At 44.4% G+C, this 288,358-nt stretch overlaps 1 protein-coding gene across 1 annotated transcript; it reads left to right on the forward strand.

Moving 5' to 3' along the window:
- The first annotated feature begins 3,022 nt into the window (after positions 1-3,022).
- LOC140387675 (galactose-specific lectin nattectin-like) lies at positions 3,023-225,797 on the forward strand. Its single transcript, XM_072470869.1, has 5 exons — positions 3,023-3,101; positions 194,703-194,860; positions 224,268-224,408; positions 224,494-224,599; positions 225,590-225,797. The coding sequence occupies exons 1-5, from the start codon at positions 3,047-3,049 to the stop codon at positions 225,667-225,669; spliced, it is 540 nt and encodes a 179-aa protein (XP_072326970.1). The 5' UTR covers positions 3,023-3,046; the 3' UTR covers positions 225,670-225,797.
- The last annotated feature ends 62,561 nt before the right edge of the window (positions 225,798-288,358 follow it).

Genomic DNA, 288,358 nt, shown 5'->3' on the forward strand with positions numbered 1-288,358 from the left:
ACCAAAGCCTTATACAGCCTCGGAAGTGCATCCCTGGGACATCGCAGTTTATTGGGGGCTCGCTTAGTTTTCCCATGCCGATCTCCGCCTCGGCAACTGTCTGCTCTCCCACCCCAGTGATCAGTCCATCGCCCTCTGTTTCGTAACAATGTGGACACACAGGGTGGCAGGCCCCCTCTGGTCTGTTCCCACTCCTGGCACTTTTGGGCTGCCTACTCCTGGGGAGGCAGGAGGTATAGTCTGAGACACTCCTACGTGAGCAGCAGAGGGTGTCCACTGTTTGTGGCCTATGTGCGCAAGGCACCCAGCCATGGCGGGCAGGTATTGGCATGTGGTGCATGGTGCAGTGTGGTAGGCTGCCTGCAGGTGGGGTTTGATCACCCTGGGGGTGGGGGGGGCATGTGCGGGGGTGGTGCCAAGGACACGGAGGTGGGAACTCACCCTGGCTGCCCTGAGGAAGTCATGCAGCTTCTTCCGGCAGTGCCTACCCATCCGTCTGGTGGGGTGTGTGGGATGAGGTTGGTGCCAGGGGCAAGGAGGTGGTGATTCACCTGGGCCGCCCTGAGGAAGACATCCAGCTTCTTCTGACATTGCTGGCTGATCGTCACAGTGGACTCCACGGCGCTCACCGCCTCTGCCACTCCACCCCGCTCAGGTTGACCTCGGCTGGTGTCAGCCTCCTTCCCACCCCGGGAAAGAGGGTATCCCGCCTCTCCTCCACATCATGCAGCAGTATGCCCAGCTCTGTATCTGCAAACCTTTGGGCTGCTCTCCGTGGTGCCATCTTCTTGGCTGGAATGAGAGTGTGTGGGAAGAGGGGTGCTTATATGCAGTTCAAGCTTGTCAAGCTCGCCAGTGCCAATCCCAACCCCAGCCAATCCGGTGCCAGTGTGTGTTGGAATTGCACTAGTTTCACGTGGCGTGAGTGCTTCCCCATTTCACGTCCTGAATAGCTCCGGGTCTGGCGCCCCCATCTGGACCGGGGAACACTCACGATTCAGTCCTGCCACCAGCACTTAGTCTCCCAAATGGAGAATCCCACTGGAAGTGTTGGCATTGAGACTGAATTGCGTGAATTTCGAGTTCCCGTTGGCGGCACTATTTCCGCAATAATCTGAAAGCGATTGTGACACATCTTCTTTGCACTCAGTATCTCTGAAAGGGCTAAGTTCTGATTGACTGCAGTGTCAAGCTGCCTGGGCCACGTCTCTCCCAGATTCCAGAGCAATGAACTTGGCAGGTTTCTGGTGAATTCCGGCTAATGGATGTTTGTCAATCTTCACAGAATAGTCCTGCTGAACCACACTGTGTGGGCACAATGGTAATGTCACTCACAGGCTTGTATCCATGTTGCCCTCAAATAGATCCAATCCGAGGAGTGTAGCTGACATCCCTTCCTGATGTTCCCGACTTTGCCTTTGGAACTCCAGCAACGGAGGCATGACTGAGTCCAGAGACACGTCACCTGTCTGGGATTCACTGCCTTACCATGTGTGCCATTACTTAGTTCTGGCTAAGTCACTCGGAGTTCTGGACATTCATTGCTCGACTAGACAAGATGACGAAACACAACAGTTCAGACTTAAAACGGAGGTGAAATAACATTGCAAGGAGGGTTGAAAAGTAATGGTGCTCGACGATGAATAATACTTTTACCAAAACCTCACAGTCACAAAACAAAGACTCCAACATGGGTCACATAATGTGTGCTTCAGGTACAAGGACCCATCAAGGTTTGTGAATCAGCCAATCTCACTCTCCATTCAGCTCTGACCTGCTCCATCTGGGACGTGAGCGCCCTCAGCTCCGGGTTATTCCTCTGGTCTCGGCCCTTTCACACCGATTATGGGTGAGTTTGTCCTGGGTAAAGACAGATGGATTAACTCTGAGCAACAACTGGACGAGAAGACAGAATAATGTTGCCGTGTCTCAGAAAGATGAAGTGACTCATCACGAATCATCAGAAGAACCTCAAGCGCCTCAAACCATCAAACCCAGAACCAGGCCTGCCGATTATCTCCAAATCACCAGATGAACAGTTACCGGTGAGGGGATAGAGAAGCAGAAGCAAATGTACTTTGTACCTGGGCCCTGTGCCCCAGTGACTGAACACAAAGACAATAACTAATAGGACAGAGCCAGACAGGATGCATCATTAAACCAGATCTAGTTTCAGTTACATTTAAACAGGATCATGGTGTTGTTTTTGATGCAAATCCGGTCCTTTCCATTTAGTCTTTGTCTTTGTGTAAAGTTTCAGACAAGCGACCATTCGGAACCGATGTCTGTAGCAAGGTGTGGGGCAAATCGAGTACAATAGACCATAAGACCATCAGACATAGGAGCAGAATTAGGCCACTCGGCCCATCGAGTCTGCTCCGCCACAGCATAACCTCCAGTGAGGGAGGGGGGGGGAAATAGACAAAGCCAACGCCACACCCCATACACCCGTAACGCCTGCCACAGCGCCAGCTTACAAAATGAGGGATTTACGCATCCACCAAACCTCAGGGAGCTGTAGCCCCAAATCCTTGCACCATTTAATGACGACGGCTTCTCATGGTAACTTCACGGCAGTGTTAATGTAAGCCTACTTGTGACAATAATAAAGATTATATTTAAAAAAAATATTTTAAAATAAAAATCCTAATTACTTCAATCCATTCATTTCCAGTCTGATTAATTGACTGCAGTTTCCATTCCTCACTGAGGAGTTACAGAGCCACGTTGCACAATCTCAGATGTGGTACAGGAAATATTTGAATATCTTCCAGTCCCTCCTGTTGGCTCTCAGACACCAATTGGTCAACAATTAATGTGACATCATTACTGATCCAGCCAATTGGATTTGATTTCAGTGGCTCCATTGCTCTTCAGGCTGCTCTATATATTCACAGTCACACTTGGAACCTCATCACATCAGACAACTGGGAAAGAGAGAGGTAGGAATGGGAGCAGGAGATTCCCACCTTTCATTGGAAATCTTCATGTTAATGTTGAATTGTTTTTGTATTTCAGGTTTGAGGAGAGGAACTTCAAGCCAGATATGAGGCTGATTGGAGTTTTGCTGTTTGCTGCATTATTCAGCAGTGAGGTGGCAGGTAAACTGATTCTATTATCTGGAGAAATCAATGACTGTGAACAAAAAATAAAGATTAAAACTGGCAGCACAGGAGGTGTATCCGGGTAGTAGAAGATGGGAATTTGGGAACAATCAGACTGTCCGGGATGGCTACATCTGTCGGATGTGTCTCTTGCCTGAGACACAGCAGCTCAGAGTTGTTGAGCTGAAGTGTGAGTTTGAGACTCTCCAACACAGGGGAGGAGGGGAAATACCCACACGGCTTTCTCCAGATCACAGTCACCTCATAGTGAAGCACAGTGCAGGAAAAGGACTGTGTGTCTGTCCGTACACAAGAGGAGGTAGAGAAGAAGGCACGAAGGATACTTAGAACCATAGACCGTAGAATCGCTACAGTGCAGGTGGCCATTTGGCCCATCAAGTCTGCACCAACCCTCCGAAAGAGCACTCTCCCTAGGCAGCAATCCCCTGCCCTAACCCCACAATCCACCTAACCTGCACATCCCTGGACATGAAGGAGCAATTTAGCTTGGCCAATCCACCTAAGCTGCACGTCTTGGACTGTGGGAGGAAATTGGACCATCCGGAGGAAACCCACGCAGACACGGGCAGAAAGTGCAAATCTAATCAGTCACCCAAGGCCAGAATTTAACCCAGGTTTCTAGCGCTGCAGGGCAGCAGTGCTAACCACAATGCCACCATGCCACCCCTAGAACTATTCTTGAACTTTCTGCGTGAGAGGATAAGGATGGAGGCATAAGGGAGGATACAAATTATACAGGATACACAGCAGAGAAACAGGCCACTTGGCCCAATCAGTCCATGCTGCAATTTATGCTCCACTTAATCCTTGCTCAATCTTTCCATATCAAATCTATTATTGTAATGGTGGTAACTCAAGACATTAGACTGGAGACTTCCAGTAACAGCAGAGAGGGTTTATTAACAATAGGCAAAGACAACTATATACAGGCACAGAGCAACAATGACTATGTCTTAACTCTCTGGCTCCGAGGTCCCCACTGCCGAGGGCTCTGTTCCTAGGGCCCAGCACTTTCTCTTCATTGGTCGGGGTTCACGCACTGCTGCACGATTGACCCCAAGCCGGTCACATGGACTGTGAAGGCTCTCCGCTTAAAGGGGCCGTTTATTGCATTTATCCGTTTATTGCATTTTGCAAAACCTGCTATATACAAGTGTTATGTACATGTGAAAAGGTCAAGAGACATAATGGAAAAGAGTTGAACACAAAGTCAGTCTGTCCGGACACCTTTGAGTCCTTGTGGACCGCCTCAGTTTCCCAACCAGTTCCTCTGATGTCATCTTGTTGTCTGCCAAAGGCACCGGTCCAGGAGACCTCACCACTCATGTAGGTCCGGTCCCTTCCCTAGTTCCCGCGAAGCCATCTCTGAACATCTCAGTTCCCTCTGGCTGGGAACGTCTGGCAACTGTTTGACATGTCTGCTCTAGATTGGGGGCTGTAGCCCCCGGCTTCTATTGTGGCCAACATGCTTCCTCACTGTCCTGCCATCCACATTTACCATTAACTAGAAGTCGAATGTGCTGTACATTGTACCACAAAGCCACCTGCCATCCACATTTACCATTAACCAGAAGTCGAATGTGCTGTACATTTTACCACAAGGCTACCTGCCATCCACATTTACCATTAACTAGAAGTCGAATGTGCTGTACATTGTACCACAAAGCCACCTGCCATCCACATTTACCATTAACTAGAAGTCGAATGCGCTGTACATTGTACCACAAAGCCACCTGCTATCCACATTTACCATTAACTAGAAGTCGAATGCGCTGTACATTGTACCACAAAGCCACCTGCTATCCACATTTACCATTAACTCGAGGTCGAATGTGCTGTACATTGTACCACAAGGCCACCTGCCATCCACATTTACCATTAACTAGAAGTCGAATGTGCTGTACATTGTACCACAAGGCTACCTGCCATCCACATTTACCATTAACTAGAAGTCGAATGCGCTGTACATTGTACCACAAAGCCACCTGCCATCCACATTTACCATTAACTAGAAGTCCAATGTGCTGTACATTGTGCCACAAAGCCACCCGCTATCCTCATTTACCATTAACTAGAAGTCGAATGCGCTGTACATTGTACCACAAAGCCACCTGCCATCCACATTTACCATTAACTCGAAGTCGAATGCGCTATACATTGTACCACAAAGCCACCTGCCATCCACATTTACCATTAACTAGAAGTCGAATGCGCTGTATATTGTACCACAAAGCCACCTGCCATCCACATTTACCATTAACTCGAAGTCGAATGCGTTATACATTGTACCACAAAGCCACCTGCTATCCACATTTACCATTAACTAGAAGTCGAATGCGCTGTATATTGTACCACAAAGCCACCTGCCATCCACATTTACCATTAACTCGAAGTCGAATGCACTGTATATTGTACCACAAGGCCACCTGCCATCCACATTTACCATTAACTCGAAGTCGAATGCGCTATACATTGTACCACAAAGCCACCTGCCATCCACATTTACCATTAACTAGAAGTCGAATGCGCTGTACATTGTACCACAAAGCCACCTGCCATCCACATTTACCATTAACTAGAAGTCGAATGCACTGTGTTTTGTACCACAAAGCCACCTGCCATCCACATTTACCATTAACTCGAAGTCGAATGCGCTATACATTGTACCACAAAGCCACCTGCTATCCACATTTACCATTAACTAGAAGTCGAATGCACTGTATATTGTACCACAAAGCCACCTGCCATCCACATTTACCATTAACTAGAAGTCGAATGCGCTGTACATTGTACCACAAAGCCACCTGCCATCCACATTTACCATTAACTAGAAGTCGAATGCGCTGTACATTGTACCACAAAGCCACCTGCCATCCACATTTACCATTAACTAGAAGTCGAATGCGCTGTATATTGTACCACAAAGCCACCTGCCATCCACATTTACCATTAACTCGAAGTCGAATGCGCTATACATTGTACCACAAAGCCACCTGCTATCCACATTTACCATTAACTAGAAGTCGAATGTGCTGTACATTGTACCACAAAGCCACCGGCTATCCTCATTTACCATTAACTAGAAGTCGAATGTGCTGTACATTGTACCACAAAGCCACCTGCTATCCACATTTACCATTAACTAGAAGTCGAATGTGCTGTACATTGTACCACAAAGCCACCTGCTATCCACATTTACCATTAACTAGAAGTCGAATGTGCTGTACATTGTACCACAAAGCCACCTGCCATCCACATTTACCATTAACTAGAAGTCGAATGTGCTGTACATTGTACCACAAAGCCACCTGCTATCCACATTTACCATTAACCAGAAGTCGAATGCGCTGTACATTGTACCACAAAGCCACCTGCTATCCACATTTACCATTAACTAGAAGTCGAATGCGCTATACATTGTACCACAAAGCCACCTGCTATCCACATTTACCATTAACTAGAAGTCGAATGCGCTATACATTGTACCACAAAGCCACCTGCTATCCACATTTACCATTAACTAGAAGTCCAATGTGCTGTACATTGTACCACAAAGCCACCTGCCATCCACATTTACCATTAACTAGAAGTCGAATGCGCTGTATATTGTACCACAAAGCCCCCTGCCATCCACATTTACCATTAACTAGAAGTCGAATGCGCTGTATATTGTACCACAAAGCCACCTGCCATCCACATTTACCATTAACTCGAAGTCGAATGCGCTATACATTGTACCACAAAGCCACCTGCTATCCACATTTACCATTAACTAGAAGTCGAATGCGCTGTATATTGTACCACAAAGCCACCTGCCATCCACATTTACCATTAACTCGAAGTCGAATGCACTGTATATTGTACCACAAGGCCACCTGCCATCCACATTTACCATTAACTCGAAGTCGAATGCGCTATACATTGTACCACAAAGCCACCTGCCATCCACATTTACCATTAACTAGAAGTCGAATGCGCTGTACATTGTACCACAAAGCCACCTGCCATCCACATTTACCATTAACTCGAAGTCGAATGCGCTATACATTGTACCACAAAGCCACCTGCTATCCACATTTACCATTAACTAGAAGTCGAATGCACTGTATATTGTACCACAAAGCCACCTGCCATCCACATTTACCATTAACTCGAAGTCGAATGCGCTATACATTGTGCCACAAAGCCACCCGCTATCCACATTTACCATTAACTAGAAGTCGAATGCACTGTATATTGTACCACAAAGCCACCTGCCATCCACATTTACCATTAACTAGAAGTCGAATGCGCTATACATTGTACCACAAAGCCACCTGCCATCCACATTTACCATTAACTAGAAGTGGAATGCGCTGTACATTGTACCACAAAGCCACCTGCCATCCACATTTACCATTAACTAGAAGTCGAATGCGCTGTACATTGTACCACAAAGCCACCTGCCATCCACATTTACCATTAACTAGAAGTCGAATGCGCTGTACATTGTACCACAAAGCCACCTGCCATCCACATTTACCATTAACTAGAAGTCGAATGCGCTGTATATTGTACCACAAAGCCACCTGCCATCCACATTTACCATTAACTCGAAGTCGAATGCGCTATACATTGTACCACAAAGCCACCTGCTATCCACATTTACCATTAACTAGAAGTCGAATGTGCTGTACATTGTACCACAAAGCCACCGGCTATCCTCATTTACCATTAACTAGAAGTCGAATGTGCTGTACATTGTACCACAAAGCCACCTGCTATCCACATTTACCATTAACTAGAAGTCGAATGTGCTGTACATTGTACCACAAAGCCACCTGCTATCCACATTTACCATTAACCAGAAGTCGAATGCGCTGTACATTGTACCACAAAGCCACCTGCTATCCACATTTACCATTAACTAGAAGTCGAATGCGCTATACATTGTACCACAAAGCCACCTGCTATCCACATTTACCATTAACTAGAAGTCGAATGCGCTATACATTGTACCACAAAGCCACCTGCTATCCACATTTACCATTAACTAGAAGTCCAATCTGCTGTACATTGTACCACAAAGCCACCTGCCATCCACATTTACCATTAACTAGAAGTCGAATGCGCTGTATATTGTACCACAAAGCCCCCTGCCATCCACATTTACCATTAACTAGAAGTCCAATTTGCTGTACATTGTACCACAAAGCCACCTGCTATCCACATTTACCATTAACTAGAAGTCGAATGCGCTGTATATTGTACCACAAAGCCCCCTGCCATCCACATTTACCATTAACTAGAAGTCCAATGTGCTGTACATTGTACCACAAAGCCACCTGCCATCCACATTTACCATTAACTCGAGGTCGAATGCGCTGTACATTGTACCACAAAGCCACCTTGCATCCACATTTACCATTAACTAGAAGTCGAATGCGCTGTATATTGTACCACAAGGCTACCTGCTCTCCACATTTACCATTAACTAGAAGTCGAATGCGCTGTATATTGTACCGCAAAGCCACCTGCTCTCCACATTTACCATTAACTAGAAGTCGAATGCGCTGTATATTGTACCACAAAGCCACCTGCTCTCCACATTTACCATTAACTAGAAGTCGAATGCGCTATACATTGTACCACAAAGCCACCTGCTCTCCACATTTACCATTAACTAGAAGTCGAATGCGCTGTATATTGAACCACAAAGCCACCTGCCATCCACATTTACCATTAACTAGAAGTTGAATGTGCTGTACTTTGTACCACAAGGCCACCTGCCATCCACATTTACCATTAACTTGAAGCTGAATGTGCTGTACTTTGTACCACAAGGCCACCTGTCATCCACATTTACCATTAACTAGAAGTCGAATGCGCTGTACATTGTACCACAAGGCCACCTGCTAGCCACATTTACCATTAACTAGAAGTCGTATGTGCTGTACATTGTACCACAAAGCCACCTGCTATCCACATTTACCATTAACCAGAAGTCGAATGCGCTGTACATTGTACCACAAAGCCACCTGCCATCTACATTTACCATTAACTAGAAGTTGAATGCGCTGTACATTATACCACAAAGCCACCTGCTATCCACATTTACCATTAACTAGAAGTCGAATGCGCTGTACATTGTACCACAAGGCTACCTGCCATCCACATTTACATTAACTAGAAGTCGAATGCGCTGTATATTGTACCACAAAGCCACCTGCCATCCACATTTACCATTAACTAGAAGTCGAATGCGCTGTATATTGTACCACAAAGCCACCTGCTATCCACATTTACCATTAACTAGAAGTCGAATGCGCTATACATTGTACCACAAAGCCACCTGCTCTCCACATTTACCATTAACTAGAAGTCGAATGCGCTGTATATTGTACCACAAAGCCACCTGCCATCCACATTTACCATTAACTAGAAGTTGAATGTGCTGTACTTTGTACCACAAAGTCACCTGTCATCCACATTTACCATTAACTAGAAGTTGAATGTGCTGTACATTGTACCACAAGGCCACCTGCTAGCCACATTTACCATTAACTAGAAGTCGTATGTGCTGTACATTGTACCACAAAGCCACCTGCCATCCACATTTACCATTAACTAGAAGTTGAATGTGCTGTACATTGTACCACAAGGCCACCTGCCATCCACATTTACCATTAACTAGAAGTCGAATGCGCTGTACATTGTACCACAAGGCCACCTGCTAGCCACATTTACCATTAACTAGAAGTCGTATGTGCTGTACATTGTACCACAAAGCCACCTGCTATCCACATTTACCATTAACCAGAAGTCCAATGTGCTGTACATTGTACCACAAGGCCACCTGCCATCTACATTTACCATTAACTAGAAGTTGAATGCGCTGTACATTATACCACAAAGCCACCTGCTATCCACATTTACCATTAAGCAGAAGTCGAATGTGCTGTACATTGTACCACAAGGCCACCTGCCATCTACATTTACCATTAACTAGAAGTTGAATGCGCTGTACATTGTACCACAAGGCTACCTGCCATCCACATTTACATTAACTAGAGGTCCAATGTGCTGTACATTATACCACAAAGCCACCTGCTATCCACATTTACCATTAACCAGGAGTCGAATGTGCTGTACATTGTACCACAAAGCCACCTGCTATCCACATTTACCATTAACCAGAAGTCGAATGTGCTGTACATTGTACCACAAGGCCACCTGCTCTCCACATTTACCATTAACTAGAAGTCGAATGCGCTGTACATTGTACCACAAAGACACCTGCTATCTACATTTACCATTAACTAGAAGTTGAATGCGCTGTACATTGTACCACAAAGCCACCTGCTATCCACATTTACCATTAACCAGAAGTTGAATGTGCTGTCCATTGTACCACAAGGCTACCTGCCATCCACATTTACATTAACTAGAGGTCCAATGTGCTGTACATTATACCACAAAGCCACCTGCTATCCACATTTACCATTAACCAGAAGTCGAATGTGCTGTACATTGTACCACAAGGCTACCTGCCATCCACATTTACCATTAACTAGACGTCCAATGTGCTGTATATTTACCACAAAGCCACCTGCCATCCACATTTACCATTAACTCGAAGTCGAATGTGCTGTACATTGTACCACAAAGCCACCTGCTATCCACATTTACCATTAACTAGAAGTCGAATGTGCTGTACATTGTACCACAAAGCCACCAGCCATCCACATTTACCATTAACTAGACGTCGAATGTGCTGTACATTGTACCACAAAGCCACCTGCTATCCTCATTTACTATTAACTAGAAGTTGAATGCGCTGTACATTGTACCACAAAGCCACCTGCCATCCACATTTACCATTAACTAGAGGTCGAATGCGCTGTACATTGTACCACAAGGCCACCTGCCATCCACATTTACCATTAACTAGAGGTCGAATGCGCTGTACATTGTACCACAAAGCCACCTGCCATCCACATTTACCATTAACGAGAAGTCGAGTGTGCTGTACATTGTACCACAAAGCCACCTGCTATCCACATTTACCATTAACTAGAAGACGAATGTGCTGTACATTGTACCACAAAGCCACCTGCTATCCACATTTACCATTAACTCGAAGTCGAATGCGCTGTACATTGTGCCACAAAGCCACCTGCCATCCACATTTACCATTAACCAGAAGTTGAATGTGCTGTACATTGTACCACAAAGCCACCTGCCATCCACATTTACCATTAACCAGAAGTCGAATGCGCTGTACATTGTACCACAAAGCCGCCTGCTAGCCACATTTACCATTAACTAGAGGTCGAATGCGCTGTACATTGTACCACAAAGCCACCTGCTATCCACATTTACCATTAACCAGAAGTCGAATGTGTTGTACATTGTACCACAAGGCTACCTGCCATCCACATTTACATTAACTACAAGTCGAATGCGCTGTACATTGTACCACAAGGCCACCTGCTATCCACATTTACCATTAACTCGAAGTCGAATGCGCTATACATTGTACCACAAAGCCCACTGCTATCCACATTTACCATTAACTAGAAGTCGAATGCGCTGTATATTGTACCACAAAGCCACCTGCCATCCACATTTACCATTAACTCGAAGTCGAATGCGCTATACATTGTACCACAAAGCCACCCGCTATCCACATTTACCATGAACTAGAAGTCGAATGCGCTATACATTGTACCACAAAGCCACCTGCTATCCACATTTACCATTAACTAGAGGTCGAATGCGCTGTACATTGTACCACAAAGCCACCTGCTATCCACATTTACCATTAACTAGAGGTCGAATGCGCTGTACATTGTACCACAAAGCCACCTGCTATCCACATTTACCATTAACTAGAAGTCGAATGTGCTGAACATTGTACCACAAAGCCACCTGCTATCCACATTTACCATTAACCAGAAGTCGAATGTGCTGTACATTGTACCACAAGGCCACCTGCCATCTACATTTACCATTAACTAGAAGTTGAATGCGCTGTACATTGTACCACAAAGCCACCTGCTATCCTCATTTACTATTAACTAGAAGTTGAATGCGCTGTACATTGTACCACAAAGCCACCTGCCATCCACATTTACCATTAACTAGAGGTCGAATGCGCTGTACATTGTACCACAAGGCCACCTGCCATCCACATTTACCATTAACTCGAAGTCGAATGCGCTGTACATTGTGCCACAAAGCCACCTGCCATCCACATTTACCATTAACCAGAAGTTGAATGTGCTGTACATTGTACCACAAAGCCACCTGCCATCCACATTTACCATTAACCAGAAGTCGAATGCGCTGTACATTGTACCACAAAGCCGCCTGATAGCCACATTTACCATTAACTAGAGGTCGAATGCGCTGTACATTGTACCACAAAGCCACCTGCTATCCACATTTACCATTAACCAGAAGTCGAATGTGCTGTACATTGTACCACAAGGCTACCTGCCATCCACATTTACATTAACTAGAAGTCGAATGCGCTGTACATTGTACCACAAGGCCACCTGCTATCCACATTTACCATTAACTCGAAGTCGAATGCGCTATACATTGTACCACAAAGCCCACTGCTATCCACATTTACCATTAACTAGAAGTCGAATGCGCTGTATATTGTACCACAAAGCCACCTGCCATCCACATTTACCATTAACTCGAAGTCGAATGCGCTATACATTGTACCACAAAGCCACCCGCTATCCACATTTACCATGAACTAGAAGTCGAATGCGCGATACATTGTACCACAAAGCCACCTGCTATCCACATTTACCATTAACTAGAGGTCGAATGCGCTGTACATTGTACCACAAAGCCACCTGCTATCCACATTTACCATTAACTAGAGGTCGAATGCGCTGTACATTGTACCACAAAGCCACCTGCTATCCACATTTACCATTAACTAGAAGTCGAATGTGCTGTACATTGTACCACAAAGCCACCTGCTATCCACATTTACCATTAACCAGAAGTCGAATGTGCTGTACATTGTACCACAAGGCCACCTGCCATCTACATTTACCATTAACTAGAAGTTGAATGCGCTGTACATTGTACCACAAAGCCACCTGCTATCCACATTTACCATTAACCAGAAGTTGAATGTGCTGTCCATTGTACCACAAGGCTACCTGCCATCCACATTTACATTAACTAGAGGTCCAATGTGCTGTACATTATACCACAAAGCCACCTGCTATCCACATTTACCATTAACCAGAAGTCGAATGTGCTGTACATTGTACCACAAGGCTACCTGCCATCCACATTTACCATTAACTAGAAGTCCAATGTGCTGTATATTTACCACAAAGCTACCTGCCATCCACATTTACCATTAACTCGAAGTCGAATGTGCTGTACTTTGTACCACAAAGCCACCTGCTATCCACATTTACCATTAACTAGAAGTTGAATGTGCTGTACATTGTACCACAAAGCCACCAGCCATCCACATTTACCATTAACTAGACGTCGAATGTGCTGTACATTGTACCACAAGGCCACCTGCCATCCACATTTACTATTAACTAGACGTCGAATGTGCTGTACATTGTACCACAAAGCCACCTGCCATCCACATTTACCATTAACTCGAAGTCGAATGTGCTGTACACTGTACCACAAAGCCACCAGCCATCCACATTTACCATTAACTAGACGTCGAATGTGCTGTACATTGTACCACAAGGCCACCTGCCATCCACATTTACTATTAACTAGAAGTCGAATGCGCTGTACATTGTACCACAAAGCCACCTGCTATCCACATTTACCATTAACTAGAGGTCGAATGCGCTGTACATTGTATCACAAAGCCACCTGCCATCCTCATTTACTATTAACTAGAAGTTGAATGCGCTGTACATTGTACCACAAAGCCACCTGCCATCCACATTTACCATTAACTAGAGGTCGAATGCGCTGTACATTGTACCACAAGGCCACCTGCCATCCACATTTACCATTAACTAGAGGTCGAATGCGCTGTACATTGTACCACAAAGCCACCTGCCTTCCACATTTACCATTAACGAGAAGTCGAGTGTGCTGTACATTGTACCACAAAGCCACCTGCTATCCACATTTACCATTAACTAGAAGTCGAATGTGCTGTACATTGTACCACAAAGCCACCTGCTATCCACATTTACCATTAACTCGAAGTCGAATGCGCTGTACATTGTGCCACAAAGCCACCTGCCATCCACATTTACCATTAACCAGAAGTTGAATGTGCTGTACATTGTACCACAAAGCCACCTGCCATCCACATTTACCATTAACCAGAACTTGAATGTGCTGTACATTGTACCACAAAGCCACCTGCCATCCACATTTACCATTAACCAGAAGTCGAATGCGCTGTACATTGTACCACAAAGCCGCCTGCTAGCCACATTTACCATTAACTAGAGGTCGAATGCGCTGTTCATTGTACCACAAAGCCACCTGCTATCCACATTTACCATTAACCAGAAGTCGAATGTGCTGTACATTGTACCACAAGGCTACCTGCCATCCACATTTACATTAACTAGAAGTCGAATGCGCTATACATTGTACCACAAAGCCACCTGCTATCCACATTTACCATTAACTCGAAGTCGAATGCGCTATACATTGTACCACAAAGCCCACTGCTATCCACATTTACCATTAACTAGAAGTCGAATGCGCTGTATATTGTACCACAAAGCCACCTGCCATCCACATTTACCATTAACTCGAAGTCGAATGCGCTATACATTGTACCACAAAGCCACCCGCTATCCACATTTACCATGAACTAGAAGTCGAATGCGCTATACATTGTACCACAAAGCCACCTGCTATCCACATTTACCATTAACTAGAGGTCGAATGCGCTGTACATTGTACCACAAAGCCACCTGCTATCCACATTTACAATTAACTAGAGGTCGAATGCGCTGTACATTGTACCACAAAGCCACCTGCTATCCACATTTACCATTAACTAGAAGTCGAATGTGCTGTACATTGTACCACAAAGCCACCTGCTATCCACATTTACCATTAACCAGAAGTCGAATGTGCTGTACATTGTACCACAAGGCCACCTGCCATCTACATTTACCATTAACTAGAAGTTGAATGCGCTGTACATTGTACCACAAAGCCACCTGCTATCCACATTTACCATTAACCAGAAGTTGAATGTGCTGTCCATTGTACCACAAGGCTACCTGCCATCCACATTTACATTAACTAGAGGTCCAATGTGCTGTACATTATACCACAAAGCCACCTGCTATCCACATTTACCATTAACCAGAAGTCGAATGTGCTGTACATTGTACCACAAGGCTACCAGCCATCCACATTTACCATTAACTAGAAGTCCAATGTGCTGTATATTTACCACAAAGCCACCTGCCATCCACATTTACCATTAACTCGAAGTCGAATGTGCTGTACTTTGTACCACAAAGGCACCTGCTATCCACATTTACCATTAACTAGAAGTTGAATGTGCTGTACATTGTACCACAAAGCCACCAGCCATCCACATTTACCATTAACTAGACGTCGAATGTGCTGTACATTGTACCACAAAGCCACCAGCCATCCACATTTACCATTAACTAGACGTCGAATGTGCTGTACATTGTACCACAAAGCCACCTGCCATCCACATTTACCATTAACTCGAAGTCGAATGTGCTGTACATTGTACCACAAAGCCACCAGCCATCCACATTTACCATTAACTAGACGTCGAATGTGCTGTACATTGTACCACAAGGCCACCTGCCATCCACATTTACTATTAACTAGAAGTCGAATGCGCTGTACATTGTACCACAAAGCCACCTGCTATCCACATTTACCATTAACTAGAAGTCGAATGTGCTGTACATTGTATCACAAAGCCACCTGCCATCCTCATTTACTATTAACTAGAAGTTGAATGCGCTGTACATTGTACCACAAAGCCACCTGCCATCCACATTTACCATTAACTAGAGGTCGAATGCGCTGTACATTGTACCACAAGGCCACCTGCCATCCACATTTACAATTAACTAGAGGTCGAATGCGCTGTACATTGTACCACAAAGCCACCTGCCATCCACATTTACCATTAACGAGAAGTCGAGTGTGCTGTACATTGTACCACAAAGCCACCTGCTATCCACATTTACCATTAACTAGAAGTCGAATGTGCTGTACATTGTACCACAAAGCCACCTGCTATCCACATTTACCATTAACTCGAAGTCGAATGCGCTGTACATTGTGCCACAAAGCCACCTGCCATCCACATTTACCATTAACCAGAAGTTGAATGTGCTGTACATTGTACCACAAAGCCACCTGCCATCCACATTTACCATTAACCAGAAGTTGAATGTGCTGTACATTGTACCACAAAGCCACCTGCCATCCACATTTACCATTAACCAGAAGTCGAATGCGCTGTACATTGTACCACAAAGCCGCCTGCTAGCCACATTTACCATTAACTAGAGGTCGAATGCGCTGTACATTGTACCACAAAGCCACCTGCTATCCACATTTACCATTAACTAGAGGTCGAATGTGCTGTACATTGTATCACAAAGCCACCTGCCATCCTCATTTACTATTAACTAGAAGTTGAATGCGCTGTACATTGTACCACAAAGCCACCTGCCATCCACATTTACCATTAACTAGAGGTCGAATGCGCTGTACATTGTACCACAAGGCCACCTGCCATCCACATTTACCATTAACTAGAGGTCGAATGCGCTGTACATTGTACCACAAAGCCACCTGCCATCCACATTTACCATTAACGAGAAGTCGAGTGTGCTGTAAATTGTACCACAAAGCCACCTGCTATCCACATTTACCGTTAACTAGAAGTCGAATGTGCTGTACATTGTACCACAAAGCCACCTGCTATCCACATTTACCATTAACTCGAAGTCGAATGCGCTGTACATTGTGCCACAAAGTCACCTGCCATCCACATTTACCATTAACCAGAAGTTGAATGTGCTGTACATTGTACCACAAAGCCACCTGCCATCCACATTTACCATTAACCAGAAGTTGAATGTGCTGTACATTGTACCTCAAAGCCACCTGCCATCCACATTTACCATTAACCAGAAGTCGAATGCGCTGTACATTGTACCACAAAGCCGCCTGCTAGCCACATTTACCATTAACTAGAGGTCGAATGCGCTGTTCATTGTACCACAAAGCCACCTGCTATCCACATTTACCATTAACCAGAAGTCGAATGTGCTGTACATTGTACCACAAGGCTACCTGCCATCCACATTTACATTAACTAGAAGTCGAATGCGCTATACATTGTACCACAAAGCCACCTGCTATCCACATTTACCATTAACTCGAAGTCGAATGCGCTATACATTGTACCACAAAGCCCACTGCTATCCACATTTACCATTAACTAGAAGTCGAATGCGCTGTATATTGTACCACAAAGCCACCTGCCATCCACATTTACCATTAACTCGAAGTCGAATGCGCTATACATTGTACCACAAAGCCACCCGCTATCCACATTTACCATGAACTAGAAGTCGAATGCGCTATACATTGTACCACAAAGCCACCTGCTATCCACATTTACCATTAACTAGAGGTCGAATGCGCTGTACATTGTACCACAAAGCCACCTGCTATCCACATTTACCATTAACTAGAGGTCGAATGCGCTGTACATTGTACCACAAAGCCACCTGCTATCCACATTTACCATTAACTAGAAGTCGAATGTGCTGTACATTGTACCACAAAGCCACCTGCTATCCACATTTACCATTAACCAGAAGTCGAATGTGCTGTACATTGTACCACAAGGCCACCAGCCATCTACATTTACCATTAACTAGAAGTTGAATGCGCTGTACATTGTACCACAAAGCCACCTGCTATCCACATTTACCATTAACCAGAAGTTGAATGTGCTGTCCATTGTACCACAAGGCTACCTGCCATCCACATTTACATTAACTAGAGGTCCAATGTGCTGTACATTATACCACAAAGCCACCTGCTATCCACATTTACCATTAACCAGAAGTCGAATGTGCTGTACATTGTACCACAAGGCTACCAGCCATCCACATTTACCATTAACTAGAAGTCCAATGTGCTGTATATTTACCACAAAGCCACCTGCCATCCACATTTACCATTAACTCGAAGTCGAATGTGCTGTACTTTGTACCACAAAGGCACCTGCTATCCACATTTACCATTAACTAGAAGTTGAATGTGCTGTACATTGTACCACAAAGCCACCAGCCATCCACATTTACCATTAACTAGACGTCGAATGTGCTGTACATTGTACCACAAAGCCACCAGCCATCCACATTTACCATTAACTAGACGTCGAATGTGCTGTACATTGTACCACAAAGCCACCTGCCATCCACATTTACCATTAACTCGAAGTCGAATGTGCTGTACATTGTACCACAAAGCCACCAGCCATCCACATTTACCATTAACTAGACGTCGAATGTGCTGTACATTGTACCACAAAGCCACCTGCTATCCACATTTACCATTAACTAGAAGTCGAATGCGCTGTACATTGTACCACAAAGCCACCTGCCATCCACATTTACCATTAACCAGAAGTTGAATGTGCTGTACATTGTACCACAAAGCCATCTGCCATCCACATTTACCATTAACCAGAAGTTGAATGTGCTGTACATTGTACCACAAAGCCACCTGCCATCCACATTTACCATTAACTAGAGGTCGAATGCGCTGTACATTGTACCACAAAGCCACCTGCTATCCACATTTACCATTAACCAGAAATCGAATGTGCTGTACATTGTACCACAAGGCTACCTGCCATCCACATTTACATTAACTAGAAGTCGAATGTGCTGTACATTGTACCACAAGGCCACCTGCTATCCACATTTACCATTAACTCGAAGTCGAATGCGCTATACATTGTACCACAAAGCCCACTGCTATCCACATTTACCATTAACTAGAAGTCGAATGCGCTATACATTGTACCACAAAGCCACCTGCCATCCACATTTACCATTAACTAGAAGTCGAATGCGCTGTTTATTGTACCACAAAGCCACCTGCCATCCACATTTACCATTAACTCGAAGTCGAATGCGCTATACATTGTACCACAAAGCCACCTGCTATCCACATTTACCATTAACTAGAGGTCGAATGCGCTGTACATTGTACCACAAAGCCACCTGCTATCCACATTTACCATTAACTAGAAGTCGAATGTGCTGTACATTGTACCACAAAGCCACCTGCTATCCACATTTACCATTAACTAGAAGTCGAATGCGCTATACATTGTACCACAAAGCCACCTGCTATCCACATTTACCATTAACTAGAAGTCGAATGCGCTGTATATTGTACCACAAAGCCACCTGCCATCCACATTTACCATTAACTAGAGGTCGAATGCGCTGTACATTGTACCACAAGGCCACCTGCTATCCACATTTACCATTAACTAGAAGTCGAATGCGCTATACATTGTACCACAAAGCCACCTGCCATCCACATATACCATTAACTAGAAGTCGAATGCGCTGTATATTGTACCACAAAGCCACCTGCCATCCACATTTACCACTAACTCGAAGTCGAATGCGCTATACATTGTACCACAAAGCCACCCGCTATCCACATTTACCATGAACTAGAAGTCGAATGCGCTATACATTGTACCACAAAGCCACCTGCCGTCCACAATTACCATTAACTAGAAGACGGATGCGCTGTATATTGTACCACAAAGCCACCTGCCATCCACATTTACCATTAACTCGAAGTCGAATGCGCTATACATTGTACCACAAAGCCACCTGCTATCCACATTTACCATTAACTAGAGGTCGAATGCGCTGTACATTGTACCACAAAGCCACCTGCTATCCACATTTACCATTAACTAGAAGTCGAATGTGCTGTACATTGTACCACAAAGCCACCTGCTATCCACATTTACCATTAACTAGAAGTCGAATGCGCTATACATTGTACCACAAAGCCACCTGCTATCCACATTTACCATTAACTAGAAGTCGAATGCGCTGTATATTGTACCACAAAGCCACCTGCCATCCACATTTACCATTAACTCGAGGTCGAATGCGCTGTACATTGTACCACAAAGCCACCTGCCATCCACATTTACCATTAACTAGAAGCCGAATGCGCTGTAAATTGTACCACAAAGCCACATGCTATCCACATTTACCATTAACTAGAAGTCGAATGCGCTGTATATTGTACCACAAAGCCACCTGCCATCCACATTTACCCTTAACTCGAGGTCGAATGCGCTATACATTGTACCACAAAGCCACCTGCTATCCACATTTACCATTAACTGGAAGTCGAATGCGCTGTACATTGTACCACAAAGCCACCTGCCATCCACATTTACCATTAACTAGAAGTCGAATGCGCTATACATTGTACCACAAAGCCACCTGCCGTCCACATTTACCATTAACTAGAAGACGAATGCGCTGTATATTGTACCACAAAGCCACCTGCCATCCACATTTACCATTAACTCGAAGTCGAATGCGCTATACATTGTACCACAAAGCCACCTGCTATCCACATTTACCATTAACTAGAGGTCGAATGCGCTGTATATTGTACCACAAAGCCACCTGCTATCCACATTTACCATTAACTAGAAGTCGAATGTGCTGTACATAGTACCACAAAGCCACCTGCTATCCACATTTACCATTAACTAGAAGTCGAATGCGCTATACATTGTACCACAAAGCCACCTGCTATCCACATTTACCATTAACTAGAAGTCGAATGCGCTGTATATTGTACCACAAAGCCACCTGCCATCCACATTTACCATTAACTATAAGCCGAATGCGCTGTAAATTGTACCACAAAGCCAGCTGCTATCCACATTTACCATTAACTAGAAGTCGAATGCGCTGTATATTGTACCACAAAGCCACCTGCCATCCACATTTACCCTTAACTCGAGGTCGAATGCGCTATACATTGTACCACAAAGCCACCTGCTATCCACATTTACCATTAACTGGAAGTCGAATGCGCTGTACATTGTACCACAAAGCCACCTGCCATCCACATTTACCATTAACTAGAAGTCGAATGCGCTATACATTGTACCACAAAGCCACCTGCTCTCCACATTTACCATTAACTAGAAGTCGAATGCGCTGTATATTGTACCACAAAGCCACCTGCCATCCACATTTACCATTAACTTGAAGCTGAATGTGCTGTACTTTGTACCACAAGGCCACCTGTCATCCACATTTACCATTAACTAGAAGTCGAATGCGCTGTACATTGTACCACAAGACCACCTGCTAGCCACATTTACCATTAACCAGAAGTCCAATGTGCTGTACATTGTACCACAAGGCCACCTGCCATCTACATTCACCATTAACTAGAAGTTGAATGCGCTGTACATTATACCACAAAGCCACCTGCTATCCACATTTACCATTAACTAGAAGTCGAATGTGCTGTACATTGTACCACAAAGCCACCTGCTATCCACATTTACCATTAACCAGAAGTCGAATGCGCTGTACATTGTATCACAAAGCCACCCGCTATCCACATTTACCATTAACTAGAAGTCGAATGCACTGTATATTGTACCACAAAGCCACATGCCATCCACATTTACCATTAACTCGAGGTCGAATGCGCTGTACATTGTACCACAAAGCCACCTGCCATCCACATTTACCATTAACTAGAAGCCGAATGCGCTGTACATTGTACCACAAAGCCACCTGCCATCCACATTTACCATTAACTAGAAGTCGAATGCGCTATACATTGTACCACAAAGCCACCTGCTCTCCACATTTACCATGAACTAGAAGTCGAATGCGCTGTACATTGTACCACAAAGCCACCTGCCATCCACATTTACCATTAACTAGAAGTTGAATGTGCTGTACTTTGTACCACAAAGCCACCTGCCATCCACATTTACCATTAACTAGAAGTTGAATGTGCTGTACTTTGTACCACAAAGCCACCTGCCATCCACATTTACCATTAACTAGAAGTTGAATGTGCTGTACATTGTACCACAAGGCCACCTGCCATCCACATTTACCATTAACTCGAAGTCGAATGCGCTATACATTGTACCACAAAGCCACCTGCCATCCACATTTACCATTAACTAGAAGTCGAATGCGCTGTACATTGTACCACAAAGCCACCTGCCATCCACATTTACCATTAACTCGAAGTCGAATGCGCTATACATTGTACCACAAAGCCACCTGCTATCCACATTTACCATTAACTAGAAGTCGAATGCACTGTATATTGTACCACAAAGCCACCTGCCATCCACATTTACCATTAACTCGAAGTCGAATGCGCTATACATTGTGCCACAAAGCCACCCGCTATCCACATTTACCATTAACTAGAAGTCGAATGCACTGTATATTGTACCACTAAGCCACCTGCCATCCACATTTACCATTAACTAGAAGTCGAATGCGCTATACATTGTACCACAAAGCCACCTGCCATCCACATTTACCATTAACTAGAAGTCGAATGCGCTGTACATTGTACCACAAAGCCACCTGCCATCCACATTTACCATTAACTAGAAGTCGAATGCGCTATACATTGTACCACAAAGCCACCTGCCATCCACATTTACCATTAACTCGAAGTCGAATGCGCTGTACATTGTACCACAAAGCCACCTGCCATCCACATTTACCATTAACTAGAAGTCGAATGCGCTGTATATTGTACCACAAAGCCACCTGCCATCCACATTTACCATTAACTAGAAGTCGAATGCGCTATACATTGTACCACAAAGCCACCTGCCATCCACATTTACCATTAACTCGAAGTCGAATGCGCTGTACATTGTACCACAAAGCCACCTGCCATCCACATTTACCATTAACTAGAAGTCGAATGCGCTGTATATTGTACCACAAAGCCACCTGCCATCGACATTTACCATTAACTCGAAGTCGAATGCGCTATACATTGTACCACAAAGCCACCTGCTATCCACATTTACCATTAACTAGAAGTCGAATGTGCTGTACATTGTACCACAAAGCCACCGGCTATCCTCATTTACCATTAACTAGAAGTCGAATGTGCTGTACATTGTACCACAAAGCCACCTGCTATCCACATTTACCATTAACTAGAAGTCGAATGTGCTGTACATTGTACCACAAAGCCACCTGCTATCCACATTTACCATTAACCAGAAGTCGAATGCGCTGTATATTGTACCACAAAGCCCCCTGCCATCCACATTTACCATTAACTAGAAGTCCAATGTGCTGTACATTGTACCACAAAGCCACCTGCCATCCACATTTACCATTAACTCGAGGTCGAATGCGCTGTACATTGTACCACAAAGCCACCTGCCATCCACATTTACCATTAACTAGAAGTCGAATGCGCTGTATATTGTACCACAAGGCTACCTGCTCTCCACATTTACCATTAACTAGAAGTCGAATGCGCTGTATATTGTACCGCAAAGCCACCTGCTCTCCACATTTACCATTAACTAGAAGTCGAATGCGCTATACATTGTACCACAAAGCCACCTGCTATCCACATTTACCATTCACTAGAAGTCGAATGCGCTGTATATTGTACCACAAAGCCACCTGCCATCCACATTTACCATTAACTCGAGGTCGAATGCGCTGTACATTGTACCACAAAGCCACCTGCCATCCACATTTACCATTAACTAGAAGCCGAATGCGCTGTAAATTGTACCACAAAGCCACCTGCTATCCACATTTACCATTAACTAGAAGTCGAATGCGCTGTATATTGTACCACAAAGCCACCTGCCATCCACATTTACCCTTAACTCGAGGTCGAATGCGCTATACATTGTACCACAAAGCCACCTGCTATCCACTTTTACCATTAACTGGAAGTCGAATGCGCTGTACATTGTACCACAAAGCCACCTGCCATCCACATTTACCATTAACTAGAAGTCGAATGCGCTATACATTGTACCACAAAGCCACCTGCCATCTACATTTACCATTAACTAGAAGTCGAATGCGCTATACATTGTACCACAAAGCCACCTGCCATCCACATTTACCATTAACTAGAAGCCGAATGCGCTGTAAATTGTACCACAAAGCCACCTGCCATCCACATTTACCATTAACTAGAAGTCGAATGCGCTATACATTGTACCACAAAGCCACCTGCTCTCCACATTTACCATTAACTAGAAGTCGAATGCGCTGTTTATTGTACCACAAAGCCACCTGCCATCCACATTTACCATTAACTAGAAGTTGAATGTGCTGTACATTGTGCCACAAAGCCACCTGCCATCCACATTTACCATTAACTAGAAGTCGAATGCGCTATACATTGTACCACAAAGCCACCTGCCGTCCACATTTACCATTAACTAGAAGACGAATGCGCTGTATATTGTACCACAAAGCCACCTGCCATCCACATTTACCATTAACTCGAAGTCGAATGCGCTATACATTGTACCACAAAGCCACCTGCTATCCACATTTACCATTAACTAGAGGTCGAATGCGCTGTATATTGTACCACAAAGCCACCTGCTATCCACATTTACCATTAACTAGAAGTCGAATGTGCTGTACATAGTACCACAAAGCCACCTGCTATCCACATTTACCATTAACTAGAAGACGAATGCGCTGTATATTGTACCACAAAGCCACCTGCCATCCACATTTACCATTAACTCGAAGTCGAATGCGCTATACATTGTACCACAAAGCCACCTGCTATCCACATTTACCATTAACTAGAGGTCGAATGCGCTGTATATTGTACCACAAAGCCACCTGCTATCCACATTTACCATTAACTAGAAGTCGAATGTGCTGTACATAGTACCACAAAGCCACCTGCTATCCACATTTACCATTAACTAGAAGTCGAATGCGCTATACATTGTACCACAAAGCCACCTGCTATCCACATTTACCATTAACTAGAAGTCGAATGCGCTGTATATTGTACCACAAAGCCACCTGCCATCCACATTTACCATTAACTATAAGCCGAATGCGCTGTAAATTGTACCACAAAGCCAGCTGCTATCCACATTTACCATTAACTAGAAGTCGAATGCGCTGTATATTGTACCACAAAGCCACCTGCCATCCACATTTACCCTTAACTCGAGGTCGAATGCGCTATACATTGTACCACAAAGCCACCTGCTATCCACATTTACCATTAACTGGAAGTCGAATGCGCTGTACATTGTACCACAAAGCCACCTGCCATCCACATTTACCATTAACTAGAAGTCGAATGCGCTATACATTGTACCACAAAGCCACCTGCTCTCCACATTTACCATTAACTAGAAGTCGAATGCGCTGTATATTGTACCACAAAGCCACCTGCCATCCACATTTACCATTAACTTGAAGCTGAATGTGCTGTACTTTGTACCACAAGGCCACCTGTCATCCACATTTACCATTAACTAGAAGTCGAATGCGCTGTACATTGTACCACAAGACCACCTGCTAGCCACATTTACCATTAACCAGAAGTCCAATGTGCTGTACATTGTACCACAAGGCCACCTGCCATCTACATTCACCATTAACTAGAAGTTGAATGCGCTGTACATTATACCACAAAGCCACCTGCTATCCACATTTACCATTAACTAGAAGTCGAATGTGCTGTACATTGTACCACAAAGCCACCTGCTATCCACATTTACCATTAACCAGAAGTCGAATGCGCTGTACATTGTATCACAAAGCCACCCGCTATCCACATTTACCATTAACTAGAAGTCGAATGCACTGTATATTGTACCACAAAGCCACATGCCATCCACATTTACCATTAACTCGAGGTCGAATGCGCTGTACATTGTACCACAAAGCCACCTGCCATCCACATTTACCATTAACTAGAAGCCGAATGCGCTGTACATTGTACCACAAAGCCACCTGCCATCCACATTTACCATTAACTAGAAGTCGAATGCGCTATACATTGTACCACAAAGCCACCTGCTCTCCACATTTACCATGAACTAGAAGTCGAATGCGCTGTACATTGTACCACAAAGCCACCTGCCATCCACATTTACCATTAACTAGAAGTTGAATGTGCTGTACTTTGTACCACAAAGCCACCTGCCATCCACATTTACCATTAACTAGAAGTTGAATGTGCTGTACTTTGTACCACAAAGCCACCTGCCATCCACATTTACCATTAACTAGAAGTTGAATGTGCTGTACATTGTACCACAAGGCCACCTGCCATCCACATTTACCATTAACTCGAAGTCGAATGCGCTATACATTGTACCACAAAGCCACCTGCCATCCACATTTACCATTAACTAGAAGTCGAATGCGCTGTACATTGTACCACAAAGCCACCTGCCATCCACATTTACCATTAACTCGAAGTCGAATGCGCTATACATTGTACCACAAAGCCACCTGCTATCCACATTTACCATTAACTAGAAGTCGAATGCACTGTATATTGTACCACAAAGCCACCTGCCATCCACATTTACCATTAACTCGAAGTCGAATGCGCTATACATTGTGCCACAAAGCCACCCGCTATCCACATTTACCATTAACTAGAAGTCGAATGCACTGTATATTGTACCACTAAGCCACCTGCCATCCACATTTACCATTAACTAGAAGTCGAATGCGCTATACATTGTACCACAAAGCCACCTGCCATCCACATTTACCATTAACTAGAAGTCGAATGCGCTGTACATTGTACCACAAAGCCACCTGCCATCCACATTTACCATTAACTAGAAGTCGAATGCGCTATACATTGTACCACAAAGCCACCTGCCATCCACATTTACCATTAACTCGAAGTCGAATGCGCTGTACATTGTACCACAAAGCCACCTGCCATCCACATTTACCATTAACTAGAAGTCGAATGCGCTGTATATTGTACCACAAAGCCACCTGCCATCCACATTTACCATTAACTAGAAGTCGAATGCGCTATACATTGTACCACAAAGCCACCTGCCATCCACATTTACCATTAACTCGAAGTCGAATGCGCTGTACATTGTACCACAAAGCCACCTGCCATCCACATTTACCATTAACTAGAAGTCGAATGCGCTGTATATTGTACCACAAAGCCACCTGCCATCGACATTTACCATTAACTCGAAGTCGAATGCGCTATACATTGTACCACAAAGCCACCTGCTATCCACATTTACCATTAACTAGAAGTCGAATGTGCTGTACATTGTACCACAAAGCCACCGGCTATCCTCATTTACCATTAACTAGAAGTCGAATGTGCTGTACATTGTACCACAAAGCCACCTGCTATCCACATTTACCATTAACTAGAAGTCGAATGTGCTGTACATTGTACCACAAAGCCACCTGCTATCCACATTTACCATTAACCAGAAGTCGAATGCGCTGTATATTGTACCACAAAGCCCCCTGCCATCCACATTTACCATTAACTAGAAGTCCAATGTGCTGTACATTGTACCACAAAGCCACCTGCCATCCACATTTACCATTAACTCGAGGTCGAATGCGCTGTACATTGTACCACAAAGCCACCTGCCATCCACATTTACCATTAACTAGAAGTCGAATGCGCTGTATATTGTACCACAAGGCTACCTGCTCTCCACATTTACCATTAACTAGAAGTCGAATGCGCTGTATATTGTACCGCAAAGCCACCTGCTCTCCACATTTACCATTAACTAGAAGTCGAATGCGCTATACATTGTACCACAAAGCCACCTGCTATCCACATTTACCATTAACTAGAAGTCGAATGCGCTGTATATTGTACCACAAAGCCACCTGCCATCCACATTTACCATTAACTCGAGGTCGAATGCGCTGTACATTGTACCACAAAGCCACCTGCCATCCACATTTACCATTAACTAGAAGCCGAATGCGCTGTAAATTGTACCACAAAGCCACCTGCTATCCACATTTACCATTAACTAGAAGTCGAATGCGCTGTATATTGTACCACAAAGCCACCTGCCATCCACATTTACCCTTAACTCGAGGTCGAATGCGCTATACATTGTACCACAAAGCCACCTGCTATCCACATTTACCATTAACTGGAAGTCGAATGCGCTGTACATTGTACCACAAAGCCACCTGCCATCCACATTTACCATTAACTAGAAGTCGAATGCGCTATACATTGTACCACAAAGCCACCTGCCATCTACATTTACCATTAACTAGAAGTCGAATGCGCTATACATTGTACCACAAAGGCACCTGCCATCCACATTTACCATTAACTAGAAGCCGAATGCGCTGTAAATTGTACCACAAAGCCACCTGCCATCCACATTTACCATTAACTAGAAGTCGAATGCGCTATACATTGTACCACAAAGCCACCTGCTCTCCACATTTACCATTAACTAGAAGTCGAATGCGCTGTTTATTGTACCACAAAGCCACCTGCCATCCACATTTACCATTAACTAGAAGTTGAATGTGCTGTACATTGTGCCACAAAGCCACCTGCCATCCACATTTACCATTAACTAGAAGTCGAATGCGCTATACATTGTACCACAAAGCCACCTGCCGTCCACATTTACCATTAACTAGAAGACGAATGCGCTGTATATTGTACCACAAAGCCACCTGCCATCCACATTTACCATTAACTCGAAGTCGAATGCGCTATACATTGTACCACAAAGCCACCTGCTATCCACATTTACCATTAACTAGAGGTCGAATGCGCTGTATATTGTACCACAAAGCCACCTGCTATCCACATTTACCATTAACTAGAAGTCGAATGTGCTGTACATAGTACCACAAAGCCACCTGCTATCCACATTTACCATTAACTAGAAGTCGAATGCGCTATACATTGTACCACAAAGCCACCTGCTATCCACATTTACCATTAACTAGAAGTCGAATGCGCTGTATATTGTACCACAAAGCCACCTGCCATCCACATTTACCATTAACTAGAAGCCGAATGCGCTGTAAATTGTACCACAAAGCCACCTGCTATCCACATTTACCATTAACTAGAAGTCGAATGCGCTGTATATTGTACCACAAAGCCACCTGCCATCCACATTTACCATTAACTAGAAGTCGAATGCGCTATACATTGTACCACAAAGCCACCTGCCATCCACATTTACCATTAACTCGAAGTCGAATGCGCTGTACATTGTACCACAAAGCCACCTGCCATCCACATTTACCATTAACTAGAAGTCGAATGCGCTGTATATTGTACCACAAAGCCACCTGCCATCCACATTTACCATTAACTAGAAGTCGAATGCGCTATACATTGTACCACAAAGCCACCTGCCATCCACATTTACCATTAACTCGAAGTCGAATGCGCTGTACATTGTACCACAAAGCCACCTGCCATCCACATTTACCATTAACTAGAAGTCGAATGCGCTGTATATTGTACCACAAAGCCACCTGCCATCGACATTTACCATTAACTCGAAGTCGAATGCGCTATACATTGTACCACAAAGCCACCTGCTATCCACATTTACCATTAACTAGAAGTCGAATGTGCTGTACATTGTACCACAAAGCCACCGGCTATCCTCATTTACCATTAACTAGAAGTCGAATGTGCTGTACATTGTACCACAAAGCCACCTGCTATCCACATTTACCATTAACTAGAAGTCGAATGTGCTGTACATTGTACCACAAAGCCACCTGCTATCCACATTTACCATTAACCAGAAGTCGAATGCGCTGTATATTGTACCACAAAGCCCCCTGCCATCCACATTTACCATTAACTAGAAGTCCAATGTGCTGTACATTGTACCACAAAGCCACCTGCCATCCACATTTACCATTAACTCGAGGTCGAATGCGCTGTACATTGTACCACAAAGCCACCTGCCATCCACATTTACCATTAACTAGAAGTCGAATGCGCTGTATATTGTACCACAAGGCTACCTGCTCTCCACATTTACCATTAACTAGAAGTCGAATGCGCTGTATATTGTACCGCAAAGCCACCTGCTCTCCACATTTACCATTAACTAGAAGTCGAATGCGCTATACATTGTACCACAAAGCCACCTGCTATCCACATTTACCATTAACTAGAAGTCGAATGCGCTGTATATTGTACCACAAAGCCACCTGCCATCCACATTTACCATTAACTCGAGGTCGAATGCGCTGTACATTGTACCACAAAGCCACCTGCCATCCACATTTACCATTAACTAGAAGCCGAATGCGCTGTAAATTGTACCACAAAGCCACCTGCTATCCACATTTACCATTAACTAGAAGTCGAATGCGCTGTATATTGTACCACAAAGCCACCTGCCATCCACATTTACCCTTAACTCGAGGTCGAATGCGCTATACATTGTACCACAAAGCCACCTGCTATCCACATTTACCATTAACTGGAAGTCGAATGCGCTGTACATTGTACCACAAAGCCACCTGCCATCCACATTTACCATTAACTAGAAGTCGAATGCGCTATACATTGTACCACAAAGCCACCTGCCATCTACATTTACCATTAACTAGAAGTCGAATGCGCTATACATTGTACCACAAAGCCACCTGCCATCCACATTTACCATTAACTAGAAGCCGAATGCGCTGTAAATTGTACCACAAAGCCACCTGCCATCCACATTTACCATTAACTAGAAGTCGAATGCGCTATACATTGTACCACAAAGCCACCTGCTCTCCACATTTACCATTAACTAGAAGTCGAATGCGCTGTTTATTGTACCACAAAGCCACCTGCCATCCACATTTACCATTAACTAGAAGTTGAATGTGCTGTACATTGTGCCACAAAGCCACCTGCCATCCACATTTACCATTAACTAGAAGTCGAATGCGCTATACATTGTACCACAAAGCCACCTGCCGTCCACATTTACCATTAACTAGAAGACGAATGCGCTGTATATTGTACCACAAAGCCACCTGCCATCCACATTTACCATTAACTCGAAGTCGAATGCGCTATACATTGTACCACAAAGCCACCTGCTATCCACATTTACCATTAACTAGAGGTCGAATGCGCTGTATATTGTACCACAAAGCCACCTGCTATCCACATTTACCATTAACTAGAAGTCGAATGTGCTGTACATAGTACCACAAAGCCACCTGCTATCCACATTTACCATTAACTAGAAGTCGAATGCGCTATACATTGTACCACAAAGCCACCTGCTATCCACATTTACCATTAACTAGAAGTCGAATGCGCTGTATATTGTACCACAAAGCCACCTGCCATCCACATTTACCATTAACTAGAAGCCGAATGCGCTGTAAATTGTACCACAAAGCCACCTGCTATCCACATTTACCATTAACTAGAAGTCGAATGCGCTGTATATTGTACCACAAAGCCACCTGCCATCCACATTTACCCTTAACTCGAGGTCGAATGCGCTATACATTGTACCACAAAGCCACCTGCTATCCACATTTACCATTAACTGGAAGTCGAATGCGCTGTACATTGTACCACAAAGCCACCTGCCATCCACATTTACCATTAACTAGAAGTCGAATGCGCTATACATTGTACCACAAAGCCACCTGCTCTCCACATTTACCATTAACTAGAAGTCGAATGCGCTGTATATTGTACCACAAAGCCACCTGCCATCCACATTTACCATTAACTTGAAGCTGAATGTGCTGTACTTTGTACCACAAGGCCACCTGTCATCCACATTTACCATTAACTAGAAGTTGAATGCGCTGTACATTGTACCACAAGGCCACCTGCTAGCCACATTTACCATTAACCAGAAGTCCAATGTGCTGTACATTGTACCACAAGGCCACCTGCCATCTACATTCACCATTAACTAGAAGTTGAATGCGCTGTACATTATACCACAAAGCCACCTGCTATCCACATTTACCATTAACTAGAAGTCGAATGTGCTGTACATTGTACCACAAAGCCACCTGCGATCCACATTTACCATTAACCAGAAGTCGAATGCGCTGTACATTGTACCACAAAGCCACCTGCTATCCACATTTACCATTAACTAGAAGTCGAATGCGCTATAAATTGTACCACAAAGCCACCTGCTATCCACAGTTACCATTAACTAGAAGTCGAATGCACTGTATATTGTACCACAAAGCCACATGCCATCCACATTTACCATTAACTCGAGGTCGAATGCGCTGTACATTGTACCACAAAGCCACCTGCCATCCACATTTACCATTAACTAGAAGCCGAATGCGCTGTACATTGTACCACAAAGCCACCTGCCATCCACATTTACCATTAACTAGAAGTCGAATGCGCTATACATTGTACCACAAAGCCACCTGCTCTCCACATTTACCATGAACTAGAAGTCGAATGCGCTGTACATTGTACCACAAAGCCACCTGCCATCCACATTTACCATTAACTAGAAGTTGAATGTGCTGTACTTTGTACCACAAAGCCACCTGCCATCCACATTTACCATTAACTAGAAGTTGAATGTGCTGTACTTTGTACCACAAAGCCACCTGCCATCCACATTTACCATTAACTAGAAGTTGAATGTGCTGTACATTGTACCACAAGGCCACCTGCCATCCACATTTACCATTAACTCGAAGTCGAATGCGCTATACATTGTACCACAAAGCCACCTGCCATCCACATTTACCATTAACTAGAAGTCGAATGCGCTGTACATTGTACCACAAAGCCACCTGCCATCCACATTTACCATTAACTCGAAGTCGAATGCGCTATACATTGTACCACAAAGCCACCTGCTATCCATATTTACCATTAACTAGAAGTCGAATGCACTGTATATTGTACCACAAAGCCACCTGCCATCCACATTTACCATTAACTCGAAGTCGAATGCGCTATACATTGTGCCACAAAGCCACCCGCTATCCACATTTACCATTAACTAGAAGTCGAATGCACTGTATATTGTACCACTAAGCCACCTGCCATCCACATTTACCATTAACTAGAAGTCGAATGCGCTATACATTGTACCACAAAGCCACCTGCCATCCACATTTACCATTAACTAGAAGTCGAATGCGCTATACATTGTACCACAAAGCCACCTGCCATCCACATTTACCATTAACTAGAAGTCGAATGCGCTATACATTGTACCACAAAGCCACCTGCCATCCACATTTACCATTAACTCGAAGTCGAATGCGCTGTACATTGTACCACAAAGCCACCTGCCATCCACATTTACCATTAACTAGAAGTCGAATGCGCTGTATATTGTACCACAAAGCCACCTGCCATCCACATTTACCATTAACTCGAAGTCGAATGCGCTATACATTGTACCACAAAGCCACCTGCTATCCGCATTTACCATTAACTAGAAGTGGAATGTGCTGTACATTGTACCACAAAGCCACCGGCTATCCTTATTTACCATTAACTAGAAGTCGAATGTGCTGTACATTGTACCACAAAGCCACCTGCTATCCACATTTACCATTAACTAGAAGTCGAATGTGCTGTACATTGTACCACAAAGCCACCTGCTATCCACATTTACCATTAACCAGAAGTCGAATGCGCTGTATATTGTACCACAAAGCCCCCTGCCATCCACATTTACCATTAACTAGAAGTCCAATGTGCTGTACATTGTACCACAAAGCCACCTGCCATCCACATTTACCATTAACTCGAGGTCGAATGCGCTGTACATTGTACCACAAAGCCACCTGCCATCCACATTTACCATTAACTAGAAGTCGAATGCGCTGTATATTGTACCACAAGGCTACCTGCTCTCCACATTTACCATTAACTAGAAGTCGAATGCGCTGTATATTGTACCGCAAAGCCACCTGCTCTCCACATTTACCATTAACTAGAAGTCGAATGCGCTGTATATTGTACCACAAAGCCACCTGCTCTCCACATTTACCATTAACTAGAAGTCGAATGCGCTATACATTGTACCACAAAGCCACCTGTTCTCCACATTTACCATTAACTAGAAGTCGAATGCGCTGTATATTGAACCACAAAGCCACCTGCCATCCACATTTACCATTAACTAGAAGTTGAATGTGCTGTACTTTGTACCACAAGGCCACCTGCCATCCACATTTACCATTAACTTGAAGCTGAATGTGCTGTACTTTGTACCACAAGGCCACCTGTCATCCACATTTACCATTAACTAGAAGTCGAATGCGCTGTACATTGTACCACAAGGCCACCTGCTAGCCACATTTACCATTAACTAGAAGTTGTATGTGCTGTACATTGTACCACAAAGCCACCTGCTATCCACATTTACCATTAACCAGAAGTCGAATGCGCTGTACATTGTACCACAAAGCCACCTGCCATCTACATTTACCATTAACTAGAAGTTGAATGCGCTGTACATTATACCACAAAGCCACCTGCTATCCACATTTACCATTAACTAGAAGTCGAATGCGCTGTACATTGTACCACAAGGCTACCTGCCATCCACATTTACATTAACTAGAAGTCGAATGCGCTGTATATTGTACCACAAAGCCACCTGCCATCCACATTTACCATTAACTAGAAGTCGAATGCGCTGTATATTGTACCACAAAGCCACCTGCTATCCACATTTACCATTAACTAGAAGTCGAATGCGCTATACATTGTACCACAAAGCCACCTGCTCTCCACATTTACCATTAACTAGAAGTCGAATGCGCTGTATATTGTACCACAAAGCCACCTGTCATCCACATTTACCATTAACTAGAAGTTGAATGTGCTGTACTTTGTACCACAAAGCCACCTGTCATCCACATTTACCATTAACTAGAAGTTGAATGTGCTGTACATTGTACCACAAGGCCACCTGCTAGCCACATTTACCATTAACTAGATGTCGTATGTGCTGTACATTGTACCACAAAGCCACCTGCCATCCACATTTACCATTAACTAGAAGTTGAATGTGCTGTACATTGTACCACAAGGCCACCTGCCATCCACATTTACCATTAACTAGAAGTCGAATGCGCTGTACATTGTACCACAAGGCCACCTGCTAGCCACATTTACCATTAACTAGAAGTCGTATGTGCTGTACATTGTACCACAAAGCCACCTGCTATCCACATTTACCATTAACCAGAAGTCCAATGTGCTGTACATTGTACCACAAGGCCACCTCCCATCTACATTTACCATTAACTAGAAGTTGAATGCGCTGTACATTATACCACAAAGCCACCTGCTATCCACATTTACCATTAAGCAGAAGTCGAATGTGCTGTACATTGTACCACAAGGCTACCTGCCATCCACATTTACATTAACTAGAGGTCCAATGTGCTGTACATTATACCACAAAGCCACCTGCTATCCACATTTACCATTAACCAGAAGTCGAATGTGCTGTACATTGTACCACAAAGCCACCTGCTATCTACATTTACCATTAACCAGAAGTCGAATGTGCTGTACATTGTACCACAAGGCCACCTGCCATCTACATTTACCATTAACTAGAAGTTGAATGCGCTGTACATTGTACCACAAAGCCACCTGCTATCCACATTTACCATTAACCAGAAGTTGAATGTGCTGTCCATTGTACCACAAGGCTACCTGCCATCCACATTTACATTAACTAGAGGTCCAATGTGCTGTACATTATACCACAAAGCCACCTGCTATCCACATTTACCATTAACCAGAAGTCGAATGTGCTGTACATTGTGCCACAAGGCTACCTGCCATCCACATTTACCATTAACTAGAAGTCCAATGTGCTGTATATTTACCACAAAGCCACCTGCCATCCACATTTACCATTAACTCGAAGTCGAATGTGCTGTACGTTGTACCACAAAGCCACCTGCTATCCACATTTACCATTAACTAGAAGTCGAATGTGCTGTACATTGTACCACAAAGCCAGCAGCCATCCACATTTACCATTAACTAGACGTCGAATGTGCTGTACATTGTACCACAAAGCCACCTGCTATCCTCATTTACTATTAACTAGAAGTTGAATGCGCTGTACATTGTACCACAAAGCCACCTGCCATCCACATTTACCATTAACTAGAGGTCGAATGCGCTGTACATTGTACCACAAGGCCACCTGCCATCCACATTTACCATTAACTAGAGGTCGAATGCGCTGTACATTGTACCACAAAGCCACCTGCCATCCACATTTACCATTAACGAGAAGTCGAGTGTGCTGTACATTGTACCACAAAGCCACCTGCTATCCACATTTACCATTAACTAGAAGTCGAATGTGCTGTACATTGTACCACAAAGCCACCTGCTATCCACATTTACCATTAACTCGAAGTCGAATGCGCTGTACATTGTGCCACAAAGCCACCTGCCATCCACATTTACCATTAACCAGAAGTTGAATGTGCTGTACATTGTAACACAAAGCCACCTGCCATCCACATTTACCATTAACCAGAAGTCGAATGCGCTGTACATTGTACCACAAAGCCGTCTGCTAGCCACATTTACCATTAACTAGAGGTCGAATGCGCTGTACATTGTACCACAAAGCCACCTGCTATCCACATTTACCATTAACCAGAAGTCGAATGTGCTGTACATTGTACCACAAGGCTACCTGCCATCCACATTTACATTAACTAGAAGTCGAATGCGCTGTACATTGTACCACAAGGCCACCTGCTATCCACATTTACCATTAACTCGAAGTCGAATGCGCTATACATTGTACCACAATGCCACCCGCTATCCACATTTACCATGAACTAGAAGTCGAATGCGCTATACATTGTACCACAAAGCCACCTGCTATCCACATTTACCATTAACTAGAGGTCGAATGCGCTGTACATTGTACCACAAAGCCACCTGCTATCCAAATTTACCATTAACTAGAGGTCGAATGCGCTGTACATTGTACCACAAAGCCACCTGCTATCCACATTTACCATTAACTAGAAGTCGAATGTGCTGTACATTGTACCACAAAGCCACCTGCTATCCACATTTACCATTAACCAGAAGTCGAATGTGCTGTACATTGTACCACAAGGCCACCTGCCATCTACATTTACCATTAACTAGAAGTTGAATGCGCTGTACATTGTACCACAAAGCCACCTGCTATCCACATTTACCATTAACCAGAAGTTGAATGTGCTGTCCATTGTACCACAAGGCTACCTGCCATCCACATTTACATTAACTAGAGGTCCAATGTGCTGTACATTATACCACAAAGCCACCTGCTATCCACATTTACCATTAACCAGAAGTCGAATGTGCTGTACATTGTACCACAAGGCTACCTGCCATCCACATTTACCATTAACTAGAAGTCCAATGTGCTGTATATTTACCACAAAGCCACCTGCCATCCACATTTACCATTAACACGAAGTCGAATGTGCTGTACTTTGTACCACAAAGCCACCTGCTATCCACATTTACCATTAACTAGAAGTTGAATGTGCTGTACATTGTACCACAAAGCCACCAGCCATCCACATTTACCATTAACTCGAAGTCGAATGTGCTGTACATTGTACCACAAAGCCACCAGCCATCCACATTTACCATTAACTAGACGTCGAATGTGCTGTACATTGTACCACAAGGCCACCTGCCATCCACATTTACTATTAACTAGAAGTCGAATGCGCTGTACATTGTACCACAAAGCCACCTGCTATCCACATTTACCATTAACTAGAAGTCGAATGTGCTGTACATTGTATCACAAAGCCACCTGCCATCCTCATTTACTATTAACTAGAAGTTGAATGCGCTGTACATTGTACCACAAAGCCACCTGCCATCCACATTTACCATTAACTAGAGGTCGAATGCGCTGTACATTGTACCACAAGGCCACCTGCCATCCACATTTACCATTAACTAGAGGTCGAATGCGCTGTACATTGTACCACAAAGCCACCTCCCATCCACATTTACCATTAACGAGAAGTCGAGTGTGCTGTACATTGTACCACAAAGCCACCTGCTATCCACATTTACCATTAACTAGAAGTCGAATGTGCTGTACATTGTACCACAAAGCCACCTGCTATCCACATTTACCATTAACTCGAAGTCGAATGCGCTGTACATTGTGCCACAAAGCCACCTGCCATCCACATTTACCATTAACCAGAAGTTGAATGTGCTGTACATTGTACCACAAAGCCACCTGCCATCCACATTTACCATTAACGAGAAGTCGAGTGTGCTGTACATTGTACCACAAAGCCACCTGCTATCCACATTTACCATTAACTAGAAGTCGAATGTGCTGTACATTGTACCACAAAGCCACCTGCTATCCACATTTACCATTAACTCGAAGTCGAATGCGCTGTACATTGTGCCACAAAGCCACCTGCCATCCACATTTACCATTAACCAGAAGTTGAATGTGCTGTACATTGTAACACAAAGCCACCTGCCATCCACATTTACCATTAACCAGAAGTCGAATGCGCTGTACATTGTACCACAAAGCCGTCTGCTAGCCACATTTACCATTAACTAGAGGTCGAATGCGCTGTACATTGTACCACAAAGCCACCTGCTATCCACATTTACCATTAACCAGAAGTCGAATGTGCTGTACATTGTACCACAAGGCTACCTGCCATCCACATTTACATTAACTAGAAGTCGAATGCGCTGTACATTGTACCACAAGGCCACCTGCTATCCACATTTACCATTAACTCGAAGTCGAATGCGCTATACATTGTACCACAAAGCCACCCGCTATCCACATTTACCATGAACTAGAAGTCGAATGCGCTATACATTGTACCACAAAGCCACCTGCTATCCACATTTACCATTAACTAGAGGTCGAATGCGCTGTACATTGTACCACAAAGCCACCTGCTATCCAAATTTACCATTAACTAGAGGTCGAATGCGCTGTACATTGTACCACAAAGCCACCTGCTATCCACATTTACCATTAACTAGAAGTCGAATGTGCTGTACATTGTACCACAAAGCCACCTGCTATCCACATTTACCATTAACCAGAAGTCGAATGTGCTGTACATTGTACCACAAGGCCACCTGCCATCTACATTTACCATTAACTAGAAGTTGAATGCGCTGTACATTGTACCACAAAGCCACCTGCTATCCACATTTACCATTAACCAGAAGTTGAATGTGCTGTCCATTGTACCACAAGGCTACCTGCCATCCACATTTACATTAACTAGAGGTCCAATGTGCTGTACATTATACCACAAAGCCACCTGCTATCCACATTTACCATTAACCAGAAGTCGAATGTGCTGTACATTGTACCACAAGGCTACCTGCCATCCACATTTACCATTAACTAGAAGTCCAATGTGCTGTATATTTACCACAAAGCCACCTGCCATCCACATTTACCATTAACTCGAAGTCGAATGTGCTGTACTTTGTACCACAAAGCCACCTGCTATCCACATTTACCATTAACTAGAAGTTGAATGTGCTGTACATTGTACCACAAAGCCACCAGCCATCCACATTTACCATTAACTCGAAGTCGAATGTGCTGTACATTGTACCACAAAGCCACCAGCCATCCACATTTACCATTAACTAGACGTCGAATGTGCTGTACATTGTACCACAAGGCCACCTGCCATCCACATTTACTATTAACTAGAAGTCGAATGCGCTGTACATTGTACCACAAAGCCACCTGCTATCCACATTTACCATTAACTAGAAGTCGAATGTGCTGTACATTGTATCACAAAGCCACCTGCCATCCTCATTTACTATTAACTAGAAGTTGAATGCGCTGTACATTGTACCACAAAGCCACCTGCCATCCACATTTACCATTAACTAGAGGTCGAATGCGCTGTACATTGTACCACAAGGCCACCTGCCATCCACATTTACCATTAACTAGAGGTCGAATGCGCTGTACATTGTACCACAAAGCCACCTGCCATCCACATTTACCATTAACGAGAAGTCGAGTGTGCTGTACATTGTACCACAAAGCCACCTGCTATCCACATTTACCATTAACTAGAAGTCGAATGTGCTGTACATTGTACCACAAAGCCACCTGCTATCCACATTTACCATTAACCCGAAGTCGAATGCGCTGTACATTGTGCCACAAAGCCACCTGCCATCCACATTTACCATTAACCAGAAGTTGAATGTGCTGTACATTGTACCACAAAGCCACCTGCCATCCACATTTACCATTAACCAGAAGTTGAATGTGCTGTACATTGTACCACAAAGCCACCTGCCATCCACATTTACCATTAACCAGAAGTCGAATGCGCTGTACATTGTACCACAAAGCCGCCTGCTAGCCACATTTACCATTAACTAGAGGTCGAATGCGCTGTACATTGTACCACAAAGCCACCTGCTATCCACATTTACCATTAACCAGAAGTCGAATGTGCTGTACATTGTACCACAAGGCTACCTGCCATCCACATTTACATTAACTAGAAGTCGAATGCGCTGTACATTGTACCACAAGGCCACCTGCTATCCACATTTACCATTAACTCGAAGTCGAATGCGCTATACATTGTACCACAAAGCCCACTGCTATCCACATTTACCATTAACTAGAAGTCGAATGCGCTGTATATTGTACCACAAAGCCACCTGCCATCCACATTTACCATTAACTCGAAGTCGAATGCGCTATACATTGTACCACAAAGCCACCCGCTATCCACATTTACCATGAACTAGAAGTCGAATGCGCTATACATTGTACCACAAAGCCACCTGCTATCCACATTTACCATTAACTAGAGGTCGAATGCGCTGTACATTGTACCACAAAGCCACCTGCTATCCACATTTACCATTAACTAGAGGTCGAATGCGCTGTACATTGTACCACAAAGCCACCTGCTATCCACATTTACCATTAACTAGAAGTCGAATGTGCTGTACATTGTACCACAAAGCCACCTGCTATCCACATTTACCATTAACCAGAAGTCGAATGTGCTGTACATTGTACCACAAGGCCACCTGCCATCTACATTTACCATTAACTAGAAGTTGAATGCGCTGTACATTGTACCACAAAGCCACCTGCTATCCACATTTACCATTAACCAGAAGTTGAATGTGCTGTCCATTGTACCACAAGGCTACCTGCCATCCACATTTACATTAACTAGAGGTCCAATGTGCTGTACATTATACCACAAAGCCACCTGCTATCCACATTTACCATTAACCAGAAGTCGAATGTGCTGTACATTGTACCACAAGGCTACCTGCCATCCACATTTACCATTAACTAGAAGTCGAATGCGCTGTACATTGTACCACAAAGCCACCTGCTATCCACATTTACCATTAACTAGAAGTCGAATGTGCTGTACATTGTATCACAAAGCCACCTGCCATCCTCATTTACTATTAACTAGAAGTTGAATGCGCTGTACATTGTACCACAAAGCCACCTGCCATCCACATTTACCATTAACTAGAGGTCGAATGCGCTGTACATTGTACCACAAGGCCACCTGCCATCCACATTTACCATTAACTAGATGTCGAATACGCTGTACATTGTACCACAAAGCCACCTGCCATCCACATTTACCATTAACGAGAAGTCGAGTGTGCTGTACATTGTACCACAAAGCCACCTGCTATCCACATTTACCATTAACTAGAAGTCGAATGTGCTGTACATTGTACCACAAAGCCACCTGCTATCCACATTTACCATTAACTCGAAGTCGAATGCGCTGTACATTGTGCCACAAAGCCACCTGCCATCCACATTTACCATTAACCAGAAGTTGAATGTGCTGTACATTGTACCACAAAGCCACCTGCCATCCACATTTACCATTAACCAGAAGTTGAATGTGCTGTACATTGTACCACAAAGCCACCTGCCATCCACATTTACCATTAACCAGAAGTCGAATGCGCTGTACATTGTACCACAAAGCCGCCTGCTAGCCACATTTACCATTAACTAGAGGTCGAATGCGCTGTACATTGTACCACAAAGCCACCTGCTATCCACATTTACCATTAACCAGAAGTCGAATGTGCTGTACATTGTACCACAAGGCTACCTGCCATCCACATTTACATTAACTAGAAGTCGAATGCGCTGTACATTGTACCACAAGGCCACCTGCTATCCACATTTACCATAAACTCGAAGTCGAATGCGCTATACATTGTACCACAAAGCCCACTGCTATCCACATTTACCATTAACTAGAAGTCGAATGCGCTGTATATTGTACCACAAAGCCACCTGCCATCCACATTTACCATTAACTCGAAGTCCAATGCGCTATACATTATACCACAAAGCCACCCGCTATCCACATTTACCATGAACTAGAAGTCGAATGCGCTATACATTGTACCACAAAGCCACCTGCCATCCACATTTACCATTAACTAGAAGTCGAATGCGCTGTTTATTGTACCACAAAGCCACCTGCCATCCACATTTACCATTAACTCGAAGTCGAATGCGCTATACATTGTACCACAAAGCCACCAGCTATCCACATTTACCATTAACTAGAGGTCGAATGCGCTGTACATTGTACCACAAAGCCACCTGCTATCCACATTTACCATTAACTAGAAGTCGAATGTGCTGTACATTGTACCACAAAGCCACCTGCTATCCACATTTACCATTAACTAGAAGTCGAATGCGCTATACATTGTACCACAAAGCCACCTGCTATCCACATTTACCATTAACTAGAAGTCGAATGCGCTGTATATTGTACCACAAAGCCACCTGCCATCCACATTTACCATTAACTAGAGGTCGAATGCGCTGTACATTGTACCACAAGGCCACCTGCTATCCACATTTACCATTAACTAGAAGTCGAATGCGCTATACATTGTACCACAAAGCCACCTGCCATCCACATATACCATTAACTAGAAGTCGAATGCGCTGTATATTGTACCACAAAGCCACCTGCCATCCACATTTACCACTAACTCGAAGTCGAATGCGCTATACATTGTACCACAAAGCCACCCGCTATCCACATTTACCATGAACTAGAAGTCGAATGCGCTATACATTGTACCACAAAGCCACCTGCCGTCCACATTTACCATTAACTAGAAGACGGATGCGCTGTATATTGTACCACAAAGCCACCTGCCATCCACATTTACCATTAACTCGAAGTCGAATGCGCTATACATTGTACCACAAAGCCACCTGCTATCCACATTTACCATTAACTAGAGGTCGAATGCGCTGTACATTGTACCACAAAGCCACCTGCTATCCACATTTACCATTAACTAGAAGTCGAATGTGCTGTACATTGTACCACAAAGCCACCTGCTATCCACATTTACCATTAACTAGAAGTCGAATGCGCTATACATTGTACCACAAAGCCACCTGCTATCCACATTTACCATTAACTAGAAGTCGAATGCGCTGCATATTGTACCACAAAGCCACCTGCCATCCACATTACCATTAACTCGAGGTCGAATGCGCTGTACATTGTACCACAAAGCCACCTGCCATCCACATTTACCATTAACTAGAAGCCGAATGCGCTGTAAATTGTACCACAAAGCCACCTGCTATCCACATTTACCATTAACTAGAAGTCGAATGCGCTGTATATTGTACCACAAAGCCACCTGCCATCCACATTTACCCTTAACTCGAGGTCGAATGCGCTATACATTGTACCACAAAGCCACCTGCTATCCACATTTACCATTAACTGGAAGTCGAATGCGCTGTACATTGTACCACAAAGCCACCTGCCATCCACATTTACCATTAACTAGAAGTCGAATGCGCTATACATTGTACCACAAAGCCACCTGCTCTCCACATTTACCATTAACTAGAAGTCGAATGCGCTGTATATTGTACCACAAAGCCACCTGCCATCCACATTTACCATTAACTAGAAGTTGAATGTGCTGTACATTGTGCCACAAAGCCACCTGCCATCCACATTTACCATTAACTAGAAGTCGAATGCGCTATACATTGTACCACAAAGCCACCTGCCGTCCACATTTACCATTAACTAGAAGACGAATGCGCTGTATATTGTACCACAAAGCCACCTGCCATCCACATTTACCATTAACTCGAAGTCGAATGCGCTATACATTGTACCACAAAGCCACCTGCTATCCACATTTACCATTAACTAGAGGTCGAATGCGCTGTACATTGTACCACAAAGCCACCTGCTATCCACATTTACCATTAACTAGAAGTCGAATGTGCTGTACATTGTACCACAAAGCCACCTGCTATCCACATTTACCATTAACTAGAAGTCGAATGCGCTATACATTGTACCACAAAGCCACCTGCTATCCACATTTACCATTAACTAGAAGTCGAATGCGCTGTATATTGTACCACAAAGCCACCTGCCATCCACATTTACCATTAACTAGAAGCCGAATGCGCTGTAAATTGTACCACAAAGCCACCTGCTATCCACATTTACCATTAACTAGAAGTCGAATGCGCTGTATATTGTACCACAAAGCCACCTGCCATCCACATTTACCCTTAACTCGAGGTCGAATGCGCTATACATTGTACCACAAAGCCACCTGCTATCCACATTTACCATTAACTGGAAGTCGAATGAGCTGTACATTGTACCACAAAGCCACCTGCCATCCACATTTACCATTAACTAGAAGTCGAATGCGCTATACATTGTACCACAAAGCCACCTGCTCTCCACATTTACCATTAACTAGAAGTCGAATGCGCTGTATATTGTACCACAAAGCCACCTGCCATCCACATTTACCATTCACTTGAAGCTGAATGTGCTGTACTTTGTACCACAAGGCCACCTGTCATCCACATTTACCATTAACTAGAAGTCGAATGCGCTGTACATTGTACCACAAGGCCACCTGCTAGCCACATTTACCATTAACCAGAAGTCCAATGTGCTGTACATTGTACCACAAGGCCACCTGCCATCTACATTCACCATTAACTAGAAGTTGAATGCGCTGTACATTATACCACAAAGCCACCTGCTATCCACATTTACCATTAACTAGAAGTCGAATGTGCTGTACATTGCACCACAAAGCCACCTGCTATCCACATTTACCATTAACCAGAAGTCGAATGCGCTGTACATTGTACCACAAAGCCACCTGCTATCCACATTTACCATTAACTAGAAGTCGAATGCGCTATAAATTGTACCACAAAGCCACCTGCTATCCACAGTTACCATTAACTAGAAGTCGAATGCACTGTATATTGTACCACAAAGCCACCTGCCATCCACATTTACCATTAACTCGAGGTCGAATGCGCTGTACATTGTACCACAAAGCCACCTGCCATCCACATTTACCATTAACTAGAAGCCGAATGCGCTGTACATTGTACCACAAAGCCACCTGCCATCCACATTTACCATTAACTAGAAGTCGAATGCGCTATACATTGTACCACAAAGCCACCTGCTCTCCACATTTACCATGAACTAGAAGTCGAATGCGCTGTACATTGTACCACAAAGCCACCTGCCATCCACATTTACCATTAACTAGAAGTTGAATGTGCTGTACTTTGTACCACAAAGCCACCTGCCATCCACATTTACCATTAACTAGAAGTTGAATGTGCTGTACTTTGTACCACAAAGCCACCTGCCATCCACATTTACCATTAACTAGAAGTTGAATGTGCTGTACTTTGTACCACAAAGCCACCTGCCATCCACATTTACCATTAACTAGAAGTCGAATGCGCTGTACATTGTACCACAAAGCCACCTGCCATCCACATTTACCGTTAATTAGAAGTTGAATGTGCTGTACTTTGTACCACAAAGCCACCTGCCATCCACATTTACCATTAACTAGAAGTTGAATGTGCTGTACATTGTACCACAAAGCCACCTGCCATCCACATTTACCATTAACTTGAAGCTGAATGTCTGTACTTTGTACCACAAGGCTACCTGCCATCCACATTTACATTAACTAGAGGTCCAATGTGCTGTACATTACACCACAAAGCCACCTGCTATCCACATTTACCATTAACCAGAAGTCGAATGTGCTGTACATTGTACCACAAGGCTACCTGCCATCCACATTTACCATTAACTAGAAGTCCAATGTGCTGTATATTTACCACAAAGCCACCTGCTATCCACATTTACCATCAACTAGAAGTCGAAGTTGCTGTACATTGTACCACAAAGCCACCTGCCCTCCTCATTTACATTAACTAGAAGTCCAATGTGCTGTACATTGTACCACAAGGCCACCTGCCATAAACATTTACCATTAACTCGAAGTCGAATGTGCTGTACATTGTGCCACAAAGCCACCTGCCATCCACATTTACCATTAACGAGACGTCGAATGTGCTGTACATTGTACCACAAAGCCACCTGCTATCCACATTTACCATTAACTAGAAGTCGAATGTGTTGTACATTGTATCACAAAGCCACCTGCCATCCTCATTTACTATTAACTAGAAGTCGAATGCGCTATACATTGTACCACAAGGCCACCTGCCATCCACATTTACTATTAACTAGAAGTCGAATGCGCTGTACATTGTACCACAAAGCCACCTGCTATCCACATTTACCATTAACTAGAAGTCGAATGTGCTGTACATTGCACCACAAAGCCACCTGCTATCCACATTTACCATTAACCAGAAGTCGAATGCGCTGTACATTGTACCACAAAGCCACCTGCTATCCACATTTACCATTAACTAGAAGTCGAATGCGCTATAAATTGTACCACAAAGCCACCTGCTATCCACAGTTACCATTAACTAGAAGTCGAATGCACTGTATATTGTATCACAAAGCCACCTGCCATCCACATTTACCATTAACTCGAGGTCGAATGCGCTGTACATTGTACCACAAAGCCGCCTGCTAGCCACATTTACCATTAACTAGAGGTCGAATGCGCTGTACATTGTACCACAAGGCTACCTGCCATCCACATTTACATTAACTAGAAGTCGAATGCGCTGTACATTGTACCACAAGGCCACCTGCTATCCACATTTACCATTAACGAGAAGTCGAGTGTGCTGTACATTGTACCACAAAGCCACCTGCTATCCACATTTACCATTAACTAGAAGTCGAATGTGCTGTACATTGTACCACAAAGCCACCTGCTATCCACATTTACCATTAACTCGAAGTCGAATGCGCTGTACATTGTGCCACAAAGCCACCTGCCATCCACATTTACCATTAACCAGAAGTTGAATGTGCTGTACATTGTACCACAAAGCCACCTGCCATCCACATTTACCATTAACCAGAAGTTAAATGTGCTGTACATTGTACCACAAAGCCACCTGCCATCCACATTTACCATTAACCAGAAGTCGAATGCGCTGTACATTGTACCACAAAGCCGCCTGCTAGCCACATTTACCATTAACTAGAGGTCGAATGCGCTGTACATTGTACCACAAAGCCACCTGCTATCCACATTTACCATTAACCAGAAGTCGAATGTGCTGTACATTGTACCACAAGGCTACCTGCCATCCACATTTACATTAACTAGAAGTCGAATGCGCTGTACATTGTACCACAAGGCCACCTGCTATCCACATTTACCATTAACTCGAAGTCGAATGCGCTATACATTGTACCACAAAGCCCACTGCTATCCACATTTACCATTAACTAGAAGTCGAATGCGCTGTATATTGTACCACAAAGCCACCTGCCATCCACATTTACCATTAACTCGAAGTCGAATGCGCTATACATTGTACCACAAAGCCACCCGCTATCCACATTTACCATGAACTAGAAGTCGAATGCGCTATACATTGTACCACAAAGCCACCTGCCATCCACATTTACCATTAACTAGAAGTCGAATGCGCTGTTTATTGTACCACAAAGCCACCTGCCATCCACATTTACCATTAACTCGAAGTCGAATGCGCTATACATTGTACCACAAAGCCACCTGCTATCCACATTTACCATTAACTAGAGGTCGAATGCGCTGTACATTGTACCACAAAGCCACCTGCTATCCACATTTACCATTAATTGGAAGTCGAATGTGCTGTACATTGTACCACAAAGCCAACTGCTATCCACATTTACCATTAACCAGAAGTCGAATGTGCTGTACATTGTACCACAAGGCTACCTGCCATCCACATTTACCATTAACTAGAAGTCCAATGTGCTGTATATTTACCACAAAGCCACCTGCTATCCACATTTACCATTAATTGGAAGTCGAATGTGCTGTACATTGTACCACAAAGCCAACTGCTATCCACATTTACCATTAACCAGAAGTCGAATGTGCTGTACATTGTACCACAAGGCCACCTGCCATCTACATTTACCATTAACTAGAAGTTGAATGCGCTGTACATTGTACCACAAAGCCACCTGCTATCCACATTTACCATTAACCAGAAGTTGAATGTGCTGTCCATTGTACCACAAGGCTACCTGCCATCCACATTTACATTAACTAGAGGTCCAATGTGCTGTACATTATACCACAAAGCCACCTGCTATCCACATTTACCATTAACCAGAAGTCGAATGTGCTGTACATTGTACCACAAGGCTACCTGCCATCCACATTTACCATTAACTAGAAGTCCAATGTGCTGTATATTTACCACAAAGCCACCTGCCATCCACATTTACCATTAACTTGAAGTCGAATGTGCTGTACTTTGTACCACAAAGCCACCTGCTATCCACATTTACCATTAACTAGAAGTTGAATGTGCTGTACATTGTACCACAAAGCCACCAGCCATCCACATTTACCATTAACTAGACGTCGAAAGTGCTGTACATTGTACCACAAGGCCACCTGCCATCGACATTTACTATTAACTAGACGTCGAATGTGCTGTACATTGTACCACAAAGCCACCTGCCATCCACATTTACCATTAACTCGAAGTCGAATGTGCTGTACATTGTATCACAAAGCCACCAGCCATCCACATTTACCATTAACTAGACGTCGAATGTGCTGTACATTGTACCACAAGGCCACCTGCCATCCACATTTACTATTAACTAGAAGTCGAATGCGCTGTACATTGTACCACAAAGCCACCTGCTATCCACATTTACCATTAACTAGAAGTCGAATGTGCTGTACGTTGTATCACAAAGCCACCTGCCATCCTCATTTACTATTAACTAGAAGTTGAATGCGCTGTACATTGTACCACAAAGCCACCTGCCATCCACATTTACCATTAACTAGAGGTCGAATGCGCTGTACATTGTACCACAAGGCCACCTGCCATCCACATTTACCATTAACTAGAGGTCGAATGCGCTGTACATTGTATCACAAAGCCACCTGCCATCCACATTTACCATTAACGAGAAGTCGAGTGTGCTGTACATTGTACCACAAAGCCACCTGCTATCCACATTTACCATTAACTAGAAGTCGAATGTGCTGTACATTGTACCACAAAGCCACCTGCTATCCACATTTACCATTAACTCGAAGTCGAATGCGCTGTACATTGTGCCACAAAGCCACCTGCCATCCACATTTACCATTAACCAGAAGTTGAATGTGCTGTACATTGTACCACAAAGCCACCTGCCATCCACATTTACCATTAACCAGAAGTTGAATGTGCTGTACATTGTACCACAAAGCCACCTGCCATCCACATTTACCATTAACCAGAAGTCGAATGCGCTGTACATTGTACCACAAAGCCGCCTGCTAGCCACATTTACCATTAACTAGAGGTCGAATGCGCTGTACATTGTACCACAAAGCCACCTGCTATCCACATTTACCATTAACCAGAAGTCGAATGTGCTGTACATTGTACCACAAGGCTACCTGCCATCCACATTTACATTAACTAGAAGTCGAATGCGCTGTACATTGTACCACAAGGCCACCTGCTATCCACATTTACCATTAACTCGAAGTCGAATGCGCTATACATTGTACCACAAAGCCCACTGCTATCCACATTTACCATTAACTAGAAGTCGAATGCGCTGTATATGGTACCACAAACCCACCTGCCATCCACATTTACCATTAACTCGAAGTCGAATGCGCTATACATTGTACCACAAAGCCACCCGCTATCCACATTTACCATGAACTAGAAGTCGAATGCGCTATACATTGTACCACAAAGCCACCTGCTATCCACATTTACCATTAACTAGAGGTCGAATGTGCTGTACATTGTACCACAAGGCTACCTGCCATCCACATTTACATTAACTAGAAGTCGAATGCGCTATACATTGTACCACAAAGCCACCTGCTATCCACATTTACCATTAACTAGAGGTCGAATGCGCTGTACATTGTACCACAAAGCCACCTGCCATCCACATTTACCATTAACTTGAAGCTGAATGTCTGTACTTTGTACCACAAGGCTACCTGCCATCCACATTTACATTAACTAGAGGTCCAATGTGCTGTACATTACACCACAAAGCCACCTGCTATCCACATTTACCATTAACCAGAAGTCGAATGTGCTGTACATTGTACCACAAGGCTACCTGCCATCCACATTTACCATTAACTAGAAGTCCAATGTGCTGTATATTTACCACAAAGCCACCTGCTATCCACATTTACCATTAACTAGAAGTCGAAGTTGCTGTACATTGTACCACAAAGCCACCTGCCCTCCTCATTTACATTAACTAGAAGTCCAATGTGCTGTACATTGTACCACAAGGCCACCTGCCATAAACATTTACCATTAACTCGAAGTCGAATGTGCTGTACATTGTGCCACAAAGCCACCTGCCATCCACATTTACCATTAACGAGACGTCGAATGTGCTGTACATTGTACCACAAAGCCACCTGCTATCCACATTTACCATTAACTAGAAGTCGAATGTGTTGTACATTGTATCACAAAGCCACCTGCCATCCTCATTTACTATTAACTAGAAGTCGAATGCGCTATACATTGTACCACAAGGCCACCTGCCATCCACATTTACTATTAACTAGAAGTCGAATGCGCTGTACATTGTACCACAAAGCCACCTGCTATCCACATTTACCATTAACTAGAAGTCGAATGTGCTGTACATTGTACCACAAAGCCACCTGCCATCCACATTTACCATTAACGAGAAGTCGAGTGTGCTGTACATTGTACCACAAAGCCGCCTGCTAGCCACATTTACCATTAACTAGAGGTCGAATGCGCTGTACATTGTACCACAAGGCTACCTGCCATCCACATTTACATTAACTAGAAGTCGAATGCGCTGTACATTGTACCACAAGGCCACCTGCTATCCACATTTACCATTAACGAGAAGTCGAGTGTGCTGTACATTGTACCACAAAGCCACCTGCTATCCACATTTACCATTAACTAGAAGTCGAATGTGCTGTACATTGTACCACAAAGCCACCTGCTATCCACATTTACTATTAACTCGAAGTCGAATGCGCTGTACATTGTGCCACAAAGCCACCTGCCATCCACATTTACCATTAGCCAGAAGTTGAATGTGCTGTACATTGTACCACAAAGCCACCTGCCATCCACATTTACCATTAACCAGAAGTTGAATGTGCTGTACATTGTACCACAAAGCCACCTGCCATCCACATTTACCATTAACCAGAAGTCGAATGCGCTGTACATTGTACCACAAAGCCGCCTGCTAGCCACATTTACCATTAACTAGAGGTCGAATGCGCTGTACATTGTACCACAAAGCCACCTGCTATCCACATTTACCATTAACCAGAAGTCGAATGTGCTGTACATTGTACCACAAGGCTACCTGCCATCCACATTTACATTAACTAGAAGTCGAATGCGCTGTACATTGTACCACAAGGCCACCTGCTATCCACATTTACCATTAACTCGAAGTCGAATGCGCTATACATTGTACCACAAAGCCCACTGCTATCCACATTTACCATTAACTAGAAGTCGAATGCGCTGTATATTGTACCACAAAGCCACCTGCCATCCACATTTACCATTAACTCGAAGTCGAATGCGCTATACATTGTCCCACAAAGCCACCCGCTATCCACATTTACCATGAACTAGAAGTCGAATGCGCTATACATTGTACCACAAAGCCACCTGCCATCCACATTTACCATTAACTAGAAGTCGAATGCGCTGTTTATTGTACCACAAAGCCACCTGCCATCCACATTTACCATTAACTCGAAGTCGAATGCGCTATACATTGTACCACAAAGCCACCTGCTATCCACATTTACCATTAACTAGAGGTCGAATGCGCTGTACATTGTACCACAAAGCCACCTGCTATCCACATTTACCATTAATTGGAAGTCGAATGTGCTGTACATTGTACCACAAAGCCAACTGCTATCCACATTTACCATTAACCAGAAGTCGAATGTGCTGTACATTGTACCACAAGGCCACCTGCCATCTACATTTACCATTAACTAGCAGTTGAATGCGCTGTACATTATACCACAAAGCCACCTGCTATCCACATTTACCATTAACCAGAAGTCGAATGTGCTGTACATTGTACCACAAGGCTACCTGCCATCCACATTTACCATTAACTAGAAGTCCAATGTGCTGTATATTTACCACAAAGCCACCTGCTATCCACATTTACCATAAATTGGAAGTCGAATGTGCTGTACATTGTACCACAAAGCCAACTGCTATCCACATTTACCATTAACCAGAAGTCGAATGTGCTGTACATTGTACCACAAGGCCACCTGCCATCTACATTTACCATTAACTAGAAGTTGAATGCGCTGTACATTGTACCACAAAGCCACCTGCTATCCACATTTACCATTAACCAGAAGTTGAATGTGCTGTCCATTGTACCACAAGGCTACCTGCCATCCACATTTACATTAACTAGAGGTCCAATGTGCTGTACATTATACCACAAAGCCACCTGCTATCCACATTTACCATTAACCAGAAGTCGAATGTGCTGTACATTGTACCACAAGGCTACCTGCCATCCACATTTACCAATAACTAGAAGTCCAATGTGCTGTATATTTACCACAAAGCCACCTGCCATCCACATTTACCATTAACTTGAAGTCGAATGTGCTGTACTTTGTACCACAAAGCCACCTGCTATCCACATTTACCATTAACTAGAAGTTGAATGTGCTGTACATTGTACCACAAAGCCACCAGCCATCCACATTTACCATTAACTAGACGTCGAAAGTGCTGTACATTGTACCACAAGGCCACCTGCCATCGACATTTACTATTAACTAGACGTCGAATGTGCTGTACATTGTACCACAAAGCCACCTGCCATCCACATTTACCATTAACTCGAAGTCGAATGTGCTGTACATTGTATCACAAAGCCACCAGCCATCCACATTTACCATTAACTAGACGTCGAATGTGCTGTACATTGTACCACAAGGCCACCTGCCATCCACATTTACTATTAACTAGAAGTCGAATGCGCTGTACATTGTACCACAAAGCCACCTGCTATCCACATTTACCATTAACTAGAAGTCGAATGTGCTGTACGTTGTATCACAAAGCCCACTGCTATCCACATTTACCATTAACTAGAAGTCGAATGCGCTGTATATTGTACCACAAAGCCACCTGCCATCCACATTTACCATTAACTCGAAGTCGAATGCGCTATACATTGTACCACAAAGCCACCCGCTATCCACATTTACCATGAACTAGAAGTCGAATGCGCTATACATTGTACCACAAAGCCACCTGCCATCCACATTTACCATTAACTAGAAGTCGAATGCGCTGTTTATTGTACCACAAAGCCACCTGCCATCCACATTTACCATTAACTCGAAGTCGAACGCGCTATACATTGTACCACAAAGCCACCTGCTATCCACATTTACCATTAACTAGAGGTCGAATGCGCTGTACATTGTACCACAAAGCCACCTGCTATCCACATTTACCATTAATTGGAAGTCGAATGTGCTGTACATTGTACCACAAAGCCAACTGCTATCCACATTTACCATTAACCAGAAGTCGAATGTGCTGTACATTGTACCACAAGGCCACCTGCCATCTACATTTACCATTAACTAGCAGTTGAATGCGCTGTACATTATACCACAAAGCCACCTGCTATCCACATTTACCATTAACCAGAAGTCGAATGTGCTGTACATTGTACCACAAGGCTACCTGCCATCCACATTTACCATTAACTAGAAGTCCAATGTGCTGTATATTTACCACAAAGCCACCTGCTATCCACATTTACCATAAATTGGAAGTCGAATGTGCTGTACATTGTACCACAAAGCCAACTGCTATCCACATTTACCATTAACCAGAAGTCGAATGTGCTGTACATTGTACCACAAGGCCACCTGCCATCTACATTTACCATTAACTAGAAGTTGAATGCGCTGTACATTGTACCACACAGCCACCTGCTATCCACATTTACCATTAACCAGAAGTTGAATGTGCTGTCCATTGTACCACAAGGCTACCTGCCATCCACATTTACATTAACTAGAGGTCCAATGTGCTGTACATTATACCACAAAGCCACCTGCTATCCACATTTACCATTAACCAGAAGTCGAATGTGCTGTACATTGTACCACAAGGCTACCTGCCATCCACATTTACCATTAACTAGAAGTCCAATGTGCTGTATATTTACCACAAAGCCACCTGCCATCCACATTTACCATTAACTTGAAGTCGAATGTGCTGTACTTTGTACCACAAAGCCACCTGCTATCCACATTTACCATTAACTAGAAGTTGAATGTGCTGTACATTGTACCACAAAGCCACCAGCCATCCACATTTACCATTAACTAGACGTCGAAAGTGCTGTACATTGTACCACAAGGCCACCTGCCATCGACATTTACTATTAACTAGACGTCGAATGTGCTGTACATTGTACCACAAAGCCACCTGCCATCCACATTTACCATTAACTCGAAGTCGAATGTGCTGTACATTGTATCACAAAGCCACCAGCCATCCACATTTACCATTAACTAGACGTCGAATGTGCTGTACATTGTACCACAAAGCCACCTGCCATCCACATTTACTATTAACTAGAAGTCGAATGCGCTGTACATTGTACCACAAAGCCACCTGCTATCCACATTTACCATTAACTAGAAGTCGAATGTGCTGTACGTTGTATCACAAAGCCACCTGCCATCCTCATTTACTATTAACTAGAAGTTGAATGCGCTGTACATTGTACCACAAAGCCACCTGCCATCCACATTTACCATTAACTAGAGGTCGAATGCGCTGTACATTGTACCACAAGGCCACCTGCCATCCACATTTACCATTAACTAGAGGTCGAATGCGCTGTACATTGTATCACAAAGCCACCTGCCATCCACATTTACCATTAACGAGAAGTCGAGTGTGCTGTACATTGTACCACAAAGCCACCTGCTATCCACATTTACCATTAACTAGAAGTCGAATGTGCTGTACATTGTACCACAAAGCCACCTGCTATCCACATTTACCATTAACTCGAAGTCGAATGCGCTGTACATTGTGCCACAAAGCCACCTGCCATCCACATTTACCATTAACCAGAAGTTGAATGTGCTGTACATTGTACCACAAAGCCACCTGCCATCCACATTTACCATTAACCAGAAGTTGAATGTGCTGTACATTGTACCACAAAGCCACCTGCCATCCACATTTACCATTAACCAGAAGTCGAATGCGCTGTACATTGTACCACAAAGCCGCCTGCTAGCCACATTTACCATTAACTAGAGGTCGAATGCGCTGTACATTGTACCACAAAGCCACCTGCTATCCACATTTACCATTAACCAGAAGTCGAATGTGCTGTACATTGTACCACAAGGCTACCTGCCATCCACATTTACATTAACTAGAAGTCGAATGCGCTGTACATTGTACCACAAGGCCACCTGCTATCCACATTTACCATTAACTCGAAGTCGAATGCGCTATACATTGTACCACAAAGCCCACTGCTATCCACATTTACCATTAACTAGAAGTCGAATGCGCTGTATATTGTACCACAAAGCCACCTGCCATCCACATTTACCATTAACTCGAAGTCGAATGCGCTATACATTGTACCACAAAGCCACCCGCTATCCACATTTACCATGAACTAGAAGTCGAATGCGCTATACATTGTACCACAAAGCCACCTGCTATCCACATTTACCATTAACTAGAGGTCGAATGCGCTGTACATTGTACCACAAAGCCACCTGCTATCCACATTTACCATTAACTAGAAGTCGAATGTGCTGTACATTGTACCACAAAGCCACCTGCTATCCACATTTACCATTAACTAGAAGTCGAATGCGCTATACATTGTACCACAAAGCCACCTGCTATCCACATTTACCATTAACTAGAAGTCGAATGCGCTGTATATTGTACCACAAAGCCACCTGCCATCCACATTTACCATTAACTAGAGGTCGAATGCGCTGTACATTGTACCACAAGGCCACCTGCTATCCACATTTACCATTAACTAGAAGTCGAATGCGCTATACATTGTACCACAAAGCCACCTGCCATCCACATATACCATTAACTAGAAGTCGAATGCGCTGTATATTGTACCACAAAGCCACCTGCCATCCACATTTACCACTAACTCGAAGTCGAATGCGCTATACATTGTACCACAAAGCCACCCGCTATCCACATTTACCATGAACTAGAAGTCGAATGCGCTATACATTGTACCACAAAGCCACCTGCCGTCCACATTTACCATTAACTAGAAGACGGATGCGCTGTATATTGTACCACAAAGCCACCTGCCATCCACATTTACCATTAACTCGAAGTCGAATGCGCTATACATTGTACCACAAAGCCACCTGCTATCCACATTTACCATTAACTCGAAGTCGAATGCGCTATACATTGTACCACAAAGCCCACTGCTATCCACATTTACCATTAACTAGAAGTCGAATGCGCTGTATATTGTACCACAAAGCCACCTGCCATCCACATTTACCATTAACTCGAAGTCGAATGCGCTATACATTGTACCACAAAGCCACCCGCTATCCACATTTACCATGAACTAGAAGTCGAATGCGCTATACATTGTACCACAAAGCCACCTGCTATCCACATTTACCATTAACTAGAGGTCGAATGCGCTGTACATTGTACCACAAAGCCACCTGCTATCCACATTTACCATTAACTAGAAGTCGAATGTGCTGTACATTGTACCACAAAGCCACCTGCTATCCACATTTACCATTAACTAGAAGTCGAATGCGGTATACATTGTACCACAAAGCCACCTGCTATCCACATTTACCATTAACTAGAAGTCGAATGCGCTGTATATTGTACCACAAAGCCACCTGCCATCCACATTTACCATTAACTAGAGGTCGAATGCGCTGTACATTGTACCACAAGGCCACCTGCTATCCACATTTACCATTAACTAGAAGTCGAATGCGCTATACATTGTACCACAAAGCCACCTGCCATCCACATATACCATTAACTAGAAGTCGAATGCGCTGTATATTGTACCACAAAGCCACCTGCCATCCACATTTACCACTAACTCGAAGTCGAATGCGCTATACATTGTACCACAAAGCCACCCGCTATCCACATTTACCATGAACTAGAAGTCGAATGCGCTATACATTGTACCACAAAGCCACCTGCCGTCCACATTTACCATTAACTAGAAGACGGATGCGCTGTATATTGTACCACAAAGCCACCTGCCATCCACATTTACCATTAACTCGAAGTCGAATGCGCTATACATTGTACCACAAAGCCACCTGCTATCCACATTTACCATTAACTAGAGGTCGAATGCGCTGTACATTGTACCACAAAGCCACCTGCTATCCACATTTACCATTAACTAGAAGTCGAATGTGCTGTACATTGTACCACAAAGCCACCTGCTATCCACATTTACCATTAACTAGAAGTCGAATGCGCTATACATTGTACCACAAAGCCACCTGCTATCCACATTTACCATTAACTAGAAGTCGAATGCGCTGTATATTGTACCACAAAGCCACCTGCCATCCACATTTACCATTAACTCGAGGTCGAATGCGCTGTACATTGTACCACAAAGCCACCTGCCATCCACATTTACCATTAACTAGAAGCCGAATGCGCTGTAAATTGTACCACAAAGCCACCTGCTATCCACATTTACCATTAACTAGAAGTCGAATGCGCTGTATATTGTACCACAAAGCCACCTGCCATCCACATTTACCCTTAACTCGAGGTCGAATGCGCTATACATTGTACCACAAAGCCACCTGCTATCCACATTTACCATTAACTGGAAGTCGAATGCGCTGTACATTGTACCACAAAGCCACCTGCCATCCACATTTACCATTAACTAGAAGTCGAATGCGCTATACATTGTACCACAAAGCCACCTGCTCTCCACATTTACCATTAACTAGAAGTCGAATGCGCTGTATATTGTACCACAAAGCCACCTGCCATCCACATTTACCATTAACTAGAAGTTGAATGTGCTGTACATTGTGCCACAAAGCCACCTGCCATCCACATTTACCATTAACTAGAAGTCGAATGCGCTATACATTGTACCACAAAGCCACCTGCCGTCCACATTTACCATTAACTAGAAGACGAATGCGCTGTATATTGTACCACAAAGCCACCTGCCGTCCACATTTACCATTAACTAGAGGTCGAATGCGCTGTATATTGTACCACAAAGCCACCTGCCATCCACATTTACCATTAACTAGAAGTCGAATGCGCTATACATTGTACCACAAAGCCACCTGCCGTCCACATTTACCATTAACTAGAGGTCGAATGCGCTGTACATTGTACCACAAAGCCACCTGCTATCCACATTTACCATTAATTGGAAGTCGAATGTGCTGTACATTGTACCACAAAGCCAACTGCTATCCACATTTACCATTAACCAGAAGTCGAATGTGCTGTACATTGTACCACAAGGCCACCTGCCATCTACATTTACCATTAACTAGCAGTTGAATGCGCTGTACATTATACCACAAAGCCACCTGCTATCCACATTTACCATTAACCAGAAGTCGAATGTGCTGTACATTGTACCACAAGGCTACCTGCCATCCACATTTACCATTAACTAGAAGTCCAATGTGCTGTATATTTACCACAAAGCCACCTGCTATCCACATTTACCATTAATTGGAAGTCGAATCTGCTGTACATTGTACCACAAAGCCAACTGCTATCCACATTTACCATTAACCAGAAGTCGAATGTGCTGTACATTGTACCACAAGGCCACCTGCCATCTACATTTACCATTAACTAGAAGTTGAATGCGCTGTACATTGTACCACAAAGCCACCTGCTATCCACATTTACCATTAACCAGAAGTTGAATGTGCTGTCCATTGTACCACAAGGCTACCTGCCATCCACATTTACATTAACTAGAGGTCCAATGTGCTGTACATTATACCACAAAGCCACCTGCTATCCACATTTACCATTAACCAGAAGTCGAATGTGCTGTACATTGTACCACAAGGCTACCTGCCATCCACATTTACCATTAACTAGAAGTCCAATGTGCTGTATATTTACCACAAAGCCACCTGCCATCCACATTTACCATTAACTTGAAGTCGAATGTGCTGTACTTTGTACCACAAAGCCACCTGCTATCCACATTTACCATTAACTAGAAGTTGAATGTGCTGTACATTGTACCACAAAGCCACCAGCCATCCACATTTACCATTAACTAGACGTCGAAAGTGCTGTACATTGTACCACAAGGCCACCTGCCATCGACATTTACTATTAACTAGACGTCGAATGTGCTGTACATTGTATCACAAAGCCACCTGCCATCCACATTTACCATTAACTCGAAGTCGAATGTGCTGTACATTGTATCACAAAGCCACCAGCCATCCACATTTACCATTAACTAGACGTCGAATGTGCTGTACATTGTACCACAAGGCCACCTGCCATCCACATTTACTATTAACTAGAAGTCGAATGCGCTGTACATTGTACCACAAAGCCACCTGCTATCCACATTTACCATTAACTAGAAGTCGAATGTGCTGTACGTTGTATCACAAAGCCACCTGCCATCCTCATTTACTATTAACTAGAAGTTGAATGCGCTGTACATTGTACCACAAAGCCACCTGCCATCCACATTTACCATTAACTAGAGGTCGAATGCGCTGTACATTGTACCACAAGGCCACCTGCCATCCACATTTACCATTAACTAGAGGTCGAATGCGCTGTACATTGTATCACAAAGCCACCTGCCATCCACATTTACCATTAACGAGAAGTCGAGTGTGCTGTACATTGTACCACAAAGCCACCTGCTATCCACATTTACCATTAACTAGAAGTCGAATGTGCTGTACATTGTACCACAAAGCCACCTGCTATCCACATTTACCATTAACTCGAAGTCGAATGCGCTGTACATTGTGCCACAAAGCCACCTGCCATCCACATTTACCATTAACCAGAAGTTGAATGTGCTGTACATTGTACCACAAAGCCACCTGCCATCCACATTTACCATTAACCAGAAGTTGAATGTGCTGTACATTGTACCACAAAGCCACCTGCCATCCACATTTACCATTAACCAGAAGTCGAATGCGCTGTACATTGTACCACAAAGCCGCCTGCTAGCCACATTTACCATTAACTAGAGGTCGAATGCGCTGTACATTGTACCACAAAGCCACCTGCTATCCACATTTACCATTAACCAGAAGTCGAATGTGCTGTACATTGTACCACAAGGCTACCTGCCATCCACATTTACATTAACTAGAAGTCGAATGCGCTGTACATTGTACCACAAGGCCACCTGCTATCCACATTTACCATTAACTCGAAGTCGAATGCGCTATACATTGTACCACAAAGCCCACTGCTATCCACATTTACCATTAACTAGAAGTCGAATGCGCTGTATATTGTACCACAAAGCCACCTGCCATCCACATTTACCATTAACTCGAAGTCGAATGCGCTATACATTGTACCACAAAGCCACCCGCTATCCACATTTACCATGAACTAGAAGTCGAATGCGCTATACATTGTACCACAAAGCCACCTGCTATCCACATTTACCATTAACTAGAGGTCGAATGTGCTGTACATTGTACCACAAAGCCAACTGCTATCCACATTTACCATTAACCAGAAGTCGAATGTGCTGTACATTGTACCACAAGGCCACCTGCCATCTACATTTACCATTAACTAGCAGTTGAATGCGCTGTACATTATACCACAAAGCCACCTGCTATCCACATTTACCATTAACCAGAAGTCGAATGTGCTGTACATTGTACCACAAGGCTACCTGCCATCCACATTTACCATTAACAAGAAGTCCAATGTGCTGTATATTTACCACAAAGCCACCTGCTATCCACATTTACCATTAATTGGAAGTCGAATCTGCTGTACATTGTACCACAAAGCCAACTGCTATCCACATTTACCATTAACCAGAAGTCGAATGTGCTGTACATTGTACCACAAGGCCACCTGCCATCTACATTTACCATTAACTAGAAGTTGAATGCGCTGTACATTGTACCACAAAGCCACCTGCTATCCACATTTACCATTAACCAGAAGTTGAATGTGCTGTCCATTGTACCACAAGGCTACCTGCCATCCACATTTACATTAACTAGAGGTCCAATGTGCTGTACATTATACCACAAAGCCACCTGCTATCCACATTTACCATTAACCAGAAGTCGAATGTGCTGTACATTGTACCACAAGGCTACCTGCCATCCACATTTACCATTAACTAGAAGTCCAATGTGCTGTATATTTACCACAAAGCCACCTGCCATCCACATTTACCATTAACTTGAAGTCGAATGTGCTGTACTTTGTACCACAAAGCCACCTGCTATCCACATTTACCATTAACTAGAAGTTGAATGTGCTGTACATTGTACCACAAAGCCACCAGCCATCCACATTTACCATTAACTAGACGTCGAAAGTGCTGTACATTGTACCACAAGGCCACCTGCCATCGACATTTACTATTAACTAGACGTCGAATGTGCTGTACATTGTATCACAAAGCCACCTGCCATCCACATTTACCATTAACTCGAAGTCGAATGTGCTGTACATTGTATCACAAAGCCACCAGCCATCCACATTTACCATTAACTAGACGTCGAATGTGCTGTACATTGTACCACAAGGCCACCTGCCATCCACATTTACTATTAACTAGAAGTCGAATGCGCTGTACATTGTACCACAAAGCCACCTGCTATCCACATTTACCATTAACTAGAAGTCGAATGTGCTGTACGTTGTATCACAAAGCCACCTGCCATCCTCATTTACTATTAACTAGAAGTTGAATGCGCTGTACATTGTACCACAAAGCCACCTGCCATCCACATTTACCATTAACTAGAGGTCGAATGCGCTGTACATTGTACCACAAGGCCACCTGCCATCCACATTTACCATTAACTAGAGGTCGAATGCGCTGTACATTGTATCACAAAGCCACCTGCCATCCACATTTACCATTAACGAGAAGTCGAGTGTGCTGTACATTGTACCACAAAGCCACCTGCTATCCACATTTACCATTAACTAGAAGTCGAATGTGCTGTACATTGTACCACAAAGCCACCTGCTATCCACATTTACCATTAACTCGAAGTCGAATGCGCTGTACATTGTGCCACAAAGCCACCTGCCATCCACATTTACCATTAACCAGAAGTTGAATGTGCTGTACATTGTACCACAAAGCCACCTGCCATCCACATTTACCATTAACCAGAAGTTGAATGTGCTGTACATTGTACCACAAAGCCACCTGCCATCCACATTTACCATTAACCAGAAGTCGAATGCGCTGTACATTGTACCACAAAGCCGCCTGCTAGCCACATTTACCATTAACTAGAGGTCGAATGCGCTGTACATTGTACCACAAAGCCACCTGCTATCCACATTTACCATTAACCAGAAGTCGAATGTGCTGTACATTGTACCACAAGGCTACCTGCCATCCACATTTACATTAACTAGAAGTCGAATGCGCTGTACATTGTACCACAAGGCCACCTGCTATCCACATTTACCATTAACTCGAAGTCGAATGCGCTATACATTGTACCACAAAGCCCACTGCTATCCACATTTACCATTAACTAGAAGTCGAATGCGCTGTATATTGTACCACAAAGCCACCTGCCATCCACATTTACCATTAACTCGAAGTCGAATGCGCTATACATTGTACCACAAAGCCACCCGCTATCCACATTTACCATGAACTAGAAGTCGAATGCGCTATACATTGTACCACAAAGCCACCTGCTATCCACATTTACCATTAACTAGAGGTTGAATGTGCTGTACATTGTACCACAAGGCTACCTGCCATCCACATTTACATTAACTAGAAGTCGAATGCGCTATACATTGTACCACAAAGCCACCTGCTATCCACATTTACCATTAACTAGAGGTCGAATGCGCTGTACATTGTACCACAAAGCCACCTGCCATCCACATTTACCATTAACTTGAAGCTGAATGTCTGTACTTTGTACCACAAGGCTACCTGCCATCCACATTTACATTAACTAGAGGTCCAATGTGCTGTACATTACACCACAAAGCCACCTGCTATCCACATTTACCATTAACCAGAAGTCGAATGTGCTGTACATTGTACCACAAGGCTACCTGCCATCCACATTTACCATTAACTAGAAGTCCAATGTGCTGTATATTTACCACAAAGCCACCTGCTATCCACATTTACCATTAACTAGAAGTCGAAGTTGCTGTACATTGTACCACAAAGCCACCTGCCCTCCTCATTTACATTAACTAGAAGTCCAATGTGCTGTACATTGTACCACAAGGCCACCTGCCATAAACATTTACCATTAACTCGAAGTCGAATGTGCTGTACATTGTGCCACAAAGCCACCTGCCATCCACATTTACCATTAACGAGACGTCGAATGTGCTGTACATTGTACCACAAAGCCACCTGCTATCCACATTTACCATTAACTAGAAGTCGAATGTGATGTACATTGTATCACAAAGCCACCTGCCATCCTCATTTACTATTAACTAGAAGTCGAATGCGCTATACATTGTACCACAAGGCCACCTGCCATCCACATTTACTATTAACTAGAAGTCGAATGCGCTGTACATTGTACCACAAAGCCACCTGCTATCCACATTTACCATTAACTAGAAGTCGAATGTGCTGTACATTGTACCACAAAGCCACCTGCCATCCACATTTACCATTAACGAGAAGTCGAGTGTGCTGTACATTGTACCACAAAGCCGCCTGCTAGCCACATTTACCATTAACTAGAGGTCGAATGCGCTGTACATTGTACCAGAAGGCTACCTGCCATCCACATTTACATTAACTAGAAGTCGAATGCGCTGCACATTGTACCACAAGGCCACCTGCTATCCACATTTACCATTAACGAGAAGTCGAGTGTGCTGTACATTGTACCACAAAGCCACCTGCTATCCACATTTACCATTAACTAGAAGTCGAATGTGCTGTACATTGTACCACAAAGCCACCTGCTATCCACATTTACTATTAACTCGAAGTCGAATGCGCTGTACATTGTGCCACAAAGCCACCTGCCATCCACATTTACCATTAACCAGAAGTTGAATGTGCTGTACATTGTACCACAAAGCCACCTGCCATCCACATTTACCATTAACCAGAAGTTGAATGTGCTGTACATTGTACCACAAAGCCACCTGCCATCCACATTTACCATTAACCAGAAGTCGAATGCGCTGTACATTGTACCACAAAGCCGCCTGCTAGCCACATTTACCATTAACTAGAGGTCGAATGCGCTGTACATTGTACCACAAAGCCACCTGCTATCCACATTTACCATTAACCAGAAGTCGAATGTGCTGTACATTGTACCACAAGGCTACCTGCCATCCACATTTACATTAACTAGAAGTCGAATGCGCTGTACATTGTACCACAAGGCCACCTGCTATCCACATTTACCATTAACTCGAAGTCGAATGCGCTATACATTGTACCACAAAGCCCACTGCTATCCACATTTACCATTAACTAGAAGTCGAATGCGCTGTATATTGTACCACAAAGCCACCTGCCATCCACATTTACCATTAACTCGAAGTCGAATGCGCTATACATTGTACCACAAAGCCACCCGCTATCCACATTTACCATGAACTAGAAGTCGAATGCGCTATACATTGTACCACAAAGCCACCTGCCATCCACATTTACCATTAACTAGAAGTCGAATGCGCTGTTTATTGTACCACAAAGCCACCTGCCATCCACATTTACCATTAACTCGAAGTCGAATGCGCTATACATTGTACCACAAAGCCACCTGCTATCCACATTTACCATTAACTAGAGGTCGAATGCGCTGTACATTGTACCACAAAGCCACCTGCTATCCACATTTACCATTAATTGGAAGTCGAATGTGCTGTACATTGTACCACAAAGCCAACTGCTATCCACATTTACCATTAACCAGAAGTCGAATGTGCTGTACATTGTACCACAAGGCCACCTGCCATCTACATTTACCATTAACTAGCAGTTGAATGCGCTGTACATTATACCACAAAGCCACCTGCTATCCACATTTACCATTAACCAGAAGTCGAATGTGCTGTACATTGTACCACAAGGCTACCTGCCATCCACATTTACCATTAACTAGAAGTCCAATGTGCTGTATATTTACCACAAAGCCACCTGCTATCCACATTTACCATAAATTGGAAGTCGAATGTGCTGTACATTGTACCACAAAGCCAACTGCTATCCACATTTACCATTAACCAGAAGTCGAATGTGCTGTACATTGTACCACAAGGCCACCTGCCATCTACATTTACCATTAACTAGAAGTTGAATGCGCTGTACATTGTACCACAAAGCCACCTGCTATCCACATTTACCATTAACCAGAAGTTGAATGTGCTGTCCATTGTACCACAAGGCTACCTGCCATCCACATTTACATTAACTAGAGGTCCAATGTGCTGTACATTATACCACAAAGCCACCTGCTATCCACATTTACCATTAACCAGAAGTCGAATGTGCTGTACATTGTACCACAAGGCTACCTGCCATCCACATTTACCATTAACTAGAAGTCCAATGTGCTGTATATTTACCACAAAGCCACCTGCCATCCACATTTACCATTAACTTGAAGTCGAATGTGCTGTACTTTGTACCACAAAGCCACCTGCTATCCACATTTACCATTAACTAGAAGTTGAATGTGCTGTACATTGTACCACAAAGCCACCAGCCATCCACATTTACCATTAACTAGACGTCGAAAGTGCTGTACATTGTACCACAAGGCCACCTGCCATCGACATTTACTATTAACTAGACGTCGAATGTGCTGTACATTGTACCACAAAGCCACCTGCCATCCACATTTACCATTAACTCGAAGTCGAATGTGCTGTACATTGTATCACAAAGCCACCAGCCATCCACATTTACCATTAACTAGACGTCGAATGTGCTGTACATTGTACCACAAGGCCACCTGCCATCCACATTTACTATTAACTAGAAGTCGAATGCGCTGTACATTGTACCACAAAGCCACCTGCTATCCACATTTACCATTAACTAGAAGTCGAATGTGCTGTACGTTGTATCACAAAGCCCACTGCTATCCACATTTACCATTAACTAGAAGTCGAATGCGCTGTATATTGTACCACAAAGCCACCTGCCATCCACATTTACCATTAACTCGAAGTCGAATGCGCTATACATTGTACCACAAAGCCACCCGCTATCCACATTTACCATGAACTAGAAGTCGAATGCGCTATACATTGTACCACAAAGCCACCTGCCATCCACATTTACCATTAACTAGAAGTCGAATGCGCTGTTTATTGTACCACAAAGCCACCTGCCATCCACATTTACCATTAACTCGAAGTCGAATGCGCTATACATTGTACCACAAAGCCACCTGCTATCCACATTTACCATTAACTAGAGGTCGAATGCGCTGTACATTGTACCACAAAGCCACCTGCTATCCACATTTACCATTAATTGGAAGTCGAATGTGCTGTACATTGTACCACAAAGCCAACTGCTATCCACATTTACCATTAACCAGAAGTCGAATGTGCTGTACATTGTACCACAAGGCCACCTGCCATCTACATTTACCATTAACTAGCAGTTGAATGCGCTGTACATTATACCACAAAGCCACCTGCTATCCACATTTACCATTAACCAGAAGTCGAATGTGCTGTACATTGTACCACAAGGCTACCTGCCATCCACATTTACCATTAACTAGAAGTCCAATGTGCTGTATATTTACCACAAAGCCACCTGCTATCCACATTTACCATAAATTGGAAGTCGAATGTGCTGTACATTGTACCACAAAGCCAACTGCTATCCACATTTACCATTAACCAGAAGTCGAATGTGCTGTACATTGTACCACAAGGCCACCTGCCATCTACATTTACCATTAACTAGAAGTTGAATGCGCTGTACATTGTACCACAAAGCCACCTGCTATCCACATTTACCATTAACCAGAAGTTGAATGTGCTGTCCATTGTACCACAAGGCTACCTGCCATCCACATTTACATTAACTAGAGGTCCAATGTGCTGTACATTATACCACAAAGCCACCTGCTATCCACATTTACCATTAACCAGAAGTCGAATGTGCTGTACATTGTACCACAAGGCTACCTGCCATCCACATTTACCATTAACTAGAAGTCCAATGTGCTGTATATTTACCACAAAGCCACCTGCCATCCACATTTACCATTAACTTGAAGTCGAATGTGCTGTACTTTGTACCACAAAGCCACCTGCTATCCACATTTACCATTAACTAGAAGTTGAATGTGCTGTACATTGTACCACAAAGCCACCAGCCATCCACATTTACCATTAACTAGACGTCGAAAGTGCTGTACATTGTACCACAAGGCCACCTGCCATCGACATTTACTATTAACTAGACGTCGAATGTGCTGTACATTGTACCACAAAGCCACCTGCCATCCACATTTACCATTAACTCGAAGTCGAATGTGCTGTACATTGTATCACAAAGCCACCAGCCATCCACATTTACCATTAACTAGACGTCGAATGTGCTGTACATTGTACCACAAGGCCACCTGCCATCCACATTTACTATTAACTAGAAGTCGAATGCGCTGTACATTGTACCACAAAGCCACCTGCTATCCACATTTACCATTAACTAGAAGTCGAATGTGCTGTACGTTGTATCACAAAGCCACCTGCCATCCTCATTTACTATTAACTAGAAGTTGAATGCGCTGTACATTGTACCACAAAGCCACCTGCCATCCACATTTACCATTAACTAGAGGTCGAATGCGCTGTACATTGTACCACAAGGCCACCTGCCATCCACATTTACCATTAACTAGAGGTCGAATGCGCTGTACATTGTATCACAAAGCCACCAGCCATCCACATTTACCATTAACGAGAAGTCGAGTGTGCTGTACATTGTACCACAAAGCCACCTGCTATCCACATTTACCATTAACTAGAAGTCGAATGTGCTGTACATTGTACCACAAAGCCACCTGCTATCCACATTTACCATTAACTCGAAGTCGAATGCGCTGTACATTGTGCCACAAAGCCAGCTGCCATCCACATTTACCATTAACCAGAAGTTGAATGTGCTGTACATTGTACCACAAAGCCACCTGCCATCCACATTTACCATTAACCAGAAGTTGAATGTGCTGTACATTGTACCACAAAGCCACCTGCCATCCACATTTACCATTAACCAGAAGTCGAATGCGCTGTACATTGTACCACAAAGCCGCCTGCTAGCCACATTTACCATTAACTAGAGGTCGAATGCGCTGTACATTGTACCACAAAGCCACCTGCTATCCACATTTACCATTAACCAGAAGTCGAATGTGCTGTACATTGTACCACAAGGCTACCTGCCATCCACATTTACATTAACTAGAAGTCGAATGCGCTGTACATTGTACCACAAGGCCACCTGCTATCCACATTTACCATTAACTCGAAGTCGAATGCGCTATACATTGTACCACAAAGCCCACTGCTATCCACATTTACCATTAACTAGAAGTCGAATGCGCTGTATATTGTACCACAAAGCCACCTGCCATCCACATTTACCATTAACTCGAAGTCGAATGCGCTATACATTGTACCACAAAGCCACCCGCTATCCACATTTACCATGAACTAGAAGTCGAATGCGCTATACATTGTACCACAAAGCCACCTGCTATCCACATTTACCATTAACTAGAGGTCGAATGCGCTGTACATTGTACCACAAAGCCACCTGCTATCCACATTTACCATTAACTAGAAGTCGAATGTGCTGTACATTGTACCACAAAGCCACCTGCTATCCACATTTACCATTAACTAGAAGTCGAATGCGCTATACATTGTACCACAAAGCCACCTGCTATCCACATTTACCATTAACTAGAAGTCGAATGCGCTGTATATTGTACCACAAAGCCACCTGCCATCCACATTTACCATTAACTAGAGGTCGAATGCGCTGTACATTGTACCACAAGGCCACCTGCTATCCACATTTACCATTAACTAGAAGTCGAATGCGCTATACATTGTACCACAAAGCCACCTGCCATCCACATATACCATTAACTAGAAGTCGAATGCGCTGTATATTGTACCACAAAGCCACCTGCCATCCACATTTACCACTAACTCGAAGTCGAATGCGCTATACATTGTACCACAAAGCCACCCGCTATCCACATTTACCATGAACTAGAAGTCGAATGCGCTATACATTGAACCACAAAGCCACCTGCCGTCCACATTTACCATTAACTAGAAGACGGATGCGCTGTATATTGTACCACAAAGCCACCTGCCATCCACATTTACCATTAACTCGAAGTCGAATGCGCTATACATTGTACCACAAAGCCACCTGCTATCCACATTTACCATTAACTCGAAGTCGAATGCGCTATACATTGTACCACAAAGCCCACTGCTATCCACATTTACCATTAACTAGAAGTCGAATGCGCTGTATATTGTACCACAAAGCCACCTGCCATCCACATTTACCATTAACTCGAAGTCGAATGCGCTATACATTGTACCACAAAGCCACCTGCCATCTACATTTACCATTAACTAGAAGTTGAATGCGCTGTACATTGTACCACAAAGCCACCTGCTATCCACATTTACCATTAACCAGAAGTTGAATGTGCTGTCCATTGTACCACAAGGCTACCTGCCATCCACATTTACATTAACTAGAGGTCCAATGTGCTGTACATTATACCACAAAGCCACCTGCTATCCACATTTACCATTAACCAGAAGTCGAATGTGCTGTACATTGTACCACAAGGCTACCTGCCATCCACATTTACCATTAACTAGAAGTCCAATGTGCTGTATATTTACCACAAAGCCACCTGCCATCCACATTTACCATTAACTTGAAGTCGAATGTGCTGTACTTTGTACCACAAAGCCACCTGCTATCCACATTTACCATTAACTAGAAGTTGAATGTGCTGTACATTGTACCACAAAGCCACCAGCCATCCACATTTACCATTAACTAGACGTCGAAAGTGCTGTACATTGTACCACAAGGCCACCTGCCATCGACATTTACTATTAACTAGACGTCGAATGTGCTGTACATTGTACCACAAAGCCACCTGCCATCCACATTTACCATTAACTCGAAGTCGAATGCGCTGTACATTGTACCACAAAGCCACCTGCTATCCACATTTACCATTAACTAGAAGTCGAATGTGCTGTACGTTGTATCACAAAGCCCACTGCTATCCACATTTACCATTAACTAGAAGTCGAATGCGCTGTATATTGTACCACAAAGCCACCTGCCATCCACATTTACCATTAACTCGAAGTCGAATGCGCTATACATTGTACCACAAAGCCACCCGCTATCCACATTTACCATGAACTAGAAGTCGAATGCGCTATACATTGTACCACAAAGCCACCTGCCATCCACATTTACCATTAACTAGAAGTCGAATGCGCTGTTTATTGTACCACAAAGCCACCTGCCATCCACATTTACCATTAACTCGAAGTCGAATGCGCTATACATTGTACCACAAAGCCACCTGCTATCCACATTTACCATTAACTAGAGGTCGAATGCGCTGTACATTGTACCACAAAGCCACCTGCTATCCACATTTACCATTAATTGGAAGTCGAATGTGCTGTACATTGTACCACAAAGCCAACTGCTATCCACATTTACCATTAACCAGAAGTCGAATGTGCTGTACATTGTACCACAAGGCCACCTGCCATCTACATTTACCATTAACTAGCAGTTGAATGCGCTGTACATTATACCACAAAGCCACCTGCTATCCACATTTACCATTAACCAGAAGTCGAATGTGCTGTACATTGTACCACAAGGCTACCTGCCATCCACATTTACCATTAACTAGAAGTCCAATGTGCTGTATATTTACCACAAAGCCACCTGCTATCCACATTTACCATAAATTGGAAGTCGAATGTGCTGTACATTGTACCACAAAGCCAACTGCTATCCACATTTACCATTAACCAGAAGTCGAATGTGCTGTACATTGTACCACAAGGCCACCTGCCATCTACATTTACCATTAACTAGAAGTTGAATGCGCTGTACATTGTACCACAAAGCCACCTGCTATCCACATTTACCATTAACCAGAAGTTGAATGTGCTGTCCATTGTACCACAAGGCTACCTGCCATCCACATTTACATTAACTAGAGGTCCAATGTGCTGTACATTATACCACAAAGCCACCTGCTATCCACATTTACCATTAACCAGAAGTCGAATGTGCTGTACATTGTACCACAAGGCTACCTGCCATCCACATTTACCATTAACTAGAAGTCCAATGTGCTGTATATTTACCACAAAGCCACCTGCCATCCACATTTACCATTAACTTGAAGTCGAATGTGCTGTACTTTGTACCACAAAGCCACCTGCTATCCACATTTACCATTAACTAGAAGTTGAATGTGCTGTACATTGTACCACAAAGCCACCAGCCATCCACATTTACCATTAACTAGACGTCGAAAGTGCTGTACATTGTACCACAAGGCCACCTGCCATCGACATTTACTATTAACTAGACGTCGAATGTGCTGTACATTGTACCACAAAGCCACCTGCCATCCACATTTACCATTAACTCGAAGTCGAATGTGCTGTACATTGTATCACAAAGCCACCAGCCATCCACATTTACCATTAACTAGACGTCGAATGTGCTGTACATTGTACCACAAGGCCACCTGCCATCCACATTTACTATTAACTAGAAGTCGAATGCGCTGTACATTGTACCACAAAGCCACCTGCTATCCACATTTACCATTAACTAGAAGTCGAATGTGCTGTACGTTGTATCACAAAGCCACCTGCCATCCTCATTTACTATTAACTAGAAGTTGAATGCGCTGTACATTGTACCACAAAGCCACCTGCCATCCACATTTACCATTAACTAGAGGTCGAATGCGCTGTACATTGTACCACAAGGCCACCTGCCATCCACATTTACCATTAACTAGAGGTCGAATGCGCTGTACATTGTATCACAAAGCCACCAGCCATCCACATTTACCATTAACGAGAAGTCGAGTGTGCTGTACATTGTACCACAAAGCCACCTGCTATCCACATTTACCATTAACTAGAAGTCGAATGTGCTGTACATTGTACCACAAAGCCACCTGCTATCCACATTTACCATTAACTCGAAGTCGAATGCGCTGTACATTGTGCCACAAAGCCAGCTGCCATCCACATTTACCATTAACCAGAAGTTGAATGTGCTGTACATTGTACCACAAAGCCACCTGCCATCCACATTTACCATTAACCAGAAGTTGAATGTGCTGTACATTGTACCACAAAGCCACCTGCCATCCACATTTACCATTAACCAGAAGTCGAATGCGCTGTACATTGTACCACAAAGCCGCCTGCTAGCCACATTTACCATTAACTAGAGGTCGAATGCGCTGTACATTGTACCACAAAGCCACCTGCTATCCACATTTACCATTAACCAGAAGTCGAATGTGCTGTACATTGTACCACAAGGCTACCTGCCATCCACATTTACATTAACTAGAAGTCGAATGCGCTGTACATTGTACCACAAGGCCACCTGCTATCCACATTTACCATTAACTCGAAGTCGAATGCGCTATACATTGTACCACAAAGCCCACTGCTATCCACATTTACCATTAACTAGAAGTCGAATGCGCTGTATATTGTACCACAAAGCCACCTGCCATCCACATTTACCATTAACTCGAAGTCGAATGCGCTATACATTGTACCACAAAGCCACCCGCTATCCACATTTACCATGAACTAGAAGTCGAATGCGCTATACATTGTACCACAAAGCCACCTGCTATCCACATTTACCATTAACTAGAGGTCGAATGCGCTGTACATTGTACCACAAAGCCACCTGCTATCCACATTTACCATTAACTAGAAGTCGAATGTGCTGTACATTGTACCACAAAGCCACCTGCTATCCACATTTACCATTAACTAGAAGTCGAATGCGCTATACATTGTACCACAAAGCCACCTGCTATCCACATTTACCATTAACTAGAAGTCGAATGCGCTGTATATTGTACCACAAAGCCACCTGCCATCCACATTTACCATTAACTAGAGGTCGAATGCGCTGTACATTGTACCACAAGGCCACCTGCTATCCACATTTACCATTAACTAGAAGTCGAATGCGCTATACATTGTACCACAAAGCCACCTGCCATCCACATATACCATTAACTAGAAGTCGAATGCGCTGTATATTGTACCACAAAGCCACCTGCCATCCACATTTACCACTAACTCGAAGTCGAATGCGCTATACATTGTACCACAAAGCCACCCGCTATCCACATTTACCATGAACTAGAAGTCGAATGCGCTATACATTGAACCACAAAGCCACCTGCCGTCCACATTTACCATTAACTAGAAGACGGATGCGCTGTATATTGTACCACAAAGCCACCTGCCATCCACATTTACCATTAACTCGAAGTCGAATGCGCTATACATTGTACCACAAAGCCACCTGCTATCCACATTTACCATTAACTCGAAGTCGAATGCGCTATACATTGTACCACAAAGCCCACTGCTATCCACATTTACCATTAACTAGAAGTCGAATGCGCTGTATATTGTACCACAAAGCCACCTGCCATCCACATTTACCATTAACTCGAAGTCGAATGCGCTATACATTGTACCACAAAGCCACCCGCTATCCACATTTACCATGAACTAGAAGTCGAATGCGCTATACATTGTACCACAAAGCCACCTGCTATCCACATTTACCATTAACTAGAGGTCGAATGCGCTGTACATTGTACCACAAAGCCACCTGCTATCCACATTTACCATTAACTAGAAGTCGAATGTGCTGTACATTGTACCACAAAGCCACCTGCTATCCACATTTACCATTAACTAGAAGTCGAATGCGGTATACATTGTACCACAAAGCCACCTGCTATCCACATTTACCATTAACTAGAAGTCGAATGCGCTGTATATTGTACCACAAAGCCACCTGCCATCCACATTTACCATTAACTAGAGGTCGAATGCGCTGTACATTGTACCACAAGGCCACCTGCTATCCACATTTACCATTAACTAGAAGTCGAATGCGCTATACATTGTACCACAAAGCCACCTGCCATCCACATATACCATTAACTAGAAGTCGAATGCGCTGTATATTGTACCACAAAGCCACCTGCCATCCACATTTACCACTAACTCGAAGTCGAATGCGCTATACATTGTACCACAAAGCCACCCGCTATCCACATTTACCATGAACTAGAAGTCGAATGCGCTATACATTGTACCACAAAGCCACCTGCCGTCCACATTTACCATTAACTAGAAGACGGATGCGCTGTATATTGTACCACAAAGCCACCTGCCATCCACATTTACCATTAACTCGAAGTCGAATGCGCTATACATTGTACCACAAAAACACCTGCTATCCACATTTACCATTAACTAGAGGTCGAATGCGCTGTACATTGTACCACAAAGCCACCTGCTATCCACATTTACCATTAACTAGAAGTCGAATGTGCTGTACATTGTACCACAAAGCCACCTGCTATCCACATTTACCATTAACTAGAAGTCGAATGCGCTATACATTGTACCACAAAGCCACCTGCTATCCACATTTACCATTAACTAGAAGTCGAATGCGCTGTATATTGTACCACAAAGCCACCTGCCATCCACATTTACCATTAACTCGAGGTCGAATGCGCTGTACATTGTACCACAAAGCCACCTGCCATCCACATTTACCATTAACTAGAAGCCGAATGCGCTGTAAATTGTACCACAAAGCCACCTGCTATCCACATTTACCATTAACTAGAAGTCGAATGCGCTGTATATTGTACCACAAAGCCACCTGCCATCCACATTTACCCTTAACTCGAGGTCGAATGCGCTATACATTGTACCACAGAGCCACCTGCTATCCACATTTACCATTAACTGGAAGTCGAATGCGCTGTACATTGTACCACAAAGCCACCTGCCATCCACATTTACCATTAACTAGAAGTCGAATGCGCTATACATTGTACCACAAAGCCACCTGCTCTCCACATTTACCATTAACTAGAAGTCGAATGCGCTGTATATTGTACCACAAAGCCACCTGCCATCCACATTTACCATTAACTAGAAGTCGAATGCGCTATACATTGTACCACAAAGCCACCTGCCGTCCACATTTACCATTAACTAGAAGACGAATGCGCTGTATATTGTACCACAAAGCCACCTGCCGTCCACATTTACCATTAACTAGAGGTCGAATGCGCTGTATATTGTACCACAAAGCCACCTGCCATCCACATTTACCATTAACTAGAAGTCGAATGCGCTATACATTGTACCACAAAGCCACCTGCCGTCCACATTTACCATTAACTAGAGGTCGAATGCGCTGTATATTGAACCACAAAGCCACCTGCCATCCACATTTACCATTAACTCGAAGTCGAATGCGCTATACATTGTACCACAAAGCCACCTGCTATCCACATTTACCATTAACTAGAGGTCGAATGCGCTGTATATTGTACCACAAAGCCACCTGCTATCCACATTTACCATTAACTAGAAGTCGAATGTGCTGTACATTGTACCACAAAGCCACCTGCTATCCACATTTACCATTAACTAGAAGTCGAATGCGCTGTATATTGTACCACAAAGCCACCTGCCATCCACATTTACCATTAACTCGAGGTCGAATGCGCTGTACATTGTACCACAAAGCCACCTGCCATCCACATTTACCATTAACTAGAAGCCGAATGCGCTGTAAATTGTACCACAAAGCCACCTGCTATCCACATTTACCATTAACTAGAAGTCGAATGCGCTGTATATTGTACCACAAAGCCACCTGCCATCCACATTTACCCTTAACTCGAGGTCGAATGCGCTATACATTGTACCACAGAGCCACCTGCTATCCACATTTACCATTAACTGGAAGTCGAATGCGCTGTACATTGTACCACAAAGCCACCTGCCATCCACATTTACCATTAACTAGAAGTCGAATGCGCTATACATTGTACCACAAAGCCACCTGCTCTCCACATTTACCATTAACTAGAAGTCGAATGCGCTGTATATTGTACCACAAAGCCACCTGCCATCCACATTTACCATTAACTAGAAGTTGAATGTGCTGTACATTGTGCCACAAAGCCACCTGCCATCCACATTTACCATTAACTAGAAGTCGAATGCGCTATACATTGTACCACAAAGCCACCTGCCGTCCACATTTACCATTAACTAGAAGACGAATGCGCTGTATATTGTACCACAAAGCCACCTGCCGTCCACATTTACCATTAACTAGAGGTCGAATGCGCTGTATATTGTACCACAAAGCCACCTGCCATCCACATTTACCATTAACTAGAAGTCGAATGCGCTATACATTGTACCACAAAGCCACCTGCCGTCCACATTTACCATTAACTAGAGGTCGAATGCGCTGTATATTGTACCACAAAGCCACCTGCCATCCACATTTACCATTAACTCGAAGTCGAATGCGCTATACATTGTACCACAAAGCCACCTGCTATCCACATTTACCATTAACTAGAGGTCGAATGCGCTGTATATTGTACCACAAAGCCACCTGCTATCCACATTTACCATTAACTAGAAGTCGAATGTGCTGTACATTGTACCACAAAGCCACCTGCTATCCACATTTACCATTAACTAGAAGTCGAATGCGCTATACATTGTACCACAAAGCCACCTGCTATCCACATTTACCATTAACTAGAAGTCGAATGCGCTGTATATTGTACCACAAAGCCACCTGCCATCCACATTTACCATTAACTAGAAGCCGAATGCGCTGTAAATTGTACCACAAAGCCACTTGCTATCCACATTTACCATTAACTAGAAGTCGAATGCGCTGTATATTGTACCACAAAGCCACCTGCCATCCACATTTACCCTTAACTCGAGGTCGAATGCGCTATACATTGTACCACAAAGCCACCTGCTATCCACATTTACCATTAACTGGAAGTCGAATGCGCTGTACATTGTACCACAAAGCCACCTGCCATCCACATTTACCATTAACCAGAAGTCGAATGTGCTGTACATTGTACCACAAGGCTACCTGCCATCCACATTTACCATTAACTAGAAGTCCAATGTGCTGTATATTTACCACAAAGCCACCTGCTATCCACATTTACCATTAACTAGAAGTCGAAGTTGCTGTACATTGTACCACAAAGCCACCTGCCCTCCTCATTTTCATTAACTAGAAGTCCAATGTGCTGTACATTGTACCACAAGGCCACCTGCCATAAACATTTACCATTAACTCGAAGTCGAATGTGCTGTACATTGTGCCACAAAGCCACCTGCCATCCACATTTACCATTAACGAGACGTCGAATGTGCTGTACATTGTACCACAAAGCCACCTGCTATCCACATTTACCAATAACTAGAAGTCGAATGTGCTGTACATTGTATCACAAAGCCACCTGCCATCCTCATTTACTATTAACTAGAAGTCGAATGCGCTGTACATTGTACCACAAGGCCATCTGCCATCCACATTTACCATTAACTAGAGGTCGAATGCGCTGTACATTGTACCACAAAGCCACCTGCTATCCACATTTACCATTAACCAGAAGTCGAATGTGCTGTTCATTGTACCACAAAGCCACCTGCCATCCACATTTACCATTAACTAGAAGTCCAATGTGCTGTATATTTACCACAAAGCGACCTGCTATCCACATTTACCATTAACTAGAAGTCAAAGTTGCTGTACATTGTACCACAAAGCCACCTGCCCTCCTCATTTACATTAACTAGAAGTCCAATGTGCTGTACATTGTACCACAAGGCCACCTGCCATAAACATTTACCATTAACTCGAAGTCGAATGTGCTGTACATTGTGCCACAAAGCCACCTGCCATCCACATTTACCATTAACGAGACGTCGAATGTGCTGTACATTGTACCACAAAGCCACCTGCTATCCACATTTACCATTAACTAGAAGTCGAATGTGCTGTACATTGTACCACAAAGCCACCTGCCATCCACATTTACCATTAACGAGAAGTCGAGTGTGCTGTACATTGTACCACAAAGCCGCCTGCTAGCCACATTTACCATTAACTAGAGGTCGAATGCGCTGTACATTGTACCACAAAGCCACCTGCTATCCACATTTACCATTAACCAGAAGTCGAATGTGCTGTTCATTGTACCACAAGGCTACCTGCCATCCACATTTACATTAACTAGAAGTCGAATGCGCTATACATTGTACCACAAAGCCACCTGCTATCCACATTTACCATTAACTAGAAGTCGAATGTGCTGTACATTGTATCACAAAGCCACCTGCCATCCTCATTTACTATTAACTAGAAGTCGAATGCGCTATACATTGTACCACAAGGCCACCTGCCATCCACATTTACTATTAACTAGAAGTCGAATGCGCTGTACATTGTACCACAAAGCCACCTGCTATCCACATTTACCATTAACTAGAAGTCGAATGTGCTGTACATTGTATCACAAAGCCACCTGCCATCCTCATGAACTATTAACTAGAAGTTGAATGCGCTGTACATTGTACCACAAAGCCACCTGCCATCCACATTTACCATTAACTAGAGGTCGAATGCGCTGTACATTGTACCACAAGGCCATCTGCCATTCACATTTACCATTAACTAGAGGTCGAATGCGCTGTACATTGTACCACAAAGCCACCTGCTATCCACATTTACCATTAACTAGAAGTCGAATGTGCTGTACATTGTACCACAAAGCCACCTGCCATCCACATTTACCATTAACGAGAAGTCGAGTGTGCTGTACATTGTACTACAAAGCCGCCTGCTAGCCACATTTACCATTAACTAGAGGTCGAATGCGCTGTACATTGTACCACAAAGCCACCTGCTATCCACATTTACCATTAACCAGAAGTCGAATGTGCTGTTCATTGTACCACAAGGCTACCTGCCATCCACATTTACATTAACTAGAAGTCGAATGCGCTGTACATTGTACCACAAGGCCACCTGCTATCCACATTTACCATTAACTAGAAGTCAAATGCGCTGTACATTGTACCACAAAGCCACCTGCTATCCACATTTACCATTAACTTGAAGTTGAATGTGCTGTACATTGTGCCACAAAGCCACCTGCCATCCACATTTACCATTAACTAGAAGTCGAATTCGCTGTACATTGTACCACAAAGCCACCTGCTATTCACTTTTACCATTAACTAGAAGTTGAATGTGCTGTACATTGTGCCACAAAGCCACCTGCCATCCACATTTACCATTAACCAGAAGTCGAATGCGCTGTACATTGTACCACAAAGCCACCAGCTATTCACATTAACCATTAACTAGAAGTCGAATGCGCTGTACATTGTGCCACAAGGCTACCTGCCATCAACATTTACCATTAACCAGAAGTCGAATGTGCTGTACATTGTGCCACAAAGCCACCTGCTATCCACATTTACCATTAACTAGAAGTTGAATGCGCTGTACATTGTACCACAAGGCCACCTGCTATCCACATTTACCATTAACTAGAAGTCGAATGTGCTGTACATTGTATCACAAAGTCACCTGCTATCCACATTTACCATTAACTAGAAGTCCAATGTGCTGTACATTGTACCACAAGGCCACCTGCCATCTACATTTACCATTAACTAGAAGTTGAATGCGCTGTACATTATACCACAAAGCCACCTGCTATCCACATTTACCATTAAGCAGAAGTCGAATGTGCTGTACATTGTACCACAAGGCTACCTGCCATCCACATTTACATTAACTAGAGGTCCAATGTGCTGTACATTATACCACAAAGCCACCTGCTATCCACATTTACCATTAACCAGAAGTCGAATGTGCTGTACATTGTACCACAAAGCCACCTGCTATCCACATTTACCATTAACCAGAAGTCGAATGTGCTGTACATTGTACCACAAGGCCACCTGCCATCTACATTTACCATTAACTAGAAGTTGAATGCGCTGTACATTGTACCACAAAGCCACCTGCTATCCACATTTACCATTAACCAGAAGTTGAATGTGCTGTCGATTGTACCACAAGGCTACCTGCCATCCACATTTACATTAACTAGAGGTCCAATGTGCTGTACATTATACCACAAAGCCACCTGCTATCCACATTTACCATTAACCAGAAGTCGAATGTGCTGTACATTGTACCACAAGGCTACCTGCCATCCACATTTACCATTAACTAGAAGTCCAATGTGCTGTATATTTACCACAAAGCCACCTGCCATCCACATTTACCATTAACTCGAAGTCGAATGTGCTGTACATTGTACCACAAAGCCACCTGCTATCCACATTTACCATTAACTAGAAGTCGAATGTGCTGTACATTGTACCACAAAGCCACCAGCCATCCACATTTACCATTAACTAGACGTCGAATGTGCTGTACATTGTACCACAAGGCCACCTGCCATCCACATTTACTATTAACTAGACGTCGAATGTGCTGTACATTGTACCACAAAGCCACCTGCCATCCACATTTACCATTAACTCGAAGTCGAATGTGCTGTACATTGTACCACAAAGCCACCAGCCATCCACATTTACCATTAACTGGACGTCGAATGTGCTGTACATTGTACCACAAGGCCACCTGCCATCCACATTTACTATTAACTAGAAGTCGAATGCGCTGTACATTGTACCACAAAGCCACCTGCTATCCTCATTTACTATTAACTAGAAGTTGAATGCGCTGTACATTGTACCACAAAGCCACCTGCCATCCACATTTACCATTAACTAGAGGTCGAATGTGCTGTACATTGTACCACAAAGCCACCTGCCATCCACATTTACCATTAACTAGAGGTCGAATGCGCTGTACATTGTACCACAAAGCCACCTGCCATCCACATTTACCATTAACTAGAGGTCGAATGCGCTGTACATTGTACCACAAGGCCACCTGCCATCCACATTTACCATTAACTAGAGGTCGAATGCGCTGTACATTGTACCACAAAGCCACCTGCCATCCACATTTACCATTAACGAGAAGTCGAGTGTGCTGTACATTGTACCACAAAGCCACCTGCTATCCACATTTACCATTAACTAGAAGTCGAATGTGCTGTACATTGTGCCACAAAGCCACCTGCCATCCACATTTACCATTAACCAGAAGTTGAATGTGCTGTACATTGTACCACAAAGCCACCTGCCATCCACATTTACCATTAACCAGAAGTCGAATGTGCTGTACATTGTACCACAAGGCTACCTGCCATCCACATTTACATTAACTAGAAGTCGAATGCGCTGTACATTGTACCACAAGGCCACCTGCTATCCACATTTACCATTAACTCGAAGTCGAATGCGCTATACATTGTACCACAAAGCCACCTGCTATCCACATTTACCATTAGCTAGAGGTCGAATGCGCTGTACATTGTACCACAAAGCCACCTGCTATCCACATTTACCATTAACTAGAGGTCGAATGCGCTGTACATTGTACCACAAAGCCACCTGCTATCCACATTTACCATTAACTAGAAGTCGAATGTGCTGTACATTGTACCACAAAGCCACCTGCTATCCACATTTACCATTAACCAGAAGTCGAATGTGCTGTACATTGTACCACAAGGCCACCTGCCATCTACATTTACCATTAACTAGAAGTTGAATGCGCTGTACATTGTACCACAAAGCCACCTGCTATCCACATTTACCATTAACCAGAAGTTGAATGTGCTGTCCATTGTACCACAAGGCTACCTGCCATCCACATTTACATTAACTAGAGGTCCAATGTGCTGTACATTATACCACAAAGCCACCTGCTATCCACATTTACCATTAACCAGAAGTCGAATGTGCTGTACATTGTACCACAAGGCTACCTGCCATCCACATTTACCATTAACTAGAAGTCCAATGTGCTGTATATTTACCACAAAGCCACCTGCTATCCACATTTACCATTAACTCGAAGTCGAATGTGCTGTACTTTGTACCACAAAGCCACCTGCTATCCACATTTACCATTAACTAGAAGTTGAATGTGCTGTACATTGTACCACAAAGCCACCAGCCATCCACATTTACCATTAACTAGACGTCGAATGTGCTGTACATTGTACCACAAGGCCACCTGCCATCCACATTTACTATTAACTAGACGTCGAATGTGCTGTACATTGTACCACAAAGCCACCTGCCATCCACATTTACCATTAACTCGAAGTCGAATGTGCTGTACATTGTACCACAAAACCACCAGCCATCCACATTTACCATTAACTAGACGTCGAATGTGCTGTACATTGTACCACAAGGCCACCTGCCATCCACATTTACTATTAACTAGAAGTCGAATGCGCTGTACATTGTACCACAAAGCCACCTGCTATCCACATTTACCATTAACTAGAAGTCGAATGTGCTGTACATTGTATCACAAAGCCACCTGCCATCCTCATTTACTATTAACTAGAAGTTGAATGCGCTGTACATTGTACCACAAAGCCACCTGCCATCCACATTTACCATTAACTAGAGGTCGAATGCGCTGTACATTGTACCACAAGGCCACCTGCCATCCACATTTACCATTAACTAGAGGTCGAATGCGCTGTACATTGTACCACAAAGCCACCTGCCATCCACATTTACCATTAACGAGAAGTCGAGTGTGCTGTACATTGTACCACAAAGCCACCTGCTATCCACATTTACCATTAACTAGAAGTCGAATGTGCTGTACATTGTACCACAAAGCCACCTGCTATCCACATTTACCATTAACTCGAAGTCGAATGCGCTGTACATTGTGCCACAAATCCACCTGCCATCCACATTTACCATTAACCAGAAGTTGAATGTGCTGTACATTGTACCACAAAGCCACCTGCCATCCACATTTACCATTAACCAGAAGTTGAATGTGCTGTACATTGTACCACAAAGCCACCTGCCATCCACATTTACCATTAACCAGAAGTCGAATGCGCTGTACATTGTACCACAAAGCCGCCTGCTAGCCACATTTACCATTAACTAGAGGTCGAATGCGCTGTACATTGTACCACAAAGCCACCTGCTATCCACATTTACCATTAACCAGAAGTCGAATGTGCTGTACATTGTACCACAAGGCTACCTGCCATCCACATTTACATTAACTAGAAGTCGAATGCGCTGTACATTGTACCACAGGGCCACCTGCTATCCACATTTACCATTAACTCGAAGTCGAATGCGCTATACATTGTACCACAAAGCCCACTGCTATCCACATTTACCATTAACTAGAAGTCGAATGCGCTGTATATTGTACCACAAAGCCACCTGCCATCCACATTTACCATTAACTCGAAGTCGAATGCGCTATACATTGTACCACAACGCCACCCGCTATCCACATTTACCATGAACTAGAAGTCGAATGCGCTATACATTGTACCACAAAGCCACCTGCTATCCACATTTACCATTAACTAGAGGTCGAATGCGCTGTACCTTGTACCACAAAGCCACCTGCTATCCACATTTACCATTAACTAGAGGTCGAATGCGCTGTACATTGTACCACAAAGCCACCTGCTATCCACATTTACCATTAACTAGAAGTCGAATGTGCTGTACATTGTACCACAAAGCCACCTGCTATCCACATTTACCATTAACCAGAAGTCGAATGTGCTGTACATTGTACCACAAGGCCACCTGCCATCTACATTTACCATTAACTAGAAGTTGAATGCGCTGTACATTGTACCACAAAGCCACCTGCTATCCACATTTACCATTAACCAGAAGTTGAATGTGCTGTCCATTGTACCACAAGGCTACCTGCCATCCACATTTACATTAACTAGAGGTCCAATGTGCTGTACATTATACCACAAAGCCACCTGCTATCCACATTTACCATTAACCAGAAGTCGAATGTGCTGTACATTGTACCACAAGGCTACCTGCCATCCACATTTACCATTAACTAGAAGTCCAATGTGCTGTATATTTACCACAAAGCCACCTGCCATCCACATTTACCATTAACTCGAAGTCGAATGTGCTGTACTTTGTACCACAAAGCCACCTGCTATCCACATTTACCATTAACTAGAAGTTGAATGTGCTGTACATTGTACCACAAAGCCACCAGCCGTCCACATTTACCATTAACTAGACGTCGAATGTGCTGTACATTGTACCACAAGGCCACCTGCCATCCACATTTACTATTAACTAGACGTCGAATGTGCTGTACATTGTACCACAAGGCCACCTGCCATCCACATTTACTATTAACTAGACGTCCAATGTGCTGTACATTTACCACAAAGCCACCTGCCATCCACATTTACCATTAACTCGAAGTCGAATGTGCTGTACATTGTACCACAAAGCCACCAGCCATCCACATTTACCATTAACTAGACGTCGAATGTGCTGTACATTGTACCACAAGGCCACCTGCCATCCACATTTACTATTAACTAGAAGTCGAATGCGCTGTACATTGTACCACAAAGCCACCTGCTATCCACATTTACCATTAACTAGAAGTCGAATGTGCTGTACATTGTATCACAAAGCCACCTGCCATCCTCATTTACTATTAACTAGAAGTTGAATGCGCTGTACATTGTACCACAAAGCCACCTGCCATCCACATTTACCATTAACTAGAGGTCGAATGCGCTGTACATTGTACCACAAGGCCACCTGCCATCCACATTTACCATTAACTAGAGGTCGAATGCGCTGTACATTGTACCACAAAGCCACCTGCCATCCACATTTACCATTAACGAGAAGTCGAGTGTGCTGTACATTGTACCACAAAGCCACCTGCTATCCACATTTACCATTAACTAGAAGTCGAATGTGCTGTACATTGTACCACAAAGCCACCTGCTATCCACATTTACCATTAACTCTAAGTCGATTGCGCTGTACATTGTGCCACAAAGCCACCTGCTATCCACATTTACCATGAACTAGAAGTCGAATGTGCTGTACATTGTACCACAAAGCCACCTGCTATCCACATTTACCATTAACTCTAAGTCGATTGCGCTGTACATTGTGCCACAAAGCCACCTGCCATCCACATTTACCATTAACCAGAAGTTGAATGTACTGTACATTGTACCACTAAGCCACCTGCCATCCACATTTACCATTAACCAGAAGTTGAATGTGCTGTACATTGTACCACAAAGCCACCTGCCATCCACATTTACCATTAACCAGAAGTCGAATGCGCTGTACATTGTACCACAAAGCCGCTTGCTAGCCACATTTACCATTAACTAGAGGTCGAATGCGCTGTACATTGTACCACAAAGCCACCTGCTATCCACATTTGCCATTAACCAGAAGTCGAATGTGCTGTACATTGTACCACAAGGCTACCTGCCATCCACATTTACATTAACTAGAAGTCGAATGCGCTGTACATTGTACCACAAGGCCACCTGCTATCCACATTTACCATTAACTCGAAGTCGAATGCGCTATACATTGTACCACAAAGCCCACTGCTATCCACATTTACCATTAACTAGAAGTCGAATGCGCTGTATATTGTACCACAAAGCCACCTGCCATCCACATTTACCATTAACTCGAAGTCGAATGCGCTATACATTGTACCATAAAGCCACCCGCTATCCACATTTACCATGAACTAGAAGTCGAATGCGCTATACATTGTACCACAAAGCCACCTGCCATCCACATTTACCATTAACTAGAAGTCGAATGCGCTGTTTATTATACCACAAAGCCACCTGCCATCCACATTTACCATTAACTCGAAGTTGAATGCGCTATACATTGTACCACAAAGCCACCTGCTATCCACATTTACCATTAACTAGAGGTCGAATGCGCTGTACATTGTACCACAAAGCCACCTGCTATCCACATTTACCATTAACTAGAAGTCGAATGTGCTGTACATTGTACCACAAAGCCACCTGCTATCCACATTTACCATTAACTAGAAGTCGAATGCGCTATACATTGTACCACAAAGCCACCTGCTATCCACATTTACCATTAACTAGAAGTCGAATGCGCTGTATATTGTACCACAAAGCCACCTGCCATCCACATTTACCATTAACTAGAGGTCGAATGCGCTGTACATTGTACCACAAGGCCACCTGCTATCCACATTTACCATTAACTAGAAGTCGAATGCGCTATACATTGTACCACAAAGCCACCTGCCATCCACATATACCATTAACTAGAAGTCGAATGCGCTGTATATTGTACCACAAAGCCACCTGCCATCCACATTTACCACTAACTCGAAGTCGAATGCGCTATACATTGTACCACAAAGCCACCCGCTATCCACATTTACCATGAACTAGAAGTCGAATGCGCTATACATTGTACAACAAAGCCACCTGCCGTCCACATTTACCATTAACTAGAAGACGGATGCGCTGTATATTGTACCACAAAGCCACCTGCCATCCACATTTACCATTAACTCGAAGTCGAATGCGCTATACATTGTACCACAAAGCCACCTGCTATCCACATTTACCATTAACTAGAGGTCGAATGCGCTGTACATTGTACCACAAATCCACCTGCTATCCACATTTACCATTAACTAGAAGTCGAATGTGCTGTACATTGTACCACAAAGCCACCTGCTATCCACATTTACCATTAACTAGAAGTCGAATGCGCTATACATTGTACCACAAAGCCACCTGCTATCCACATTTACCATTAACTAGAAGTCGAATGCGCTGTATATTGTACCACAAAGCCACCTGCCATCCACATTTACCATTAACTCGAGGTCGAATGCGCTGTACATTGTACCACAAAGCCACCTGCCTTCCACATTTACCATTAACTAGAAGCCGAATGCGCTGTAAATTGTACCACAAAGCCACCTGCTATCCACATTTACCATTAACTAGAAGTCGAATGCGCTGTATATTGTACCACAAAGCCACCTGCCATCCACATTTACCCTTAACTCGAGGTCGAATGCGCTATACATTGTACCACAAAGCCACCTGCTATCCACATTTACCATTAACTAGAAGTTGAATGCGCTATACATTGTACCACAAAGCCACCTGCTCTCCACATTTACCATTAACTAGAAGTCGAATGCGCTGTATATTGTACCACAAAGCCACCTGCCATCCACATTTACCATTAACTAGAAGTTGAATGTGCTGTACATTGTGCCACAAAGCCACCTGCCATCCACATTTACCATTAACTAGAAGTCGAATGCGCTATACATTGTACCACAAAGCCACCTGCCGTCCACATTTACCATTAACTAGAAGACGAATGCGCTGTATATTGTACCACAAAGCCACCTGCCATCCACATTTACCATTAACTCGAAGTCGAATGCGCTGTATATTGTACCACAAAGCCACCTGCCATCCACATTTACCACTAACTCGAAGTCGAATGCGCTATACATTGTACCACAAAGCCACCCGCTATCCACATTTACCATGAACTAGAAGTCGAATGCGCTATACATTGTACCACAAAGCCACCTGCCGTCCACATTTACCATTAACTAGAAGACGGATGCGCTGTATATTGTACCACAAAGCCACCTGCCATCCACATTTACCATTAACTCGAAGTCGAATGCGCTATACATTGTACCACAAAGCCACCTGCTATCCACATTTACCATTAACTAGAGGTCGAATGCGCTGTACATTGTACCACAAAGCCACCTGCTATCCACATTTACCATTAACTAGAAGTCGAATGTGCTGTACATTGTACCACAAAGCCACCTGCTATCCACATTTACCATTAACTAGAAGTCGAATGCGCTATACATTGTACCACAAAGCCACCTGCTATCCACATTTACCATTAACTAGAAGTCGAATGCGCTGTATATTGTACCACAAAGCCACCTGCCATCCACATTTACCATTAACTCGAGGTCGAATGCGCTGTACATTGTACCACAAAGCCACCTGCCATCCACATTTACCATTAACTAGAAGCCGAATGCGCTGTAAATTGTACCACAAAGCCACCTGCTATCCACATTTATCATTAACTAGAAGTCGAATGCGCTGTATATTGTACCACAAAGCCACCTGCCATCCACATTTACCCTTAACTCGAGGTCGAATGCGCTATACATTGTACCACAAAGCCACCTGCTATCCACATTTACCATTAACTGGAAGTCGAATGCGCTGTACATTGTACCACAAAGCCACCTGCTATCCACATTTACCATTAACTAGAAGTTGAATGCGCTATACATTGTACCACAAAGCCACCTGCTCTCCACATTTACCATTAACTAGAAGTCGAATGCGCTGTATATTGTACCACAAAGCCACCTGCCATCCACATTTACCATTAACTAGAAGTTGAATGTGCTGTACATTGTGCCACAAAGCCACCTGCCATCCACATTTACCATTAACTAGAAGTCGAATGCGCTATACATTGTACCACAAAGCCACCTGCCGTCCACATTTACCATTAACTAGAAGACGAATGCGCTGTATATTGTACCACAAAGCCACCTGCCATCCACATTTACCATTAACTCGAAGTCGAATGCGCTATACATTGTACCACAAAGCCACCTGCTATCCACATTTACCATTAACTAGAGGTCGAATGCGCTGTATATTGTACCACAAAGCCACCTGCTATCCACATTTACCATTAACTAGAAGTCGAATGTGCTGTACATTGTACCACAAAGCCACCTGCTATCCACATTTACCATTAACTAGAAGTCGAATGCGCTATACATTGTACCACAAAGCCACCTGCTATCCACATTTACCATTAACTAGAAGTCGAATGCGCTGTAGATTGTACCACAAAGCCACCTGCCATCCACATTTACCATTAACTAGAAGCCGAATGCGCTGTAAATTGTACCACAAAGCCACCTGCTATCCACATTTACCATTAACTAGAAGTCGAATGCGCTGTATATTGTACCACAAAGCCACCTGCCATCCACATTTACCCTTAACTCGAGGTCGAATGCGCTATACATTGTACCACAAAGCCACCTGCTATCCACATTTACCATTAACTGGAAGTCGAATGCGCTGTACATTGTACCACAAAGCCACCTGCCATCCACATTTACCATTAACTAGAAGTCGAATGCGCTATACATTGTACCACAAAGCCACCTGCTCTCCACATTTACCATTAACTAGAAGGCGAATGCGCTGTATATTGTACCACAAAGCCACCTGCCATCCACATTTACCATTAACTTGAAGCTGAATGTGCTGGACTTTGTACCACAAGGCCACCTGTCATCCACATTTACAATTAACTAGAAGTCGAATGCGCTGTACATTGTACCACAAGGCCACCTGCTAGCCACATTTACCATTAACCAGAAGTCCAATGTGCTGTACATTGTACCACAAGGCCACCTGCTATCCACATTTACCATTAACTAGAAGTCCAATGTGCTGTACATTGTACCACAAAGCCACCTGCTATCCACATTTACCATTAACCAGAAGTCGAATGCGCTGTACATTGTACCACAAAGCCACCTGCTATCCACATTTACCATTAACTAGAAGTCGAATGCGCTATAAATTGTACCACAAAGCCACCTGCTATCCACAGTTACCATTAACTAGAAGTCGAATGCACTGTACAGTGTACCACAAAGCCACCTGCCATCCACATTTACCATTAACTCGAGGTCGAATGCGCTGTACATTGTACCACAAAGCCACCTGCCATCCACATTTACATTAACTAGAAGCCGAATGCGCTGTACATTGTACCACAAAGCCACCTGCCATCCACATTTACTATTAACTAGAAGTCGAATGTGCTGTACATTGTACCACAAAGCCACCTGCTCTCCACATTTACCATGAACTAGAAGTCGAATGCGCTGTACATTGTACCACAAAGCCACCTGCTCTCCACATTTACCATGAACTAGAAGTCGAATGCGCTGTACATTGTACCACAAAGCCACCTGCCATCCACATTTACCATTAACTAGAAGTTGAATGTGCTGTACTTTGTACCACAAAGCCACCTGCCATCCACATTTACCATTAACTAGAAGTTGAATGTGCTGTACATTGTAACACAAAGCCACCTGCTCTCCACATTTACCATGAACTAGAAGTCGAATGCGCTGTACATTGTATCACAAAGCCACCTGCCATCCACATTTACCATTAACTAGAAGTTGAATGTGCTGTACTTTGTACCACAAAGCCACCTGCCATCCACATTTACCATTAACTAGAAGTTGAATGTGCTGTACATTGTACCACAAAGCCACCTGCCATCCACATTTACCATTAACCAGAAGTCCAATCTGCTGTACATTGTACCACAAGGCCACCTGCCATCTACATTTACCATTAACTAGAAGTTGAATGCGCTGTACATTATACCACAAAGCCACCTGCTATCCACATTTACCATTAACCAGAAGTTGAATGTGCTGTCCATTGTACCACAAGGCTACCTGCCATCCACATTTACATTAACTAGAGGTCCAATGTGCTGTACATTATACCACAAAGCCACCTGCTATCCACATTTACCATTAACCAGAAGTCGAATGTGCTGTACATTGTACCACAAGGCCACCTGCCCTCCTCATTTACATTAACTAGAAGTCCAATGTGCTGTACATTGTACCACAAGGCCACCTGCCATAAACATTTACCATTAACTCGAAGTCGAATGTGCTGTACATTGTGCCACAAAGCCACCTGCCATCCTCATTTACTATTAACTAGAAGTCGAATGCGCTATACATTGTACCACAAGGCCACCTGCCATCCACATTTACTATTAACTAGAAGTCGAATGCGCTGTACATTGTACCACAAAGCCACCTGCTATCCACATTTACCATTAACTAGAAGTCGAATGTGCTGTACATTGTATCACAAAGCCACCTGCTATCCACATTTACATTAACTAGAAGTTGAATGCGCTGTACATTGTACCACAAAGCCACCTGCCATCCACATTTACCATTAACTAGCGGTCGAATGCGCTGTACATTGTACCACAAGGCCACCTGCCATCCACATTTACCATTAACGAGAAGTCGAGTGTGCTGTACATTGTACCACAAAGCCACCTGCTATCCACATTTACCATTAACTAGAAGTCGAATGTGCTGTACATTGTACCACAAAGCCACCTGCCATCCACATTTACCATTAACGAGAAGTCGAGTGTGCTGTACATTGTACCACAAAGCCGCCTGCTAGCCACATTTACCATTAACTAGAGGTCGAATGCGCTGTACATTGTACCACAAAGCCACCTGCTATCCACATTTACCATTAACCAGAAGTCGAATGTGCTGTTCATTGTACCACAAGGCTACCTGCCATCCACATTTACATTAACTAGAAGTCGAATGCGCTGTACATTGTACCACAAGGCCACCTGCTATCCACATTTACCATTAACGAGAAGTCGAGTGTGCTGTACATTGTACCACAAAGCCACCTGCTATCCACATTTACCATTAACTAGAAGTTGAATGTGCTGTACATTGTACCACAAAGCCACCTGCCATCCACATTTACCATTAACCAGAAGTTGAATGTGCTGTACATTGTACCACAAAGCCACCTGCCATCCACATTTACCATTAACCAGAAGTCGAATGCGCTGTACATTGTACCACAAAGCCGCCTGCTAGCCACATTTACCATGACCTAGAGGTCGAATGCGCTGTACATTGTACCACAAAGCCACCTGCTATCCACATTTACCATTAACCAGAAGTCGAATGTGCTGTACATTGTACCACAAGGCTACCTGCCATCCACATTTACATTAACTAGAAGTCGAATGCGCTGTACATTGTACCACAAGGCCACCTGCTATCCACATTTACCATTAACTCGAAGTCGAATGCGCTATACATTGTACCACAAAGCCCACTGCTATCCACATTTACCATTAACTAGAAGTCGAATGCGCTGTATTTTGTACCACAAAGCCACCTGCCATCCACATTTACCATTAACTCGAAGTCGAATGCGCTATACATTGTACCACAAAGCCACCCGCTATCCACATTTACCATGAACTAGAAGTCGAATGCGCTATACATTGTACCACAAAGCCACCTGCCATCCACATTTACCATTAACTAGAAGTCGAATGCGCTGTTTATTGTACCACAAAGCCACCTGCCATCCACATTTACCATTAACTCGAAGTCGAATGCGCTATACATTGTACCACAAAGCCACCTGCTATCCACATTTACCATTAACTAGAGGTCGAATGCGCTGTACATTGTACCACAAAGCCATCTGCTATCCACATTTACCATTAACTAGAAGTCGAATGTGCTGTACATTGTACCACAAAGCCACCTGCTATCCACATTTACCATTAACCAGAAGTCGAATGTGCTGTACATTGTACCACAAGGCCACCTGCCATCTACATTTACCTTTAACTAGAAGTTGAATGCGCTGTACATTGTACCACAAAGCCCACTGCTATCCACATTTACCATTAACTAGAAGTTGAATGTGCTGTCCATTGTACCACAAGGCTACCTGCCATCCACATTTACATTAACTAGAGGTCCAATGTGCTGTACATTATACCACAAAGCCACCTGCTATCCACATTTACCATTAACCAGAAGTCGAATGTTCTGTACATTGTACCACAAGGCTACCTGCCATCCACATTTACCATTAACTAGAAGTCCAATGTGCTGTATATTTACCACAAAGCCACCTGCCATCCACATTTACCATTAACTCGAAGTCGAATGTGCTGTACATTGTACCACAAAGCCACCAGCCATCCACATTTACCATTAACTAGACGTCGAATGTGCTGTACATTGTACCACAAGGCCACCTGCCATCCACATTTACTATTAACTAGACGTCGAATGTGCTGTACATTGTACCACAAAGCCACCTGCCATCCACATTTACCATTAACTCGAAGTCGAATGTGCTGTACATTGTACCACAAAGCCACCAGCCATCCACATTTACCATTAACTAGACGTCGAATGTGCTGTACATTGTACCACAAGGCCACCTGCCATCCACATTTACTATTAACTAGAAGTCGAATGCGCTGTACATTGTACCAAAAAGCCACCTGCTATCCACATTTACCAATAACTAGAAGTCGAATGTGCTGTACATTGTATCACAAAGCCACCTGCCATCCTCATTTACTATTAACTAGAAGTTGAATGCGCTGTACATTGTACCACAAAGCCACCTGCCATCCACATTTACCATTAACTAGAGGTCGAATGCGCTGTACATTGTACCACAAGGCCACCTGCCATCCACATTTACCATTAACTAGAGGTCGAATGCGCTGTACATTGTACCACAAAGCCACCTGCCATCCACATTTACCATTAACGAGAAGTCGAGTGTGCTGTACATTGTACCACAAAGCCACCTGCTATCCACATTTACCATTAACTAGAAGTCGAATGTGCTGTACATTGTACCACAAAGCCACCTGCTATCCACATTTACCATTAACGCGAAGTCGAATGCGCTGTACATTGTGCCACAAAGCCACCTGCCATCCACATTTACCATTAACCAGAAGTTGAATGTGCTGTACATTGTACCACAAAGCCACCTGCCATCCACATTTACCATTAACCAGAAGTGGAATGTGCTGTACATTGTACCACAAAGCCACCTTCCATCCACATTTACCATTAACCAGAAGTCGAATGCGCTGTACATTGTACCACAAAGCCGCCTGCTAGCCACATTTACCATTAACTAGAGGTCGAATGCGCTGTACATTGTACCACAAAGCCACCTGCTATCCACATTTACCATTAACCAGAAGTCGAATGTGCTGTACATTGTACCACAAGGCTACCTGCCATCCACATTTACATTAACTAGAAGTCGAATGCGCTGTACATTGTACCACAAGGCCACCTGCTATCCACATTTACCATTAACTCGAAGTCGAATGCGCTATACATTGTACCACAAAGCCCACTGCTATCCACATTTACCATTAACTAGAAGTCGAATGCGCTGTATATTGTACCACAAAGCCACCTGCCATCCACATTTACCATTAACTCGAAGTCGAATGCGCTATACATTGTACCACAAAGCCACCCGCTATCCACATTTACCATGAACTAGAAGTCGAATGCGCTATACATTGTACCACAAAGCCACCTGCCATCCACATTTACCATTAACTAGAAGTCGAATGCGCTGTTTATTGTACCACAAAGCCACCTGCCATCCACATTTACCATTAACTAGAAGTCGAATGCGCTATACATTTTACCACAAAGCCACCTGCTATCCACATTTACCATTAACTAGAAGTCGAATGCGCTATACATTGTACCACAAAGCCACCTGCTATCCACATTTACCATTAACTAGAAGTCGAATGCGCTGTATATTGTACCACAAAGCCACCTGCCATCCACATTTACCATTAACTAGAGGTCGAATGCGCTGTACATTGTACCACAAGGCCACCTGCTATCCACATTTACCATTAACTAGAAGTCGAATGCGCTATACATTGTACCACAAAGCCACCTGCCATCCACATATACCATTAACTAGAAGTCGAATGCGCTGTAAATTGCACAACAAAGCCTCCTGCCATCCACATTTACCACTAACTCGAAGTCGAATGCGCTATACATTGTACCACAAAGCCACCCGCTATCCACATTTACCATGAACTAGAAGTCGAATGCGCTATACATTGTACCACAAAGCCACCTGCCGTCCACATTTACCATTAACTAGAATTCGAATGTGCTGTACATTGTACCACAAAGCCACCTGCTATCCACATTTACCATTAACGCGAAGTCGAATGCGCTGTACATTGTGCCACAAAGCCACCTGCCATCCACATTTACCATTAACCAGAAGTTGAATGTGCTGTACATTGTACCACAAAGCCACCTGCCATCCACATTTACCATTAACCAGAAGTTGAATGTGCTGTACATTGTACCACAAAGCCACCTTCCATCCACATTTACCATTAACCAGAAGTCGAATGCGCTGTACATTGTACCACAAAGCCGCCTGCTAGCCACATTTACCATTAACTAGAGGTCGAATGCGCTGTACATTGTACCACAAAGCCACCTGCTATCCACATTTACCATTAACCAGAAGTCGAATGTGCTGTACATTGTACCACAAGGCTACCTGCCATCCACATTTACATTAACTAGAAGTCGAATGCGCTGTACATTGTACCACAAGGCCACCTGCTATCCACATTTACCATTAACTCGAAGTCGAATGCGCTATACATTGTACCACAAAGCCCACTGCTATCCACATTTACCATTAACTAGAAGTCGAATGCGCTGTATATTGTACCACAAAGCCACCTGCCATCCACATTTACCATTAACTCGAAGTCGAATGCGCTATACATTGTACCACAAAGCCACCCGCTATCCACATTTACCATGAACTAGAAGTCGAATGCGCTATACATTGTACCACAAAGCCACCTGCCATCCACATTTACCATTAACTAGAAGTCGAATGCGCTGTTTATTGTACCACAAAGCCACCTGCCATCCACATTTACCATTAACTAGAAGTCGAATGCGCTATACATTTTACCACAAAGCCACCTGCTATCCACATTTACCATTAACTAGAAGTCGAATGCGCTATACATTGTACCACAAAGCCACCTGCTATCCACATTTACCATTAACTAGAAGTCGAATGCGCTGTATATTGTACCACAAAGCCACCTGCCATCCACATTTACCATTAACTAGAGGTCGAATGCGCTGTACATTGTACCACAAGGCCACCTGCTATCCACATTTACCATTAACTAGAAGTCGAATGCGCTATACATTGTACCACAAAGCCACCTGCCATCCACATATACCATTAACTAGAAGTCGAATGCGCTGTAAATTGCACAACAAAGCCTCCTGCCATCCACATTTACCACTAACTCGAAGTCGAATGCGCTATACATTGTACCACAAAGCCACCCGCTATCCACATTTACCATGAACTAGAAGTCGAATGCGCTATACATTGTACCACAAAGCCACCTGCCGTCCACATTTACCATTAACTAGAAGACGGATGCGCTGTATATTGTACCACAAAGCCACCTGCCATCCACATTTACCATTAACTCGAAGTCGAATGCGCTATACATTGTACCACAAAGCCACCTGCTATCCACATTTACCATTAACTAGAGGTCGAATGCGCTGTACATTGTACCACAAAGCCACCTGCTATCCACATTTACCATTAACTAGAAGTCGAATGTGCTGTACATTGTACCACAAAGCCACCTGCTATCCACATTTACCATTAACTAGAAGTCGAATGCGCTATACATTGTATCACAAAGCCACCTGCTATCCACATTTACCATTAACTAGAAGTCGAATGCGCTGTATATTGTACCACAAAGCCACCTGCCATCCACATTTACCATTAACTCGAGGTCGAATGCGCTGTACATTGTACAACAAAGCCACCTGCCATCCACATTTACCATTAACTAGAAGCCGAATGCGCTGTAAATTGTACCACAAAGCCACCTGCTATCCACATTTACCATTAACTAGAAGTCGAATGCGCTGTATATTGTACCACAAAGCCACCTGCCATCCACATTTACCCTTAACTCGAGGTCGAATGCGCTATATATTGTACCACAAAGCCACCTGCTATCCACATTTACCATTAACTGGAAGTCGAATGCGCTGTACATTGTACCACAAAGCCACCTGCCATCCACATTTACCATTAACTAGAAGTCGAATGCGCTATACATTGTACCACAAAGCCACCTGCTCTCCACATTTACCATTAACTAGAAGTCGAATGCGCTGTATATTGTACCACAAAGCCACCTGCCATCCACATTTACCATTAACTAGAAGTTGAATGTGCTGTACATTGTGCCACAAAGCCACCTGCCATCCACATTTACCATTAACTAGAAGTCGAATGCGCTATACATTGTACCACAAAGCCACCTGCCGTCCACATTTACCATTAACTAGAAGACGAATGCGCTGTATATTGTACCACAAAGCCACCTGCCGTCCACATTTACCATTAACTAGAGGTCGAATGCGCTGTATATTGTACCACAAAGCCACCTGCCATCCACATTTACCATTAACTAGAAGTCGAATGCGCTATACATTGTACCACAAAGCCACCTGCCGTCCACATTTACCATTAACTAGAGGTCGAATGCGCTGTATATTGTACCACAAAGCCACCTGCCATCCACATTTACCATTAACTCGAAGTCGAATGCGCTATACATTGTACCACAAAGCCACCTGCTATCCACATTTACCATTAACTAGAGGTCGAATGCGCTGTATATTGTACCACAAAGCCACCTGCTATCCACATTTACCATTAACTAGAAGTCGAATGTGCTGTACATTGTACCACAAAGCCACCTGCTATCCACATTTACCATTAACTAGAAGTCGAATGCGCTATACATTGTACCACAAAGCCACCTGCTATCCACATTTACCATCAACTAGAAGTCGAATGCGCTGTATATTGTACCACAAAGCCACCTGCCATCCACATTTACCATTAACTAGAAGCCGAATGCGCTGTAAATTGTACCACAAAGCCACCTGCTATCCACATTTACCATTAACTAGAAGTCGAATGCGCTGTATATTGTACCACAAAGCCACCTGCCATCCACATTTACCCTTAACTCGAGGTCGAATGCGCTATACATTGTACCGCAAAGCCACCTGCTATCCACATTTACCATTAACTGGAAGTCGAATGCGCTGTACATTGTACCACAAAGCCACCTGCCATCCACATTTACCATTAACTAGAAGTCGAATGCGCTATACATTGTACCACAAAGCCACCTGCTCTCCACATTTACCATTAACTAGAAGTCGAATGCGCTGTATATTGTACCACAAAGCCACCTGCCATCCACATTTACCATTAACTTGAAGCTGAATGTGCTGTACTTTGTACCACAAGGCCACCTGTCATCCACATTTACCATTAACTAGAAGTCGAATGCGCTGTACATTGTACCACAAGGCCACCTGCTAGCCACATTTACCATTAACCAGAAGTCCAATGTGCTGTACATTGTACCACAAGGCCACCTGCCATCTACATTCACCATTAACTAGAAGTTGAATGCGCTGTACATTATACCACAAAGCCACCTGCTATCCACATTTACCATTAACTAGAAGTCGAATGTGCTGTACATTGTACCACAAAGCCACCTGCTATCCACATTTACCATTAACCAGAAGTCGAATGCGCTGGACATTGTACCACAAAGCCACCTGCTATCCACATTTACCATTAACTAGAAGTCGAATGCGCTATAAATTGTACCACAAAGCCACCTGCTATCCACAGTTACCATTAACTAGAAGTCGAATGCACTGTATATTGTACCACAAAGCCACCTGCCATCCACATTTACCATTAACTCGAGGTCGAATGCGCTGTACATTGTACCACAAAGCCACCTGCCATCCACATTTACCATTAACTAGAAGTCGAATGCGCTATACATTGTACCACAAAGCCACCTGCTCTCCACATTTACCATGAACTAGAAGTCGAATGCGCTGTACATTGTACCACAAAGCCACCTGCCATCCACATTTACCATTAACTAGAAGTTGAATGTGCTGTACTTTGTACCACAAAGCCACCTGCCATCCACATTTACCATTAACTAGAAGTCGAATGCGCTGTACATTGTGCCACAAAGCCACCTGCCATCCACATTTACCATTAACTAGAAGTTGAATGTGCTGTACATTGTACCACAAAGCCACCTGCCATCCACATTTACCATTAACCAGAAGTCGAATGCGCTGTACATTGTGCCACAAAGCCACCTGCCATCCACATTTACCATTAACTAGAAGTTGAATGTGCTGTACATTGTACCACAAAGCCACCTGCCATCCACATTTACCATTAACTAGAAGTCCAATGTGCTGTACATTGTACCACAAGGCCACCTGCCATAAACATTTACCATTAACTCGAAGTCGAATGTGCTGTACATTGTGCCATAAAGCCACCTGCCATCCACATTTACCATTAACTAGAGGTCGAATGCGCTGTACATTGTACCACAAGGCCATCTGCCATCCACAGTTACCATTAACTAGAGGTCGAATGCGCTGTACATTGTACCACAAAGCCACCTGCCATCCACATTTACCATTAACGAGAAGTCGAGTGTGCTGTACATTGTACCACAAAGCCACCTGCTATCCACATTTACCATTAACTAGAAGTCGAATGTGCTGTACATTGTACCACAAAGCCACCTGCTATCCACATTTACCATTAACTAGAAGTCGAATGTGCTGTACATTGTACCACAAAGCCACCTGCCATCCACATTTACCATTAACGAGAAGTCAAGTGTGCTGTACATTGTACCACAAAGCCGCCTGCTAGCCACATTTACCATTAACTAGAGGTCGAATGCGCTGTACATTGTACCACAAAGCCACCTGCTATCCACATTTACCATTAACCAGAAGTCGAATGTGCTGTTCATTGTACCACAAGGCTACCTGCCATCCACATTTACATTAACTAGAAGTCGAATGCGCTATACATTGTACCACAAAGCCACCTGCTATCCACATTTACCATTAACTAGAAGTCGAATGTGCTGTACATTTTACCACAAAGCCACCTGCTATCCACATTTACCATTAACTAGAAGTCGAATGCGCTATACATTGTACCACAAAGCCACCTGCTATCCACATTTACCATTAACTAGAAGTCGAATGCGCTGTATATTGTACCACAAAGCCACCTGCCATCCACATTTACCATTAACTAGAGGTCGAATGCGCTGTACATTGTACCACAAGGCCACCTGCTATCCACATTTACCATTAACTAGAAGTCGAATGCGCTATACATTGTACCACAAAGCCACCTGCCATCCACATATACCATTAACTAGAAGTCGAATGCGCTGTAAATTGCACAACAAAGCCTCCTGCCATCCACATTTACCACTAACTCGAAGTCGAATGCGCTATACATTGTACCACAAAGCCACCCGCTATCCACATTTACCATGAACTAGAAGTCGAATGCGCTATACATTGTACCACAAAGCCACCTGCCGTCCACATTTACCATTAACTAGAATTCGAATGTGCTGTACATTGTACCACAAAGCCACCTGCTATCCACATTTACCATTAACGCGAAGTCGAATGCGCTGTACATTGTGCCACAAAGCCACCTGCCATCCACATTTACCATTAACCAGAAGTTGAATGTGCTGTACATTGTACCACAAAGCCACCTGCCATCCACATTTACCATTAACCAGAAGTTGAATGTGCTGTACATTGTACCACAAAGCCACCTTCCATCCACATTTACCATTAACCAGAAGTCGAATGCGCTGTACATTGTACCACAAAGCCGCCTGCTAGCCACATTTACCATTAACTAGAGGTCGAATGCGCTGTACATTGTACCACAAAGCCACCTGCTATCCACATTTACCATTAACCAGAAGTCGAATGTGCTGTACATTGTACCACAAGGCTACCTGCCATCCACATTTACATTAACTAGAAGTCGAATGCGCTGTACATTGTACCACAAGGCCACCTGCTATCCACATTTACCATTAACTCGAAGTCGAATGCGCTATACATTGTACCACAAAGCCCACTGCTATCCACATTTACCATTAACTAGAAGTCGAATGCGCTGTATATTGTACCACAAAGCCACCTGCCATCCACATTTACCATTAACTCGAAGTCGAATGCGCTATACATTGTACCACAAAGCCACCCGCTATCCACATTTACCATGAACTAGAAGTCGAATGCGCTATACATTGTACCACAAAGCCACCTGCCATCCACATTTACCATTAACTAGAAGTCGAATGCGCTGTTTATTGTACCACAAAGCCACCTGCCATCCACATTTACCATTAACTAGAAGTCGAATGCGCTATACATTTTACCACAAAGCCACCTGCTATCCACATTTACCATTAACTAGAAGTCGAATGCGCTATACATTGTACCACAAAGCCACCTGCTATCCACATTTACCATTAACTAGAAGTCGAATGCGCTGTATATTGTACCACAAAGCCACCTGCCATCCACATTTACCATTAACTAGAGGTCGAATGCGCTGTACATTGTACCACAAGGCCACCTGCTATCCACATTTACCATTAACTAGAAGTCGAATGCGCTATACATTGTACCACAAAGCCACCTGCCATCCACATATACCATTAACTAGAAGTCGAATGCGCTGTAAATTGCACAACAAAGCCTCCTGCCATCCACATTTACCACTAACTCGAAGTCGAATGCGCTATACATTGTACCACAAAGCCACCCGCTATCCACATTTACCATGAACTAGAAGTCGAATGCGCTATACATTGTACCACAAAGCCACCTGCCGTCCACATTTACCATTAACTAGAAGACGGATGCGCTGTATATTGTACCACAAAGCCACCTGCCATCCACATTTACCATTAACTCGAAGTCGAATGCGCTATACATTGTACCACAAAGCCACCTGCTATCCACATTTACCATTAACTAGAGGTCGAATGCGCTGTACATTGTACCACAAAGCCACCTGCTATCCACATTTACCATTAACTAGAAGTCGAATGTGCTGTACATTGTACCACAAAGCCACCTGCTATCCACATTTACCATTAACTAGAAGTCGAATGCGCTATACATTGTATCACAAAGCCACCTGCTATCCACATTTACCATTAACTAGAAGTCGAATGCGCTGTATATTGTACCACAAAGCCACCTGCCATCCACATTTACCATTAACTCGAGGTCGAATGCGCTGTACATTGTACAACAAAGCCACCTGCCATCCACATTTACCATTAACTAGAAGCCGAATGCGCTGTAAATTGTACCACAAAGCCACCTGCTATCCACATTTACCATTAACTAGAAGTCGAATGCGCTGTATATTGTACCACAAAGCCACCTGCCATCCACATTTACCCTTAACTCGAGGTCGAATGCGCTATATATTGTACCACAAAGCCACCTGCTATCCACATTTACCATTAACTGGAAGTCGAATGCGCTGTACATTGTACCACAAAGCCACCTGCCATCCACATTTACCATTAACTAGAAGTCGAATGCGCTATACATTGTACCACAAAGCCACCTGCTCTCCACATTTACCATTAACTAGAAGTCGAATGCGCTGTATATTGTACCACAAAGCCACCTGCCATCCACATTTACCATTAACTAGAAGTTGAATGTGCTGTACATTGTGCCACAAAGCCACCTGCCATCCACATTTACCATTAACTAGAAGTCGAATGCGCTATACATTGTACCACAAAGCCACCTGCCGTCCACATTTACCATTAACTAGAAGACGAATGCGCTGTATATTGTACCACAAAGCCACCTGCCGTCCACATTTACCATTAACTAGAGGTCGAATGCGCTGTATATTGTACCACAAAGCCACCTGCCATCCACATTTACCATTAACTAGAAGTCGAATGCGCTATACATTGTACCACAAAGCCACCTGCCGTCCACATTTACCATTAACTAGAGGTCGAATGCGCTGTATATTGTACCACAAAGCCACCTGCCATCCACATTTACCATTAACTCGAAGTCGAATGCGCTATACATTGTACCACAAAGCCACCTGCTATCCACATTTACCATTAACTAGAGGTCGAATGCGCTGTATATTGTACCACAAAGCCACCTGCTATCCACATTTACCATTAACTAGAAGTCGAATGTGCTGTACATTGTACCACAAAGCCACCTGCTATCCACATTTACCATTAACTAGAAGTCGAATGCGCTATACATTGTACCACAAAGCCACCTGCTATCCACATTTACCATCAACTAGAAGTCGAATGCGCTGTATATTGTACCACAAAGCCACCTGCCATCCACATTTACCATTAACTAGAAGCCGAATGCGCTGTAAATTGTACCACAAAGCCACCTGCTATCCACATTTACCATTAACTAGAAGTCGAATGCGCTGTATATTGTACCACAAAGCCACCTGCCATCCACATTTACCCTTAACTCGAGGTCGAATGCGCTATACATTGTACCGCAAAGCCACCTGCTATCCACATTTACCATTAACTGGAAGTCGAATGCGCTGTACATTGTACCACAAAGCCACCTGCCATCCACATTTACCATTAACTAGAAGTCGAATGCGCTATACATTGTACCACAAAGCCACCTGCTCTCCACATTTACCATTAACTAGAAGTCGAATGCGCTGTATATTGTACCACAAAGCCACCTGCCATCCACATTTACCATTAACTTGAAGCTGAATGTGCTGTACTTTGTACCACAAGGCCACCTGTCATCCACATTTACCATTAACTAGAAGTCGAATGCGCTGTACATTGTACCACAAGGCCACCTGCTAGCCACATTTACCATTAACCAGAAGTCCAATGTGCTGTACATTGTACCACAAGGCCACCTGCCATCTACATTCACCATTAACTAGAAGTTGAATGCGCTGTACATTATACCACAAAGCCACCTGCTATCCACATTTACCATTAACTAGAAGTCGAATGTGCTGTACATTGTACCACAAAGCCACCTGCTATCCACATTTACCATTAACCAGAAGTCGAATGCGCTGGACATTGTACCACAAAGCCACCTGCTATCCACATTTACCATTAACTAGAAGTCGAATGCGCTATAAATTGTACCACAAAGCCACCTGCTATCCACAGTTACCATTAACTAGAAGTCGAATGCACTGTATATTGTACCACAAAGCCACCTGCCATCCACATTTACCATTAACTCGAGGTCGAATGCGCTGTACATTGTACCACAAAGCCACCTGCCATCCACATTTACCATTAACTAGAAGTCGAATGCGCTATACATTGTACCACAAAGCCACCTGCTCTCCACATTTACCATGAACTAGAAGTCGAATGCGCTGTACATTGTACCACAAAGCCACCTGCCATCCACATTTACCATTAACTAGAAGTTGAATGTGCTGTACTTTGTACCACAAAGCCACCTGCCATCCACATTTACCATTAACTAGAAGTCGAATGCGCTGTACATTGTGCCACAAAGCCACCTGCCATCCACATTTACCATTAACTAGAAGTTGAATGTGCTGTACATTGTACCACAAAGCCACCTGCCATCCACATTTACCATTAACCAGAAGTCGAATGCGCTGTACATTGTGCCACAAAGCCACCTGCCATCCACATTTACCATTAACTAGAAGTTGAATGTGCTGTACATTGTACCACAAAGCCACCTGCCATCCACATTTACCATTAACTAGAAGTCCAATGTGCTGTACATTGTACCACAAGGCCACCTGCCATAAACATTTACCATTAACTCGAAGTCGAATGTGCTGTACATTGTGCCATAAAGCCACCTGCCATCCACATTTACCATTAACTAGAGGTCGAATGCGCTGTACATTGTACCACAAGGCCATCTGCCATCCACAGTTACCATTAACTAGAGGTCGAATGCGCTGTACATTGTACCACAAAGCCACCTGCCATCCACATTTACCATTAACGAGAAGTCGAGTGTGCTGTACATTGTACCACAAAGCCACCTGCTATCCACATTTACCATTAACTAGAAGTCGAATGTGCTGTACATTGTACCACAAAGCCACCTGCTATCCACATTTACCATTAACTAGAAGTCGAATGTGCTGTACATTGTACCACAAAGCCACCTGCCATCCACATTTACCATTAACGAGAAGTCAAGTGTGCTGTACATTGTACCACAAAGCCGCCTGCTAGCCACATTTACCATTAACTAGAGGTCGAATGCGCTGTACATTGTACCACAAAGCCACCTGCTATCCACATTTACCATTAACCAGAAGTCGAATGTGCTGTTCATTGTACCACAAGGCTACCTGCCATCCACATTTACATTAACTAGAAGTCGAATGCGCTATACATTGTACCACAAAGCCACCTGCTATCCACATTTACCATTAACTAGAAGTCGAATGTGCTGTACATTGTATCACAAAGCCACCTGCCATCCTCATTTACTATTAACTAGAAGTCGAATGCGCTATACATTGTACCACAAGGCCACCTGCCATCCACATTTACTATTAACTAGAAGTCGAATGCGCTGTACATTGTACCACAAAGCCACCTGCTATCCACATTTACCATTAACTAGAAGTCGAATGTGCTGTACATTGTATCACAAAGCCACCTGCCATCCTCATTTACTATTAACTAGAAGTTGAATGCGCTGTACATTGTACCACAAAGCCACCTGCCATCCACATTTACCATTAACTACAAAGAACAAAGAACAAAGAACAAAGAAATGTACAGCACAGGAACAGGCCCTTCGGCCCTCCAAGCCCGTGCCGACCATACTGCCCGACTAAACTACAATCTTCTACACTTCCTGGGTCCGTATCCTTCTATTCCCATCCTATTCATATATTTGTCAAGATGCCCCTTAAATGTCCCTATCGTCCCTGCCTCCACTACCTCCTCCGGTAGTGAGTTCCAGGCACCCACTACCCTCTGCGTAAAAAACTTGCCTCGTACATCTACTCTAAACTTTGCCCCTCTCACCTTAAACCTATGCCCCCTAGTAATTGACCCCTCTACCCTGGGGAAAAGCCTCTGACTATCCACTCTGTCTATGCCCCTCATAATTTTGTATACCTCTATCAGGTCGCCCCTCAACCTCCTTCGTTCCAGTGAGAACAAACCGAGTTTATTCAATCGCTCCTCATAGCTTATGCCCTCCATACCAGGCAACATTCTGGTAAATCTCTTCTGCACCCTCTCTAAAGCCTCCACATCCTTCTGGTAGTGTGGCGACCAGAATTGAACACTATACTCCAAGTGTGGCCTAACTAAGGTTCTATACAGCTGCAACATGACTTGCCAATTCTTATACTCAATGCCCCGGCCAATGAAGGCAAGCATGCCGTATGCCTTCTTGACTACCTTCTCAACCTGTGTAGCCCCATTCAGTGATCTGTGGACCTGTACTCCTAGATCTCTTTGACTTTCAATACTCTTGAGGGTTCTACCATTCACTGTATATTCCCTACCTGCATTAGCCCTTCCAAAATGCATTACCTCACATTTGTCCAGGTTAAACTCCATCTGCCATCTCTCCGCCCAAGTCTCCAGACAATCTAAATCCTGCTGTATCCTCAGACAGTCCTCATCGCTATCCGCAATTCCACCAACCTTTGTGTCGTCTGCAAACTTACTAATCAGACCAGTTACATTTTCCTCCAAATCATTTATATATACTACAAAGAGCAAAGGTCCCAGCACTGATCCCTGTGGAACACCACTGGTCACAGCCCTCCAATTAGAAAAGCATCCCTCCATTGCTACCTTCTGCCTTCTATGGCCTAGCCAGTTCTGTATCCACCTTGCCAGTTCACCCCTGATCCCGTGTGACTTCACCTTTTGTACCAGTCTACCATGAGGGACCTTGTCAAAGGCCTTACTGAAGTCCATATAGACAACATCTACTGCCCTACCTGCATCAATCATCTTAGTGACCTCCTCGAAAAACTCTATCAAGTTAGTGAGACACGACCTCCCCTTCACAAAACCGTGCTGCCTCTCACTAATACGTCCATTTGCTTCCAAATGGGAGTAGATCCTGTCTCGAAGAATTCTCTCCAGTAATTTCCCTACCACTGAAGTAAGGCTCACCGGCCTGTAGTTCCCGGGATTATCCCTGCCACCCTTCTTAAACAGAGGAACAACATTGGCTATTCTCCAGTCCTCCGGGACATCCCCTGAAGACAGCGAGGATCCAAAGATTTCTGTCAAGGCCTCAGCAATTTCCTCTCCAGCCTCCTTCAGTATTCTGGGGTAGATCCCATCCGGCCCTGGGGACTTATCTACCTTAATATTTGTTAAGACACCCAACACCTCGTCTTTTTGGATCACAATGTGACCCAGGCTATCTACACCCCCTTCTCCAGACTCAACATCTACCAATTCCTTCTCTTTGGTGAATACTGATGCAAAGTATTTATTTAGTACCTCGCCCATTTCCTCTGGCTCCACACATAGATTCCCTTGCCTATCCTTCAGTGGGCCAACCCTTTCCCTGGCTACCCTCTTACTTTTTATGTAAGTGTAAAAAGCCTTGGGATTTTCCTTAACCCTATTTGCCAATGCCTTTTCATGACCCCTTCTAGCCCTCCTGACTCCTTGCTTAAGTTCCTTCCTACTTTCCTTATATGCCACACAGGCTTCGTCTGTTCCCAGCCTTTTAGCCCTGACAAATGCCTCCTTTTTCTTTTTGACGAGGCCTACAATATCACTCGTCATCCAAGGTTCCCGAAAATTGCCGTATTTATCTTTCTTCCTCACAGGAACATGCCTGTCCTGTATTCCTTTCAACTGACACTTGAAAGCCTCCCACATGTCAGATGTTGATTTGCCCTCAAACATCCGCCCCCAATCTATGTTCTTCAGTTCCCGCCTAATATTGTTATAATTAGCCTTCCCCCAATTTAGCACATTCATCCTCGGACCACTCTTATCCTTGTCCACCAGTACTTTAAAACTTACTGAATTGTGGTCACTGTTACCGAAATGCTCCCCTACTGAAACATCTACCACCTGGCCGGGCTCATTCCCCAATACCAGGTCCAGTACCGCCCCTTCCCTAGTTGGACTGTTTACATATTGTTTTAAGAAGCCCTCCTGGATGCTCCTTACAAACTCTGCCCCGTCTAAGCCCCTGGCACTAAGTGAGTCCCAGTCAATATTGGGGAAGTTGAAGTCTCCCATCACCACAACCCTGTTGTTTTTACTCTTAACTAGAGGTCGAATGCGCTGTACATTGTACCACAAGGCCATCTGCCATCCACATTTACCATTAACTAGAAGTCGAGTGTGCTGTACATTGTACCACAAAGCCACCTGCCATCCACATTTACCATTAACGAGAAGTCGAGTGTGCTGTACATTGTACCACAAAGCCACCTGCTATCCACATTTACCATTAACGAGAAGTCGAGTGTGCTGTACATTGTACCACAAAGCCACCTGCTATCCACATTTACCATTAACTAGAAGTCGAATGTGCTGTACATTGTACCACAAAGCCACCTGCCATCCACATTTACCATTAACGAGAAGTCGAGTGTGCTGTACATTGTACCACAAGGCCACCTGCTAGCCACATTTACCATTAACTAGAGGTCGAATGCGCTGTACATTGTACCACAAAGCCACCTGCTATCCACATTTACCATTAACCAGAAGTCGAATGTGCTGTTCATTGTACCACAAGGCTACCTGCCATCCACATTTACATTAACTAGAAGTCGAATGCGCTGTACATTGTACCACAAGGCCACCTGCTATCCACATTTACCATTAACTAGAAGTCAAATACGCTGTACATTGTACCACAAAGCCACCTGCTATCCACATTTACCATTAACTAGAAGTTGAATGTGCTGTACATTGTGCCACAAAGCCACCTGCCATCCACATTTACCATTAACTAGAAGTCGAATTCGCTGTACATTGTACCACAAAGCCACCTGCTATTCACTTTTACCATTAACTAGAAGTTGAATGTGCTGTACATTGTGCCACAAAGCCACCTGCCATCCACATTTACCATTAACCAGAAGTCGAATGCGCTGTACATTGTACCACAAAGCTACCTGCTATTCACATTAACCATTAACTAGAAGTCGAATGCGCTGTACATTGTGCCACAAGGCTACCTGCCATCAACATTTACCATTAACCAGAAGTCGAATGTGCTGTACATTGTGCCACAAAGCCACCTGCTATCCACATTTACCATTAACTAGAAGTTGAATGCGCTGTACATTGTACCACAAGGCCACCTGCTATCCACATTTACCATTAACTAGAAGTCGAATGTGCTGTACATTGTATCACAAAGTCACCTGCTATCCACATTTACCATTAACTAGAAGTTGAATGTGCTGTACTTTGTACCACAAAGCCACCTGCCATCTTCATTTACCATTAACTAGAAGTTGAATGTGCTGTACTTTGTACCACAAAGCCACCTGCCATCCACATTTACCATTAACTTGAAGCTGAATGTGCTGTACTTTGTACCACAAGGCCACCTGTCATCCACATTTACCATTAACTAGAAGTCGAATGCGCTGTACATTGTACCACAAGGCCACCTGCTGGCCACATTTACCATTAACTAGAAGTCCAATGTGCTGTACATTGTACCACAAAGCCACCTGTCATCCACATTTACCATTAACTAGAAGTCGAATGCGCTGTACATTGTACCACAAGGCCACCTGCTAGCCACATTTACCATTAACTAGAAGTCGTATGGGCTGTACATTGTACCACAAAGCCACCTGCTATCCACATTTACCATTAACCAGAATTCGAATGTGCTGTACATTGTACCACAAGGCTACCTGTCATCCACATTTACATTAACTCGAGGTCCAATGTGCTGTACATTTACCACAAAGCCACCTGCTATCCACATTTACCATTAACTAGACCCCGAATGCGCTGTACATTGTACCACAAATCCACCTGCCATCCACATTTACATTAACTAGAATCCGAATGCACTGTACATTGTACCACAAAGCCACCTGCCATCCATATTTACCATTAACTAGAAGTCGAATGCGCTATACATTGTACCACAAAGCCATCTGCTCTCCACATTTACCATTAACTATAGTCGAATGCGCTGTATATTGTACCACAAAGCCACCTGCCATCCACATTTACCATTAACTAGAAGTCGAATGCGCTGTACATTGTACCACAAGGCCACCTGCTATCCACATTAACCATTAACTAGAAGTCGAATGTGCTGTACATTGTACCACAAAGCCATCTGCCATCCACATTTACCATTAACTAGAAGTCGAATGCGCTGTATATTGTACCACAAAGCCACCTGCCATCCACATTTACCATTAACTCGAAGTCGAATGCGCTATACATTGTACCACAAAGCCACCTGCTATCCACATTTACCATTAACTAGAGGTCGAATGCGCTGTACATTGTACCACAAGGCAACCTGCTATCCACATTTACCATTAACTAGAAGTCGAATGCGCTATACATTGTACCACAAAGCCACCTGCCATCCACATTTACCATTAACTAGAAGTCGAATGCGCTGTATATTGTACCACATAGCCACCTGCCATCCACATTTACCATTAACTCGAAGTCGAATGCGCTATACATTGTACCACAAAGCCACCCGCTATCCACATTTACCATGAACTAGAAGTCGAGTGCACTATACATTGTACCACAAAGCCACCTGCCATCCACATTTACCATTAACTTGAAGTCGAATGCGCTGTATATTGTACCACAAAGCCACCTGCCATCCACATTTACCATTAACTCGAAGTCGAATGCGCTATACATTGTACCACAAAGCCACCTGCTATCCACATTTACCATTAACTAGAGGTCGAATGCGCTGTACATTGTACCACAAAGCCACCTGCTATCCACATTTACCATTAACTAGAAGTCGAATGTGCTGTACATTGTACCACAAAGCCACCTGCTATCCACATTTACCATTAACTAGAAGTCGAATGCGCTATACATTTTACCACAAAGCCACCTGCCATCCACATTTACCATTAACTCGAAGTCGAATGCGCTATACATTGTACCACAAAGCCACCTGCTATCCACATTTACCATTAACTATTGGTCGAATGCGCTGTACATTGTACCACAAAGCCACCTGCTATCCACATTTACCATTAACTAGAAGTCGAATGTGCTGTACATTGTACCACAAAGCCACCTGCTATCCACATTTACCATTAACTAGAAGTCGAATGCGCTATACATTTTACCACAAAGCCACCTGCTATCCACATTTACCATTAACTAGAAGTCGAATGCGCTGTACATTGTACCACAAAGCCACCTGCCATCCACATTTACCATTAACTAGAGGTCGAATGCGCTGTACATTGTACCACAAGGCCACCTGCTATCCACATTTACCATTAACTCGAAGTCGAATGCGCTATACATTGTACCACAAAGCCACTCGCTATCCACATTTACCATGAACTAGAAGTCGAATGCGCTATACATTGTACCACTAAGCCACCTGCCATCCACATTTACCATTAACTAGAAGTCGAATGCGCTGTATATTGTACCACAAAGCCACCTGCCATCCACATTTACCATTAACTCGAAGTCGAATGCGCTATACATTGTACCACAAAGCCACCTGCTATCCACATTTACCATTAACTAGAAGTCGAATGCGCTGTACATTGTACCACAAGGCCACCTGCTGGCCACATTTACCATTAACTAGAAGTCCAATGTGCTGTACATTGTACCACAAAGCCACCTGTCATCCACATTTACCATGAACTAGAAGTCGAATGCGCTGTACATTGTACCACAAGGCCACCTGCTAGCCACATTTACCATTAACTAGAAGTCGTATGGGCTGTACATTGTACCACAAAGCCACCTGCTATCCACATTTACCATTAACCAGAATTCGAATGTGCTGTACATTGTACCACAAGGCTACCTGTCATCCACATTTACATTAACTCGAGGTCCAATGTGCTGTACATTTACCACAAAGCCACCTGCTATCCACATTTACCATTAACTAGACCCCGAATGCGCTGTACATTGTACCACAAATCCACCTGACATCCACATTTACATTAACTAGAATCCGAATGCGCTGTACATTGTACCACAAAGCCACCTGCCATCCATATTTACCATTAACTAGAAGTCGAATGCGCTATACATTGTACCACAAAGCCACCTGCTCTCCACATTTACCATTAACTAGAAGTCGAATGCGCTGTATATTGTACCACAAAGCCACCTGCCATCCACATTTACCATTAACTAGAAGTCGAATGCGCTGTACATTGTACCACAAGGCCACCTGCTATCCACATTAACCATTAACTAGAAGTCGAATGTGCTGTACATTGTACCACAAAGCCACCTGCCATCCACATTTACCATTAACTAGAAGTCGAATGCGCTGTATATTGTACCACAAAGCCACCTGCCATCCACATTTACCATTAACTCGAAGTCGAATGCGCTATACATTGTACCACAAAGCCACCTGCTATCCACATTTACCATTAACTAGAGGTCGAATGCGCTGTACATTGTACCACAAGGCAACCTGCTATCCACATTTACCATTAACTAGAAGTCGAATGCGCTATACATTGTACCACAAAGCCACCTGCCATCCACATTTACCATTAACTAGAAGTCGAATGCGCTGTATATTGTACCACAAAGCCACCTGCCATCCACATTTACCATTAACTCGAAGTCGAATGCGCTATACATTGTACCACAAAGCCACCCGCTATCCACATTTACCATGAACTAGAAGTCGAGTGCACTATACATTGTACCACAAAGCCACCTGCCATCCACATTTACCATTAACTAGAAGTCGAATGCGCTGTATATTGTACCACAAAGCCACCTGCCATCCACATTTACCATTAACTCGAAGTCGAATGCGCTATACATTGTACCACAAAGCCACCTGCTATCCACATTTACCATTAACTAGAGGTCGAATGCGCTGTACATTGTACCACAAAGCCACCTGCTATCCACATTTACCATTAACTAGAAGTCGAATGTGCTGTACATTGTACCACAAAGCCACCTGCTATCCACATTTACCATTAACTAGAAGTCGAATGCGCTCTACATTTTACCACAAAGCCACCTGCCATCCACATTTACCATTAACTCGAAGTCGAATGCGCTATACATTGTACCACAAAGCCACCTGCTATCCACATTTACCATTAACTATTGGTCGAATGCGCTGTACATTGTACCACAAAGCCACCTGCTATCCACATTTACCATTAACTAGAAGTCGAATGTGCTGTACATTGTACCACAAAGCCACCTGCTATCCACATTTACCATTAACTAGAAGTCGAATGCGCTATACATTTTACCACAAAGCCACCTGCTATCCACATTTACCATTAACTAGAAGTCGAATGCGCTGTATATTGTACCACAAAGCCACCTGCCATCCACATTTACCATTAACTAGAGGTCGAATGCGCTGTACATTGTACCACAAGGCCACGTGCTATCCACATTTACCATTAACTCGAAGTCGAATGCGCTATACATTGTACCACAAAGCCACCCGCTATCCACATTTACCATGAACTAGAAGTCGAATGCGCTATACATTGTACCACTAAGCCACCTGCCATCCACATTTACCATTAACTAGAAGTCGAATGCGCTGTATATTGTACCACAAAGCCACCTGCCATCCACATTTACCATTAACTCGAAGTCGAATGCGCTATACATTGTACCACAAAGCCACCTGCTATCCACATTTACCATTAACTAGAGGTCGAATGCGCTGTACATTGTACCACAAAGCCACCTGCTATCCACATTTACCATTAACTAGAAGTCGAATGTGCTGTACATTGTACCACAAAGCCACCTGCCGTCCACATTTACCATTAACTAGAGGTCGAATGCGCTGTATATTGTACCACAAAGCCACCTGCCATCCACATTTACCATTAACTAGAAGTCGAATGCGCTGTATATTGTACCACAAAGCCACCTGCCATCCACATTTACCATTAACTCGAGGTCGAATGCGCTGTACATTGTACCACAAAGCCACCTGCCATCCACATTTACCATTAACTAGAAGCCGAATGCGCTGTACATTGTACCACAAAGCCACCTGCTATCCACATTTACCATTAACTAGAAGTCGAATGCGCTGTATATTGTACCACAAAGCCACCTGCTAGCCACATTTACGATTAACTAGAAGTCGTATGGGCTGTACATTGTACCACAAAGCCACCTGCTATCCACATTTACCATTAACCAGAATTCGAATGTGCTGTACATTGTACCACAAGGCTACCTGTCATCCACATTTACATTAACTCGAGGTCCAATGTGCTGTACATTTACCACAAAGCCACCTGCTATCCACATTTACCATTAACTAGACCCCGAATGCGCTGTACATTGTACCACAAATCCACCTGCCATCCACATTTACATTAACTAGAAGCCGAATGCGCTGTACATTGTACCACAAAGCCACCTGCCATCCATATTTACCATTAACTAGAAGTCGAATGCGCTATACATTGTACCACAAAGCCACCTGCTCTCCACATTTACCATTAACTAGAAGTCGAATGCGCTGTATATTGTACCACAAAGCCACCTGCCATCCACATTTACCATTAACTAGAAGTCGAATGCGCTGTACATTGTACCACAAGGCCACCTGCTATCCACATTAACCATTAACTAGAAGTCGAATGTGCTGTACATTGTACCACAAAGCCACCTGCCATCCACATTTACCATTAACTAGAAGTCGAATGCGCTGTATATTGTACCACAAAGCCACCTGCCATCCACATTTACCATTAACTCGAAGTCGAATGCGCTATACATTGTACCACAAAGCCACCTGCTATCCACATTTACCATTAACTAGAGGTCGAATGCGCTGTACATTGTACCACAAGGCAACCTGCTATCCACATTTACCATTAACTAGAAGTCGAATGCGCTATACATTGTACCACAAAGCCACCTGCCATCCACATTTACCATTAACTAGAAGTCGAATGCGCTGTATATTGTACCACAAAGCCACCTGCCATCCACATTTACCATTAACTCGAAGTCGAATGCGCTATACATTGTACCACAAAGCCACCCGCTATCCACATTTACCATGAACTAGAAGTCGAGTGCACTATACATTGTACCACAAAGCCACCTGCCATCCACATTTACCATTAACTAGAAGTCGAATGCGCTGTATATTGTACCACAAAGCCACCTGCCATCCACATTTACCATTAACTCGAAGTCGAATGCGCTATACATTGTACCACAAAGCCACCTGCTATCCACATTTACCATTAACTAGAGGTCGAATGCGCTGTACATTGTACCACAAAGCAACCTGCTATCCACATTTACCATTAACTAGAAGTCGAATGTGCTGTACATTGTACCACAAAGCCACCTGCTATCCACATTTACCATTAACTAGAAGTCGAATGCGCTATACATTTTACCACAAAGCCACCTGCCATCCACATTTACCATTAACTCGAAGTCGAATGCGCTATACATTGTACCACAAAGCCACCTGCTATCCACATTTACCATTAACTATTGGTCGAATGCGCTGTACATTGTACCACAAAGCCACCTGCTATCCACATTTACCATTAACTAGAAGTCGAATGTGCTGTACATTGTACCACAAAGCCACCTGCTATCCACATTTACCATTAACTAGAAGTCGAATGCGCTATACATTTTACCACAAAGCCACCTGCTATCCACATTTACCATTAACTAGAAGTCGAATGCGCTGTATATTGGACCACAAAGCCACCTGCCATCCACATTTACCATTAACTAGAGGTCGAATGCGCTGTACATTGTACCACAAGGCCACCTGCTATCCACATTTACCATTAACTCGAAGTCGAATGCGCTATACATTGTACCACAAAGCCACCCGCTATCCACATTTACCATGAACTAGAAGTCGAATGCGCTATACATTGTACCACTAAGCCACCTGCCATCCACATTTACCATTAACTAGAAGTCGAATGCGCTGTATATTGTACCACAAAGCCACCTGCCATCCACATTTACCATTAACTCGAAGTCGAATGCGCTATACATTGTACCACAAAGCCACCTGCTATCCACATTTACCATTAACTAGAGGTCGAATGCGCTGTACATTGTACCACAAAGCCACCTGCTATCCACATTTACCATTAACTAGAAGTCGAATGTGCTGTACATTGTACCACAAAGCCACCTGCTATCCACATTTACCATTAACTAGAAGTCGAATGCGCTATACATTGTACCACAAAGCCACCTGCTATCCACATTTACCATTAACTAGAAGTCGAATGCACTGTATATTGTACCACAAAGCCACCTGCCATCCACATTTACCATTAACTCGAGGTCGAATGCGCTGTACATTGTACCACAAAGCCACCTGCCATCCACATTTACCATTAACTAGAAGCCGAATGCGCTGTACATTGTACCACAAAGCCACCTGCTATCCACATTTACCATTAACTAGAAGTCGAATGCGCTGTATATTGTACCACAAAGCCACCTGCCATCCACATTTGCCCTTAACTCGAGGTCGAATGCGCTATACATTGTACCACAAAGCCACCTGCTATCCACATTTACCATTAACTAGAAGTCGAATGCGCTGTACATTGTACCACAAAGCCACCTGCCATCCACATTTACCATTAACTATAAGTCGAATGCGCTATACATTGTACCACAAAGCCACCTGCTCTCCACATTTACCATTAACTAGAAGTCGAATGCGCTGTATATTGTACCACAAAGCCACCTGCCATCCACATTTACCATTAACTAGAAGTTGAATGTGCTGTACTTTGTACCACAAAGCCACCTGCCATCCACATTTACCACTAACTTGTAGCTGAATGTGATGTACTTTGTACCACAAGGCCACCTGTCATCCACATTTACCATTATCTAGAAGTCGAATGCGCTGTACATTGTACCACAAGGCCACCTGCTAGCCACAGTTACCATTAACCAGAAGTCCAATGTGCTGTACATTGTACCACAAGGCCACCTGCCATCTACATTTACCATTAACTAGAAGTTGAATGCGCTGTACATTATACCACAAAGCCACCTGCTATCCACATTTACCATTAACCAGAAGTCGAATGTGCTGTACATTGTACCACAAGGCCACCTGCCATCTACATTTACCATTAACTAGAAGTTGAATGCGCTGTACATTGTACCACAAAGCCACCTGCCATCCACATTTACCATTAACCAGAAGTTGAATGTGCTGTACATTGTGCCACAAAGCCACCTGCCATCCACATTTACCATTAACTCGAAGTCGAATGCGCTGTACATTGTGCCACAAAGCCACCTGCCATCCACATTTACCATTAACCAGAAGTTGAATGTGCTGTACATTGTACCACAAAGGCACCTGCCATCAACATTTACCATTAACCAGAAGTCGAATGCGCTGTACATTGTACCACAAAGCCGCCTGCTAGCCACATTTACCATTAACTAGAGGTCGAATGCGCTGTACATTGTACCACAAAGCCACCTGCTATCCACATTTACCATTAACCAGAAGTCGAATGTGCTGTACATTGTACCACAAGGCTACCTGCCATCCACATTTACATTAACTAGAAGTCGAATGCGCTGTACATTGTACCACAAGGCCACCTGCTATCCACATTTACCATTAACTCGAAGTCGAATGCGCTATACATTGTACCACAAAGCCCACTGCTATCCACATTTACCATTAACTAGAAGTCGAATGCGCTGTATATTGTACCACAAAGCCACCTGCCATCCACATTGACCATTAACTCGAAGTCGAATGCGCTATACATTGTACCACAAAGCCACCCGCTATCCACATTTACCATGAACTAGAAGTCGAATGCGCTATACATTGTACCACAAAGCCACCTGCCATCCACATTTACCATTAACTAGAAGTCGAATGCGCTGTTTATTGTACCACAAAGCCACCTGCCATCCACATTTACCATTAACTCGAAGTCGAATGCGCTATACATTGTACCACAAAGCCACCTGCTATCCACATTTACCATTAACTAGAGGTCGAATGCGCTGTACATTGTACCACAAAGCCACCTGCTATCCACATTTACCATTAACTAGAAGTCGAATGTGCTGTACATTGTACCACAAAGCCACCTGCTATCCACATTTACCATTAACTAGAAGTCGAATGCGCTATACATTGTACCACAAAGCCACCTGCTATCCACATTTACCATTAACTAGAAGTCGAATGCGCTGTATATTGTACCACAAAGCCACCTGCCATCCACATTTACCATTAACTATTGGTCGAATGCGCTGTACATTGTACCACAAAGCCACCTGCTATCCACATTTACCATTAACTAGAAGTCGAATGTGCTGTACATTGTACCACAAAGCCACCTGCTATCCACATTTACCATTAACTAGAAGTCGAATGCGCTATACATTTTACCACAAAGCCACCTGCTATCCACATTTACCATTAACTAGAAGTCGAATGCGCTGTATATTGTACCACAAAGCCACCTGCCATCCACATTTACCATTAACTAGAGGTCGAATGCGCTGTACATTGTACCACAAGGCCACCTGCTATCCACATTTACCATTAACTCGAAGTCGAATGCGCTATACATTGTACCACAAAGCCACCCGCTATCCACATTTACCATGAACTAGAAGTCGAATGCGCTATACATTGTACCACTAAGCCACCTGCCATCCACATTTACCATTAACTAGAAGTCGAATGCGCTGTATATTGTACCACAAAGCCACCTGCCATCCACCTTTACCATTAACTCGAAGTCGAATGCGCTATACATTGTACCACAAAGCCACCTGCTATCCACATTTACCATTAACTAGAGGTCGAATGCGCTGTACATTGTACCACAAAGCCACCTGCTATCCACATTTACCATTAACTAGAAGTCGAATGTGCTGTACATTGTACCACAAAGCCACCTGCTATCCACATTTACCATTAACTAGAAGTCGAATGCGCTATACATTGTACCACAAAGCCACCTGCTATCCACATTTACCATTAACTAGAAGTCGAATGCACTGTATATTGTACCACAAAGCCACCTGCCATCCACATTTACCATTAACTCGAGGTCGAATGCGCTGTACATTGTACCACAAAGCCACCTGCCATCCACATTTACCATTAACTAGAAGCCGAATGCGCTGTACATTGTACCACAAAGCCACCTGCTATCCACATTTACCATTAACTAGAAGTCGAATGCGCTGTATATTGTACCACAAAGCCACCTGCCATCCACATTTGCCCTTAACTCGAGGTCGAATGCGCTATACATTGTACCACAAAGCCACCTGCTATCCACATTTACCATTAACTAGAAGTCGAATGCGCTGTACATTGTACCACAAAGCCACCTGCCATCCACATTTACCATTAACTATAAGTCGAATGCGCTATACATTGTACCACAAAGCCATCTGCTCTCCACATTTACCATTAACTAGAAGTCGAATGCGCTGTATATTGTACCACAAAGCCACCTGCCATCCACATTTACCATTAACTAGAAGTTGAATGTGCTGTACTTTGTACCACAAAGCCACCTGCCATCCACATTTACCACTAACTTGTAGCTGAATGTGATGTACTTTGTACCACAAGGCCACCTGTCATCCACATTTACCATTATCTAGAAGTCGAATGCGCTGTACATTGTACCACAAGGCCACCTGCTAGCCACATTTACCATTAACCAGAAGTCCAATGTGCTGTACATTGTACCACAAGGCCACCTGCCATCTACATTTACCATTAACTAGAAGTTGAATGCGCTGTACATTGTACCACAAAGCCACCTGCTATCCACATTTACCATTAACCAGAAGTTGAATGTGCTGTACATTGTGCCACAAAGCCACCTGCCATCCACATTTACCATTAACTCGAAGTCGAATGCGCTGTACATTGTGCCACAAAGCCACCTGCCATCCACATTTACCATTAACCAGAAGTTGAATGTGCTGTACATTGTACCACAAAGCCACCTGCCATCCACATTTACCATTAACCAGAAGTTGAATGTGCTGTACATTGTACCACAAAGCCACCTGCCATCCACATTTACCATTAACCAGAAGTCGAATGCGCTGTACATTGTACCACAAAGCCGCCTGCTAGCCACATTTACCATTAACTAGAGGTCGAATGCGCTGTACATTGTACCACAAAGCCACCTGCTATCCACATTTACCATTAACCAGAAGTCGAATGTGCTGTACATTGTACCACAAGGCTACCTGCCATCCACATTTACATTAACTAGAAGTCGAATGCGCTGTACATTGTACCACAAGGCCACCTGCTATCCACATTTACCATTAACTCGAAGTCGAATGCGCTATACATTGTACCACAAAGCCCACTGCTATCCACATTTACCATTAACTAGAAGTCGAATGCGCTGTATATTGTACCACAAAGCCACCTGCCATCCACATTGACCATTAACTCGAAGTCGAATGCGCTATACATTGTACCACAAAGCCACCCGCTATCCACATTTACCATGAACTAGAAGTCGAATGCGCTATACATTGTACCACAAAGCCACCTGCCATCCACATTTACCATTAACTAGAAGTCGAATGCGCTGTTTATTGTACCACAAAGCCACCTGCCATCCACATTTACCATTAACTCGAAGTCGAATGCGCTATACATTGTACCACAAAGCCACCTGCTATCCACATTTACCATTAACTAGAGGTCGAATGCGCTGTACATTGTACCACAAAGCCACCTGCTATCCACATTTACCATTAACTAGAAGTCGAATGTGCTGTACATTGTACCACAAAGCCACCTGCTATCCACATTTACCATTAACTAGAAGTCGAATGCGCTATACATTGTACCACAAAGCCACCTGCTATCCACATTTATCATTAACTAGAAGTCGAATGCGCTGTATATTGTACCACAAAGCCACCTGCCATCCACATTTACCATTAACTAGAGGTCGAATGCGCTGTACATTGTACCACAAGGCCACCTGCTATCCACATTTACCATTAACTAGAAGTCGAATGCGCTATACATTGTACCACAAAGCCACCTGCCATCCACATATACCATTAACTAGAAGTCGAATGCGCTGTATATTGTACCACAAAGCCACCTGCCATCCACATTTACCATTAACTCGAAGTCGAATGCGCTATACATTGTACCACAAAGCCACCCGCTATCCACATTTACGATGAACTAGAAGTCGAATGCGCTACACATTGTACCACAAAGCCACCTGCCATCCACATTTACCATTAACTAGAAGACGAATGCGCTGTATATTGTACCACAAAGCCACCTGCCATCCACATTTACCATTAACTCGAAGTCGAATGCGCTATAAATTGTACCACAAAGCCACCTGCTATCCACATTTACCATTAACTAGAGGTCGAATGCGCTGTACATTGTACCACAAAGCCACCTGCTATCCACATTTACCATTAACTAGAAGTCGAATGTGCTGTACATTGTACCACAAAGCCACCTGCTATCCACATTTACCATTAACTAGAAGTCGAATGCGCTATACATTGTACCACAAAGCCACCTGCTATCCACATTTACCATTAACTAGAAGTCGAATGCGCTGTATATTGTACCACAAAGCCACCTGCCATCCACATTTACCATTAACTCGAGGTCGAATGCGCTGTACATTGTACCACAAAGCCACCTGCCATCCACATTTACCATTAACTAGAAGCCGAATGCGCTGTAAATTGTACCACAAAGCCACCTGCTATCCACATTTACCATTAACTAGAAGTCGAATGCGCTGTATATTGTACCACAAAGCCACCTGCCATCCACATTTACCCTTAACTCGAGGTCGAATGCGCTATACATTGTACCACAAAGCCACCTGCTATCCACATTTACCATTAACTAGAAGTCGAATGCGCTGTACATTGTACCACAAAGCCACCTGCCATCCAAATTTACCATTAACTAGAAGTCAAATGCGCTATACATTGTACCACAAAGCCACCTGCTATCCACATTTACCATTAACTAGAAGTCGAATGCGCTATAAATTGTACCACAAAGCCACCTGCTATCCACATTTACCATTAACTAGAAGTCGAATGCGCTGTATATTGTACCACAAAGCCACCTGCCATCCACATTTACCATTAACTCGAGGTCGAATGCGCTGTACATTGTACCACAAAGCCACCTGCCATCCACATTTACCATTAACTAGAAGCCGAATGCGCTGTACATTGTACCACAAAGCCACCTGCCATCCACATTTACCATTAACTAGAAGTCGAATGCGCGATACATTGTACCACAAAGCCACCTGCTCTCCACATTTACCATGAACTAGAAGTCGAATGCGCTGTATATTGTACCACAAAGCCACCTGCCATCCACATTTACCATTAACTAGAAGTTGAATGTGCTGTACTTTGTACCACAAAGCCACCTGCTATCCACATTTACCATTAACTAGAAGTTGAATGCGCTGTACATTGTACCACAAAGCCACCTGCCATCCACATTTACCATTAACTCGAAGTCGAATGCGCTATACATTGTACCACAAAGCCACCCGCTATCCACATTTACCATGAACTAGAAGTCGAATGCGCTATACATTGTACCACAAAGCCACCTGCTATCCACATTTACCATTAACTATTGGTCGAATGCGCTGTACATTGTACCACAAAGCCACCTGCTATTCACATTTACCATTAACTAGAAGTCGAATGTGCTGTACATTGTACCACAAAGCCACCTGCTATCCACATTTACCATTAACTAGAAGTCGAATGCGCTATACATTTTACCACAAAGCCACCTGCTATCCACATTTACCATTAACTAGAAGTCGAATGCACTGTATATTGTACCACAAAGCCACCTGCCATCCACATTTACCATTAACTCAAAGTCGAATGCGCTATACATTGTACCACAAAGCCACCCGCTATCCACATTTACCATGAACTAGAAGTCGAGTGCACTATACATTGCACCACAAAGCCACCTGCCATCCACATTTACCATTAACTAGAAGTCGAATGCGCTGTATATTGTACCACAAAGCCACCTGCCATCCACATTTACCATTAACTCGAAGTCGAATGCGCTATACATTGTACCACAAAGCCACCTGCTATCCACATTTACCATTAACTAGAGGTCGAATGCGCTGTACATTGTACCACAAAGCCACCTGCTATCCACATTTACCATTAACTAGAAGTCGAATGTGCTGTACATTGTACCACAAAGCCACCTGCTATCCACATTTACCATTAACTAGAAGTCGAATGCGCTATACATTGTACCACAAAGCCACCTGCTATCCACATTTACCATTAACTAGAAGTCGAATGCGCTGTATATTGTACCACAAAGCCACCTGCCATCCACATTTACCATTAACTCGAGGTCGAATGCGCTGTACATTGTACCACAAAGCCACCTGCCATCCACATTTACCATTAACTAGAAGCCGAATGCGCTGTACATTGTACCACAAAGCCACCTGCTATCCACATTTACCATTAACTAGAAGTCGAATGCGCTGTATATTGTACCACAAAGCCACCTGCCATCCACATTTGCCCTTAACTCGAGGTCGAATGCGCTATACATTGTACCACAAAGCTACCTGCTATCCACATTTACCATTAACTAGAAGTCGAATGCGCTGTACATTGTACCACAAAGCCACCTGCCATCCACATTTTCCATTAACTAGAAGTCGAATGCGCTATACATTGTACCACAAAGCCACCTGCTCTCCACATTTACCATTAACTAGAAGTCGAATGCGCTGTATATTGTACCACAAAGCCACCTGCCATCCACATTTACCATTAACTAGAAGTTGAATGTGCTGTACTTTGTACCACAAAGCCACCTGCCATCCACATTTACCATTAACTTGTAGCTGAATGTGCTGTACTTTGTACCACAAGGCCACCTGTCATCCACATTTACCATTAACTAGAAGTCGAATGCGCTGTACATTGTACCACAAGGCCACCTGCTAGCCACATTTACCATTAACCAGAAGTCCAATGTGCTGTACATTGTACCACAAGGCCACCTGCCATCTACATTTACCATTAACTAGAAGTTGAATGCGCTGTACATTATACCACAAAGCCACCTGCTATCCACATTTACCATTAACCAGAAGTCGAATGTGCTGTACATTGTACCACAAGGCCACCTGCCATCTACATTTACCATTAACTAGAAGTTGAATGCGCTGTACATTGTACCACAAAGCCACCTGCTATCCACATTTACCATTAACCAGAAGTTGAATGTGCTGTACATTGTGCCACAAAGCCACCTGCCATCCACATTTACCATTAACTCGAAGTCGAATGCGCTGTACATTGTGCCACAAAGCAACCTGCCATCCACATTTACCATTAACCAGAAGTTGAATGTGCTGTACATTGTACCACAAAGCCACCTGCCATCCACATTTACCATTAACCAGAAGTTGAATGTGCTGTACATTGTACCACAAAGCCACCTGCCATCCACATTTACCATTAACCAGAAGTCGAATGCGCTGTACATTGTACCACAAAGCCGCCTGCTAGCCACATTTACCATTAACTAGAGGTCGAATGCGCTGTACATTGTACCACAAAGCCACCTGCTATCCACATTTACCATTAACCAGAAGTCGAATGTGCTGTACATTGTACCACAAGGCTACCTGCCATCCACATTTACATTAACTAGAAGTCGAATGCGCTGTACATTGTACCACAAGGCCACCTGCTATCCACATTTACCATTAACTCGAAATCGAATGCGCTATACATTGTACCACAAAGCCCACTGCTATCCACATTTACCATTAACTAGAAGTCGAATGCACTGTATATTGTACCACAAAGCCACCTGCCATCCACATTTACCATTAACTCGAAGTCGAATGCGCTATACATTGTACCACAAAGCCACCCGCTATCCACATTTACCATGAACTAGAAGTCGAATGCGCTATACATTGTACCACAAAGCCACCTGCCATCCACATTTACCATTAACTAGAAGTCGAATGCGCTGTTTATTGTACCACAAAGCCACCTGCCATCCACATTTACCATTAACTCGAAGTCGAATGCGCTATACATTGTACCACAAAGCCACCTGCTATCCACATTTACCATTAACTAGAGGTCGAATGCGCTGTACATTGTACCACAAAGCCACCTGCTATCCACATTTACCATTAACTAGAAGTCGAATGTGCTGTACATTGTACCACAAAGCCACCTGCTATCCACATTTACCATTAACTAGAAGTCGAATGCGCTATACATTGTACCACAAAGACACCTGCTATCCACATTTACCATTAACTAGAAGTCGAATGCGCTGTATATTGTACCACAAAGCCACCTGCCATCCACATTTACCATTAACTAGAGGTCGAATGCGCTGTACATTGTACCACAAGGCCACCTGCTATCCACATTTACCATTAACTAGAAGTCGAATGCGCTATACATTGTACCACAAAGCCACCTGCCATCCACATATACCATTAACTAGAAGTCGAATGCGCTGTATATTGTACCACAAAGCCACCTGCCATCCACATTTACCATTAACTCGAAGTCGAATGCGCTATACATTGTACCACAAAGCCACCCGCTATCCACATTTACGATGAACTAGAAGTCGAATGCGCTACACATTGTACCACAAAGCCACCTGCCATCCACATTTACCATTAACTAGAAGACGAATGCGCTGTATATTGTACCACAAAGCCACCTGCCATCCACATTTACCATTAACTCGAAGTCGAATGCGCTATAAATTGTACCACAAAGCCACCTGCTATCCACATTTACCATTAACTAGAGGTCGAATGCGCTGTACATTGTACCACAAAGCCACCTGCTATCCACATTTACCATTAACTAGAAGTCGAATGTGCTGTACATTGTACCACAAAGCCACCTGCTATCCACATTTACCATTAACTAGAAGTCGAATGCGCTATACATTGTACCACAAAGCCACCTGCTATCCACATTTACCATTAACTAGAAGTCGAATGCGCTGTATATTGTACCACAAAGCCACCTGCTATCCACATTTACCATTAACTAGAAGTCGAATGCGCTGTATATTGTACCACAAGGCCACCTGCCATCTACATTCACCATTAACTAGAAGTTGAATGCGCTGTATATTGTACCACAAAGCCACCTGCTATCCACATTTACCATTAACTAGAAGTCGAATGTGCTGTACATTGTACCACAAAGCCACCTGCTATCCACATTTACCATTAACCAGAAGTCGAATGCGCTGTACATTGTACCACAAAGCCACCTGCTATCCACATTTACCATTAACTAGAAGTCGAATGCGCTATAAATTGTACCACAAAGCCACCTGCTATCCACATTTACCATTAACTAGAAGTCGAATGCGCTGTATATTGTACCACAAAGCCACCTGCCATCCACATTTACCATTAACTCGAGGTCGAATGCGCTGTACATTGTACCACAAAGCCACCTGCCATCCACATTTACCATTAACTAGAAGCCGAATGCGCTGTACATTGTACCACAAAGCCACCTGCCATCCACATTTACCATTAACTAGAAGTCGAATGCGCGATACATTGTACCACAAAGCCACCTGCTCTCCACATTTACCATGAACTAGAAGTCGAATGCGCTGTATATTGTACCACAAAGCCACCTGCCATCCACATTTACCATTAACTAGAAGTTGAATGTGCTGTACTTTGTACCACAAAGCCACCTGCTATCCACATTTACCATTAACTAGAAGTCGAATGCGCTGTACATTGTACCACAAAGCCACCTGCCATCCACATTTACCATTAACTCGAAGTCGAATGCGCTATACATTGTACCACAAAGCCACCCGCTATCCACATTTACCATGAACTAGAAGTCGAGTGCACTATACATTGTACCACAAAGCCACCTGCCATCCACATTTACCATTAACTAGAAGTTGAATGCGCTGTATATTGTACCACAAAGCCACCTGCCATCCACATTTACCATTAACTCGAAGTCGAATGCGCTATACATTGTACCACAAAGCCACCTGCTATCCACATTTACCATTAACTATTGGTCGAATGCGCTGTACATTGTACCACAAAGCCACCTGCTATCCACATTTACCATTAACTAGAAGTCGAATGTGCTGTACATTGTACCACAAAGCCACCTGCTATCCACATTTACCATTAACTAGAAGTCGAATGCGCTATACATTTTACCACAAAGCCACCTGCTATCCACATTTACCATTAACTAGAAGTCGAATGCACTGTATATTGTACCACAAAGCCACCTGCCATCCACATTTACCATTAACTCGAAGACGAATGCGCTATACATTGTACCACAAAGCCACCCGCTATCCACATTTACCATGAACTAGAAGTCGAGTGCACTATACATTGCACCACAAAGCCACCTGCCATCCACATTTACCATTAACTAGAAGTCGAATGCGCTGTATATTGTACCACAAAGCCACCTGCCATCCACATTTACCATTAACTCGAAGTCGAATGCGCTATACATTGTACCACAAAGCCACCTGCTATCCACATTTACCATTAACTAGAGGTCGAATGCGCTGTACATTGTACCACAAAGCCACCTGCTATCCACATTTACCATTAACTAGAAGTCGAATGTGCTGTACATTGTACCACAAAGCCACCTGCTATCCACATTTACCATTAACTAGAAGTCGAATGCGCTATACATTTTACCACAAAGCCACCTGCCATCCACATTTACCATTAACTCGAAGTCGAATGCGCTATACATTGTACCACAAAGCCACCCGCTATCCACATTTACCATGAACTAGAAGTCGAATGCGCTATACATTGTACCACAAAGCCACCTGCTATCCACATTTACCATTAACTATTGGTCGAATGCGCTGTACATTGTACCACAAAGCCACCTGCTATCCACATTTACCATTAACTAGAAGTCGAATGTGCTGTACATTGTACCACAAAGCCACCTGCTATCCACATTTACCATTAACTAGAAGTCGAATGCGCTATACATTTTACCACAAAGCCACCTGCTATCCACATTTACCATTAACTAGAAGTCGAATGCACTGTATATTGTACCACAAAGCCACCTGCCATCCACATTTACCATTAACTCGAAGTCGAATGCGCTATACATTGTACCACAAAGCCACCCGCTATCCACATTTACCATGAACTAGAAGTCGAGTGCACTATACATTGAACCACAAAGCCACCTGCCATCCACATTTACCATTAACTAGAAGTCGAATGCGCTGTATATTGTACCACAAAGCCACCTGCCATCCACATTTACCATTAACTCGAAGTCGAATGCGCTATACATTGTACCACAAAGCCACCTGCTATCCACATTTACCATTAACTAGAGGTCGAATGCGCTGTACATTGTACCACAAAGCCACCTGCTATCCACATTTACCATTAACTAGAAGTCGAATGTGCTGTACATTGTACCACAAAGCCACCTGCTATCCACATTTACCATTAACTAGAAGGCGAATGCGCTATACATTGTACCACAAAGCCACCTGCTATCCACATTTACCATTAACTAGAAGTCGAATGCGCTGTATATTGTACCACAAAGCCACCTGCCATCCACATTTACCATTAACTCGAGGTCGAATGCGCTGTACATTGTACCACAAAGCCACCTGCCATCCACATTTACCATTAACTAGAAGCCGAATGCGCTGTACATTGTACCATAAAGCCACCTGCTATCCACATTTACCATTAACTAGAAGTCGAATGCGCTGTATATTGTACCACAAAGCCACCTGCCATCCACATTTGCCCTTAACACGAGGTCGAATGCGCTATACATTGTACCACAAAGCCACCTGCTATCCACATTTACCATTAACTAGAAGTCGAATGCGCTGTACATTGTACCACAAAGCCACCTGCCATCCACATTTACCATTAACTAGAAGTCGAATGCGCTATACATTGTACCACAAAGCCACCTGCTCTCCACATTTACCATTAACTAGAAGTCGAATGCGCTGTATATTGTACCACAAAGCCACCTGCCATCCACATTTACCATTAACTAGAAGTTGAATGTGCTGTACTTTGTACCACAAAGCCACCTGCCATCCACATTTACCATTAACTTGTAGCTGAATGTGCTGTACTTTGTACCACAAGGCCACCTGTCATCCACATTTACCATTAACTAGAAGTCGAATGCGCTGTACATTGTACCACAAGGCCACCTGCTAGCCACATTTACCATTAACCAGAAGTCCAATGTGCTGTACATTGTACCACAAGGCCACCTGCCATCTACATTTACCATTAACTAGAAGTTGAATGCGCTGTACATTATACCACAAAGCCACCTGCTATCCACATTTACCATTAACCAGAAGTCGAATGTGCTGTACATTGTACCACAAGGCCACCTGCCATCTACATTTACCATTAACTAGAAGTTCAATGCGCTGTACATTGTACCACAAAGCCACCTGCTATCCACATTTACCATTAACCAGAAGTTGAATGTGCTGTACATTGTGCCACAAAGCCACCTGCCATCCACATTTACCATTAACTCGAAGTCGAATGCGCTGTACATTGTGCCACAAAGCCACCTGCCATCCACATTTACCATTAACCAGAAGTTGAATGTGCTGTACATTGTACCACAAAGCCACCTGCCATCCACATTTACCATTAACCAGAAGTTGAATGTGCTGTACATTGTACCACAAAGCCACCTGCCATCCACATTTACCATTAACCAGAAGTCGAATGCGCTGTACATTGTACCACAAAGCCGCCTGCTAGCCACATTTACCATTAACTAGAGGTCGAATGCGCTGTACATTGTACCACAAAGCCACCTGCTATCCACATTTACCATTAACCAGAAGTCGAATGTGCTGTACATTGTACCACAAGGCTACCTGCCATCCACATTTACATTAACTAGAAGTCGAATGCGCTGTACATTGTACCACAAGGCCACCTGCTATCCACATTTACCATTAACTCGAAGTCGAATGCGCTATACATTGTACCACAAAGCCCACTGCTATCCACATTTACCATTAACTAGAAGTCGAATGCACTGTATATTGTACCACAAAGCCACCTGCCATCCACATTTACCATTAACTCGAAGTCGAATGCGCTATACATTGTACCACAAAGCCACCCGCTATCCACATTTACCATGAACTAGAAGTCGAATGCGCTATACATTGTACCACAAAGCCACCTGCCATCCACATTTACCATTAACTAGAAGTCGAATGCGCTGTTTATTGTACCACAAAGCCACCTGCCATCCACATTTACCATTAACTCGAAGTCGAATGCGCTATACATTGTACCACAAAGCCACCTGCTATCCACATTTACCATTAACTAGAGGTCGAATGCGCTGTACATTGTACCACAAAGCCACCTGCTATCCACATTTACCATTAACTAGAAGTTGAATGTGCTGTACATTGTACCACAAAGCCACCTGCTATCCACATTTACCATTAACTAGAAGTCGAATGCGCTATACATTGTACCACAAAGACACCTGCTATCCACATTTACCATTAACTAGAAGTCGAATGCGCTGTATATTGTACCACAAAGCCACCTGCCATCCACATTTACCATTAACTAGAGGTCGAATGCGCTGTACATTGTACCACAAGGCCACCTGCTATCCACATTTACCATTAACTAGAAGTCGAATGCGCTATACATTGCACCACAAAGCCACCTGCCATCCACATATACCATTAACTAGAAGTCGAATGCGCTGTATATTGTACCACAAAGCCACCTGCCATCCACATTTACCATTAACTCGAAGTCGAATGCGCTATACATTGTACCACAAAGCCACCCGCTATCCACATTTACGATGAACTAGAAGTCGAATGCGCTACACATTGTACCACAAAGCCACCTGCCATCCACATTTACCATTAACTAGAAGACGAATGCGCTGTATATTGTACCACAAAGCCACCTGCCATCCACATTTACCATTAACTCGAAGTCGAATGCGCTATAAATTGTACCACAAAGCCACCTGCTATCCACATTTACCATTAACTAGAGGTCGAATGCGCTGTACATTGTACCACAAAGCCACCTGCTACCCACATTTACCATTAACTAGAAGTCGAATGTGCTGTACATTGTACCACAAAGCCACCTGCTATCCACATTTACCATTAACTAGAAGTCGAATGCGCTATACATTGTACCACAAAGCCACCTGCTATCCACATTTACCATTAACTAGAAGTCGAATGCGCTGTATATTGTACCACAAAGCCACCTGCTATCCACATTTACCATTAACTAGAAGTCGAATGCGCTGTATATTGTACCACAAGGCCACCTACCATCTACATTCACCATTAACTAGAAGTTGAATGCGCTGTATATTGTACCACAAAGCCACCTGCTATCCACATTTACCATTAACTAGAAGTCGAATGTGCTGTACATTGTACCACAAAGCCACCTGCTATCCACATTTACCATTAACCAGAAGTCGAATGCGCTGTACATTGTACCACAAAGCCACCTGCTATCCACATTTACCATTAACTAGAAGTCGAATGCGCTATAAATTGTACCACAAAGCCACCTGCTATCCACATTTACCATTAACTAGAAGTCGAATGCGCTGTATATTGTACCACAAAGCCACCTGCCATCCACATTTACCATTAACTCGAGGTCGAATGCGCTGTACATTGTACCACAAAGCCACCTGCCATCCACATTTACCATTAACTAGAAGCCGAATGCGCTGTACATTGTACCACAAAGCCACCTGCCATCCACATTTACCATTAACTAGAAGTCGAATGCGCGATACATTGTACCACAAAGCCACCTGCTCTCCACATTTACCATGAACTAGAAGTCGAATGCGCTGTATATTATACCACAAAGCCACCTGCCATCCACATTTACCATTAACTAGAAGTTGAATGTGCTGTACTTTGTACCACAAAGCCACCTGCTATCCACATTTACCATTAACTAGAAGTCGAATGCGCTGTACATTGTACCACAAAGCCACCTGCCATCCACATTTACCATTAACTCGAAGTCGAATGCGCTATACATTGTACCACAAAGCCACCCGCTATCCACATTTACCATGAACTAGAAGTCGAGTGCACTATACATTGTACCACAAAGCCACCTGCCATCCACATTTACCATTAACTAGAAGTTGAATGCGCTGTATATTGTACCACAAAGCCACCTGCCATCCACATTTACCATTAACTCGAAGTCGAATGCGCTATACATTGTACCACAAAGCCACCTGCTATCCACATTTACCATTAACTATTGGTCGAATGCGCTGTACATTGTACCACAAAGCCACCTGCTATCCACATTTACCATTAACTAGAAGTCGAATGTGCTGTACATTGTACCACAAAGCCACCTGCTATCCACATTTACCATTAACTAGAAGTCGAATGCGCTATACATTTTACCACAAAGCCACCTGCTATCCACATTTACCATTAACTAGAAGTCGAATGCACTGTATATTGTACCACAAAGCCACCTGCCATCCACATTTACCATTAACTCGAAGTCGAATGCGCTATACATTGTACCACAAAGCCACCCGCTATCCACATTTACCATGAACTAGAAGTCGAGTGCACTATACATTGCACCACAAAGCCACCTGCCATCCACATTTACCATTAACTAGAAGTCGAATGCGCTGTATATTGTACCACAAAGCCACCTGCCATCCACATTTACCATTAACTCGAAGTCGAATGCGCTATACATTGTACCACAAAGCCACCTGCTATCCACATTTACCATTAACTAGAGGTCGAATGCGCTGTACATTGTACCACAAAGCCACCTGCTATCCACATTTACCATTAACTAGAAGTCGAATGTGCTGTACATTGTACCACAAAGCCACCTGCTATCCACATTTACCATTAACTAGAAGTCGAATGCGCTATACATTTTACCACAAAGCCACCTGCCATCCACATTTACCATTAACTCGAAGTCGAATGCGCTATACATTGTACCACAAAGCCACCTGCTATCCACATTTACCATTAACTATTGGTCGAATGCGCTGTACATTGTACCACAAAGCCACCTGCTATCCACATTTACCATTAACTAGAAGTCGAATGCGCTGTATATTGTACCACAAAGCCACTTGCCATCCACATTTACCATTAACTCGAAGTCGAATGCGCTATACATTGTACCACAAAGCCACCCGCTATCCACATTTACCATGAACTAGAAGTCGAGTGCACTATACATTGTACCACAAAGCCACCTGCCATCCACATTTACCATTAACTAGAAGTCGAATGCGCTGTATATTGTACCACAAAGCCACCTGCCATCCACATTTACCATTTACTCGAAGTCGAATGCGCTATACATTGTACCACAAAGCCACCCGCTATCCACATTTACCATGAACTAGAAGTCGAATGCGCTATACATTGTACCACAAAGCCACCTGCCATCCACATTTACCATTAACTAGAAGTCGAATGCGCTGTATATTGTACCAGAAAGCCACCTGCCATCCACATTTACCATTAACTCGAAGTCGAATGCGCTATACATTGTACCACAAAGCCACCTGCTATCCACATTTACCATTAACTAGAGGTCGAATGCGCTGTACATTGTACCACAAAGCCACCTGCTATCCACATTTACCATTAACTAGAAGTCGAATGTGCTGTACATTGTACCACAAAGCCACCTGCTATCCACATTTACCATTAACTAGAAGTCGAATGCGCTATACATTGTACCACAAAGCCACCTGCTATCCACATTTACCATTAACTAGAAGTCGAATGCGCTGTATATTGTACCACAAAGCCACCTGCCATCCACATTTACCATTAACTCGAGGTCGAATGCGCTGTACATTGTACCACAAAGCCACCTGCCATCCACATTTACCATTAACTAGAAGCCGAATGCGCTGTACATTGTACCACAAAGCCACCTGCTATCCACATTTACCATTAACTAGAAGTCGAATGCGCTGTATATTGTACCACAAAGCCACCTGCCATCCACATTTACCCTTAACTCGAGGTCGAATGCGCTATACATTGTACCACAAAGCCACCTGCTATCCACATTTACCATTAACTAGAAGTCGAATGCGCTGTACATTGTACCACAAAGCCACCTGCCATCCACATTTACCATTAACTAGAAGTCGAATGCGCTATACATTGTACCACAAAGCCACCTGCTCTCCACATTTACCATTAACTCGAAGTCGAATGCGCTGTATATTGTACCACAAAGCCACCTGCCATCCACATTTACCATTAACTCGAAGTCGAATGCGCTGTATATTGTACCACAAAGCCACCTGCCATCTACATTTACCATTAACTAGAAGTTGAATGTGCTGTACTTTGTGCCACAAGGCCACCTGCCATCCACATTTACCATTAACTTGTAGCTGAATGTGCTGTACTTTGTACCACAAGGCCACCTGTCATCCACATTTACCATTAACTAGAAGTCGAATGCGCTGTACATTGTACCACAAAGCCACCTGCCATCCACATTTACCATTAACTCGAAGTCGAATGCGCTATACATTGTACCACAAAGCCACCCGCTATCCACATTTACCATGAACTAGAAGTCGAGTGCACTATACATTGTACCACAAAGCCACCTGCCATCCACATTTACCATTAACTAGAAGTTGAATGCGCTGTATATTGTACCACAAAGCCACCTGCCATCCACATTTACCATTAACTCGAAGTCGAATGCGCTATACATTGTACCACAAAGCCACCTGCTATCCACATTTACCATTAACTATTGGTCGAATGCGCTGTACATTGTACCACAAAGCCACCTGCTATCCACATTTACCATTAACTAGAAGTCGAATGTGCTGTACATTGTACCACAAAGCCACCTGCTATCCACATTTACCATTAACTAGAAGTCGAATGCGCTATACATTTTACCACAAAGCCACCTGCTATCCACATTTACCATTAACTAGAAGTCGAATGCACTGTATATTGTACCACAAAGCCACCTGCCATCCACATTTACCATTAACTCGAAGTCGAATGCGCTATACATTGTACCACAAAGCCACCCGCTATCCACATTTACCATGAACTAGAAGTCGAGTGCACTATACATTGCACCACAAAGCCACCTGCCATCCACATTTACCATTAACTAGAAGTCGAATGCGCTGTATATTGTACCACAAAGCCACCTGCCATCCACATTTACCATTAACTCGAAGTCGAATGCGCTATACATTGTACCACAAAGCCACCTGCTATCCACATTTACCATTAACTAGAGGTCGAATGCGCTGTACATTGTACCACAAAGCCACCTGCTATCCACATTTACCATTAACTAGAAGTCGAATGTGCTGTACATTGTACCACAAAGCCACCTGCTATCCACATTTACCATTAACTAGAAGTCGAATGCGCTATACATTTTACCACAAAGCCACCTGCCATCCACATTTACCATTAACTCGAAGTCGAATGCGCTATACATTGTACCACAAAGCCACCTGCTATCCACATTTACCATTAACTATTGGTCGAATGCGCTGTACATTGTACCACAAAGCCACCTGCTATCCACATTTACCATTAACTAGAAGTCGAATGCGCTGTATATTGTACCACAAAGCCACTTGCCATCCACATTTACCATTAACTCGAAGTCGAATGCGCTATACATTGTACCACAAAGCCACCCGCTATCCACATTTACCATGAACTAGAAGTCGAGTGCACTATACATTGTACCACAAAGCCACCTGCCATCCACATTTACCATTAACTAGAAGTCGAATGCGCTGTATATTGTACCACAAAGCCACCTGCCATCCACATTTACCATTTACTCGAAGTCGAATGCGCTATACATTGTACCACAAAGCCACCCGCTATCCACATTTACCATGAACTAGAAGTCGAATGCGCTATACATTGTACCACAAAGCCACCTGCCATCCACATTTACCATTAACTAGAAGTCGAATGCGCTGTATATTGTACCAGAAAGCCACCTGCCATCCACATTTACCATTAACTCGAAGTCGAATGCGCTATACATTGTACCACAAAGCCACCTGCTATCCACATTTACCATTAACTAGAGGTCGAATGCGCTGTACATTGTACCACAAAGCCACCTGCTATCCACATTTACCATTAACTAGAAGTCGAATGTGCTGTACATTGTACCACAAAGCCACCTGCTATCCACATTTACCATTAACTAGAAGTCGAATGCGCTATACATTGTACCACAAAGCCACCTGCTATCCACATTTACCATTAACTAGAAGTCGAATGCGCTGTATATTGTACCACAAAGCCACCTGCCATCCACATTTACCATTAACTCGAGGTCGAATGCGCTGTACATTGTACCACAAAGCCACCTGCCATCCACATTTACCATTAACTAGAAGCCGAATGCGCTGTACATTGTACCACAAAGCCACCTGCTATCCACATTTACCATTAACTAGAAGTCGAATGCGCTGTATATTGTACCACAAAGCCACCTGCCATCCACATTTACCCTTAACTCGAGGTCGAATGCGCTATACATTGTACCACAAAGCCACCTGCTATCCACATTTACCATTAACTAGAAGTCGAATGCGCTGTACATTGTACCACAAAGCCACCTGCCATCCACATTTACCATTAACTAGAAGTCGAATGCGCTATACATTGTACCACAAAGCCACCTGCTCTCCACATTTACCATTAACTCGAAGTCGAATGCGCTGTATATTGTACCACAAAGCCACCTGCCATCCACATTTACCATTAACTCGAAGTCGAATGCGCTGTATATTGTACCACAAAGCCACCTGCCATCTACATTTACCATTAACTAGAAGTTGAATGTGCTGTACTTTGTGCCACAAGGCCACCTGCCATCCACATTTACCATTAACTTGTAGCTGAATGTGCTGTACTTTGTACCACAAGGCCACCTGTCATCCACATTTACCATTAACTAGAAGTCGAATGTGCTGTACATTGTACCACAAGGCCACCTGCCATCTACATTTACCATTAACTAGAAGTTGAATGCGCTGTACATTATACCACAAAGCCACCTGCTATCCACATTTACCATTAACCAGAAGTCGAATGTGCAGTACATTGTACCACAAGGCCACCTGCCATCTACATTTACCATTAACTAGAAGTTGAATGCGCTGTACATTGTACCACAAAGCCACCTGCTATCCACATTTACCATTAACCAGAAGTTGAATGTGCTGTACATTGTGCCACAAAGCCACCTGCCATCCACATTTACCATTAACTCGAAGTCGAATGCGCTGTACATTGTGCCACAAAGCCACCTGCCATCCACATTTACCATTAACCAGAAGTTGAATGTGCTGTACATTGTACCACAAAGCCACCTGCCATCCACATTTACCATTAACCAGAAGTCGAATGCGCTGTACATTGTACCACAAAGCCGCCTGCTAGCCACATTTACCATTAACTAGAGGTCGAATGCGCTGTACATTGTACCACAAAGCCACCTGCTATCCACATTTACCATTAACCAGAAGTCGAATGTGCTGTACATTGTACCACAAGGCTACCTGCCATCCACATTTACATTAACTAGAAGTCGAATGCGCTGTACATTGTACCACAAGGCCACCTGCTATCCACATTTACCATTAACTCGAAGTCGAATGCGCTATACATTGTACCACAAAGCCACCCGCTATCCACATTTACCATGAACTAGAAGTCGAATGCGCTATATATTGTACCACAAAGCCACCTGCCATCCACATTTACCATTAACTAGAAGTCGAATGCGCTGTTTATTGTACCACAAAGCCACCTGCCATCCACATTTACCATTAACTCGAAGTCGAATGCGCTATACATTGTACCACAAAGCCACCTGCTATCCACATTTACCATTAACTAGAGGTCGAATGCGCTGTACATTGTACCACAAAGCCACCTGCTATCCACATTTACCATTAACTAGAAGTCGAATGTGCTGTACATTGTACCACAAAGCCACCTGCTATCCACATTTACCATTAACTAGAAGTCGAATGCGCTATACATTGTACCACAAAGCCACCTGCTATCCACATTTACCATTAACTAGAAGTCAAATGCACTGTATATTGTACCACAAAGCCACCTGCCATCCACATTTACCATTAACTAGAGGTCGAATGCGCTGTACATTGTACCACAAGGCCACCCGCTATCCACATTTACCATTAACTAGAAGTCGAATGCGCTATACATTGTACCACAAAGCCACCTGCCATCCACATATACCATTAACTCGAAGTCGAATGTGCTGTATATTGTACCACAAAGCCACCTGCCATCCACATTTACCATTAACTCGAAGTCGAATGCGCTATAAATTGTACCACAAAGCCACCTGCTATCCACATTTACCATAAACTAGAGGTCGAATGCGCTGTACATTGTACCACAAAGCCACCTGCTATCCACATTTACCATTAACTAGAAGTCGAATGTGCTGTACATTGTACCACAAAGCCACCTGCTATCCACATTTACCATTAACTAGAAGTCGAATGCGCTATACATTGTACCACAAAGCCACCTGCTATCCACATTTACCATTAACTAGAAGTCGAATGCGCTGTATATTGTACCACAAAGCCACCTGCCATCCACATTTACCATTAACTCGAGGTCGAATGCGCTGTACATTGTACCACAAAGCCACCTGCCATCCACATTTACCATTAACTAGAAGTCGAATGCGCTGTATATTGTACCACAAAGCCACCTGCCATCCACATTTACCCTTAACTCGAGGTCGAATGCGCTATACATTGTACCACAAAGCCACCTGCTATCCACATTTACCATTAACTAGAAGTCGAATGCGCTGTACATTGTACCACAAAGCCACCTGCCATCCACATTTACCATTAACTAGAAGTCAAATGCGCTATACATTGTACCACAAAGCCACCTGCCATCCACATTTACCATTAACTAGAAGTTGAATGTGCTGTACTTTGTACCACAAGGCCACCTGTCATCCACATTTACCATTAACTAGAAGTCGAATGCGCTGTATATTGTACCACAAAGCCACCTGCCATCCACATTTACCATTAACTAGAAGTTGAATGTGCTGTACTTTGTACCACAAGGCCACCTGTCATCCACATTTACCATTAACTAGAAGTCGAATGCGCTGTACATTGTACCACAAGGCCACCTGCTAGCCACATTTACCATTAACCAGAAGTCCAATGTGCTGTACATTGTACCACAAGGCCACCTGCCATCTACATTCACCATTAACTAGAAGTTGAATGCGCTGTACATTATACCACAAAGCCACCTGCTATCCACATTTACCATTAACTAGAAGTCGAATGTGCTGTACATTGTACCACGAAGCCACCTGCTATCCACATTTACCATTAACCAAAAGTCGAATGCGCTGTACATTGTACCACAAAGCCACCTGCTATCCACATTTACCATTAACTAGAAGTCGAATGCGCTATAAATTGTACCACAAAGCCACCTGCTATCCACATTTACCATTAACTGGAAGTCGAATGCGCTGTATATTGTACCACAAAGCCACCTGCCATCCACATTTACCATTAACTCGAGGTCGAATGCGCTGTACATTGTACCACAAAGCCACCTGCCATCCACATTTACCATTAACTAGAAGCCGAATGCGCTGTACATTGTACCACAAAGCCACCTGCCATCCACATTTACCATTAACTAGAAGTCGAATGCGCGATACATTGTACCACAAAGCTACCTGCTCTCCACATTTACCATGAACTAGAAGTCGAATGCGCTGTATATTGTACCACAAAGCCACCTGCCATCCACATTTACCATTAACTAGAAGTTGAATGTGCTGTACTTTGTACCACAAAGCCACCTGCTATCCACATTTACCATTAACTAGAAGTCGAATGCGCTGTATATTGTACCACAAAGCCACCTGCCATCCACATTTCCCATTAACTCGAAGTCGAATGCGCTATACATTGTGCCACAAAGCCACCCGCTATCCACATTTACCATGAACTAGAAGTCGAGTGCACTATACATTGTACCACAAAGCCACCTGCCATCCACATTTACCATGAACTAGAAGTCGAATGCGCTGTACATTGTACCACAAAGCCACCTGCTATCCACATTTACCATTAACTAGAAGTCGAATGTGCTGTACATTGTACCACAAAGCCACCTGCTATCCACATTTACCATTAACTAGAAGTCGAATGCGCTATACATTTTACCACAAAGCCACCTGCCATCCACATTTACCATTAACTCGAAGTCGAATGCGCTATACATTGTACCACAAAGCCACCTGCTATCCACATTTACCATTAACTATTGGTCGAATGCGCTGTACATTGTACCACAAACCCACCTGCTATCCACATTTACCATTAACTAGAAGTCGAATGCGCTATACATTTTACCACAAAGCCACCTGCTATCCACATTTACCATTAACTAGAAGTCGAATGCGCTGTATATTGTACCACAAAGCCACCTGCCATCCACATTTACCATTAACTCGAAGTCGAATGCGCTATACATTGTACCACAAAGCCACCTGCTATCCACATTTACCATTAACTAGAGGTCGAATGCGCTGTACATTATACCACAAAGCCACCTGCTATCCACATTTACCATTAACTAGAAGTCGAATGTGCTGTACATTGTACCACGAAGCCACCTGCTATCCACATTTACCATTAACCAGAAGTCGAATGCGCTGTACATTGTACCACAAAGCCACCTGCTATCCACATTTACCATTAACTAGAAGTCGAATGCGCTATAAATTGTACCACAAAGCCACCTGCTATCCACATTTACCATTAACTAGAAGTCGAATGCGCTGTATATTGTACCACAAAGCCACCTGCCATCCACATTTACCATTAACTCGAGGTCGAATGCGCTGTACATTGTACCACAAAGCCACCTGCCATCCACATTTACCATTAACTAGAAGCCGAATGCGCTGTACATTGTACCACAAAGCCACCTGCTCTCCACATTTACCATGAACTAGAAGTCGAATGCGCTGTATATTGTACCACAAAGCCACCTGCCATCCACATTTACCATTAACTAGAAGTTGAATGTGCTGTACTTTGTACCACAAAGCCACCTGCTATCCACATTTACCATTAACTAGAAGTCGAATGCGCTGTATATTGTACCACAAAGCCACCTGCCATCCACATTTACCATTAACTCGAAGTCGAATGCGCTATACATTGTACCACAAAGCCACCCGCTATCCACATTTACCATGAACTAGAAGTCGAGTGCACTATACATTGTACCACAAAGCCAGCTGCCATCCACATTTACCATTAACTAGAAGTCGAATGCGCTGTACATTGTACCACAAAGCCACCTGCTATCCACATTTACCATTAACTAGAAGTCGAATGTGCTGTACATTGTACCACAAAGCCACCTGCTATCCACATTTACCATTAACTAGAAGTCGAATGCGCTATACATTTTACCACAAAGCCACCTGCCATCCACATTTACCATTAACTCGAAGTCGAATGCGCTATACATTGTACCACAAAGCCACCTGCTATCCACATTTACCATTAACTATTGGTCGAATGCGCTGTACATTGTACCACAAAGCCACCTGCTATCCACATTTACCATTAACTAGAAGTCGAATGTGCTGTACATTGTACCACAAAGCCACCTGCTATCCACATTTACCATTAACTAGAAGTCGAATGCGCTATACATTTTACCACAAAGCCACCTGCTATCCACATTTAACATTAACTAGAAGTCGAATGCGCTGTATATTGTACCACAAAGCCACCTGCCATCCACATTTACCATTAACTCGAAGTCGAATGCGCTATACATTGTACCACAAAGCCACCCGCTATCCACATTTACCATGAACTAGAAGTCGAGTGCACTATACATTGTACCACAAAGCCACCTGGCATCCACATTTACCATTAGCTAGAAGTTGAATGCGCTGTATATTGTACCACAAAGCCACCTGCCATCCACATTTACCATTAACTCGAAGTCGAATGCGCTATACATTGTACCACAAAGCCACCTGCTATCCACATTTACCATTAACTAGAGGTCGAATGCGCTGTACATTGTACCACAAAGCCACCTGCTATCCACATTTACCATTAACTAGAAGTCGAATGTGCTGTACATTGTACCACAAAGCCACCTGCTATCCACATTTACCATTAACTAGAAGTCGAATGCGCTATACATTTTACCACAAAGCCACCTGCCATCCACATTTACCATTAACTCGAAGTCGAATGCGCTATACATTGTACCACAAAGCCACCTGCTACCCACATTTACCATTAACTATTGGTCGAATGCGCTGTACATTGTACCACAAAGCCACCTGCTATCCACATTTACCATTAACTAGAAGTCGAATGTGCTGTACATTGTACCACAAAGCCACCTGCTATCCACATTTACCATTAACTAGAAGTCGAATGCGCTATACATTTTACCACAAAGCCACCTGCTATCCACATTTACCATTAACTAGAAGTCGAATGCGCTGTATATTGTACCACAAAGCCACCTGCCATCCACATTTACCATTAACTAGAGGTCGAATGCGCTGTACATTGTACCACAAGGCCACCTGCTATCCACATTTACCATTAACTCGAAGTCGAATGCGCTATACATTGTACCACAAAGCCACCCGCTATCCACATTTACCATGAACTAGAAGTCGAATGCGCTATACATTGTACCACAAAGCCACCTGCCATCCACATTTACCATTAACTAGAAGTCGAATGCGCTGTATATTGTACCACAAAGCCACCTGCCATCCACATTTACCATTAACTCGAAGTCGAATGCGCTATACATTGTACCACAAAGCCACCTGCTATCCACATTTACCATTAACTAGAGGTCGAATGCGCTGTACATTGTACCACAAAGCCACCTGCTATCCACATTTACCATTAACTAGAAGTCGAATGTGCTGTACATTGTACCACAAAGCCACCTGCTATCCACATTTACCATTAACTAGAAGTCGAATGCGCTATACATTGTACCACAAAGCCACCTGCTATCCACATTTACCATTAACTAGAAGTCGAATGTGCTGTATATTGTACCACAAAGCCACCTGCCATCCACATTTACCATTAACTCGAGGTCGAATGCGCTGTACATTGTACCACAAAGCCACCTGCCATCCACATTTACCATTAACTAGAAGCCGAATGCGCTGTACATTGTACCACAAAGCCACCTGCTATCCACATTTACCATTAACTAGAAGTCGAATGTGCTGTACATTGTACCACAAGGCCACCTGCCATCTACATTTACCATTAACTAGAAGTTGAATGCGCTGTACATTATACCACAAAGCCACCTGCTATCCACATTTACCATTAACCAGAAGTTGAATGTGCTGTCCATTGTACCACAAGGCTACCTGCCATCCACATTTACATTAACTAGAGGTCCAATGTGCTGTACATTATACCACAAAGCCACCTGCTATCCACATTTACCATTAACCAGAAGTCGAATGTGCTGTACATTGTACCACAAGGCTACCTGCCATCCACATTTACCATTAACTAGAAGTCCAATGTGCTGTATATTTACCACAAAGCCACCTGCTATCCACATTTACCATTAACTAGAAGTCGAAGTTGCTGTACATTGTACCACAAAGCCACCTGCCCTCCTCATTTACATTAACTAGAAGTCCAATGTGCTGTACATTGTACCACAAGGCCACCTGCCATAAACATTTACCATTAACTCGAAGTCGAATGTGCTGTACATTGTGCCACAAAACCACCTGCCATCCACATTTACCATTAACTAGACGTCGAATGTGCTGTACATTGTACCACAAGGCCACCTGCCATCCACATTTACCATTAACTAGAGGTCGAATGCGCTGTACATTGTACCACAAAGCCACCTGCTCTCCACATTTACCATTAACTAGAAGTTGAATGTGCTGTACATTGTGCCACAAAGCCACCTGCCATCCACATTTACCATTAACCAGAAGTCGAATGCGCTGTACATTGTACCACAAAGCCACCTGCTATTCACATTAACCATTAACTAGAAGTCGAATGCGCTGTACATTGTGCCACAAGGCTACCTGCCATCAACATTTACCATTAACCAGAAGTCGAATGTGCTGTACATTGTGCCACAAAGCCACCTGCTATCCACATTTACCATTAACTAGAAGTTGAATGCGCTGTACATTGTACCACAAGGCCACCTGCTATCCACATTTACCATTAACTAGAAGTCGAATGTGCTGTACATTGTATCACAAAGCCACCTGCTATCCAAATTTACCATTAACTAGAAGTTGAATGTGCTGTACATTGTACCACAAAGCCACCTGTCATCCACATTTACCATTAACTAGAAGTCGAATGCGCTGTACATTGTGCCACAAAGCCACCTGCCATCCACATTTACCATTAACTCGAAGTCGAATGCGCTGTACATTGTGCCACAAAGCCACCTGCCATCCACATTTACCATTAACCAGAAGTTGAATGTGCTGTACATTGTACCACAAAGCCACCTGCCATCCACATTTACCATTAACCAGAAGTTGAATGTGCTGTACATTGTACCACAAAGCCACCTGCCATCCACATTTACCATTAACCAGAAGTCGAATGCGCTGTACATTGTACCACAAAGCCGCCTGCTAGCCACATTTACCATTAACTAGAGGTCGAATGCGCTGTACATTGTACCACAAAGCCACCTGCTATCCACATTTACCATTACCCAGAAGTCGATGTGCTGTACATTGTACCACAAGGCTACCTGCCATCCACATTTACATTAACTAGAAGTCGAATGCGCTGTACATTGTACCACAAGGCCACCTGCTATCCACATTTACCATTAACTCGAAGTCGAATGCGCTATACATTGTACCACAAAGCCCACTGCTATCCACATTTACCATTAACTAGAAGTCGAATGCGCTGTATATTGTACCACAAAGCCACCTGCCATCCACATTTACCATTAACTCGAAGTCGAATGCGCTATACATTGTACCACAAAGCCACCCGCTATCCACATTTACCATGAACTAGAAGTCGAATGCGCTATACATTGTACCACAAAGCCACCTGCCATCCACATTTACCATTAACTAGAAGTCGAATGCGCTGTTTATTGTACCACAAAGCCACCTGCCATCCACATTTACCATTAACTCGAAGTCGAATGCGCTATACATTGTACCACAAAGCCACCTGCTATCCACATTTACCATTAACTAGAGGGCGAATGCGCTGTACATTGTACCACAAAGCCACCTGCTATCCACATTTACCATTAACTAGAAGTCGAATGTGCAGTACATTGTACCACAAAGCCACCTGCTATCCACATTTACCATTAACTAGAAGTCGAATGCGCTATACATTGTACCACAAAGCCACCTGCTATCCACATTTACCATTAACTAGAAGTCGAATGCGCTGTATATTGTACCACAAAGCCACCTGCCATCCACATTTACCATTAACTAGAGGTCGAATGCGCTGTACATTGTACCACAAGGCCACCTGCTATCCACATTTACCATTAACTAGAAGTCGAATGCGCTATACATTGTACCACAAAGCCACCTGCCATCCACATATACCATTAACTAGAAGTCGAATGCGCTGTATATTGTACCACAAAGCCACCTGCCATCCACATTTACCATTAACTCGAAGTCGAATGCGCTATACATTGTACCACAAAGCCACCCGATATCCACATTTACCATGAACTAGAAGTCGAGTGCACTATACATTGTACCACAAAGCCACCTGGCATCCACATTTACCATTAACTAGAAGTCGAATGCGCTGTATATTGTACCACAAAGCCACCTGCCATCCACATTTACCATTAACTCGAAGTCGAATGCGCTATACATTGTACCACAAAGCCACCTGCTATCCACATTTACCATTAACTAGAGGTCGAATGCGCTGTACATTGTACCACAAAGCCACCTGCTATCCACATTTACCATTAACTAGAAGTCGAATGTGCTGTACATTGTACCACAAAGCCACCTGCTATCCACATTTACCATTAACTAGAAGTCGAATGCGCTATACATTTTACCACAAAGCCACCTGCCATCCACATTTACCATTAACTCGAAGTCGAATGCGCTATACATTGTACCACAAAGCCACCTGCTATCCACATTTACCATTAACTATTGGTCGAATGCGCTGTACATTGTACCACAAAGCCACCTGCTATCCACATTTACCATTAACTAGAAGTCGAATGTGCTGTACATTGTACCACAAAGCCACCTGCTATCCACATTTACCATTAACTAGAAGTCGAATGCGCTATACATTTTACCACAAAGCCACCTGCTATCCACATTTACCATTAACTAGAAGTCGAATGCGCTGTATATTGTACCACAAAGCCACCTGCCATCCACATTTACCATTAACTAGAGGTCGAATGCGCTGTACATTGTACCACAAGGCCACCTGCTATCCACATTTACCATTAACTCGAAGTCGAATGCGCTATACATTGTACCACAAAGCCACCCGCTATCCACATTTACCATGAACTAGAAGTCGAATGCGCTATACATTGTACCACAAAGCCACCTGCCATCCACATTTACCATTAACTAGAAGTCGAATGCGCTGTATATTGTACCACAAAGCCACCTGCCATCCACATTTACCATTAACTCGAAGTCGAATGCGCTATACATTGTACCACAAAGCCACCTGCTATCCACATTTACCATTAACTAGAGGTCGAATGCGCTGTACATTGTACCACAAAGCCACCTGCTATCCACATTTACCATTAACTAGAAGTCGAATGTGCTGTACATTGTACCACAAAGCCACCTGCTATCCACATTTACCATTAACTAGAAGTCGAATGCGCTATACATTGTACCACAAAGCCACCTGCTATCCACATTTACCATTAACTAGAAGTCGAATGCGCTGTATATTGTACCACAAAGCCACCTGCCATCCACATTTACCATTAACTCGAGGTCGAATGCGCTGTACATTGTACCACAAAGCCACCTGCCATCCACATTTACCATTAACTAGAAGCCGAATGCGCTGTACATTGTACCACAAAGCCACCTGCTATCCACATTTACCATTAACTAGAAGTCGAATGCGCTGTATATTGTACCACAAAGCCACCTGCCATCCACATTTACCCTTAACTCGAGGTCGAATGCGCGATACATTGTACCACAAAGCCACCTGCTCTCCACATTTACCATTAACTAGAAGTCGAATGCGCTGTATATTGTACCACAAAGCCACCTGCCATCCACATTTACCATTAACTAGAAGTTGAATGTGCTGTACTTTGTACCACAAAGCCACCTGCCATCCACATTTACCATTAACTTGTAGCTGAATGTGCTGTACTTTGTACCACAAGGCCACCTGTCATCCACATTTACCATTAACTAGAAGTCGAATGTGCTGTACATTATACCACAAAGCCACCTGCTATCCACATTTACCATTAACCAGAAGTCCAATGTGCTGTACATTGTACCACAAGGCCACCTGCCATCTACATTTACCATTAACTAGAAGTTGAATGCGCTGTACATTATACCACAAAGCCACCTGCTATCCACATTTACCATTAACCAGAAGTCGAATGTGCTGTACATTGTACCACAAGGCCACCTGCCATCTACAGTTACCATTAACTAGAAGTTGAATGCGCTGTACATTGGACCACAAAGCCACCTGCTATCCACATTTACCATTAACCAGAAGTTGAATGTGCTGTACATTGTGCCACAAAGCCACCTGCCATCCACATTTACCATTAACTCGAAGTCGAATGCGCTGTACATTGTGCCACAAAGCCACCTGCCATCCACATTTACCATTAACTCGAAGTCGAATGTGCTGTACATTGTACCACAAAGCCACCTGCCATCCACATTTACCATTAACCAGAAGTTGAATGTGCTGTACATTGTGCCACAAAGCCACCTGCCATCCACATTTACCATTAACCAGAAGACGAATGCGCTGTACATTGTACCACAAAGCCGCCTGCTAGCCACATTTACCATTAACTAGAGGTCGAATGCGCTGTACATTGTACCACAAAGCCACCTGCTATCCACATTTACCATTAACCAGAAGTCGAATGTGCTGTACATTGTACCACAAGGCTACCTGCCATCCACATTTACATTAACTAGAAGTCGAATGCGCTGTACATTGTACCACAAGGCCACCTGCTATCCACATTTACCATTAACTCGAAGTCGAATGCGCTATACATTGTACCACAAAGCCCACTGCTATCCACATTTACCATTAACTAGAAGTCGAATGCGCTGTATATTGTACCACAAAGCCACCTGCCATCCACATTTACCATTAACTCGAAGTCGAATGCGCTATACATTGTACCACAAAGCCACCCGCTATCCACATTTACCATGAACTAGAAGTCGAATGCGCTATACATTGTACCACAAAGCCACCTGCCATCCACATTTACCATTAACTAGAAGTCGAATGCGCTGTTTATTGTACCACAAAGCCACCTGCCATCCACATTTACCATTAACTCGAAGTCGAATGCGCTATACATTGTACCACAAAGCCACCTGCTATCCACATTTACCATTAACTAGAGGTCGAATGCGCTGTACATTGTACCACAAAGCCACCTGCTATCCACATTTACCATTAACTAGAAGTCGAATGTGCTGTACATTGTACCACAAAGCCACCTGCTATCCACATTTACCATTAACTAGAAGTCGAATGCGCTATACATTGTACCACAAAGCCACCTGCTATCCACATTTACCATTAACTAGAAGTCGAATGCGCTATACATTGTACCACAAAGCCACCTGCTATCCACATTTACCATTAACTAGAGGTCGAATGCGCTGTACATTGTACCACAAGGCCACCTGCTATCCACATTTACCATTAACTAGAAGTCGAATGCGCTATACATTGTACCACAAAGCCACCTGCCATCCACATATACCATTAACTAGAAGTCGAATGCGCTGTATATTGTACCACAAAGCCACCTGCCATCCACATTTACCATTAACTCGAAGTCGAATGCGCTATACATTGTACCACAAAGCCACCCGCTATCCACATTTACCATGAACTAGAAGTCGAATGCGCTAAACATTGTACCACAAAGCCACCTGCCATCCACATTTACCATTAACTAGAAGACGAATGCGCTGTATATTGTACCACAAAGCCACCTGCCATCCACATTTACCATTAACTCGAAGTCGAATGCGCTATAAATTGTACCACAAAGCCACCTGCTATCCACATTTACCATTAACTAGAGGTCGAATGCGCTGTACATTGTACCACAAAGCCACCTGCTATCCACATTTACCATTAACTAGAAGTCGAATGTGCTGTACATTGTACCACAAAGCCACCTGCTATCCACATTTACCATTAACTAGAAGTCGAATGCGCTATAAATTGTACCACAAAGCCACCTGCTATCCACATTTACCATTAACTAGAAGTCGAATGCGCTGTATATTGTACCACAAAGCCACCTGCCATCCACATTTACCATTAACTCGAGGTCGAATGCGCTGTACATTGTACCACAAAGCCACCTGCCATCCACATTTACCATTAACTAGAAGCCGAATGCGCTGTAAATTGTACAACAAAGCCACCTGCTATCCACATTTACCATTAACTAGAAGTCGAATGCGCTGTATATTGTACCACAAAGCCACCTGCCATCCACATTTACCCTTAACTCGAGGTCGAATGCGCTATACATTGTACCACAAAGCCACCTGCCATCCACATTTATCATTAACTAGAAGTCGAATGCGCTATACATTGTACCACAAAGCCACCTGCTATCCACATTTACCATTAACTCGAAGTCGAATGCGCTATACATTGTACCACAAAGCCCACTGCTATCCACATTTACCATTAACTAGAAGTCGAATGCGCTGTATATTGTACTACAAAGCCACCTGCCATCCACATTTACCATTAACTCGAAGTCGAATGCGCTATACATTGTACCACAAAGCCACCCGCTATCCACATTTACCATGAACTAGAAGTCGAATGCGCTATACATTGTACCACAAAGCCACCTGCCATCCACATTTACCATTAACTAGAAGTCGAATGCGCTGTTTATTGTACCACAAAGCCACCTGCCATCCACATTTACCATTAACTCGAAGTCGAATGCGCTATACATTGTACCACAAAGCCACCTGCTATCCACATTTACCATTAACTAGAGGTCGAATGCGCTGTACATTGTACCACAAAGCCACCTGCTATCCACATTTACCATTAACTAGAAGTCGAATGTGCTGTACATTGTACCACAAAGCCACCTGCTATCCACATTTACCATTAACTAGAAGTCGAATGCGCTATACATTGTACCACAAAGCCACCTGCTATCCACATTTACCATTAACTAGAAGTCGAATGCGCTATACATTGTACCACAAAGCCACCTGCTATCCACATTTACCATTAACTAGAGGTCGAATGCGCTGTACATTGTACCACAAGGCCACCTGCTATCCACATTTACCATTAACTAGAAGTCGAATGCGCTATACATTGTACAACAAAGCCACCTGCCATCCACATATACCATTAACTAGAAGTCGAATGCGCTGTATATTGTACCACAAAGCCACCTGCCATCCACATTTACCATTAACTCGAAGTCGAATGCGCTATACATTGTACCACAAAGCCACCCGCTATCCACATTTACCATGAACTAGAAGTCGAATGCGCTATACATTGTACCACAAAGCCACCTGCCATCCACATTTACCATTAACTAGAAGACGAATGCGCTGTATATTGTACCACAAAGCCACCTGCCATCCACATTTACCATTAACTCGAAGTCGAATGCGCTATAAATTGTACCACAAAGCCACCTGCTATCCACATTTACCATTAACTAGAGGTCGAATGCGCTGTACATTGTACCACAAAGCCACCTGCTATCCACATTTACCATTAACTAGAAGTCGAATGTGCTGTACATTGTACCACAAAGCCACCTGCTATCCACATTTACCATTAACTAGAAGTCGAATGCGCTATAAATTGTACCACAAAGCCACCTGCTATCCACATTTACCATTAACTAGAAGTCGAATGCGCTGTATATTGTACCACAAAGCCACCTGCCATCCACATTTACCATTAACTCGAGGTCGAATGCGCTGTACATTGTACCACAAAGCCACCTGCCATCCACATTTACCATTAACTAGAAGCCGAATGCGCTGTAAATTGTACAACAAAGCCACCTGCTATCCACATTTACCATTAACTAGAAGTCGAATGCGCTGTATATTGTACCACAAAGCCACCTGCCATCCACATTTACCCTTAACTCGAGGTCGAATGCGCTATACATTGTACCACAAAGCCACCTGCCATCCACATTTACCATTAACTAGAAGTCGAATGCGCTATACATTGTACCACAAAGCCACCTGCTCTCCACATTTACCATTAACTAGAAGTCGAATGCGCTGTATATTGTACCACAAAGCCACCTGCCATCCACATTTACCATTAACTAGAAGTTGAATGTGCTGTACTTTGTACCACAAGGCCACCTGTCATCCACATTTACCATTAACTAGAAGTCGAATGCGCTGTACATTGTACCACAAGGCCACCTGCTAGCCACATTTACCATTAACCAGAAGTCCAATGTGCTGTACATTGTACCACAAGGCCACCTGCCATCTACATTCACTATTAACTAGAAGTTGAATGCGCTGTACATTATACCACAAAGCCACCTGCTATCCACATTTACCATTAACTAGAAGTCGAATGTGCTGTACATTGTACCACAAAGCCACCTGCTATCCACATTTACCATTAACTCGAAGTCGAATGCGCTCTACATTGTACCACAAAGCCACCCGCTATCCACATTTACCATGAACTAGAAGTCGAATGCGCTATACATTGTACCACAAAGCCACCTGCCATCCACATTTACCATTAACTAGAAGTCGAATGCGCTGTTTATTGTACCACAAAGCCACCTGCCATCCACATTTACCATTAACTCGAAGTCGAATGCGCTATACATTGTACCACAAAGCCACCTGCTATCCACATTTACCATTAACTAGAGGTCGAATGCGCTGTACATTGTACCACAAAGCCACCTGCTATCCACATTTACCATTAACTAGAAGTCGAATGTGCTGTACATTGTACCACAAAGCCACCTGCTATCCACATTTACCATTAACTAGAAGTCGAATGCGCTATACATTGTACCACAAAGCCACCTGCTATCCACATTTACCATTAACTAGAAGTCGAATGCGCTATACATTGTACCACAAAGCCACCTGCTATCCACATTTACCATTAACTAGAGGTCGAATGCGCTGTACATTGTACCACAAGGCCACCTGCTATCCACATTTACCATTAACTAGAAGTCGAATGCGCTATACATTGTACAACAAAGCCACCTGCCATCCACATATACCATTAACTAGAAGTCGAATGCGCTGTATATTGTACCACAAAGCCACCTGCCATCCACATTTACCATTAACTCGAAGTCGAATGCGCTATACATTGTACCACAAAGCCACCCGCTATCCACATTTACCATGAACTAGAAGTCGAATGCGCTATACATTGTACCACAAAGCCACCTGCCATCCACATTTACCATTAACTAGAAGACGAATGCGCTGTATATTGTACCACAAAGCCACCTGCCATCCACATTTACCATTAACTCGAAGTCGAATGCGCTATAAATTGTACCACAAAGCCACCTGCTATCCACATTTACCATTAACTAGAGGTCGAATGCGCTGTACATTGTACCACAAAGCCACCTGCTATCCACATTTACCATTAACTAGAAGTCGAATGTGCTGTACATTGTACCACAAAGCCACCTGCTATCCACATTTACCATTAACTAGAAGTCGAATGCGCTATAAATTGTACCACAAAGCCACCTGCTATCCACATTTACCATTAACTAGAAGTCGAATGCGCTGTATATTGTACCACAAAGCCACCTGCCATCCACATTTACCATTAACTCGAGGTCGAATGCGCTGTACATTGTACCACAAAGCCACCTGCCATCCACATTTACCATTAACTAGAAGCCGAATGCGCTGTAAATTGTACAACAAAGCCACCTGCTATCCACATTTACCATTAACTAGAAGTCGAATGCGCTGTATATTGTACCACAAAGCCACCTGCCATCCACATTTACCCTTAACTCGAGGTCGAATGCGCTATACATTGTACCACAAAGCCACCTGCCATCCACATTTACCATTAACTAGAAGTCGAATGCGCTATACATTGTACCACAAAGCCACCTGCTCTCCACATTTACCATTAACTAGAAGTCGAATGCGCTGTATATTGTACCACAAAGCCACCTGCCATCCACATTTACCATTAACTAGAAGTTGAATGTGCTGTACTTTGTACCACAAGGCCACCTGTCATCCACATTTACCATTAACTAGAAGTCGAATGCGCTGTACATTGTACCACAAGGCCACCTGCTAGCCACATTTACCATTAACCAGAAGTCCAATGTGCTGTACATTGTACCACAAGGCCACCTGCCATCTACATTCACTATTAACTAGAAGTTGAATGCGCTGTACATTATACCACAAAGCCACCTGCTATCCACATTTACCATTAACTAGAAGTCGAATGTGCTGTACATTGTACCACAAAGCCACCTGCTATCCACATTTACCATTAACTAGAAGTCGAATGCGCTATAAATTGTACCACAAAGCCACCTGTTATCCATATTTACCATTAACTAGAAGTCGAATGCGCTGTATATTGTACCACAAAGCCACCTGCCATCCACATTTACCATTAACCCGAGGTCGAATGCGCTGTACATTGTACCACAAAGCCACCTGCCATCCACATTTACCATTAACTAGAAGCCGAATGCGCTGTACATTGTACCACAAAGCCACCTGCCATCCACATTTACCATTAACTAGAAGTCGAATGCGCTATACATTGTACCACAAAGCCACCTGCTCTCCACATTTACCATGAACTAGAAGTCGAATGCGCTGTATATTGTACCACAAAGCCACCTGCCATCCACATTTACCATTAACTAGAAGTTGAATGTGCTGTATTTTGTACCACAAAGCCACCTGCCATCCACATTTACCATTAACTAGAAGTTGAATGTGCTGTACTTTGTACCACAAAGCCACCTGCCATCCACATTTAACATTAACTAGAAGTTGAATGTGCTGTACATTGTACCACAAGGCCACCTGCCATCCACATTTACCATTAACTTGAAGCTGAATGTCTGTACTTTGTACCACAAGGCCACCTGTCATCCACATTTACCATTAACTAGAAGTCGAATGCGCTGTACATTGTACCACAAGGCCACCTGCTAGCCACATTTACCATTAACTAGAAGTCGTATGTGCTGTACATTGTACCACAAAGCCACCTGCTATCCACATTTACCATTAACCAGAAGTCCAATCTGCTGTATATTGTACCACAAGGCCACCTGCCATCTACATTTACCATTAACTAGAAGTTGAATGCGCTGTACATTATACCACAAAGCCACCTGCTATCCACATTTACCATTAACCAGAAGTTGAATGTGCTGTCCATTGTACCACAAGGCTACCTGCCATCCACATTTACATTAACTAGAGGTCCAATGTGCTGTACATTATACCACAAAGCCACCTGCTATCCACATTTACCATTAACCAGAAGTCGAATGTGCTGTACATTGTACCACAAGGCTACCTGCTATCCACATTTACCATTAACTAGAAGTCCAATGTGCTGTATATTTACCACAAAGCCACCTGCTATCCACATTTACCATTAACTAGAAGTCGAAGTTGCTGTACATTGTACCACAAAGCCACCTGCCCTCCTCATTTACATTAACTAGAAGTCCAATGTGCTGTACATTGTACCACAAGGCCACCTGCCATAAACATTTACCATTAACTCGAAGTCGAATGTGCTGTACATTGTGCCACAAAACCACCTGCCATCCACATTTACCATTAACTAGACGTCGAATGTGCTGTACATTGTACCACAAGGCCACCTGCCATCCACATTTACCATTAACTAGAGGTCGAATGCGCTGTACATTGTACCACAAAGCCACCTGCTCTCCACATTTACCATTAACTAGAAGTTGAATGTGCTGTACATTGTGCCACAAAGCCACCTGCCATCCACATTTACCATTAACCAGAAGTCGAATGCGCTGTACATTGTACCACAAAGCCACCTGCTATTCACATTAACCATTAACTAGAAGTCGAATGCGCTGTACATTGTGCCACAAGGCTACCTGCCATCAACATTTACCATTAACCAGAAGTCGAATGTGCTGTACATTGTGCCACAAAGCCACCTGCTATCCACATTTACCATTAACTAGAAGTTGAATGCGCTGTACATTGTACCACAAGGCCACCTGCTATCCACATTTACCATTAACTAGAAGTCGAATGTGCTGTACATTGTATCACAAAGCCACCTGCTATCCAAATTTACCATTAACTAGAAGTTGAATGTGCTGTACTTTGTACCACAAAGCCAACTGCCATCTTCATTTACCATTAACTAGAAGTTGAATGTGCTGTACATTGTACCACAAAGCCACCTGTCATCCACATTTACCATTAACTAGAAGTCGAATGCGCTGTACATTGTGCCACAAAGCCACCTGCCATCCACATTTACCATTAACTCGAAGTCGAATGCGCTGTACATTGTGCCACAAAGCCACCTGCCATCCACATTTACCATTAACCAGAAGTTGAATGTGCTGTACATTGTACCACAAAGCCACCTGCCATCCACATTTACCATTAACCAGAAGTTGAATGTGCTGTACATTGTACCACAAAGCCACCTGCCATCCACATTTACCATTAACCAGAAGTCGAATGCGCTGTACATTGTACCACAAAGCCGCCTGCTAGCCACATTTACCATTAACTAGAGGTCGAATGCGCTGTACATTGTACCACAAAGCCACCTGCTATCCACATTTACCATTACCCAGAAGTCGATGTGCTGTACATTGTACCACAAGGCTACCTGCCATCCACATTTACATTAACTAGAAGTCGAATGCGCTGTACATTGTACCACAAGGCCACCTGCTATCCACATTTACCATTAACTCGAAGTCGAATGCGCTATACATTGTACCACAAAGCCCACTGCTATCCACATTTACCATTAACTAGAAGTCGAATGCGCTGTATATTGTACCACAAAGCCACCTGCCATCCACATTTACCATTAACTCGAAGTCGAATGCGCTATACATTGTACCACAAAGCCACCCGCTATCCACATTTACCATGAACTAGAAGTCGAATGCGCTATACATTGTACCACAAAGCCACCTGCCATCCACATTTACCATTAACTAGAAGTCGAATGCGCTGTTTATTGTACCACAAAGCCACCTGCCATCCACATTTACCATTAACTCGAAGTCGAATGCGCTATACATTGTACCACAAAGCCACCTGCTATCCACATTTACCATTAACTAGAGGGCGAATGCGCTGTACATTGTACCACAAAGCCACCTGCTATCCACATTTACCATTAACTAGAAGTCGAATGTGCAGTACATTGTACCACAAAGCCACCTGCTATCCACATTTACCATTAACTAGAAGTCGAATGCGCTATACATTGTACCACAAAGCCACCTGCTATCCACATTTACCATTAACTAGAAGTCGAATGCGCTGTATATTGTACCACAAAGCCACCTGCCATCCACATTTACCATTAACTAGAGGTCGAATGCGCTGTACATTGTACCACAAGGCCACCTGCTATCCACATTTACCATTAACTAGAAGTCGAATGCGCTATACATTGTACCACAAAGCCACCTGCCATCCACATATACCATTAACTAGAAGTCGAATGCGCTGTATATTGTACCACAAAGCCACCTGCCATCCACATTTACCATTAACTCGAAGTCGAATGCGCTATACATTGTACCACAAAGCCACCCGCTATCCACATTTACCATGAACTAGAAGTCGAATGCGCTATACATTGTACCACAAAGCCACCTGCCATCCACATTTACCATTAACTAGAAGACGAATGCGCTGTATATTGTACCACAAAGCCACCTGCCATCCACATTTACCATTAACTCGAAGTCGAATGCGCTATAAATTGTACCACAAAGCCACCTGCTATCCACATTTACCATTAACTAGAGGTCGAATGCGCTGTATATTGTACCACAAAGCCACCTGCTATCCACATTTACCATTAACTAGAAGTCGAATGTGCTGTACATTGTACCACAAAGCCACCTGCTATCCACATTTACCATTAACTAGAAGTCGAATGCGCTATACATTGTACCACAAAGCCACCTGCTATCCACATTTACCATTAACTAGAAGTCGAATGCGCTGTATATTGTACCACAAGGCCACCTGCCATCCACATTTACCATTAACTAGAAGTCCAATGTGCTGTATATTGTACCACAAAGCCACCTGCCATCCACATTTACCATTAACTCGAGGTCGAATGCGCTGTACATTGTACCACAAAGCCACCTGCCATCCACATTTACCATTAACTAGAAGCCGAATGCGCTGTAAATTGTACCACAAAGCCACCTGCTATCCACATTTACCATTAACTAGAAGTCGAATGCGCTGTATATTGTACCACAAAGCCACCTGCCATCCACATTTACCCTTAACTCGAGGTCGAATGCGCTATACATTGTACCACAAAGCCACCTGCTATCCACATTTACCATTAACTAGAAGTCGAATGCGCTGTACATTGTACCACAAAGCCACCTGCCATCCACATTTACCATTAACTAGAAGTCGAATGCGCTATACATTGTACCACAAAGCCACCTGCTCTCCACATTTACCATTAACTAGAAGTCGAATGCGCTGTATATTGTACCACAAAGCCACCTGCCATCCACATTTACCATTAACTAGAAGTTGAATGTGCTGTACTTTGTACCACAAGGCCACCTGTCATCCACATTTACCATTAACTAGAAGTCGAATGCGCTGTACATTGTACCACAAGGCCACCTGCTAGCCACATTTACCATTAACCAGAAGTCCAATGTGCTGTACATTGTACCACAAGGCCACCTGCCATCTACATTCACCATTAACTAGAAGTTGAATGCGCTGTACATTATACCACAAAGCCACCTGCTATCCACATTTACCATTAACTAGAAGTCGAATGTGCTGTACATTGTACCACAAAGCCACCTGCTATCCACATTTACCATTAACCAGAAGTCGAATGCGCTGTACATTGTACCACAAAGCCACCTGCTATCCACATTTACCATTAACTAGAAGTCGAATGCGCTATAAATTGTACCACAAAGCCACCTGCTATCCACATTTACCATTAACTAGAAGTCGAATGCGCTGTATATTGTACCACAAAGCCACCTGCCATCCACATTTACCATTAACCCGAGGTCGTATGCGCTGTACATTGTACCACAAAGCCACCTGCCATCCACATTTACCATTAACTAGAAGCCGAATGCGCTGTACATTGTACCACAAAGCCACCTGCCATCCACATTTACCATTAACTAGAAGTCGAATGCGCTATACATTGTACCACAAAGCCACCTGCTCTCCACATTTACCATGAACTAGAAGTCGACTGCGCTGTATATTGTACCACAAAGCCACCTGCCATCCACATTTACCATTAACTAGAAGTTGAATGTGCTGTACTTTGTACCACAAAGCCACCTGCCATCCACATTTACCATTAACTAGAAGTTGAATGTGCTGTACATTGTACCACAAGGCCACCTGCCATCCACATTTACCATTAACTTGAAGCTGAATGTCTGTACTTTGTACCACAAGGCCACCTGTCATCCACATTTACCATTAACTAGAAGTCGAATGCGCTGTACATTGTACCACAAGGCCACCTGCTAGCCACATTTACCATTAACTAGAAGTCGTATGTGCTGTACATTGTACCACAAAGCCACCTGCTATCCACATTTACCATTAACCAGAAGTCCAATCTGCTGTACATTGTACCACAAGGCCACCTGCCATCTACATTTACCATTAACTAGAAGTTGAATGCGCTGTACATTATACCACAAAGCCACCTGCTATCCACATTTACCATTAACCAGAAGTTGAATGTGCTGTCCATTGTACCACAAGGATACCTGCCATCCACATTTACATTAACTAGAGGTCCAATGTGCTGTACATTATACCACAAAGCCACCTGCTATCCACATTTACCATTAACCAGAAGCCGAATGTGCTGTACATTGTACCACAAGGCTACCTGCCATCCACATTTACCATTAACTAGAAGTCCAATGTGCTGTATATTTACCACAAAGCCACCTGCTATCCACATTTACCATTAACTAGAAGTCGAAGTTGCTGTACATTGTACCACAAAGCCACCTGCCCTCCTCATTTACATTAACTAGAAGTCCAATGTGCTGTACATTGTACCACAAGGCCACCTGCCATAAACATTTACCATTAACTCGAAGTCGAATGTGCTGTACATTGTGCCACAAAGCCACCTGCCATCCACATTTACCATTAACTAGACGTCGAATGTGCTGTACATTGTACCACAAGGCCACCTGCCATCCACATTTACCATTAACTAGAGGTCGAATGCGCTGTACATTGTACCACAAAGCCACCTGCCATCCACATTTACCATTAACGAGAAGTCGAGTGTGCTGTACATTGTACCACAAAGCCACCTGCTATCCACATTTACCATTAACTAGAAGTCGAATGTGCTGTACATTGTACCACAAAGCCACCTGCCATAAACATTTACCATTAACTCGAAGTCGAATGTGCTGTACATTGTGCCACAAAGCCACCTGCCATCCACATTTACCATTAACTAGACGTCGAATGTGCTGTACATTGTACCACAAGGCCACCTGCCATCCACATTTACCATTAACTAGAGGTCGAATGCGCTGTACATTGTACCACAAAGCCACCTGCCATCCACATTTACCATTAACGAGAAGTCGAGTGTGCTGTACATTGTACCACAAAGCCACCTGCTATCCACATTTACCATTAACTAGAAGTCGAATGTGCTGTACATTGTACCACAAAGCCACCTGCTATCCACATTTACCATTAACCAGAAGTCGAATGTGCTGTTCATTGTACCACAAGGCTACCTGCCATCCACATTTACATTAACTAGAAGTCGAATGCGCTGTACATTGTACCACAAGGCCACCTGCTATCCACATTTACCATTAACGAGAAGTCGAATGCGCTGTACATTGTACCACAAGGCCACCTGCTATCCACATTTACCATTAACTAGAAGTCAAATGCGCTGTACATTGTACCACAAAGCCACCTGCTATCCACATTTACCATTAACTAGAAGTTGAATGTGCTGTACATTGTGCCACAAAGCCACCTGCCATCCACATTTACCATTAACTAGAAGTCGAATTCGCTGTACATTGTACCACAAAGCCACCTGCTTTCCACTTTTACCATTAACTAGAAGTTGAATGTGCTGTACATTGTGCCACAAAGCCACCTGCCATATACATTTACCATTAACCAGAAGTCGAATGCGCTGTACATTGTACCACAAAGCCACCTGCTATTCACATTAACCATTAACTAGAAGTCGAATGCGCTGTACATTGTGCCACAAGGCTACCTGCCATCAACATTTACCATTAACCAGAAGTCGAATGTGCTGTACATTGTGCCACAAAGCCACCTGCTTTCCACATTTACCATTAACTAGAAGTTGAATGCGCTGTACATTGTACCACAAGGCCACCTGCTATCCACATTTACCATTAACTAGAAGTCGAATGTGCTGTACATTGTATCACAAAGCCACCTGCTATCCAAATTTACCATTAACTAGAAGTTGAATGTGCTGTACTTTGTACCACAAAGCCACCTGCCATCTTCATTTACCATTAACTAGAAGTTGAATATGCTGTACTTTGTACCACAAGGCCACCTGTCATCCACATTTACCATTAACTAGAAGTCGAATGCGCCGTCCATTGTGCCACAAAGCCACCTGCCATCCACATTTACCATTAACTTGAAGCTGAATGTGCTGTACTTTGTACCACAAGGCCACCTGTCATCCACATTTACCATTAACTAGAAGTCGAATGCGCTGTACATTGTACCACAAAGCCACCTGTCATCCACATTTACCATTAACTAGAAGTCGAATGTGCTGTACATTGTGCCACAAAGCCACCTGCCATCCACATTTACCATTAACTAGACGTCGAATGTGCTGTACATTGTACCACAAGGCCACCTGCCATCCACATTTACCATTAACTAGAGGTCGAATGCGCTGTACATTGTACCACAAAGCCACCTGCCATCCACATTTACCATTAACGAGAAGTCGAGTGTGCTGTACATTGTACCACAAAGCCACCTGCTATCCACATTTACCATTAACTAGAAGTCGAATGTGCTGTACATTGTACCACAAACCACCTGCCATAAACATTTACCATTAACTCGAAGTCGAATGTGCTGTACATTGTGCCACAAAGCCACCTGCCATCCACATTTACCATTAACTAGACGTCGAATGTGCTGTACATTGTACCACAAGGCCACCTGCCATCCACATTTACCATTAACTAGAGGTCGAATGCGCTGTACATTGTACCACAAAGCCACCTGCTATCCACATTTACCATTAACTAGAAGTCGAATGTGCTGTACATTGTACCACAAAGCCACCTGCTATCCACATTTACCATTAACCAGAAGTCGAATGTGCTGTTCATTGTACCACAAGGCTACCTGCCATCCACATTTACCATTAACGAGAAGTCGAGTGTGCTGTACATTGTACCACAAAGCCACCTGCTATCCACATTTACCATTAACTAGAAGTCGAATGTGCTGTACATTGTACCACAAAGCCACCTGCTATCCACATTTACCATTAACCAGAAGTCGAATGTGCTGTTCATTGTACCACAAGGCTACCTGCCATCCACATTTACATTAACTAGAAGTCGAATGCGCTGTACATTGTACCACAAGGCCACCTGCTATCCACATTTACCATTAACTAGAAGTCAAATGCGCTGTACATTGTACCACAAAGCCACCTGCTATCCACATTTACCATTAACTAGAAGTTGAATGTGCTGTACATTGTGCCACAAAGCCACCTGCCATCCACATTTACCATTAACTAGAAGTCGAATTCGCTGTACATTGTACCACAAAGCCACCTGCTTTCCACTTTTACCATTAACTAGATGTTGAATGTGCTGTACATTGTGCCACAAAGCCACCTGCCATCCACATTTACCATTAACCAGAAGTCGAATGCGCTGTACATTGTGCCACAAAGCCACCTGCCATCCACATTTACCATTAACCAAAAGTCGAATGCGCTATACATTGTGCCACAAAGCCACCTGCTATTCACATTAACCATTAACTAGAAGTCGAATGCGCTGTACATTGTGCCACAAGGCTACCCGCCATCAACATTTACCATTAACCAGAAGTCGAATGTGCTGTACATTGTGCCACAAAGCCACCTGCTATCCACATTTACCATTAACTAGAAGTTGAATGCGCTGTACATTGTACCACAAAGCCACCTGCTATCCACATTTACCATTAACTAGAAGTCGAATGTGCTGTACATTGTATCACAAAGCCACCTGCTATCCAAATTTACCATTAACTAGAAGTCGAATGTGCTGTACTTTGTACCACAAAGCCACCTGCCATCTTCATTTACCATTAACTAGAAGTTGAATGTGCTGTACTTTGTACCACAAGGCCACCTGTCATCCACATTTACCATTCACTAGAAGTCGAATGCGCTGTACATTGTGCCACAAAGCCACCTGCCATCCACATTTACCATTAACTTGAAGCTGAATGTGCTGTACTTTGTACCACAAGGCCACCTGTCATCCACATTTACCATTAACTAGAAGTCGAATGCGCTGTACATTGTACCACAAGGCCACCTGCTGGCCACATTTACCATTAACTAGAAGTCCAATGTGCTGTACATTGTACCACAAAGCCACCTGTCATCCACATTTACCATTAACTAGAAGTCGAATGCGCTGTACATTGTACCACAAGGCCACCTGCTGGCCACATTTACCATTAACTAGAAGTCCAATGTGATGTACATTGTACCACAAAGCCACCTGTCATCCACATTTACCATTAACTAGAAGTCGAATGTGCTGTACATTGTACCATAAGGCCACCTGCTAGCCACATTTACCATTAACTAGAAGTCGTATGGGCTGTACATTGTACCACAAAGCCACCTGCTATCCACATTTACCATTAACCAGAATTCGAATGTGCTGTACATTGTACCACAAGGCTACCTGTCATCCACATTTACATTAACTCGAGGTCCAATGTGCTGTACATTTACCACAAAGCCACCTACTATCCACATTTACCATTAACTAGACCCCGAATGCGCTGTACATTGTACCACAAATCCACCTGCCATCCACATTTACATTAACTAGAAGCCGAATGCGCTGTACATTGTACCACAAAGCCACCTGCCATCCATATTTACCATTAACTAGAAGTCGAATGCGCTATACATTGTACCACAAAGCCACCTGCTCTCCACATTTACCATTAACTAGAAGTCGAATGCGCTGTATATTGTACCACAAAGCCACCTGCCATCCACATTTACCATTAACTAGAAGTCGAATGCGCTGTACATTGTACCACAAAGCCACCTGCCATCCACATTTACCATTAACTCGAAGTCGAATGCGCTATACATTGTACCACAAAGCCACCTGCTATCCACATTTACCATTAACTAGAGGTCGAATGCGCTGTACATTGTACCACAAGGCAACCTGCTATCCACATTTACCATTAACTAGAAGTCGAATGCGCTATACATTGTACCACAAAGCCACTTGTCATCCACATTTACCATTAACTAGAAGTCGAATGCGCTGTATATTGTACCACGAAGCCACCTGCCATCCACATTTACCATTAACTAGAAGTCGAATGCGCTATACATTGTACCACAAAGCCACCTGCCGTCCACATTTACCATTAACTAGAAGTCGAATGCGCTGTATATTGTACCACAAAGCCACCTGCCATCCACATTTACCATTAACTCGAAGTCGAATGCGCTATACATTGTACCACAAAGCCACCTGCTATCCACATTTACCATTAACAAGAAGTCGAATGCGCTGTATATTGTACCACAAAGCCACCTGCCATCCACATTTACCATTAACTCGAAGTCGAATGCGCTATACATTGTACCACAAAGCCACCCGCTATCCACATTTACCATGAACTAGAAGTCGAGTGCACTATACATTGTACCACAAAGCCACCTGCCATCCACATTTACCATTAACTAGAAGTCGAATGCGCTGTATATTGTACCACAAAGCCACCTGCCATCCACATTTACCATTAACTCGAAGTCGAATGCGCTATACATTGTACCACAAAGCCACCTGCTATCCACATTTACCATTAACTAGAGGTCGAATGCGCTGTACATTGTACCACAAAGCCACCTGCTATCCACATTTACCATTAACTAGAAGTCGAATGTGCTGTACATTGTACCACAAAGCCACCTGCTATCCACATTTACCATTAACTAGAAGTCGAATGCGCTATACATTTTACCACAAAGCCACCTGCCATCCACATTTACCATTAACTCGAAGTCGAATGCGCTATACATTGTACCACAAAGCCACCTGCTATCCACGTTTACCATTAACTATTGGTCGAATGCGCTGTACATTGTACCACAAAGCCACCTGCTATCCACATTTACCATTAACTAGAAGTCGAATGTGCTGTACATTGTACCACAAAGCCACCTGCTATCCACATTTACCATTAACTAGAAGTCGAATGCGCTATACATTTTACCACAAAGCCACCTGCTATCCACATTTACCATTAACTAGAAGTCGACTGCGCTGTATATTGTACCACAAAGCCACCTGCCATCCACATTTACCATTAACTAGAGGTCGAATGCGCTGTACATTGTACCACAAGGCCACCTGCTATCCACATTTACCATTAACTCGAAGTCGAATGCGCTATACATTGTACCACAAAGCCACCCGCTATCCACATTTACCATGAACTAGAAGTCGAATGCGCTATACATTGTACCACAAAACCACCTGCCATCCACATTTACCATTAACTAGAGGTCGAATGCGCTGTACATTGTACCACAAAGCCACCTGCTATCCACATTTACCATTAACTAGAAGTCGAATGTGCTGTACATTGTACCACAAAGCCACCTGCTATCCACATTTACCATTAACTAGAAGTCGAATGCGCTATACATTGTACCACAAAGCCACCTGCTATCCACATTTACCATTAACTAGAGGTCGAATGCGCTGTACATTGTACCACAAAGCCACCTGCTATCCACATTTACCATTAACTAGAAGTCGAATGTGCTGTACATTGTACCACAAAGCCACCTGCTATCCACATTTACCATTAACTAGAAGTCGAATGCGCTATACATTGTACCACAAAGCCACCTGCTATCCACATTTACCATTAACTAGAAGTCGAATGCGCTGTATATTGTACCACAAAGCCACCTGCCATCCACATTTACCCTTAACTTGAGGTCGAATGCGCTATACATTGTACCACAAAGCCACCTGCTATCCACATTTACCATTAACTAGAAGTCGAATGCGCTGTACATTGTACCACAAAGCCACCTGCCATCCACATTTACCATTAACTAGAAGTCGAATGCGCTATACATTGTACCACAAAGCCACCTGCTCTCCACATTTACCATTAACTAGAAGTCGAATGCGCTGTATATTGTACCACAAAGCCACCTGCCATCCACATTTACCATTAACTAGAAGTTGAATGTGCTGTACTTTGTACCACAAAGCCACCTGCCATCCACATTTACCATTAACTTGTAGCTGAATGTGCTGTACTTTGTACCACAAGGCCACCTGTCATCCACATTTACCATTAACTAGAAGTCGAATGCGCTGTACATTGTACCACAAGGCCACCTGCTAGCCACATTTACCATTAACCAGAAGTCCAATGTGCTGTACATTGTACCACAAGGCCACCTGCCATCTACATTTACCATTAACTAGAAGTTGAATGCGCTGTACATTATACCACAAAGCCACCTGCTATCCACATTTACCATTAACCAGAAGTCGAATGTGCTGTACATTGTACCACAAGGCCACCTGCCATCTACATTTACCATTAACTAGAAGTTGAATGCGCTGTACATTGTACCACAAAGCCACCTGCTATCCACATTTACCATTAACCAGAAGTTGAATGTGCTGTACATTGTACCACAAAGCCACCTGCTATCCACATTCACATTTACTAGAGGTCCAATGTGCTGTACATTGTGCCACAAAGCCACCTGCTATCCACATTTACCATTAACCAGAAGTCGAATGCGCTGTACATTGTGCCACAAAGCCACCTGCTATCCACATTCACATTAACTAGAGGTCCAATGTGCTGTACATTGTGCCACAAAGCCACCTGCTATCCACATTTACCATTAACTAGAAGTCGAATGTGCTGTACATTGTACCACAAAGCCACCTGCCATCCACATTTACCATTAACTCGAGGTCGAATGCGCTGTACATTGTACCACAAAGCCACCTGCCATCCACATTTACCATTAACTAGAAGCCGAATGCGCTGTACATTGTACCACAAAGCCACCTGCTATCCACATTTACCATTAACTAGAAGTCGAATGCGCTGTATATTGTACCACAAAGCCACCTGCCATCCACATTTACCATTAACTCGAAGTCGAATGCGCTATACATTGTACCACAAAGCCACCCGCTATCCACATTTACCATGAACTAGAAGTCGAATGCGCTATACATTGTACCACAAAGCCACCTGCCATCCACATTTACCATTAACTAGAAGTCGAATGCGCTGTTTATTGTACCACAAAGCCACCTGCTATCCACATTTACCATTAACTCGAAGTCGAATGCGCTGTACATTGTACCACAAAGCCACCTGCCATCCACATTTACCATTAACTAGAAGTCGAATGCGCTGTACATTGTACCACAAAGCCACCTGCCATCCACATTTACCATTAACTCGAAGTCGAATGCGCTATACATTGTACCACAAAGCCACCTGCTATCCACATTTACCATTAACTAGAAGTCGAATGCGCTGTACATTGTACCACAAAGCCACCTGCTATCCACATTTACCATTAACTAGAAGTCGAATGTGCTGTACATTGTACCACAAAGCCACCTGCAATCCACATTTACCATTAACTAGAAGTCGAATGCGCTATACATTGTACCACAAAGCCACCTGCTATCCACATTTACCATTAACTAGAAGTCGAATGCGCTGTATATTGTACCACAAAGCCACCTGCCATCCACATTTACCATTAACTAGAGGTCGAATGCGCTGTACATAGTACCACAAGGCCACCTGCTATCCACATTTACCATTAACTATAAGTCGAATGCGCTATGCATTGTACCACAAAGCCACCTGCCATCCACATATACCATTAACTAGAAGTCGAATGCGCTGTATATTGTACGACAAAGCCACCTGCCATCCACATTTACCATTAACTCGAAGTCGAATGCGCTATACATTGTACCACAAAGCCACCCGCTATCCACATTTACCATGAACTAGAAGTCGAATGCGCTATACATTGTACCACAAAGCCACCTGCCATCCACATTTACCATTAACTAGAAGACGAATGCGCTGTATATTGTACCACAAAGCCACCTGCCATCCACATTTACCATTAACTCGAAGTCGAATGCGCTATAAATTGTACCACAAAGCCACCTGCTATCCACATTTACCATTAACTAGAGGTCGAATGCGCTGTACATTGTACCACAAAGCCACCTGCTATCCACATTTACCATTAACTAGAAGTCGAATGTGCTGTACATTGTACCACAAAGCCACCTGCTATCCACATTTACCATTAACTAGAAGTCGAATGCGCTATACATTGTACCACAAAGCCACCTGCTATCCACATTTACCATTAACTAGAAGTCGAATGCGCTGTATATTGTACCACAAAGCCACCTGCCATCCACATTTACCATTAACTCGAGGTCGAATGCGCTGTACATTGTACCACAAAGCCACCTGCCATCCACATTTACCATTAACTAGAAGCCGAATGCGCTGTAAATTGTACCACAAAGCCACCTGCTATCCACATTTACCATTAACTAGAAGTCGAATGCGCTGTATATTGTACCACAAAGCCACCTGCCATCCACATTTACCCTTAACGCGAGGTCGAATGCGCTATACATTGTACCACAAAGCCACCTGCTATCCACATTTACCATTAACTAGAAGTCGAATGCGCTGTACATTGTACCACAAAGCCACCTGCCATCCACATTTACCATTAACTAGAAGTCGAATGCGCTATACATTGTACCACAAAGCCACCTGCTCTCCACATTTACCATTAACTAGAAGTCGAATGCGCTGTATATTGTACCACAAAGCAACCTGCTATCCACATTTACCATTAACTCGAAGTTGAATGTGCTGTACTTTGTACCACAAGGCCACCTGTCATCCACATTTACCATTAACTAGAAGTCGAATGCGCTGTACATTGTACCACAAGGCCACCTGCTAGCCACATTTACCATTAACCAGAAGTCCAATGTGCTGTACATTGTACCACAAGGCCACCTGCCATCTACATTCACCATTAACTAGAAGTTGATGGCGCTGTACATTATACCACAAAGCCACCTGCTATCCACATTTACCATTTACTAGAAGTCGAATGTGCTGTACATTGTACCACAAAGCCACCTGCTATCCACATTTACCATTAACTAGAAGTCGAATGCGCTATAAATTGTACCACAAAGCCACCTGCCATCCACATTTACCATTAACCCGAGGTCGAATGCGATGTACATTGTACCACAAAGCCACCTGCCATCCACATTTACCATTAACTAGAAGCCGAATGCGCTGTACATTGTACCACAAAGCCACCTGCCATCCACATTTACCATTAACTAGAAGTCGAATGCGCTATACATTGTACCACAAAGCCACCTGCTCTCCACATTTACCATGAACTAGAAGTCGAATGCGCTGTATATTGTACCACAAAGCCACCTGCCATCCACATTTACCATTAACTAGAAGTTGAATGTGCTGTACTTTGTACCACAAAGCCACCTGCCATCCACATTTACCATTAACTAGAAGTTGAATGTGCTGTACATTGTACCACAAGGCCACCTGCCATCCACATTTACCATTAACTTGAAGCTGAATGTCTGTACTTTGTACCACAAGGCCACCTGTCATCCACATTTACCATTAACTAGAAGTCGAATGCGCTGTACATTGTACCACAAGGCCACCTGCTAGCCACATTTACCATTAACTAGAAGTCGTATGTGCTGTACATTGTACCACAAAGCCACCTGCTATCCAAACAAACAAAGAACAAAGAAATGTACAGCACAGGAACAGGCCCTTCGGCCCTCCAAGCCCGTGCCGACCATACTGCCCGACTAAACTACCATCTTCCACACTTCCTGGGTCCGTATCCTTCTATTCCCATCCTATTCATATATTTGTCAAGATGCCCCTTAAATGTCCCTATCGTCCCTGCCTCCACTACCTCCTCCGGTAGTGAGTTCCAGGCACCCACTACCCTCTGCGTAAAAAACTTACCTCGTACATCTACTCTAAACTTTGCCCCTCTCACCTTAAACCTATGCCCCCTAGTAATTGACCCCTCTACCCTGGGGAAAAGCCTCTGACTATCCACTCTGTCTATGCCCCTCATAATTTTGTATACCTCTATCAGGTCGCCCCTCAACCTCCTTCGTTCCAGTGAGAACAAACCGAGTTTATTCAATCGCTCCTCATAGCTTATGCCCTCCATACCAGGCAACATTCTGGTAAATCTCTTCTGCACCCTCTCTAAAGCCTCCACATCCTTCTGGTAGTGTGGCGACCAGAATTGAACACTATACTCCAAGTGTGGCCTAACTAAGGTTCTATACAGCATCCACATTTATCCACATTTACCATTAACCAGAAGTCCAATCTGCTGTACATTGTACCACAAGGCCACCTGCCATCTACATTTACCATTAACTAGAAGTTGAATGCGCTGTACATTACACCACAAAGCCACCTGCTATCCACATTTACCATTAACCAGAAGTTGAATGTGCTGTCCATTGTACCACAAGGCTACCTGCCATCCACATTTACATTAACTAGAGGTCCAATGTGCTGTACATTATACCACAAAGCCACCTGCTATCCACATTTACCATTAACCAGAAGTCGAATGTGCTGTACATTGTACCACAAGGCTACCTGCCATCCACATTTACCATTAACTAGAAGTCCAATGTGCTGTATATTTACCACAAAGCCACCTGCTATCCACATTTACCATTAACTAGAAGTCGAAGTTGCTGTACATTGTACCACAAAGCCACCTGCCCTCCTCATTTACATTAACTAGAAGTCCAATGTGCTGTACATTGTACCACAAGGCCACCTGCCATAAACATTTACCATTAACTCGAAGTCGAATGTGCTGTACATTGTGCCACAAAGCCACCTGCCATCCACATTTACCATTAACTAGACGTCGAATGTGCTGTACATTGTACCACAAAGCCACCTGCCATCCACATTTACCATTAACTAGAAGTCCAATGTGCTGTACATTGTACCACAAGGCCACCTGCCATCCACATTTACCATTAACTAGAAGTCGAATGCGCTGTACATTGTACCACAAAGCCACCTGCCATCCACATTTACCATTAACGAGAAGTCGAGTGTGCTGTACATTGTACCACAAAGCCACCTGCTATCCACATTTACCATTAACTAGAAGTCGAATGTGCTGTACATTGTACCACAAAGCCACCTGCCATAAACATTTACCATTAACTCGAAGTCGAATGTGCTGTACATTGTGCCACAAAGCCACCTGCCATCCACATTTACCATTAACTAGACGTCGAATGTGCTGTACATTGTACCACAAGGCCACCTGCCATCCACATTTACCATTAACTAGAGGTCGAATGCGCTGTACATTGTACCACAATGCCACCTGCCATCCACATTTACCATTAACGAGAAGTCGAGTGTGCTGTACATTGTACCACAAAGCCACCTGCTATCCACATTTACCATTAACTAGAAGTCGAATGTGCTGTACATTGTACCACAAAGCCACCTGCTATCCACATTTACCATTAACCAGAAGTCGAATGTGCTGTTCATTGTACCACAAGGCTACCTGCCATCCACATTTACATTAACTAGAAGTCGAATGCGCTGTACATTGTACCACAAGGCCACCTGCTGTCCACATTTACCATTAACGAGAAGTCGAATGCGCTGTACATTGTACCACAAGGCCACCTGCTATCCACATTTACCATTAACTAGAAGTCAAATGCGCTGTACATTGTACCACAAAGCCACCTGCTATCCACATTTACCATTAACTAGAAGTTGAATGTGCTGTACATTGTGCCACAAAGCCACCTGCCATCCACATTTACCATTAACTAGAAGTCGAATGCGCTGTACATTGTACCACAAAGCCACCTGCTTTCCACTTTTACCATTAACTAGAAGTTGAATGTGCTGTACATTGTGCCACAAAGCCACCTGCCATCCACATTTACCATTAAGCAGAAGTCGAATGCGCTGTACATTGTACCACAAAGCCACCTGCTATTCACATTAACCATTAACTAGAAGTTGAATGTGCTGTACTTTGTACCACAAGGCCACCTGTCATCCACATTTACCATTAACTAGAAGTCGAATGCGCTGTACATTGTGCCACAAAGCCACCTGCCATCCACATTTACCATTAACTTGAAGCTGAATGTGCTGTACTTTGTACCACAAGGCCACCTGTCATCCACATTTACCATTAACTAGAAGTCGAATGCGCTGTACATTGTACCACAAGGCCACCTGCTGGCCACATTTACCATTAACTAGAAGTCCAATGTGCTGTACATTGTACCACAAGGCCACCTGTCATCCACATTTACCATTAACTAGAAGTCGAATGCGCTGTACATTGTACCACAAGGCCACCTGCTGGCCACATTTACCATTAACTAGAAGTCCAATGTGATGTACATTGTACCACAAAGCCACCTGCCATCCACATTTACCATTAACTAGAAGTCGAATGCGCTGTACATTGTACCACAAAGCCACCTGTCATCCACATTTACCATTAACTAGAAGTCGAATGTGCTGTACATTGTGCCACAAAGCCACCTGCCATCCACATTTACCATTAACTAGACGTCAAATGTGCTGTACATTGTACCACAAGGCCACCTGCCATCCACATTTACCATTAACTAGAGGTCGAATGCGCTGTACATTGTACCACAAAGCCACCTGCCATCCACATTTACCATTAACGAGAAGTCGAGTGTGCTGTACATTGTACCACAAAGCCACCTGCTATCCACATTTACCATTAACTAGAAGTCGAATGTGCTGTACATTGTACCACAAAGCCACCTGCCATAAACATTTACCATTAACTCGAAGTCGAATGTGCTGTACATTGTGCCACAAAGCCACCTGCCATCCACATTTACCATTAACTAGACGTCGAATGTGCTGTACATTGTACCACAAGGCCACCTGCCATCCACATTTACCATTAACTAGAGGTCGAATGCGCTGTACATTGTACCACAAAGCCACCTGCCATCCACATTTACCATTAACGAGAAGTCGAGTGTGCTGTACATTGTACCACAAAGCCACCTGCTATCCACATTTACCATTAACTAGAAGTCGAATGTGCTGTTCATTGTACCACAAGGCTACCTGCCATCCACATTTACATTAACTAGAAGTCGAATGCGCTGTACATTGTACCACAAGGCCACCTGCTATCCACATTTACCATTAACGAGAAGTCGAATGCGCTGTACATTGTACCACAAGGCCACCTGCTATCCACATTTACCATTAACTAGAAGTCGAATGCGCTGTACATTGTACCACAAGGCCACCTGCTGGCCACATTTACCATTAACCAAAAGTCCAATGTGATGTACATTGTACCACAAAGCCACCTGCCATCCACATTTACCATTAACTAGAAGTCGAATGCGCTGTACATTGTACCACAAAGCCACCTGTCATCCACATTTACCATTAACTAGAAGTCGAATGTGCTGTACATTGTGCCACAAAGCCACCTGCCATCCACATTTACCATTAACTAGACGTCGAATGTGCTGTACATTGTACCACAAGGCCACCTGCCATCCACATTTACCATTAACTAGAGGTCGAATGCGCTGTACATTGTACCACAAAGCCACCTGCCATCCACATTTACCATTAACGAGAAGTCGAGTGTGCTGTACATTGTACCACAAAGCCACCTGCTATCCACATTTACCATTAACTAGAAGTCGAATGTGCTGTACATTGTACCACAAAGCCACCTGCCATAAACATTTACCATTAACTCGAAGTCGAATGTGCTGTACATTGTGCCACAAAGCCACCTGCCATCCACATTTACCATTAACTAGACGTCGAATGTGCTGTACATTGTACCACAAGGCCACCTGCCATCCACATTTACCATTAACTAGAGGTCGAATGCGCTGTACATTGTACCACAAAGCCACCTGCCATCCACATTTACCATTAACGAGAAGTCGAGTGTGCTGTACATTGGACCACAAAGCCACCTGCTATCCACATTTACCATTAACTAGAAGTCGAATGTGCTGTTCATTGTACCACAAGGCTACCTGCCATCCACATTTACATTAACTAGAAGTCGAATGCGCTGTACATTGTACCACAAGGCCACCTGCTATCCACATTTACCATTAACGAGAAGTCGAATGCGCTGTACATTGTACCACAAGGCCACCTGCTATCCACATTTACCATTAACTAGAAGTCAAATGCGCTGTACATTGTACCACAAAGCCACCTGCTATCCACATTTACCATTAACTAGAAGTTGAATGTGCTGTACATTGTGCCACAAAGCCACCTGCCATCCACATTTACCATTAACTAGAAGTCGAATTCGCTGTACATTGTACCACAAAGCCACCTGCTTTCCACTTTTACAATTAACTAGAAGTTGAATGTGCTGTACATTGTGCCACAAAGCCACCTGCCATCCACATTTACCATTAACCAGAAGTCGAATGCGCTATACATTGTGCCACAAAGCCACCTGCTATTCACATTAACCATTAACTAGAAGTCGAATGCGCTGTACATTGTGCCACAAGGCTACCTGCCATCAACATTTACCATTAACCAGAAGTCGAATGTGCTGTACATTGTGCCACAAAGCCACCTGCTATCCACATTTACCATTAACTAGAAGTTGAATGCGCTGTACATTGTACCACAAGGCCACCTGCTATCCACATTTACCATTAACTAGAAGTCGAATGTGCTGTACATTGTATCACAAAGCCACCTGCTATCCAAATTTACCATTAACGAGAAGTTGAATGTGCTGTACTTTGTACCACAAAGCCACCTGCCATCTTCATTTACCATTAACTAGAAGTTGAATGTGCTGTACTTTGTACCACAAGGCCACCTGTCATCCACATTTACCATTAACTAGAAGTCGAATGCGCTGTACATTGTGCCACAAAGCCACCTGCCATCCACATTTACCATTAACTTGAAGCTGAATGTGCTGTACATTGTACCACAAAGCCACCAGCCATCCACATTTACCATTAACTAGAAGTCGAATGTGCTGTACATTGTATCACAAAGCCACCTGCTATCCAAATTTACCATTAACTAGAAGTTGAATGTGCTGTACTTTGTACCACAAAGCCACCTGCCATCTTCATTTACCATTAACTAGAAGTTGAATGTGCTGTACTTTGTACCACAAGGCCACCTGTCATCCACATTTACCATTAACTAGAAGTCGAATGCGCTGTACATTGTACCACAAGGCCACCTGCTGGCCACATTTACCATTAACTAGAAGTCCAATGTGCTGTACATTGTACCACAAAGCCACCTGTCATCCACATTTACCATTAACTAGAAGTCGAATGCGCTGTACATTGTACCACAAGGCCACCTGCTATCCACATTTACCATTAACTAGAAGTCGTATGGGCTGTACATTGTACCACAAAGCCACCTGTCATCCACATTTACCATTAACTAGAAGTCGAATGTGCTGTACATTGTACCATAAGGCCACCTGCTAGCCACATTTACCATTAACTAGAAGTCGTATGGGCTGTACATTGTACCACAAAGCCACCTGCTATCCACAATTACCATTAACCAGAATTCGAATGTGCTGTACATTGTACCACAAGGCTACCTGTCATCCACATTTACATTAACTCGAGGTCCAATGTGCTGTACATTTACCACAAAGCCACCTGCTATCCACATTTACCATTAACTAGACCCCGAATGCGCTGTACATTGTACCACAAATCCACCTGCCATCCACATTTACATTAACTAGAAGCCGAATGCGCTGTACATTGTACCACAAAGCCACCTGCCATCCATATTTACCATTAACTAGAAGTCGAATACGCTATACATTGTACCACAAAGCCACCTGCTCTCCACATTTACCATTAACTAGAAGTCGAATGCGCTGTATATTGTACCACAAAGCCACCTGCCATCCACATTTACCATTAACTAGAAGTCGAATGCGCTATACATTGTACCACAAAGCCACCTGCCATCCACATTTACCATTAACTCGAAGTCGAATGCGCTATACATTGTACCACAAAGCCACCTGCTATCCACATTTACCATTAACTAGAGGTCGAATGCGCTGTACATTGTACCACAAGGCAACCTGCTATCCACATTTACCATTAACTAGAAGTCGAATGCGCTATACATTGTACCACAAAGCCACTTGTCATCCACATTTACCATTAACTAGAAGTCGAATGCGCTGTATATTGTACCACAAAGCCACCTGCCATCCACATTTACCATTAACTAGAAGTCGAATGCGCTATACATTGTACCACAAAGCCACCTGCCGTCCACATTTACCATTAACTAGAAGTCGAATGCGCTGTATATTGTACCACAAAGCCACCTGCCATCCACATTTACCATTAACTCGAAGTCGAATGCGCTATACATTGTACCACAAAGCCACCTGCTATCCACATTTACCATTAACTAGAAGTCGAATGCGCTGTATATTGTACCACAAAGCCACCTGCCATCCACATTTACCGTTAACTCGAAGTCGAATGCGCTATACATTGTACCACAAAGCCACCCGCTATCCACATTTACCATGAACTAGAAGTCGAATGTGCTGTACATTGTACCACAAAGCCACCTGCCATCCACATTTACCATTAACTAGAGGTCGAATGCGCTGTATATTGTACCACAAAGCCACCTGCCATCCACATTTACCATTAACTCGAAGTCGAGTGCACTATACATTGTACCACAAAGCCACCTGCCATCCACATTTACCATTAACTAGAAGTCGAATGCGCTGTATATTGTACCACAAAGCCACCTGCCATCCACATTTACCATTAACTCGAAGTCGAATGCGCTATACATTGTACCACAAAGCCACCTGCTATCCACATTTACCATTAACTAGAGGTCGAATGCGCTGTACATTGTACCACAAAGCCACCTGCTATCCACATTTACCATTAACTAGAAGTCGAATGTGCTGTACATTGTACCACAAAGCCACCTGCTATCCACATTTACCATTAACTAGAAGTCGAATGCGCTATACATTTTACCACAAAGCCACCTGCCATCCACATTTACCATTAACTCGAAGTCGAATGCGCTATACATTGTACCACAAAGCCACCTGCTATCCACATTTACCATTAACTATTGGTCGAATGCGCTGTACATTGTACCACAAAGCCACCTGCTATCCACATTTACCATTAACTAGAAGTCGAATGTGCTGTACATTGTACCACAAAGCCACCTGCTATCCACATTTACCATTAACTAGAAGTCGAATGCGCTATACATTTTACCACAAAGCCACCTGCTATCCACATTTACCATTAACTAGAAGTCGAATGCGCTGTATATTGTACCACAAAGCCACCTGCCATCCACATTTACCATTAACTAGAGGTCGAATGCGCTGTACATTGTACCACAAGGCCACCTGCTATCCACATTTACCATTAACTCGAAGTCGAATGCGCTATACATTGTACCACAAAGCCACCCGCTATCCACATTTACCATGAACTAGAAGTCGAATGCGCTATACATTGTACCACAAAACCACCTGCCATCCACATTTACCATTAACTAGAGGTCGAATGCGCTGTACATTGTACCACAAAGCCACCTGCTATCCACATTTACCATTAACTAGAAGTCGAATGTGCTGTACATTGTACCACAAAGCCACCTGCTATCCACATTTACCATTAACTAGAAGTCGAATGCGCTATACATTGTACCACAAAGCCACCTGCTATCCACATTTACCATTAACTAGAGGTCGAATGCGCTGTACATTGTACCACAAAGCCACCTGCTATCCACATTTACCATTAACTAGAAGTCGAATGTGCTGTACATTGTACCACAAAGCCACCTGCTATCCACATTTACCATTAACTAGAAGTCGAATGCGCTATACGTTGTACCACAAAGCCACCTGCTATCCACATTTACCATTAACTAGAAGTCGAATGCGCTGTATATTGTACCACAAAGCCACCTGCCATCCACATTTACCATTAACTCGAGGTCGAATGCGCTGTACATTGTACCACAAAGCCACCTGCCATCCACATTTACCATTAACTAGAAGCCGAATGCGCTGTACATTGTACCACAAAGCCACCTGCTATCCACATTTACCATTAACTAGAAGTCGAATGCGCTGTATATTGTACCACAAAGCCACCTGCCATCCACATTTACCCTTAACTCGAGGTCGAATGCGCTATACATTGTACCACAAAGCCACCTGCTATCCACATTTACCATTAACTATTGGTCGAATGCGCTGTACATTGTACCACAAAGCCACCTGCTATCCACATTTACCATTAACTAGAAGTCGAATGTGCTGTACAATGTACCACAAAGCCACCTGCTATCCACATTTACCATTAACTAGAAGTCGAATGCGCTATACATTTTACCACAAAGCCACCTGCTATCCACATTTACCATTAACTAGAAGTCGAATGCGCTGTATATTGTACCACAAAGCCACCTGCCATCCACATTTACTATTAACTAGAGGTCGAATGCGCTGTACATTGTACCACAAGGCCACCTGCTATCCACATTTACCATTAACTCGAAGTCGAATGCGCTATACATTGTACCACAAAGCCACCCGCTATCCACATTTACCATGAACTAGAAGTCGAATGCGCTATACATTGTACCACAAAACCACCTGCCATCCACATTTACCATTAACTAGAGGTCGAATGCGCTGTACATTGTACCACAAAGCCACCTGCTATCCACTTTTACCATTAACTAGAAGTCGAATGTGCTGTACATTGTACCACAAAGCCACCTGCTATCCACATTTACCATTAACTAGAAGTCGAATGCGCTATACATTGTACCACAAAGCCACCTGCTATCCACATTTACCATTAACTAGAGGTCGAATGCGCTGTACATTGTACCACAAAGCCACCTGCTATCCACATTTACCATTAACTAGAAGTCGAATGTGCTGTACATTGTACCACAAAGCCACCTGCTATCCACATTTACCATTAACTAGAAGTCGAATGCGCTATACATTGTACCACAAAGCCACCTGCTATCCACATTTACCATTAACTAGAAGTCGAATGCGCTGTATATTGTACCACAAAGCCACCTGCCATCCACATTTACCATTAACTCGAGGTCGAATGCGCTGTACATTGTACCACAAAGCCACCTGCCATCCACATTTACCATTAACTAGAAGCCGAATGCGCTGTACATTGTACCACAAAGCCACCTGCTATCCACATTTACCATTAACTAGAAGTCGAATGCGCTGTATATTGTACCACAAAGCCACCTGCCATCCACATTTACCCTTAACTCGAGGTCGAATGCGCTATACATTGTACCACAAAGCCACCTGCTATCCACATTTACCATTAACTAGAAGTCGAATGCGCTGTACATTGTACCACAAAGCCACCTGCCATCCACATTTACCATTAACTAGAAGTCGAATGCGCTATACATTGTACCACAAAGCCACCTGCTCTCCACATTTACCATTAACTAGAAGTCGAATGCGCTGTATATTGTACCACAAGGCCACCTGTCATCCACATTTACCATTAACTAGAAGTCCAATGCGCTGTACATTGTACCACAAGGCCACCTGCTAGCCACATTTACCATTAACCAGAAGTCGAATGCGCTGTACATTGTACCACAAAGCCACCTGCTATCCACATTTACCATTAACTAGAAGTCCAATGTGCTGTACATTGTACCACAAGGCCACCTGCCATCTACATTTACCATTAACTAGAAGTTGAATGCGCTGTACATTATACCACAAAGCCACCTGCTATCCACATTTACCATTAACCAGAAGTCGAATGTGCTGTACATTGTACCACAAGGCCACCTGCCATCTACATTTACCATTAACTAGAAGTTGAATGCGCTGTACATTGTACCACAAAGCCACCTGCTATCCACATTTACCATTAACCAGAAGTTGAATGTGCTGTCCATTGTACCACAAAGCCACCTGCCATCCACATTTACCATTAACTAGAGGTCCAATGTGCTGTACATTGTGCCACAAAGCCACCTGCTATCCACATTTACCATTAACCAGAAGTTGAATGTGCTGTACATTGTGCCACAAAGCCACCTGCTATCCACATTTACCATTAACCAGAAGTTGAATGTGCTGTACATTGTACCACAAGGCCACCTGCCATCTACATTTACCATTAACTAGAAGTTGAATGTGCTGTACATTGTGCCACAAAGCCACCTGCTATCCACATTTACCATTAACCAGAAGTCGAATGCGCTGTACATTGTACCACAAAGCCACCTGCTATCCACATTTACCATTAACTAGAAGTCGAATGTGCTGTACATTGTACCACAAAGCCACCTGCTATCCACATTTACCATTAACTAGAAGTCGAATGCGCTATACATTTTACCACAAAGCCACCTGCTATCCACATTTACCATTAACTAGAAGTCGAATGCGCTGTATATTGTACCACAAAGCCACCTGCCATCCACATTTACCATTAACTAGAGGTCGAATGCGCTGTACATTGTACCACAAGGCCACCTGCTATCCACATTTACCATTAACTCGAAGTCGAATGCGCTATACATTGTACTACAAAGCCACCCGCTATCCACATTTACCATGAACTAGAAGTCGAATGCGCTATACATTGTACCACAAAACAACCTGCCATCCACATTTACCATTAACTAGAGGTCGAATGCGCTGTACATTGTACCACAAAGCCACCTGCTATCCACATTTACCATTAACTAGAAGTCGAATGTGCTGTACATTGTACCACAAAGCCACCTGCTATCCACATTTACCATTAACTAGAAGTCGAATGCGCTATACATTGTACCACAAAGCCACCTGCTATCCACATTTACCATTAACTAGAGGTCGAATGCGCTGTACATTGTACCACAAAGCCACCTGCTATCCACATTTACCATTAACTAGAAGTCGAATGTGCTGTACATTGTACCACAAAGCCACCTGCTATCCACATTTACCATTAACTAGAAGTCGAATGCGCTATACATTGTACCACAAAGCCACCTGCTATCCACATTTACCATTAACTAGAAGTCGAATGCGCTGTATATTGTACCACAAAGCCACCTGCCATCCACATTTACCATTAACTCGAGGTCGAATGCGCTGTACATTGTACCACAAAGCCACCTGCCATCCACATTTACCATTAACTAGAAGCCGAATGCGCTGTACATTGTACCACAAAGCCACCTGCTATCCACATTTACCATTAACTAGAAGTCGAATGCGCTGTATATTGTACCACAAAGCCACCTGCCATCCACATTTACCCTTAACTCGAGGTCGAATGCGCTATACATTGTACCACAAAGCCACCTGCTATCCACATTTACCATTAACTAGAAGTCGAATGCGCTGTACATTGTACCACAAAGCCACCTGCCATCCACATTTACCATTAACTAGAAGTCGAATGCGCTATACATTGTACCACAAAGCCACCTGCTCTCCACATTTACCATTAACTAGAAGTCGAATGCGCTGTATATTGTACCACAAAGCCACCTGCCATCCACATTTACCATTAACTAGAAGTTGAATGTGCTGTACTTTGTACCACAAAGCCACCTGCCATCCACATTTACCATTAACTTGTAGCTGAATGTGCTGTACTTTGTACCACAAGGCCACCTGTCATCCACATTTACCATTAACTAGAAGTCGAATGCGCTGTACATTGTACCACAAGGCCACCTGCTAGCCACATTTACCATTAACCAGAAGTCCAATGTGCTGTACATTGTACCACAAGGCCACATGCCATCTACATTTACCATTAACTAGAAGTTGAATGCGCTGTACATTATACCACAAAGCCACCTGCTATCCACATTTACCATTAACCAGAAGTCGAATGTGCTGTACATTGTACCACAAGGCCACCTGCCATCTACATTTACCATTAACTAGAAGTTGAATGCGCTGTACATTGTACCACAAAGTCACCTGCTATCCACATTTACCATTAACCAGAAGTTGAATGTGCTGTCCATTGTACCACAAAGCCACCTGCCATCCACATTTACCATTAACTAGAAGTCGAATGCGCTGTACATTGTGCCACAAAGCCACCTGCTATCCACATTCACATTAACTAGAGGTCCAATGTGCTGTACATTGTGCCACAAAGCCACCTGCTATCCACATTTACCATTAACCAGAAGTCGAATGTGCTGTACATTGCACCACAAGGCTACCTGCTATCCACATTTACCATTAACTAGAAGTCGAATGTGCTGTACATTGTACCACAAAGCCACCTGCTATCCACATTTACCATTAACTAGAAGTCGAAGTTGCTGTACATTGTACCACAAAGCCACCTGCCCTCCTCATTTACCATTAACTAGAAGTCGAATGTGCTGTACATTGTACCACAAAGCCACCTGCCATCCACATTTACCATTAACTCGAGGTCGAATGCGCTGTACATTGTACCACAAAGCCACCTGCCATCCACATTTACCATTAACTAGAAGCCGAATGCGCTGTACATTGTACCACAAAGCCACCTGCTATCCACATTTACCATTAACTAGAAGTCGAATGCGCTGTATATTGTACCACAAAGCCACCTGCTATCCACATTTACCATTAACTAGAAGTCGAATGCGCTATACATTGTACCACAAAGCCACCTGCCATCCACATTTACCATTAACTAGAAGTCGAATGCGCTATACATTGTACCACAAAGCCACCTGTCATCCACATTTACCCTTAACTCGAGGTCGAATGCGCTATACATTGTACCACAAAGCCACCTGCCATCCACATTTACCATTAACTAGAAGTCGAATGCGCTATACATTGTACCACAAAGCCACCTGTCATCCACATTTACCCTTAACTCGAGGTCGAATGCGCTGTACATTGTACCACAAAGCCACCTGCTATCAACATTTACCATTAACTAGAAGTCGAATGCGCTATACATTGTACCACAAAGCCACCTGCTCTCCACATTTACCATTAACTAGAAGTCGAATGCGCTGTACATTGTACCACAAAGCCACCTGTCATCCACATTTACCCTTAACTCGAGGTCGAATGCGCTATACATTGTACCACAAAGCCACCTGTTATCCACATTTACCATTAACTAGAAGTCGAATGCGCTGTATATTGTACCACAAAGCCACCTGCTATCCACATTTACCATTAACTAGAAGTCGAATGCGCTATACATTGTACCACAAAGCCACCTGCCATCCACATTTACCATTAACTAGAAGTCGAATGCGCTATACATTGTACCACAAAGCCACCTGTCATCCACATTTACCCTTAACTCGAGGTCGAATGCGCTGTACATTGTACCACAAAGCCACCTGCTCTCCACATTTACCATTAACTAGAAGTCGAATGCGCTGTACTTTGTACCACAAGGCCACCTGTCATCCACATTTACCATTAACTAGAAGTCGAATGCGCTGCACATTGTACCACAAGGCCACCTGCTAGCCACATTTACCATTAACCAGAAGTCCAATGTGCTGTACATTGTACCACAAGGCCACCTGCCATCTACATTTACCATTAACTATAAGTTGAATGCGCTGTACATTGTACCACAAAGCCACCTGCCATCCACATTTACCATTAACTAGAGGTCGAATGCGCTGTACATTATACCACAAAGCCACCTGCTATCCACATTTACCATTAACCAGAAGTTGAATGTGCTGTACATTGCACCACAAGGCTACCTGCCATCCACATTTACCATTAACTAGAAGTTGAATGTGCTGTACATTGCACCACAAGGCTACCTGCTATCCACATTTACCATTAACTAGAAGTCGAATGTGCTGTACATTGTACCACAAAGCCACCTGCCATCCACATTTACCATTAACTAGACGTCGAATGTGCTGTACATTGTACCACAAGGCTACCTGCTATCCACATTTACCATTAACTCGAAGTCGAATGTGCTGTACATTGTACCACAAAGCCACCTGCTATCCACATTTACCATTAACTAGAAGTCGAATGTGCTGTACATTGTGCCACAAAGCCACCTGCCATCCACATTTACCATTAACTAGAAGTCGAATGCGCTGTACATTGTACCACAAAGCCACCTGCTATCCACATTTACCATTAACTCGAAGTCGAATGCGCTGTACATTGTACCACAAAGCCACCTGCTATCCACATTTACCATTAACTAGAAGTCGAATGTGCTGTACATTGTACCACAAAGCCACCTGCTATCCACATTTACCATTAACTAGAAGTTGAATGCGCTGTACATTGTACCACAAAGCCACCTGCCATCCACATTTACCATTAACTAGAGGTCGAATGCGCTGTACATTGTACCACAAAGCCACCTGCCATCCACATTTACCATTAACGAGAAGTCGAGTGTGCTGTACATTGTACCACAAAGCCACCTGCCATCCACATTTACCATTAACTAGAAGTCGAATGCGCTATACATTGTACCACAAAGCCACCTGCTATCCACATTTACCATTAACTAGAAGTTGAATGCGCTGTACATTGTACCACAAAGCCACCTGCCATCCACATTTACCATTAACTAGAAGTCCAATGCGCTGTACATTGTACCACAAGGCCACCTGCTATCCACATTTACCATTAACTCGAAGTCGAATGTGCTGTACATTGTACCACAAAGCCACCTGCTATCCACATTTACCATTAACCAGAAGTCGAATGCGCTGTACATTGTACCACAAAGCCACCTGCTATCCACATTTACCATTAACTCGAAGTCGAATGTGCTGTACATTCTACCACAAAGCCACCTGCTATCCACATTTACCATTAACTAGAAGTCGAATGCGCTGTACATTGTACCACAAAGCCACCTGCTATTCACTTTTACCATTAACTAGAAGTCGAATGCGCTGTACATTGTGCCACAAAGCCACCTGCCATCCACATTTACCATTAACCAGAAGTCGAATGCGCTGTACATTGTACCACAAAGCCACCTGCTATTCACATTTACCATTAACTAGAAGTTGAATGCGCTGTACATTGTGCCACAAGGCTACCTGCCATCAACATTTACCATTAACCAGAAGTCGAATGTGCTGTACATTGTGCCACAAACCCACCTGCCATCCACATTTACCATTAACTAGAAGTCGAATGTGCTGTACATTGTACCACAAAGCCACCTGCTATCCACATTTACCATTAACTAGGAGTCGAATGTGCTGTACATTGTACCACAAAGCCACCTGCTATCCACATTTACCATTAACCAGAAGTCCAATGTGCTGTACATTGTGCCACAAAGCTACCTGCTATCCACATTTACCATTAACTAGAAGTCGAATGTGCTGTACATTGTGCCACAAAGCCACCTGCCATCTACATTTACCACACACAAGACAGGGACAGGATGTCACTTGGTCCATGTGGTGTTCTTTGTGTTCCTTGTTTAGGATGGTTGGAGTCGTATTCCACAAAGACCACAATATAGCTTTTACTCAAACAAAGCTATGATTTTATTTACACTGCCAAACTGGGGTTCGACACTTAATCCTTTAGAATACAGAATTAATCAATAACCTCTAACTACACTCATCTACTGCTAACCTCACTACTGGCATAACTATAATCTAACCTTCTCGCACTAACTGCTCTTCTGACCTTCACTAGCTGTCTCCTGCATTCACTCCTCCCCCAAGGTCCAGCATCATTGCTTTTTATAGTTGTATCTGGAGCTCCCTCCAATGGCTAGTCTTGACACTTCATTAACCCTTGTAATGCTGATAGTTATGATAATATCACAGTCCAGTTTCGTACGTGCCCTGATTGCACCAGCAAGGTGTCAAGGAAGTTCAGCACCAAGATGATTACATGGGATACTGACGGTGTCATCAGGCTTTGACAAGGGGAGTCGACTCAATGCATCTGCATTGGAGGTTTGGGTGCCTGGCCTGTGTTTGAAAGTGTAGTTGTAGCAAACCCCATTGTTGCACCTGGCTCATCTTCTCTTCGGAGTCCCAACAATGGTTTGTGGTTGGTTATTAATGCAAAGCGTCGCGTAGACGTATTGGTGGAAACTTTTAACGCCATTGATGACAGTAAGTACCTCCTTGGGCATATTTTTGCTTGCCTTCTGAGAGAATCCCGGTGGCAAAAGGCCTTTCTGATCCATCTGCTATTTTATGGGATAGAATCACCGTCATCCCTTATGGCGATGCGTCACAAGTTAAAATGATTGGTTTTCCGGGGTAAACATGAATTAGAAGATTCAAGGTGAAAGGCTTGCTCTTGTTGCTCCTTCCAGTTCCATCACTGCTGTTTTCTCAAGTAAAGGGGCAGTGTTGTGGCCAGGCTGGGGGTGAAAGTACCATCATATTCACCACCCCCAGGAAAGACTTTAATTCCGCTATGCTCCTGTGTGCTGGGACCTCTCTTATGACTCTAAATTTCTATGGGAAAGGGTGTAGACCTGTGGTATGCACTCTGAACCCCAAGCACATGATGTCTGTCACCTGGAATGTACATTCTTCATGTTTAATGTGGACTCCCACATCTCTGAATCTCTTTAGTACGTCTTCCAAGCTTGACATGTGTTCTACATCTATTATTCCAATTATAAGGACATAATCTAGGTCGACCACCACTATTGGAACACTCTGAAATAGGGGGCGGGATTCTCCGACCCCCCACCGGGTTGGAAAATCCCCGAGGGGCGCACGATTCCCGCCTCGCCGCCAGGATGCCGGCTGCCGTATTCTCCGGAGCCATTTTCCGGCCGTTTTTGGACAGTCCCGCCGGCGTGGGTTAGGTATGGTCCCACACGGCGGGACCTGGCAAGTAAGTCGGGGGGGGCGGTCCTCGGGGTGGGGGGATGGGGAGGGGAGCGGGGGGGAGCCGACCCCGGGGGCGGGGGGGGGGGGCCCCATGGTGGCCTGGCCCATGATCGGGGCCCACCGATCTGCGGGCGGGCCTGTTCTGTGGGGGCACTTCTTCCTTCCGCGCCAGGCCTCTGGAGGGCTCAGCCATGGCGAGATCACGCCGTCCCTTCCGCGCCAGCAGGAACGGCGCCAACCCCTCTGGCGTCCACCTAGCCCCCGAGACAGGTGAGAATTCCTCACCTTGGGGGCCCGATGACAGCGGAATCGTTGGCGCCGGTTTTCCCGCTGGCGTGGGGACTTAGTGCCCGGAAGGGAGAATCCCGGCCTGGTACTCCATGGTGCACTGAAATATAGCACAAGTCCAGGAAATGCCTAAAGGTAGCATAGTGTATTGGAATATGGGGGCTATGGAGATGCGCATTTGAAAAATTGTACAGGTTTAATAATTCCCCATTCCTCCAACCGTTTGAGCTCAGCTTCCACCTTTTGATGTAGGGATGAGGGACTGCACTTACCGTGAAAAATGTTGCCGTTGAGTCTGCATCAGCATAAATGTTGGCCTTCACTCCCTTTATCTGGCCTAACTCATTGTGAAACACATCCTCGTATCTACACAGGACATCCTGGAAAACACTGCTTAAAATATTAAAGATCTCCAGCCAGTTTAATTTAATTTGGTGCAGCCAGTCCTGTCCCATGGGCTGAGATCTATGCCCCACATTGATGACCAAAGGCATCTGGGCCTCTTGGTCCTTGTGAGACACTGGTGTACTGGTGGTCCGCAAGATTTTCAGGGTTTCCCCCGCATAGGCCGGAAACCTGGCCATCGTGCTGCACAAATTCAGGGTCTGAACCTCTTCTCGAAATGAAGTCGAAAGTCTGCTTCCCACAACCGTGATCGTTGCCCCAGTGTCAACCTCCATCTTCAGAGGTCTTCCATTCGCTCACAGGATTATCTCGGTCGGGGCTGTCTCAATCACTTTGATGACACTTAGTCAGTACACGTTGTGCTCCTTATCGGAATTGTTCTCCACTTGGTTCAGTGGTGTTGTGATTTTCTGCTGCTGCCAATTGTTTTAATTGCCGCGTTCTGCCCAGCGTGGCAGCGCACTTGGTTACGACCTTTCCAATCGCAGTGAAAACAGGCAAACTCGTGACAATGACATGCTTCTTGGGGGTGATCTCTCCCACATTGGTAACAATCCACTGCTGTCTTGGGCTGACGACCTGTTTTCTTCCCGATTCACTGACTGTGATTCCAGTACCGAGGACTGGGGCTGGGTTCTCTTCTCTGCCTGTCGACTTTTCTGTGTGTCTCACGGTCATACTGCCAGGGTTTGCTTCCCCTTTTGGCATGATAGGGAGCTCAGATCCACTGTTTTCAGTGCACTCAGTCATCTGAGCTACCTCGATCGCTTTGTCAAATGTGATTTTTGTTTCAGACAGGAGTTTTTTCCGGCTGCTCCGCATATTAATTCCGCACACTAAATGGTCACGCAGCATATCACTGAGTACTGAACCAAACTCACAATGAATGAAATGAAATGAAAATCACTTATTGTCACGAGTAGGTTTCAATGAAGTTACTGTGAAAAGCCCCTAGTCGCCATTTAGCAGAGCTTGGCAACGAAGGCACAGATGGACTTTCCGGTGTCCCTTACAGCAGAGCTACATTTGTACCACTATAGGATGATCGAGGGCCTGGGGTTAAAATATTCCTTGACCAGTGCCACCAACTAGGCAAAGGTTTTGGTGTCCGGGGCCTACAAAGTCTAAAAGTTTCTTATCTGGTTGTAAGTTTGAGGCTCACAAATAGTCAATGGTATCATCTTCTCTTTGTGAAAAGTAACGGAGCTGTTCGATGTAATGACACCAGTCTTCGACCACTGGTCGAAAGGGTCCAATTTCCCAATCATTGTTATATTCACTCACTCTTATGCTGCTACCATTGATGGTTCACAACTTTTTTTTTGAGGCTTCCTCTTTCCTGCCCCCATGAATCCTGATCTTCTGCGGCTTAACAAATGATCAGTTTACACTCCTCTCCAATGTGGTAATTCGAGACAATACACAGGAGACTTGCAGTAACAGCAAAGGGGTTTTATTAACAATAGGCGAAGACAATTATGTACAGTTACAGAGCAATGAGGACATGGTTGAATTCTCTGGCTCCGGGGTCCACACTGCACAGGCCACTGTTCCCAGGGCCCCATGCTTCCCCTCCATTGGTCTGGGTTTACATGCTCCCGCACGATTGGCTGGTCACGATGACCGTGAGCACACACCCCCATAAAGGGGCTGCGTTACCACAGTAACGCTCTAGTCTCCTCACTCATGCTCATTTTGCTCACCCTTAAATGCATCTCTGTTATTTTCTTCAGCCACTCCCTGTGGTAGTGAGTTCCACTTTCTCATTCTTTGGGTGAAGATGTATCACCTGAACTCCCTCCTGGCAATCTTGCTGACTATCTGATATTGACGGCCTTGAGTTCTCCTCGTCCCCACAAGAGGGAACTTTCCTCTCTATCCGCTCCATCGTTACTACTCCAGCCACACGGTATTTGGTGAAGAGATAGACAGATCGGGAAGGTGAAAGTGTGTCTGAAAGACTAATGTGAGAAAGAAGGGACTATCTGTGAAATAAGTGCAATCCGTAGAATAAAGATGATCAAATTAACTGTCAAGAACAAGTAGTGAAAGAGTTAATGGGGATGGTGTTTTTATCATGTTTACAAGTCTCCTTCCTTATCCAATATTTTTACATTTTAATAAGAAAGTAAACACGAGTAATGGAAGTGAAGCAGAGCAAGAAGGAGAATTAGGTGTAGAAGAGCAACTAGGCTATCGCGATCACAACATAATTACAGCCACCAGCTCCCCCATTGTTTCATTCAATATCTTTCCTGAACATCTTATCGTGAAGAATATTTAATATTCAGTCCTGCTGCTTTATTTATTTTGCAGGTCTGTGATATCTCCATCTGCAGCTCACCTTTAACCGCGGTTTGTATTTTACACACATGAACTGTAAATTTAATTTAGGCTGTATTGCTTTACCTCTCACTCTGATCCCACTGACTGTCTTGCCATTTCTTACTGTGGTGGTTTCTGCTTCTCCCAATCCTTTCTGCACCTTCCTTATCCTTCCCAATGCTGCATCCTGGCTTCCATCTCACATCCGAGATAAACCCTCCACAACACCATTAACCCAGAAGAAGTATTTAGTGCCCTAGGCAGTGGAAAAATGGTAATAGAAACTGTTGCAATTTGTCTGTTCACATGGGGAAGGGTGAATGGGGGACAGGGGTGTTTTAGGATTAAACCAGGATATTGCAGAGGAAGCAATTCCTTCAAAATGTTCAAAGGGGTTGGAAAGAAAAAAATCTTTGGTGGTGGCATCATGTTGGATGTGTTGGAAATGTCAGAACATGGTATGTACAATGTGGAGGTCAATGCAACAGTCGAAGGCCATGTCACCCCAGGCAGAGTGGAATTCACCGTTGAGGAAACAGGAAGGCATTTCAAAAGCACCAGTATGGACAGTGACATCATCAGAACAGATGAGCCTTGCTACTAACCCAGGGGCGCCACTGTGGTGCAGTGGTTAGCACTGCTCCCTCACGGTACTGAGGACCCGGGTTCGATCCCATCCCGGGTCACTGTCCATGTGGAGTTTGCTCATTCTCCCCGTGTCTTGTGGGTCTCAACCCACAACTCAAAGATGTGCAGGGTAGTGTGGTATTATTGGTATTACGGTACCTGAGAGGCTGAAGTACCATTGGTAGAACCTATATGCTTGCCATTGGCTAGAGTGCATAATAGCTCCGCCCTGATAGGCGGGGTATAAGAACCCGTGCCGTCACAGCAGCCCTCATCTGTACCTGAGCTGCTGGGGGAAACATCTAGCTTATTAAAGCCTTCAGTTGCACTAAAACCTTGTTTTAGTGGTCATTGATCGTGCATCAGGTAGGTAGATTGCCCACGCTAAATTGCCCCTTAATTAGACAGAAAAAATTATAATAATAATTGGATTCTCAAAAAAATTTTTTTTAAAGGCCTGCTACTACCCTAGCAGCATTTTGAAGTTTATATTCGGTATGATAATAAGTGAAACCTAATCTCTACTGACCATAATCTACTTTTGTTTGTGGAAAAATTTAAAACTCGGAATTCAAGATTGTTCTATTGGAGTTTATTTTTGCAACCGTTTTATGTAAAATTGTGCATATCCTGAAAAGGACACTATTATTGTAGATGCATTGTCACGAGCTTCAGTGTTAATAAGTGGCAGATGTAAGATTGTGGAACTTATGTAGTGGGTAAGGAAGGACCAATGGATATGTGTTTAGTGGTTTATGTCACATGCCTTGTCATGAAGTGTCTTTGCAATGACATTTCATCCCTCTAAGGGGGAAGGTATGCAAGACTCCTTCCTATTTATTTCCTTTGTTCCCATTTCTTTTCTTTTCTTTTTATTCTTTTGGTCTGTGGACCCATAATTAGAATGTGCCGTTAAGCAGTAGCCACAGTTGAAACAGCCTGCTGGCCAGGACACTGTGTTCCCAGGTTTTGTATTTTGGAAACGAGAAGCCAGACTCTTTGGCTCTGAGTGGATCTTAGGAACCTGGGGCGAAATTCTCCATAAGTGGCGTGATGTCCGCCGACGGCGCCAAAAACGGCGCAAATCAGTCCGGCATCGCGCCGCCCCAAAGGGGCGGAATTCTCCGCCCCTTGAGCGGCCGAGCCCTAACCTTGAGGGGCAAGGCCCGCGCCGGACTGATTTCCGCCCCGCCAGCTGGCGGGAAAGGCCTTTGGTGCCCCGCCAGCTGGCGCGGAAATGACATTGCCGGCCGGCGCATGCGCGGGAGCGTTAGCGGCCGCTCACGGCATCCCCGCTCATGCACAGTGGAGGGAGTCTCTTCTGCCTCCACCATGGTAGAGACGGTGGCGAAGGCGGAAGGAAAAGAGTGCCCCCACGGCACAGGCCCGCCCGCGGATCGGTGGGCCCCGATCGCGGGCCAGGCCACCATAGGGGCCCCCCCGGGGCCAGATCAGCCCACGCCCCCCCCCCCCCAGGACCCCGGAGCCCGCCCGCGCCGCCTTGTCCCGCTGGTAAGAGAGATGGTTTAATCCACGCCGGCGGGACAGGCATTCTAGCAGCGGGACTTCGGCCCATCCGGGCCGGAGAATCGCCGTGGGGGGGCCCGCCAACCGGCGCGATTCCCGCCCCCGCCAAATCTCCGGTGCCAGAGAATTCGACGGGGGGTCGTAGAATCTCGCCCCAGGTTTGGAGGCACTCAGTTGGACTGGTTAACTGGCAATCGGTGGGTTGACCAGGGACAGTGTTCTGCCTGACAGCAGTCAGTGATTGTTTCATGTGTGATGCCCTCTGAGAGAACTTAGCAGAAGTATTTAGACCTTGGAAGTGAAAGGAATGCTTTCACTCCCTCTTCCTGCTTGATGAATAGAAAGAACTTTTCTATTGTTCTGAAAGAAGTGAGTGCCTGGCACATCCTTTTCTATAAACCTGAAATGATGCTGCGTCTACAGAACAGATAGATAACCTTGCTGGAGAAAACCATCTCAAGCCCAGAAGGAGGAAGTACCAAACCGAAAGCCTGAACTTTAGAAAGACATTGACTGGAAACCACCCCAGTGTTTCAGAGATCCTTATCCTTTTAATAATATTCTCTTTCCACCACCCTTTCCCCTCTGTGTTTGTCTGTATGTGTGTGTGCGTGTGTAGAGAGAGTGGGGTACGTTAGGAAGTGGGTTTAGCAAAGGGGTAGTAGATAGTTACATTTTCTAATTATAATACTGTACATAATAAAAGTTTACTTGTGATTTAAAGTTACAAACCTGGTGACTGCAGTTTATTGGCTCAACCAAGGAACTTGGGTATTTTAAGTAAAATCCAGTCTGACTTGTGTTGTGACTTTGGGTCAAGCGGGGCTGGAATTGATTGCGCACTAGGCTATGGTTGACGTGACACTGACTCTTGTTAAACTTTGTGCCTGAAACACCATTCTTACTGACCGCGATCGTCGGCGCAAAATCGACCCTTCGGTGTGTGAGTAGAGGGTTAATGCAGGAAGGTGACCTGTCCCACTCCCTAGGCAAGTCTCATTTACCATCTACTGGTCAATTTCTAGCTCCATGAGTGATAAATGAACTGAGAATGTTGTGCTTATTACAGCTTGTTTAAATCTGCAGCTAATCTGTTTATGAAAAGTGATATGGAGAAACGGATACACAATAATGATGATCACCAATGTCCTCAACTGGAAAAACGATTGTGTCCTGAAGGTGTGGTTTATCTTGGTCGATGCTTCACATTTGTCTCTCAGAAAATGGATTGGAAAAGTGCTGAGGTAATCTTCATAATTTATTCAAGTATCTGTTCCTCGATGTTTCTGAACATGACTAAATGCAGAAAGAACCAATCTTCTTGTTTGTACCTGAACAGTTTTAATTCACTCAGTGTGCTCCATCACCTGGGTAATATGATCCACATTATCATAGACTCATAGAATCCCAACAGTGAAAAGGAGTCCATTCAGCCTATCGAGTCTACGCCAACCCTCCAAAAGACCACTCTAACTGGTCCCTGACTCCCCCGTCCACCCAGCCTTATCCCTGTAACCTCACCTGAACTGCACATCCCTAGACACTAAGGAACAATTTAAAATGGCCAACCCACCTAACCTGCACATCTTTGGAGTGCGGGAAGAAACGAGAGCACCCGGAGGAAACCCACGCAGACACGGGGAGAACGTGCACACTCCATACACGCAGTCACCCCAGACAGAATCGAACCCGGGCCCCTGGTGCTGTGAGACAACAGCGTTAACGACTGAAGTGAATTAAAACTCGCAGCCCTTTTGGGGTTACCCTAGATCAGGAGCCCTCCTTCAATAATCACCCGCACTTGAGTTCAAAATAATCACATCGCGCAGTCATTTGTTTCTTGAGTCTGTTAGACCATTATCGTGTGATATTGCATTCTTCCAGATAGTCTTTTAAATAATTCTCAGCTCGGTTGCAGTGATTATTACTTTCTGGTTATTTATTCATGGGATGTGGATGTCAGAGGCTGGGCCAGCCTTTATTGCTCATTCTCTGATTGCCTCTGAGGAGGTGGAGGTGAGCTGCCCATTTGGTATAGATCCACCCACAGTGAAGGTAGGGAGAGGGATCCAGGATATTGACTCAGCACCAGTGAAGCAATGGGAACATATTTCCACATCAGGATGGGGAGTGTCTTGGAGGGAACTGCCAGGGGGTGATGTTTTCATGTGTCTGCTGTGAGGGATTCAGTGATGGTCAAGGACATAAGATTAGATTGTTGCTTCTTGGAGATGGCCATTGCCTGGCACTTGTGTGGCATGAACATTACTTGGCAGAAGCCATAGATACTACCAACATGAGGTAATGTTGTCGGCCTTTAATTAAATTACGAGCAGTTTTTAATTAATTTTGTGCTGTCCATGTATATGTGTGAAAAAGCTTTTGGTTAAATGGTTACCTGTTTGCCTGTGACCTTTTCCTCAATTCTATAGTCTAATGTCCTAATTATATATGAGTTCTACCAAATATCTCCCTGCAATCTGACACACTATTCTCCATGAAACACTGAGGGTAATGAGCTGTGATATTGGACCCCACAGACAATGAAGCTCACTGGTTCATCCATGGACAGGGGTGAGAGTGTTAGAACTGGTCTGAGTGTCGCTGCTTTCAAACAAAATCAAATCAGCACAGCTCCCTGATCCTGGTCACCATCCAGTGCAACTTCCAGCAAAGTGCATGGAGCGGACGTTTAGTGGGAACAGGATTGGGTTCCTGATCTTCAGGTCAAGGGAAGTAAGACTGTCTGTGTGGAGTTTGCAGTTTCTCCCCATGTCTGCGTGGGATTGCTCCGGTTTCCTCCCACAGTCCAAAGATGTGCAGGGTAGGTGGAATGGCCATGCTAAATTTCCCTTAGTGTCCAAAAGGTTAGGTTGGGTTCCGGAGATAAGGTGGGAGATGTGGGCTTAGGTAGGGTGCTATTTCCAGGGGCTGGTGCAGACTTGATGGACGCCCCTCCCACCGGAATAAATCCCCAAAACCCACAAGAAACGCCCCTCAGACCCATAAATAAGCCCTCTCCCCTCAGCCCCACACTTAACACCTGCGGAACTACACCCAATGCCCACCTGGACCTACAAGCAAACCTCCCGAATCCACCATCCTTTAATCCGGGTTCCTCCGACACCTCCCCCTCCCACCGGGCTCTCTGATGCTCTCTCTCCCGTGGACTAGCTGGTAGATATTGGCGACCTTCCCACTCACTGCCAAGCTCCACCTGTGAGCTGAGGTTGTCAGGTTCACGTTTTTGAAAACCTGTTGTAAACTGGTTCAGATATACAATCGGAGGAGGCGGTGATGATGGGACTGCCTTCTAATCAGATGTTACTGTATTGAAATGAGGTTCCCAACCCTCCCAGACGGTACGCTGGCGCACTGGTTAGCACTGCTGCCTCACGGCGCCAAGGGCCCGGGTTCGATCCTGGCCCCGGGTCACTGCCCATGAGGAGTTTGCACAATTCTCCCCGTGTCTGCGTGGGTCTCACCCCCACAACCCAAAGATATGCAGGGTAGGTAGATTGGCATCGCTAAGTTGCCCCTTAATTGGTAAAAAAATAATTGGGTACTCTAAAATTGAAGGAAAACATAGAACTGAACCCATCGATTAAGTTAGAAAACTGATATTTATGGGAGGCAAGGTGGCAGAGTGGTTAGCACTGCTGCCTCACAGTGCCAGGAACCCGGTTTTGAACCAACCTCGAGTAACTGTCTGTGTGGAGTTTGCACTTTCTCTCCGTGTCTGCGTGGGTTTCCTCCGGATGCTCCAGTTTCCTCCCACAATGTGAAGATGTGCAGATTAGCTGCATTGGCCATGCTAATATTGCCCAGCAAGTTAGGTAGGATTGCAGGGATAGGATGGGGGGATTGAACCTAGGTAGGAGGGCCAGTGCAGACTCAATGGGCGGAATGGCCTCCTTTTGTACTGTAGGCATTCTATGATTCCTGGGCAGGAAGCTGAGCACGTCACTGGAACAGGTCGCGGAAAATATGAACCTCAATCTTACCGGCGAGAATCTCCTTTTTTTCAGTCTCAGGATATTTTCCACCCACATTGTTGTTTGCACTCGTGATGAATGCTGATGCAAAATCGTGACCAGAGCGTTTGAGCTAAAACCCAGCCCAATTTCAGCTGATACACAGAACCTGTTGGAATTTCAATTCGAAGCCACAATACGATTGGTTGCAAGTAATCAGTGTGAATGTCTCCCCATTCACTGACATTTGGAAACAGTCCCCATCAGGAGACCATTGATAAAAAGGGACATAGAGTAAAAACTGTCAGATTAAAGTAAGTAAGGCTCAGTAGTATATAATTCAGCATACATCTCTATACTTAGATTGATAAATGTTTGAACACAGTAGTATATAACTCAGCATACATTTCTATACTTAGATTGATAAATGTTTGAACACAGTAATATATAACTCAGCATACATCTCTATACTTAGATTGATAAATGTTTGAACACAGTAGTATATAACTCAGCATACATCTCTATACTTAGATTGATAAATGATTGAACACAGTAGTACATAACTCAGCATACATCTCGATACTTAGATTGATAAATGTTTGAACACAGTAGTATATAACTCAGCATATATCTCTATACTTAGATTGATAAATGTTTGAACACAGTAGTACATAACTCAGCATACATCTCGATACTTAGATTGATAAATGTTTGAACACAGTAGTATATAACTCAGCATACATCTCTATACTTAGATTGATAAATGTTTGAACACAGTATTATATAACTCAGCAACATCTCTATACTTAGATTGATAAATGTTTGAACACAGTAGTACATAACTCAGCATACATCTCTATACTTAGATTGATAAATGTTTGAACACAGTAGTATATAACTCAGCATACATCTCTATACTTAGATTGATAAATGTTTGAACACAGTATTATATAACTCAGCATACATCTCTATACTTAGATTGATAAATGTTTGAACACAGTAGTACATAACTCAGCATACATCTCTATACTTAGATTGATAAATGTTTGAACACAGTAGTACATAACTCAGCATACATCTCTATACTTAGATTGATAAATGTTTGAACACAGTAGTACATAACTCAGCATACATCTCTATACTTAGATTGATAAATGTTTGAACACAGTAGTATACAACTCAGCATACATCTCTATACTTAGATTGATAAATGTTTGAACACAGTATTATATAACTCAGCATACATCTCTATACTTAGATTGATAAATGTTTGAACACAGTAGTACATAACTCAGCATACATCTCTATACTTAGATTGATAAATGTTTGAACACAGTGGTATATAACTCAGCATACATCTCTATACTTAGATTGATAAATGTTTGAACACAGTAGTGTATAACTCAGCATACATCTCTATACTTAGATTGATAAATGTTTGAACACAGTAGTATATAACTCAGCATACATCTCTATACTTAGATTGATAAATGTTTGAACACAGTAGTATATAACTCAGCATACATCTCTATACTTAGATTGATAAATGTTTGAACACAGTCGTATATAACTCAGCATACATCTCTATACTTAGATTGATAAATGTTTGAACACAGCAGTATATAACTCAGCATACATCTCTATACTTAGATTGATAAATGTTTGAACACAGTAGTATATAACTCAGCATACATCTCTATACTTAGATTGATAAATGTTTGAACACAGTAGTATATAACTCAGCATACATCTCGATACTTAGATTGATAAATGTTTGAACACAGTGGTATATAACTCAGCATACATCTCTATACTTAGATTGATAAATGTTTGAACACAGTAGTATATAACTCAGCATACATCTCAATACTTAGATTGATAAATGTTTGAACACAGTAGTATATAACTCAGCATACATCTCTATACTTAGATTGATAAATGTTTGAACACAGTAGTATATAACTCAGCATACATCTCTATACTTAGATTGATAAATGTTTGAACACAGTATTATATAATTCAGCATACATCTCTATACTTAGATTGATAAATGTTTGAACACAGTAGTATATAACTCAGCATACATCTCTATACATAGATTGATAAATGTTTGAACACAGTAGTACATAACTCAGCATACATCTCTATACTTAGATTGATAAATGTTTGAACACAGTAGTACATAACTCAGCATACATCTCTATACTTAGATTGATAAATGTTTGAACACAGTAGTATATAACTCAGCATACATCTCTATACTTAGATTGATAAATGTTTGAACACAGTAGTATATAACTCAGCATACATCTCTATACTTAGATTGATAAATGTTTGAACACAGTGGTATATAACTCAGCATACATCTCTATACTTAGATTGATACATGTTTGAAAACAGTGGTATATAACTCAGCATACATCTCTATACTTAGATTGATACATGTTTGAACACAGTGGTATATAACTCAGCATACATCTCTATACTTAGATTGATACATGTTTGAACACAGTGGTATATAACTCAGCATACATCTCGATATTTAGATTGATACATGTTTGAACACAGTGGTATATAACTCAGCATACATCTCTATCCTTAGATTGATAAATGTTTGAACACAGTATTATATAACTCAGCATACATCTCTATACTTAGATTGATAAATGTTTGAACACAGTAGTATATAACTCAGCATACATATCTATACTTAGATTGATAAATGTTTGAACACAGTAGTATATAACTCAGCATACATCTCTATACTTAGATTGATAAATGTTTGAACACAGTAGTATATAACTCAGCATACATCTCTATACTTAGATTGATAAATGTTTGAACACAGTAGTATATAACTCAGCATACATCTCTATGCTTAGATTGATAAATGTTTGAACACAGTAGTATATAACTCAGCATACATCTCTATACTTAGATTGATAAATGTTTGAACACAGTAGTATATAACTCAGCATACATCTCTATACTTAGATTGATAAATGTTTGAACACAGTAGTATATAACTCAGCATACATCTCTATACTTAGATTGATAAATGTTTGAACACAGTAGTATATAACTCAGCATACATCTCTATACTTAGATGGATAAATGTTTGAACACAGTAGTATATAACTCAGCATACATCTCTATACTTAGATTGATAAATGTTTGAACACAGTAGTATATAACTCAGCATACATGTCTATACTTAGATTGATAAATGTTTGAACACAGTAGTATATAACTCAGCATACATCTCTATACTTAGATTGATAAATGTTTGAACACAGTAGTATATAACTCAGCATACAACTCTATACTTAGATTGATAAATGTTTGAACACAGTGGTATATAACTCAGCATTCATCTCTATATTTAGATTGATACATGTTTGAACACAGTATTATATAACTCAGCATACATCTCTATACTTAGATTGATAAATGTTTGAACACAGTATTATATAATTCAGCATACATCTCTATACTTAGATTGATAAATGTTTGAACACTGTAGTATATAACTCAGCATACATCTCTATACTTAGATTGATAAATGTTTGAACACAGTAGTACATAACTCAGCATACAGCTCTATACTTAGATTGATAAATGTTTGAACACAGTAGTACATAACTCAGCATACATCTCTATACTTAGATTGATAAATGTTTGAACACAGTGGTATATAACTCAGCATACATCTCTATACTTAGATTGATAAATGTTTGAACACAGTAGTATATAACTCAGCATACATCTCTATACTTAGATTGATAAATGTTTGAACACAGTGGTATATAACTCAGCATACATCTCTATACTTAGATTGATACATGTTTGAACACAGTGGTATATAACTCAGCATACATCTCTATACTTAGATTGATACATGTTTGAACACAGTGGTATATAACTCAGCATACATCTCGATACTTAGATTGATACATGTTTGAACACAGTGGTATATAACTCAGCATACATCTCTATCCTTAGATTGATAAATGTTTGAACACAGTATTATATAACTCAGCATACATCTCTATACTTAGATTGATAAATGTTTGAACACAGTAGTATATAACTCAGCATACATATCTATACTTAGATTGATAAATGTTTGAACACAGTAGTATATAACTCAGCATACATCTCTATACTTAGATTGATAAATGTTTGAACACAGTAGTATATAACTCAGCATACATCTCTATACTTAGATTGATAAATGTTTGAACACAGTAGTATATAACTCAGCATACATCTCTATACTTAGATTGATAAATGTTTGAACACAGTAGTATATAACTCAGCATACATCTCTATACTTAGATTGATAAATGTTTGAACACAGTAGTATATAACTCAGCATACATCTCTATACTTAGATTGATAAATGTTTGAACACAGGAGTATATAACTCAGCATACATCTCTATACTTAGATTGATAAATGTTTGAACACAGTAGTATATAACTCAGCATACATCTCTATACTTAGATGGATAAATGTTTGAACACAGTAGTATATAACTCAGCATACATCTCTATACTTAGATTGATAAATGTTTGAACACAGTAGTATATAACTCAGCATACATGTCTATACTTAGATTGATAAATGTTTGAACACAGTAGTATATAACTCAGCATACATCTCTATACTTAGATTGATAAATGTTTGAACACAGTAGTATATAACTCAGCATACAACTCTATACTTAGATTGATAAATGTTTGAACACAGTGGTATATAACTCAGCATTCATCTCTATACTTAGATTGATACATGTTTGAACACAGTATTATATAACTCAGCATACATCTCTATACTTAGATTGATAAATGTTTGAACACAGTATTATATAATTCAGCATACATCTCTATACTTAGATTGATAAATGTTTGAACACTGTAGTATATAACTCAGCATACATCTCTATACTTAGATTGATAAATGTTTGAACACAGTAGTACATAACTCAGCATACAGCTCTATACTTAGATTGATAAATGTTTGAACACAGTGGTATATAACTCAGCATACATCTCTATACTTAGATTGATAAATGTTTGAACACAGTAGTATATAACTCAGCATACATCTCTATACTTAGATTGATAAATGTTTGAACACAGTGGTATATAACTCAGCATACATCTCTATACTTAGATTGATACATGTTTGAACACAGTGGTATATAACTCAGCATACATCTCTATACTTAGATTGATACATGTTTGAACACAGTGGTATATAACTCAGCATACATCTCTATACTTAGATTGATACATGTTTGAACACAGTGGTATATAACTCAGCATACATCTCTATACTTAGATTGATACATGTTTGAACACAGTGGTATATAACTCAGCATACATCTCTATACTTAGATTGATAAATGTTTGAACACAGTATTATATAACTCAGCATACACCTCTATACTTAGATTGATAAATGTTTGAACACAGTAGTGTATAACTCAGCATACATTTCTATACTTAGATTGATAAATGTTTGAACACAGTAGTATATAACTAAGCATACATCTCTATACTTAGATTGATAAATGTTTGAACACAGTAGTATATAACTCAGCATACATCTCTATACTTAGATTGATAAATGTTTGAACACAGTAGTATATAACTCAGCATACATCTCTATACTTAGATTGATAAATGTTTGAACACAGTAGTATATAACTCAGCATACATCTCTATACTTAGATTGATAAATGTTTGAACACAGTAGTATATAACTCAGCATACATCTCTATACTTAGATTGATAAATGTTTGAACACAGTAGTATATAACTCAGCATACATCTCTATACTTAGATTGATAAATGTTTGAACACAGTAGTATATAACTCAGCATACATCTCTATACTTAGATGGATAAATGTTTGAACACAGTAGTATATAACTCAGCATACATCTCTATACTTAGATTGATAAATGTTTGAACACAGTAGTATATAACTCAGCATACATCTCTATACTTAGATTGATAAATGTTTGAACACAGTAGTATATAACTCAGCATACATCTCTATACTTAGATTGATAAATGTTTGAACACAGTAGTATATAACTCAGCATACATCTCTATACTTAGATTGATAAATGTTTGAACACAGTGGTATATAACTCAGCATTCATCTCTATACTTAGATTGATACATGTTTGAACACAGTATTATATAACTCAGCATACATCTCTATACTTAGATTGATAAATGTTTGAACACAGTAATATATAACTCAGCATACATCTCTATACTTAGATTGATAAATGTTTGAACACAGTAGTATATAACTCAGCATACATCTCTATACTTAGATTGATAAATGTTTGAACACAGTATTATATAACTCAGCATACATCTCTATACTTAGATTGATAAATGTTTGAACACAGTAGTATATAACTCAGCATACATCTCTATACTTAGATTGATACATGTTTGAACACAGTGGTATATAACTCAGCATACATCTCTATACTTAGATTGATAAATGTTTGAACACAGTAGTATATAACTAAGCATACATCTCTATACTTAGATTGATAAATGTTTGAACACAGTAGTATATAACTCAGCATACATCTCTATACTTAGATTGATAAATGTTTGAACACAGTAGTATATAACTCAGCATACATCTCTATACTTAGATTGATAAATGTTTGAACACAGTAGTATATAACTCAGCATACATCTCTATACTTAGATTGATAAATGTTTGAACACAGTAGTATATAACTCAGCATACATCTCTATACTTAGATTGATAAATGTTTGAACACAGTAGTATATAACTCAGCATACATCTCTATACTTAGATTGATAAATGTTTGAACACAGTAGTATATAACTCAGCAACATCTCTATACTTAGATTGATAAATGTTTGAACACAGTAGTACATAACTCAGCATACATCTCTATACTTAGATTGATAAATGTTTGAACACAGTAGTACATAACTCAGCATACATCTCTATACTTAGATTGATAAATGTTTGAACACAGTAGTGCATAACTCAGCATACATCTCTATACTTAGATTGATAAATGTTTGAACACAGTAGTACATAACTCAGCATACATCTCTATACTTAGATTGATAAATGTTTGAACACAGTAGTATATAACTCAGCATACATCTCTATACTTAGATTGATAAATGTTTGAACACAGTATTATATAACTCAGCATACATCTCTATACTTAGATTGATAAATGTTTGAACACAGTAGTACATAACTCAGCATACATCTCTATACTTAGATTGATAAATGTTTGAACACAGTAGTATATAACTCAGCATACATCTCTATACTTAGATTGATAAATGTTTGAACACAGTATTATATAACTTAGCATACATCTCTATACTTAGATTGATAAATGTTTGAACACAGTGGTATATAACTCAGCATACATCTCTATACTTAGATTGATAAATGTTTGAACACAGTATTATATAACTCAGCATACATCTCTATACTTAGATTGATAAATGTTTGAACACAGTAGTATATAACTCAGCATATATCACTATACTTAGATTGATAAATGTTTGAACACAGTAGTACATAACTCAGCATACATCTCTATACTTAGATTGATAAATGTTTGAACACAGTAGTATATAATTCAGCATACATCTCTATACTTAGATTGATAAATGTTTGAACACAGTAGTACATAACTCAGCATACATCTCTATACTTAGATTGATAAATGTTTGAACACAGTAGTATATAACTCAGCATACATCTCTATACTTAGATTGATAAATGTTTGAACACAGTAGTATATAACTCAGCAACATCTCTATACTTAGATTGATAAATGTTTGAACACAGTAGTACATAACTCAGCATACATCTCTATACTTAGATTGATAAATGTTTGAACACAGTAGTACAAAACTCAGCATACATCTCTATACTTAGATTGATAAATGTTTGAACACAGTAGTACATAACTCAGCATACATCTCTATACTTAGATTGATAAATGTTTGAACACAGTAGTATATAACTCAGCATACATCTCTATACTTAGATTGATAAATGTTTGAACACAGTAGTACATAACTCAGCATACATCTCTATACTTAGATTGATAAATGTTTGAACACAGTGGTATATAACTCAGCATACATCTCTATACTTAGATTGATAAATGTTTGAACACAGTAGTATATAACTCAGCATACATCTCTATACTTAGATTGATAAATGTTTGAACACAGTGGTATATAACTCAGCATACATCTCTATACTTAGATTGATACATGTTTGAACACAGTGGTATATAACTCAGCATACATCTCTATACTTAGATTGATACATGTTTGAACACAGTGGTATATAACTCAGCATACATCTCTATACTTAGATTGATACATGTTTGAACACAGTGGTATATAACTCAGCATACATCTCTATACTTAGATTGATACATGTTTGAACACAGTGGTATATAACTCAGCATACATCTCTATACTTAGATTGATAAATGTTTGAACACAGTATTATATAACTCAGCATACATCTCTATACTTAGATTGATAAATGTTTGAACACAGTAGTATATAACTCAGCATACATCTCTATACCTAGATTGATAAATGTTTGAACACAGTAGTACATAACTCAGCATACATCTCTATACTTAGATTGATAAATGTTTGAACACAGTAGTATATAACTCAGCATACATCTCTATACTTAGATTGATAAATGTTTGAACACAGTAGTATATAACTCAGCATACATCTCTATACTTAGATTGATAAATGTTTGAACACAGTAGTATATAACTCAGCATACATCTCTATACTTAGATTGATAAATGTTTGAACACAGTAGTATATAACTCAGCATACATCTCTATACTTAGATTGATAAATGTTTGAACACAGTAGTATATAACTCAGCATACATCTCTATACTTAGATTGATAAATGTTTGAACACAGTAGTATATAACTCAGCATACATCTCTATACTTAGATGGATAAATGTTTGAACACAGTAGTATATAACTCAGCATACATCTCTATACTTAGATTGATAAATGTTTGAACACAGTAGTATATAACTCAGCATACATCTCTATACTTAGATTGATAAATGTTTGAACACAGTAGTATATAACTCAGCATACATCTCTATATTTAGATTGATAAATGTTTGAACACAGTAGTATATAACTCAGCATACATCTCTATACTTAGATTGATAAATGTTTGAACACAGTGGTATATAACTCAGCATTCATCTCTATACTTAGATTGATACATGTTTGAACACAGTATTATATAACTCAGCATACATCTCTATACTTAGATTGATAAATGTTTGAACACAGTAATATATAACTCAGCATACATCTCTATACTTAGATTGATAAATGTTTGAACACAGTAGTATATAACTCAGCATACATCTTTACACTTAGATTGATAAATGTTTGAACACAGTATTATATAACTCAGCATACATCTCTATACTTAGATTGATAAATGTTTGAACACAGTAGTATATAACTCAGCATACATCTCTATACTTAGATTGATAAATGTTTGAACACAGTAGTATATAACTCAGCATACATCTCTATACTGAGATGATAAATGTTTGAACACAGTATTATATAACTCAGCATACATCTCTATACTTAGATTGATACATGTTTGAACACAGTGGTATATAACTCAGCATACATCTCTATACTTAGATTGATACATGTTTGAACACAGTGGTATATAACTCAGCATACATCTCTATACTTAGATTGATACATGTTTGAACACAGTGGTATATAACTCAGCATACATCTCTATACTTAGATTGATACATGTTTGAACACAGTGGTATATAACTCAGCATACATCTCTATACTTAGATTGATAAATGTTTGAACACTATTATATAACTCAGCAGACATCTCTATACTTAGATTGATAAATGTTTGAACACAGTATTATATAACTCAGCAGACATCTCTATACTTAGATTGATAAATGTTTGAACACAGTAGTATATAACTCAGCATACATCTCTATACTTAGATTGATAAATGTTTGAACACAGTGGTATATAACTCAGCATACATCTCGATACTTAGATTGATAAATGTTTGAACACAGTATTATATAACTCAGCATACATCTCTATACTTAGATTGATAAATGTTTGAACACAGTAGTATATAACTCAGCATATATCACTATACTTAGATTGATAAATGTTTGAACACAGTAGTACATAACTCAGCATACATCTCTATACTTAGATTGATAAATGTTTGAACACAGTAGTATATAATTCAGCATACATCTCTATACTTAGATTGATAAATGTTTGAACACAGTAGTACATAACTCAGCATACATCTCTATACTTAGATTGATAAATGTTTGAACACAGTAGTATATAACTCAGCATACATCTCTATACTTAGATTGATAAATGTTTGAACACAGTAGTATATAACTCAGCAACATCTCTATACTTAGATTGATAAATGTTTGAACACAGTAGTACATAACTCAGCATACATCTCTATACTTAGATTGATAAATGTTTGAACACAGTAGTACATAACTCAGCATACATCTCTATACTTAGATTGATAAATGTTTGAACACAGTAGTACATAACTCAGCATACATCTCTATACTTAGATTGATAAATGTTTGAACACAGTAGTATATAACTCAGCATACATCTCTATACTTAGATTGATAAATGTTTGAACACAGTATTATATAACTCAGCATACATCTCTATACTTAGATTGATAAATGTTTGAACACAGTAGTATATAACTCAGCATATATCACTATACTTAGATTGATAAATGTTTGAACACAGTAGTACATAACTCAGCATACATCTCTATACTTAGATTGATAAATGTTTGAACACAGTAGTATATAATTCAGCATACATCTCTATACTTAGATTGATATATGTTTGAACACAGTAGTACATAACTCAGCAACATCTCTATACTTAGATTGATAAATGTTTGAACACAGTAGTGCATAACTCAGCATACATCTCTATACTTAGATTGATAAATGTTTGAACACAGTAGTACATAACTCAGCATACATCTCTATACTTAGATTGATAAATGTTTGAACACAGTAGTACATAACTCAGCATACATCTCTATACTTAGATTGATAAATGTTTGAACACAGTAGTATATAACTCAGCATACATCTCTATACTTAGATTGATAAATGTTTGAACACAGTATTATATAACTCAGCATACATCTCTATACTTAGATTGATAAATGTTTGAACACAGTAGTACATAACTCAGCATACATCTCTATACTTAGATTGATAAATGTTTGAACACAGTAGTATATAACTCAGCATACATCTCTATACTTAGATTGATAAATGTTTGAACACAGTATTATATAACTCAGCATACATCTCTATACTTAGATTGATAAATGTTTGAACACAGTGGTATATAACTCAGCATACATCTCTATACTTAGATTGATAAATGTTTGAACACAGTAGTATATAACTCAGCATACATCTCTATACTTAGATTGATAAATGTTTGAACACAGTAGTATATAACTCAGCATACATCTCTATACTGAGATGATAAATGTTTGAACACAGTATTATATAACTCAGCATACATCTCTATACTTAGATTGATACATGTTTGAACACAGTGGTATATAACTCAGCATACATCTCTATACTTAGATTGATACATGTTTGAACACAGTGGTATATAACTCAGCATACATCTCTATACTTAGATTGATACATGTTTGAACACAGTGGTATATAACTCAGCATACATCTCTATACTTAGATTGATACATGTTTGAACACAGTGGTATATAACTCAGCATACATCTCTATACTTAGATTGATAAATGTTTGAACACTATTATATAACTCAGCAGACATCTCTATACTTAGATTGATAAATGTTTGAACACAGTATTATATAACTCAGCAGACATCTCTATACTTAGATTGATAAATGTTTGAACACAGTAGTATATAACTCAGCATACATCTCTATACTTAGATTGATAAATGTTTGAACACAGTGGTATATAACTCAGCATACATCTCGATACTTAGATTGATAAATGTTTGAACACAGTATTATATAACTCAGCATACATCTCTATACTTAGATTGATAAATGTTTGAACACAGGAGTATATAACTCAGCATATATCACTATACTTAGATTGATAAATGTTTGAACACAGTAGTACATAACTCAGCATACATCTCTATACTTAGATTGATAAATGTTTGAACACAGTAGTATATAATTCAGCATACATCTCTATACTTAGATTGATAAATGTTTGAACACAGTAGTACATAACTCAGCATACATCTCTATACTTAGATTGATAAATGTTTGAACACAGTAGTATATAACTCAGCATACATCTCTATACTTAGATTGATAAATGTTTGAACACAGTAGTATATAACTCAGCAACATCTCTATACTTAGATTGATAAATGTTTGAACACAGTAGTACATAACTCAGCATACATCTCTATACTTAGATTGATAAATGTTTGAACACAGTAGTACATAACTCAGCATACATCTCTATACTTAGATTGATAAATGTTTGAACACAGTAGTACATAACTCAGCATACATCTCTATACTTAGATTGATAAATGTTTGAACACAGTAGTATATAACTCAGCATACATCTCTATACTTAGATTGATAAATGTTTGAACACAGTATTATATAACTCAGCATACATCTCTATACTTAGATTGATAAATGTTTGAACACAGTAGTATATAACTCAGCATATATCACTATACTTAGATTGATAAATGTTTGAACACAGTAGTACATAACTCAGCATACATCTCTATACTTAGATTGATAAATGTTTGAACACAGTAGTATATAATTCAGCATACATCTCTATACTTAGATTGATATATGTTTGAACACAGTAGTACATAACTCAGCAACATCTCTATACTTAGATTGATAAATGTTTGAACACAGTAGTGCATAACTCAGCATACATCTCTATACTTAGATTGATAAATGTTTGAACACAGTAGTACATAACTCAGCATACATCTCTATACTTAGATTGATAAATGTTTGAACACAGTAGTACATAACTCAGCATACATCTCTATACTTAGATTGATAAATGTTTGAACACAGTAGTATATAACTCAGCATACATCTCTATACTTAGATTGATCAATGTTTGAACACAGTATTATATAACTCAGCATACATCTCTATACTTAGATTGATAAATGTTTGAACACAGTAGTACATAACTCAGCATACATCTCTATACTTAGATTGATAAATGTTTGAACACAGTAGTATATAACTCAGCATACATCTCTATACTTAGATTGATAAATGTTTGAACACAGTATTATATAACTCAGCATACATCTCTATACTTAGATTGATAAATGTTTGAACACAGTGGTATATAACTCAGCATACATCTCTATACTTAGATTGATAAATGTTTGAACACAGTAGTATATAACTCAGCATACATCTCTATACTTAGATTGATAAATGTTTGAACACAGTAGTATATAACTCAGCATACATCTCTATACTTAGATTGATAAATGTTTGAACACAGTAGTATATAACTCAGCATACATCTCTATACTTAGATTGATAAATGTTTGAACACAGTAGTATATAACTCAGCAACATCTCTATACTTAGATTGATAAATGTTTGAACACAGTAGTACATAACTCAGCATACATCTCTATACTTGGATTGATAAATGTTTGAACACAGTAGTACATAACTCAGCATACATCTCTATACTTAGATTGATAAATGTTTGAACACAGTAGTATATAACTCAGCATACATCTCTATACTTAGATTGATAAATGTTTGAACACTGTATTATATAACTCAGCATACATCTCTATACTTAGATTGATAAATGTTTGAACACAGTAGTACATAACTCAGCATACATCTCTATACTTAGATTGATAAATGTTTGAACACAGTGGTATATAACTCAGCATACATCTCTATACTTAGATTGATAAATGTTTGAACACAGTAGTATATAACTCAGCATACATCTCTATACTTAGATTGATAAATGTTTGAACACAGTGGTATATAACTCAGCATACATCTCTATACTTAGATTGATACATGTTTGAACACAGTGGTATATAACTCAGCATACATCTCTATACTTAGATTGATACATGTTTGAACACAGTGGTATATAACTCAGCATACATCTCTATACTTAGATTGATACATGTTTGAACACAGTGGTATATAACTCAGCATACCTCTCTATACTTAGATTGATACATGTTTGAACACAGTTGTATATAACTCAGCATACATCTCTATACTTAGATTGATAAATGTTTGAACACAGTATTATATAATTCAGCATACATCTCTATACTTAGATTGATAAATGTTTGAACACAGTAGTATATAACTCAGCATACTGTGGTGTTGGGTGTTCTAACACACAGAAGAGCCAACACAGTTGCATATGGTACAACACTTGTTTATTTAAACTTGCTATTTACAACTTGGTCTTTGCACTCTGCACGTGGGGGGCTCCCTGCTTGTGGTGTTTCAACAGCTCTTTCATGCTTCCTTCTCCCCAGACCTACTGACCTCCAGGTGTCGTGCTCGTGCTTTTTATGTGGTTGGTGTTCTTGTCTGTGATTGGTTGTGGTGTTGTGTACTCTGATTTGCCTGTTAGTGTGTCCATCATGATGTGTGTGTTTGAATATCATGACATCCCCCCTTTTTACAAAGATATGTGCCTACGTGGTAATAAATATGATCGTGACGTGAGTGCATCTAAGAGTGTGTGTGTGTCGTGTGCAGCATGTGTCTATGACGGAACTATGTACATGGGGCGATGTCGAGTGCGTCACATGAATCCAGTTGTACCATAACATAACAGAAATGCGAACGAGAGAAGAAGAAAAAAAATTTTGAACAGTTGTCCAGTCAGACGACATCTGGAACGATAAACAACAACAGGTTATCATGTAAAATTGTCCAACTTATTAAACATATGAACTGTATTATAAGTCCATTCTAATGGGTTTGCGACGAATTCGGGTTGACCGCCTTAAGGGTGGATCAAGAACCACCGGCTGCTGTGCAGGCATGGCCATGGGTGGCGATGGAAAGGGCGTGATGTGCGGCAGCTCCACAAAGTCATCCTCGGAAGCCTGTTGAGGATCTGGCGTGTTGTGTGGCTGTGAACGTGGAAGTCGGCGAAGGGCGCGCCGATTGCGGCGACGCACGGAACCATCCGGCATGCGAACCAGGAACGAGCGGGGAGCCACTTGTCGGAGGACTTCGGCCGGTGCTGACCAGCCACCATACGGTTGATGGACGCGTACTTTGTCTCCGGAGGACAGGGGGGGCAGGTCCGTCGCTCGTGTGTCGTACCGACCTTTCTGGCGATCACGCTGCAGTTGCATGTCCCGAAGAACCGCCTCATGGTCTGTTGTCGGTGCCAGGACGGAAGGTACCGTCGTCCTGAGGGAGCGACCCATTAGTAGCTGCGCTGGCGAGAGGCCCGTGGATAACGGGGCCGATCGATAGGCCAGCAAGGCAAGGTTAAAGTCCGATCCGGCATCAGCCGCCTTGCACAGGAGCCGCTTTGCGATGTGGACACCCTTTTCAGCCTTCCCGTTCGATTGTGGATGCAGAGGGCTGGATGTCACATGAGTGAAACCATATGCTGCGGCAAAGGACGACCATTCACGGCTGGCAAAACAAGGTCCATTGTCTGACATGACAGTCCTTGGAATGCCATGGCGAGCAAACGTTTCCTTGCAGGCCCCAATGACTGCGGACGACGTCAGATCATGGAGAGGCATGACTTCCGGGTAGTTTGAGAAGTAGTCTATAATAACAATGTAATCTCTGCCGAGCGCGTGAAATAGGTCAACACCCACCTTCGCCCAGGGGGACGTCACCATCTCGTGTGGTAGAAGTGTTTCCGGAGGTTGCGCCGGCTGAAACCTCTGACAGGTTGTGCAGTTGAGCACCATGTTGGCTATGTCTTCATTAATACCCGGCCAATATACCGCCGCCCGGGCCCTTCGTCTGCATTTTTCGACACCCAAGTGGCCTTCGTGTAGTTGACGAAGAATCATCTGGCGCACACTGTGTGGAATGACGATCCTATGCGATTTCATAAGGACCCCGTCTATATTGGTGAGATCATCTCGCACATTGTAAAACTGGGGGCACTGCCCTTTTAGCCACCCTTCCGTCATGTGGCGCATCACTCGCTGCAGCAGAGGGTCAGTCGCCGTCTCTGCGCGTATGTGGGCCAGACAAGGATCATCAGCTGGCATATTTGCTGCTGTCAGAGTCACGTGTGCCTCAATTTGACGCACGAACCCCTCCGCATCTGGTTGTGTGCTCACTGCTCGGGAAAGAGTGTCCGCCACTATGAGTTCCTTCCCCGGAGTGTAGATCAGTTCAAAATCGTACCTCCTGAGTTTGAGTAAGATGCGCTGGAGGCGAGGAGTCATGTCGTTCAGGTCTTTGTTAATGATGTTGACCAGGGGGCGGTGGTCAGTTTCGACCGTGAATCGTGGCAGGCCATACACATAGTCGTGGAACTTGTCCAGTCCAGTTAACAAGCCCAGGCATTCTTTTTCGATTTGCGCGTAGCGCTGTTCGGTAGGGGTCATGGCTCGTGAGGCATACGCAACCGGGGCCCATGATGACGTGCTGTCTTTTTGCAGGAGTACCGCTCCAATACCAGATTGGCTGGCGTCTGTTGAGATCTTTGTAGGGCGAGTCGCGTCAAAGAAGGCCAGCACTGGTGCCGTGACCAGTTTGTGCTTGAGCTCCTCCCATTCCTGCTGATGCGACTGGTGCCAGTTGAATTCCGTCGATTTTTTTACGAGATGGCGCATGTTTGTTGTATGAGAAGCCAGGTTGGGAATGAACTTCCCAAGGAAGTTGACCATGCCCAGGAATCTTAAGACAGCCTTCTTGTCAGCCGGTCGTGGCATGGCTGTGATGGCGCTAACCTTGTCTGCATCGGGACGGACCCCGGACCTTGAGATGTGGTCCCCGAGGAATTTCAGCTCCGTCTGGCCGAAAGCACACTTCGCACGGTTGAGACGCAGGCCATTTTGCCGTATGCGGGTGAAGACACGTCGAAGACGATGCATGTGTTCCTGCGGAGTGGTGGACCAAATGATGATATCGTCCACATATACACGTACCCCTTCGATGCCTTCCATCATCTGCTCCATAATGCGGTGGAATACTTCAGATGCCGAAATGATGCCGAATGGCATCCGGTTGTAGCAGAATCTGCCAAAAGGGGTGTTGAATGTGCATAGTCTTCGGCTGGCCGGGTCCAGTTGGATCTGCCAGAATCCTTTGGACGCATCCAATTTAGTGAATATGTTGGCTCGCGCCATCTCGCTGGTGAGGTCTTCTCGTTTTGGGATGGGATAGTGTTCCCGCATGATGTTGTTGTTCAGATCTTTTGGATCTATACATATACGGAGCTCGCCAGAGGGCTTCTTTACACAGACCATGGAGCTGACCCATGGCGTGGGCTCCGTGACCTTGGATAGGACCCCTTGGTCCTGAAGAATCTGCAGTTGTGCCTTGAGGCGGTCTTTGAGAGGCGCAGGAACCCTGCGAGGTGCGTGAACGACAGGGATGGCGTCCGGTCTGAGTCGAATCTTGTACGTGTGTGGCAATGTCCCCATGCCTTCAAAAACCTCCTGGTTGTGAGCGAGGAGGGAATGGAGATTCGCGTGGAACTCAGCATCCGGGAAGTCGGATATCTCATCTGGAGAGAGAGACATGATGCGCTGTACCAGGTGAAGGACCTTACACGCTTGTGCGCCCAGTAACGAGTCCTTTGATGAGCCCACAACTTCGAAGGGGAGTGTGGCCGTGTACCTCTTGTGAGTCACCTGTAGCTGGCAAGATCCTACGGACGGGATAACGTTCCCGTTATAGTCAACCATCTTAAGCCGGGATGGTGTGATGAGTGGTTTGACCTTCATGGCCTGGACTGCAGAGTAAGCAATCAGGTTGGCGGATGCGCCGGTGTCCAGACGGAAGGCGACGCGCGATCGGTTGACCGTCAGGGTGGCACACCACTCATCGTCTGGATTGATGGCATTGACCTTGTTGACATCAATGACGGCAACTCTGAAGTCATCCTGGTCATCTGCATCACTTAACTGGAAGTCTTGATGCGTGGGCTGGACGGTCCTGACTCGTGTGCGAGGTTGTCGAGGATGCGCCGGATCCATGGGTTGAGCCGCACGACAGCGGGCTGCGTAGTGGCCTATCATGGCACATCTGTTGCACTGTTGGTATTTTGCAGGACATTGCCCTTTTAAGTGTAGACCTCCACACTTGCTGCACGTCATGACGTCACGGCGTTCGTTGCGCCACTGCGCATGCGCAGTGCGATCTTGCGGTGGGCGCGCCTGCGCAGTGCGTCCCTCGTTGTGGCCGTTATTCTTGGCGCGCACCTGCGCGGGAGACCGCGAAAAGCGCGGGAAGCGGCCGCTGTCGTCCGGGCCGTGGGGCGGGAAGAAATCGACGGCCTGGATGCGTTCAACGTCGTGGGCGGCCTGGCTTGCCGATTCGACGGCTGGGGACCCCCTCCGTGCCAACTCGGACGCCTGAAATCGGGCAAAACGGCAGGTCGCATTTTCATGGAGGACACAGGCTTCCACAGCAGACGCTAAGGTGAGGCTCTTTATTTTAAGAAGCTGCTGGCGTAGGCCACTGGAGGCAACGCCAAAAACAATCTGGTCCCTGATCATGGACTCTGTGGTGGTGCCGTAACCGCAGGACTGCGCCAGAATCCGGAGGTGCGTCAAAAAGGGTTGAAAAAGCTCCTCCTTACCTTGCAGGCGTTGCTGAAAGATGTATCTTTCGAAAGTTTCGTTTACTTCAGTTTGAAAGTGCTGGTCCATTTTGAGGATGACCGTGTCATATTTGGCCTGGTTTTCGCCTTCCTCGAACACCAGTGAATTAAAGACATCATTTGGGTGGGGGCCTGCGTAGAAGAGGAGCATTGCAATCTTCGAATCATCCGAGACATTCTGTTTTTCGGTGGCACGGATGTACAGGTCAAATCGCTGCCTGTAGAGCTTCCAGTTGGTGCCTAGGTTCCCCGTGACTTGCATCGGCTGCGGTTTGCCGGTGTGGTCCATGTCCAGAATGGCAGGTTGGTAGGCAGGTATCGATCCACTCCTGTACCATGTGGTGTTGGGTGTTCTAACACACAGAAGAGCCAACACAGTTGCATATGGTACAACACTTGTTTATTTAAACTTGCTATTTACAACTTGGTCTTTGCACTCTGCACGTGGGGGGCTCCCTGCTTGTGGTGTTTCAACAGCTCTTTCATGCTTCCTTCTCCCCAGACCTACTGACCTCCAGGTGTCGTGCTCGTGCTTTTTATGTGGTTGGTGTTCTTGTCTGTGATTGGTTGTGGTGTTGTGTACTCTGATTTGCCTGTTAGTGTGTCCATCATGATGTGTGTGTTTGAATATCATGACACATACATCTCTATACTTAGATTGATAAATGTTTGAACACAGTGGTATATAACTCAGCATACATCTCTATACTTAGATTGATACATGTTTGAACACAGTGGTATATAACTCAGCATACATCTCTATACTTAGATTGATACATGTTTGAACACAGTGGTATATAACTCAGCATACATCTCTATACTTAGATTGATACATGTTTGAACACAGTGGTATATAACTCAGCATACATCTCTATACTTAGATTGATAAATGTTTGAACACAGTATTATATAACTCAGCATACATCTCTATACTTAGATTGATAAATGTTTGAACACAGTAGTATATAACTCAGCATACATCTCTATACTTAGATTGATAAATGTTTGAACACAGTAGTATATAACTCAGCATACATCTCGATACTTTGATTGATAAATGTTTGAACACAGTATTATATAACTCAGCATACATCTCGATACTTAGATTGATAAATGTTTGAACACAGTATTATATAACTCAGCAGACATCTCTATACTTAGATTGATAAATGTTTGAACACAGTCGTATATAACTCAGCATACATCTCTATACTTAGATTGATGAATGTTTGAACACAGTAGTATATAACTCAGCATACATCTCTATACTTAGATTGATAAATGTTTGAACACAGTAGTATATAACTCAGTATACATCTCTATACTTAGATTGATAAATGTTTGAACACAGTAGTATATAACTCAGCATATATCACTATACTTAGATTGATAAATGTTTGAACACAGTAGTACATAACTCAGCATACATCTCTATACTTAGATTGATAAATGTTTGAACACAGTAGTATATAATTCAGCATACATCTCTATACTTAGATTGATAAATGTTTGAACACAGTAGTACATAACTCAGCATACATCTCTATACTTAGATTGATAAATGTTTGAACACAGTAGTATATAACTCAGCATACATCTCTATACTTAGATTGATAAATGTTTGAACACAGTAGTATATAACTCAGCATACATCTCTATACCTAGATTGATAAATGTTTGAACACAGTATTATATAACTCAGCATACATCACTATACTTAGATTGATAAATGTTTGAACACAGTAGTATATAACTCAGCATACATTTCTATACTTAGATTGATAAATGTTTGAACACAGTAGTATATAACTCAGCATACATCTCTATACCTAGATTGATAAATGTTTGAACACAGTAGTATATAACTCAGCATACATTTCTATACTTCGATTGATAAATGTTTGAACACAGTAGTATATAACTCAGCATACATCTCTATACTTAGATTGATAAATGTTTGAACACAGTAGTATATAACTCAGCATACATTTCTATACTTAGATTGATAAATGTTTGAACACAGTATTATATAACTCAGCATACATCTCTATACCTAGATTGATAAATGTTTGAACACAGTAGTATATAACTCAGCATACATCTCTATACTTAGATTGATAAATGTTTGAACACAGTAGTATATAACTCAGCATACATCTCTATACTTAGATTGATAAATGTTTGAACACAGTAGTATATAACTCAGCATACATCTCTATACTTAGATTGATAAATGTTTGAACACAGTAGTATATAACTCAGCATACATCTCTATACTGAGATTGATAAATGTTTGAACACAGTATTATATAACTCAGCATACATCTCTATGCTTAGATTGATAAATGTTTGAACACAGTAGTATATAACTCAGCATACATCTCTATACTTAGATTGATAAATGTTTGAACACAGTAGTATATAACTCAGCATACATCACTATACTTAGATTGATAAATGTTTGAACACAGTAGTATATAACTCAGCATACATCTCTATACTTAGATTGATAAATGTTTGAACACAGTAGTATATAACTCAGCATACATCTCTATACTTAGATTGATAAATGTTTGAACACAGTAGTATATAACTCAGCATACATCTCTATACCTAGATTGATAAATGTTTGAACACAGTAGTATATAACACAGCATACATCTCTATACTTAGATTGATAAATGTTTGAACACAGTAGTATATAACTCAGCATACATTTCTATACTTAGATTGATAAATGTTTGAACACAGTAGTACATAACTCAGCAACATCTCTATACTTAGATTGATAAATGTTTGAACACAGTAGTGCATAACTCAGCATACATCTCTATACTTAGATTGATAAATGTTTGAACACAGTAGTACATAACTCAGCATACATCTCTATACTTAGATTGATAAATGTTTGAACACAGTAGTACATAACTCAGCATACATCTCTATACTTAGATTGATAAATGTTTGAACACAGTAGTATATAACTCAGCATACATCTCTATACTTAGATTGATAAATGTTTGAACACAGTATTATATAACTCAGCATACATCTGTATACTTAGATTGATAAATGTTTGAACACAGTAGTACATAACTCAGCATACATCTCTATACTTAGATTGATAAATGTTTGAACACAGTAGTATATAACTCAGCATACATCTCTATACTTAGATTGATAAATGTTTGAACACAGTATTATATAACTCAGCATACATCTCTATACTTAGATTGATAAATGTTTGAACACAGTGGTATATAACTCAGCATACATCTCTATACTTAGATTGATAAATGTTTGAACACAGTAGTATATAACTCAGCATACATCTCTATACTTAGATTGATAAATGTTTGAACACAGTAGTATATAACTCAGCATACATCTCTATACTTAGATTGATAAATGTTTGAACACAGTAGTATATAACTCAGCATACATCTCTATACTTAGATTGATAAATGTTTGAACACAGTAGTATATAACTCAGCAACATCTCTATACTTAGATTGATAAATGTTTGAACACAGTAGTACATAACTCAGCATACATCTCTATACTTGGATTGATAAATGTTTGAACACAGTAGTACATAACTCAGCATACATCTCTATACTTAGATTGATAAATGTTTGAACACAGTAGTATATAACTCAGCATACATCTCTATACTTAGATTGATAAATGTTTGAACACTGTATTATATAACTCAGCATACATCTCTATACTTAGATTGATAAATGTTTGAACACAGTAGTACATAACTCAGCATACATCTCTATACTTAGATTGATAAATGTTTGAACACAGTGGTATATAACTCAGCATACATCTCTATACTTAGATTGATAAATGTTTGAACACAGTAGTATATAACTCAGCATACATCTCTATACTTAGATTGATAAATGTTTGAACACAGTGGTATATAACTCAGCATACATCTCTATACTTAGATTGATACATGTTTGAACACAGTGGTATATAACTCAGCATACATCTCTATACTTAGATTGATACATGTTTGAACACAGTGGTATATAACTCAGCATACATCTCTATACTTAGATTGATACATGTTTGAACACAGTGGTATATAACTCAGCATACCTCTCTATACTTAGATTGATACATGTTTGAACACAGTTGTATATAACTCAGCATACATCTCTATACTTAGATTGATAAATGTTTGAACACAGTATTATATAATTCAGCATACATCTCTATACTTAGATTGATAAATGTTTGAACACAGTAGTATATAACTCAGCATACATCTCTATACTTAGATTGATAAATGTTTGAACACAGTGGTATATAACTCAGCATACATCTCTATACTTAGATTGATACATGTTTGAACACAGTGGTATATAACTCAGCATACATCTCTATACTTAGATTGATACATGTTTGAACACAGTGGTATATAACTCAGCATACATCTCTATACTTAGATTGATACATGTTTGAACACAGTGGTATATAACTCAGCATACATCTCTATACTTAGATTGATACATGTTTGAACACAGTGGTATATAACTCAGCATACATCTCTATACTTAGATTGATAAATGTTTGAACACAGTATTATATAACTCAGCATACATCTCTATACTTAGATTGATAAATGTTTGAACACAGTAGTATATAACTCAGCATACATCTCTATACTTAGATTGATAAATGTTTGAACACAGTAGTATATAACTCAGCATACATCTCGATACTTTGATTGATAAATGTTTGAACACAGTATTATATAACTCAGCATACATCTCGATACTTAGATTGATAAATGTTTGAACACAGTATTATATAACTCAGCAGACATCTCTATACTTAGATTGATAAATGTTTGAACACAGTCGTATATAACTCAGCATACATCTCTATACTTAGATTGATGAATGTTTGAACACAGTAGTATATAACTCAGCATACATCTCTATACTTAGATTGATAAATGTTTGAACACAGTAGTATATAACTCAGTATACATCTCTATACTTAGATTGATAAATGTTTGAACACAGTAGTATATAACTCAGCATATATCACTATACTTAGATTGATAAATGTTTGAACACAGTAGTACATAACTCAGCATACATCTCTATACTTAGATTGATAAATGTTTGAACACAGTAGTATATAATTCAGCATACATCTCTATACTTAGATTGATAAATGTTTGAACACAGTAGTACATAACTCAGCATACATCTCTATACTTAGATTGATAAATGTTTGAACACAGTAGTATATAACTCAGCATACATCTCTATACTTAGATTGATAAATGTTTGAACACAGTAGTATATAACTCAGCATACATCTCTATACCTAGATTGATAAATGTTTGAACACAGTATTATATAACTCAGCATACATCACTATACTTAGATTGATAAATGTTTGAACACAGTAGTATATAACTCAGCATACATTTCTATACTTAGATTGATAAATGTTTGAACACAGTAGTATATAACTCAGCATACATCTCTATACCTAGATTGATAAATGTTTGAACACAGTAGTATATAACTCAGCATACATTTCTATACTTCGATTGATAAATGTTTGAACACAGTAGTATATAACTCAGCATACATCTCTATACTTAGATTGATAAATGTTTGAACACAGTAGTATATAACTCAGCATACATTTCTATACTTAGATTGATAAATGTTTGAACACAGTATTATATAACTCAGCATACATCTCTATACCTAGATTGATAAATGTTTGAACACAGTAGTATATAACTCAGCATACATCTCTATACTTAGATTGATAAATGTTTGAACACAGTAGTATATAACTCAGCATACATCTCTATACTTAGATTGATAAATGTTTGAACACAGTAGTATATAACTCAGCATACATCTCTATACTTAGATTGATAAATGTTTGAACACAGTAGTATATAACTCAGCATACATCTCTATACTGAGATTGATAAATGTTTGAACACAGTATTATATAACTCAGCATACATCTCTATGCTTAGATTGATAAATGTTTGAACACAGTAGTATATAACTCAGCATACATCTCTATACTTAGATTGATAAATGTTTGAACACAGTAGTATATAACTCAGCATACATCACTATACTTAGATTGATAAATGTTTGAACACAGTAGTATATAACTCAGCATACATCTCTATACTTAGATTGATAAATGTTTGAACACAGTAGTATATAACTCAGCATACATCTCTATACTTAGATTGATAAATGTTTGAACACAGTAGTATATAACTCAGCATACATCTCTATACCTAGATTGATAAATGTTTGAACACAGTAGTATATAACACAGCATACATCTCTATACTTAGATTGATAAATGTTTGAACACAGTAGTATATAACTCAGCATACATCTCTATACTTAGATTGATAAATGTTTGAACAAAGTAGTATATAACTCAGCATACATCTCTATACCTAGATTGATAAATGTTTGAACACAGTAGTATATAACTCAGCATACATCTCTATACCTAGATTGATAAATGTTTGAACACAGTAGTATATAACTCAGCATACATCTCTATACTTAGATTGATAAATGTTTGAACACACTAGTATATAACTCAGCATACATCTCTGTACTTAGATTGATAAATGTTTGAACACAGTATTATATAATTCAGCATACATCTCTATACTTAGATTGATAAATGTTTGAACACAGTATTATATAATTCAGCATACATCTCTATACTTAGATTGATAAATGTTTGAACACAGTAGTATATAATTCAGCATACATCTCTATACTTAGATTGATAAATGTTTGAACACAGTATTATATAATTCAGCATACACTTCTGTACTTAGATTGTTAAATGAACAAGGCCGACAGGATCAGTAACGGAAAAACATAAAGCTGAGTAGCAGACAACACACTTCTGGGTGTGGGCACTGGGAATAGTGAACTGCACGCAAAGCATGATGGTCTTTAAACCAACCAGACTTAACATCATTCCTGGGAAGAACAGATCCACCCAAAATGCAGGCTACTCTGCTCGGCAGAGATATTCCTTAACCCCAGCTCCAAACAGCCTTAATGAGACAAAAGTACCATTCAGAGATAGAAGTTAGATAAAGAGGACAAAGCATCAAGGACAGTGGATAAGAAGGGTCTGGGAAACATCAGAACACCATGAGTAAGGCCCCACAGGTGCACAAGCTGGTCACACAGCCCCAGGTTACCCAAATGCAATTTTATTGGTCAATGTATGTAGTGTATAGCCACAATGATTGGATCAAGCCCAGCTAAGGCTGGGCTACTGATTTTTGGAACTTGTATAATTATTGAACCTTAAAGGTAGAGTCACATGCCCCAATTGCTCTCCCATCGTATATTGGCAAATAAAGAAAATCTTTACCAGAGTTGCTGTCTCCGTGAGTCTAAGTGTCAGCTGAGCCGTAGTTAAGAGGGAGATCCCCGACGTGAAAGCCAGCTCAATGCTCCACCTCTGAAAACGCTCCTACAATGGACATATAGCAGGAGGTTGTAGTTTTATTATTCACATCCTGCAAAAGAATGTTGCAAAAGTTTCAACGTTAATCATATTGGAACAAAACAATTGAAGATGTTCAATGTAAAAAGGTAACGAGCAATTTTTCTTTAAAGGCGCATTGTCAAAACCTGGCTCCAGGCAGCCATCTTGCCTCCATCCACTGCAAGGAACAGTTTGACATCATGATAAGCATAATACCTAAAGTAAAGGAAAAACATATTACTACTTGGATTGGTTTGAACGACATCAAGACGGTAAGGTTTCTTGAATTGTTGTGTCACATTCTTAACGGTGAACAAATTATACATTTTTAAATGAGATGATTTTATATTTCCACAGGAGGGGATTCATGTTTGGATTGATGATTCTCCAACAGATTTTACAAAGTGGTATTCGGGTGAACCCAATAACGGAGGAAATGAGGACTGTGTGCAGATTGCAGACAGTAAGTTGCTGTTGTTTAATGGTATCTTAGAGGAAAATAATTCCAAACAAATGGATCAGTGGATGAGATTCTGAATGGGCTCCATAGAACATTGAACATAGAACATACAGTGCAGAAGGAGGCCATTCAGCCCATCGAGTCTGCACCGACCCACTTAAGCCCTCACTTCAACTCTATCCCCGGAACCCAATAACCCCTTATAACATTTTTTTTTGGTCACTAAGGGCAATTTATCATGGCCAATCCACCTAACTTGCACGTCTTTGGACTGTGGGAGGAAACCCGAGCACCCGGAAGGAAACCCACGCAGACACGGGGAGAACTTGCAGACTCCGCACAGACAGTGTGACCCAGCGGGGAGTGGAACCTGGGACCCTGGCGCTGTGAAGCCACAGTGCTAGCCACTTGTGCTACCGTGCTGCCCCATGTGGCTGGGTTTTAGACGTTGACTGATCTCTATTTCCTGCCCCACTGGCAGTTATCTTCCAGGTAAAACTGTTTCCTGGGGGAAAGTACATGGGCGACATGCTGTGGATAAAGGAACGGTCACTGGGAGTGACACTAAAGTTTCTCCTTCTGCTCAATTGTCCGTCTCTGTGGGATCTGCAGGATTCAATTCCCAGATTGAAGATAACGTCACCCAGACAGATATTGGAAAGCTGAATTCTAATTGGGAATGTTCCAATTGTGTGAAGTCTGTGCAATGGGGAAGGAGACAGTTTAACCCCTGGTGGTGAGGCCGTGCTGTCCACCCACACAGGAGAATCCCACCCAGGGTAAACTCCGCATCTTCACTCAGGAACTGTCCAAACCCACACTGAATATCGCCAGGTTTTCAGGTTTCAGTGACAGGTTATTTACAAAGTTACTCATGGATTAAGAGATGGTTAAAATGAAAAGATCATTGACACTCTCAAAACAGAAAGAATGAGAACAATAAGCCAATAAGCTGCTCACTTCACTGAATTCAATCTTTCTTTCTTTCTCCAGAGAAAACAATTGGCTGGAATGATGAAAGTTGTCGTCTCAAATATCCTTTCATTTGCTCCCAAAAGCTGTCCTGTTCCTAGAGGAATCTGGTGATGCTCCGTGATCCTGTCCAGGACTGGATTCAGTTTTTGATTTGTTTGTGACACAGTTACTGCCTCTGTGACTGTTCTTAGTCTCTCAGTCAATAATAAATACAATTGCATCATGAGCTGTGTGTTTGATGTGTGAGTCTAGTTTATAGCAGCCTTCCTGTCCCATTGTCACTTCCTACCCACCTCTTCACTCAATATTACATTGGGGAGGAAGACAGCACAGACTTGGATGTTTTTTAAATTCATTCATGTGAAGTGAGCATTGCTGGCAAGATCCAAATGTATTCCTCTTTGAGAAGGTGCTGATGGTGAGGCACCTTCTTCAACTGCTGGAGTCCATCTGGCGATAGGGAGGGAGTTCTGGGGTTTTGATCTAGTGACAGTGAAGCAACAACTATATAGTTCCAAGTCAGGATGGCTGTGTGGCTTGGAGGGGGAACTTGCAGGTGGCAGTGTTCTGTTGTATTTGCTGCCCTTGTTCTTGTAGGCGGGACAGGTCACAGGTTTGGGAGATGCTGCCAAAGGAGCCGTGGTGAGTCATTACAGTACATCTTGTAGATGGTGCACAATGTTGCCGTGGTGTCCTGGATAGTGTTGAGCTTCTTGAGTGTTATTGTAGCCTCACTCATCCAGGCAAGTGGGGAGTATCCATCACACTCCTGACTTGTGCCTTGTAGATGATGGACAGGCTTTGGGAAGTCAGGAGGTGAATTAGTCACTGCATAATTCCCGGCCTCTGGCCTGTGTTTACATGGCTGAATCAGTTAAATTCCTGATCAATCATAACCCCCAGACTATTGATCGTGGGGATATGAACATCAAGGGCAGATTGTTAGATTATCTCTTGTCGCTGACAGAACTTGCTTGGCACGAACGTTACTTATTACTTGTGAGCTCAAGTCTGAATGTTGTCCAGGTTTCTCTGCATCCAGGCAGGAAGTACTTCAGTATCTGAGAGTCTCGAACCACACAAACTCGATACAATTATCAAACTTCTGACCTTATCGTGGAGGGAAGGTCATGGAGTTGGTTGGGCCGACGACACTAACTCCTGCAGCAAAGTCCTGCTTGCGGAGGATATGCTTGGCCTCCAGCAACTACACCCCATGTTCCTGTCTCTTTTAAAAAATATATATTTATTGAAGTTTTTTAACACAATTTTTCTCCCTTACAAACAATAACCCCCCCCCATAACAAAATAAAACGAGATATCGCGCAGAGCAAGATATATACATGGCAAAATGATATATTTACACAGCTTTGTACACTGGCCCTCACCCGTACGTGCCAGTTTCCCCAACCCTTCATGTTATCTCTTGCTCATCCACCCTCCCAGGCAGTCCCCCCTCTCCCCCCCCTCCCAGGACGTTCCCCCCCCCCCCCCCCCCCCCCGCCCAAGGTTGCTGCTGCTGCTGACCGACCTTCCTCTAACGCTCCGCGAGATAGTCTAGGAACGGTTGCCACCGCCTGTAGAACCCCTGCGCAGACCCTCTCAAGGCGAACTTAATCCTCTCCAACTTTATGAACCCAGCCATATCATTTATCCAGGCCGCCAGGCTGGGGGGCTTCGCCTCCTTCCACATTAGCAAGATCCTTCGCCGGGCTACGAGGGACGCAAAGGCCAGAATGCCGGCCTCTTTCGCCTCCTGCACTCCCGGTTCATCCACTACTCCAAATATTGCTAGCCCCCAGCTTGGCTTGACCCGGACTTTCACCACCTGAGATATTGCTCCCGCCACTCCTCTCCAGAATCCCTCCAGTGCCGGGCATGACCAAAACATATGGACATGGTTCGCCGGACTCCCTGAGCACCTTCCACATCTGTCCTCTACCCCAAAGAATCTATTCAACCTCGTCCCCGTCAAGTGCGCTCTGTGGACCACCTTAAATTGTATCAGGCTGAGCCTGGCACACGAGGAGGAAGAATTAACCCTACCTAGGGCATCAGCCCACAGACCTTCCTCGATCTCCTCCCCCAGCTCCTCCTCCCATTTACCCTTCAACTCTTCTACCAGCGCTTCCCCTTCTTCTTTCAACTCCTGGTGTATTTCCGACACCTTGCCCTCCCCGACCCATACACCCGAGATCACCCTATCTTGAACTTCTTGTGCCGGGAGCAACGGGAATTCCCTCACCTGTCGCCTCACAAAAGCCCTCACCTGCATATATCTAAAGGCATTTCCCGGGGGTAACTCAAACTTCTCCACCAGTGCCCCTAGGCTCGCAAACGTCCCGTCGATGAACAGGTACCCCATTCTTCCAATCCCCGCCCGATGCCAGCTCTGGAACCCCCCGTCCATCTTCCCCGGGACAAACCGGTGGTTACCCCTGATCGGGGACCACACCGATGCTCCCATTGCACCCCGGTGCCGTCTCCACTGGCCCCAGATCCTTAGCGTTGTGGCCACCACCGGGCTCGTGGCATACTTTGTCGGCGAGAGCGGCAGCGGTGCCGTCACCAACGCCCCAGGCTTGTTCCTTTACAGGACGCCATCTCCATCCTCTTCCATGCCACACCCTCTCCCTCCATAACCCACTTGCGGATCATCGCCACATTTGCTGCCCAGTAGTAGCTCCCCAGGAACCCTCTCCTTACTCCCGGGGTCTTATTCGCCCACACAAACCCCATAATACTCCTGCCTACTCTCTTAAAAAAGGCCTTAGTGATCACGATGGGAAGGCACTGAAACACAAACAGAAACCTCGGAAGGACCACCATTTTGACAGACTGCACTCTACCCGCCAGCGAGAGCGGTAACATGTCCCATCTTTTGAAATCCTCCTCCATTTGCTCCACCAACCTCGTCAGATTCAGTTTATGTAGGGTCCCCCAACTCCTGGCTATCTGCATCCCCAGATACCGAAGGTTCCCCTCCGCCCTCCTCAGCGGTAGGTCCCCTATCCCTCTTTCTTGGTCCTCCGCCGGTAATACAAAGAGATCACTCTTCCCTACATTGAGCTTATAGCCCCAAAACTCCCCAAACTCCCTTAGAGTCTGCATGACCTCCACCATCCCCTCCATTGGATCCGCCACGTACAGCAACAGGTCATCTGCATATAGCGACACCTGGTGCTCTTCTCCCCCTCGGACCACCCCCTTCCATTTATTACACTCCCTCAATGACATGGCCAATGGTTCGATCGCCAATGCGAACAACGGGGGGACAGGGGGCACCCCTGCCTCATCCCTCGGTACAGTCGAAAGTACTCCGACCTCCGCCGGTTCGTCACTACACTTGCCATCGGGGCTCTGTAAAGGAGCTTAACCCAATTGATGAACCCTACCCCGAACCAAAACCTGCGCAGCACCTCCCAGAGGTACTCCCACTCTACTCGGTCGAAGGCCTTCTCTGCGTCCATAGCTGCCACTATCTCCGCCTCTCCCTCCTCCGATGGCATCATTATCACGTTTAAGAGCCGCCGCACATTGGTGTTTAGTTGCCTGCCCTTTACAAATCCCGTATGGTCCTCGTGGATTACCCCCGGGACACAGTCCTCGATCCTTGTGGCCAGCACTTTTGCCAGCAACTTAGCATCCACATTGAGGAGCGAGATCGGCTTGTACGATCCACATTGCAGTGGGTCCTTGTCCCGCTTTAGGATCAAAGAAATTGTCGCTTCCGACATTGTCGGGGGCAGGGTCCTCTCCTCTCTTGCCTCATTAAAGGTCCTCACCAGTAGCGGGGCCAACAGGTCTGCGTACCTCCTGTAGAACTCCACCGGGAATCCGTCCGGTCCCGGGGCCTTCCCCGCCTGCATGCTCCCCAAACCCTTGCTCAGCTCCTCCAACCCAATTGGTGCTCCCAAACCAGCCACCTCTTGCTCCTCCACCCTCGGGAATCTCAGCTGATCTAGGAATCGTCTCATCCCCTCTTCCCCCGCTGGGGGCTGTGATCTGTACAGCTCTTCATAAAAGGCCTTGAATACCTCGTTTATTTTCGTCGCACTCCGAACCGTGGCTCCCCTTCCATCTTTGACTCCCCCTATTTCCCTCGCTGCCATCCTCTTACGGAGCTGGTGTGCCAGCATCCGACTAGCCTTTTCCCCATACTCGTAGGTCGCCCCCTGCACTTTCCTCCACTGTGCCTCCGCCTTCCCTGTGGTCAACAGGTCAAACTCCGTCTGGAGCCGTCGTCTTTCCCCAAGTAATCTTTCCTCCGGGGCCTCTGCGTATCTCCTGTCCACTCTCAAAATCTCCCCACTAACCTCTCCCTTTCCATACCCTCTGTCTTCTCCCTATGAGCCCTAATGGAAATTAGCTCGCCCCTGATCACCGCCTTCAACGCCTCCCATACCACCCCCACCCGCACCTCCCCGTTGTCGTTGGCCTCCAAGTACCTTTCGATACACCCCCTCCCCTTCCCACACACCACCTCGTCTGCCAGCAGTCCCACATCCAGCCGCCACAACGGGCTTTGGTCCCTCTCCTCTCCCAGCTCCAGTTCCACCCAGTGTGGGGCATGGTCCGAAACGGCTATAGCCGAATACTCCGTCCCCTCCACCCTCGGGATGAGCGCCCTACCCAGAACAAAGAAATCTATCCGGGAGTAGGCTTTGTGTACATGGGAGAAGAAAGAAAATTCCCTGGCCTGCGGCCTTGCAAACCTCCATGGGTCCACTCCCCCCATCTGATCCATAAACCCCCTAAGTACCTTGGCCGCCGCCGGCCTCTTTCCAGTCCTTGATTTGGAGCGGTCCAGTGCTGGATCCAACACTGTATTGAAGACCCTCCCATTATCAGGCCTCCTATCTCCAGGTCCGGAATGCGCCCCAACATGCGCTTCATGAATCCTGCATCATCCCAGTTCAGGGCGTATACGTTTACCAACACCACCCACGTCCCTTGCAGCCTACCGCTCACCATTACATATCGCCCTCCATTGTCCACTACAATAGTCTTGGCCTCAAATGACACCCGCTTTCCCACCAATATTGCCACCCCTCTATTCTTCACGTCCAGTCCCGAGTGGAATACCTGTCCTACCCATCCCTTTCTTAACCTGACCTGGTCCGCCACCTTCAGGTGTGTCTCTTGGAGCATGGCCACGTCCGCCTTCAGTCCCTTTAAGTGCGCGAACACTCGAGCCCTCTTCACCGACCCATTCAGGCCCCTCACGTTCCACGTTATCAGCCGGGTTGAAGGGGCTCTCACCCGCCCCCCACGCCCCGCCGACTAGCCATCTCCGTTTCTTGGCCAGTCCCGTGTCCACGCCTCCCTCACCCTCCAGTCCCCCAGAGGGGTGATCCCCGTCCCGACTACCTCTTCTGTGTCCCATTCCCTTTTGGCCAGTGCAGCAGCAACCCTTTTTCCCCCCCACTTCCCCCCCCTCCCCTCCCCCCCGCTAGACCCCTGTCTAGCTTTTTTGCTTCCCCCATGTCACTCCCGTAAGTCAGCTGACGCCTGCTGACCCCGGCTTCCCCCGCTGTCCCATTGACCTCCCCGCGTGGGAGTCTCCCAATCCATATGCATTCCTTCGTTCCCCTTCCCGCCTTTCTTGCCGCGCGCGGGAAAACACCCCGCGCATTCCAAAGCCCGCTCAGCCCCCTCTGGTGCAGCTCCTGTCGCGGCCTTGTCTCTCTCTCCCCCAGCCCATGTAACATTTCCTGCGCGTGATTGACCCCCAATATACAACCATCACACATCAAACCTCGAACATCCCCCCCACCCTCACAAACCCTCAGTTAGAGTCCAACTTTTAGGCTTGTACAAAGGTCCACGCCTCTTCAGGCATTTCGAAGTAATAGTGTTGGCCCTTGTATGTGACCCACAGTCGCGCTGGCTGCAGCATTCCGAATTTCACTTCTTTCTGGTACAACGCCGCTTTGGCCCGGTTGAAACCCGCTCTCCGCTTTGCAACCTCCGTGCTCCAGTCCGGGTTTATTCGGATCTCTGCATTGTCCCACTTACTGCTCCGCTCCTTCTTGGCCCATCTCAGGACCCACTCTCTGTCCGTGAACCAGTGGAACCTCACCACCATCGCCCTTGGCGGCTCATTTGCCTGGGGCTTCTTCGCCAGCACCCGATGTGCCCCATCCAGCACCCTCGAAGGGGCCTTCGTGCCCATTATCGCCTCGAGCATCGTGCTCGCGTATGCCCCGGTATCAGCCCCCTCCATTCCCTCAGGGAGACCAGGATTCGCAGATTCTTTCTCCTCGACCTGTTCTCCAGGTCTTCGAGTCTTCCCGCCCACCTCTTGTGTAGCGCCTCGTTCTGCTCCACTCTCACCGCCAGGCCCACGAGCTCGTCCTCGTTCTGACTGACTCTTTTCTGTCCCTCCTGGATCTTAGCTTCGTGGACCTTCTGGGTGATCCCGAGTCCTTCAATTGCCGAAAGCATAGGCGCCAACATTTCCTTGTGCATCTTCTCGCGCTGCTCCTCGAAGCAGCGCTTGATGAACTCCTGCAGCTCCCCTTTGTCCCTGGCCGCCGCCATTTTGTTTTCTTTCCCTCACTTCTCCCGTTGCTCCAGTGCCGCTCCTTTGGCCGTTACACTTCTGGTCCGTTTAAAAAGTCTATGGAAACTCCTGAAAAAGGTCTGAGAGTCAGTTCCAGACGGGAGCTGCCGAATGCGCGACCTACTCCTCCATGGCCGCCACCGGACGTCTCGTCCCTGCTTCTTCAATGGCCTTGGTAGATCTTTTCACAGTTGTTCCCTCTGCCGCTAGAATTCACCTTTGATAGAGTCAAGTCAGATTGCAGCTTTAAGCTTGCCCTTCCCCCGCCTGCATGCTGGAAGAGGCTTTTGTCTAAACCTGCAGCCAAAGCCAAATCCTTTACTGTTTCTGCCGGGTCTGGTAGCCTAAAGACATAACATTCCTGGAGGACACTGTCAGGGGAATGCTGCAGTCTTCTTCCCACACTGGGAAATGTCAAACAAATGCCGTGGGAGCCCTGTAAAAGAGCCCAAAAGTCCGTTCCAAGCGGGAGCTACCGAATATGCGACCTAGCTCTGCATAGCCGCACCCGGAAGTCCCAATCTTCTTTTCTCAATAGGAACGGCTCCAACCAGTGGAGAGATTTCCCATTGCCTTCATTTTGCTGCGGTCTCTTGATTTCGTACTTGTTTAAATGCTGCCTTAATGTCAGGGCGGTGACTCTCACTTCGTCACTGGAATTCAGCTCTTTTTAGTCCATGTTTGGACCAAGGCTGCAATGAGGCCTGATGCTACTGCCATCAGGAGATAGCCATAAAACACTGTCGATGAAGACAATATCAGTTTAATTTCTAAGCGTGCAATACATTTAGTTTATTTAATATGTTAACCAATGTTTTAAATTCAGCTTTGACAACAAACATGGAATACATGGACCACCATCTCTCCACGTGTCTGATATCAGCCGTTTTTAGTATAGTCCCACACTTACTGTATCTTTAATGTTCAGGCCCTGCCTGCTTGCCCGTGTGGAATGGCTTTGAGTGAAGTAGCGGTGGAATTCTCCACACGGACAAGGAAACCTCCTGATGATTAGCACCTATTCCCCACCCCTTGTTCAGCTAATGAATCAGGGCTCCTCCATGTTGAACACCATTGGGAAGAAACACTTGAGGGAAACAAGGGCACAGAATGTACTCTGGGTGATGGAACATCAACATTTATCACCAGGGATAACTCAGTGGTACCACTACTGACCGAATCCTGAAGGACATACCTGCCAGGTTGTGCCTGTATCAGGTGGTGAAAGAACCAACACGAGGGAAAAACCTTTTTGACCTCGTCCCCACCAACCTACCTGTTGTGGGTGAATCTGTCCCCAGCAGTATTGGTAGGAGTGACCACAACACATTTGTGGTATTATCAGGTATTGCAGTACCCGAGAGGCTGAAGACCATTGGTTAAACCTAGGAGTTTACCATTGGCTGTTTGGTATGTAGCTCTGCCCTGACAGGCGGGGTATAAGAACCGGTGCCGTCCCAGCAGCCCTCATTCTGTACCAAAGCTGCTGGGGAACAGTTCTAGTCTATTAAAGCCTTCAGTTATGTTACTACCTCGTATTTAATTGTAATTGATCGTGCATCAACATTCCTTCTGGAAATGAAGTCCTGCCTTTGCACAGAGCATCACCGTGTGACACTACCCCCATGCTTAACGGGATAGATTCGGGCCAGATCTGGCAGCTCTATTCTGGGCATCCAGGGGACACTGTGGGCTATTAGCTGGAGCAGAATTGCATTCAATTACAATCAGTAACCTCATGGTCGAGCATATTCCCCACTCTACCAGAATCATCAAGTCAGGGGACAACCTGATTGAATGAGGATTGCAGGAGAGCAGGTCAGGAGCAGCACCAGACAGGCCTAGAAATGAGGAGCCAAACAGGTGAAACTGCAACACAGGCCCAAATACAGGTGAAATAGGAGAAAACAGCTCAGGTCAAAGTTCTGCAGTCCCGCCACATCCAGTCGTGAACTGGGATGGATAATTCAACAACTAATGGAAGGAGAAGGTTCCATAAATCTCCCCATCATCTGTCAATTTTTTCTTAGAAATATAATTTATTCGTAAGATATCTGAACGAACATTGCAAAACATTTCAAAGTGGCCATCGCAGAAAGTGCAATGACGCTCAAATTATCTACATAGGTTCCTCATTACGAATGCAATACATGGGCAGCACGGTAGCACAGTGGTTAGCACTGTTGCTTCACAGCTCCAGGGTCCCAGGTTCGATTCCTGCTTGGGTCACTGTCTGTGCGGAGTCTGCACGTTCTCCCCATTTCTGCGTGGGTTTCCTCCGGGTGCTCCGGTTTCCTCCCACAAGTCCCAAATAACGTGCTTGTTCGGTGAATTGGACATTCTGAATTCTCCCTCAGTGTAGCCGAACAGGCGCCGGAGTGTGCCGACTAGGAGATTTTTGAAGTGTTGGGTGCTCTGAGATACAGACGAACCAACGCGGTTGCGATTGGTACAACGCAGTTTTATTCCTTTAAACTATTTATATAACAAAGTTGGCACTCAGCACGTGGTGACTGTGTGAGTGTCTGGCTTTGAGGTATTTGCCCTGTGCCGTCTTCTGATGGACTGCCCAGGAAGTGTCGTGTTTCTTGTTTTGTACTGTGTATGCTCTTGTCTGTGATTAGCTGTCATGTTATGTGTACTAATTGGTCCGTTGCTCTGTCTATCATTATGTATGTGTGTATGTGCTGTGATGTTCACTTGAATATCATGACATCCCCCCTTTTTTACAACATTATGTGCCTACGTGGTTGTAAATAGAAATGTGTACTGAGTGCAGCTAAATGTGTGTGTGTGTAATATTTACAGCAAGTGCATGGGGCTTAACTATATACAAGGGGCGATGTCGGGTGTGACATACTAACGAGGTTGTACCATAACAAAAAAAAATGTGGAAATGTGGAACGATAAAACGAATGCCTGTAACAAGAAGAACATAGACATGTTAAAACAGTGGTTGTATGAGTTCAACGTGTAAACAGTCTCATAAGTTCAGTCTAGTAGGTGGGCGATGAATTCGGGTTGACCGCCTCAAGGGTGAGTTGGGAATCACCGGCTGAGGTGCGGGCCTGGCCACGGGCGGCGACGGAAGTGGCATGGTATATGGCAGCTCCACGAAATCGCTATCAGGAACCACAGGAGGACACGGCGTCAGTGTAAGGTCTTGTTGCGAGCATGGAAGTAGGCGAAGAGCCCGGCGATTGCGCCTACGCACTGATCCATCAGGCATGCGTACCAGGAACGAGCGGGGAGCCACACGTCGGAGAACTTCGGCAGGTGCTAACCAGCCACCTTCTGGTAGGTGGATGCAGACGTTGTCTCCAGGGGCCAGGGAGGGAAGATCAGTCGCCCGTATGTCGTACAACCTCTTCTGCCGACCGCGCTGCAGTTGCATCCTATGCAGTACCGGAGTATGGTCTATTGTTGGTGCCAGGATGGAAGGCACAGTGGTCTTGATGGCGTGGCCTATCAGCAGCTGTGCTGGTGAGGGGCCAGTGGCTAGTGGGGCCGAGCAATAGGCCAGCAGGGCGAGGCAGAAGTCCGACCCGGCAGCAGCAGCCTTGCAGAGGAGCCGCTTGGCAATGTGAACGCCCTTCTCCGCCTTTCCATTGGACTGGGGATGCAGAGGGCTGGACGTCACGTGAGTGAAGCCATACGAGGCAGCAAACAATGACCATTCCTGGCTGGCGAAACAGGGCCCATTGTCCGACATGACAGTCATCGGAATGCCGTGGCGAGCAAAGGTGTCCTCGCAGGCCCTGATGACGGCAGACAATGTCAAATCCTGCAGGCGTATGACTTCTGGGTAGTTGGAGAAGTAGTCAACGATGATGACATAGTCCCTGCTGAGCGCGTGAAACAGGTCCACACCCACCTTCGCCCAGGGGGACATCACCAGCTCATGGGGCAGAAGCGTTTCAGGAGGTTGCGCCGGCTGAAACCTTTGGCAGGTTGTACAGTTGAGCACCATGTTGGCAATATCGTCACTGATGCCCGGCCAGTATACCGCCTCTCGGGCCCTCCGTCTGCACTTCTCGACCCCCAAGTGGCCTTCGTGTAGTTGGTCGAGAACCAGCTTGCGCAAGCTGTGCGGAATCACAATCCGGTCCAGCTTCAGAAGGACGCCATCAATGACGGCCAGGTCGTCTCAGACGTTGTAGAACTGCGGGCACTGCCCTTTGAGCCACCCTCCTGTCATGTGGCGCATCACACGCTGTAGAAGGGGGTCGGCCGAAGTCTCTCGGCGAATAAGGGCCAGACTGGAGTCGTCAGCTGGCAGATTTGCCACTGTGAAAGCCACCTGTGCCTCGACCTGACATGCGAACCCTTCCGCATCTGGCGGCGTGCTCACTGCTCTGGATAGGGCATCCGCAACGATGAGGTCCTTCCCTGGAGTGTAGACCAGTTGGAAGTCGTATCTCCTGAGTTTAAGTAGGATGCACTGGAGGCGAGGGGTCATCTCGTTCAGGTCCTTGTTTATTATGCTGACCAGGGGGTGGTGGTCAGTTTCGACAGTGAACCGGGGAAGACCATATACATAATCGTGGAACTTGTCTAAACCGGTTAGCAAGCCCAGGCACTCCTTTTCGATCTGCGCGTAGCGCTGCTCTGTGGGGGTCATGGCTCGCGATGCATAGGCAACTGGGGCCCATGATGCCGTGTCATCCCTCTGCAGGAGCACTGCTCCAATGCCGGATTGGCTGGCATCAGTTGAGATTTTGGTGGCACGAGACGTGTCAAAGAACGCCAATACCGGTGCAGTGGTGAGTTTGAGTTTGAGCTCCTCCCATTCCAGCTGGTGTGTGTGTTGCCACTGGAACTCTGTGGACTTTTTGACGAGGTGGCACAGAGCCGTCGTGTGGGAGGCAAGGTTGGGAATGAACTTCCCCAGGAAGTTGACCATGCCAAGGAAGCGTAGCACTGCTTTCTTGTCGGCCAGCTGCAGCATGGCTGTGATGGCGCTCACCTTATCTGCATCCGGACGGACCCCTGACCGGGAGATATGGTCCCCCAGGAACTTCAACTCTGTCTGGTCAAAGGAACACTTGGCTCGGTTGAGGCGCAGGCCGTTTTCCTGTATGCGGGCAAAAACGCGTTGGAGACGATGTATGTGCTCCTGTGGTGTGGTGGACCAGATGATTACGTCGTCCACATATACCCGCACCCCTTCGATGCCTTCCATCATCTGCTCCATGGTCCTATGAAAGACCTCGGATGCCGAGATGATGCCAAATGGCATCCGGTTGTAGCAGAACCTGCCGAAAGGGGTGTTGAAGGTGCATAGCTTTCGGCAGGAGGGATCGAGTTGGATCTGCCAAAACCCCTTAGAAGCATCCAGCTTCGTAAATGTTTTCGCCTGGGCCATTTCACTGGTGATCTCCTCCCGTTTGGGTATGGGATAATGTTCCCTCATGATATTATTATTGAGGTCTTTGGGGTCAATACAGATGCAGAGCTCGCCGGAGGGCTTCTTGACACACACCATGGAGCTGACCCACGGCGTGGGCTCTGTGACCCTGGATAGGACCCCTTGGTCCTGGAGATCCTGCAGCTGCTGCTTGAGGTGGTCTTTAAGTGGCGCAGGAACCCTGCGAGGTGCGTGAATGACCGGGATGGCGTCCGGTTTGAGGCGAATTCGGTAAGTGTATGGTAGTGTTCCCATGCCTTCGAATGCCTCCTGGTTGTGGGCGAGGAGCGATTGGAACTCTGCATCCGGGAAGTCAGATGTGCCGTCTGGAGAGAGAGAGTGGACTCGTTGCACGAGGTGGAGAGCCTTGCATGCCTGTGGGCCCAGCAGGGAGTCCTTCGATGAGCCGACTATCTCGAACGAGAGTGTGGCCGTGTGTGTGTTGTGTGTCACCTGGAGCTGGCAGGATCCCATAGCCGGGATAACGTTCCCGTTGTAGTCGACCATCCTGCACCGGGATGGCCTGATTAGTGGTCTGACCTTCATGGCGTAGAAGGCTGACCATGATATGAGGTTGGAGGAGGCGCCAGTGTCCAGGCGGAAAGTGATCGGTGATCGGTTGACCGTCAGGGTGACACACCATTCATCGCCCGGATTGATGGTGTTGACCCGGTTCCCATCAATGACCGCAACCCGGAAGGCGTCTTGGTCATCTGTGTCATCGGTTTGGATGTCGTAATGTGGAGGCCGAATGGTCTGCACGTTCCTGCGTGGTTGTCGGAGATGTGGAAGATCAACAGGTTGAGCCGCTCGACAGTAGGCAGCGTAGTGGCCCATCCTGCCACAGCGTAGGCATTGTCGGGTTTTTGCAGGACATTGCCCTTTTAAATGTGCAGCTCCACAGTTGCCGCACGTCGTGATGTCATGGCGTTCGTTACGCCACTGCGCATGCGCAGTTCGGTCTTGCATCGAGCGCGCCTGCGCATCACGTCCCTCAGTGTTGCCGTAGGTTTTGTCGCGCACAAGCAAGGGAGGCCTCGAAAAGGGCACGAAACAGCCGCCCTTGTCCGGGCCGGGAGAAACTCGATCGCCTGGACCCGTTCAGCCTCGTGGGGCACCTGGCTCGCTGATCCGGTCGCGTAGGACCCCCTCCGCGCCGATTCGGTCGCCTGAAATTGGGCATAGCGGCTAGTCGCGTTCGCGTGCAGGACACAGGCTTCAACTGCAGATGCTAAGGTCAGGCCTTTTATTTTTAGAAGCTGCTGGCGTAGGCTGCTGGAGGCAACCCCAAAAACGATCTGGTCCTGGATCATGGACTCTGAGGTGGTGTTGTAACCGCAGGACTGCGTGAGTATGCGGAGGTGCGTCAGGAAGGACTGAAAGAGCTCATCCTTACCTTGCAGGCGCTGCTGGAAGACATACCTCTCGAAGCTCTCGTTGACCTCAACGTTGAAGTGTTGGTCGAGCTTGAGGAGGACCGTGTCATATTTAGATTTGTCCTCGCCTTCCGCGAACACCAGGGAGTTGTAGACATAGATGGCGTGCTGACCTGCGGTGGAGAGGAGGATGGCGATCTTTGTTTTGTCCGAGGCGCCCTGTTTTTTGTTGGCTTCCATAAAGAGTTTGAAGCGCTGGTTTAACAACTTCCAATTTACGCCGAGGTTCCCAGCGACTTGCAACGGCTGCGGTGTGTTGACGGTGTCCATGGCGCAGGATAGCAGATTTGTGGGTAGGTTTTGATTCACTTCTGGTACCATGATGTGTTGGGTGCTCTGAGATACAGACGAAGCAACGCAATTGCGATTGGTACAACGCAGGTTTATTCCTTTAAACTATTTATATAACAAACATGTTACTCAGCACATGGTGACTGTGTGAGTGTCTTGCTTTGAGGTCCTTGCCCTGTGCTGTCTCCTGATGGACTGCCCAGGAAGTGTCGTGTTTCTTGTTTTTTTACTGTGTCTGCTCTTGTCTGTGATTGGCTGTCGTGTTATGTGTGCTAATTGATCCGTTGCTCTGTCTATCATTATGTATGTGTGTATGTGCTGTGATGTTCACTTGAATATCATGACAATTTTCACAGTAACTTCGTTGCGGTGGTAACGTAAGCCGACTTGTGACAGCAATAAAGATTATAATTGTGTGCGGCGAGATTCTCCGTTTCTGGGACTAAGTGTTGATGCCAACGCAGAATTTGTGGACTGTCACGACAGCAACACCAGCGCCACACCTGGACCGATTCCACTACTGTTAAGGGGCTCACACCAGCGCCACATGGAACACAATCGATTCCAATGAGAATCGGTGCTGGATTCGCGGGTTCCGCGATTGACACTCAGGAGGCTGACAAGCTGCAGCCGCATATACACACTTCACTCCCCACACACACCATCCCAGCATATACACACTGCACTCCCCACACACACCATCCCAGCATATACACACTGCACTCCCCACACACACCATCCCAGCATATACACACTGCACTCCCCACACACACCATCCCAGCATATACACACTGCACTCCCCACACACACCATCCCAGCATATACACACTGCACTCCCCACACACACCATCCCAGCATATACACACTGCACTCCCCACACACGCCTTCCCAGCATATACACACTGCACTCCCCACACACACCATCCCAGCATATACACACTTCACTCCCCACACATACCATCCCAGCATATACACACTGCACTCCCCACACACACCTTCCCAGCATATACACACTGCACTCCCCACACACACCATCCCAGCATATACACACTGCACTCCCCACACACACCATCCCAGCATATACACACTGCACTCCCCACACACACCATCCCAGCATATACACACTGCACTCCCCACACACACCATCCCAGCATATACACACTGCACTCCCCACACACACCATCCCAGCATATACACACTTCACTCCCCACACATACCATCCCAGCATATACACACTGCACTCCCCACACACACCTTCCCAGCATATACACACTGCACTCCCCACACACACCATCCCAGCATATACACACTGCACTCCCCACACACACCATCCCAGCCAACAAGATGGCAGCAAGGAGAGCGCACCCCGTGTCACCCGCGCCGAGCTGGAAACCCTCCCGGACGCGGTGGAGGAGAGGTGCTTGACCCTGTACCCCGGCCCGGGACAGAGGTTTCCAGCCACCGTCGTTCATCATGCCTGGGCGCAGGTGGCAGAGGCTGTCAGCGCCATGAGCAACGTAGTCCAGACCGGCCAGCTGTGCCAGACGAAACTGCACAACCTCCTTAGGACGGCCAGGATGAGGAGGCAGCACCGTGCCCCTGGCATTAACCCCCAGCCTACACACCCCCAACCCGGAAGGCGGCCAAACTCCCACCCTGCACTTTATGGCCAGTGCCCTGGCCACTGAGGCCACCAGCTGCCCACCCCCTGGGCTGCATGAGTCGGACTTCCAACGTTGTCGTCGTCCCCCCCCAGGAGAAGGCCGCGCATTAGCGCCAGGAGCGGGGGAAGACGGGAGGGGGACTGCCGGACCTGCGTCCCCTCACCACGGCTGAGCACTGGGCGTGTTTGGCTGCCAGATGAAAGGGAAGTTGCTGAGGTGGAGCTCGGCCACAGTCGAGGAAGTGAGACCCCGCTTAGTCGCGGTTCCCCATGACGCGTGTCCCCCCCGAGAGCCGGGCACCAACGCTGAAAGCAGCTCGGACGCCAGCTCTCCGCCCGAGACCCAGGAGACCCCGGAGCTCAGGTTGGAGGATGACAGTGATTTCCTGTCACAGCTGTCTCCAACACCCTCCACCATCCCAGAGACACTCACCTCGATTGGGCATGTTAGGGGAGAGGCTCCTGGGACACTCTCTGGTGCTCACCACACACCTGATCCGGTACAGCAGATTGAGATAGGAACACCCGGGGGGACGGACGGTCAGAGGGCAGGCCGACACCAGGGACTAGCTTCCGTCCAGTTGAGCTTCTGGAACAGACAGTCCCATCTGTGGTGGAGTTGCAGTCGCAGAGTCAGGGACTACATGAGGGGTTGTCACAGGAGCAGTTGGGGAATTCCAACCGCGTGCAGCAGCAGGAAGTGGTGCCGGCAATGTGTGCCACCCAGGCCAATACCGCACGGGTGGCGTCCGCGGTGGCGGCATTGGGGGCGACGGTTTTGGCTATCATAGAATTTACAGTGCAGAAGGAGGCCATTTGGCCCATCGAGTCTGCACCGGCTCTTGGAAAGAGCACCCTACCCAAGGTCAACACCTCCACCCTATCCCCATAACCCAGTAACCCCACCCAACACTAAGGGCAATTTTGGACACTAAGGGCAATTTATCACGACCAATCCACCTAACCTGCACATCTTTGGACTGTGGGAGGAAAACGGAGCACCCAGAGGAAACCCACGCACACACGGGGCGGACGTGCAGACTCCGCACAGACAGTGACCCAAGCCGGAATTGAACCTGGGACCCTGGAGCTGTGAAGCAGTTGTGCTAACCACTGTGCTACCGTGCTGCTATGGATCAGCATGTCCAAGACCTGGGGCATTCTGTGCAGGCACTGGCTGAAGTCCATGGCAGGTTTGCCGCCTCACAGGTGACCATGTCCCAGAGCCACCTGGACATCGCAGCGGCGCTCCTGAGTGTGGCCCAGTCACAGCAGGCCATGGCTGGGAACGTCCAAGCGCTGACCAACATGACACAGATGCAGAGGGAGGTGGCCCAGTCCCAGAAGGGGATGGGGCAGCCACTGGCTGGTGTGCCACAGACCCTGATCGAGACCATGGAGTAGCCCGAGGGCCATTGGGCACCCCAAGGAAGGTGGCGTTGATTGGGCCCATTTCTGGTGGCACCTTCAGGGAAGGTGCCGGATCGGCACAGCACCACAGACTCCCCCCCCCCCCCAACTTCTTGTCACTGTTGCACCTGGTGGGCAGCGGGCAGAAAGGAACGACACCACACCACCTGGGACACCTGATCAGCAACCGAGCCCATCGAGGCCCAGTCGCCCCAGAAGACACCAGCCAACGGGTGTGATGATTATGATAAGCAGTCACGTATATAGTGCTAGACAAGACCTCCAACCAGCAGGTGGCAGTGGAGAATAACCACTTGACACAGTTACCTCAGGGAGTTGGTCGAGGGTCTTCGTAGTAGATAGTCACAATTTGTAGTAGCTCAGAGTTAATTTATTATAATTAGTAGTTTTTGATAATAATCTTATAGTTATCTTACCCACACAATTTTTGAACAATAAAACTTTAGTCTAAAACTAGACATTCTTTAGTGCATTTATTCCAAACGGCCAAGCACCAGAACATAACATGGTACCAGGTTTGAAGATTTAACAAGATTCTTTGAAGATCCAAACAGCTAAAGATAACTGCTGAGAAGAAAAAAGAAAAAATGTTCAACTAACCTCGTGAACTACTCGCAACTTATACTCAAAGCACTGCTCGGCTTCGAAGTCCAGGGTGGAAGGTTTGAAGGCACCACACCAGCTTCCAGTCACTGGTAATGTAGATGAGAATTGCCGTATTTTTAAACAGCAATTCCCACTCTACATTGCAGCTCTTGATCTGCAGGCACAGCCTGATGAGAAGCGCATAGCGTTTCTGCTCACTGTAGCAGGTCCACAAGCGATAGAAATATTTAATACGTTTGTTTTCCACAGCGAGGCGGATCGCAAGAACTTTGAGGAACTTGTAAACCAATTCGATCGGCATTGCACACCGAACAAAACATTTTCACTCGCGTACCGAGATGGCAGGTGAATCGTTTGATAGTTTTTTGACCAATTTGTGATTGAAGGCTCGGTCATGTACAACGTTGCAAGTGTCGATGGTCCGCAATCACATGGTGTTCGGGATTTGAAACAATAAGGTATGGGAGAGACTGTTAAGAGGAAATTACCTTCAGCTCGATGATGTCATTAAGATTTGCCAGGCCAGCGAGCTCGCTGCACAGCAGATTAGTACTCTGGCTGTTTAGCACAGGGCTAAATCGCTGGCTTTGAAAGCAGACCAAGGCAGGCCAGCAGCACGGTTCAATTCCCGTAACAGCCTCCCCGAACAGGCGCCGGAATGTGGCGACTAGGGGCTTTTCACAGTAACTTCATTTGAAGCCTACTTGTGACAATAAGCGATTTTCATTTCATTTCATTAAACCAGAAGAATTTTGGCCAACGCCATTAATGCTGTGACTCACCCGAAGGTAAAACATGGTCCCAGCAGCGACGGCCTTTTAAACGAGTAAATGAAACCTTCATTTTACGCAAGCCTTGCGGCAACAATCATTTGTAAAGGCAATGTCCAGCCACAAGTATAGCAGGTAAGGCAGATAAACGTACAGCACTTATTACTCCTTGAAATTACGATGCTGTGGCTATCACAGAAACGTAGTTAAATAAAGGGCAGGATTAGCAGTTGAACATTGGAGGATATAGATGCTTCAGGAGAGATAGAGGGGTATGTAAAAGGGGTGGGGGAGTATCATTATTGGTTGAGGAGAATATTAAAGCCGTACTGTGGGAGGACACCTCGGAGTGCTCATACAATGAGGCAATCTGGGTCGAGCTCAGGAAAAGGAAAGGGGCCATCATAATGTTGGGCATTTATTGCAGGACCCCCAACTGTCAGCGAGTGATAGAGGAACAAATAGGTCAAGAGATTTTGGATAGGTCCAAAAGTAACAGGGAAGTTGTGGGAGGGGATTTTAATTTCCCCTATATTGACTGGGACTCACTTAGTGCGAGGGGCTTGGATGGGGCATGGTGTATCCAGGAAGGCTTCTTGATGCAATATGTAGTTAGTCCAACTAGGGAAAGGGCAGTATTAGATCTGGTATTGGGGAATGAGCCAGTAGGGGAATATTTTGAGAGTAGTGGCCACAATTCCGTAGGTTTTGGGGTACTTTTGGACAGGGATGAGGGTAACCCTCGCATTAAGGTGCTAAACTGGGGAACGGCAAATTACAATAACATTAGACAGGAATTGAAGAATTTGGATTGGGTGGGGCTGTTGGAGGGTAAATCAACATCGGACCTGTGGGAGTCTTTCAAGTGACAATTATTAAGATTCAGGAAAGTCACGTTCCAGAGAGAACGAAGGATAAGTATGGCAAGTTTTGGGAGCCTTGGATACCGAGAGATATTGTGAACCTCGTCACAAAGAAAAAGGAGACTTTTGTATAATCTAGAAGGGTGGGTACAGTCAAAACCCTTGAGTATAAATGAAGTAGGAAATAAAATAGTAAGCAGGAAATTAGGAGGGCTAGGAGGGGACATGGAAGGTCCTTGGCAAGTAGGATTAACATGAAACTCTAAGCTTTTTATTGATATGTAAAAAGCAAGAGGGTGGCCAGGGAAAGGATTGGACCACTTAAGGACAATGGGGGGAATATATGTGTTGAGCCAGAGGAAATGGGCAAGGTACTAAATGAGTACTTTGCATCAGTTTTCACCAAAGAAAAGGGGCGGGATTCTCCGACCCCCCGCCGGGTGGGAGAATCACCGGGGGTCGGCGTGAATCCCGCCCCGCCGTCCTCCTAATTCTCTCGCCCCCCAAAAACCGGCCAGGCGTGAGTCGCGCCACCCGCCTCGGAGAATGGGGGGGTCCGGCGCGACTCAATGGGCGCCGGGGCTGCCCAAAATCTCCGGCCCGCGATGGGCTAAAGTCCCGCCCGTCTGATGCCAGTCTTGCCGGCATAAATTAGAATAGGTCCCTTACCGGTGGGACCTGGCGGCGCGGGCAGGCCCCAGGGTTCTTGGGGGGGGGGTGGGGGGGAGCGGGGGGATCTGGCCCAGGGAGGTGCCCCCACGGTGGCCTGGCCCGCGATCGGGGCCCACCGATCCGCGGGCGAGCCTGTGCCGTGGAGGCACTCTATTGTTCCGCACCGAAGGCCGTGGTCCTCCGCCATTCCTGGTGTGGAAGTGAATCCCTCTGCGCATGCGCGGGGATGACGCCAGCACGCGCTGGCGCTCCCGCACATGCGCTGACTCGCGCCGGCCAGCGGAGGCCCTTCCGCGCCGGTTGGCGTGGTGCCAAGTCCCTTTCCCGCCGTCAGGCGGGGCGCCAACCACTCCGGGGCGGGTCTAGCCCCTGAAGGTGCGGAGGATTCCGCACCTTTGGTGCGGCCCGACACCGGAGTGGATCACGCCACTCCATCCCGCCAGGACCCCACCGCCCCACCGGGTAGGGGTGAATCCTGCCCAAGGCCTTTGTGGAAGATTCTTGGGTAGGGTGTGTGGACCGTCTGGGTCATGTTGACATCGAAAAGGTTAAAAGGTCGCGGGTGTTCGTGCACCTCAGGAGCTTGAAAGCGGGGGTTATCTTTTTGCAGGAGACACACCTCCGTGTGAAGGACCAAGTTAGGTTAAGGAAGGGGTGGGTCGGGCAGATTTCTCACTCGGGGTTTGATTTGATATCGAGGGGTGTGGTGATTTTAATGAGCAAAAAAATGGGATTCATGAGTGCGAAGGAGGTGAGGGGTCCAGGTGGGAGATATGTGATTGTGAGTGGGGTATTGGAAGGGGCACCGGTCGTGTTGGTAAATGTGTATGCCCCAAATTGGGATGATGTGGGTTTTATGAGGGGGTTGCTGGCAGCAATCCCGGATTTGGCCACGTACCAGTTGATCATGGGAGGAGGTTTTTAACTGTGTCCTGGAGCCGAGAGTGGATCTATCGAGCCCCAGGTCGATGGGTAGGGTACGAATAGCAAGGGAGCTGGGGGGGCGGGTGGGGTTTATGGAGAGGGTGGGTATGGTGGATCCATGGTGCTTTCAGAACCCTGGGGGAAGGGAGTATTCCTTCTTTTCACACGTCTATAAGGTGTATTCAAGGATTGATTACTTTGTTGTGAGTCGGGAGATTTTGGTTGGGGTGGAGGGGGCAGAGTATGCGGGGATAGTTATCTCGGACCATGCACCCCACTGGCTGGATATTCGGTTCAGTACGGGACGAGAGCAGAGGCCGGGGTGGAGGTTTGACTCGGGGTTGTTGGCGGATGGAGGTTTTTGTGATAAGGTGCGGTTGGCGATTAGGGATTATGTGGAGTTCAATCAGAATGGGGAGGTGTCGGCGGGCATTTTTTGGGAAGCACTGAAGGCAGTGGTCCGGGGAGACATTATCTCATTCACGGTTCGTGCCAATAAGGAAAGGAGGGCGGAACATGACCGTCTAGTGAGTGAGATAGTGGAGGTGGACAGGAAATATTCGAGGGTGCCCACCGTGGAGGGATTGGCGAGTAGGAAAAAGTTGCAGGGGCAATTTGACAGGCTGACAACGGGGAGGGCGGTAGGGCAACTACGTAGGGCAAGAGGGTTGCAATACGAGTATGGGGAGAAGGCGAGCCGCATGCTGGCACACCAGCTGCGGAGGCAGGTTGCGGCCAGGGAAATATTGAAGATCTGGACTGGAGTTGGGGATGTGGTGTCAGAGCCAGGTAAGATAAATGAGGCATTTAGAGAGTATTACCAGGGACCTTATGAGGCAGACCCAGGAGGAGAGGAGGGGGACATGGGGTGGTTTCTGGACAAGCTGGAATTTCCCCAGGTGGAGGAAGCAAAGAGGCAGGCGTTGGAGGAGCCCCTGGGCTGAGGGAGGTGCTGGATAGTATCGGGTATGAAGTCGGGAAGGCCCTGAGCCGGATGGGTACCCGGCAGAATTTTATGAGGAATTTGCGGCGGACCTGGCACCACATCTGTTGGGGGCGTTTAATGAAGCACTGGAGAAGGGGGAGTTGCCGGACACGATGAAGCAGGCAGTAATCACACTAATCCCCAAAAAGGGAAGGATCCGGTGGAATGTGGGTCGCATAGACCCATATCACTATTGAACACGGATGTGAAAGTATTGGTTAAGTTGTTGGCGGGGAGGATGGAGGATTGTGTCCCGGGGGTGATTGCAGAAGATCAAACAGGCTTCATGAAGGGCAGGCAGCTCGCGAGTAATATAAGACAGCTGTTGAATGTGGTGATGAATCCGTCGAGAGCTCTGGTACCGGAGGTGGTGGTGTCCATGGACGCGGAGTAAGCATTTGATCGGGTGGAGTGCCGGTACTTGTTCGAAGTTTTGGGAAGGTTTGGGTTTGGGCCGAGATTTGTGGCACCAAGAGTGAGGGTGAGGAAGAGTGATATGAAAAAGCTTTGACTTATACAGGGGTACGAGGCAGGGGTGCCCGCTGTCGCCACTGCTGTTTGCGCTGGCCATAGAGCCATTGGCGATGGCTCTCAGGGGGTCGGCAGAGTGGCAGGGGATAATGAGGGGACGGAGGGAGCATCAGGTGTCGCTCTATGCCGATGACCTCTTGCTGTATGTTTCGGACCCGTTGGAGAGTATGGGAAGGATTGTGGGCCTGTTGGGGAGGTTTGGAGGGTTCTCGGAATACAAGCTGAATGTAGGGAAAAGCGAGGTATTCCCGGTGAATGAGCTGGCACAGCGGGCTAATTTAGGGGGGATACCATTTACGGTAGTGAGGGATAGGTTTAGCGACTTGGGGGTTCAGGTAGCGAGGGAATGGACGGGGCTCCATAAGTGGAACTTAACGAAGCTAGTGGAGGAGACCAGGGAGAATCTTAAGAGGTGGGATACCCTGCACTTAACGTTGGCGGGGAGGGTCCAAGTGGTGAAAATGAATATTCTGCCACTGTTTTTGCTTATCTTTCAGTCTGTCCCGATCTTTATACCAAAGGCCTTTTTTCGGAAAGTGGACACAATCATCTCTGACTTTGTATGGGCGGGGAAGGTGCCGAGGGTGGGGGGGGGGCCCTGCTACAGAGGCAGAGGCAGCAGGGGGGGTTGGCGTTGCCAAACTTGCTTCATTGTAATTGGGCGGTGAATGTGGACAAGGCGAGGCAGTGGTGGGAAGGAGAAAGGGTAGGGTGGGTTAGGATGGAGGAGGAATCTTGTAAGGGGTCTAGTTTGAGGGCTATGGTTACGGCAGCATTGCCAATGGCTCCGAGTAGGTATTCAGGGAGCCCAGTGGTGCAGTCCACGGTGAAGATATGGAATCAGCTGAGGAGGCATTTTAGGGTGGAAGGGATGTCGTTGCTAACGCCGCTGTGCGAGAATCATGGGTTTGAGCCGGGGAGGATGGATAGTGTATACAGGAGGTGGAGGGAAGTGGGGCTGGTCAAGGTGAGAGATTTGTATTTAGAGGAAGGGTTCGCCAGTCTGGAGGAGCTGAGGGAGAGGGGAGAGCTGCCGAGGGGTAGTGAGTTCAGGTATCTACAGGTTAGGGACTTTGCACGAAAGGTCTGGAAGGGGTTTCCTAGATTGCCGGGATACACCCTGCTGGAGCGACTGCTGCTTCCGGATGTGGAAGGGGAGGGAAGAATTGGGGTATATATAAGTGGCTGGGGGAGCAGGGAGGCGAGCGGGTGGTGAAGATCAAGGAGAAATGGGAAGCAGAGTTGGGAATGGAGATTAATTGGGGAGTATGGAGTGAGGCACTGCGAAGGGTAAACGGGACCTCCTCTTGTGCAAGGATGAGCCTGATACAGTTTAAGGTAGTGCACAGGGTGCATATGACTCGGGCGAGAATGAGTGGGTTCTTTCAGGGGATAGGAAATGAGCGTGAGAGGTTTTGGGGTTGTGAAAAATTGGGAAGATTCTGGCCGGAGCTCATGGAGAGGAGGAAGGCCGATGTCTTGGCTTTCGCCTCTCTGATTGCACGGCAATGAATTTTGCTGGAGTGGCGGTCGGCATTGCCACCGGGTAGCAGCTTGGTTGGGTGACCTGTATGACTTCCTGCGGTTAGAGCTGCGCACCATCAATACTCTGTTTGGGCAATACTGTTTTCTCAGAATGCCATTTGATATAATTTCAGCATCTGAAATTTTCCATCGGGCAATTGTACACATCGTAGAAGGCATCCCAGGCGTCAGAGTATACGTTGACAGCATTATTGTATGGGGCTCAACAAGAGAAGAGCCACGACGAAAGGTTTGTCAAAGTGCTGAGAAGCATCAAAAAGCGTGGATTGAAACTGAATAAAGCCAAATGTCAGTTTGGTGTCGAAAAAATCACTTTCTCTGGAGACAAACCTTCTGCTAAAGGATGCAACCTGACCAAGAAAATATCAAGCCGATTTTAAACATGTCACGTCCTACTGACAAGAAAGGAGTCCTCAGGATGCTTGGCTTGATAAACCTTGAAGGAAATGTATTCCTAATCTTTCAGTGAAAACAATGTGCCTGAGAGAATCAATAAAGAGGGACACTGTTTTCCAGCGGTCGGACAGACATGAACATGAATGGCAAATGGTAAAGGAAGCATTGACTACAGCACATGTGTTAACTTTTTTTGATCCGACGATGAAGACAAAGAAATGACAGATGCGTTGAAAGATGGGTTGGGAGCAATAGAGCAGGAAGACAATGATGAGAATTGGCTTCCAATTCCTATGCTTCAAGGTCAATGACTGACACATCCGCTCAAATAGAAAAAGAGTGCTTGGGCTTAATAAATGGATTAAGCAAATTCCATGACTACGTGTATGACCTACCGGCATTCTTAGTGGAAACTGACCGTAAATCACTTGTGACGATAGTAAAAAAGAATCTAAACGCGATGTCACCCAGGATACAATGCATGGTAATGAAGTTACAAGGATATGATTTTGATTTACTCTATATGCCAGGTAAACATCTTGTTGTCGCGGATGCACTATCTCGTGCTGCGGACATGTAAGAAGAGCAACACTTGGAGCAGGATGTACACGCACAAGTGAATTTTGTGACGGAATCCTTTCCAGTCTCAGATGAGAAGTCAAAACTAATAAGATATGGGGCAGCATGGTGGCACAGTGGTTAGCACGGCTGTCTCACCGCACCGAGGTCCCAGGTTCGATCCCAGCTCTGGGTCACTGTCCGTGTGGAGTTTGCACATTCTCCCCGTGTTTGCGTGGGTTTCACCCCCACAACCCAAAGGTGAGCAGGGTAGGTGGATTGGCCATGCTAAAATTGTCCCTTAATTGGAAAAAAAATGAATTGGGTACTCTAAATTTATTTTTAAAAAACAAATAAGGGATGAAACCACTGTTATGGGCCAGGGGTTAGAGAACACCAAAGTAGATCATGGAGTTCACCTGACCGACAACTGTTTATAGATTTTGGTTATGAGGAGCTCAAGGTGTTATGCAACAGAGGCCTTAAGCACTTTAAATCAAAAGCAAAATTTACTCTACAATTTCAGTTAACATTTTATAAACACACCCAATAAGCATTTTTATCCACTACAAACATACACCCCCCCCCCCACACACAGCTACAGTTCTCTTGAAGAATATACCCCTCAACAACTTCTCCTTCCAACTGTCTCACTTTGATAACACCATCCAAGACCAGTGAAACCCTTTTTAACAGAACAGTAGGTTTGAGTTCTTTACAGAAAACAGGTATCACTTTTAAATTATCAAGTGATCTGGATACCGTTTAACATATATATAGAGAGAGAGACCAAAATAAACCTTCTTTGTCTGAATGCAGCTCCCAACCGTCTAAACCGAAAGTAAAACACAGAGCCACAGCCAGCTCCCAGCTCAAAACGAAAGTAAAAACCAGAGCCACTGCCCAGCTCCACCCACACAATGACATCACTGAAGCTATTTGATAAACACACATTTCTTAAAGGGACATTGCCATGACACCACTAAAGATGAAACCTTGCTGAAGATAAGGAAATATCTCACAGAGGGATGGACGAAAGGATCTTGCTCTAACTCCTATAATATCAGAGCAGAGCTAAATACAACAAATGGTTTCTTGATGAGGCAGAATAGAATAGTAATTCCAAAATCATTATGGCCAATGATTCTGAAAAAGATTCATGAAGGGCACTTAGACGTAGAGAAATGTAAAAGATGAGCCAGGGAGACGTATACTGGCTGGGAAGCAATCAAGATATTCAGGGCATGATCGAACATTGTGCAACTTGTCAAAACTTTTAATACAGAAAGCTTTACCACACATTCCATTGGAACAAACAAATCGAAAACTGGTGAGGAAGCTCATGTTTCAAAAAAGGAGACAGAAGAGGTATTACGACAAAACAACAAGTAGGCTACAACCATTAGAAAAAGATGACACAGTCAGGATAGAAGATCCTGATGGAAACGTTTGAAGTGTGCTAAGGTACAACAATCATCAGGTCCTCATAGAATTTACAGTGGAGAAGGAGGCCATTCAGCCCATCGAGTCTGCACCGGCTCTTTGAAAGAGCACCCTACGCAAGCCCACACCTCCACCCTATCCCCATCACCCAGTAACCCCAACCAACACTAAGGGCAACTTTGGACACTAAGTGCAATTTAGCATGACCAATCCACCTATCCTGCACATCTTTGGACTGTGGGAGGAAACCGGAGCACCCGGAGGAAATCCACACACACACGGGGAGAACGTGCAGACCCCGCTCAGACAGTGACCCAAGCCAGGAATCGAACCTGGGGCCCTGGAGATGTGAAGCAATTGTGCTAACCACTATGTACCGTGCTGTCCTCAATCCTATATCATCATTACTGAAGACGGGGAATTTCTAAGACGAAACAGGAGAGCCTTGATGAAGGTTCAGCAACCTTTTGTTGTGGAACCACAAGATGATATTGTAAGCAATTCAAGGACAACAGAACAAGAGATACCTCAGCGAACAGAACCAGAACAAGAAGAAAATGTGCAAAGTCAATAAAATCAACAAGAATCGTCTTTGAGAACAAATGAAAATCAAGCAAACTCACAGGTTCAACTAATGCTCAGGAGAAAGCCGGACAGATTGAACCTGTGATGAACTGTAAATCTGTGAATAATGAACACATTATGCATATCGTGTATATTTTATAGAAAATTGAGATAATGTATGTAAAACTTTCCATTTCCAAAGGAAAGGGGATGGGATGATATGCATAAACAATCATGTATATGGTGATAGACAAGACCTCCAACCAGCAGGTGGCAGTAGAGAACAACCACGTGACACTGTTACCTAGGGAGTTGATAGAGGGTCTTCGTAGTGGATAGTCACAATTTGCAGTAGTTCATAGTTAATTTATTATAGTTAGTAGTTTTTGATAATATTCTTATAGTTATCTTACCCATGCAATTGTTCAACAATAAAACTTTAACTGGTCTAAAACTATACTTTCTTTAGTATATTTATTCCAAGCACCAGAATGTAACAATGGGAAACCAGGTTGCAGGGCGGAATCACAGCAGGCCTCCTCCACTCCTGCTGTACCGTCTGGTAAACCACCTAGATGTAGCGTTCGGGCCCATAAGGCCAGGAAGTTAGACACTAGTGCTTGGCACGGGTGCAGGGCACAGTTTACTTACAGGGGCTAGGGCACAAATCTGCATATATCCGTTCACATTAAACACCTGTCACCACCGTTACAATCTGCCTCAGTGCTCTGTCCAATGGGTATCAGGTGTGGACTGGTCTGGAATGGCTGGGGGTGTGGGGGGGAGGGGGAGTGTACCCAAAGAGGCACTGGAGTGTGGTGACTAGGGGATTTTCACAGTAACTTCATTGCAGTGCTAATGTAAACCTAGTTGTGACAATAAAAAGATTATTAATTTAAAGTCACCCATGATTATTGTATCAATAATGCTACATGCTTCTCTCAACTCCTGATTAATACAATGCCCCATGTAATGAATATAGAAATCATTAACTATTATATTTTATATCTGTTGAAGTAATGTATATATTTGTTGCAGTAATATTATTATGGAACCTTGGTTAAGGTGTTCAGACTGTGTGTCTGATGAAGCTGTAATTAAGGAGTCATACAAGAGTGAGGTAATTATTGATTTTAACCATTCACTTGGTTACAGATAATGGGCTAATGGGATTGTGTTTTGATTGCTGTATATTCCCTGGAGTGTAGATAATTTATGAGGGAGTGGTGTTTAGTCCTCGCTAAGCAGGTCCTGGAACCTAGTAGGATACAAGTGATGTAATTAATGGGAGCAGGCAGGTCTGCCTGTAGTTTTGCAGTTTGATATAGGATTTTAAGATGAACAGCAGCTTTTCCAAATGCTAGGTTGAACCGGACCTGCTCTTGAAAGGAACTCTCTCCAAAAGTCTCTACACAGCTAAACAACTATCTGTTTTGTTAGCTTTATTTATAAGTGGCTTTTGAGCTGTATTGGACTGCTTAATTGATGTTAGTAGTAGGTACAGTAAGTAAGTTTAAGTTTTTCTTTGTGTTTAAGAGCTGTTTAACTGATATTTCTTTGATGGTTAATTCTGTGTTTAAATTAAAGTTTGTTTCTACATAAAAGATGCCTATTGGTCAGGGTCATCACTCCTGGAGTGAAATATTATTTCCTCACAGATTTACAAATTTAAAAAAATTGTTTGGGGTCCTCAACGGTATCCTAACAAATGTTGGCGTCTGGTCCAGTGTCCGAACAAAATTAAGGGCTCTTTACTGGGATTAAAAAGTATAGTTCCTTGTTTGACTTGGGATTATGGAATTCAAAGGCAGAATTTGTGAGGAACTGTTGATTTCTTTCATGTTTGATACTCACGTCAGTTTAATTAGGGAAGTGGCCGGTAAAATGGCTCGTTCAATGGCTAAGAGTTTCCTGGGTGTGAAAGAGACCACTCCGGCTGGTTTACAAAGGGTGGTTAAAACCAAGATTTTGCATTTGGTGGTCAAGCTGCGGTTGACCTGACCTGAAGGGGTGAGGAAGGTGGAGATAATTAAAGCAATAACTCAGCATTTAAATTGGCCAGAGAGACGGTCTGAATGATCAGAATTAGCAAACATTCATTTACAAACTAAACCGTTAAAGAAATTAGACAGTTTGAATTGGAATTAAAAGGAAAAGATAGAGAGAAAGTGTCATTGGAAGAAGCAAAGGAAAGAAAGAGTGGCAATAAGAAAAGGACGGAAATTGTGGAAGCAATAAGAGAGAATCTGAACTTTGGAAAATGGAACTGCAAAGAGATTATAAACTTAAAAGGTTACAGTTAAATGTAGATGTTGTGGAAAATCTAGAGTGAGGGGTAGCCCTTCCTAGTGTATATTCAAGTGCTGCCAAGGTTTGGCGGGGAAGATGTGGAAGATATTTTTTTATCTCATTTGAGAAAGTAGCTAAACAATTGAATTGGCCAAAAAACATATGGGTTTTGATTCAAACAAAGTTAGTAGGTAGAACCAGTGAAGTATTTGCAGCATTACCAGAGATGGTATCTAGGGATTATGATGAGGTGAGAAAAAAACATTTTAAGTGTATTGGAACGTGTGCCAGAAGCCTATACACAAGTTTAGAAATCTAAGGAAAGAACCAGGTCCGACATGTATAGAATTTGAAAAAAATCAAACGAAATAATTTTGATAGGTGGATGAGAGCATTAAAAATAGGCCTGACGTTTGAAGTTCTGAGGGAAATTATTATTTTGGGGGAATTTAAAGATTCACTTCCCGCAGTCATGAGAACTCATATGGAAGAGCGAAGGCAGGCAGCAGAAATGGACAATGATTTTGAAATAGTTCAGAAATCAAGGTTCGATTTTTAGCATCAATTTTAATCTGTGAAGGATAGAAACGGGTGAAATAAGAAATCCACAGGTGGTCAAAGCAAAGCTCTAGTTGGAGATAGTGAGCAGTATTTGCCTCAGGTTAAAAAGGAAACTTATTGAGGGTGGAAGAGAGTTAAGAAACATAAATGTTTTCATTGTAATAAGGGAGGACACACAAAGTCGCAGTGTTGGTACCTTAAGAAAAGTACTAGGAAGACAGACTCTTGATAACAGGATAAGCCAGTGGGTTTATTAAAGTGGGAAAAAATATCATTCCTGCAGCTGAAGAGGTGCAGAAGAGCGGACGACTGGTTCAGAGGTTGGAGGCTAAGCAAGTCCCAGATCATTTTAAAGATTTTACTTGTGAAGGTAAGGTTTACTTGTGTGCACAGAGTAGGCCAGGAGGTTAAGATATTAAGAGATACAGGAGCAAGTCAATCTTTAAAGGTGAGAGTTAAGGAGATATGTTGTTCGGAAGGAGTATTGCCAGAAAAGGTGGTAATATGTGGGATTACTGGTGAAGTGAGTAGTATTCCATTATGTAAAGTATGGTTAGAGAATCCAGTGAAACATGGTGAAGTGGTGGTAGGATTCTTTTTGGGAATACAGTTTATCCTGGCTAATGATATAGCTGGAGATTGAGAGATAAAACAGTTGTGTCAGAAAGCATACACAGAAGTAGACTCTGAGTGCAAAACTTGACTAAAAGTGAATTTGCGAAAGCTCAAGTCACGTTCTTAGGCCATTTGATTGGGCATGGTCAATGGCCCCACAGAATGTGAAAACAAAAGCTATTGGGGAATTCGCAATACCATCAACAGGAAAAGCAGTTCTGAGATCTCTGGGCATGAATGTCAGGAGGAATTTGATAATCTGAAAACTTTTAACCACCTCACCAGTTTTGGTGACACCAAATTATTATGTCACCCAATCTAAGGTGGCCATTGATGTGACTAATGTAAGCGTTGGTGCTGTATTATTACAAGACGGTGGCAAAGGTACAGCAAGACCTGTTGGTTATTTTTCCAAAAAACTAGATGTTCATCAAAAGTAGTTTTCGACCATCGAGAAAGAGACAATGAGTTTGGTATTGGCGTTGGAACATTTTGACAGTAGTGCCAGTCAAGGACAGTCGTGGAAAGTTGTGCTTGGAGTCCGAGGAGATAGGAGAGGTGTTAAATGAATATTTTTCGTCAGTATTCACACAGGAAAAAGACAATGTTGTCGAGGAGAATACTGAGATTCAGGCTACTAGACTAGAAGGGCTTGAGGTTCATAAGGAGGAGGTGTTAGCAATTCTGGAAAGGGTGAAAATAGATAAGTCCCCTGGGCCGGATGGGATTTATCCTAGGATTCTCTGGGAAGCTAGGGAGGAGATTGCTGAGCCTTTGGCTTTGATCTTTAAGTCATCTTTGTCAACAGGAATAGTGCCAGAAGACTGGAGGATAGCAAATGCTGTCCCCTTGTTCAAGAAGGGGAATAGAGACAACCCCGGTAACTATAGACCAGTGAGCCGTACTTCTGTTGTGGGCAAAATCTTGGACAGGTTTATAAGAGATAGGGTGTATAATCATCTGGAAAGGAATAATTTGATTAGACATAGTCAACACGGTTTCGTGAAGGGTAGGTCGTGCCTCACAAACCTTATTGAGTTCTTTGAGAAGGTGACCAAACAGGTGGATGAGGGTAAAGCAGTTGATGTGGTGTATATGGATTTCAATAAAGCGTTTGATTATGTTCCCCAAGGTAGGCTACTGCAGAAAATATGGAAGCATGGGATTCAGGGAGATTTAGCAGTTTGGATCAGAAATTGGCTAGCTGGAAGAAGACAAAGGGTGGTGGTTGATGGGAAGTGTTCAGACTGGAGTCCAGTTACTAGTGGTGTACCACAAGGATCTGTTTTGGGGCCACTGCTGTTTGTCATTTTTATAAATGACCTGGAGGAGGGCGTAGAAGGATGGGTGAGTAAATTTGCAGATGACACTAAAGTCGGTGGAGTTGTGGACAGTGCGGAAGGATGTTACAAGTTACAGAGGGACATAGATAAGCTGCAGAGCTGGGCTGAGAGGTGGCAAATTGAGTTTAATGCAGAAAAGTGTGAGGTGATTCATTTTGGAAGGAATAACAGGAAGACAGAGTACTGGACTCATGGTAAAATTTTTGGCAGTGTGGATGAGCAGAGAGATCTCGGTGCCCATGTACATAGATCCCTGAAAGTTGCCACTCAGATTGAGAGGGTTGTTAAGAAGGCGTACGGTGTTATAGCTTTTATTGGTAGAGGGATTGAGTTTCGTTGAGGTCATGTTGCAGATGTACAAAACTCTGGTGCGGCCGCATTTGGAGTATTGCGTGCAATTCTGGTCGCCGCATTATAGGAAGGATGTGGAAGCATTGGAAAGGGTGCAGAGGAGATTTACCAGAATGTTGTCTGGTAAGATCTTATGAGGAAAGGCTGAGGGACTTGAGGCTGTTTTCGTTAGAGAGAAGAAGGTTAAGAGGTGACTTAATTGAGGCATACAAGATGATTAGAGGATTGGATAGGGTGGACAGTGAGAGCCTTTTTCCTCGGATGGTGATGTCTAGCACGAGGGGACATAGCTTTAAATTGAGGGGAGATAGATATAGGACAGATGTCAGAGGTAGGTTCTTTACTCAGAGAGTAGTAAGGGCGTTGAATGCCCTGCCTGCAACAGTAGTGGACTCGCCAACACTAAGGGTATTCAAATGGTCATTGGATAGACATATGGACGACAAGGGAATAGTGTAGATGGGCTTTAGAGTGGTTTCACAGGTCGGCGCAACATCGAGGGCCGAAGGGTCTGTACTGCGCTGTAATGTTCTATGTTCTTTGTTGCTGACAATTTATCAGAGACAACTGTTTACACTGACCATAATCCATGAGGTTTCTGGAGAACCTTAAAGATCGAAATACACAACTGTTTAGATGGAAGTTATTGCAATAACCATATAACTTGAAAATTATACATGCAGATGGACGAGAAAACGTGATTGCAGATGCTTCATCATAACTTTGAGATAAAAGAAGAATGGAACATTCAAAGTTAGGAAAGGAAGACTATACTGATGTTTACATTTGCATGCATAAATATGATGAGATATGTATCAGACAGTGTAATGTTTGAAGTTGTAAAGATTTTGGAAAATAAAGCCATCTTTTAATATTGCTTGTTCATTTCTTCTTTAAGGGGAGATGTGATAAATGTAGAAGTTGTTATATATTATATTTTATACCTGTTGCAGTAATATTTTTTAAAAGCCTGGGTTAAGGTCTATATTTATTGTCGTAACAACATTAAAGATCCTTGGTTAAGTTACCCAGACTGTGTGTCTGCTAAATACATTGTGAGGTAATTATTGATTTTAACCACTCACTTAGTTACAGATAAAGGTCTAAAGGAACTGTGTTTTGATTGTCAGAGCTTCCCTGGACTTTGTCTTTTTGTCACCATTCCATATTCAATGTATACTTGATGTTTTGCTTTATTGCTCCTGCTTTCCAGTCCCACTACTACTTCCTGTTACCAACTTTGTTTCCCTCCAATTTGGGTCACTCTTCAGGTTCCCACCCCCCTGACAAGCTAGTTAAAACCCACCCCTCAGCACTAGCAAATCTCCCTGTCCATATATTAGTGCCACTTCTGTTGAGATGTACCCCATCCATCCTGTACAGGTCTCCCCTGCCCCAGACCATCACTGGGCATCGATATTAATGAGGCCTTGAATTAAAATCTTCTAACACCAGGTTAAAGTCCAACAGGTTTGTTTCAAATCACTAGCTTTCGGAGCGCAGCTAGCAATTCGAAACAAACCTTTTGGACTTTAACCTGGTGTTGTAAGACTTCTTACTGTGCTCACCCCAGTCCAACGCCGACATCTCCACATCATTGAATTAAAATGGCCCTAGGTCTTCAACTTCAGCATCGCCATGAGGTCTGCCACTTGTCCTCACCCTTCCCACACCCGCAACATCGCTCCCCGCACCCCCCACACCCGCAACACCCCTCCCCGCACCCCCCACACCCGCAACATCCCTCCCCGCACCCCCCACACCCGCAACATCCCTCCCCGCACCTCCCACACCCGCAACACCCCTCCCCATTCTCCACACCCACAGACCCCAAGCCAAGAACCTCACCACCACCTCCTCCAAACCCACACCCAGTCCCCTCGCCAAGTTCAGATCAACCTCGCTAATGAGGCAGGCTCTCAGTGAATACAATGTTTCACCAAACTCATCCCATCCATCACTTCCAATAATCCTCAATCTTTGCCAGGATGATCCTCCCCTGGAGGAGGGCTCATTTCAGTGAATGGGGAAGAAATCTGACCCAGTTGGATTGCCTGGTGAAACAGTCAATGAGCAATGGGAAGGCTCCAAAGTGGAGCTAGTTTGTGTACAGACCAGACACCCAGCTACAAGGGGGAAATCTAATGCTGCAGCTCCCTGTATAACTAAAGTTACAGAGATTAAAATCAAACACAAAAGCGAGGTTTCTGATAAATGTTGTATTCAGAGTTCAGGAGATGAATACAAAGAGTACAGTAGAGAAACATTAGAGGGACAAGCGAAATATCAAAATCAAATAGTGGGTAACGCAAGGGATGGGGTGAAGGTGGAGGAGAGAATTCACAGTCAGAAGTTGTTCAACTCCATGTTAAGTCCGTAAGTTTGTGAGGTGGCTAATCAGAAGATGAGGTGCTGTTCCTCTGGTTTTCGCTGGGGTTCAGTGAATATTGCAGCAGGCTAGAGATTGACGTATAGACACGAGAGAAGGGCGGTGAGTTGAAATGGCAAGTGACAGGGAAGTTTGGGTCCTCTACTGTACAACATTGTCTGCCCACAAGCAGTTCAACAACTTCCCACTGTGAACTCTCTCCTCCACATTCACCCCATTTTTATTTCTATCAATTTATTTTCATTTCGATCTGGTTTTCCCTCCCTATTCTCCCGCCCACCCCACTCCATCAGTTCCCTGTTCCAGGTTGTCCTTTGTCTTGAGATTGTCCAATATTTTCTGTTTTTGTTTCAGAATACAAATGTTCGGGTCAGGCAGCTTGGAATGTTTTTATTCGGTGAAAGATGTTATATAAATGCAGGTAGCTGTTGTGTAGTGATAATAGTGCAACAATTTTACAAAGTTACTAATTATCCAATGCTGCAAGCAAAGATGTTGTAGCTCCAGTACAGGCCACCTGGTGGCACTGCTGAGACTCAGTGTTCCTGTAGCTAAACACCATCATCTGCAGGCAGGTGGTGGTACTGCAAGTGCAATGAATTCGAATCATCAATATTTACAGCAGCAACGTAGACCTTTCGGCCCAATCTGAATCTGGCAGCTCTGAGACATTCAAATGGGGCTGAATTTTTCTGCCCTTATGGAGACGGATTTGAAGGGGAAAGCTGATGAAAGCACGTTGGGAATGACTTCCCAACTCCGTCCCACTGTAGACCAGAGTCACAATTTGGAGACAATGTAATGGGAAGTGGACTTCACCAAGTTCCAGTTTAGCACAGGTGGCTACTGCTTCTTCAGCTGGCGCTGCATGGATGTCAGAAGAAATGTCAGGAGGGCGGCATGGCACAGCGGTTAGCACTGCTGCCTCACCGCACCAGGGACCCGGGTTTGATTCCAGCCTTGAGCTACGGGCATAGGGCGGGGGAGTGGGCCTAGGTAGAGTGCACTTTCGGAGTGCTGGTGCAGACTCGATGGACTGAATGGCCTCCTGCTGCAATGAGCAGCTTTATCCAGGAGGGGCGCTATTCCATAGAATCCATATATTGCAAATTGGACAGATGCAAATGAACTTGGCATTTCAAGGTCACTGCCCAATGCCTGTAAAAGACCACTGGCCCATTCCAGGATCCTGAAAAGGAATGTGTCCTTCTGCAATGTAGGGATTCTATGGAATTGGCTGGGCAGATCCTCGGAAGGCAACACATTCCTTTTCAGGATCCTGGAATGGGCCAGTGGTCTTTTACAGGCATTCGGAGTGACCTTGAAATGCCAAGTTCATTTGCATTTGTCCAATTTGTTGGTTGCCAAACAAACCAGAGTAATTTCTTTTCGCAATTTCAGCCCTGTGCTGCAGCATAAAAATAGACACAACATCCTTGTTCCTGCTGTGATATCCATGATCCATTTCACTCCAGCAATGATATCGCCCCTCCTGGATAAAGCTGTTCATTCTCGAGGACTGAAGACCTCATATCACCTTTTCTGAAAAGGTCCTCCGAGGGTATCATGTGCACTGTCCTCCCTGTCCTTTGGGAATAGTCTAATGAATGGTGAGCCTGAAAACTCACCCATTGTGAGTGGCAGATTTTGCATTCGCAGAAACGTGTGCAGTACGTGTTAGATAATTCCCTGTTAACCCTTTGACTTGTTGCTTCACCTAATGCCTTGAAGGGGAAGCACGAATGAGCCCACAAGGGGCTCCACTACTCTGGACTGTTTCGATGCTGTGTCAGCAAATTCACATTGAAGGTCACGGCAGCATCATCGTGAGGAATTTGCACCCTGGCAATGAACAACATCAATGCTTCACATTTACTGACCTCATCGGGAGAAGCTGATTTTTGGAACCTGCACAAGCACAGCCCAATGTCCTGCTGAAACATGGCAGGCGTAGAATGATAGTCACAGGGGCCATTCCGAGCTCTTCCAGTATTTCGCTCAGTTCATTGCCTCAGCAATATTGCTACTACACCTGGCAACGTAATGGAAGGCAGACACTCACCCAGCACTGCAATACTTTAGGGTGACTCAATGCGTTGTTGGCTGGTGAGGAAAGCTACAACCCAGCTAACGTCCTGGCATCTCCCAGTAGAAAGCGTGAGGACCTGGGGATACACTGAAGATAATGGAAAGTGTGCCAAGTTTACAAAGGCACTTGGCCCCTTTACACCTAGAACTGTCCTTCCCTCTTCCAATGCCCCTGACATGTCATCATCTGTCCTGTCCACATACACACAGGTATCCACTGGGTCTTTCACAATCCAGCCCACTGCCTTTCCAGGAATGTTAGCACAAGCCACATCCACCATATCCATTAATTCTGACTGAATCCTGCTGTAGTGATTTGTGGTAATTGTCCCTTTAAGGGCAACACCACTGAAGAGGGTCACTAGCTTTGGGGACCAATTGGGATGAGAGTGGGTAACGCCCCAGGGGGTGGAGCCCTCTCTGAGGCAGAAGACATAGAATCATAGAATTTACAGTGCAGAAGGAGGCCATTCGGCCCATCGAGTCTGCACTGGCTCTTGGAAAGAGCACCCTACCCAAATATGGAAGACGTGTAGGGGACTAGGGCAGCCATGTGGCTACTGGCCTCTGCACAGTTTTTCCTTTTAATTCATACCATTTGTGTTTCTAATGATGTTTGTGAAATTGCATCATTACATCTGATGACGAGGATAAGATTGTGGTGACACTGCCTCTGGCCCGACACCTGTGAGTATCCTGTTTTTAATCGAAATCTGAGGAACAAGAATATGCTCACCCCCGAATGCCTGTCTTTGAGCAAGTGGGTCCATTTGAGATGTTGAGATATTGCCAGACCCTGAGGGACAGACGCTGAACAAACCTGGGGTGGCCGGCTGGGCAAAAGGTTTAGCGATGTGTCCAAAGAAATAAGAGAAAATAACCCTCAGAAGCAAGAGCTGTGACTGAGTTTAAGGAAAATCGAACTTGGCTGAAAGAAAAACAAGAGTTGCTGAGTTAAAATGACAAAAAAAAACAGCACATCAAAAAATAAGAAAAAGAAGGGCTCTCGAAACAGCCAAGAGAGGGAAAAAACTGATCGCCATTTCCATCAGCAAAAGTGACGTTTTATAAGTTGTAAAAAATGGAACAGCAAAACTCCAAGTGACTGGGAAAAACACACAAAGCCTGCAGCTGAGTGAGCAAAAAAAAAGACAGACATTCATGCATTTAATGCATTAAGTGGCCCTTAAAGCAACAACCACAAGAATAAACAATCTGGCTATGGACAGAAAAATTGAAGGACGCCCCAAAAGAGAGTATCTCTCAAAAATGGTCCATAAGAAACGAAGACCTCCAGGAAGAAGCAATGGAAGACTTCATAGAGGCGGCAATCGAAGACCCTGGAAAGAGGATACAAGAGGGCACTGAACAGCCCCAGAAGGAGGTCAGCAAAAGACCCCACCAGAAGGGCAATGAGATAATTGGAGAATGGAAACGAGTCAACACTTTGTCAAGAGACAGACCTGACCGACAAGGGGTTGGTGGGAGTTGGACAAGTCGAAATGAAGATTCCATTCGTGAAATGTATATGTCCTGGAAGAACATGATGGATTCACCTCGGAAGAAAGGCAGAAATGAAAGACTAAAGAGGAATCAGCGAAAAGAATGAAAGCCCGAGGGAAGACACTGAAACGACAAGATGAAATGACTGTCGTGTGAGAGTACCTTCAAGAAATGGGTGTTTATCAGTGATGTCAGAGTGTGGGTGGAGCTGGGCTGTCTGTCAGCTTTTTACTTTCATTTTAGGCTGTTTGCTGCAGGGTGTGTTTTAGTTTCGTTTTCAGTGTTGGAGCTGAAGCCAGACAGAGCAGGTGTACTGTTGATCTCTCTGCCATGAAAAGACTGTCTCTTGGTCATTTGGTGAATTCAGAATTATAAATGTTCTCAGTAGTGAATGTGAACCTAATGTGCTTCTGTTAAAAGGTGTTTCTTTTGTCTTCAGGATGTTGTTTGGGAAGTTATTAAGGATTACTTAGTGTTGTATTCTTTGGGGGTTGTATTTGAATTGATGGTTGCTAAGATGTTCACTGTTTGTTTCAAAAAGGTTAACTTGAGTTCATAGAATAAACATTGTTTTGCTTTAAAAATTACTTTTCCATTTCTGCTGTACCACACCGGTAGAGTGGGTTGTGTGCTCCCCATACCACAATCTATTAAAAGTTGTGGGTCAGGTGAACTCCATGATACACGTTGGGGTTCTCTAAACCCTGACCCATAACATGACTACAGCAAACATGAAAAAAAAGTTGCTAAATTTAAGTAGAAGGAGATCTCAACGAGACAATGGCGATTAAGCTGAACTCCATGAAAATGCCACTAATAAAATAAGAACAAGTCCAGTGAAGAATCAAATCAGGCAAAGAGCTTGAAGAGGGAAGCTTGACGATGAGAAGTTAACTGAAGAGGTTAAAATCATTAAAATCCATGCAGAATCAACAATTCAGACAGAGAAAGAAACTGAGATCTGAGAAACTGAACGAAATTGCTGAAATGGAAAAGCACAAGAACCAATATGATAAAATGGTCGATGAGAAAGATGCTGAAATAAAATGCTGGAAAGAGAAAAAACTTTATCATATGACCCAGAAACAGTATCACGACCATTCCTTCACACCTGACAGAGACGACCATTCACACCTGACAGAGACGACCAGTCCTTCACACCTGACAGAGACGACCAGTCCTTCACACCTGACAGAGACGACCATTCACACCTGATAGAGACAACCATTACTTCACACCTGACAGAGCAAAAATGTGAAAAAATTGGCAAGACCATCTTTGGAACTGTACATAGTTGAAGGGTCCAATGTTGAACACACAAACCTCAAGATCATCACCGCTACAATATTATATGACATGGTGTCACAATAAGTAACTTCAATAGTGGATCAAGTTGGATCCCTGGAATTATTGCCTCTGGATACTGCAAAGGCCATGAGCACTGACAATATTCCCACAATTGCACTGAAGATTATACTCCTGAACTTTCTGCACCCCTAGCCAAGCAAATCCAACCCGACTAATTACTGCCCCATCAGTCTATTCTCGATCATCCGTAAAGTGAAGGAAGGAGTCATCAACAGTGCTATAAAGCGGCACTTACTCAGCAATAACCTGCCCTCAGTTTGGGTTCCACCAGGTTCACTCAGCTCCTGACTTCATTACAGCCTTAGTTCAAACATGGACAAGAGCTGAACTCCAGAGGTGAGGTGAGAGTGACTGCCCTTAACAACAATTTGACCGAGGGTCACATCAAGAAATTCTAGCAAAACAGGGGTCAATGGGAATCAGGGGAAACCCCTCGACTGGTTGGAATCGTATCTGGTACATGGGAAGATGGATGGAGGTCACGCATCTCAGTCCCAGGACATGCAGGAGTTCCTCAGGGTAGTGTCCTGGGCCCAATCATCATCTTCAGCTGCTTCATCAGTTACCTTCCTTCTGTCACAAGGTCAGAAGTGGGGATGTTTGCTGATGACTGCATATTCAGCACCAATCCTGACTCCTCAGATACTGAAGCAGTCCATGTCCAAAATGAAGCAAGAAGTGGACAATATCCAAGCTTAGGCTGACAAGTGGCATGTTACATTCACGCCACACAAGGGACTGGCAATGACCATCTCCAAAAAAAGTGGATCTAAACATCACGACTTGACAATTAATGGCATTACCATCGCTGAATCATCTGCTATCGGCATCCTGGGGGTTACCATTGATCAAAAACTGGACTAGACAAATAAATATTGTGGCTACCAGAGTAGGTCAAAGGCTAGGAATCCTGCAGCGAGTAACTCACACCCAGACTTCCCAAAGCCCATCCAGCATTTACAAGGCAGAAGACAGGAGTGTAATGGAATACTTACCACTTGCCTGGATGAGTGCAACTCTAACAACGCAAAGCTCGACACCATCCAGGACAAAGTAGCCCGCTTGATTGGCACCCCTTCCACAAACATTCACTCCCTCCAACAATGCACAATAGCAGCCGTGTGTACCATCTACAAGATGCACTGCAGGAACTCACCAAGACTCCTTAGGCAGCACCTTGCAAACCCCCGACCACTACCATCTAGAAGGACAAGAGCAGCAGATACCTGGGAACCCCACCACCTGGAGGTTCCCCTCCAAGTCACTCACCATCTTGACTTGGAAATATATTGGCGTCCTGCATTATTGCTGGGTCAGCTTCCTGGAACTCCTTCGCTAACAGCACAGTGGGTGTACCTATACCACAAGGACTGCGATGGTTCAAGAAGGTAACTCACCACCACCTTAAGGGTCACCAGAGATGGTCTAGCCAATGTTGCCCACATCCCATAAATTAATTTTTTTTAAATAGTAATGAGGAACAAGGAAATGGCAAAAGAGTTAACTAAATGATTTGCGTCAGTCTTCACAGTGCAAGATACTAATAACATTCCAAAAATTCTAAATCAAGGGGCAAAAGGGGGAGGAAATAAATTAAATCGCTATCACTAGAGACATAGTACTGGAGCAACTAATGGTGCTAAAGGCTGATAAGTCCCCTGGACCTGTAGGGTCGCATCCCAAGATATTAACGGAGTAACTGCAGAGATAGTGAATGCTTCTATCCTTCCAAGAAAATTAAATTCTGGCAAAGTCCCAGAGGATTGGAAAACTGCCAATGTAACACCTTTACTCAAAAAGGGAGGGAGACAGACACAAAACAGGTAATTATAGGACAGTTAGCTTAACACCTGTGATTGGAAAATGTTAGAGTCCATTATAAAGGATGTAACAGCAGAACGTTTAGAAATGCAGAATGTAATGACAGGGAGTGGGATAGCTTGATCTTGGTTTCGGACAAAGCTCGGCACAACATCGAGGGCCGAAGGGCCTGTTCTGTGCTGTACTGTTCTATGTTCTATGTAATCAAATAGAGTCAGCGTGGCTTCATGAAGGGGAAATCATGCCTGACAAATTTATTAGAATTCTTTGAGGCGGTAACGAGGAGGATATGGAATGGGGAACCAGTACACGTAATACTTGGATTTCCAAAAGGTGTTTGACACGGTACCACAAAGACGGTCACTCAATGGAAGGTCCATGATTTTGAGGGCAGCGCATTAGAATGGATAGAAGATTGGTTAACTAACAGGAGACTGGGCGTGACTGAACACCCTCATCGCACCTGACACGGAGACACGACGAGGCCATTAAACTCGCAAGAAGGCTAGCAAGTCATTGGGCAAGATATTGGAAAGGCAGTTCCATCCCTGCCGAATCCGACTGTGCCCATTTGGTCACCGGATTTCTTTGCGTTTTTCAGCCTATTTTCTCCAATACATCTGTAAAGTTCTTCCAGTGCCATACTATCAAATATTAACTCTGGAATTAAGCGAGCATGTGACGGGAAAACAGGATGAAAGATGGATTATAAGACAAGTGGCACCATTCTTTCATTAAAGTCATTGATGCAGATTGTGAATAGCTGGGACTCAAGCACTGACCCCGATCCCTGCGGGAGCATGCTCGATACCACCTGCCAATTCAAAAAAGATCCATTTATTCCATCTCTGTTTTAACCAATTCGCAATCCATGCCAATATATTACCCCTATCCTGGAGTAACATCTACAGCCACAGAAACATCTATCTGTTCCCCTTCTATGATAGAATTGCCTAATACTATTGCTCCCACACGTTTTCCCCCGGCCATTTACAGCTGAGCCACTCATGGTGCAACGGACCAGCCTCTTGCTGCTTCCCCCTGAGAAAACATCTCCCCAACAATATCCACAACAGAAAACCTGGTGGAGAGGGAGGTGGACCCGGGGTACTCCTGCATGACAAGGATGGTCAATGAAAAGTATGGATAGTGAAAAACTGTCCACTGGCCAGAATAATAATCCTGTCCAACGAGGAGTCAGACTGTCCTGGGGCTGGGGCCACACTGTGCGGTGAATATTGAACACACTGTCCTGGGGTTGGGCACACTGTCCGGTGATTATTGAACACACTGTCCTGGGACTGGGGACACACTGTCCAGTGAATATTGAACACACTGTCCTGGGACTGGGGCCACACTGTCCGGTGAATATTGAACACACTGTCCTGGGGCTGGGGCCACACTGTCCGGTGAATATTGAACACACTGTCCTGGGACTGGGGCCACACTGTCCGGTGAATATTGAACACACTGTCCTGGGACTGGGGCCACACTGTCCGGTGAATATTGAACACACTGTCCTGGGAATGGGGCCACACTGTCCGGTGAATATTGAACACCTGGTGCTGGGGCCACACAGTCCGGTGAATATTGAACACACTGTCCTGGGACTGGGGCCACACTGTCCGGTGAATATTGAACACACTGTCCTAGGACTGGGGCCACACTGTCCAGTGAATATTGAACACACTGTCCTGGGACTGGGGCCACACTGTCCGGTGAATATTGAACACACTGTCCTGGGGCTGAGGCCACACTGTCTGGTGAATATTGAACACACTGTCCTGGGGCAGGGGCCACACTGTCTGGTGAATATTGAACACACTGTCCTGGGACTGGGGCCACACTGTCCGGTGAATATTGAACACACTGTCCTGGGACTGGGGCCACACTGTCCGGTGAATATTGAAAACACTGTCCTGGGGCAGGGGCCACACTGTCCGGTGAATATTGAACACATTGTCCTGGGAATGGGGCCACACTGTCCGGTGAATATTGAACACACTGTCCTGGGACTGGGGCCACAATGTCTGGTGAATATTGAACGCACTGTCCTGGGACTGGGGTCACACTGTCCGGTGAATATTGAACACACTGTCCTGGGGCTGGGCCCACACTGTCCGGTGAATATTGAACACACTGTCCTGGGACTGGGGCCACACTGTCCGGTGAATATTGAACACACTGTCCTGGGAGTGGGGCCACACAATCTCGTGAATGTTGAACACACTGTCCTGGGACTGAGGCCATACAATCTCGTGAATGTTGAACACACTGTCCTGGGACTGGGGTCACACTGTCCTGGGGCTGGGGCCACACTGTCCGGTGAATATTGAACACATTGTCCTGGGACTGGGGCCAAACAATCTTGTGAATGTTGAACACACTGTCCTGGGACTGGGGTCACACTGTCCTGGGGCTGGGGCCACACTGTCCGGTGAATATTGAACACACTGGCCTGGGGCTGGGGTCACACTGTCCGGTGAATATTGAACACACTGTCCTGGGACTGGGGCCACACAATCTCGTGAATGTTGAACACACTGTCCTGGGACTGAGGCCATAAAATCTCGTGAATGTTGAACACACTGTCCTGGGACTGCGGTCACACTGTCCTGGGGCTGGGGCCACACTGTCCGGTGAATATTGAACACATTGTCCTGGAACTGGGGCCACACAATCTCGCGAATGTTGAACACACTGTCCTGGGACTGGGGTCACACTGTCCTGGGGCTGGGGTCACACTGCCCGGTGAATATTGAACACACTGTCCTGGGACTGGGGCCACACTGTCCGGTGAATATTGAACACACTGTCCTGGGGCTGGGGCCACACTGTCCGGTGAATATTGAACACACTGTCCTGGGGCTGGGGCCACACTGTCCGGTGAATATTGAACACACTGTCCTGGGACTGGGGTCACACTGTCCTGGGACTGGGGCCACACTGTCCAGTGAATATTGAACACACTGTCCTGGGACTGAGGCCACACTGTCTGGTGAATATTGAACACACTGTCCTGGGACTGGGGCCACACTGTCTGGTGAATATTGAACACACTGTCCTGGGGCTGGGGCCACATTGTCTGGTGAATATTGAACACACTGTCCTGGGACTGGGGCCACACTGTCCGGTGAATATTGAACACTCTATCCTGGGTCTGAGGCCACACTGTCTGGTGAATATTGAACACATTGTCCTGGGGCTGGGGCAACACTGTCTGGTGAGTATTGAACACACTGTCCTGGGACTGGGGCCACACTGTCTGGTGAATATTGAACACACTGTCCTGGGGCTGGGCACACACTTTCCGGTGAATATTGAACACACTGTCCTGGGGCTGGGACCACACTGTCCGGTGAATATTGAACACACTGTCCTGGGACTGGGGTCACACAATCTGGTGAATATTGAACACACTGTCCTGGGACTGGGGCCACACTGTCCGGTGAATATTGAACACACTGTCCTGGGGCTGGGGCCACACTGTCAGGTGAATATTGAACACACTGTCCTGGGACTGGGGCCACACTGTCCGGTGAATATTGAACACACTGTCCTGGGACTGGGGCCACACTGTCCGGTGAATATTGAACACACTGTCCTGCGACTGGGGCCACACTGTCCGGTGAATATTGAACAAACTGTCCTGGGACTGAGGCCACACTGTCCGGTGAATATTGAACACACTGTCCTGGGGCTGGGGCCACACTGTCTGGTGAATATTGAACACACTACCCTGGGGCTGGTGTCACACAATCTGGTGAATATTGAACACACTGTCCTGGGGCTGGGCCCACACTGTCCGGTGAATATTGAACTCACTGTCCTGGGACTGGGGCCACACTGTCCGGTGAATCTTGAACACACTGTCCTGGGACTGGGGCCACACTGTCCGGTGAATATTGAACACACTGTCCTGGGACTGGGGCCACACTGTCCGGTGAATATTGAACACACTATCGTGGGGCTGGGGCCACACTGTCCGGTGAATATTGAACACACTGTCCTGGGGCTGGGGCCACACTGTCTGGTGAATATAGAATACACTGTCCTGGGACGGAGGCTACACTGTCCGGTGAATATTGAACACACTGTACTGGGGCTGGGGCCACACAATCTGGTGAATATTGAACACACTGTCCTGGGACTGGGGCCACACTGTCCGGTGAATATTGAACACACTGTCCTGGGACTGAGGCCACATTGTCCGGTGAATATTGAACAGACTGTCCTGCGACTGGGGCCACACTGTCCGGTGAATATTGAACACACTGTCCTGGGACTGAGGCCACACTGTCTGGTGAATATTGAACACACTGTCCTGGGACTGGGGCCACACTGTCCGGTGAATATTGAACACACTGTCCTGCGACTGGGGCCACTCTGTCCGGTGAATATTGAACACACTGTCCTGGGGCTGGGGCCACACTGTCCGGTGAATATAGAACACACTGTCCTGGGGCTGGGGCCACACTGTCCGGTGAATATTGAACACATTGTCCTGGGACTGAGGCCACACTGTCCGGTGAATATTGAACACACTGTCCTGGGGCTGGGGCCACACTGTCCGGTGAATATTGAACACACTATCCTTGGACTGGGGCCACATTGTCTGGTGAATATTGAACACACCGTCCTGGGACTGGGGGCCACAATGTCCGGTGAATATTGAACACACTGTCCTGGGACTGGGGCCACACTGTCCGGTGAATATTGAACACACTGTCCTGCGACTGGGGCCACACTGTCCGGTGAATATTGAACACACTGTCCTGGGGCTGGGGCCACACTGTCCGGTGAATATTGAACACACTGTCCTGGGGCTGGGGCCACACAATCTGGTGAATATTAACATAGAACATAGAAAATACAGCACAGAACAGGCCCTTCGGCCCACGATGTTGTGCCGAACCTTTGTCCTAGATTAATCATAGATTATCATTGAATCTACAGTGCAGAAGGAGGCCATTCGGCCCCCTGAGTCTGCACCAGCTCTTGGAAAGAGCACCCTACCCAAACTCAACACCTCCACCCAACACCAAGGGCAATTTGGACATTAAGGGCAATTTATCATTGGCCAATTCACCTAACCCGCACATCTTTGGACTGTGGGAGGAAACCGGAGCACCCGGAGGAAACCCACGCAGACACGGGGAGAACGTGCAGACTCCGCACAGACAATGACCCAGGCCGAAATCGAACCTGGGACCATGGATCTGTGAAGCAATTGTGCTATCCACAATGCTACCGTGCTGCCCTTAAGAACAAATAAATCTACACTATATCATTTTCCCGTAATCCATGTACCTATCCAACAGCTGCTTGAAGGTCACTAATGTTTCCGACTCAACTACTTCCACAGGCAGTGCATTCCATGCCCCCACTACTCTCTGGGTAAAGAACCTACCTCTGATATCCCTCCTATATCTTCCACCTTTCACCTTAAATTTATGTCCCCTTGTAATGGTGTGTTCCACCTGGGGAAAAAGTCTCTGACTGTCTACTCTATCTATTCCCCTGATCATCTTATAAACCTCTATCAAGTCACCCCTCATCCTTCTCCGCTCTAATGAGAAAAGGCCTAGCACCCTCAACCTTTCCTCGTAAGACCTACTCTCCATTCCAGGCAACATCCTGGTAAATCTTCTTTGCACCTTTTCCAGAGCTTCCACATCCTTCCTAAAATGAGGCGACCAGAACTGTACACAGTACTCCAAATGTGGCCTTACCAAAGTTTTGTACAGCTGCATCATCACCTCACGGCTCTTAAATTCAATCCCTCTGTTAATGAACGCGAGCACACCATAGGCCTTCTTCACAGCTCTATCCACTTGAGTGGCAACTTTCAAAGATGTATGAACATAGACCCCAAGGTCTCTCTGCTCCTCCACAATGCCAAGAACTCTACCGTTAACCCTGTATTCCGCATTCATATTTGTCCTTCCAAAATGGACAACCTCACACTTTTCAGGGTTAAACTCCATCTGCCACTTCTCAGCCCAGCTCTGCATCCTATCTATGTCTCTTTGCAGCCGACAACAGCCCTCCTTACTATCCACAACTCCACCAATCTTCGTATCGTCTGCAAATTTACTGACCCACCCTTCAACTCCCTCATCCAAGTCATTAATGAAAATCACAAACAGCAGAGGACCCAGAACTGATCCCTGCGGTACACCACTGGTAACTGGGATCCAGGCTGAATATTTGCCATCCACCACCACTCTCTGACTTCTATCGGTTAGCCAGTTCGTTATCCAACTGGCCAAATTTCCCACTATCCCATGCCTCCTTACTTTGTGCAGAAGCCTACCATGGGGAACTTTATCAAATGCCTTACTAAAATCCATGTACACTACATCCACTGTTTTACCTTCATCCACATGCTTGGTCACCTCCTCAAAGAATTCAATAAGATTTGTAAGGCAAGACCTACCCCTCACAAATCCGTGCTGACTATCCCTAATCAAGCAGTGTCTTTCCAGATGCTCAGAAAGACCTTTCCAGATGACCAGATGTCCGGTGAATATTGAACACACTGTCCTGGGGCTGGGGCCACACTGTCCGGTGAATATTGAACACACTGTCCTTGGACTGGGGCCACATTGTCTGGTGAATATTGAACACACCGTCCTGGGACTGGGGGCCACAATGTCCGGTGAATATTGAACACACTGTCCTGGGACTGGGGCCACACTGTCCGGTGAATATTGAACACACTGTCCTGGGGCTGGGGCCACACTGTCTGGTGAATATTGAATACACTGTCCTGGGTCTGAGGCCACACTGTCTGGTGAATATTGAATACACTGTCCTGGGACCGGGGTCACACTGTCCTGGGACTGGGGCCACACTGTCCAGTGAATATTGAACACACTGTCCTGGGACTGAGGCCACACTGTCTGGTGAATATTGAACCCACTGTCCTGGGACTGGGGCCACACTGTCTGGTGAATATTGAATACACTGTCCTGGGACTGGGGCCACACAATCTCGTGAATGTTGAACACACTGTCCTGGGACTGAGGCCATAAAATCTCGTGAATGTTGAACACACTGTCCTGGGACTGCGGTCACACTGTCCTGGGGCTGGGGCCACACTGTCCGGTGAATATTGAACACATTGTCCTGGAACTGGGGTCACACTGTCCTGGGGCTGGGGTCACACTGCCCGGTGAATATTGAACACACTGTCCTGGGACTGGGGCCACACTGTCCGGTGAATATTGAACACACTGTCCTGGGGCTGGGGCCACACTGTCCGGTGAATATTGAACACACTGTCCTGGGGCTGGGGCCACACTGTCCGGTGAATATTGAACACACTGTCCTGGGACTGGGGTCACACTGTCCTGGGACTGGGGCCACACTGTCCAGTGAATATTGAACACACTGTCCTGGGACTGAGGCCACACTGTCTGGTGAATATTGAACACACTGTCCTGGGACTGGGGCCACACTGTCTGGTGAATATTGAACACACTGTCCTGGGACTGAGGCCACATTGTCCGGTGAATATTGAACAGACTGTCCTGCGACTGGGGCCACACTGTCCGGTGAATATTGAACACACTGTCCTGGGACTGAGGCCACACTGTCTGGTGAATATTGAACACACTGTCCTGGGACTGGGGCCACACTGTCCGGTGAATATTGAACACACTGTCCTGCGACTGGGGCCACACTGTCCGGTGAATATTGAACACACTGTCCTGGGGCTGGGGCCACACTGTCCGGTGAATATAGAACACACTGTCCTGGGGCTGGGGCCACACTGTCCGGTGAATATTGAACACATTGTCCTGGGACTGAGGCCACACTGTCCGGTGAATATTGAACACACTGTCCTGGGGCTGGGGCCACACTGTCCGGTGAATATTGAACACACTGTCCTGCGACTGGGGCCACACTGTCTGGTGAATATTGAACACACTGTCCTGGGGCTGGGGCCACACTGTCCGGTGAATATTGAACACACTGTCCTGGGGCTGGGGCCACACAATCTGGTGAATATTGAACACACTGTCCTGGGGCTGAGGCCACACTGTCCGGTGAATATTGAACACACTGTCCTTGGACTGGGGCCACATTGTCTGGTGAATATTGAACACACCGTCCTGGGACTGGGGGCCACAATGTCCGGTGAATATTGAACACACTGTCCTGGGACTGGGGCCACACTGTCCGGTGAATATTGAACACACTGTCCTGGGGCTGGGGCCACACTGTCTGGTGAATATTGAATACATTGTCCTGGGTCTGAGGCCACACTGTCTGGTGAATATTGAATACACTGTCCTGGGACCGGGGTCACACTGTCCTGGGACTGGGGCCACACTGTCCAGTGAATATTGAACACACTGTCCTGGGACTGAGGCCACACTGTCTGGTGAATATTGAACACACTGTCCTGGGACTGGGGCCACACTGTCCGGTGAATATTGAACACATTGTCCTGGGACTGAGGCCACACTGTCCGGTGAATATTGAACACACTGTCCTGGGGCTGGGGCCACACTGTCCGGTGAATATTGAACACACTATCCTTGGACTGGGGCCACATTGTCTGGTGAATATTGAACACACCGTCCTGGGACTGGGGGCCACAATGTCCGGTGAATATTGAACACACTGTCCTGGGACTGGGGCCACACTGTCCGGTGAATATTGAACACACTGTCCTGCGACTGGGGCCACACTGTCCGGTGAATATTGAACACACTGTCCTGGGGCTGGGGCCACACTGTCCGGTGAATATTGAACACACTGTCCTGGGGCTGGGGCCACACAATCTGGTGAATATTAACATAGAACATAGAAAATACAGCACAGAACAGGCCCTTCGGCCCACGATGTTGTGCCGAACCTTTGTCCTAGATTAATCATAGATTATCATTGAATCTACAGTGCAGAAGGAGGCCATTCGGCCCCCTGAGTCTGCACCAGCTCTTGGAAAGAGCACCCTACCCAAACTCAACACCTCCACCCAACACCAAGGGCAATTTGGACATTAAGGGCAATTTATCATTGGCCAATTCACCTAACCCGCACATCTTTGGACTGTGGGAGGAAACCGGAGCACCCGGAGGAAACCCACGCAGACACGGGGAGAACGTGCAGACTCCGCACAGACAATGACCCAGGCCGAAATCGAACCTGGGACCATGGATCTGTGAAGCAATTGTGCTATCCACAATGCTACCGTGCTGCCCTTAAGAACAAATAAATCTACACTATATCATTTTCCCGTAATCCATGTACCTATCCAACAGCTGCTTGAAGGTCACTAATGTTTCCGACTCAACTACTTCCACAGGCAGTGCATTCCATGCCCCCACTACTCTCTGGGTAAAGAACCTACCTCTGATATCCCTCCTATATCTTCCACCTTTCACCTTAAATTTATGTCCCCTTGTAATGGTGTGTTCCACCTGGGGAAAAAGTCTCTGACTGTCTACTCTATCTATTCCCCTGATCATCTTATAAACCTCTATCAAGTCACCCCTCATCCTTCTCCGCTCTAATGAGAAAAGGCCTAGCACCCTCAACCTTTCCTCGTAAGACCTACTCTCCATTCCAGGCAACATCCTGGTAAATCTTCTTTGCACCTTTTCCAGAGCTTCCACATCCTTCCTAAAATGAGGCGACCAGAACTGTACACAGTACTCCAAATGTGGCCTTACCAAAGTTTTGTACAGCTGCATCATCACCTCACGGCTCTTAAATTCAATCCCTCTGTTAATGAACGCGAGCACACCATAGGCCTTCTTCACAGCTCTATCCACTTGAGTGGCAACTTTCAAAGATGTATGAACATAGACCCCAAGGTCTCTCTGCTCCTCCACAATGCCAAGAACTCTACCGTTAACCCTGTATTCCGCATTCATATTTGTCCTTCCAAAATGGACAACCTCACACTTTTCAGGGTTAAACTCCATCTGCCACTTCTCAGCCCAGCTCTGCATCCTATCTATGTCTCTTTGCAGCCGACAACAGCCCTCCTTACTATCCACAACTCCACCAATCTTCGTATCGTCTGCAAATTTACTGACCCACCCTTCAACTCCCTCATCCAAGTCATTAATGAAAATCACAAACAGCAGAGGACCCAGAACTGATCCCTGCGGTACACCACTGGTAACTGGGATCCAGGCTGAATATTTGCCATCCACCACCACTCTCTGACTTCTATCGGTTAGCCAGTTCGTTATCCAACTGGCCAAATTTCCCACTATCCCATGCCTCCTTACTTTGTGCAGAAGCCTACCATGGGGAACTTTATCAAATGCCTTACTAAAATCCATGTACACTACATCCACTGTTTTACCTTCATCCACATGCTTGGTCACCTCCTCAAAGAATTCAATAAGATTTGTAAGGCAAGACCTACCCCTCACAAATCCGTGCTGACTATCCCTAATCAAGCAGTGTCTTTCCAGATGCTCAGAAAGACCTTTCCAGATGACCAGATGTCCGGTGAATATTGAACACACTGTCCTGGGGCTGGGGCCACACTGTCCGGTGAATATTGAACACACTGTCCTTGGACTGGGGCCACATTGTCTGGTGAATATTGAACACACCGTCCTGGGACTGGGGGCCACAATGTCCGGTGAATATTGAACACACTGTCCTGGGACTGGGGCCACACTGTCCGGTGAATATTGAACACACTGTCCTGGGGCTGGGGCCACACTGTCTGGTGAATATTGAATACACTGTCCTGGGTCTGAGGCCACACTGTCTGGTGAATATTGAATACACTGTCCTGGGACCGGGGTCACACTGTCCTGGGACTGGGGCCACACTGTCCAGTGAATATTGAACACACTGTCCTGGGACTGAGGCCACACTGTCTGGTGAATATTGAACCCACTGTCCTGGGACTGGGGCCACACTGTCTGGTGAATATTGAACACACTGTCCTGGGACTGGGGCCACACAATCTCGTGAATGTTGAACACACTGTCCTGGGACTGAGGCCATAAAATCTCGTGAATGTTGAACACACTGTCCTGGGACTGCGGTCACACTGTCCTGGGGCTGGGGCCACACTGTCCGGTGAATATTGAACACATTGTCCTGGAACTGGGGTCACACTGTCCTGGGGCTGGGGTCACACTGCCCGGTGAATATTGAACACACTGTCCTGGGACTGGGGCCACACTGTCCGGTGAATATTGAACACACTGTCCTGGGGCTGGGGCCACACTGTCCGGTGAATATTGAACACACTGTCCTGGGGCTGGGGCCACACTGTCCGGTGAATATTGAACACACTGTCCTGGGACTGGGGTCACACTGTCCTGGGACTGGGGACACACTGTCCAGTGAATATTGAACACACTGTCCTGGGACTGAGGCCACACTGTCTGGTGAATATTGAACACACTGTCCTGGGACTGGGGCCACACTGTCTGGTGAATATTGAACACACTGTCCTGGGACTGAGGCCACATTGTCCGGTGAATATTGAACAGACTGTCCTGCGACTGGGGCCACACTGTCCGGTGAATATTGAACACACTGTCCTGGGACTGAGGCCACACTGTCTGGTGAATATTGAACACACTGTCCTGGGACTGGGGCCACACTGTCCGGTGAATATTGAACACACTGTCCTGCGACTGGGGCCACACTGTCCGGTGAATATTGAACACACTGTCCTGGGGCTGGGGCCACACTGTCCGGTGAATATAGAACACACTGTCCTGGGGCTGGGGCCACACTGTCCGGTGAATATTGAACACATTGTCCTGGGACTGAGGCCACACTGTCCGGTGAATATTGAACACACTGTCCTGGGGCTGGGGCCACACTGTCCGGTGAATATTGAACACACTATCCTTGGACTGGGGCCACATTGTCTGGTGAATATTGAACACACCGTCCTGGGACTGGGGGCCACAATGTCCGGTGAATATTGAACACACTGTCCTGGGACTGGGGCCACACTGTCCGGTGAATATTGAACACACTGTCCTGCGACTGGGGCCACACTGTCTGGTGAATATTGAACACACTGTCCTGGGGCTGGGGCCACACTGTCCGGTGAATATTGAACACACTGTCCTGGGGCTGGGGCCACACAATCTGGTGAATATTGAACACACTGTCCTGGGGCTGAGGCCACACTGTCCGGTGAATATTGAACACACTGTCCTTGGACTGGGGCCACATTGTCTGGTGAATATTGAACACACCGTCCTGGGACTGGGGGCCACAATGTCCGGTGAATATTGAACACACTGTCCTGGGACTGGGGCCACACTGTCCGGTGAATATTGAACACACTGTCCTGGGGCTGGGGCCACACTGTCTGGTGAATATTGAATACATTGTCCTGGGTCTGAGGCCACACTGTCTGGTGAATATTGAATACACTGTCCTGGGACCGGGGTCACACTGTCCTGGGACTGGGGCCACACTGTCCAGTGAATATTGAACACACTGTCCTGGGACTGAGGCCACACTGTCTGGTGAATATTGAACACACTGTCCTGGGACTGGGGCCACACTGTCTGGTGAATATTGAACACACTGTCCTGGGGCTGGGGCCACATTGTCTGGTGAATATTGAACACACTGTCCTGGGACTGGGGCCACACTGTCCGGTGAATATTGAACACTCTATCCTGGGTCTGAGGCCACACTGTCTGGTGAATATTGAACACACTGTCCTGGGGCTGGGGTCACACTGTCCGGTGAATATTGAACACACTGTCCTGGGGCTGGGCCAACACTGTCTGGTGAGTATTGAACACACTGTCCTGGGACTGGGGCCACACTGTCCGGTGAATATTGAACACACTGTCCTGGGACTGGGGCCACACTGTCTGGTGAATATTGAACACACTGTCCTGGGGCTGGGGTCACACTGTCCGGTGAATATTGAACACACTGTCCTGGGGCTGAGGCCACACTGTCCGGTGAATATTGAACACAATGTCCTGGGACAGGGGCCACACTGTCCGGTGAATATTGAACACAATGTCCTGGGACTGGGGCCACACTATCCGGTGAATATTGAACACACTGTCCTGGGGCTGGTCCAACACTGTCTGGTGAGTATTGAACACACTGTCCTGGGACTGGGGCCACACTGTCTGGTGAATATTGAACACACTGTCCTGGGGCTGGGCCCACACTGTCCGGTGAATATTGAACACACTGTCCTGGGGCTGGGACCACACTGTCCTGGGGCTGGTGCCACACTGTCCGGTGAATATTGAACACATTGTCCTGGGACTGGGGCCACACAATCTCGTGAATGTTGAACACACTGTCCTGGGACTGGGGTCACACAGTCCTGGGGCTGGGGTCACACTGCCCGGTGAATATTGAACACACTGTCCTGGGACTGGGGCCACACTGTCCGGTGAATATTGAACACACTGTCCTGGGGCTGGGGCCACACTGTCCGGTGAATATTGAATAAACTGTCCTGGGACTGGGGCCACACTGTCTGGTGAATATTGAACACACTGTCCTGGGGCTGGGGCCACATTGTCCGGTGAATATTGAACACACTGTCCTGGGGCTGGGGCCACACTGTCTGGTGAATATTGAATACACTGTCCTGGGTCTGAGGCCACACTGTCTGGTGAATATTGAATAAACTGTCCTGGGACTGGGGTCACACTGTCCTGGGACTGGGGCCACACTGTCCAGTGAATATTGAACACACTGTCCTGGGACTGAGGCCACACTGTCTGGTGAATATTGAACACACTGTCCTGGGACTGGGGCCACACTGTCTGGTGAATATTGAACACACTGTCCTGGGGCTGGGGCCACATTGTCTGGTGAATATTGAACACACTGTCCTGGGTCTGAGGCCACACTGTCTGGTGAATATTGAACACATAGTCCTGGGGCTGGGGCAACACTGTCTGGTGAGTATTGAACACACTGTCCTGGGACTGGGGCCACACTGTCTGGTGAATATTGAACACATTGTCCTGGGACTGAGGCCACACTGTCCGGTGAATATTGAACACACTGTCCTGGGACTGAGGCCACACTGTCCGGTGAATATTGAACACACTATCGTGGGGCTGGGGCCACACTGTCCGGTGAATATTGAACACACTGTCCTGGGGCTGGGGCCACACTGTCTGGTGAATATAGAACACACTGTCCTGGGACTGAGGCTACACTGTCCGGTGAATATTGAACACACTGTACTGGGGCTGGGGCCACACGATCTGGTGAATATTGAACACACTGTCCTGGGACTGAGGCCACATTGTCCGGTGAATATTGAACACACTGTCCTGGGGCTGGGCCAACACTGTCTGGTGAGTATTGAACACACTGTCCTGGGGCTGGGGCCACACTGTCCGGTGAATATTTAATAAACTGTCCTGGGACTGGGGCCACACTGTCTGGTGAATATTGAATACACTGTCCTGGGTCTGAGGCCACACTGTCTGGTGAATATTGAACACACTGTCCTGGGGCTGGGGCCACACTGTCCAGTGAATATTGAACACACTGTCCTGGGACTGAGGCCACACTGTCTGGTGAATATTGAACACACTGTCCTGGGACTGGGGCCACACTGTCTGGTGAATATTGAACACACTGTCCTGGGGCTGGGGCCACATTGTCTGGTGAATATTGAACACACTGTCCTGGGGCTGGGGCCACACTGTCCGGTGAATATTGAACACTCTATCCTGGGTCTGAGGCCACACTGTCTGGTGAATATTGAACACATAGTCCTGGGGCTGGGGCAACACTGTCTGGTGAGTATTGAACACACTGTCCTGGGACTGGGGCCACACTGTCTGGTGAATATTGAACACATTGTCCTGGGACTGAGGCCACACTGTCCGGTGAATATTGAACACACTGTCCTGGGACTGAGGCCACACTGTCCGGTGAATATTGAACACACTGTCCTGGGGCTGGGGCCACACTGTCCGGTGAATATTGAACACACTATCGTGGGGCTGGGGCCACACTGTCCGGTGAATATTGAACACACTGTCCTGGGGCTGGGGCCACACTGTCTGGTGAATATAGAACACACTGTCCTGGGACTGAGGCTACACTGTCCGGTGAATATTGAACACACTGTCCTGGGACTGGGGCCACACTGTCCGGTGAATATTGAACACACTGTCCTGCGACTGGGGCCACACTGTCCGGTGAATATTGAACACACTGTCCTGGGGCTGGGGCCACACTGTCCGGTGAATATTGAACACACTGTCCTGGGGCTGGGGCCACACAATCTGGTGTATATTGAACACACTGTCCTGGGGCTGAGGCCACACTGTCCGGTGAATATTGAACATACTGTCCTTGGACTGGGGCCACATTGTCTGGTGAATATTGAACACACCGTCCTGGGACTGGGGGCCACAATGTCCGGTGAATATTGAACACACTGTCCTGGGACTGGGGCCACACTGTCCGGTGAATATTGAACACACTGTCCTGGGGCTGGGGCCACACTGTCTGGTGAATATTGAATACACTGTCCTGGGTCTGAGGCCACACTGTCTGGTGAATATTGAATACACTGTCCTGGGACTGGGGTCACACTGTCCTGGGACTGGGGCCACACTGTCCAGTGAATATTGAACACACTGTCCTGGGACTGAGGCCACACTGTCTGGTGAATATTGAACACACTGTCCTGGGGCTGGGGCCACATTGTCTGGTGAATATTGAACACACTGTCCTGGGACTAGGGCCACACTGTCCGGTGAATATTGAACACACTGTCCTGGGGCTGGGCCAACACTGTCTGGTGAGTATTGAACACACTGTCCTGGGACTGGGGCCACACTGTCCGGTGAATATTGAACACTCTATCCTGGGTCTGAGGCCACACTGTCTGGTGAATATTGAACACACTGTCCTGGGGCTGGGGTCACACTGTCCGGTGAATATTGAACACACTGTCCTGGGACTGGGGCCACACTGTCCGGTGAATATTGAACACTCTATCCTGGGTCTGAGGCCACACTGTCTGGTGAATATTGAACACACTGTCCTGGGGCTGGGGTCACACTGTCCGGTGAATATTGAACACACTGTCCTGGGGCTGGGCCAACACTGTCTGGTGAGTATTGAACACACTGTCCTGAGACTGGGGCCACACTGTCCGGTGAATATTGAACACACTGTCCTGGGACTGGGGCCACACTGTCTGGTGAATATTGAACACACTGTCCTGGGGCTGGGGCCACACTGTCTGGTGAATATTGAACACACTGTCCTGGGGCTGAGGCCACACTGTCCGGTGAATATTGAACACAATGTCCTGGGACTGGGGCCACACTGTCCGGTGAATATTGAACACAATGTCCTGGGACTGGGGCCACACTGTCTGGTGAGTATTGAACACACTGTCCTGGGACTGGGGCCACACTGTCTGGTGAATATTGAACACACTGTCCTGGGGCTGGGCCCACACTGTCCGGTGAATATTGAACACACTGTCCTGGGGCTGGGACCACACTGTCCTGGGGCTGGGGCCAAACTGTCCGGTGAATATTGAACACATTGTCCTGGGACTGGGGCCACACAATCTCGTGAATGTTGAACACACTGTCCTGGGACTGGGGTCACACAGTCCTGGGGCTGGGGTCACACTGCCCGGTGAATATTGAACACACTGTCCTGGGACTGGGGCCACACTGTCCGGTGAATATTGAACACACTGTCCTGGGGCTGGGGCCACACTGTCCGGTGAATATTGAATAAACTGTCCTGGGACTGGGGCCACACTGTCTGGTGAATATTGAACACACTGTCCTGGGGCTGGGGCCACATTGTCCGGTGAATATTGAACACACTGTCCTGGGGCTGGGGCCACACTGTCTGGTGAATATTGAATACACTGTCCTGGGTCTGAGGCCACACTGTCTGGTGAATATTGAATAAACTGTCCAGGGAATGGGGTCACACTGTCCTGGGACTGGGGCCACACTGTCCAGTGAATATTGAACACACTGTCCTGGGACTGAGGCCACACTGTCTGGTGAATATTGAACACACTGTCCTGGGACTGGGGCCACACTGTCTGGTGAATATTGAACACACTGTCCTGGGGCTGGGGCCACATTGTCTGGTGAATATTGAACACACTGTCCTGGGGCTGGGGCCACACTGTCCGGTGAATATTGAACACTCTATCCTGGGTCTGAGGCCACACTGTCTGGTGAATATTGAACACATAGTCCTGGGGCTGGGGCAACACTGTCTGGTGAGTATTGAACACACTGTCCTGGGACTGGGGCCACACTGTCTGGTGAATATTGAACACACTGTCCTGGGGCTGGGCCCACACTGTCCGTTGAATATTGAACACACTGTCCTGGGACTGGGGTCACACAATCTGGTGAATATTGACCACACTGTCCTGGGACTGGGGCCACACTGTCCGGTGAATATTGAACACACTGTCCTGAAGCTGGGGCCACACTGTCAGGTGAATATTGAACACACTGTCCTGGGACTGGGGCCACATTGTCCGGTGAATATTGAACACACTGTCCTGGGACTGGGGCCACACTGTCCGGTGAATATTGAACACACTGTCCTGGGAGTGAGGCCACACTGTCCGGTGAATATTGAACACACTGTCCTGGGGCTGGGGCCACACTGTCTGGTGAATATTGAAAACACTATCCTGGGGCTGGGGCCACACTGTCCGGTGAATATTGAACACACTGTCCTGGGGCTGGGGCCACACTGTCTGGTGAATATTGAAAACACTATCCTGGGGCTGAGGCCACACTGTCCGGTGAATATTGAAAACACTATCCTGGGACTGAGGCCACACTGTCCGGTGAATATTGAACACACTGTCCTGGGGCTGAGGCCACACTGTCTGGTGAATATTGAACACACTGTCCTGGGACTGGGGCCACACTGTCCGGTGAATATTGAAAACACTATCCTGGGACTGAGGCCACACTGTCCGGTGAATATTGAACACACTGTCCTGGGGCTGAGGCCACACTGTCTGGTGAATATTGAACTCACTGTCCTGGGGCTGGGCCCACACTGTCCGGTGAATCTTGAACACACGATCCTGGGACTGGGGCCTCACTATCCGGTGAATCTTGAACACACTGTCCTGGGACTGGGGCCACACTGTCCGGTGAATATTGAACACACTGTCCTGGGACTGAGGCCACACAATCTGGTGAATATTGAACACACTGTCCTGGGACTGGGGCCACACTGTCTGGTGAATATTGAACACACTGTCCTGGGGCTGAGGCCACACTGTCTGGTGAATATAGAACACATTGTCCTGGGACTGGGGCCACACTGTCCGGTGAATATTGAACACACTGTCCTGGGACTGGGGCCACACTGTCCGGTGAATATTGAACACACTGTCCTGGGGCTGGGGCCACACTGTCCGGTGAATATTGAACACACTGTCCTGGGACTTAGGCCACACAATCTGGTGAATATTGAACACACTGTCCTGGGGCTGGGGCCACACTGTCCGGTGAATATTGAACACACTGTCCTGGGACTGGGGCCACACTGTCCAGTGAATATTGAACACACTGTCCTGGGACTGAGGCCACACTGTCTGGTGAATATTGAACACACTGTCCTGGGACTGGGGCCACACTGTCTGGTGAATATTGAACACACTGTCCTGGGGCTGGGGCCACATTGTCTGGTGAATATTGAACACACTGTCCTGGGACTGGGGCCACACTGTCCGGTGAATATTGAACACACTGTCCTGGAACTGGGGCCACATTGTCTGGTGAATATTGAACACTCTATCCTGGGACTGAGGCCACACTGTCCGGTGAATATTGAACACTCTATCCTGGGTCTGAGGCCACACTGTCTGGTGAATATTGAACACATTGTCCTGGGACTGGGGCCACACTGTCCGGTGAATATTGAACACACTGTCCTGGGGCTGGGGCCACACTGTCCGGTGAATATTGAACACACTATCCTGGGACTGAGGCCACACTGTCCGGTGAATATTGAACACTCTATCCTGGGTCTGAGGCCACACTGTCTGGTGAATATTGAACACATTGTCCTGGGACTGGGGCCACACTGTCCGGTGAATATTGAACACTCTATCCTGGGTCTGAGGCCACACTGTCTGGTGAATATTGAACACATTGTCCTGGGGCTGGGGCAACACTGTCTGGTGAGTATTGAACACACTGTCCTGGGGCTGGGCACACACTTTCCGGTGAATATTGAACACACTGTCCTGGGGCTGGGACCACACTGTCCGGTGAATATTGAACACACTGTCCTGGGACTGGGGTCACACAATCTGGTGAATATTGAACACACTGTCCTGGGACTGGGGCCACACTGTCAGGTGAATATTGAACACACTGTCCTGGGACTGGGGCCACACTGTCCGGTGAATATTGAACACACTGTCCTGGGACTGGGGCCACACTGTCCGGTGAATATTGAACACACTGTCCTGCGACTGGGGCCACACTGTCCGGTGAATATTGAACACACTGTCCTGGGACTGAGGCCACACTGTCCGGTGAATATTGAACACACTGTCCTGGGGCTGGGGCCACACTGTCTGGTGAATATTGAACACACTACCCTGGGGCTGGTGTCACACAATCTGGTGAATATTGAACACACTGTCCTGGGGCTGGGCCCACACTGTCCGGTGAATATTGAACTCACTGTCCTGGGACTGGGGCCACACTGTCCGGTGAATCTTGAACACACTGTCCTGGGACTGGGGCCACACTGTCCGGTGAATATTGAACACACTGTCCTGGGACTGGGGCCACACTGTCTGGTGAATATTGAACACACTATCCTGGGGCTGAGGCCACACTGTCTGGTGAATATAGAACACATTGTCCTGGGACTGAGGCCACACTGTCCGGTGAATATTGAACACTCTATCCTGGGTCTGAGGCCACACTGTCTGGTGAATATTGAACACATTGTCCTGGGGCTGGGGCAACACTGTCTGGTGAGTATTGAACACACTGTCCTGGGACTGGGGCCACATTGTCTGGTGAATATTGAACACACTGTCCTGGGGCTGGGCACACACTTTCCGGTGAATATTGAATACACTGTCCTGGGGCTGGGACCACACTGTCCGGTGAATATTGAACACACTGTCCTGGGACTGGGGTCACACAATCTGGTGAATATTGAACACACTGTCCTGGGACTGGGGCCACACTGTCCGGTGAATATTGAACACAATGTCCTGGGACTGGGGCCACACTGTCCGGTGAATATTGAATACACTGTCCTGGGACTGGGGCCACACTGTCCGGTGAATATTGAACACACTGTCCTGGGGCTGGGCACACACTTTCCGGTGAATATTGAATACACTGTCCTGGGGCTGGGACCACACTGTCCGGTGAATATTGAACACACTGTCCTGGGACTGGGGTCACACAATCTGGTGAATATTGAACACACTGTCCTGGGACAGGGGCCACACTGTCCGGTGAATATTGAACACACTGTCCTGGGGCTGGGGCCACACTGTCAGGTGAATATTGAACACACTGTCCTGGGACTGGGGCCACACTGTCCGGTGAATATTGAACACACTGTCCTGGGACTGGGGCCACACTGTCCGGTGAATATTGAACACACTGTCCTGCGACTGGGGCCACACTGTCCGGTGAATATTGAACACACTGTCCTGGGACTGAGGCCACACTGTCTGGTGAATATTGAACACACTGTCCTGGGACTGGGGCCACACTGTCCGGTGAATATTGAACACACTGTCCTGCGACTGGGGCCACACTGTCCGGTGAATATTGAACACACTGTCCTGGGGCTGGGGCCACACTGTCCGGTGAATATAGAACACACTGTCCTGGGGCTGGGGCCACACTGTCCGGTGAATATTGAACACATTGTCCTGGGACTGAGGCCACACTGTCCGGTGAATATTGAACACACTGTCCTGGGACTGGGGCCACACTGTCCGGTGAATATTGAACACACTGTCCTGGGGCTGGGGCCACACTGTCAGGTGAATATTGAACACACTGTCCTGGGACTGGGGCCACACTGTCCGGTGAATATTGAACACACTGTCCTGGGACTGGGGCCACACTGTCCGGTGAATATTGAACACACTGTCCTGCGACTGGGGCCACACTGTCCGGTGAATATTGAACAAACTGTCCTGGGACTGAGGCCACACTGTCCGGTGAATATTGAACACACTGTCCTGTGGCTGGGGCCACACTGTCTGGTGAATATTGAACACACTACCCTGGGGCTGGTGTCACACAATCTGGTGAATATTGAACACACTGTCCTGGGGCTGGGCCCACACTGTCCGGTGAATATTGAACTCACTGTCCTGGGACTGGGGCCACACTGTCCGGTGAATCTTGAACACACTGTCCTGGGACTGGGGCCACACTGTCCGGTGAATATTGAACACACTGTCCTGGGACTGGGGCCACACTGTCCGGTGAATATTGAACACACTATCGTGGGGCTGGGGCCACACTGTCCGGTGAATATTGAACACACTGTCCTGGGGCTGGGGCCACACTGTCTGGTGAATATAGAATACACTGTCCTGGGACTGAGGCTACACTGTCCGGTGAATATTGAACACACTGTACTGGGGCTGGGGCCACACAATCTGGTGAATATTGAACACACTGTCCTGGGACTGGGGCCACACTGTCCGGTGAATATTGAACACACTGTCCTGGGACTGAGGCCACATTGTCCGGTGAATATTGAACAGACTGTCCTGCGACTGGGGCCACACTGTCCGGTGAATATTGAACACACTGTCCTGGGACTGAGGCCAC

The sequence above is a fragment of the Scyliorhinus torazame genome, chromosome 13 (assembly GCF_047496885.1).
Source record: "Scyliorhinus torazame isolate Kashiwa2021f chromosome 13, sScyTor2.1, whole genome shotgun sequence".
In the NCBI taxonomy this organism is placed as follows: domain Eukaryota; kingdom Metazoa; phylum Chordata; class Chondrichthyes; order Carcharhiniformes; family Scyliorhinidae; genus Scyliorhinus; species Scyliorhinus torazame.

Coding starts and splice junctions, on each gene's coding strand:
- LOC140387675 (XM_072470869.1), top strand. CDS start 3,047: ATGAGGCTGATTGGAGTTTTGCTGTTTGCTGCATTATTCAGCAGTGAG. Junction 3,102..194,702: donor ATTCAGCAGTGAGGTGGCAG/GTAAACTGATTC, acceptor TTAAATCTGCAG/CTAATCTGTTTATGAAAAGT. Junction 224,600..225,589: donor CTGTGTGCAGATTGCAGACA/GTAAGTTGCTGT, acceptor TTCTTTCTCCAG/AGAAAACAATTGGCTGGAAT.